At 41.4% G+C, this 288,358-nt stretch overlaps 1 protein-coding gene and 1 non-coding gene across 6 annotated transcripts; one reads left to right on the forward strand and one right to left on the reverse strand.

Annotated features, from left to right (window-relative positions):
• Positions 1-4,840: 4,840 nt before the first annotated feature.
• On the reverse strand, positions 4,841-220,683 carry RB1CC1 (RB1 inducible coiled-coil 1). 5 transcript variants are annotated; one of them, XM_089678426.1, is made up of 23 exons: positions 220,531-220,683; positions 184,211-184,340; positions 166,931-167,057; positions 165,912-166,082; positions 163,829-164,031; positions 161,791-162,205; positions 126,754-126,924; positions 105,651-105,835; positions 100,004-100,190; positions 97,886-97,967; positions 87,571-87,632; positions 85,816-85,919; positions 84,021-84,147; positions 78,114-80,026; positions 63,401-63,551; positions 60,919-61,027; positions 49,759-49,999; positions 41,300-41,348; positions 37,004-37,051; positions 19,053-19,111; positions 12,759-12,886; positions 7,308-7,378; positions 4,841-5,947 (listed from the first exon to the last, which is right to left on the reverse strand). In XM_089678426.1, exons 2-23 carry the CDS (start codon positions 184,279-184,281, stop codon positions 5,870-5,872), a joined length of 4,752 nt encoding a protein of 1,583 aa, XP_089534552.1. In that variant the 5' UTR covers positions 184,282-184,340; positions 220,531-220,683; the 3' UTR covers positions 4,841-5,869. The 5 variants fall into 5 exon arrangements, with proteins under 5 accessions (XP_089534552.1, XP_089534548.1, XP_089534551.1 ...); XM_089678422.1 differs by having other exon boundaries at positions 12,750-12,886; XM_089678425.1 differs by having other exon boundaries at positions 12,750-12,886; positions 220,522-220,630.
• Positions 220,684-287,389: 66,706 nt separating this feature from the next.
• Positions 287,390-287,496, forward strand: LOC149461334 (U6 spliceosomal RNA). Its single transcript, XR_016312887.1, has one exon. It is a non-coding gene; the product is annotated as a U6 spliceosomal RNA (small nuclear RNA).
• The last annotated feature ends 862 nt before the right edge of the window (positions 287,497-288,358 follow it).

Raw genomic sequence — 288,358 nt, forward strand, 5'->3', positions numbered from 1 at the left:
CTGTTCTTTTTCAGATGTATCTAGTGTTATCACTCAGGACATGTTTAGACATGCCAGAGGTAAGTCCTCTTTGAATCCATATTTTTTAGTACCCACACGGAGATGCTTTCTCCCCCCTCGAGGAACGGGACAAGGGATGGAACCCTATGTGGTGAAAATACAAAAGGAGAGAATAAATTCATTGTAGTGAACTGATCTTCCTATGAATTAACAGAAGCTGAAAAGAATGTACTTTGTTGAGGCCTTAGTTTTTGTCCCCAACAAAATTCTCAGAAATTTTGAATAACCTTAAATTATTAATTCGAAAAATATTGTTTAAATGTCTACATTCTAAATCCACACTTGACGCTAGCTCCTTTTGATTGGTTATCATACACCACTGTGGACTTCAAAGTCATCAGAGACTTATCATCCTTGTTGGATGTTACCGGACTAATGAATTTGATTGATCAAATTGACCTGGAATTCATTTTAAAGTAGGGGGAGGAGGCTACATGTGTTAAGTTACCTCTTTTCAAAAAGCCATTCAATAAATTTCCTCCTCCAAGTACTAATCCGAATGTAAGCCTCTTTTTGAAAAAGGTTATTCAAGACATAGAAAAACTATCCATCAAGCCCCCAGTATCGCTCATATTGAAAAACAGACTCCATGATCCCTTCCAAATATTAATTCTATTAATATAAAACCTTCGGACAAAGGGGGAAACGTGGTCATTATGGACAACAAACAGTACAAATCTATGTGTCAAAGAATTCTAAAAAGAAAGGAGTGGTACCAGGTTATATCTCTATATCTTGTTGAGATTCGACCAGGAAATTTTTAATTTTGTAGACACATTTAAAGCAGGGATCATTTCAAAGGATCTTTGGGAATTTATTAGAACTCCACACCCCAACATTCTATAGTCTACCGAAATTACACAAAGACCCGATCAATCCTTCAGGTAGGCCTATTGTTTCTGGCAATGGCAGTCTGACTGAAAGCCTTAGCCATGTGATAGATACAGATCTATTCCCTTTCCTACCCACTTTTGTGAAGAACGCTAATAATTTTTTACATAAAATATAAAAGATGTGGCGCTATATCACAAGTAATGAAAATATCCAAGATATCAATATAGTGATCATAGGTGACTAATGTGATCCTGAACAGTAAGCAGAGTAACATGCAGTGCAAAAACAGTCTTTGTGGTAATTTCTCTCCTTCAAAGTGCTGATTCCATGCGGTGAACGTGAAAAGGATAAGGCTGTGCACTCACCAGATGCACAGCGAAACTGCGCATTTAGAGATAAATAATCTCTACAAGATCCACTGATAGCTCTTTAAGGTCAGGTCAAACCAGATATTCCTCCACCCGCTGGATGTTGCTGATAATCCACAGTCTCTCTCTAAGATGGCTCTACAGGTGATATGTGACTCACCAAGGGCCACAAAGAAAGGAGACCAATAGCGTGATACCGTTTAAAAGATTTTATTCTAAGCAGTATAGCATAGGTGAGGATAAATAAACAAAACAAACACTGACCATGAGGTGGATTAAAAGATGGCCGCCGGGACCTCCATGGTGCCGGCGGCAGGAAGATAATGACGCTGTAGCTCCTACCCTAAATAATTTTTTACAATTGATTAAAAATCTATCAATATCTTAGGATGCATTTTTGGTCACCATCGATGTTTGAGGCAATATACAATTCCATACCCCATGATTTAGGATTGGCCTCTATATGCAAACGCTCTGGCACAGAGGTGTACTTATAAATGACTGTTTAATGAGTTCATAATGTCAGGCCTCGAGTTCATTTTGAATCACAACGTTGTCCCCTTTCACGACTCGCACCATCTCCAGGATGCCTATCTATGCCTGGGGAGTGGGAGCGGTCTTTCCTTTCAGATGAGGGCCTCGCAATGTATTTCTGCCACATTTCTACATGGTACAGTTACATCGATGATGTTTTCTTCATCTGGAAGGGTGTGAAGAGCTATTGACCCAGCGCCTGAGAGTCATGAATGAAAACAACTAAAATCTGCCATGTCATACAGTCGTAATTCAGTCACATTTCTTGATACTCATATAAGACATTCGGATGTACACCTCTCAAGCAGCATGTTTTGCAAAAGCACAGCTGATAACAGAATATTGCATGCTACAAGATATCACCTGCAACCTTTAATTCAATTTATACACACAGTCAATAACCAAGACTGTGACGCAATTGCTCACAAGATTCTGTATTTAAAATAAAAGCCAGTGCTTTGAGAAACAGACGGCTTGAGAGAGGTTACTCAAAGACATGTCTTTGCAAGGCATATAACAGAGCCACTATACATTCTTAGGGTCAACTTCTGTTTAAGAAACAGTCCTCCGACTGGGTATGCACCCACACGGGTGATTTTACACTACACTAATCAACATGCAGAAATTAAAGAAATTTTGAGGCGACACTGGTCCACTTTATTAGACGATTCTACTATAAAACAATTCATCACTCTACACCAGCAATCACTTTTAGGAGGGACACCTCTTTAAGCGATAAGCTTGTTAGAAGCAATTCTCTGAGGCCCCTCGAGATGATACATGTTGTTACCCAGGGACTTATTCCTGTGATGATTGTTTGTGTATGTAGGGAATGTCATCTGTTAGGTTACCCAATGGGGAAAATTTTCAATTGCAACAATTTGCCAATTGCTACGCCAAGGGTATGGTATGTGTTTTCATATGAATGTGGCGCATTCTACATAGGCAAGACCAAACAGGAATTCTGGCACCACAAGAACAAACACATTCACAGCATGAATATTGGCAATTTATATCTCCCAGTAGGGAGACATGCTGCCTATACCCACAAATACAAATTCCCCAAAATCAAATTCACCACTCTGGATACAGTACACATGCCAACAAGAAAGGGAGAGTGAAATAAATCCTTGTTACAACTAAACAAAAGTGGATTTATAAACCTTGAGCAACCATCTCCCCTGGCATAAATGACTGAATTACATTTAAACCTTTTCATCAGGGAAGACAGAATAAAATTCTGCACCAGTATGGAACAGCACTCAAATATTTGTTTATGGTTGTGTTATATTACATACTTTTATTTTTTAAATACATGCATTGTTTTGTATGTTAATCAATTCTGTTATATGTATGGAAATTTTTGTACAATTTTTTAAAATGTACCAAATAATCATTGTATTTCTTTTTTTTGGTGTTGCAGGTCCTTCGATTGACTTAGGACCTCTGTGTCCCTGCGGTCTTGTGCATTCTCTCTCCCCCTCCTCCCTTCCCTGGCATGGGCAAGGAGAATGCTAGGCTCACGAGTTCTGTCTGCCTAGGGGTGATCACGTTCCTATTGGGCCTCTGTTTTTCGGTTGGTCCAGTTCACTCAAAGTGCATGGGGGCAGGTCCACATCCATGCAGGTGGTGTCTTTGAATCATTGCCGAGCATTGACCTTATGCACACACGTGTGACGTCATGATCATGCGGTAACATGCAGGTGCATTATGACGTCATTACGCTTGCAGGGGATGACTATCCAGGTGGATGTAGAGCCAGTAGACTGGTGCCATTAGGCGGGGTTTGCCACCGCGGGCTGGATTTGACCCTTCGCAACCAATCACAAACACTAATACAATATATACCTGGGATTTTCTTGTCCTTGCTAGATGCTTAGCTCTGAGTCAGGAGTGTTTCAGCCACCCTTAATGTATAATATGGACTGTTTGTCACATTACTTGGACACTATACATTATATACTTGGATGCCTGTACCAAATGCTGCCCTTAAACATGGGTTTTTCATCTTCCTTATGCTTATTACATCGAGAATTAAACTGCGTATGATTTGTGGCTATCCAAGTTGAGTGGCTCTTGTACTACCTCCTGCACCCATCCACACAAGAATTTAAGATTTTAAGGGTAATTTAAATAGCTAAATTCTTATAATTTATAATCTCTTTACAACACACATTATAAAAGAATATTTTCTCATGATTTTTTTCCCTTCATTGTATACTGTATAGTATTGGTTATGGATGACAGTTCTCCAGACCTGACCACAGACAGCCATTCTGACTCCTTGGGGGTCTTGATATTGGACTGTGTGGCCTCTTTAGGTCCCTAAGTCGATTTTGAATGACCTTTCATATACCCTGGCAATCTGTTATACATTCATGTATATATGTAATGGGTGAAACAGGATATATATTGTGTTAGTATTATGTTGTTCCTTTTTATTATAGGCACCTCTATATTCCCCCACATGAAAAATATATATTAAATCAAAACGCGTCAATGTGTTATTTTCCAAAAGTGTATAGCAGTGGCATTCTACACAGCAGTGTGTTTAAGTTCCCTTGACTGACATAGAATGCTACATTAAAGTCAGGCAATTTCAATCTCAGGCTGAATGTAATTGGCTTCCACGCAGCAAAACAGTTATTTCTAGTGATAAATAAATCCAAAATAGTAATATTATGTTAATATTCAAGCTATAATTTATCATGTGATTAATACAAATTCTGTATTTTTATTTACTGTATCTTATTTGTTGTAGTTTTACCTCAGAGCCTTTGAAGTCCCTCTTTTTTGAAAAAATCTTTTTGTGTCTACATATTAACATGGGAATTGGCATCGTACATTTATTCCCTATGATATGGTAGTGTAATTCTGATTAATGATAAATAGGCTCAGTATAGTATGTACTTGATCCACTGTGAAACAAAGGTCACCCAGAAAAACCTGACTTTCATATAAAGATCATTTGAAAAATAATTAGAATAATAAAACTTGCAGTCTTAACTACTATATAAAGCTGCAAACAGCAAACCAAAAGCACACACTTTTCCCTTGTTTTATTGGAAAACATTACTAGAGCATAACATTTCACATAACTTAGATGCATGAATAAAATTATGCACAATAATGTGTTTTTTTTATTATATTTACAGAATACATCTTTAAAAGACAGATTTTCAAACATTTACAGTTTTAAATCTTTATTGTTTTAAAACTCTACATGTTTTTGCAATACAATATTTTGTTACTTAAGTATGGTTAATGTACAATGAAGTCCTTTTGCCTGAAACTCAATCAATAAAATACAGTTGTATCAACAGAATTTACTGAACATATAATAAAAGGTTTCCTTATGGCTGGGTTTTGTTTCAGCATTTAAAACCATTTAGTGCTGTATACATTCTTCCCTTCAAAACAGCCCATAAATAAATCAATGAATCAAAAGTGCATTGGAAAGCTGCAAATACCAGCCAGTAAAATTATTTTTTTTATTTGCATTTTTTTCCGTTTTCATATTAACAAGCCATATTTTTAAGTAAAGAGACAAAGGCCTATATATATTTATTTTCTCTATGGAGGCAAACTTATATTAAAGAAAATGGTGATTATCTGCATGCCATAACACACTCTCCTCTGTTGCCAAATTTATACAGATTATTAACGATGTGTTGAAGAGTGCCGATAGTGTGGATAAATGTGTTTCACTTAGAGACGAATGCTGGTAATAATGGTAACTAACATTTAACATCTAGGTACAAGCTAATTTATATTGAACAGGCAGAAAGTATGGTAAAAACATGATGCATTATCATATGTTGCTTGAAAAAAATGATTTCCCTTGGTCCACATTTCTAAGTACTTTTGGTGAAAAAAATGGGACAAATATGAAGAATCCTCAGATGAAATGTACATTTCTACAACATAACCCTTTAAAAAAATTATATAACACCAGTGAGGACTGCTACTCAGATCTTAATAGAAAAAAGGTGGCCAGGTGTTTGGGCTGAGTACTGTCCAAGAAGCAAGAAGATAAATGTGACAGTAGTGGTAGAGGGCAGTTCACAGGGCAGTTAAACTTTCTTATTCCATGGCACTGCTTTCACTCGATAGAATTTTGTCCCCAGTGGAACTTTAAACCGATTTTGAGCCTACAGAATGAAAGAAAAAAGCTTTAACAATAGTCATCTCCAAGTATGAACTCCATAGTAGGCAAAATAATTGGTTCAGTTTACATCAGACATTGAAAGCATGATATATTCATCTTTCCCATGCTTCCCTACTGCCTGGGCCAAATATTTTGGCATTCTGTGTATACACTATTCTTTGGCTAATCATCAAGGCTGAGGGGCTGTGATGCGATAGTGAGAGTAAAATAGTTTATAGCCCTTTGTAAGTTTCAAGTTTTTCAGGGTATCGATACATACACAGGAGTTTCTTAAGGCTCTGGTAGTGAATCAGGGCAGTGAAGGAGAATGGGAAAGGAGCACAGCATGCGTACTCTGCCTGCAATAACATGAAAGTGTTATATTTCCAAAGCTCTTAGCAAGCATAAAGTATAAGCAACTAAAGTCGCAATGGCCAAATGCCAGGGTGTTGTGAACATGCAACACCCTGACACTTTCTGGTTGTAATGTACTTGGCCGGCACCTTTTCCCCTCACACATTTCTACTAGTCAAGAAGACAGCCCATCAAATGGGCCAACAGAAATGTGTGTGTATGTTTTGGGGGGGGCAATGGGGGTGCAGAATGGAGTTAGCATAACACTACCCAAAATGCTAGAGCTTTGCTTGTTCAGAATGGTCAGAGAGTCAAGCAGACAATGCAAGATGCTGCAAGTATTGAAGGCACCTCTAGGTGTTCAAACTCTATAACTACTAACAAATTATGATGTTTTTCTTTCTTTTTAACCATTTCCCGCCCATAGGATGTACCTGTACATCCACGGATTGAAGTGGTTATAGCTAGGCCATGGCTGCAGCTGCAGTCATGATCCTGGAATCAATGTTTTCAGCCAGCAATGCTGAATTATGTAAGAGGGGCACAGCTGTAGAACTGAGCGTCGTTTTTATATGGGGCCGTAGGGGTCCCCAATTGCTTTTCTGATCTTTCCTGCTCTACTGGGGAGCCCAAGACTGAAGCCGGAAGTTTTACTGGCTTACTATAGAGATGAAGGAGGAGTTCCTTGACTATCTATACGGTCTATGAAACCAGAAGCAATGAGTATTTGGTCTCTTCTGCTTTCGGTTTGTTGTTAACAAACCATTACAAGGTTGTAGTAGCTTCTTTGTTTGAGCAGATACTTTTAAGGGCAGAGGAAAGGGATGTTGTTTATTCCTTGTGATAGCAATAAAAGTGCTAACAAATTTAACAGACAGTGTAAAAAACTATTTAAACAACTCTTACCAGAAAAAAAAATGTAAGCACTTCCAATCCCCCCCCCCCCCCTTAGGTCATGCATGCATATGTAAACGGTGTTAAAAATTGTAGTATTGAAATATTCTCTCTACCTTTTTGGCTTGGCAATATTCTTTTTCCATAACTTTTCCGAGAACCCAGGGTCTTCTAGATGATCCAGAAGCTTTAGAAAGACAAGTGGCAAACATTACAGCCTCAAACATTTTATTTAAATACACAGTTCTACCAAAACAGTTTTAGTTTTGAGCAGATGCTGGGAGAGTGACTCATCTACTGGCTCATATCTCTCAGAAGCTTTGGCATCAGTATATCATCACCCAAATTTCCAGAAATGCTAACTTATCACAGCCATTTTAAGGCAATCTCCAGAGTATGCACTGCTTAGGCTGCCAAAGATTTATAAGAACTGTCAAAGATTCCATCCAGGAAGCACAAGAAGAAACCATGGGATAATAACTCAACACTGTAGATAGACTAGAACATGGTTATGACACCATATCTTGACAACTGGTGGTAAGCGCACCGGGCTACATCAATGACCGCTAAATAAGGGCCTAATAACTTTCCCTGCAGAAGGCTTTCAACTATGTCTGTAACTGGGGATGTAGCTCTCTCATTTAAATATTACCTTAACTAAATGCAGTGGGGAAAGTTGATCTCCCTTTCTAAGTATTTAAAAGAAATTAGAAACTATTTGCTGGTTCTCAGTACCACTGCCTACTGTTAAGTATACATTTCATGTGGACAGACATGTCATAGAATCTCAATATGCTTCCTGTCCACATTAAAATCAAGATTTATAACAGTACTGACAGTGCTGAAAAATCTGAATCCTTCTAGCTGAGGAAAGAAAGACCCAGCATGATCTGCTAGCCAGAAGCCTAGCAGCCAAAAAGCCTCAAGACACTCTAGAGCTCAAAGTCCTAGCAAGCTTTAGATAGAAACTTTTGAACCTGCCTTAAAGCTACAATTACTTTTTTCAGAGTGCTAGTTAAATCTACATTGTTTATTTTATAAACAGAACAGCAATGAAAAGATTTACGTAAAATCCAGAGGGCAGTCCATACATTCTGGGAGTCAGAAAGTCCTTTCAAAAAGCAGACTTTGCATCTGATATATTCATCCATGCACACTAAGTAAGCAAAACATGTTTTTTTTTCCCTCTCAAAGAGTTCACAGTCTGTCTAACAATATTTTCAAAGTACTTTCTCCCAATTGTACCATCATTGTTTAAGTATCCTTAAGGATCCCAGACTAAAATATTATCCCAAACAGAACAAAATCATGTAATCCCAATACCTGTGCAGTATCCTTTCTGTCTGTGGCTGTGCACACATATCTCAACTGCTGCTGCCTATCAGTTTGTGACTGACCAGTTTAAAAAATAATCAAACACACCCAGCCAAATGAGGGCTGTTACCGGTCACTCTGTGACCTGTTAGTGTAAATCTATCACAGTCATTCAGATTATGATCCTTGTTGCATTTTACCTTGTGCCTTGAGAGAACATTGCACTGAATAGTGATTACTGGAAATGGGGAGTGAGATAGCACACATGCTTCCTTTTATCTGAAGCAGTGTGATGACTTCATTCTCTTACTAGATTTCAGGTAGAACATGAGAGCTAGGCACTTGTAAAGGCTTGCAAAATTACTGATAAGTTAACTTTAAGGAGCCAATTAACATGCTCTCCCATTGACTGCAACAGAAAAGACTCAGATCATGGCCACTTGGCTCCTTGGGTTTATCCAACTCTAATAATATAAAATCATTTAGCCTACAACAGATAAATGCAAATGTTTGATAACTGAAGTTAAATTCTTACACCTAAATAAAAAGGTAGATACTTTACAGTAATAATTTTTACTTTAGAAAGTAAACTCAAGCTTTTCATAGGTTGGTAAAGTCTTTGTCAGACATAACAAGGGGCTGTGAGTACCTCCAAGGAGAGTTATGCCATAACTCTTTCATTAAAATCAATTTGTGTTCAAAGAATATCCTTTCAAATACTTTAACCATTGCCTGAGCTAGCTCCCGCTGATTAATGTTATTTATTCTACCTGAGGTTTAGCATAAACTGTGATGGTTAATGTCCCATGATAAATACACGTGTGTTTTTATATTCTAAATATTAGCTTCAATCTCCTCTCTGGACAGTTAAAATGTTTGAGAACTGGCAAACAAGTATGCACTGCTAATACTATGCCACCTGAATATCAACAAGTAATACATCTTTTCTGCAAGAGTCATATTCCCTGCCTCATTGTGAACACTGTTTGACACTGCCTGGTCTGTAACATGATTAACACTGTATAGGGCATTGTGTACCTTTGAAAAGTCTTAATACCTGGAAAGAAGTCAAAAATTTAAACACACGGCTAAACTCAGAGTAAGATATATGAGAACAAAATGTAACAGAATACCATAATGTCTTCATAATTGCCAAGAGGTAATTTTAAAGTGGTTCTAAAATAAAAAAAAAAGTTTCTTTAACTTAATGCATTCTATGCATTGAGATTAAAAAAAACATCAAAGTTGCTGTTCCTCCCCCCATCTCCCAAAATACTTACCTGTATCGATCCAGCACTGTGTGTGTTTTCTGCAGCTCTTCTCTCCCCTCTCTCCGCTCTCACAAGCCTGGCTGAAAGCAGCGGGGGCCATTGGCCTTCCTACCAACCCTATGCTGCCTGCATTGCACACAGAAGCACGTAGCTGAAATGATGATGTTACTAAGTCTAAAATAAGGCATGTAATGAAAACAAAAATGTGTTATTCAAACTTTTCATCAGAATTGTTAAGGAGTGGAAAAACAAAGAATAGAGTAAGGTAAGACAGAAGCAGATTAAACTTAAATTTTAACTGTAGAACATACAGTATATGCTCCCAACATGCAAGAGTGGTAAATGTGATGACTATTGGCTGCTCCTGTGAATTACCTTCCCCATCATGTTTCATTTGTTCCTGCTTTCTCACTTACACAAAAATATTTACAATTTCTAGTCAGCAGGAGATGCTTTAGGCTGTTTTTAAATGTTTGACAGGCAATTCGTAACCACTGTCCTGTATTCCAAAAAAACACATTTCACAAAGCTCAGATTATATTGATGTATACAGTTACTGTGGACAACTAAAAATTGAAGATTGCCTGATTTATAATCCGCATAGTTAGTGAAATAAGAGAGAAGTGCAGATCTTTCCAAATGGGAAGCTTCAAGTATCACTCACAAATTTACAGAACCACTAGGATTATTTTTTGCACTTAACTCTGACCGAAAATTCAAATAATGAATGAGAATCCCCAGTAAATGCCTCTATGTGTGAACACAGCCATGAACGCACAAGCAGTCAAGAAAAAGAAAGATCTAATCAGAAAACACCAGCAAGACCTGAGTGTAATGTGAATGAAAGTGGCTTCAGCCTGGCTCTGTCTAGGCCATGGCATCTGATGCATTTCACCCCACCCTCTTTCTTTTCCTTGACTGCATGCATAGAGCTGGGAGGGGCTCTTTCCGCCCCAACACACTTCTGCATGAGCCACCAGAGTTACGGATGAGAACCTTGATTGGCACACAAAGTTTTCTTAGCTTATGGCCACCTTGAACCATGTGCACCATAATTTCTATGATGGTGTTATCTCTGGTTCAGCATTTCAGTCCAGGAGGTAGATCCTGACCCTGGATGATGCCTGAACAAGGATGGCATCAGCTTTTTGCAAAGACAATCATATGCAGGCATTGTCTGAGAATACTGTGATCTCTGTAAGAGGTAATAAATACTTGCATTGCAATCACATAATACTTAGTGTATATGAACTTAAAATGAAGACATTTATTTGATGCTATGTCTACTTTAGACGTATATTGTTATAACATTTGGATCACTACAAAAATGAACTTTTTCGAACTTGTTCTTGTTATGAAGGCATCTAACTTTAATATTTGTCATTGACTGAAGTCAGAAGTCCATATCTGCAAACTTGTTTAGGGTTCATAAAAAAGTATTGAAGTCAGATTGTCAGCTGGAAGCCAAGTGACTAGTATTTGGAAAATTAGAATTCAGCAATAGCAGCCTCCGTGTTTCTCTCAGGAAAGGTTTCTTTTCCAAAGGTTAAGCAACACGGTTTATTATATCCATTGCTTGGTCTCTCAACAAGGTCTGATAATTCCAGTTATAGGAATTGTTATAACCCTGTTGAGCAAGACACATGTCCACTGTTTAATATACGTATAATCAATAGCTAGGGGTGCACCGAAATTCCGGTAGCTGAAATGTTTCTTATTGACCCCATATCTCTCCATAAAGAGAACCTGTTACTAATTAGTTCTATCACAGGGGATGCATGCATTCCTTGTGACAGGAATAAAAATGATTTACATTTTTTTTTAAAGGGACAGTGTTAAAAAAGAAATTAAATAATAATAAATAAAAGTGTATTGTTTTCCCCAAAAATAAATATTTTTTAAAAACCATCCATTTCGGTTTTCGGCCATGTGCATCCTGAATTTTCGGTTTATGTTTTGGCACCAAAATTTTCATTTCGGTGCACCACTATCAATAACTTCTTCAGAGTTCAGGCAGCTTTGAACATTAGCAACAGAGAAAACAATTTTTTATGCCAGAAGCATTTTGTTCTTGTAAGATAAACACATTTCAGTTGCACCATTGCAGCCATTGATAAATACAGAAAGTCTGGAGTTTAAAGTGGTTCTAAAGTCAAAAGGTTTTTTTTTTATCTTAATGTATTGCCTGCATTAAGGTAAAATAAAAACTTTCCACTAGCTGTTCTTTCCCCCATCCCTAAATACTTACCGGAGTCCTCTCGCGATCCAGTGGTGTGCCCATCTGCAGTAGCGCTGGTCTCTATTCCTGCTTTCACAGGACAGACTGGGTGCAGCAGGAGCCATTGGTTTCTACTGCTGTCAGTCAAATCCTGTGAGAAGTAAGCGAGGGGCATGGCCCAGCCACGCTGCATGTGTCTATGCACTAGATTTTATGCTCTTCAATTTAAGTAAGTTAACCCCATTGTCTTTCACTGAGATCTTACATTATTCAAAGCAGCCTCTGAAGCATATGGATTATAGCCATCTCACTTCAGATTGGTATGCTTTTAAATACATGAAAGATGAGCTGGAAGGCGACAGCTAAACATCAACAATTACTTATAACACAAATTAAATAATTTTATTTTTACAGGTTAAATATTTTTACAGTTTTGTAGCTGTACTATTTACTTTTGTAATAGCCAAGATATAGTAGCTGGTTTATAGCATTATACACCTTAACCAATACAGCCTTATAACCTCTAAAAGAAATATACCTATATAAGTGTGGACAGGAACATCCTAAAATGGTTTAAATGAACTGGAATTTAAATATTCTTTTGATGATATAAATTGAGTTCAAAATGTAAAGGCTTCATTCTGCATAGTTATCAACTGCAGAAATGCACATACAATAGGACATGATGTATCAAACCTAAATAATCTCTGCTGGGAAACATCGTACCAAATATTTACTGCATGGTTGACACTTACCATACTCACCTGGTTTAAGGTCTAATGCAGCCAATGACTCTGAATGCAAGAAATACAATGTCGGGCTGACTGTAAACAGGACATAATTGTCATGACGTTCATCTAAGATAATAAGGACCAAATCTCCAACCTGGAAGCTGTTCGTGTAAGAGACAGACAGAGAGAGAGGTTTTTAAGTGTGTTTACTGATAAATGTAACAGTACATAGTCATTTAATGCAACAAGTATATTTGATACACAAAGGTACAGTAATACAAGAGAAAGCCTTACATGACTGACAAGCAAATCGAATTCTTGAAAATGATATTAAACAACAAAGAGTTCGTACCCACATGTTGTCACAAACTGAGTTGTCTATCAATAAAGTTTGAACAAACTTACAAGAAAATCCCAATAAAGCTAAAGAGGCACTTGGGGGGAATTCATTTTGAATAGGCTAAAATTGCAACGCACCACACCACACCACACCAAAAGTGTTGTATGCACTACTTTTTAAAGCACACTGCAACCAGATCACATGGTACTTTTATACCAAGTGGTCTGGTGCAGAAAAACGCACTGCATGTGCGACCTGCTTATGGGGGATCATTAACTTATTATTGACACCCGATGCGGATTGCAAATACAGTGCGTTATGCATTCAGGTATGAATTGCACAGGAATGCACAGCACGTTTCTGTGTGGGCATGGTGTGAACTGGCCCTAACGCTGATGCGACTTCTGTGAGGTAACATAGAAGTCTATTGGCATTATCAAAAAGAAGAAAAGGTGGAAGAATGTGGCCCCAGCCAGCGCCGCTCCAGCCATGTTCCCCCTGACGTTTCGCACTGATCACCAGGGCTTGATGAAAGACCTCTGTGACCAAGCCCTAGTGACAGGGGCAAAACATGTCAGGGGAGTGTGGCTGGAGCGTTGCTGTCTGAGGCTACATTCCTCTACATACTAATGCACTGGGTTGGTGAGCGGCACATTTTCTTCTTTTTGATAATGCTCTTACACCTCTGAATGGTGTACTCATGCCAATAGAAGTCTATGAGGCTGAAAACATCACAACAAAGTAGTGCAGAATCCTTTTCCAAAATTGCACTGTGTCAAGTCGCATGATGGTGGCCCCATTAAAAACTATGTGATTTTCCTTGTCATGCAACTGTCTAAGTTAAGTCGCATTAGTGTAAACCAGGGCTTGAAATCCCATTTTCTGCTCTAGAGTTCAGATCTGTGAGTTGAGAGCTTAACAGGCTGTCCAAAACTTTGTTAAAATGTCTGTGAATTCAACACTAGGTTTCAGCACAGTAAAAAGTTATGCATGCAGGACACTTCTCATAGCCCCATACAGTATGTAAATCACATCTAAACTTCTGCATGCACAGTATGGGAACAATCAGTCACAGTGCACTGCATATATCTGCAGAGACCTGAAGTGTTTCATTGTCTAATATGGGTGCAGGTGTGGTAAACCACATTGCAGTGCAAAAGTCAGAATGGGTCCTTAAACCAGAAGAAATGTTCGAACAAGCTTTCTTACATCAGTATCATACGATCAAATTAAATGCAGATTTGGATAGAATACTGGTTATGATTGGATACCTCTCATTACCATATTTTAAATTTACAAAACCATGGCTTCACCTACAAAGAGGTAGTGTTTCACTTGGCTATGGATTACTACTTCCAACTGAGGAAGAATTATATATATAAAAAAAAAATGATTTGTAAAGCACAGCAGACACTGTTGATCCTGCTTCCCTATGCACCAATATACAACTAATGTATCTCTGTTGCAGAAAATATAAAGCTTTCTCTATATTATAGGCCAGGCATTACCTCAGCCGACAGCTTCTTCTATAGAAAACCCCTTCATGACTTTAGGACGAGAAAACGGTTAGTGAAATGAGGAAGTACTTCACCATCTGACATCATTAAAAAACACCCTGCGCACCTGCCCTCCTGCAGGAGAATGCTCCCCCCCACCTCTTTACATACATGCTTTTCCAATGCAATCAGTCAGTGAGCACCATTCTCCCTCAATACATAGCCAGTATCTTCCTCTGCTAATCGATCATTTTGTATCTTATCTTCTTGCATAGATCATTCATTTTGCAGAGTGTGCAGGAGCTGAGTGATCACATAATAGCCAATATAATGTGGAGCACAGATACAGAACTGAAAACAGGAGAAGCGTGCTCCTGGAAGTCTGTAAAGCTCACCATACACTTTAAAATCTGATTGTACAATCTACTTTAGATCTATCATCAACTATGTAGCGCAAGGGCCTTCCTGACAAGATACAGAGTGATTGGATAGATAGGTGTGTCCTCTTATTATATAGTTTTGGTCAATCTAAAGGAGATTGTGCAATCAAATTATATAGCGTATGGCCACCTTTATACACCTAAACAAACTAGTCACGCTTTTGGTGCCATTATTCGTTCACAACACTGCCCCTGACTACCTCACCAACCTGATCCCCAAGTACCGCCCTACCCGTACCCTTCGCTCCTCACTGGACCTCCTTCTATCCTGCTCCCTGGTCTCCTCCTCCCATGCACAACTGCAGGACTTCTCCAGGTCCTCCCCCATCCTCTGGAACTCACTGCCCCAATCCATCAGACTGTCGCCTTCCCTCTTCACATTCAGGCGCTCCCTCAAAACCCATCTCTTCAGGAAAGCCTACCCCACCCTCACCTAACGGCCATTCTCCCTCTTTCCTCCCACCCCTCATTCCCCTCAGCCACTTCCTACTGTACCTTTACCCCCTCCCTCCTAGATTGTAAGCTTGAAAGAGTAGGGCCCTCTTACCCCTCGTACGTTGTTCGTTATTGTTGTACTGTGCCATGTATTGGCCCCCCCTCTATTGTACAGCGCTGAGCAAACCCTTTGGCGCTATATAAACTCAACGTAATAATAATAATAACAGCGCCCCAAACACCAAAGCAAACGCACATTTTGCCACATGCAGAAATGTGGGACAGACACTGCTAAATAAGCATTAAAAAATGTGCAAACTGTAACACACAAAAATGCCCCATGAGCTACTGTGCAAGTTTGTCTCATGTAGGGTAGCCCACTGAAATAAATGTACTGCCCTATGTGTGTCACGGGAAAAACCCTCCGAAAAACGTGCACTCCCACTACACTAGATGTGAATGGGGCCTAAAAGTGAAAATGATGTGTTTACTTAAGAACAATGATAGCTCACTGTCCATCCACTCCCTCCCATGTTCTTGTCTAAAACTGGTCATAAACTATGCAATCTGACTGTACAATCTCTGTAAAATGTTCACAGTTTAGATTTGCCAAAACTTTGGAATAGGACGATCCACCTGAACAATCTATTTAATTTGTAACAAATCAGGCAGGCCCTTGCACTACATAGTGGATGGTAGATCTAAGGGAGATTGTACTAACAGACTGTACAGTGCATGGCTACCTTAAAGGAAGGAAAGTGGGTGGATATTAAAAAAAAGGTGGTATAGTAATGAGGGAGGTAAGGTCCAGAGAGGTAAAACAAGCCTTAGTCCGTGTTGCAGTAAGGCAGTGCATGGTGGGATATAGGGTTTCCGCTATGGACACATGATGGTACAGGAAGTCAGGGCTCAGAATGCATTTTTTAAATACTGAACAGAGAGGATGCAGATTCAAAGCTCCCATGGAATAGGTAAGTGAGAGATAAGAACACTGGGGTGGCTTGGGTAGAACAGACATTAGAAAAAGCTTCTATTTATTATGAAAAGTCAAATTCTGCCTGAAAAGGTGAACTTAGCTTTTAAGTCAAAACAATTGTTCTTAATACTATCTAAATAGTCGTAAAATTTAAAACAGAGGTCTATAAATATTGTATTGTATACATATAATTTAGGGTCTGCATGATGACCTTCATGGTGCAAGTCATTTATTTTTCCTAATAAAAACTTCAGCTCTAACATGCAGTTTAATGACTTACTTGCAGAAGGGAAACTTAGACATAACTGTATATACTTGTTAATGTTACACCGGCATTCCATAATGTATGCTGCATAAGCTATTTGAACATGGGCACAATTTTGGAAAGTAACCTCAAAGTAATACAAATCTGCAGTAAAATGAAGACTGCAGATTTATTTTTCTACTAATACAAGTAAGATTTCAAAATCTGCATATGGGTAATTTTAGGGAAGGTAATAAAAACAGTTATAGGGTCCATTAATCAGAGTCACCTGTGTCCTGGAGTGGCCAGTCTTATTTTTTGGAAGCTTATGCATAGGTTAAGTGATTTTCTAATTCTGGCTTTAGGTTTGAACAAAGGTTTGCTCATTTTAGTGGTGCACAAACACTAATCAATGCTAAGGGAGTCTGTCCTAGTAGTAAATACGGTATGTACTGGAGATATTTTCATCTCTGCAGTGTAAAATAAGATACAATATTGAGAAAGGCTGTCATGTGTGAAGAAACGGTCCATTTCCCTCTGGTGTATAAGTTTCATATTATTTTCAAAAGGCTTCAGGCCAAAAAGATTTATTTTGGCTATACTGTGATAGAAATCTGCATACAAAAACATAATAATTGACAGAATATGAACATATTAAGCAGAGTACTGCATCCCTGCTTAGCAGTCCGGAAAGATCTAGTACTTAACAGTGATACAAGTCTGTGTGCATTTAGCCACGGTCATTGCAGGTAATCACTGGCTGTGCGAACAGGCATGAATAGCTGTGGCCACCAACAGGCTGTCATTGCAGTGTATGGGCTTTGTAGCCACAGTTGTCTGCACACAGCTGTCAATCCCAGCCAGATTTGCAGCATAGTTAAATGCCCATGTGAATGCATCCTTAGGTTTCATGCTCACTGCTGCAAGGGGGCCATACAAAGTACATTCAGCCTTAATTCTTTGCTTGGGAGTAAAAGGTTCAATATACAGATGGATGTCAGCAACCTGGCAAAATCCATGGCAAACCAAAAAATGCAGTGGCTGTATGCAGATATATGCCCATCCAAGTGGTACTTGTGTACAAAGATGTATGTGTAACTGTACATATCTGCATATAGCCATTGCATATTTCATCCTATCATCTGTTAAAAAAGGTTGCTGGCAGGGGGCGCTGCTCATGTGACTCCAGGGCAGAGAATAACACCAGAATGTACACTGCATGGTTCTCTTTTGCAGTATTTGTTTTTTTTTTATTCTGCCAGCACCCCTTCCCAGTTTTTTGACCCATCTATCTCCAGTAATGAGTCAAAAGTAGAGAGCGATTAGAATACCTGCCAGTTTTTTATTGCTCTGTGTCACTATTAGGGAGATTCGCCCTCTCTATTTATCCTGGTGACAAATTTTGAGTGGTCACCAGAGCAGGAATAGAGGGGAAAATCTTACACTTGTGACACTAGTTCTGGTGACTACCAAGGATTTCACTTACTTTGAGGGATTTCTGCTCTTGTGGCTATGGAACGGGAAATTAAGGGAAAGCTCTTAAATGTGACATGTAAGGAAAAAAAAAATCAACAGGGGTATAACCCACTCTTACCCCTATCTAAAATAATAAAAAAAATGTTTGGCTTCAGTTCTAAAAACAAAAATGGAAAAAAAAAGTTTTGGCTTCAGTTCTACTTTAATTATGAAACAAACTTGGATCTCATAGAAAAACAAAATCTGCAAAAGGCTATCAATGTTCCTGTTTATTACTTTGCTGTGTTTTGTTTTTCATTAAATATTGTTTTCACCCTTTTTTAATACATAATTGCATTTGACTGCTACAGATCTCTTCCAGCACTTTTCAGACACTGTCTACATAAATTTGCACCAACATTAGCTGCATATTACTGCTTTGGAATACTTCCTGATAGTGACATTGGTGAACCATGCCTTTTGCAATATATGTTTATGTAGTATCCAATTATAATTCTGCTTCTTGTTTTATATTTGCAAGGCAGAATAATTAAATAATGCCTGTACTGAGAGAAGCATGTAGGATGCAATTGCTGACTTCCTTCTGAAAATGTTGGCTTCCTGGAGGTATCTTGTGCTTTACACATTCTGAGTTACTGACCCACAGCAGGTATGCAGATAAGACATTCTGAATGAATTGGTTACATACTGTACATATAATGGGTTTGCCTAATCAACTAGCATTTTTTGGAAGAAGAGATCAGCGATGCCCACCCCATTCCTCTCATTGTTGGCTCCTTGCACCATCCACAGAAAAATGCTGTAACTGATAATTTGTACTCACAAGCAGGGATCTGTCTGTGACTTTCAAAATAAGTGCTTCCAAAGCTATGAATAAACAATAAATTACAAAAACAAATAACCTGGTTAAAACAACTTACTCTCGAATTGCTATTTTCTCTGAATGTCTTGAGGAAACTGAAGACATGCTTTGTGACATCTAAAATAAGAAGAAAATTGAAAGTAAACAAATGATAGAAACATTCATTTTAAAAGTATGATAACATGCTCAGATACCCTAGGTGGCTCAAGTATTTGCTAAGAGCTGTTTACATGGGTCATTAGCAGTGCACTGATCACCAACAATACCCTACTGCAAGTCAGCCTCTATCTGACCTTTCTGCTAGCATGAATTCCTTTAAGCTATACACCATGCGCAAAGGATACATATTTCTACATTTGGTCAGAAAAATAATTTGTATATGTTATTTTATATGCCCCTGTTTCACAGTTGTGGTATATATATGTATATATATATATATATATATATTTATTTATTTATTTTTTCGTATGCTGAGGAATCAAGCTAAAGAGTCAATATGGATACCTTTTGAACTACATGAATTGCTACCGTGAGGGAGGCCAATATATGGAGTAAACCTTGGGCAACACACGCCTCTATGAGTCTGTTACTATCATCACTGTCACCTCCTCTGGACCACATTGTGATGTTTTTATTGCTAGATTACAGCCACCTTATTAAATTGTATCTATGTATGGAATCTAGGATGCAAATACAAATGAACAGCCCCTAAGCAGGACAGATTTAATCAGGCCTGTTATTCAACTGGAGTGTACCTGTTGAGGAAAATCTGTGCACAAAAGTCTATGTACATATCTTTGATAACCAGATACTGTTTAAAGTGGACTTTGAAACTACTATCCAACAAGCTGGAAAATATATATTCTTTGTGGCCAGCTTTCTAACGTCTATCACTGTCTCTGTTTTCCTGAGAGCTCTCAGTAGGAAGTTAAAATTTTAAATATATGAATCCTATAGGTAACTGAACATGATTGTTTAAGGGTTTTTAGTGGGGTGTGTTTTGTTCTTAATTAATAAATTAAGTATTTTGTATGTTAACCTCCCTAGCGGTATTCCTGAGTGTAGCTCGGGGTAAAATTTCAGTACCAAAAGCGGTAACCCCAAGCTACACTCGGGCTTACCATGCAGCGCTGCATAGGGATTCCATGCAGAGCTTACCTTGTCCTTGGCTCCCGCGATGTGTCCCCTGCAGCGTCCCCGGCCAATGCCGGCATCCGGCTTCTGTGTTCCGGTCCCTGTGACGTCGGGACGAACGGGCGCCGGAACCGGCGGGAAATTTGAAGATTTTAAAAAAATTTCATTTTTTTTCTAAACGAACTTTACATAGTAAAACATTGCTGTTTCAAACCATTTTACATACATTTTGTCCCTAGTGCTTTGTCCTGTCCCCTGTCTGCATTTTGACTGTTCTTTCTGCCTGGAAACTTAGAAAAGTCCATGGCGTCCAAAAAGCATCCCTTTAGGTCAAAAGTGGGTTTAGATCAGCTAGAGAACAGCGATAGTAAATCAGAACCACTTGCAGAATTGAGTGATGATTCATGGGGAATTTCGTCATCAGACACTGAAAACGATTTTGCGACTTTGCTCAGTGATGTGCGAACTTGGTGCTATATTTCAAATTTCAGTATTTTTGGTTTGATTATATTATTGAATTAAATTTATTATTTTTTATGATTATTTATTAAATTATAATTTATGATTTAGTGTTTTAACATACCCGGGATGTTTAATAGACTCTTGTTCGGACAGATTTCAGTGAGTTATTCCTAAAAATTACAGCCTACAATAAAAAAAACTACATATTTCCATGCAAAATAATGGTACCGCTTTCAGCACCAAAAATCTGAAATAATCATACCTCTAGGGAGGTTAATGATATCTTTCAATGTTTTTCTTACGCCTATACATGGTTGAAAAAGTGATTTGGGTAGAGGTATTGAGCTTAATCCATTTTTCCTTTTTTGTTTTTTGAAAGGTTTTATTTTTTGCACTATAAACGAAAAATGACTGAACATTTTTAAAAAAGTGCGTTTTTCTGCGTTTCTGTTATAACATTTTGCAAATAAATAATCTATCTACACAAATTTAGGCCAAAATGTATTCTGCTACATGTCTTTGGTGAAAATAACCAAAATCAGTGTTTATTATTTAGTTGGTAGGAATGTTGTAGAGTCCACAAACTATGGTATATAGCTAAAAATTTTGAAAAATCCTGATGCACTCTTTTCTTGAAGCCCAAAAATGCCAGGACAGTACAAATACCGCCAAAATTACCGCTTTTTGGAAAGTAGACAGTCTGAGGTATTTAGTAAGAAGCATGGTGAGCTTTTTGAAGTTGTCATTTGTTGTGGTAAAGGAAGAGATGAAAAACATTTTTTTACATACGGTCACCAATGCAGTACAACGTCATCATATAACTGGTGCGGCTGTGATCAGGGACAGTGACTGGCGACAATATGTAAAAAAAAAAATAATAATTTTTAAAAAATTGTTTATTATCGTCACTGTCCAGACAGAGGAGTCATGCAGCCTCATAGGACATGCAGAGAAGAATGAAAACACCTCCTACAAGCTTTAACCAGTGCTTGGCCAGACACTGATAGAGGTCACAAGACTGCTATATACTGCTGATGAGAAAAGGTATTAAGCAATTTGTAGTTACTAAAATAATTGCATTTCCATGTTCTGTGCACTGTGGGAGACCAGATAAATGCAGGGTCCTGGGTTTAGTAACACTTTAAGCAGAACTAGAAGTATATTTTTAAATGAACAACATTACAAATTAAAAAATGTGCCTGTATGCTCCCTGAAAAAAATGTTTCTTGTAACTTATTCAGAAGGTCTACCCAGCTGCTATGCAGATACAGTGCAGGACCGGGGATTAAAAAAAAAAAGGATTTATTAAAAAAAAAATGTATTTATAAAAAAAAAAAAAGTTTAATTCTGTTTTAAAAGAAATGTTTAAAATTCCTAGAAACAAAACCCTCTAATTTACAGTTATTAAACTGGTAGGGAACCGAACTAGTTGGTTCCCTACCAGTTTGACACAACGCCATAGCATATCTATAACAGCAAAAAGTGGCCAATGTAAATCCTACTGGAATCTAACCAGCACAAAGTCGAAAAACCCTTAAAGCATATTGCAATACTTAGTTACATTTAGTATTAAAGACCACTTTGACAAATAACATATAACAGCCTTTTTACAGGCAAAATGAAAAACAGATGCTTACTTTAGATCTCATTATACAATAAAGTAAACCAATAACTTATTCTATAAGCAAATACAAAATGTCCATTTAACTGCCTGCTTATCATATCACAAAGTCCAACCAGTGGGTTAACAGGGCTTACACAGCATAATTTTATCTCCTTGGTTGGCATGCAGGCAATCATGTTACTCAGATGGTTGGTGCCATTTAAAAATTCAAAACATGGTTATATAATTAAAAAGCTTGTACTCATTTATTCTAAAAACTGCTAATACAGTTTATAAATGAAAAGCATATTTGTGATGCACTGGTAAATGAAATCCTTACATAATGGACTGCAAACCAAAAAATCACCAGAAATACATACAAGATAAACGAACATGGGAGCAGAAATACGTGCATTCCAATAAAAGGTCAAGAACAGTTAGATGTTTAGCTCAGATTCAATGACCACATAGCTATGACTCCTAAGGGAAGAATCTACTGAGATATGTATAATTAAAAGTCAAAATAGTGTCAATAAATCTGGAAATTTGGAAGGAAAATATACAAAGGAATGACCCATGGAGGGAAAGGGCGTGGCTTGTAATCGAGTCATGCGAACACAAGGTTGCAGGGAGACGGTGTTCCTCAGTATTCAATAATTGTTCTGTCCCCCTTTGTAATGTACAGCGCTGAGTGAACTATTGGCGCTTTATAAATACTGTATAATAATAATAATAATAATAATAATTCCAGCATATATTTTCTGGGTCGATTGTTCATGGCTGAACTTCATGAGTGTTCATAAGTGCACAAAATATTCAATTGGTAATTGAACTGGTGAAAAAAACTGGAATTTTGACATACATGTAAATTTTAAATCTTGGAGCGTGGTACTGGACACAGGAGTTGATTCTTAGACAATGTGTTATATGTCACTTCCTTTAGGTAATTGGACAACAGCAAAAGCTTTGCTGGGAACCTTCCCCAGTGTAGCATTCCAGGAAGCTCCTGTTTTTTAGCAACCAGTAAGGAGATCACAAAAGAAGAGGGGAAGGACCTGTGTCCTTTACTGTACTCCAAGATATGGAGTTTACAGGTACATCAAAATTCCTATTCTCTTAATCGAACAGGACAGGACACAGGAGTTGTATTTTAAACCATGGGAGGTTCTCAAGCAATATGGGCAACAAAACAGCCAAAACTGCAACAACAGGCCCACAGGAAGAATAAGAAAGGTCAAAGGACCTGAACAGATGATGATCTGCAGTAATCAGCTGAGACCCAAAATGCCGCCGGAAAAAAAAACAAAACACAGGCAGTGATTCAGAGACCCCAAAAAAGGACTGATGTCAGATGTTGTAAAGAATGCAAGAACCCCAACCTCTTGGGGAAATGGGTTCAAGTAGGGAAGGCAGGACAAATTCCCTGAAAACAGAAGCTCTGGAAGAAGGGCAAACTGACCACCCAGCCAGGTAAATGAGACCCCCTGTAATCCTCTCTAAGAAGGAAGGAGATGACTAGCCCCAGTGATTTTAAGCTGCAAGAAGGTGAAGGAAATACAGTCTGCTTTGAGAAGAAGCAAGTAAGAATGTGTAGCAAGCAAAAAAACAGAGAGAGGACAGCAGTAAAGCTCCATTGTTTACCTCTCAAAACAACGGTAAAATAAAAAGGTGCACTGTCTGTGTCTAATGTGGTTTATTGTTAATAAACGTCCCTTTCCCCCCTCTTTGTCACAGGGTGGATGTAACTTTTAATGCTAAGAAGGTTTTTGATCAGGTCTGTTGAGTTTAGCAGTGAGGAATCTGCCAGGAGGTGAAGGACCTGCAGTAGATGATGGCTCCCTGGAAAGATGAAGAGATCATAAACACGTGTATAGGCTTTCTTTTTCATGCTCAAAGGAAGAAGAAACGAGGTGTATCAATCCAGAGACTAGAACACACTGGTCTACAGTAGCCAGCATGTGATGAAAAGCAGAAGTTACATAGTTAGGTTGAAAAAATACACAAGTTCATCTATTTCAAATAGAAAAATACATTAATAAAAAAACACATCAATAATAAATAAATATGAAACTACCATATACAGAAACCTATACCCACAGCTGATCCAGAGGAAGGCAAAACAAACCCTATAAAGCATGGTCTAATTTGCTCTAGCAGGAGAAAAATAAAATTCCTTCATGATCCCCTCAGAAGACAAAGGCATATCACTAGCTGTCAACACATAAATTAATAACGGAACATGGAGCTGGGAGACTGTTTCTCACAGGAGCTCCTGACGCCCGCCATGCAGAGTAGACCTGTGCCAGAATTTCCTTGATGGTATCCCTGTGAGCTTACCTGCGCAGGACGGTGGCTCTGGTTGGGGGGCGCTGGCGGGTCTCGTGTGGCAACCGGTGGCGGTGCGGACCCGCTGGGCGGCACTGGGCTGGGATCCCGACTCTCGCCGGGTCTGGTGCTCGGAGGGGGTGCCTGGTTCTGGTGCCTGAAGAACCCCAGGGGTGCCTGCACGCAAGGGGCTGTGCCAGCTGGCAGCTGGGTGCTCCACTAGCCCGGGGGTGGGTTGGCGGTCTGGGGGCCCAGGAGACCAGAAGACATCTGCGGATGAGGCAGTGCTAATAACCGCCCAGTCCCCATTCAGGATACGATTCGGGACAGGAGAGGTACATAGAGGCAGAGGAAATCGGAACCTCGAATGGTGAGGGTTAGTTGCCGTGGGCAACGGCTGAAGATGTAAACTTCCACTGTCTCTGTTATTTGTATCTGTAAAGGTATATCTGAGAAGTGAGGCTGGGTGGTCAGAAGACCAAGGACTGTGAGGAGCACAGAGGCCAAATATAAATGTAAAGAACATAAATATATTTAACGTTGCCTAGGATTGTACAAGTTTATTGAGAGGAGTGGAAAGGAGGGACCTTTTCTTTTACTGTATTTCAAACTTTGAGTTAAAGTTTGAGTGGGATAGATGGGGTAGAGGGACGGTCCATGATTTGAGCTGTACGTATCTCTCTTCCTTTGAATAGAAATGTAGAATGATAAAAGAAACATCAAATGACTATGAGTAGGATGAATCTCATGACCTATAATGTGAAAGGTTTACATTTTCCCACTAAAATGCATAAGATACTTAGAGAAATCCACCAACATTCTATAGATGTAGTGTTCTTACAAGAGATACATTTAACATATGAATCTAATGTTAAGTTATATTCGAGGCACTATCCAACCTGGTACTATGCAGACTCACCAATTAGGAGGGCTAAGAGAGTAGCGATTGGGTTTTCAAGGAGGGTAGGCTCTGATGTGGAGAGGGAATTGGTAGACCAGAAGGCCAGTTTTTTTGTGTAAGAGGGAAAATGCAGGGACAAAATTATACATTGGTCAACATCTACTGTCCGAATCAAAATCCAGGGGTGTTTTTGCAGAGAGTGCTGGGAAAAATTATGGGGTTTAAGAAGGGTAGTCTGATTCTGGCAGGAGATTTTAATTTATGTTTGGATCCATGGATGGACACGTCTTCAAATGAGCTGAGAGGAGGGGGAAAAAAATTAACAGGGTTAAAAAAGATGTTACATCAAAGTCAATTGAGACACCTCTACAGGATCCTGGGATAGAGGAAAAGCTAAGGGATGAAATAGAGCAATTTTTTCTTCTAAATGAGACGGCTACTATTTCGGAGGCACATAAGGCTTACATTAGGGGGATCTTGATAGCTGCTAGGTCCACACAAAAGAAAGCCACGTGATAATCATGGAGTAACGCGTAAAGCGCGGTGACGCATTTCCAGTTGACATACTTCCGGTAGACGCCATCTTAGTACACTCAGTGTCCCACAGTACACCCATAGCACATGGGAAACCGCTAGTTTATACCTGCCTAACCGTGAGTGTTCATTTGGCTATTTCTGTTACCATTTAAATAAATATTATCACACTATGGAGGTCTTTTTTGTCTATTCCTCTATGGTCCTGTTTTATATTATGCATCCTTGAGCTGGACTACGGGGACCAGTATCTGAGGGGGGACCAGATCTGTCAGTGGAGACTAAGGGGAGCCATTGGAGCCAGCTGTTTGTCCTTATGGTGTGGAGTACCTGCTGATTAAAGAGTTGTGGCCCCTAGGGGTCGAGTTAAGGCGATGAGGAGGCACTCTAGCCATTTTAGGATTGAGATACACCAGAGTGTTGCACGAGCACATATAGTTGGAGTGAACAAGTGAAGCACTTTATAGTTGCACACCAATTTTTGCACATATTGGTTTGCACTACATTTTTTCTGTCATTTCAATATGTGTATATATCCATTGTTTTGAGCTCCAGTCAATTTGAATAGATTATATTGAGTGACATATCACTTTTATATATTCTTTTTCTGCTATATTGATATATCTTTATATGTATTGTTTTGAGCACCAGTCACTTTATATTGAGGATATTGAGTGACACACCATATTTATATCTCCCAATCGGAATTGGGGGGTTCCTTTTGGCACAGTTTAGGTCATTGTGTGACCTGGGGTTTTGCACATAATCACCAGAGACTTTAAGTGTGTTTTTAGCACTAATCACTGTGAATTGATTTATTAATTTATGCATATTTATGGTTATATATTTTAGCAGAATATAATATTCTTTAATCACGGTTTATTAAATTTATTATTTTATATGCATAGCACTTCACCATCATCTCAAATATTATTGGGAATAAAGCTAACCCCCTCAATAAAAAATATTATACCAGGTAAATTACATATCATTAATAAATTAAAGAAGTGCTGAGAAGGGGTAGGGTTTTCTGGATCGGGCGTATAAATTTGATTAAGATGTTGATAGTCCCCAAAATTCTGTATAAATTTCATATGCACCCAGTTTTTATACCAGGATCCTTTTTTGGGATAATAAAAAAATGAATACTTAAATATATATGGGCTATAAAAAAATTAGAATTAAATATGAAATTTTGTGTAACAATAAAGGGAAAGAGGGATTAAATTTGCCCAATATTAGGTTTTATTATACTGCGGTGATGCTGTCACGAGTAGTAGATTGGACATATAATTCACGGGAGAAAAGTTGGGTTAAAATGGAAGGTATTTTAAGTAATGCACATCTTGAGAAGATTATTTAGATACCACAAAAGTTTTGCAATATGGATGAAATTAGTAGCACGTTGACACAGGAGGTTTTGAGAGTGTGGGATGGAATACACAAGCATATGGGGTGGAAGTATAATTCTTTATTGATTCCTTTGGTGGGGGTGGATTTTTTTTCCTGGGAATGACAATATTTCAGGGAAGTGGTTTAAAAATTAGGATACACGTTTAGGGGATATAGTGAATAAGGGGGAGTTGTGCACGTTTCAAGATTAAAAAAAAAAAAGATTTATTTGTTGTATTAGATGAAATGAAATATTATCAATTAAGACATTTTGTTTCAAACCTTACCCAGCCACTGAGGATATGGAGGATATGCTACCATTTGAGAAAATGCTGAGCTCTGAAAGAGCACCAAAGCATATATCTTCTATGATACATAAGATCCTTATTGAACTGAAAGGATTGTCCCAAAGACAGATGTTTTGGCAAGATATAATACAAGTCATACAAGAGATAGCCAGCATCCACCTTACATTTTGCAAATGGAAATTAACTAGGCATCCAGTCAGTAACATCTGAAGATCAGGGGGTGGATACGTGGAAGAACATTTAAGGGTATTAGTACCCACTGATTCCAGAAGTGGTGATAGCCTTTGGAAAAAAATCAGACACAGATCTTTGGCAGAGAATTCTTTAGTAAAACAGGCCACATTTTATGCATCTGTGTGCAAGCCTGATTTAGGAGGACTCGAGCGGTGTAAGTGTGAGACCATGCTCTGAAACAAGGGAATGGCTATCAACCTGAGTACTTGAGGTTTCCTTAAGGCATGCAGAATCTCCCTTGCTTGTCCTATGTACTCCCATTCCTAACCACCATTGCTAAGAGAGAATCTTCCCCTATGGGCTACTCAAAAAATGGATGCAAACTGAGGGTGCAAGAGTGTTCGTTATGAAGGAGTTGCAATACCCCACCTGATCAGCATGGGATCAGCAGACAGGTCCCCTGCTGATCAAGGCAGAGTCCACCCTGAGTGAAAGGCTCCTAACACCAGTCAAAATAGAGAAACGTATTTTTTAGTTCTTTTTGCCAAAAAGCTGTAGGGGAAATTAAACAATTATAAAAATTATTTGAAGTCAATGGTACCAAAATATATTTACCTCACTTCTGTATCATACATAATAATGTTTCTGCTGAAATAATAGGCTCATAGCTAAAATGTGAACATAGCTCAGGAGTTTAGCTGGTTAAGCAGTATTGAAGAGAGATCTAATTGGATAATTGAATCTGCCTCCACTGCTCCGTTAATCCACTAATCTATTTATTACTAAACCAAAATATTGAAGAATGAGCATGTAAATATGAAAATGTCACATCAAAAATGACTTTAAGGTAAACACTGTAATAGTGAATAAAATATGTTAAGGGGTGCCTTAGTGCTCTAAAAGCAGTACGTAGTTAGTTTGTACTCACTGTGTTCATTTTAAGTCTTACAGCAGTTTTAAAAATTTTGACTGGTGTGAACCTTTCATTAACTCTTTACACATTGGCTAATTTAAAACCTACAGGATAGACAGGAATCATCATTTACATAATACAGGGGGTAAATTTACCAAACGTGAAAGGCTGTATGACCAAACTGTCGGAGTCATACTTTTTTGTAAATAATCTAAATGCAATCTTATTTTCTATATCAAAGCCGACACTTTTGGTATATGAATGTATGAAACAAGCGAGTGCATAGAATGCACAGGAATATTAGTTTCCCACAAGACTGGAAAAGATGCACAGACTACGCTGCTACATCATGCCGTCAGAGCACTGAATAATGGCCTGTATCCTGACCCCAATTCCATATATGACTCTGTCTTCAATTACATTTAAGGACTGTTTTATTATAACATATAACCTGTTTAAACAATGCCAAATTTTACTGGCTAAAAAGACATTTATTTTAGACTAGTCAATTATTTTTAGAACATTATAACTGTAACAGAGCAGGAGAGTGCTATCAGACAAATTGCATACATTTTCTAATGAATTAAAGTGACAAAACACTCACATTTTTATTAATATAAATATGGTTTAATATTAGTTTAATGTACCTTCCATCTCTCCCTTCCACTGTTTCATCTCAGAAATGCACCCTTATTTAGTTGTCTTAGATTTCCTTTTCTAGAGTGCCTGCCTCTCATTCTCATGCCCTACTTGTAAATGTGAACGTAGCCACCACTCACTGCTCATCTCTGCAATGGACTACACATCTACATGAAGATGCATTCAGTGCCGACCTGCAACATACACAAAGTCTCTCCCTTTTCATTTTGCTGCCCACGTCTCCACCCCCGCAACTCAGTTTTGGTTTCTGCCACTGTGCAGTCCAATGTCATCTATAATAATCAGTGGTACCGTGTATCCGACATATCCCTCACCTTACTTCTCTGCCTTTGAAATAGCTACAGCTCTGTCTCAGTCTCTCTCTCTCTTGCTCTCACTGTCTCTGAGTTCATCATAGGAGGAAGAGTATGATGGGAGTGGACAGAACTAAGAAAACAACAGCCAGTGATATTAAAAATGTTTGTAAAAGATTACTGTAAAAATGTATGCGTTTAGTGCCATTTTGACTATATAAATATTTTTTTTTTATTAAGTGTAGAGTTTCATTTATTAGTATTTTCAATGTATGTGTTAAGGATGAACAAGGATTTGTACGAATTTCTTACAAATGTAGGCAAAACTATGCTAAATAATTATTTTAAGCACTGTGCTGACAAATGTGTCCCTAGTTTTGATGTGCAATTGCATTGCATTATATCAAATCACAAATTGACTTATTATTCATTTGAGTTGCTAATGGACAGTTGCCTCATTTGTGTCTTCTTACAGCTTCTGTAAGTTTAAAGCTAGTAGAACTAGCTAGAAGAACTTTAGTTATAGTGCCAATGTCTGATACAAGACAATTGGGTTGCAGTTGGTGTCTAAGTAAACCATGACTAAAAGAAACAAAGTATTATCATTGCTTCTGAAATTTCTAGTGGCTGGATGTCTATGGCTTTAACTGGTAAACTGATATATTTCCACTAAAACTATCCATAGACATCAAATCACAGTTTGATATTCACGCATGATCCAAGCACAAAAATATCTTTCTGTGCTATATCTTTTCTTACGCATCCACCATAGATCCCCTAAGCATGTATATTTAGGCCTATGGAGGAGTCTGGGTAGACAGCATAAAGATAACATCAAAGATGACTGATTTGGGAAAACCAGTAGTAACATCTAATGACTGTAAAAAGCTTTATCTACTATTTTCCCACAAATGGAATGTCAGTGTGAAAGGGTCTTAAGAGTAGGCAATTTATGAACATTCTAAACCTGTAACACCGAATATACTGCAGAAGCCTGCATCAGTTTAACAGAAAAAAGGATTTTTGTACTGTAAAATCCTTTTCTTGAAGACCATTGAGGGGCACAGGAATTTATATAATGTTGCGTTACACTGCCACCTACAAGAATGGACACTGGCAAAGAAAAAAAAAAAACTGTGCGACTTCACAGGAATAACCCTTTCTACTCCCAAGCATGCCATTTTTTTGGCAAAGCAGTACTAAAAGCCTATGCCCAAGAAAAAGATTTTACAATAAGCACACATACAATTTTTTTCCATCCATTGAGGGGCACAGGAATTGAAATACTGTAAGGATATACAAAATTAGTTTGACTGAAGAAAGGGCAACAACCTCCAGAAAATCAACAAACAGAACTGGACAAAAGCATTCAGCCCCATTCTGAGAAGGAAGCAGACAAGTCCATAGGATGAATTCAATGTATCAAACTTACACTAAAGGCCATTAGCACAAGGTGCACAGTAAAGGGGGGTAATGACTATGCGGGAGAAACCCCAAAATAGAGTGAACAGCAGACCAGAAAAACAGGTGGAATGACACATTTCAATGAAGGGAAAAAAGGATACACAACACACAAATGATGTGGTCAAAACCCCCAGAAGGAACTTAAACAAAACCAGGTCTTGGCAAAAAGGATCGGTCAGTTAAGTAGGAAGTCCATAGACCTAATAACTCTGATTTCCTGGGATCAAGTGTCCACCAAAGTGTCTGATCAGACCACTAAATTTGCTAGGTGGTACTTGTAGCAATTGTGCATACAGAGATGGACGCGGTCATCCATCTTGTTAAGAATCTTCGATTTTGTATCATTTTCTCTCCCAAATCAGATTCCTCCGACATCCCCCCTCCCTCTCTGTTGAGCGACATGTGGTCTGTTTGTTGCAGAGATCACAGGCAGCAAACTCATTGGGAGGGCGTCATGGCTATAAAACCCCCAACCGAGCTGGGGCCTAGATGTCTGTTAACTTCTCAATCTGGGATATCGTAAAGCCGTAAACCAAGTCCTTCACTGATCTCAAAGGCATTCCAGGTAGTCGTAAAAACAGACTTACATTTAAAAACTCACTTTTCCATATAATTTTATATCTTCAAATAGGACATAATTACATAAACAGGGAGCAATATTTGGACAGCTTATTTTAAGACAAGTCGTCTGGTATATTACACCCCCTAGCTGGCATATACAGGAGAGCAGAAAATTATATCTCTTTAACCATCCAAGCAGGTATCTCATATTTCATATGTAGACATTCCGCAGAAGATTCTGGATATTAATCTACTCATGGATAGAATGTTATATGTATCTAGGAAAAGGTATTGGCCATAGTATAATTTGTGAAGGCTTTGGTCATAGCCTGAGCTCCCCGCCTACACAACCCCCTCCCCAAATGAGGCGATTGGTTCTCTGCTTCAGGGAGACACCCTGTGGAGTTCCTAGAAAAAGCTGAGCTACGCTGAGTTGAGCTAAGTTGTAGATTCTCTCTTTTTAACATCAAAACTAACGTTGGGAGATAAGGCATCCTTTTGGCTCATGAAACCTGATCTGCTTAAACCAGAACGTTTGGCAAGTACTTTACCTCCCTAAATTCCTTTCTGTTATCTCTTTGCTGTGGTATTGCTCTCTGTATATTTATATATTGGCTACATCTTTTTCTGTAAATATTTTTATTGCACCCTTTTGACCTTTTAGTAATAAATCTTACTTTCTGAAAGTGTTGAACTGTTTCTAAAGCTCTTTAATGCAAACTAAGAATCCCTGCCTCTGAAAAGCACTACTGTATGTGTGTTTTAAACTTCGGTATATCTCTGCCTGCGGTGACAGTGGTATTCCGACGTTTATTTAAACATTATAGTGTTATTGCTGATATTTCCAAGTTTCCTCTTTCTCTGTACAAAAAAGAGGTGGTGGCAGTGTGAAGGGTTAATTGCGTAATCAACCTGACCCAGTAACAATCGCTCCCAGGCTGCCGGCACAAAGGCTGTAGTCCGTTAGCTGGAAAATCTTTGTGCAGGGTGCAGCTGGGCATGGCATTGTTACGCACGTGACAGCACGGTTTTAGATTGGCTAGTCCTCCGATCACGAGTTTGGTGAGAAGGGCTGGGGTCTGACGCCACGATTGTCACAGTACTGACCAAGGAGAATCCTGAATCAACTAGCAAACAGCAGTTTGCAAAGATGGTGCTAGAAAGCTCAGAAATTAAGCCCACAGAGTCAAACGACGAAAGAGGCAAGGTGTGAGGAAATACCTGTAGAAAGGCAGGCAAGGGAAAGGATATAGACTCTGGTAAGTTAAGAACAACCAGGATGGCTGAAAAAATAATGCAATAAAAACCACTAGAAAAACTCCAGAAGAACCCTCTTGAAGCGCAATTCTGTTTATCTGTGGTCCCTAGTCATAGGTTTAAGAATGTTCCTGAAACCACAGATCAATGTAAGTGTTAGCATCTGTGGAAGGAGAAACATGAGATTTATTTGTACAACCAAGAGAATATTCCTGGTTGAAAGATGAAAGCAAGGGAAGATTCCTGATGCTCTTCTTCAAAATGCTGTGAATCCTCCAAGAAAAGAGGAACTAACCCTAGATGGGCAATTACCCCAAAGTCAGTATGGCTGTCTGAGGTTACCTACAGCAGGAGACTAGCGTGCTCTGTTAACCATCTAGGGAGACACAGGGTCCGCCTCTGGCAAACTTGGCCTGCTGTGGATGGCCTGAGGTATATACAGAAGCATGAACTTCTCCTCTGTATTCAAATGCTGCCAGTGAATTGACCCTACGGGGATCAATGTGCACAAGCTCAATGCTCACAGCATTGTCTTGAGAAGGAACAAGACTACCTTTCCTGATGTGGGAATGACTCCTATCCTTTCTCAGTAGTGAACACACAGTAGTATCTGAAAAATGTCAAATAGAGGCCGACCCAAGAGACCTGTCAAGTGACAGTGAATTTGCTTTGTTTGCCAGCTAAATCTATTTTTGAGCAGCGCATCTACTTCTGTTTGCTTGTAAGCACATTTTTAGACTAATAAATAATTTTAAAAGATTGATTTTATACTATGTGGAGTGTTTGCTTTTATATTCCCTTCTGCGTGCCGGATGGATGGTGACAGGGCAGAACACACTCTAGCCTCCCATGAAATCTCAGAAGATGGTATCAAGGGTGGATTCCAAGAGACAACATCTCTTGGAGGCTAGGTGAGTCAGATGCTCTGAAAGTGCACTGACATCGCAGCACCTAGAATGGACAACAGACCCATGAGGAGCCAGAATTTAGATGTCTGTAGTAAGCCATTACAGCTGAAACATACGTCTCCAGACATCTCTCCTACCTCTTCAATTGAAGAGGGGTCTACTCTGGCAATGGTCCCTCTGGAGGGATTTACGTCATTCTTGCACAGTTTGGCAGATTAACCTCACAGGCAACTCAAGACTGAGGGCAGAGCCAGTTAAAGTAAAACTGGGAATTAAGAATGGAATCTAACTGCTGAACAGTAGGATCCTGAAAGATAAGCACGCTTGCTATCTGCCAAGTTTTTTGCTGTTAATTTAAAATGCTTCTAAAGGCTTAAATGACAAACATGTTATACTTACCTGGTTTTGCACAGAGCAGTCTCGATCCTCTTCTTTTTGTGTCCCCTGCTGGTGGTCCTGGCTCCTCCCCCCTGCCAAGTACCTCCAAGTCTTTTGCTAGGAGGGCACCCGGGCAGGCTCACTCCCAAGCCATGTGCTGTGTGTCCATTCACACATGGATCGCAGCTTGGCTTTGCTCCCACTGTCTCATTGGCTCGCTGGCTGTTATCGACAGCAGCAGGAGCTGCACACAGAAGGTTTTTACTTTAACCCTTTCAGACCAGACTTTCGCTGCCAGGTCCATACATCTAATGCATCACAGAGGAGACATTCTCTTTATTGAGAAACATCTCAATAAAGAGAACCTGCCATAAAAAAAAATCATCACAGGTGATGTTAAGCAAAAAAAAAAAAAAAAAAAGTAAAGTACAAAACATTTTTTTAAATTTTTTGCAAAAAAAAAAATAAACTTACACCCAAGCACATAACATCCCCCACACGTATGAATGTAAACGCACACATCAGGGTGCCTACGAGTGAAAACGTTGATTGTGATACACGTTACATATCGCCACCCACACCGGAGCGAGAACAATAATTCTAGCACCATGGTTTGGCATGCTGGGTATCTATTTACTCGCCACAACCTCGTCTTTCATATTTGCAAAAAATGTGTGTAATTTATTGCGTTTACTTGCCCTAAAATTCACTTTAGTGTGATTTTTACAGAAATTTTGTTTCCTAGACCATTGCAATGATATTGTGTGACAAAAAAATTGGAACTACTCTGCTTTCAGAAAATATATGTTTGGGGGTTTTGTGTAATCTTCAGGCCTAAAATGATTTTTGAAATATGTATGCAAAAAAAATGCAAAAACAGCTCTGGCAGCAAAAGGGTTAATGCATAGAAAGCATTAAGGTAAAAACCTTGAGCCTTTAGAACCACATAAAGGTTTTTACCTTAATGCATTCTCTGCATTAAAGTGGTATTAAACCCAAAACCAAAAATGTAATGTATATCGCAACTTACCAATCTATAGATATAGATGCATTAGTTTTCTTTTTTTTTTTTAGACTTTTTTCCCCTATGTGAAGGCCAGCTCAAACTTTACAGTCAAATACAGAAACAGTTTTTTTTCCTTTGGGTGAAAGATTTTACATGAACAAAAGTGGTCATTGCAAGCACAAAATGGTTTGAATCAGCACTCTAATTATTTACAAGAGAGCTTGTTCTGTTGAAAAACACCAGACTTACTGGCAGGATTAAAAAGAAAACAAATGTAGCATTCACATCTAAGAATTGGTAAACTGCAATATAATAATTGTTTTGCTTGTGGGTTTATTACTGCATTAAGGTAAAAAACCTTCCATTGCCAATGTTATTGCCATTGGCTACTGATGCTGTCAATCCAGTAATGGAGCTGGGGCAGGGCCAAGCCGTGTTGTGTTTGTCAATAGATGCATGTAGCCAAGCTCAGGCTTGAGCCTGCACGAGTGCCCCCATAGTAAGAAGCTTGATATGGAGCAAGGGGAGAGTAATCCTAAAGAGGAAGATCAGAGAGCTCTGTGCAATGATAAGTGAAGCATGTTTGTTACTTAAAAAAAAGCTTTTAATTTTACAATCACTTTATGTCACTGTTAGACCAAGTATAAACAACATATACAGTATCTGGGCATAGACAATTGTTTAACAAACTCCTCTCACAGGGAAATTGCTTTGACACACTCTCAGGTGTGGCCCAAGATCCTTTGGGTGCTTTCAGTCTGATCATAAGAATGGAGTGTCATCTGAAACTGAGAGTGGCACTTAACATTGTCAAGTACAGCACTGTCTTTTTATGAAGATATTCATTCCTATCAAATCCAAGACACGAGTCAACACACACATCATTTTTGTTTGTGTGTCTTGAGCTGGGAATCCACACTGGAATAGACACATAGGGGTTGATTTACTGGAAAGTGCAAAATCTGGTGCAGCTGTGCATGATGGTAGCCAATCTGCTTCTAACATCCGATAGTTGAATAAAGCTTTGGCAAAAAACCTGATTGGCTTCTGCAGAGCTGCACCAGATTTAGCACTCTCCAGTTTTAGTAAATTAACCTAATAGTAATATTTAGGCTTTCATTCAATGTGCATTTTGTTTCAAGAATGCTAGTTTTCCTTATGGTAGGGAATACAAAGGCATAAATGGCACTATTGGTCTGATGTGTTTACAGTGTAATTTGCAGCAAAGCTTATGGAAATATGATTGTAAGCTTGTGATTAAAAGAAATGTCAGTGGAAATGTAAGAGTATGTGAGCAAAACAAGCAAGATAACATATATAAACACAGTCATTTATGGGTGATGAGAGCAAGGTGGAGATATTACAAAACTGCCTGAATTGATTTTATCTCACAATTACTTGAACAATTGCTATTGATCAAACTAAAATGTCTCAAAACGCTTTGCTGAATCCAGTAACAGGAACTTCATTTTATAAAAGCCCATATTCAAGAGGGCTGTCACTACAATATTTAAAACCATGCAAGTTCAGATGAGAAAGAAGAAAATTACATCACAATTTATGTGGACTTGGTGACATGGCTGAGCTGTGAGGCGGCCAAGTTTTTGGGATTTGAGAATCTTAGGTCACACGCAGAGGACATCAGGCAAGCTCAGTTTAAATCAGTATTATTAGGGCAAGTGATTCCATGTTTAAATGCATATAGACAACTAAAACAGCATATCTTATATCCTTACCAGCCTCTGATTCAGTCGTTTATTTTCTTCTTCTTTCAATTGCAGCGTCTAAGTAGAAAATAAATTCAAATTAAATACAAAATAAAGTCAGCAAGCTGAAATTCATAACTTTTTTTATATGACTTTTATAGACAGGCCTTTGTTTGCTTTGCTTCCTCATAAAAGTCAATAAGAATGCAAAAGCCAATCAAAGCAACTATGCAACAATTCAAAGAACTGAAATTGGACACAAACTCCAACACACACTGCATACAAAAGACAAAACAAGTAATGCTAAATAATAGCAAGTTGATTGAGACAACAGGCTTGTAAAGACGATAAGTGCATACACACACCAGTCAGGCAAACTGCAATGTATTTAACACACACACTTTAATTTGTTATGTTATACGTTAATGTGCAGAGCTTCAAGGCAGTCCACTCATTTAAATAGGCTGCTTAATGCACCACACAGACCTAAATTACAGGGTCTAATGAGCTCCAAACTGTGCAGAGGGAATTTGTACTGAACACAGTGCCATCCCCATTTCTCCAAAATACGCAAATCAGTGAAAACACCATTCTTATGTCTGTGGTGACCAGGCTTGGAGGAGACACATAAGAAAATATAATTTCATTCTGTGCAAAATTTATGTTGACTGTCATACTATAAAACATGGTTAAGAATAAATATAGTTAGAATAATTGGCATCGAGGGAGTGTCTGCTAAGGCATAATAAAACACCTCAACCCCTTAGACCCTGTGATTGGCTATGTTACCTCTGTAAACACCCTCTTCAAGAGCCACATATGCCGGCTGCATTTGCAGCTCCGCAGCTCTCGATTACCACTGGAACATTGAAGGAATGCTAAGAGTCTTTTATGAGAGTCGTTGACTCTAATGTATCAGATTGGACTATGCAGCAACTGAACCACTTTCCATAAAACAAAAAAAAGGTAATTTTAACCACTTGACCTCCGGAAGATTTACCACCTCCCCCCTTCATGACCAGGCCATTTTTTGTGATACAGCGCTGCATTATTTTAACTGAAAATTAGGCGGTCATGCAGGGCTCTGCATAAATTAAATTTATGTAATTTTTTTCCACACAAATAGAGCTTTCTTTTAGTGGTATTTGATGACCTCTGGGTTTTTCTTAATTTTTTGTACTATAAATGGAAAACCACCGACATTTTTTAAGAAAAAATATTTTTTACTTTCTGCAATAAAAATTTTTTAGAAAATCAAATTGCTTCATAAATTTAAGCGTAGATTGTTTGGTTTGTGCAAAAGTTATGGTGTTATATAAACTGGAATTTTTGTTTAGAATACCAGCGATTTATAGTGGGACTGCGATATTGCTGTGAACAGTCTAACACTGACACAGGAGGGGTACAGCCAAACAAGCTTTAAAAGCTCTTTTCTTTTTTTATAACATGAATGTTGCACTTACCTGCTCTGTGCATTGGTTTTGCATAGAGCAGCCCTGGTCCTCTTCTTGCGTGTTCGCTCCCAAGCGCCTCTGCGTCCATAAGACACACAGAGCACAGTTCGGCCCGCGCTCCCTCCTCGCTGGCTGGGATTGACAGCCAATGTATTGTGGGGGCTGGGGGGGACCTACACACTCCAAGTATTGTATCTTCATGCATAGCCTTCAGCCTTTAGAACCACTTTAAAGCACAATTATTTCTATCTCGATGAGTTTTACTTGCAGTACGTTGGAACTGTTCTGGGGACAAGGTTTGCACCAAGCTTTTCAAACCTGTATGTGGCAGATTGGGAATCTAGGAATGTATGTCTGGATGATAAATTTGCTGCAAACTTTGTCCCTTGAAAGAGGTTTAGAGATGATATTATATTAGCCATGTGCAAAATGAAAACATTTGTTTTGTTTCGATTCATTTCTTGACTAATTTAGTCTCACTCGATTTGTTAAATTAGTTTAATTAGTTTTTTGGAATTTGTTCCGTTTCGTTTATTCGAAATTTCAAACAGATTTGAAAATTATTCTAACATTACAATCCATATATGTTTTTGATGGTATATGGGCTATATGAAGTGTTGCACAACCATATTGAAAATTTCTATTTTTTCAGTAAAATCTTCACAGTGCCTTTATTGATCACTACTCGCATCACCATAACATAGCTCACAATTTTTATTGTTTTGTATAGTGTTTTATTATCTTCTATTCTAATGTATTCTATTTGAATTTGAACTTATTCTATTCAAAATGTGAATTTTGGAAGACAGTTTTTTTCTATTATATTGTTTTTCTATTCTATTTTTTTATTTTCTATTCTTATCTTTCCTATTCTATTCTTATCTTTCCTATTTTATTCTTTGATTTTCTATTCTAATTTATTTTATTCCTTTATTTTCTATTCTATTTTGTTCTGTTTTACTTTATTCTTTTGTATTCTGTTCTATTCTTACATTTTCTATTCTGTTCTTTATTCATCTATTCTATTATTTTATATTCTATTCAAATTCATTCTATTTGAAATTCAAATTTTGGAAGTCATGTAAATTTTTCTATTGTATGGTTTTTCTATTCTATCTTTTGATTTTTTTATTATATTCAAATGGATTCTCTTTTTTTCTATTCTATTCTTTGATTTCCTATTCTGTTCTATTCTATTCTTTGATTTTTCTATTCTAATTGATTCTATTCTTTTCTATTCTATTTGATTTTCTATTCTCTTTTCTATGATATGCTAATTGATTCTATTCTTTTCTATGATTTCCTATTCTAAGCTTTTTTATGCTATTCTTATCTTTTCTATTCTTTTGTATTCTGCTCTACTCTTTTATTTTCTATCCTGTTCTGTTTTCCTCTATTCTTTTCTATTCCTTTATTTTCTAGTCTATTTTATTTTATTCTTATTGAATTCAGATTCAAATTTGTTTTCAAAATTGAATTTGTTTTTGAATTTGAATCAATTCGAATTTCGGCAAAATTTTGTTATTTGGATTTATTTAAATTCGTAACTATTGTAATTCGGAACTAAATGAATTGTGCATATCTATATTATATATATATGGAAAGGAACTAAAGAAGAATTAGATGTACGTTGTATTCATTAAGGAGGCTAATAATAGTGACTATTTCCTCCATTTTATACCTTGTATCAGCAAGACATATAACCAGCTTAAATCTACACCCTTCTGCAACATTGTGGTTGATATACTAAAGGCAAATAGACTATGCACTTTGCAAGGGCAGTTGCACTCCTTTTCCCCACAGCTTACTGGTTGTATTGAAGCTTTGTAAAAAAAACAAAAAAAACAAAAAAACTTAATTTTTGCTTGCACAAGACTGGATGATGAAAATTAGCAGAGCTTCACCATATTCACTAAGCTTTGGGGAAAATAGGTGCAACTGCACTTGCAAAGTTCACAGTCTATTTGACTTTAGTAAATCAACCCCATTGGGTCTATCAATCAACCAATGGCACAAGCTGATATAGTTTGCAATACACTTGGATACAATTTTATTTAGTAATTTTTGTGTTCGTCCCACTGTGAGACCGACTAGTGGTGTCAGTCTATGTGTACTTAAGTTGTTGCCCCAGAAGCTGGAAAAATCTCTGTGCAGGGTGAGTGTGTAATACGTCACAGGACCTGCAGAATTTTTTTGCATCGGAGCACATCCCAATGCATGGTATTGTGTTACTCTGCCTTGTACTTACAAGCTGTGGTTCTACCGAAATTAAGTGGCACTGCAGCGCACTATGTCTGTTACAGCAACATAGTGGTGTGAACTGGCTCTAAATGACCTAATCCGCACATTGTCTATGTAAGATATGTGCATGTGCAGACAGACACCAGTTTGGTGACTGGCATAGCAGTATTTCGACCTTCATTTACACATTCAAAAGGGATTACTTACATTTTAGCAAATGAGAATAAGTATATCAGGGAGAGATAAAACTGGCTAAGGCTATGGAAGGACTAGCCTAGGGTACAGAATATGCAAGGAGGAATGGAAGACATATAGGTGCATATATAGATTAGAACTACATGGTAAATGTGTGGGGATGTCTGCATCCTTGCTAAAGGCATGAAAAGAAGAACTTAAGGAACTCCTAAGACTTTTTAATAATTATATTATTTTGTATATACTTTGCTGGACTTATGTTTTGGATATGATAAATACTTTACTTCCTAGTAAAATACCAAGAATGCTTGGAACTTGCTTGAAGGTTGCATCCTTTACATCCTTTTCCCATTACTATATACACTTTATATTATTCACAATAATCTGAAAAGATAAAATCAGTAAATGATGATGGGAGTGGAGAACAACTACTTACTCTCTCTAGCAGCAGTATCTTCTGTTTTTCTTCAGATAACATAGTATCACTGAAAGAAATGGAACATGTTAAATAACTATAAAATGTCATTATGCTTCCAAAAAGGTATGGAGAAACTACAATTGGTATTTAGAAACTACAGCTGTATATAGAGTACTTTCTATCACTTTTTTTTCTGTAAAACATTATAAACACTGTGTTCCAAATTATTATGCAAATTCTAAGTGTCACAAAGATTAAATATTTTGTTTTTCAGTTTAACTCATGGATGGCATTGTGCTCAGGGCTCTTTTGATCACTGAAAACAATCTCGGACACCTGTGATAATTAGATTGGCCGGTGAGCCCAATTTAAGGAAAAACTACTAAAGAAGGGTGTTCCACATTATTAAGCAGAGCACCATTTTCAAGCAATATGGGGAAGAAAAAGGATCTCTCTGCTGCCGAAAAGAGTGAAATAGTTCAATGCCTTGGACGAGGTATGAAAACATTAGATATTTCACAAAAACGTAAGCGTGATCATCGCACTATTAAGAGATTTGTGGCTGATTCAGAGCACAGACGGGTTCATGCAGATAAAGGCACATTGAGGAAGATTTCTGCCAGATCCATGCATCGGATCAAGGGAGCAGCTGCTAAAATACAATTACATAGCAGCAAACAGATATTTGAAGCTGCTGGTGCCTCTGGAGTAACACGGACATCAAGGTGTAGAGTCCTCCAGAGTCTTGCAACTGTGCATAAACCTTCTATTCGGCCACCACTAACCAATGCTCACAAGCAGAAACGGCTGCATTGGGCAGAAAAATACATGAAGACTAATTTTCAAACAGTCCTGTTCACTGATGAGTGCCGTGCAACCCTGTATGGTCCAGATGGATGGAGTAGTGGATGGTTGGTGGACGGCCACCCTGTTCCAACAAGGCTGCAACGTCAGCAAGGCGGTGGTGGAGTCATGTTTTGGGCCGGAATCATGGAAACAGAGCTGGTCAGCCCCTTTAGGGGCCCCAAAGGTGTAAAGATGACCTCTGCAAAGTATGTGGAGTTTATGACTGACTACTTTCTTCCCTGGTACAGAAGGAAGAACTATGCTTTCCGTAATAAAATCATCTTCATGCATGACAATGCACCATCTCATGCTGCAAAGAATACCTCTGCATCAATGGCTGTTATGGTGATAAAAGGAGAGAAAGTCATGGTGTGACCTCCATCCTCCACTGACCTCAATCCTATTGAGAAACTTTGGAGCATCCTCAAGCAAAAGATCTATGAGGGTGGGAGGCAGTTTACATCCAAACAGCAGCTCTGGGAGGCTATTCTGACATCTTGCAAACAAATTCAAGCAGAAACTGTCCAAAAACTCACAAGTTCAATGGATGCAAGACTTGTGAAGCTGCTATCAAATAAGGAGTCCTATGTTAAAATGTAACGTGACCTGTTCAAATGTTTAAAAAGTTAAGATGTTGTTAAAAGTTTGATTGAAATAGCTTTTGATTTCAGTAATTATGCTGCAAACACAACAAATGACAATTTACAGTTTTACAACCTATAAAGTGTTTTAAAACTTACTGTGCGTAATAATTTGGAACAGTGCATTGTAAGTTTTTTATGTTTAAAAGAGGTGATTGTAGCCGTATTAGTGCATTAGTGACAGAAACAATTGAGTTCTGTCCGTGATACTTTTTTTATTTGCACTAACATACAATTTTGAGGACAAGCTTTTGGGGAGTGTCCCCTTCTTCAAAGTCCAGATAGATAGTACTATTTGGACTTTGAAAAAGGGAACACTCCCCGAAAGCTTGTCCTCAAAATTGTATGTTAGTGCAAATAAAAAAAGTATCACGGACAGTACTCAATTGTTTATGTTTAAAAAAATTACTGTTATCATTAGGAGGTTTGTTCAATAAAATTTGAATTGTACTCTTAATAGTTGATAACATGAGAATTATGCTGACTGTTATTTACATCTATTATTTAGGTAAATGAGAAAAATATCATTTGCATAATAATTTGGAACACGGTGTATATAGTATAGTCATATGAGGTCCATAAAATTATAAGAGGCAGAATATTAGCTTAGTGGTCAATAGTCTAAGCAGTTCCTTTCAGACTGCTGTGACTGTGTTCTCTGACTTACCATAAGTTCAGGATGAATTACCAATAAATCAGTCCAGGCTGTTTTGGAATCTAACAGCAAAATAAACATTTTTTGCATTACTTGTCATTTTTTCTTTCTTGGAGTAACCCCTCCTACTTAGCAATCCTTGGGTTTTTCTTTTTCAACTAATTAGAGGAAAACGCCAGGAAGGGGGGAGGGTGTCCTGTGTGGTAGTCCAAAAAAAGGATTTTTTTACGGGTGAGTCAATATCCTTATTTCCTAAATGAGAACACATGCTTTCTGGTGCCACTAATGTCACCAGAATGCCTTCCACCCTGATCCTGTGGAACAGCTGAAGAGGAATCCATAATGGAAGGAAGGTATATCAGCTGGAAGAGATTCCACTGGGTTACCAGTGTGCCCACCGCAAAGGACTTTGGATCTCTGATCCTGGCCAGCAACCTGTCCACATTGTTGTTAAAGCAAGATGTCAAGAGATCAGACAGGTGACAGATGTCCTAGAACACTTCAGGGCACAGGAACCATTTCTCTACATCCAGGGACTGACAACTGCGGGAGTCTACCAATTTTCTACTCAGCAAATATGGACTGTAGACAGGTCAGTACAAGCCAGAATTACATCTGCTTCTCGAAAGGCGTCATGGCTTCTGTTGCTGTCCTGAGGATAGAATGTAAGTCATGGCTGTGGTGCTGCCTGACTCATTGGTCATTCCTGAAGCTGGCTGGTCTACAGCAGCAGAGATAGTCGGGATTTCCGTTAGCTGGAAAATATTGATGGAAAGTCTGCATTCCCTTGTGCAGACTATGTACTTTGACTGTTTACTACCCTAGGATGCCTACCCAGCCCATCAGGCTGGCATTTATTATGAGAACTGTTAAGGTTAATGCGAGAAGGGACTTTCCAAATTCCAGTGCAGGGCTAGTCAGACACAAGTTCATAGATAACCTGGCCTTGAGATATAGAAGCATGGGCTGGTCCAGAGACCAAAGGAGATTGCCTCTTGCAGTCAGCTACAGAGTGCTGAGGTGAAACTGGGCAAATATGACTTCCTTGAAGGAGGCCACCATGAGGTTCAAAGACCAAAGGAAGCACCTTGATGAAGACCCAGGGTGCCATGGACATCCCAAATGGATGAGCAGTCACAAACTGTAAGTGTTGCTCACTCCTTTATGTCTATCAATGTTAAAAATTCCTCTTGTTGCAATGAAATTTTTACAGACTGGGCTGATTCCATACTGAACTTTTGGCTCTGCAAGAAGATTTTTAGAACCTTTAAATTTAGGATGGGACAAACACCTCCAGTGGGCTTCAGCTTTGAAAAAAATCCCTGAAATTATTCCTGTAAGTGAACTGGGACTATCATGCCTAATGGGTGAAGTTGCTGCAAGGCAATTTGAGGGGTTACAATATCATTGGAGAGGTGGAAAGGTTTAAGGGCATAAAGTAGGGAGGGAGGAGAAGGGGAGTGAAATTCCTGCTTGCATCCCTGGGACACCATGTCCTGGATCCAAAGGTCCGAAATGGCTTGAGTCCAAAATGGCCAAAATACATTCCTCCACTTGCAAAAGGAGGACATGGTGCTGGACTTAATTGACTTGGATGTCTAGGACTGGCAATGGAAATGACTGGAGGGCTTAGCATTAGAAGCAGAGGTCTGAGAGAGATGAGAGAAACTCTTCTAAAAAAATGCAAGAGGCAGGGTCTGCCATGGGCACCTTAGCTTTCGTCTTACTAGACAACAGTGTACTCCTTTCCGGTTATGACATCTTTTAAAAAGATGTCTAGTGACTCTCTGAAGAGTTGTTCTCTGTCAAATGGCATCCTTTCTAGGCATTTCTTACACACTGTCCAGTCCTGCAGTCAGAGAATCCAGTGCATTTGACCTGACATAAGGGCAATTAGGAGCTACAATTTTTGGAGTACCGAGGGATCAGTCAGGATCAAATTGAGGTTGCACACTGTGTGCTTAACCCAGGCTGCTGAGGTTTGGCAAATGGCCATAGACTCTACCAATAGTTGCGTGGCCAAGCACGGGACAAACAAGATTGGGAGAGCCTCAACCAGAACTGGGATTTTTTGAGGCAGAAATTACCCTGATTCCTAATGGCACTTTCCCCTTTCTGTGGTAAGCTTTCTTCATTGGGTACTGCTGTGCAAACGTCTTGGGAGGGGTATAAACTTTGTCTGGCTTTGGACAGTTTTCCTTCAAAACATCCTGTATAAATGGGTATACTGGAAAGGACCGAGTAGGAATCTTGGTTTTGGGAAGGGATCTCTTACTGGTGACCTTAGGTCCAGTAGATGGGGATGACTCAAGTTTCAAACAGGAGCACACTTCATTCAATAGAAACATAATATTTTTTTCAGCTTGAGAGAGGATAAGGGTGACTGCCCATACTCCTGAGAGGACTACTCAGACTCTGAGGATTCACCTTCACGTTATTATCTTCATCAGGAAACAATACTGCCACAATGAGCAAGTTGGACAAAAATTCAGCAGGGGATGCCAACACCCACAGTCTCTGTTAAATTCCTCTCTATAAAAATGGGAGGAATAGGGAGTAAAGGGGGAGATTCCACAATAATAAAGGCTGAAAAAAAGATACAAATCCATCTAGTTCAACCAATTAAAAATAAATAGAAAACCTCCATATACAAAACTCTATATCCACAGAGGAACCACAGGAAGGCAAACAAACCTTACAAAGCACGGTCCAATTTGCTCCAGCGAGGGAAAATTTTTTCTTCCTAATCCCCTGAAGACAATCGTATGTTTCCTGGATTTTTGGTGTTATTACCTATAAATGTTAATATCCACTTATATTTTGTGCATTTAGGATTAAATCCAGTTTAATCTACTTAACTGTCCAGAACTATTTCTTGAGGAAATCTATTCCACATTTGCACATCTCTTACTGTGTAGAAACTTTTCCATGTATAGAGGTTAAATCGCTTTTTCTCAAGCATAAAGAGTGTCCCCTTTTCCTTTGTAATGACCTTTAAGTGAATATCTCTGCACCTAGTTTGGGATATGAATGGCATTTATTTATACATGTTGATCATATCCCTCCTTAATTGCCTATTCTCAAGAGAGAATAAATTCAGTTTAGCTAATCTTAACTCATACCTAAAGTCCTCTATGCCTCTCATCAGACTGGTTGCTGTTCTCTGTACTTTCTCTAGTTTCCTGATATCCTTTTAGTAAACTAGTGCCCAGAACAGAACTGCAAATTCCAGTTCAGAATATGCATAGTGCAGACTACGATCAAACGTACTAAAAGCAGAGTTTTCAGATCAATCCCGAATAACCTCATTATGGCCCTGTGCACAGTGTACGCTGGCCTGCCCCCTTGTATTGTTTCCACGTGTCCAACGTCTGCCATGAGGGTGAAGGTACACCCCAAGGGTTTCTTGCAACCTCCATCAGTATGCAGATTGCTGCTGTGGAGCTGAATGGCTACAGCCATTACTGAGTCTCTTGTCTGCAGGCTGTTGGATAACCCACCAAAGGTTTATGCAGAGAACTAGCCACAATCTGAAACAGGGTAGCTGCTGGAGCTGTATTGTGCTTCTCTGTAGTAGAGCAATGCGCTCAAAATAGCACCTGGAGCTAGGTGGGGACTGTGCACCATCTACAATAGGCAGGACTATGCACACAAAGTGTACCACTGTATGCCCAAATATGTTACAGAAAATGCCCCCAAATTCTGCTCACCATGAGGAAAGTGGTGCATGTTAGGTTATGGTCTTTTCTGTGTGAACCAAGAGTATTCTTCTCAATATATTAGAGGGAGAGGTCACCCATTACCTAGAATACTGGAAAAAAAACAGGGGATTCCTGGCAGTGAGAGTATTTATATGGGCGACCACAACAATTCTGCCAGTGTCCTCACCTGAAGAAAGCACCATATAGCCTACGGTCTTGATAAATGGAAGTGAGGGTCTTGTATTGTAAGAATAAGAAACATTATTTGGTGCCTGTGATGATTGTTTCTTTTCACAAAGTAGTGGGACCCTGCTACACTTGTGGACCCCAAATACAACGGAAAAAGCTGTGTTTATAAAAGAGTGTACTGTGGGGCAGCACAGTGGCTAAGTGGTTAGCGCTTCTGCCTATCAGCACTCGGATCGTTAGTTCGAATCTCAAAAACGGCACTACCTGCCTGGAGTTTGCATGTTCTCCCTTTGCGGGTTTTCTATGGGTACTCAGGTTTCTTCCCACACTCTAAAGACAAGATGGTAGGTTAATTGGCTCCAGCCTAAACTGACCCTAGTTTGTGTATGTATGAATGTGAGTTGGGGACCTTAGATTGTAAGCTGCTAGAGGGCAGGGACTGATGTGAATGTACAATATATGTGTAAATCGCTACTTAAATTGACAACGCTATACAAGTACCTGTGATAAATAATAAATAAATAATACTGTCTTCCCTTGATATACACTCTCAAGAAGAAAAGCAATACAAGCTATAAGCAGCTACAGCCAAAATGGTACATCCAATGATCAAGCAACTGTGCCATGGAGCTTGTTTCCTATATATTGGGAAAAATGAAACCAGGAACACTATACTCAGGTTTCTTTAAGTGTGCAACCATAACTTACTGTCAAATTTAAAGTAATGGATCATCAGATCATATTTTTATTGCTGAAGTTCAGGACACATGATGTTCATATAGGAAAATGTATAGTTTGCAGGACAAGTAACAAAAAATGTGTTTTGAGAAAACAAAACAGGTGTAAAACCGAACTACAATTTTTCGTTTATCATAGCTCAAAACCACAATATTCAAAAGCATATAAATATTTTTCTAAAATAGTGTAAATGACATGAAACATGCACATCTAAACACACTGATACTGCAGAAAGATGAAAATATAATACATTCAAATATTTCAGCAGCAGTTGAACTGCCTTGTACAATAAAGTGGTTTAGTATAGGCTTCAAAATGTTTGTAGCTTTTCTTGCATGAACTAACCATTTTAAATACCCCAAAACATTTCAATGGAATGCAAATCAGGGTTTTGACTAGCCGGTCCCAATACTCTCCATTTCTTCTTTCCAAGCTATTGCTTGGTGGATTTGCTAGTGTGCTGCGGATCAATATCAAGTGTACAGATCCTTTACCCATTCATGAAATGAGCGCACATTCTCACCAAGTACACTTTGATAATGATATAGAAGACATAGTTGCCTAGATGACTGCAAGCTGAACACTTTGTCCTGACACCTCCTCTGTAGTTTAAAGTTGCACCATCCTGAATTTTTTTTTTCTTTTTAGCATTTAATGGTCAGCTTTTGGCCGAGCCACCCAGTCCTGGAAAAATTAGCATATCATTAAAAAGTAGATTATTTTTCTTATAGCGGAATGACTGATTTCAAATAATTTGACAAGATTTTTAAATCCCTTGCAAAACTCATATACATCCCCAACCTCCTTTTTGAGGGATTTAGAGAGCTCTTTTGAGCTTGGTATGATTGGGAAGAATGCCTCTTACACTGCAGACCTGTAGGAAGGATGTGTCTCTTACAGTGGTAGTCAGAATACCACGCTTACATACAGCTACGAAGATTTTTTGTAAAATGCCACTTGCTTTGTCAAATGGTGTTGGTTTGTAACTATGCAAGCACCATCATATGAGAGGTCAACCAGCCATAGCTCAAGGAGCCGTTCGCAAACTCTGGAGGAACCTTAGTTGAGAATGGCTGGTCTACAACAAAAAAGAAAACCAAACCCTAGATAACCAAGGTTTAATTAAGATAGGTTCCACCTGCATACTCCCCAAGAAGGACCTGATCATTGGCTCCTAATCCGGAACCCCCTCATTCTAATTTCATGATTCGATGTGGTGGTAAATGTAGGTATGTAATCACTTACAGTACATCTGCATTTTTATTCAATTCGATTAGAGGAATGAATATACCATGTCAATTTTTTGTGACATTTGTAAAGCATATCACCTTTCTTTTTTTTCTCGATTACAGCTGTGATAAGGCTGAATGGAAATGTGGATTTGTCACCAAAGGGTTCATATTCACCCTTAACTTTACAGGTACTGTGCTAAGTGGAATTGTACAGTCTATAGATACTGCATATGTTAAAGGCAGTTCTTAGGTTACAGATAAAGAATACATGTATTTTTTGCTTCACACCACAGCTGTAGTAGTTCTGTTTTGCAGAGTGACTTGGAAGAAAAGGATGGGAAATTGCATACTGTGTAAGATGTCATAGGCTCTATTTTTATTTTATGCCCTCTTTGTGTTATGCCCAGTAGGTTACTACAAAAGCACATGGTTTACACACTCAAACAGTTCAGCCAAAAATACAGACTGCACTTACTGAACAGCTGTCATGCTGGTATCTAAAGTGGGTTCCATTCTATCTTCCTCTAAAACAGCAGCATCATAAATGGGCCTATTTATTTCACAAGCAGGGTCAAGTGCACAAGCTCCAGCAGGTTCTGAAGGAAAAACCATGTGAGTTGAAGACATAAGACTCTGAATCTTGCCAACTTCCTCTTCTAGCTTCTTCTTCTCTTGCAGTAATCGTGCCCGGTCTTCAGAAAGAGTTTCAATTAAAGCTAGAAAGCAACAAATAAATAATATTTATTTATGTACTGAACATTATTTGAATAATATCAAGGATAAATAACAATGGTGCAAAAACGGAGTCCCAAGATTAAGATAAAAAATATAAATTTAAGGCAACCATCAAAAACGTACAGGTTACAGGTGGACATTGATGAACCAAATCGCTTCACGCCTCACTTTATATCTTTTTCTCTCTAAATGTAAAAGCGACCAATCAGCAACATAGAAATCGAAATAAACCTGCTCCTGTAATGAAGAAAGTACAGTGAGGAACAGAAGTATTTGAACACCCTGCGATTTTGCAAGTTCTCCCACTTAGAAATCATGGAGGGGTCTGAAATTCACATTGTAGGTGCATTCCCACTATGAGAGACAGAATTTTTTTTTAAAAATTCAGGAAATCACATTGTATGATTTTTAAAGAATTTATTTGTCTTGCACTGCTGAACATAATCAGTGTTAATATTTGGTACAGAAGCCTTTGTTTGCAATTACAGAGGTCAAACGTTTCCTGTAGTTCTTGACCAGGTTTGCACACACTGCAACAGGAATTTTGGCCCACTCCTCCACACAGATCTCCTCTAGATCTGTCAGGTTTCGGGCTGTCGCTGAGAAACACGGAATTTCAACTCCCTCCAAAGATGTTCTATTGGATTTGGGTCTGGAGAGTAGGCCACTCCAGAACCTTGATATGCTTCTTACGGAGTCACTCCTTGATTATCCTGGCTTTGTGCTTCGGGTCGTTGTCATTTTGGAAGACCCAGCCACCATTTTCAAAGCGCTGACTGAGGGAAGGAGGTTGTTGCTCAAAATCTCACAATAAATGGCCCCATTCATCCTATCCTTAATACAGTGCAGTCGTCCTGTCCCCTTGCAGAAAAGCACCCCCCAAGCATGATGTTACTACCCCCATGCTTCACAGTAGGGATGGTGTTCTTGGGATGCAACTTATCCTTCTTTTTCCTCCAAACACGACGAGTGAAGTTTAGACCAAAAAGTTCTACTTTGGTCTCATCTGACCACATGACTTTCTCCCATGCCTCCTGTGGATCATCCAGATGGTCATTGGCAAACTTCAGACAGGCCTGGACATGTGATGACTTGAGCTGGGGAACCTGCCATGCAATGCATGATTTGAAACCACGATGGCGTTGTGTTCTACCGACAGTGACCTTTGAAACTGTGGTCCCAGCTCTCTTCATGTCATTGACCAGCTCCTCCCTTGTAGTTCTGGGCTGATTCCTCACCTTTCTTATCATCAGTGATACCCCACGAGGTGAGATCTTGCATGGAGCCCCAGTCTGGGGGAGACTGACAGTCTTGCGCATTACCTCAATAACCAAAATTTATTGCTTATAAAAAACATACTCACAAACAGCGAATAAAATCAGGCATGTAAGTCCTCTCAGGGACTTGGGGATTACAAGAGTCCCATCAGGAGAATGGGTGTTCAGTACAGCTGACGCGTTTCGAAGGGAGTCCCTTCTTCCTCAGAGCTTTATTTCATTTTGCAGTGCTGATTGGGCTTCCCCAGCCTTGGTTTGGAGCTGCACAGCCCTTTATGCATTGGTGGTCGTTCCCTCTAGGCCTGGTTCCATCTTGTGCCACCTGTCTGGGTCCCGGAGCGCAGGAGAATTTTCGTTTGTTTTTTGGAGACTGACAGTCGTCTTTAGTCTCTTCCATTTTCTAACAATTGCTCCAACAGTTGATCTATTTTCACCAAGCTGCTTGGTAATTGCCCCGTAGCCCTTTCCAGCCTTGTGGAGGTCCACAATTTTGTCTCCGGTGCCTTTTGACAGCTCTTTGGTCTTGTCCATGGTAGTAGTTGGCGTCTGACTGACTGTGGGGTGGACAGGTGTCTTTAAAGAGCTCAGACAGGTGCTACTAAGTTAGATTAATGAGTGGAGTAGAGGTGGACTTTTTAAAGGCACAGTAACAGGTCTTTGAGAGCCAGAATTCTTGCTGTTTCTTAGGTGTTCAAATACTTACGTTCAGCAGTGCAAGACAAATAAATTCTTTAAAAATCATACAATGTGATTTCCTGAATTTTTTTTTAAATTCTGTCTCTCAGAGTGGGAATGCACCTACATTGTGAATTTCAGACCCCTCCATGGTTTCTAAGTGGGAGAACTTGCAAAATCGCAGGGTGTTCAAATACTTCTGTTCCTCACTGTAACTACCTATGGCTCTTCTCACCTGCACCACCATACTCCACTCCAGTTAGGAGCTATTGCTAGCTGAAATCTCTGCACAAACCGATCTGTTCTCTCAGCTTTCTAAGCTTTAATGATTACAAAAATAGAAAATAGGTTAGCTACTAAGTTAAAGTGTTAATAAACCCAGGACCCTGAATTCACTATAACTGGTCTCCCACAGTACACACAACATGGAAATGCAATTATGTTAGTAAATATACACTGCTAAATACCTTTTCTCATCAGCAGTTAGAACAGTCTTGTGACTTCTATCAGTGTCGAGCCAAGCACATGATAAAGCTTGTAAGAGGAGTTTTCATTTTCCTCTAGGAGGATGCAAGACCCCTGACCTCTTTCTGGACGTGCTGATTGGCCCTGTGCTGATCACATGCATTCTCCCAAGAAAAAAAAAACCTCTCTAGCAATACACACCAATATAAATAGGGTGCAGTGCTATAATGAACATAACCACATGTATCAAATATACATATATATATATGAGAATGAGAAGCAAGCTGCAGCATCTCTGTAAAGGTTTTAATTTATTTAGTTCATGATATATTTAGCTAGTAGCAGTTAGTCACTTTCAACTGGACTTGATGTGCAAAGCAAACGTGTTTTGAGTCCTATTCAAGTAGCTTACTTTCTATTGTGTCATGTAGGTGCATTCAGGTCAGGACTTCACAGTCTCCCTAAACCTTAAGGAGAGGGTACATTCTTTGAGGACAGTGAGGTGCATTTTGGAGAGACAACTGGTTCACAAGAGGCCACCTATGTCAAAATGCAAACTACATCCTTAAACAGGGGTGGTATCTTCAATACCCTATGTCAACTAAATACAGTATAATGCCATTTTAACATGTTTACCCAGGAAAAATGTCTTCAACATTACAGAACAAGCCCATTTGAATGTGGCAAAACTTTTACCTACAACAGGAGCATGCTTATTGTTTGTTTCTCCGAAGAAAAGGTTTGTTTAGGAACATATCCTTCCTCTATGTTTTTTTGTTTAAAGCTAAACTCAGGATAGAGTATAAACAATTAAATTTGGGTATCCTGCTGCCCCAGCCCCATATAATAAAGATCTAGTGCTCGTTTAGTCTAAGGGATGTAATACAGAGGAATACTTACCACTTTCATTGGTAACATGGCAGCCAGTGCTCTTCTTTACTCCCACTCTGGAGTGCAAGCAGACATTTGATGTTAATGCACAACCAGTGGTCGCTGGTGGTCCTGAATTGTACATGGCAACATTGGTGAGGGGGTGGCCACATGACTATAGAAAAGCAGAGAGCTCTGTGGAACTAGTTGTTAAAACTGGAACCATTGGGGAGGAAGCTTGGGAAACTTAAGACGAGTAGTTCTTTCTACTGCTTGCTCCTTAGAAAATAAAATCCTTTATATATATATATATGTAATGTATTTGTAAACTGAGCAGAGATAAAGTTTAGTAGAGTTTATTTATCCTAAGAGAAGTGACACCAACTAATCTAAAATTGTAGATGAACTGTGCCATGTTTTCAAATTCCAAGACACTGTTTTTACAAACAGTCCTTATTTTGAACAGATTTTACAGAAAGTTTATGTGGCTAAGGGTTCATTCAACAAGTACGTATTGCTTTCCTCATCAATGATCAGCTTGGGTGTGTCAGGACACTCCCCTTGTATATGTGTAGGGAATACCCTGACTCAAGATGATTGGCCCACACAGGTGACAGCTTCCTGGTGGGCTTGCACACGTGAGTTCAGATCCTAGTCCCAACACACCTGAACTCATCACTATTCCTTACTAAAAACAAGGGGGTTGATATACTAAAACTGGAGAGTTCAAAATCTAGTGCAGCTGCGCATGGTAGCCAATCAGATTATCTTCAGTTTGTTCAATTAAGCTTTGACAAAAACCTAGAAGCTGACTGGTTTCTATGCAGTGCTGAACTGGATTTTTGAACTTTACAATTTTAGTAAATTAACCCCACAGTGTCTTCTAGGAAGCGTGTATACAGAAAAAAAAAATCATCATTCCTCACAAAAGATACAAAACAAAGTATGGCTTTCACAATGATTGCTTAGCAAAGATGCACTGGTGCACTGCATGATGGAATATGTATATTTTTTTTATACTGATGTCTCAATACATGGACACATTTACAACACAACACATAAAAATATGCAACTGTACCACGTTTTTATTCCAGAAAGGCATATGTTAGGTCTGGCACATTTTGAAATTGGTATAGTTATCTATCCAACTGCTAAAGAGTCATAGAGGTTAAAAAAAAAAAATACGCACAGAAAAACACGTGTCAGTGAATCACACATTTCTGTTCTGAATTGGAGCTCACTGCATTCGACTTTGTACATATGTCAGACATGCTTTCCTTTATTACTTTTCTAGCACATTAATATATATCATGCTAATTATTCCACATATTTTTTTTAAACGTAAAAGCTGGTAAATTTAGGACCAAAGCAACCTGATGCCTACCGGGAGTCACACAAGTAAATGTTGTCTAACACAGTCAAGAGACAACCATAAACTGTTCATTAATGACTAGTTTACACTGGAAAAAACTGGGACATCCACAGCCAGAGAACTAAAAATAAAGATCAGATGTCCTGAAGACATCTGATTATCTGTTAAAAATCTAACCCATGCGAGGCAAAACAAAGGGAAATGCAGAAACAGATCTGTGCTTTTATTTAATAATTTATTTTTAAAAATTGAAGCCAGGAGTTGTATTGACTCAAGATTAGATATTGGAGGAGTTAAGAAGGATATGCATCTAATGTTATCAGTAGAAATCATACTATATGCCAGAATTACTTCTTAAAGTGATTTTGTCAGCATTTGCACATCCCCATAAAATCGGCTTAATTTTCAGGTTTCCAGTACAATATTCATGATGTTGCAACGAACAATATGCAAGTGGGGGAAGTTTGCAGTAGTAATATTTTCCATAAACAAAATCACCTTTCTGCATTTACATGAAGTGGATTCTGTATGATCTCTATATAATGCAAACATGAGTAAGCTCTGACCATCTGCATAAAACATCTGCAATGTATCAGGCTAACAAGTCAGGGGGCTTCTCAACAAAATAAAAGGCCTAGAGTGGATGTAAAATGACTGCTGGGCCTAAAGCATTTGTTACCAAAATGTATGATGGTGCTAAACCAACAGCTTACATGCAGATAAGCAACAAAATCCACAAACGTGTACTACACAATGGCTGAAGTGACCATGATTATTGGAAGAAGGCATAACTAAACCGAAATAAGCAATAAACCTCTGAACTTCCTAGCAATCAGGCTAGAATAGGAGTGCAAATTTTTAATACAAAAAACAAGCATGTGTGGTAATTTTTAAGAAATATGAATGTAACTAGTAATCGGTAAAATAATTTGTAATAATCCCTGCCTGTAGACGTTATAATCTAATGGTAGTATCATAATCAGGCATTCAATACACATTCTTTGGCTGCTTTGGTCAGAAACCAATCCACCAGGTTGTTTTGGTTGAGCTCATACAAACATGGAAAGAACATACAAACTTTTTATAGTCCCCCTGGTGATTGAACCCAGAAGTGGCACAACATATGCTATACCTGATGGTCAAATGTTGTGGATAGCCCTGCAAATTATTGCATTCTGGTTCACATAGCCAGGTTAATAAAGGATTTTGTGTGAAAGAACTTCAACCCTCTATAGAGTTTTACTATTTAAAATAGCAAGCATTCCTGAGCATCCATAAGAAACCACAAGATGATAACGTGCTTCATCTGAAGTTTTGTTTATAGCTGACTTGTTGTAAATTCCTCTTCCTCACAGCTGAGAGCACAGAAAATCAGCAACACAGCTGTACCTCTCTCAGTTATAATGTGTAAGCTTCTCTGTGCAACAGTTAAGCCAAAAAAATCTAGAGACAAATTTCACAATCAACAAGACAATACATAAAATAAGTCCAGAAACTAAGCTAATATCAGAAAAAAAACTATACAAAATCATAACTGAAGTATAAAGTGCCAACCCAAAAATATGTACAGTGGGGATCGAAAGTTTGGGCACCCCAGCTAAATATTTGTATTAATGTGCATAAAGAAGCCAAGGAAAGATGGAAAAATCTCCAAAAGGCATCAAATTACAGATTAGACATTCTTATAATATGTCAACAAAAGTTAGATTTTATTTCCATCATTTCCACTTTCAAAATAACAGAAAACAAAAAAATGGCGTCTGCAAAAGTTTGGGCACCCTGCAGAGTTAATATCTTGTACTGCCCCCTTTGGCAAGTATCACAGCTTGTAAACGCTTTTTGTAGCCAGCCAAGAGTCTTTCAATTCTTGTTTGAGGTATCTTTGCCCATTCTTCCTTACAAAAGTCTTCCAGTTCTTTGAGATTTCTGGGCTGTCTGTCACGCACTGCTCTTTTAAGGTCTATCCATAGATTTTCAATTATGTTGAGGTCAAGAGATTGTGAAGGCCATGGCAAAACCTTCAGTTTACGCCTCTTGATGTAATCCCCCGTGGATTTCGAGGTGTGTTTAGGATCATTATCCATTTGTAGAAGCCATCCTCTCTTTAACTTCAGCTTTTTCACAGATGGCATCAAGTTACCATCCAAAATTTGCTGAAATTTTATTAAATCCATTTTTCCTTCTACTCCTGAGATGTTCCCTGTGCCACTGGCTGCAACACAACCCCAAAGCATGATTGATCCAACCCCATGCTTAACAGTTGGACAGAGGTTCTTTTCATTAAATTCTGCGCCCCTTCTTCTCCAAACGTACCTTTGCTCATTCCGGCCAAAAAGTTCAATTTTAACCTCATCGGTCCACAGAACTTGTTTCTAAAATGCATCAGGCTTGTCTATATGTTCATTTGCAAAGTTCAAAGGATGATTTTTGTGGTGAGGACGTAGAAGAGGTTTTCTTCTGATGACTCTTCCATGAAGACCATATTTGTACAAGTATCTCTTTATAGTGGAATAGTGTACCACAACTCCAGTGTCTGCCAGATCTTTCTGGAGGGATCGTGCAGTTAAACGTGGCTTTTGAATTGTTTTTCTCACAATCCTGCGAGCTGTTCTGTCTGATATTTTTCTTGGTCTTCCAGATCTTGCTTTAACTTCCACTGTTCCTGATGACTGCCATTTCTTAATTACATTCCGAACAGAGGATATTGACATCTGAAAACGCTTTGCTATCTTCTTATAGCCTTCTCCAGCTTTGTGAACGTCAACTATTTTCAGTTTCAGTTTTCTAGACAACTGCTTAGAAGAACCCATGGTGCTGATTGTTGGGGCAAGGTCAGATGAGTCTGGGCATTCAAAACCTTTGAGATTGACATCACCTGGTCTTCCCAGACGATGATTGAGAACAATCCATGACACTGGCAGGTCTCAGCTTTGCAAAGGGGGCAGTGCATGCTATAAATTCTGCAGGGTGCCCAAACTTTTGCAGACGCCATTTTTTTGTTTTCTGTTATTTTGAAAGTGTAAATGATGGAAATAAAATCTAACTTTTGTTGACATATTATAAGAATGTCTAATCTGTAATTTGATGCCTTTTGGAGATTTTTCCATCTTTCCTTGGCTTCTTTATTTACAATAATACAAATTTTTAGCTGGGGTGCCCAAACTTTCGATCCCCACTGTACATAAAGTAAAAGAAGGCAGAGAAAAACATGAGAAAGTGACACAAGATTTAAAATATTCTAATTCTTTTACATGTCTCATACCAAGATCTGACCTGCAAGAGAGTAGTAGTTACATCTCCAGAAAAATGGTATATTCATACATACCAGGCATCCACTTGGTGCCCAGATCACAGACTCCAAATGAATGGCTGGCAAGCATTTTAGAGTAAACGTAAAAATATAAATATGATCACAGAAGTATCAAATGTTAACATTATAAAGGGTTATACTGGATTTAGAATTTGAAGACTATAAACACTTTTCCACTCCAAAAAAGAAAATACATATAGAGATGTGCAATTCATATCGCCGACGCCCGGGGCATGTATTTCCAGGCACCAGGCAGGTAGGTTTATTTTGCGGGCAAGCAGCAGGGCTCATCTGTCAGGTGGAAGCATTCGGGCGGCAGTGCTGCCGCCCGATTGCTTCCACACAGCCTACATTGCCAGCCGCTGCCCCACTGCCTGCTATATGGCTCGGGACCAGTCAGTGCATGCCAGCGGTATATTGGGATGCGGGTATAGAGGAGGGAGGAGAACAGACACGTCCGCTCCCCTTATTGTCTTTCCCCATTGACTCCCGGTCATCAAAGCAAGGAAAGAATGTAATGAAGTGCAATGTCCACTACATTACATTTAGTGTAGTACAGGGGAGACATGCAGGATCTTTTAGACCCTGGATGTCTCAAAAAAGAGAACCTGTCACTAAAAAAATTATCCCATAGGGGACTTTTTGTCCCTTATGTGATAAAAAAGTTGAGTGAAAAAAATGTTTTATTTTTTAAAAATTTAAGTTACACCCAAGCATATAACCCCCCCAAGATTTTTCAAGGCCCCCCACCCCCATATATGTACGCATGCACAAACGTAAAAGCAGGTGCTGGGATGTCTACACATGAAAATGACGATTACGATACGTTACATATCACCGCGCACACCAGAATGAGAGCAATACTTCTAGCACCAGACCTCCTCCGTAACGCTAAACTGATGACCTATAAGAGGCTTTAAAAGTGTTCCCTATAGAAAATATAGGGTACTAAAGTTTGTTGCCGTTTCACAAGCGCATGCAAATTTGAGGTTTGACATGTTGGATATCTATTTACTCAATACAACCTTTTATATTTTACAAAAAAAGTATTGCTTTTTGTGCCCCAAAATTAACTTAAGTATATTTTTACTGAAATTTTGTGTTTCCTAGACCTTTATGATAATATCGTGTGAAAAACTGAAACTACTGCCATTTTATTCTCTAGGGTCTCTGATTTCCAAAAATATATAATGTTTTGCAGTTTTGTGTCTTCAGGCCTTAAATCATTTTTTTAAACGTGTGCAAAAAAACGCAAAAATGGCTCTGGCAGCGAAAGGGATAAAGGATAAGCCCGGCACTCCCCTTTCCTGAGGAGCAGCCAATCGGTGCTCATTGCACTGCAAGGTCTCTCTCCTCCCTGCCAGTCCCCAGGTGCAGTTCTGGAAACAGGTAGAGAGGGGTGGAGGAGATAAACAGTGCAATGATAAAACTATTAAACGTTTAAGCCCCTTTCGTTTTTTTAAAAGCCCAAGACATTCCATAAAGCACCTCTATGTATAAATGTTTTTATTTTTATCAGGACAAGTAGATTGTCAATAGGGACAAGTAGATTGGGGCACCGATTTAGCCACTGGACAAGTTTCTTTTTCAAAAATGTCCACACCCCTGACATATATTACCTATAACAATTAGTTAAAAAAAGGCTTGGATTTAACTGATAATTTAAGCCATCAGGGAGTGAAGGAATGAAGCCCTTGTATCCAAAAGATTTCTCGCTGCAAGAGCTTCCAATGCAAAGCACCTCCTCTCTCCTACTTGGAAAAACTCCCTCAATACAGTGAATTTGCAACAAGGCCTTGTTGCCCTTATGTGTCTTCCAATATTGTTTGGAGACATTTGAAGGTCTTGCAGTTTCTGGGTTCTGACCATCTCTATAATGCTCCCCAATAAAATGCATAAAAGGAAGAGGAATGTACAAGGCAGCTATGAGTAAGGTTGCGGCAGAAACATGCTATTGTCTTGTTACTTATCAATGTTAAGGATTGCTTGCTATTTTACAGAATAAGAGCCTATACAGGATTGTATATGGACTCCATCTTTTGCATCATTTTTCATGATTGTGAGGTGTTCAGGAACTGGGCTGTTGAGGCAGACATCACTAGAGGCTGTTGTGACATGGAAGTCACTTTTTCTTGGAGTGGTGTGGACTATCTCATAACATATATTTTTCAATAAAAAGTTCACTGGCATCACATGCATGTAACTACCATAGGAACTACATGGATTAAAAATGTATTTGGCTCCATGCATCTGCAATATTTATGATCCATAATATTTACAAGCAATCGTCTGTAAACACAAGTACTACCCTCTATTATATCTGAAGTTCTATAGTGATCACTACTGGATCACTAGTAATGTCACTAACGTTATAATTTCAAAACTAGAAGCACAAGAAAATGGTAGTATGGGGTTACAGAGGGAGTCCAAGCACTGTAGGCTTTGTGAAAAACAGTACACCAACAATGCCCTACAGGTTTAGTACTTGTCTTTCATAATGGGAGATACTGTAAACTTGCTGGCTTTGGATTTGTGTCTCTAAATCTCTAAATTGGTGACCATTTGAAATCTTTGCATTATAGATACATTACTGATTTTTAATATTTTTTATTATTGTTATTGCATATAAAATATTATTTTTGTTATTGAGTATAACTAAAGCAGATATAAACTCAAACTGCATGTTATTTAATTTGATTAGCTGCAATCATTCTTCGGGTGAGAATTATCAGACTAGCTCCTTCGATTTTCAGATCAAAAGATGTTGGGTGGTAAAATGCCGACAGGGCCACCCAATTTTGGCCAGTTTATCAAAACCCACCCAAAACTTGATCAGTGTATGGCCAGCTTTAGTAAAGAGCAGATTGTATCTGAATGGTGAAAGGGTTATAGATTTCCTCCAATGGGATCTGAGATGGATGCTTTACTTACCTTTATCTCTATCTTGCTGTAGTGTAACACTCTTCAGTTTCTCGCTGAGTTCAGTAATTATACTCTCTTTCTTCACTTTCTCTCTGGTCAAAACTGTGTTAAAGTTTGTCTAGAGGGAAAAAATGGAATCTTAATTAAAATATTCACCCTTAAAGTGGAACTTTAGTCAGAAAATTAAGTCCTGTTAGATCACTTCAGGCTTGCTCATTTTGCAGGTACAGCTATGTAAATCATTAAAAATTAAGTGCCTATATTGTTTAAAATCCAGCAATTCACCCTGCTCTGCACACACTCTGTTGTTTTCTATTTTTTGGTACTGTGCCAAAAATGTAGAGGCCAATCTGCTCACAGTTTAAAGATTTACTGCTTCTCAAAGGCTTTGGGCTGCTGCAAAATAGCAGCCTCCAGCAAGAAGAAACAGAAACAATGTTGGAGGCACTTTACAACATACACCTACTTTGGTAGGATAATTATTAATGTGGAATGTATGTTCCTTGCTAAAGAACATTATTCTTTGTTGTTCTGGGTAAAGTTCCACTTTAGGGTTTTTCAGATTACTTTTTTGGAACCAACTGAAGTAACAGAAATAGATTTTCAGCCATACGTTGTAGCAATACCTACATTTTCATTGCTTTACCTCCATTGCTCTTTTACATCAGTTGTGCAGGAAGTCCAAAAAAGAATATGCAGTTAATTAGGCAGCACAGTAAAACTCTAAGTAAAAGAACTTGTCAGACACAGCCCTTCTTATCCTCTGCATTACAATTCTGTGAGGGATGTGGCTGTTACTGAACTATGAGCACTGTAGTATGTAGGGGTGCACCGAAATTTGCATGGTCAGAATGTTTTGGCCGAAAAACCCCTAACGGCCGTTGGCCGATATGAAAAAAAAAAAACACCGACACAGGTGCTGAAAATAACCCCGCCCCCTCTGTACTCACTGGCTGCCGCTCGGTAGTTCTCAGCCTTACCTGAGAAACCACTGAACGATCCCAGCGCTGGGCATAGAGATTAGACAAAGAAAGATGGCCTGAACTCATCTCTATACCCTTGGAGGACTGGAGCAATGTCACTTCCGGTTCTGTCACCTTGTAAACAAGGCCTTATTTTTTTTTGTTAAAGCACTCGATCAATGTTTTTTTTTTAATCTAATGCTTTACATTTTAGGAGAGATGTGAGGTCTTATTAACCCCATATCTCTCCATAAAGAGGTCATGCATGCATTCCTTGTGATAGGAATAAAAGTGATTCAATTTTTTTTTAAAGCAACAGTGTAAAAAAAAAAAAAAAAAATTTTAAAAATTAAATAAATTTAAAAAAAATTGTTAAAGTGCCCCATTCCCCCATGCTCGCATGTAATGGGGAACACAAAATTAGACCACACCCACATATGTAAACGGTGTTCAAACCACACATGAGGTATTGCCACGAACGTCAGAGCAAGAGCAATACTTCTAGCACTAGAACTGCTCTGTAACTTTACACTGCTAACCTGTAGAAACTTTTAAAGCATCACCCATGGAGAATTTTAAGTACCATAGTTTGACGCCATTCCACAAGCATGCACAATTTTAAAGCATGACATGTTGGGTATCTATTTACTCGCCGTAACATCCTCTTTCATATTATACAAAATAATTGGGTATATAGTGTTTTTTTTAATCATTAAAGTGTATTTTTTCCAAAAATCTATAATAATTTTTAAAAACTGCCCATTTCGGTTTCAGTTTTCGGCCAAGTGCATCCTGAATTTTCGGTTTCGGCACCAGAATTTTCATTTCAGTGCACCACTAGTAGTATGAGATCAGGAAGCAGCAATTTTACTGAGCGAAAAAGTATTTTAAGGCATTTACAAGTAAAAATAAATTATAAAGTGTGAGGCTTTTATTTTATTCATAAAGTGCAAATTTATTTTGAATCTTGACTATAAACTGAAAATGATGACAGCTGTTCTGGGTTAGTCTGCTTTCTGTTGTAAGAATATGAGGTTTACGGAAAGGATACAAGCACTGTATTAAAATTTGCAAAAAGTAAAAAATCTGCAATACAGAATTTATACATAATTTGTAAACCCAAGCAAATTATTTTACTAAAAAAAACACATGAACCTGACTCTGTAAATCACAAATAAAAAAGATGAACCTAAGCAATAAAAAAGCTAAAATAAAATAGATCTGATCAGCTAACAGGCAAAAAGTGAGGCAAACTACATGGATCATGTTGCTAATCGCTTTGTAACATACCTCTCATGCCTGCGTTTTGTACTAGGTTTATCCAGTTTAATAACCATAAAACTGTCAGAATTTGTGAACTGATAGTTGAACTGTTACTAGACAGAGGATGTATTTTTATGTATGTTATCTGGAAACATGACATTTTTACACTGGCTTTGGAGGTCAGTAATAACACAACAAAATATAGTAGTTTTTAACTGTCACAAACAATTTTAAATAAGTAACTGCCTTTATGGCTACAGTGATACCTGCTGCTCTGCAATTAAGGATATCCTGAGACTCTGCAGCTCTTCAGCCTTTTTTCTTTCCTGCAAGTCAAGATGCTCAGCAAATAACTGTTTTCCATGCTGAAGCGTTTCCTGAAGTTCAGAGACCAAACTGTGTGCGACTCCAGAGGGACTTAAAAGGGAGAATAGAGAGAATTGTTAACACACACACATACACTCATAAACCTTCAGACAGAGATGACTATCGTAAATATTCATACAAAGTGCAATTTGATAAACCAAAAAAGATCAAATAAAATCATAAAAAATATCTATTTAAATCATCATAGAGTCACCCACAGTGCAGCAATCATGATTTAATGTGAAAACATAAGAACAAAAATCTCAAATAACTGAAATGACTATAATCTAATTGTAACTGCTCCACAAAAAGTAACCACGCTTAGAATTGAACTGATACCACTTACATGGGCATAAACACCAGGTAGCGACACTTACTATGTACAACTCTTAAGGTCTGTCTATTACATGCTATGTGGTCCCAGACATTTGTAAAGCACACTTCTGTGCTTGATAAAGTCTGCAGACACTCATCCCAGAGTTACTTCAGTTTTTCCAGCAGCATGTAATATTCAGAAGTACAATAGATTATTTGTATGAAATATTTCTATATTTTTTAATAAAGATTTTTTTAAAAATATTTTTTGTTTTCTTTTTTTCATCCACTCTCCTTCCCAAGCCGACCACGCCTTATAAGTACCTTCCCCCTCTCCCCTCAAGATATTCTTTGTGTGGCCTTCAGAATCTCCTGGCCAGTCTTTGCTCTTCTGCACAATAGTAATGTAGTCTCCATTCATTTCTGAGAAAACCCCATTTAATCTTGAGGGTAAAGACAGACGGCTATGCCATGGGAATGGTATATTGCCTATAAAAATGTAGTGTTCTTATTATTGTATGGGACTTATATAGTGCCAACAGTGTGTGCAGCTCTTTATAAAATGAAAGCAGACAATACAGTTACAATACAATTTGGTACAAGAAGGTATCAGAGGGTTGGGTGTATTACTCTGAAAAAAAAGACTGATCATTGAATGACTATGGCTGGTATTCCCTGAATAGGTTTTTCAGTAAGAATAAAAAAGTTTGTGATTTAACTTAGTTTTAAAATTAGTCTGAAACATAAAATGTAAACTTAAAAGAACATTATTATCTTCCATGGAGATTCATTGTAAATGTAATGTTCATTCCACTGTCATTGTAGTAAAATCATCAACCTGACCTGGCCAAAAACATTTTTAAGATAAACCACTGAAGTTGAGACACCTTCTGGGGCCTCCAAGTACCTTTTTAAGTTCTAAAATCGACGTCTATGTCCCTGAGGCGCCTCCTTGAATTCAAGGCTGTAATTGACCTAGATATCTAATCAAAGTTCTGCTTTTTAAAATTGAAAGTGGATACCGCTATTCACAGGACACCACGTTTAATCCATCCTGCCCCTTTGTTTAAGACTCACTTATAAACAACAAAGAGGAAAAAAACTTTGTGACAAGACTTTGAGAGAGCATGTGACTGGGATCGCTTTCTTCTGCCACTTTTATCCACATTTATCAAACTTCAACTTGATTCACTAAAAAACAATGTGCAAAACATAGACATAATAGGGTTGATTTACTAAAACTGGACAGTGCAAAATCTGGTGCAGCTGTGCATGGTAGCCAATCAGTTTCTATCTTCAGCTTGTTCAATTGAGCTTTGACAAAAATAAACCTGTAAGTTGATTGGTTTCTATGCAGAGCTGCACCAGCTTTTGCACTCTTTAGTTTTAGTAAATCAACCCCAATGTGATCTTAGCAGAGTCTTTCCTTTAAGAATATTTATCGTCAATATGTAAAGTCATATGTTCATTTCAACATTGGATTTCAATTATTTGTGGCCTACTTTTATTATTCTGAATGATCTTAAAGTTTGTAATCTTACTTTGTGAGAATCCCTGCATATTTACTTTCTTGAACTCTGATCACATGATCACTATGCCTGGTGAGTAGACACTGTTGTGCCACACATTTCACAAAGCCTGCCTTCTGAACTACAGAGGTGATGAAAGAGCTTCAGGAAGTGCAGTCAGTACAGGAATCACTGTTTGCAGAAAAAAGAAACTTGGGATATGTAGACCTTAAAAACTGAAAATTAAGAATGCAGGGAATCCAGGAAAGAGATGACCAGCAGACAGGCAGGATTCACAACATGAAAACAGATTTTTCAAGTAAGCTTGTATTGAGTTGTCAAATATAACAATTGCTTCTAATGGCATCACTAAGCCGATGTCATAAAATGAAAGTGCATGCTGTGACCATACAACCCCTAGAAAAAAGTATGGAATCACCACCAAATGTTCATTCAATTGTTTAACCACTTGCCCTCCTGAGGATTTACCCCTCTTTTTGACCAGGCAATTTTTTGCGTTACGGCACTGCGTTATTTTGAATTGTGCGGTCATGCAACGCTGCACCCAAATTTAGGTCCTTTTTTTCCCCATGAATTGCGCTTTCTTTCGGTGGTATTTGATCGCTTGTGTGTTTTTTATTTTTTGCACTATAAAAAAAGACTGACAATTTTGAGAAAAAAAACTATCGTTTTGGACTTTTTGTAATTAAACATGTCCAGTAAAAAAAATGTAAAAAAATCAAATTTAGTCATAAATTTATGCCAAAATGTATTCTGCGACATGTCTTTGCTAAAAAAAAATCCCAATACATGTAAATTAATTGATTTACAAATGGCGGTATAGATACTGGGATTTTTTTTTTCCCTACTAGTAATGGCGGTGATCAGCGACTTTTAGTGGGACTGTGGCGGAAATTCTGATACTGGGGGAACTGACTTCCCCAGTGACACCAATGCAGAGATCAGTGCTAAAAAAAACACCAATGACACTACTAATGGCACAGGGCAGGAAGGGGTTAATATGAGGAGCGATCAAAGGGTTAACCACGTGTGGGGGGGTGTTTAACTAGAGGGCGGTGCTTCACTGTAAGCACACTGCTCTAGATGGCTGTGCTGTATGTATCTCATTTCCTTTAGACAATGTCTTATAGTAAGGTCACAGACATTGACTCCAGTTTCCGCCCATTTGTCCCTCATTTGTTTTGTTGTGCATTTTCTGTTTTCAAGGCATATTGTTTTAAGTTGTCTATCTTGACGCTTTGATGTCTTCCTCCGTCTACCAGTATGCTTTTAGGGCCTTCCCATTTGATTTGTACTTGGTCCAGATTTTAGACACAGCTGACTGGGAACAACCAACATCTTTTGCAACACTCGGTGATGATTTACCTTCTTGAATTAGTTGTATGGTCCTCTCCTTTATTTCAACTGAGATCTCTCACGTTGGAGCCATGATTCCTGTCAATCAGCTTGGTGCAACAGCTCACCAAGGTGTGCAAGCACTCTTTTTAACTGCAGACTAATTAGCAGATGTTTGTTTGCTTTAGAACTGCAAAGTACATGGTGATTCCATAATATTCTCCTCGGAATTGAGTGATTACAGATTTTTTTCCTCTGCTTGATCTGCAAAAACAGTTGCAATTGACTACAGTTTTCTTTTTAATTTTTTTTAAGTGTTTCTTAAAGCCAGAAGGTTGGAATGTTACATGAAAATAGTTTTTAGGCATGTCTGCGAGTGGCGAGTCCATACTTTTTGCCAGGGGTTGTAGATCCCTTTAAAGCAGAACAAATACTGAAAACCCATCTTATCAGTTTTGTATTCTTTAAGAAAAAAAGAAACAAAATAAATGTAGAAAATCTGTTTTATGCTAGCTTTGTGTAATCCCTTTACAGTAGCATTCCAAATAGAGAAGAGACAGCAATAACAAACATAGCAATCTATTACTTTACACAGCACTGTTGTCCATCTAGCAGTAGGAACATGTTTACAGTAGGGGTAATGCCATCAGCATGTTGCCTCTCCTTCAAGTTATAATCAGAGGGTTAGGATAATTAGTAATATGACTTAGGAAGCAGAGCTTTGCAGCCATTATAAATCAGGGATACAGTACTTTTAACACTCCTGGTCTGGATATCTTCCCTTCACATCTCTGTTGAGCTGTTTGAGGGCTATGTTCACATATTATTAAATATAAGGTCAGGGTCAGCAACTGGGAAATACATTTAAAGGGATTCTAAAGGCTTAATTAAAAAAAAAAACAAAACAAAAACACACGTCTATATTTACCTGCTGTGTGCAGTGGTTTTGCACAGAGCAACATGGAGCCTGTTCTCGGGTCCCCTACTGGTGCTCCTGGCCCCTCCCCCATCTGGTGTCCCCACAGCAAGCAGCATGCGTACTCCCCAGCTGCTGCTCTGTGTGTCCATTCACACACGGAGCCATAACTCAGCCCCCCACCCCCTCTCTCTTCTCATTGGCTCACTGGCTGCAAATGGCAGCAGCGGGAGCCAATGGCTCCTACTGCTATCTCAGCCAATGAGGAGAGGGACAGCTGAGACTTGAGTGCACATAGCTGGGTCGAGAGGGGGCTTAGGTGAGTATAAGGGGGGGCTGCTGCACAGAGAAGGTTCTTTACCTTCATGCATAGTATGCATGAAGGTAAAAAACCTTGAGCCTTTACAACAACTTTAAATAGATGCTGACAGGAAGCACCACTGGAAAGGCAAAAAGCAAGAAGCACCACTGGAAAGGCAGAGGACAATAAGCACCACTGGAAAGGCAGAGGACAATAAGCACCACTGGAAAGGTAGAGGAAAGGAAGCACCACTGGAAAGGCAAAGGGCAAGAAGCACCACTGGAAAGGAAGAGGACAGGAAGCACCACTGGAAAGGCAGAGGACAGGAAGCACCACTGGAAAGGCAGAGGACAGGAAGCACCACTGGAAAGGCAAAGGACAGGAAGCACCACTGGAAAGGCAGAGGACAGGAAGCACCAATAGAAAGGCAAAGGACAGGAAGCACCACTGGAAAGGCAGAGGACAGGGAGCACCACTGGAAAGGCAAAGGACAGGAAGCACCACTGGAAAGGCAGAGGAGAGGGACCACCACTGGAAAGGCAGAGGACAGGGGCCACTGAGGCGGAGAATAGGATCAGCAGGGCAAAGGACAGGAGTCAGGAGGGCAGAGGATGGGGTCACTACTGGCAGGGAAGAAGACAGGAATCACAACTGAAAAGGAAGAGGACAGGAATCACTGATGGAAAGGCAGGGGACAGGGATCACTACTGGGAAGGCAGATGGATCAACTTGGTTACAACCAGCCTGCCCATAGATGGATCATATCTCAGCTGGTTCCTGCTGAACCGGCAGAGATTTGATCCATCTATGGCCGGCTTTAGAAAAGAGCGTGGATATGATTGGTGGACAGAAGAATTTCTTGGATTGTAAAAGGAGATTAAAAGATTACAAGTGAGGGTTACAAATCAACAAAGTTCTCTGCTTTCTAGGCTGAGATCTGTGTAGGAACCACTACTAAAGACTGTGCAAACTTTCTAACTTAGCACCCTGTAGAGGGATGAAGATTAAAGGTTGCTTCTACTTGGAGACCACAGGGAGACATTTTTTTAAGGAAGTTTATTTTAAAGCAGTACTAAACCCCAAACCAAAGTAATATATTGCAGCTTACCAATCAATACACTATGGTGGCTCATTAATTTTCTATTTTTACCCTCTGTTTTCACTTGGTGATCTGGCCAAGAAACACACCTCCTGTATTAGAGCGCCCCACTTTGGATGAATATGTACAGGGGGGGGCACCTTTGGACAGCAGCATTGTCAATCTGGGGGGAAGGGAGTTTTAGATGTACTAGCAGATTTAGGTACACTAACAAATTGAAGCTGTACTCCAGCTCACGCTTTATAAGCAGTTACAGCAACAGATGTTTTACTTTTGAGATAAAGGAGTTACATAAATATAAGCTGATCATTGTAAGTACCCTGTTGTCCTATCCCTTCTAACTGCTACATCTTCAAGAGAGCTTGCTCATTCAAAAAACAACAGATGTACTGGCCATATCACCAGGAGAAAATAAGAGAAAGAAAGCCTAAAAAAGAAAACATCCATCATGCATTCATCATATCTAAAAATAAATAAACTGAAATATAATAAATGTTTGCTTTTGGGTTTGTTACCACTTCACACTAGGTTCACATCTATGCAGTTTCACGAGGCTCGAGTTTGCATTGGCACAGCAGCCCATTTATTTGAAGCAGCATAAAAGACAACAACAATCCCCAAAATACGTGCACAGCTTTAGAATAGTAAAAAAAAGGGTTTACACAAGGGATGGGTATGTATTCCCTCACAAACATCCATTTAACATTAGATGGAAATTCAGTGACCTGCCTGACTCAGGGAGCAACACAACAGCAAAATACGAAAGAAACTAATCCACTTCTCAGTATATCCCATAACACTGTAATTAAAACAACAAGATACAACTCACCAGCTCAACATGTGACCAAACTAGTGAGAGTAGAGTTTAGCTGTGGCTTCCAACCACAGATTCCAGATTTTACCAAAGTACTTGGGAGAAGCATTGCCAGAATAAATAAATTTTCAATTTGGAAGTGTCTCCTTGATCAATTTCATGAATGTAGCATTGGAGGAGGGTTAAGAATCTCTCCAATGTAGCACAATTTGTAGGGATATATACATCCATAATATAGGAGCAATGTTTCCTGGGATTATAGTGTCGAAAAGGCCAAGTGTGACTGAAGAAAGGAATAAATACCGGACCAGTAAGGTTGGATATAAGGACATGAACAGACATCAGGCACAAAACAAGAGTTCCATTTCAGCAGGTTGTTCTGGCAAGTAGTAGAGCTTATGAATACATTTAAATTGTATCAATCTATCTGCAGTACAAACGGTGGTATCAAACTAGGACTGTTACATCTCAGACCAATCTGAGTAATCTAGAGTTAGAAAATGTGTTTTCCATTTCAAGCAAGCCATTAAAAAAATGCTGTACAGCAGTAGATTGTAGAAGACCATATATATTTGTAACCACCTCCTCAAGGTCCTGAGTCCTCAAGAGTGAATCAAGGACCAAAAGGACAGATTTAAATAGAGAGATCCAAATTGTTTCATAGTGGCATGTCTTAGGTATAAACAACTAAAGACATCACTATGCACAACTGCCTTACCCTTCTTCAAAGACAAAAAACTCATGTTGTTTTTGAATATTTTTTTCAGATACCCAACCCTCTTTGATGTCCACCACACAATATCAAGCTGGTTGTACAACTTTGATAATGATGGAATAAACCATAAGGAAAAGGGGGGGGGGGGGTGTCTTCAGTGACAGGACTTAAGGATTCCTATCCAAGAATGCAAGGACTGTATTCCAGGAGTAAAAGGAAGTTGCAATCCAGGGGATCAATTTTTTCAAACATGGGATGACAATCTATAGAGGAGATATCTCAACTGCTCAAAAGAGCTCATAAACACTACTGACACACATACACTGCAATGCCTAAGTAGTTAACATGGTCGACCTGTCTTAATCTGGAAAATGCCAGAAATGTGTAGGACTTCACAGGGCAGATGAGGAAGGTCATACATTTTTCCCAGCTATCCTTTAGGCCAACGCTTCCCTAAATCGATTTACTATCTGCACTAGTTCCTTAAAGGAATCCTCTGAACCATCTACAAGGAGATTTTCTTCTCCAGAGAGTACCACCTGAGATCCGCAACTTCTGGGGACTGCCGAATAAAACGCAAGGGGTTCAAAAGTAATAGCAGAAAGGAGTGGCATCCCTGACAAGTCCCACACTGAAGTGGAAAACCTACAGTCAGGTCCATAAATATTGGGACATCGACACAATTCTAACATTTTTGGCTCTATACACCACCACAATGGATTTGAAATGAAACAAACAAAATGTGCTTTAACTGCAGACTGTCAGCTTTAATTTGAGGGTATTTACATCCAAATCAGGTGAACGGTGTAGGAATTACAACAGTTTGCATATGTGCCTCCCACTTGTTAAGGGACCAAAAGTAATGGGACAGAATAATAATCATAAATCAAACTTTCACTTTTTAATACTTGGTTGCAAATCCTTTGCAGTCAATTACAGCCTGAAGTCTGGAACACATAGACATCACCAGACGCTGGGTTTCATCCCTGGTGATGCTCTGCCAGGCCTCTACTGCAACTGTCTTCAGTTCCTGCTTGTTCTTGGGGCATTTTCCCTTCAGTTTTGTCTTCAGCAAGTGAAATGCATGCTCAATCGGATTCAGGTCAGGTGATCGACTTGGCCATTGCATACCATTCCACTTCTTTCCCTTAAAAAAACTCTTTGGTTGCTTTTGCAGTATGCTTTGGGTCATTGTCCATTTGCACTGTGAAGCGGCGTCCAATGAGTTCTGAAGCATTTGGCTGAATATGAGCAGATAATAATACCCGAAACACTTCAGAATTCATCCTGCTGCTTTTGTCAGCAGTCACATCATCAATAAATACAAGAGAACCAGTTCCATTGGCAGCAATACATGCCCACGCCATGACACTACCACCACCATGCTTCACTGATGAGGTGGTATGCTTAGGATCATGAGCAGTTCCTTTCCTTCTCCATACTCTTCTCTTCCCATCACTCTGGTACAAGTTGATCTTGGTCTCATCTGTCCATAGGATGTTGTTCCAGAACTGTGAAGGCTTTTTTAGATGTCATTTGGCAAACTCTAATCTGGCCTTCCTGTTTTTGAGGCTCACCAATGGTTTACATCTTGTGTTGAACCCTCTGTATTCACTCTGGTGAAGTCTTCTCTTGATTGTTGACTTTGCCACACATACACCTACCTCCTGGAGAGTGTTCTTGATCTGGCCAACTGTTGTGAAGGGTGTTTTCTTCACCAGGGAAAGAATTCTTCGGTCATCCACCACAGTTGCTTTCCGTGGTCTTCCGGGTCTTTTGGTTTTGCTGAGCTCACCGGTGCGTTCCTTCTTTTTAAGAATGTTCCAAACAGTTGTTTTGGCTACGCCTAATGTTTTTGCTATCTCTCTGATGGGTTTGTTTTGTTTTTTCAGCCTAATGATGGCTTGCTTCACTGATAGTGACAGTTCTTTGGATCTCATCTTGAGAGTTGACAGCAACAGATTCCAAATGCAAATAGCACACTTGAAATTAACTCTGGACCTTTTATCTGCTCATTGTAATTGGAATAATGAGGGAATAACACACACCTGGCCATGGAACAGCTGAGAAGCCAATTGTCCCATTACTTTTGGTCCCTTAACAAGTGGGAGGCACGTATGCAAACTGTTGTAATTCCTACACCGTTCACTGATTTGGATGTAAATACCCTCAAATTAAAGCTGACAGCCTGCAGTTAAAGCACATCTTGTTTGTTTCATTTCAAATCCATTGTGGTGGTGTATAGAGCCAAAAATGTTAGAATTGTGTCGATGTCCCATTATTTATGGACCTGACTGTAGATACTGGTACATACTCGCATGCTGGGATCTGCATATAGCAGTTGCATCCAGAGCAAAAAGGAAGAACCAATGCCTATATGTTGTATTGCCTCCCATAGAGAACTCCAGATAACCATATTGAAGACTTTCATTATGTCCATGGATATTATCAGCCCTGGACATTGCAGTTGCCATGCAGCTTAAATGTTTGTGTACAGACAACTAATATTATCCTTTCTATTCCTCCCTAGCATAAAAATCAGGTTTATCAGGATGGATTAAATCGATGATAACTTGAACGGGTCTCTGTGCCAAACGCTTTGCAAGCATCTTAACATCTTCACTGAAGAGATTTCCTGTTGGGATGGAAAGTGAGAGAAAAATTTCCCACTCAAGAGGGATACATATCACAAATAAAAGCCTAACAGGGATTCTATCCCTTTCCCACTCTATGCAAAACTGAAAGATGTGATTTTGGCTGGAGCTGGGCTTTAACACTTTTGCTACCAGAATATTTATGTTTTTTTGCACACGTTTAAAGATATTATTTTAGAACTGAGCATTATTTAAAAACCCAAAACATATATTTTCTGAAAGCAGACACTCTGGAGAATAAAATGGTGTTAGTTCCAATTTTTAGGTCACACGATATTTGCGCAGCAGTTTATCAAGCATGGATTTTCAGCACAATACACTAACTTTTTTTTAGGGTACACAATATATTACTCAATTTTTAGTAAATCAAGCTTTAAAATTGTATGTGCTCTGAAAAATGGAACTTTGGTACCTTATATTTTCCCAATGCAACACTTTAAAAGCCCCTACAGGTCATCGTTTAGAGCTAACTATTAATACTTGACCTAGAATTATTGCTCTCACTCTGGCATGTACTGTTATACGTAACATGCGTAGTGCAAGTAATGTCTCAATAAACAGACGACTCCACTGTGTGCATTTAAGTTGGGGTGGGGCAGGCACAACACTTTTTTTTTGGGGGGGGGGTGTTAAGGTACTTGGATGCACTTATTTTATGACACTTTTTTCACTAATACTTTATATCACATAGTGGACAAAAAGTGACACTCAACAGCAGGTAGAACAGCGAAGTCTCCCATATGGAAGAAAAATATATTTGAATTATATTTTAAAAACATTCTTCCAAAATATATTGCCATATATTTGAAATGCTACAATTTTGGTCATATTCAATATATTAAAAAAATATATTTTATATATATATATTTATATATATATATATATAAATTATGTTTTAAAAAATCTGAAGAATATATTTAAAAAAATTTTTTTACAAAATATATTATATTCTTCAGATTTGTTTTAACATATAAAAAAGTAATTTTAACATATATTTTTACATATATTTGTAAATGCATTCCAAAAATGTAGATTTGTATTTTTAAAGACAAACAGTATATTTGAAATGTATTTTTAAAAATATTTTTCATATATTTTGTAATAAAAATGCATTTCAACATGCAGTATATATATTTATTGAAATATATTTTTAAATATACTTAATATGGCCAAAATTGTAGTATTTCAAATATATGGCAATATACTTGGGAAGAATATTTTTAAAATATATTTCAAATATGTGAAGCATGGGGGTGTTTGGGTGCACTTCCAGGGGTCAGAAAATGTCAACATTCATATTGTGAAATAAGCACGCAGCCAGGGGTGTGCAAAACTCCCTTGCTGTAGCAGCCAGGAGTGTGTGCAACTACCCACTGCTGCCACTGAAGCAAGCCTTATGTCAGTAACAGTAAAAGGGTTAAGGACAATTAAAACATTAACCCAGCAGGCTTGCAATCCAGTACAGAAACTAATGAATGGTTCAATGCATTACATTAGCTTTGTTTAAAAAAAAAAAAATCGGAAAAGGGCCTTTCCCTACAAGAAAACAGTGCTGAAAGCTATTTGTTTGTGTTCAGTAAACATAAGAAGTCAGTGCTGAAAGCTATTAGTTCTTTTTAGAGATATTGTGCATCAATGACATAGATTTGCTAGCCATTCTCATTCTTTCCGCTTCTCAAAGTCTTCTTATGATATTCATGTCAAAGGAAAGCCTGGCATCTGTCAAGTGTCTACAAAAACTGGTCCTGCTTCAAAAGGAAATAGCTGAATACTACATTAGCCAAAATATGCCTAACTAGTATAACCTCAAATAATTGTTAAAATATGCTGTGGGTACCATCTGAGTAACATATTTATGCCAATAATCTGCAGCTTTGTTCATCAAGCAGACAATTCATCAAATATTGCATCCAAAAACTTTAGAAATTTATAGCCAAAATTGGTTGAAAAAATGTTTCTTGTTCGTAGCACAAATCTAACATCGGATGCAGAAAAACGAAGGTTTCAATAAACATAACAGAATTGATTGGAAGGGGTTTCCACTTTGCACGAAAAGTGAAATTCTGCAAAAAGGTATCTACAGGTAACAACATGGAGGAGTCCAGCTGCTTCCTTCCCAGTCCTCTTCAAAGGCTAGATTGCTGGTCAAACGGGTCTTGGTGATTAAGCTACTCTACCTCTTAAGCTACTTTCACACTGCTCCATTGCAAAAAAAAAAAAAAGTGTTTTTGCTGTGTCTTTACCACTATGCATTTTGAACCTGTAAAAAAAGCACATGTAGCTCAAAAACTAGTGCATTTTTTTTGTGTTTTTGATACGTTTTCCATTAATTTGAAAGGGGAGGTGCGTTTTGGTGTGGGTTTTTTTTGTCCACACCAAACATGCACCAAAAATGCGGCAAGCAGGTTATAACATAATGCAGCAGAACCATAACTGACCAGTTCCATAGTATTTCCAGGTCATGCGTTTTCCTTATGTTTTTTTTAATGCAAAAGCAGAAGAAAAATTGATCAGTATGAAAGCAGCCTTACGCCTGTCCATAGATCTATCTCAAGAAACTGATTTAACTACTCACATTCGGGGCACTTTTTTTTAAATTTTTGATACACGGTACAATCAGCATTTTTTGCTAGAAAATTTCTTAGAGCCCTAAAACAATTATATATTTTCTCACTACCATAAAAGTGATCAGGTGGCTGTAAGCCTGGTTCACTCCTATATGTTTTTTAGTGCTTTCTACAGAAACGCATTACAGTCCATTTAACATGATTTCCTATGGGACACATTCACAGCTACTCTTCTTTCAGCTGCTGAGTTTTTGGAAAGGATCAGGGACTTTTTTAAATGCAAAACAGTGCATTTTTGGTTCAATAGACATCAATGGAGAGGCTGCAAAAAGCACTGCAGAAACAGATCAAAAAAAATTGCAGAGGTGTGAACCAAGCCTTTGAATTGACCTGGTCATTTATACCAAATATCCAATCACTGGCTGACATAATGATACAAGCTCATGGCTGTGGCTGCAGCCATGGGCTTGTTTTAACCACTGTGAATAGGACAAGGGTGAACTTAAAGCGGAGCTTCACTAAAAAGGGCAAGTTCCGCTTTAAGCCTTTGTCCCCCGCTCCCCATTAAGGATTGGCACCTTTGGGGAGTGGGTACCCGAATTTGAATGGTACCCGCTTCCACTTGCACTGCGATCGCCTAGGCCAGTGGTGGGCAACCTTTTTTTTCAACTGAGCCAAATCTCGCCAAAACCACGATTGAAATTTATTTTGAGAGACACATTTTTAAAACTGAAAATACATAGGATGGTACACTGTTTTTAGTTTCAATAAGTTTTTATAGTAATTCATCCCCCATAGTAATTCATCCCCCATATAGTGATTCATCCCCCATAGTAATTCATCCCCCATATAGTAATTCATCCCCCATAGTAATTCATCCCCCATATAGTAATTCATCCCCCATATAGTAATTCATCCCCCATATAGTAATCCATCCCCCATAGTAATTCATCCCCCATATAGTAATTCATCCCCCATAGTAATTCATCCCCCATATAGTAATTCATCCCCCCTATAGTAAGTCATCCCCCATATAGTAATTCACCCCCCATATAGTAATTCATCCCCCCTATAGTAATTCATCCTCCACATTAATTCATCCCTCATATAGTAGTAGTAAGTAAGTAGCAAGTAGTAAGCCAAGTCCCCCCTGTGTCAATTCACTTACCTTTGCTCCGCGCGTTCCTCTCGCCGTGTTCCCGCGCCGCTCCGGTCTTCAGGGCGGACTGTGAGAGGAGCCTAGCTCCTCTCACGTTCGTCACGCTGCCCCGCCTACACACATCCTGACAGCCAATCACTGGCTATCAGGATGTGAGTGGCAGCGAGACTGGCCAATCATTGCATTTGAGCGCGCTGCCCTGGCTGTTTTTTTTTTGGATCACGCTGCAGAGTCCCTGCCGCCCGAGAGGAGGGAGGGGAGCGGGCGCCCGGCACACAAGAGCCGCATTAAAGCGTGTAAAGAGCCGCATGTGGCTCGCGAGCCGCGGCTTGCCGACCACTGGCCTAGGCAATCGGAAGCGGAAGTAGTCCTCCCCCCTCCCTCCCTGTAGTCTTCTGGGACATGTGACAGGTCACAGAAGACTACGGGGCCATTCACAAAGTGCAGCGCTTCTCGCGTATGCACAGTGGGCACCCGGGTGTGGAGCCGCAAACTCTCACAAGCAGGTGCCCACATTGAAGATGCCGGCGCCAGGGAGAGAAGATGGCAAGTGAAACCAGTGGTGGTGAAGACACTGCTGGACTGAGGGACAGGTAAGTGGCTGTACTTTAAAAGTCAGCAGCTACAGCTTTAGTAGCTGCTGACTTATTTTTTTTTTTTCAGGAGGAACTCCGCTTTAAATGAATTCTATACTGAAGAGGTATGGAGAGTGCCATTTCTGACTTCTACTTATGAACATTCTAATTCGCTGGCTACAATGCAGATGAAGTGCCAGCAGTCAGTCAATGGTCTAAACCAAATATAAATATCACACATACCGATGTTAACAGAGTGTCTAATCTCATTCTAGGTCGTTGACTCTCTGGAGAAGGAGATCAGCAATGGCAGGGGGTTGTATTCACGTCAGGTTTCCTATCAGTGTTATACATGTTCTTACAACCAGGAATGAACATAGCACCTAAATAGCCATTTAACCGATGGTACTAGCTCATAAAATTAATTTTCCAAGTCATAGCCATGATTATGCTGCTGGAGGACAAAGCTAATGCAACAAGATGGCTGCTATCTTTTATGATGTTCCTTACCTCTGTTCCCTCCTAAAACCAACAACCTGAAAGTCCACTTCTGTTTGTTCATATTTTGTTTCATTCACAAACCTAAGGTAGCCAGCTTTCCATTTATACAAAGGGTATAAAAATAGCTTCCTACCTCTTGCCTAATTGCTGTTGAAGAAGCAGTACTTTTTCTGAGAGTTCTTTTTCAACATTCTGCATATGCAACTCAAAGTCCTTAACACTGAGCTGTGCTGAGTCTTCCTTTTCGCATGTAAACTTCTGTGTCAAGGTTTCCTTTTCAAGCTTCTGTGCAGATAGCAGCTGTTCCCGAGCTTCTTCAAGTTTTTGTATGGATGCTTCATACATTTCTTTCTGTTGTTTTAAAGCCTTTTCATGCTGCTCAGTTTGCTTTTCAAGTACTTTTAAAGCATCTTCTAATTTAATCTGTAAGACATTAAGTTCTTCCTGAAGCCTGCTCTCTCTTTCTAGTGCTTGCTGATGGACACTGGTAAGATTATTAATGTCTCTTTGTAATGATTTGGTTTGCGCTTCATGAATATTCAGCATTTGAGAAATACATTGCTCTTTCTCCATTGTCAATAACATTTTGAGTTCTTCCAGTCCAAGCTCATGTTCACCTTTCTTGTTTTTTATCACATTATTTAAGTGAATAATTTCCTTCTTTAGTGCTTCAGTTTGCTCACTGACTTGGTAATTCAAGGTGTCCTGCTGCTGTGCTTTATTTTCTTCCATAATTAATTTTAATTCATCAACTTCCCCTTCTTTAAGAGCCAATTCCATTTCTAATTTACATCTAATATCAGAAAGTTCTGAAATTCTAAGGTTTAGTTCCTGAAGCAGAGAATCTTTATCCTTGGCAACAGCTGCACAAGATTCCTGCAATTGGTCCACTTTCTGTTTATTTTCTAACTGCAGTTTTTCCATGCAGCATTTATATTCTACTTTTACATCTTCAAGTTCTTGTGCATGCCTGAGCTGTAAATGATCTTCTACTTCTCTGAGATGTGTTTGCTCTAAAATTTTAAACTCCTCCTTGAGAAGTCTGAGTTTTTCTTCATTCTCTGCATGAAGTTTCTTCAAGTCCTCTAAGGTTGTTTCCCGGGACTCTCTGAGCTTCTGCATTTCATAAGTTTGTTCCCTCATGGCACTTTCAAGATGGATCATTTTCTGATCTCTTTCATTTTGTAAGTGAAGAAATGTTTCATTTTCAGTTCTGACAGCAGCAACTTCCATTTGTTTAGTTTGCAAATCTTCGTTCAGTCCCGTAATATTACTTTTTAACTGTTTTATAACTTCCTCGTTTACATTAAGGTCTTCCTTTGACAGCTGTAGTCGCTTCTCATAAGATTTTTGTAGAAGCTGCAATTCTTCAAAATGTTTCTCTTTCAATGCAGTTTCAAGAGAAACATTAGCATGTTGAATCATTTTTAGGATCTCTGTAGAAACGGATTTAATTGCACTGGCAAATTCACTCTGCTCCCTTTGTACAAGTATCTTTAATTGGCAAAGCTCTTCTCTAAAATTTCGCAAATTGGCTTTTGATTCTTGAGCAACAACTCTGCATCTGTCCACACAAGCTTTCAAAGATATGTTTTCGGCACTGTTATCTTTACTACCTTTTGTGTCCTGCATACGCCTGCTGTCAATGGCATTTATGACCGATGAATATAGAGACTCCACCATCATTTCAGGACTTTGTGTATCACTAATGTTAGGGGAGATGGGATTTTCCTCTATAACAAATTCATTGACAGCAGACATAAAGTCAGATTCAGGACTATCTGCTAACGAGTCCAAATCCAAGGAACCCTGTTTAAGTGACTGCTCAATATGTGGATGGGGAATCGTCTCAAAATCAAAGGTATGAGCATCAATACTATCTGGAGACAACTCTTCTAAGGGTGCTGGGATGGAGACAGATGGACAAATGGGACCCTGAAGACTAAGCGATGGAGGAGATTTGGATGAGGTAGTAGTTGTAGCTTCAGTTGCACTTTCAATCCTTGGTGTATTTGCAGATTGTGGTGAAACTTGACCATTAGACACCTGAAAAAAAAGTCAAGAAAACCAGTTAAGATATTTAATCAATTTAAACTGTGGTAGTTAGCAATAATTTGATACAATGTAACTACATCGTACTGACAAACTTGGCAATGCAAAGTACAGCACTAAGAGAAGTATGGCATAACATAACCTTATGACTGTACAAATATCCAAGTAATAAAAGGATAGTTCATACCTGCAGAATTTTGCTACATATTTGGTGGGATCATAATTAAAACACAATTTACAAATGGATAAACATGACTATCAGTAACATTATTAATCTTACTGACTTTCCCCTTACTGATGATCGCATTTTACTACTTAATAAGGGATTAGGCTTTTCACCCAGATGCAGGGGAAATGCTTTGAGGTGTATAAGGACATTAGCCTATGTTTTAAATGGGTCAATTTTAAATTATTATATGCCTGCAGAGATATTATTAATTCGTATTAGCCACTCCATAATGTCAAGTTGACAGCATCAAACAGTGACTTTAAAGTGGTTGTAAAGGCTCAAGGTTTTTTATCTTCATGCATTCTATGCTCTGGTTTGCATGAAGAGACAAAGGGATTTGATGCAGCCTACATCCACAGAAGATCTGCGGATGGTTCTCCAAGATGTCTGGAACAACTTACCTGCCAAGTTCCTTCAAAACCTGTGTATTTTGTTAACCACTTGCCTACCAGGCACTTATACCCCCTTATTTACCAGGCCAATTTTCAGCTTTCAGCGCTGCCGCACTTTGATTGGCAATTGCGCGGTCATGCAACATTGTACCCATATGAAATTTTGATCATTTTTTTCTCACAAATAGAGCTTTCTTTTGGTGGTATTTAATCGCCACTGGGCGCTTTACTTTTTGCGCTATAAATAAGAAAAGTGCAAAAAATTTGAAAAAAAAAAGTTTCTTTGTTTCTTTTATAAAATTTTTCAAACAGGTATTTTTTCTCCTTCACTGATGTGCGTTGATGAGGCAGCACTGATGGGCACTGATAGGCGGCACTGATGGGCACTGATAGGCAGCACTAAAGGGCACTGATAGGCAGCACTAATGAGGTGGCACGGATAGGCGGCACTGATAGACAGCACTAATGAGGTGTCACGGATAGGCGGCACTAATATGCAGCACTGATAGGCGGCACTGATAGGTGACACTGATGATGGGTACTGATAGACGGCACTGACTGGCATCACTGCTGGGCACTGACTGGCGGCACTGACTGGCACAACCCCTGGGCACTGACTGGTGGCACTGACTGGCAGCACTGCTGGGCTGCACTGGTGGGTGGCACTGGTGGGCAGCACTGGTGGGTGGGCACTGGTGGGTGGCACTGGTGGGCACAGGTGGGTGGCACTGCTGGGCACAGGTAGGTGGCACTGCAGAGTGGCACAGGTGGGTGCACTGCTGGGCACAGGTGGGTGCACTGCTGGGCACAGGTGGGTGATCTGCTGGGCACGGGTGGGCGGAGCTAGTGGGCGCACTGCTGGGCACAGGTGGGCGGACCTTGCGGGTGGCACTGCTGGGCACCGATCATCATGGCACTGATCATCAGTGCCCTGATGATCGGTGCCGATCCCCGCTCTGACAACTGCCGGTTCTCGGCAGTACTTTCCTCACGATCTGACAGCGTGAGGAAAGAGCAGCCGAGAACCGGCACTTGCATTTCCCTCTGATCAGCGTGTCATTGGACACCGCTGATCACGTGGTAAAAGGCCGCTGTGATTGGCCTTTTACCACATCACGTGATCTGCTGTGTCCGTAGGACACAGCGATCATGGAGATCGCCGGGTGCGCGCCCCCTGGGGCGCGCAGGAGAGCGCGTTCTGGGAGGACGTCATATGACGTCCACTCAGAACTGGCCGGCCGCAGTGCAGCCGTCATTCGGCTATCTGCGGTCGGCAGCTAGTTAATTGATAAAAATAAACTATTAACACTTTTATTTCTGAAAGCTGTCTTGATTTACAGCGTTTTTCACACCTGCCTAAAATGTTTGCACAGAATATATATTTACACACCTTTTTTCCTCTTTATTTTTTCATTACACAATCTCTGTTCTCAGCTGCATAAGGGGCTTGGAGAGGTGGGGGAAGAGAAACAGTAAATGGCTGTACAGCAGGGGGTATGTCAGCACAAGTCTGATTACTGAAGGATGCCAGAAAAACATACCACACTGAGATGGATGTGCTCTCATGTCTAGTGTGGTCAGTTTAAAATAAAAAATCAGGGGGACTGGCAGGGACACCTGGGATTTTACACAAAGGAAGAAATACAAAGAGAACAGGATACCTTTTAACACACGTACATGGCACAAAAAACACACATCAGCAATATGAAATGCTGGGGTAACATATTCTTTAGAGTGTAAGCTCTGGCAATAAGTGGTCTTATCCACTTATCGATGGTAGATTTGGATGTGGCATATCCCTTGCAAAGGCCTTAGGGTAGGACAAGTAGGGAGTCCATCCTCTCAAAAGAAGCTGTTGCTTTGAGGTAAATTCTAATGGCTCTGGCTAAGTCCAGGTAGTGAAGAGCCTTTCATCAATACAAATGACAACATTACAGGCCATCCCCACAGCATAGAGACCAGGTACAGCTCCCAAGGTTTTACCAAGGTTGCACAATTCAGATGCACTGTTTCTATTGTATTAGAAGTCAGTGAGGAGTTGATTGAAGAATCAAAAGAGAAATAAAGTAGTTACGCTAAGAGTTATATCTCCATAAAGGAGCGGAAGTTCACCACCTTAGGACAGTAGCAAAAAACTGAGGCTCATGAAAAGGAGTAGGGTTTTGGGGGGGCAGGAGGGATGCCCGGGTGGTCAATCCTCAAAAGCTTGTCAGTCACCTGAAGGGACCAGCCTATAACCCACGTCTATGAATATTCAGCTTGTGTCTTGTATTGTATGATTAAGATAAAAAAAATCCAGTTCCCTAAAGTGGACCTAGCATCAGATATGTTTTTTTTTTGTTAGGTACATGAATGCACATTATTGTGAAAGTGCAACACTTCCAGGTATTTATTTCTTCTCACGCAGATCAAAGTACTCACTCAAACAATGCCTTTATCAGCTTCTATTTACAAAGGGACAGTGCCATTTTTGTTCATGTATCATTCAGAGTCAGCATCTTGTTTTTGGACGGAGATGCTAGCTTACAGATGACACAATCATGTAAGTCATAAAGAACAGCAACAGTGGTTGGTTCACAAGTGAGTTTCTATTACTATGCAAGAGTACTTTATAACAGTTCATATTTAATTCATATAGATTTACACATTTGAACACAGCTTCTGTTTAGCAGGCACCAAGCTTACAGTATAGTCATTCCAATTACGAAAATCTCATATGTACTGTAAGATGTGGGTGCCTGAAGAAGAAGATAGCGTGCCTCAAAAGCTTGTACTATAATCTTTATACCTAGCTAATAAATGGTACCACCTTAAATTCAAACTTATGCTTTAACACGGTAATGCAAATTCAAAAGTAACTTAATATATTTAAATCTGCAGCTTTCATTAAATTACAGCAATACTTGGTGATCATACCATTAAAGTCTATATTTACTTAAAAAAAATAAAGAATATACGTAAGGGTGTTACTTGTCTTCAGACAGATGCATCTCACTGAAGGCGAGTATTATCCCTTGTGCTTATTTATTTATTTTAGCAAACTTAGGCTTTAAGGTAATTGTTTAGGCACTCCCTATTATAGGGTAACAACATTCTCTCCCAGTTGTGCTCAGGTGCTGTCACCGTGTCACACCGAATCACACCCCAAGAAATGCCATGCAGCCTTCATTATAGTGCAGGCATATAAACAGGAAATAGCTACATGAGATAAACATTGCTGTGAAAAAAAAGAAAAAACAAAAACAAGTAGTTTAACAAAATAAATATGTCACTGTTTATCATACACTTTAGCAAACATTGATTTGGGGTTTACGTCTATTTTCTGCTCTACTGTACTAGAAATATATGTACCACAAAAATACCACACCTTTTGTTCATTTAACAGATCTGTAATAGTCTGAGACATTTCATCCAAACTTTGTGCAGCTTTCACCAGGTTGTGGAGAGCACGGACATGCTGGTGCAGAGGCTCAAAATCACAAAGTAATGGTACCCTGAGGGGACAAAACACAATAGAAGATAACCTAACTTGCTTGCATTCAAGAACATGAATTCTACATTTAACGTTATCTTTTTCAAAGCAATAAGTAGTTAATCATTAGCATTAAAAAATAAATAAGAAATCAGACTTTAAGGTTGAACATGAAAAAGAGACATATTAAAGTCCATGTAAATTGTCTTAAAAGCAAACCAAAAAAAAATTCCATCTGAAGCTAAAAAAATATTGCTCAGAAGAAAAAATTATTTTGCTGGCATAAAGATAAAAATGGAAACACAGAAAATTGTATTAAAACGCCACTGCACTTCTCAAAAACAAGAATGTCTAACTTAATTCTCAATATGTTTAATTAGACAATTCCAAAAACATTTGTTTCACTGCTTAGCCATAATTTATGGTCATTGATTTCCTATTAATCACAAGTGCTTGTTAGTGAAGAAAAAAAAAAAGAAAAATCTTGGCAAATTCTTTGATTAAATGCCTCTATTCAGCTTTGTAATGAATGAACAACTGCATTAATACCCAAGGGACTTTGCTCGGCAAAACTATTGGAGTTGAAATAGAAATGTACAATCATGCAAACAGTAAATCTTCTTTTTTTCCTCTTCTAAAGTGATATTGGATTCAACCTGGACTGCACAATATTTCAAATGTCAGACATTGTGTGTGTTGAATGCAACCTTAATTTAATAAGATTTATTTTCATCCAGGTCACCACCTGCTTGCTCCGATGACTCACTATTGCAGCAATATATAAAATGTCAGTATGAATAGGAACATGAAAAATGGACTATATTTTGAAAAGAAGCATGAAGTACAAATATAGGGATCTTTGAAATGTCTGAATTCTATTTGTTTTTTTTGAAGCAAGCTCATATAGCATATTACTGCTGTGGCAGAGTATGACTAGAAGAGCGAATCTGAAGACCAATAAATGTATGGGCCTTAAATTATCAGGTGAATGTAGTGAGCACTAAAGTATAAAAGTGAGATATGAAACCAATAAAAAAAAAAAAGTAGGAGGGGATGAGTTAGAATAACAGAAGTTTACTGCAAAAAAACAAAATAATTTCCCAATACTAAAAAGTACCCAAAATAAAAAAAGTTACAAGCATCAATTAGAGCTGCTATCTGCCTCACACCAATATACAGAATGTATAATAGTAACTATACTTATACTAGTAACTGCCTCAGTCTCTATACATCTTTGCCATGCCTATATGTATATTATTATTAGAGGCAAAAAGACTAAGTTTTCTCTATATTGCCAGAAAAGAAAATTAGGGAATGAGTCTTCCCAAAATGCACAGAGAAACAAATAAAACCTGACAGTCATTTAAACCCATCCCCAGTCTACCCTAACTAGAAGAAAAGGTTTTGACACGATATCCACTTTAAAGTGGAACTTTAGGGCAAAATTAAAATAGGGCGAACAGGCAGGAATTTTAATGCAGAAGAGGCAATGCTGAATCCAACTGAACTCCCATGCATGCACGGGAGTGACATCATCCCCACCAAGCCAATGAAAGCGGGCAGCAATCGAGATCCGGTAGCCAGCTGGGTGGGGGAGCTTGGGAAGCTGCATCACTGGAGCTATGTACAGTCCCGCTTTAAGCAAAGCTTGCTATAATTAAGAATAACAATTAAATCTAGAGGACATTACCTGAGGAAAAGTTGCACTTCTGGAGGACAAAGTGACTGCAAAAACTGAAGGTCATATACAGATATATCAGGAAGCTCGCTATCAAATTTCCTTGGCTTTCGAGTCTAAATATGACAAAAAAAAATCCAGAGTAAAAATTATATACATAATTATAGATGCTGGTAAATAAGACCTACCAAAAAAGTATATTAGAGAATAATTAAAATACATAAAACATTTAAGATAAGCTTTTCAGTCCTAGGTTTGGCAATGACTGGGGAAGTATTTAATACATAAAGTATCCCCCTACATCAAGATGTTGAAATTCATAGAGAGTCCCCATTTATACAAGTATGGGTGACCATAATATCTTTAAGTATTATAACAAAGGACATAGGAAGTAATATAGAGTTTATGTTTCTCCCTTTGTACTCATTGTTGCCATACAGATACAGTGCTCAAAATAGTGCTCAGTTAGGATTCATTGTTAGGTATGTACATAGAAAGATTGTGAAACTATTTTCATGCCAAAAAAAATTAATTCTTGCATAAAATATTGTAAAAATGTGTTCTTCAATAAATGGCTTAGTGATAGTTCTATGGGAAGAACTATCAGCATCACTACCCCTTACTACTCAGCATCACTCTGAAACACATCAGTCTCTTTTAACACTTTTCCCTCCACCCTTACCTGCCCCTACCACTCTTTCTTGCCCTTACTAATATTTCCTGCCCTCATCCTTTATCTCCTGCCTTCACCACTCTTCCCAGCCTATACCACTTAACTCTGCTCTTAATCTTCCCTGTCATCACCACACTTCTGTGCCCTAACTACTCTTCCCCTGCCTTCATCACTCCTCCCTTACCCTCACAACAGTTTCTCTGCCTTCATTACTCTACCCTTTGCCACCACCTCAATCCTCCTGCTTGTACCATTACTGTTGCCGCTATGCCCCTTTCTCCCATCCCCAACCTTTTCTGTTCTAGAACAGGCACATTTTTTCTAGTAAATATATGTATATCATAAAGCAAAGTTTTCTTAGCAAATTTTTGCTAAAAGAATTGGCTTGTTTAGATTATCTGGCACCTGGACTTAACAAGCAGTAAGGTGTTAATAAATGTATACTTTTATGTGCTGATCTCTGCACAATTACACTGCGAATGAAGGGTGTCATGGTGAGCAGGTAAGGGCTATGGCATGCTGCACTCACAGCATGTCCTATGCATCATTCAGTCTGTAAAACCGAGGACATTCTGTGGCAGGTAAAAATGTTTTTAACACTGGCTAGTGGGACGTTTTCAGAAACAAAATAGCCCAAAGTTAAAATTTAAACACCCTCATAAACCTAATTATATACAGTAAGACCAAAAATAGAGGTAGAATTTTTAGTGTTTCATTTTAAGCATGTCAAGGAAAGCACAGCTTTTGTTACAGCCTGGTACCATTTTTCACTAATTAGATGAGCACAAATGGTTTTGAAACAAGTAGTAAAGAAGCTAAGAAACCACACACAAAGCAAAAAGCATACTGGTATTTACTTCCTACACATATGAGTGATATCAGCTTCCATAGTCAATGAGAAGAAAACATTTATATTTCCTGCTAAGTGTAGAACTGTAAGGTTTTCAGCGTCAGAATTGTATTATGGCAAACCAAACAGACCAAAAGTCTCTGGTAAAATATTTTCAACTTACTGAGTTAACCAATAAACTGTATCACTTTACTACCAAAAGTTGTAAAAGAAAAGACTAAGTAATAGACTATGTTGTACATACACAGAAAGATGAAGGCCAAGAGTCAAGTCCTCGAAAAAGACGATTTCTTAAATAAGATTTCCCTGTATGAGAAAGAGAATTAATTAGAAATTTGATGCCTTAGCAGTATAAAGACCTACACATTTTACACAAGCTTTTTTTTTTCTTTAAGGAAGATTTATTGGGTTTTTTAAGTCATACAGTGAGTAGACCATACAAATGAGACTATTAGTGAAAAAAATATTGAGAAAGGTAGGGCCTCATAGAATACCAGGGAAATATTTGGAGTTTGTAGGATGAGTGGGTGAGTAAAGCGATAGAGTATTGGTGTTGGGTTTTGGTTCTGGGTGTGTGATGGGTTTAGGTGTGTTGACTTGAGGTCTACCATGAACATATGACTTCATTTAAAAAAATATAGATACTGGGAGAGGCTGTATAAGAGTATGAGATAGGTGGTGGGGGAAGAAGGGGGATGAAGATGAAGAAAGAGGATGAAGAAAAGGGAGGGTGAGAAGGAGGTGATGATTATAGTGTAGATAGTACAGTAGGTTAGGAAAGAGAGTGGAGGAAAATAAATGATATAGAAAGAAGGGGAGGGAAAAGGGGGTATAACATTGAATGCCCGGAGAGCCACTAAGTCCGTGAGGGTGTGAGAAAGGATGGATAGGAGGACAGGAAACAAAAGTAGGTCTGAGTTCGGGTGTATATGAGCATGACAGGGTTGTTGGGAATTTGGGCTTAGAGTATATCGTGTCTCTGCACATTGTCTCACATTGGCGAGAAACGATCTCTTTTCCGGTTACCAATTGTAGTGTGATTTGCACTTCGAGCGGAGATGTATTGGTTGTGTGTAATAGCTAAGCATTCAAACTATCCAGCCCTTTCCTAGGGCCGAAAACACAGAGAACCTCGAAGGGGGTGAAGGGAACAGAGATTAACCTGAACAAATTAGCATAAACTATCTTTTACATTAACATAGTGTAGAAGAAATAAGTGTGGTCAGAGAGAGCTACATGTCATGGCTCAAAAATTCTTTCATCCTGGAGAAAAAATGTTTGCTCCTGTAAGGAGAGTGTTGCAGTAACATATGAGTTCCATTTTCAGATGTATTGGTCTTCTTTTTGGTTGGAGTATGAAGAGACTAGGTTGAGTTTGTCCATACATAGAAGAAAGTTGAGATCTTGGTTTAAATCAGATAACGTTGGGGGGTGGTTGGAGACCCATTTTTTCAATATGGTCCTTCTTGCTACCAAGAGACAAGTAGATATCCATGGTTTGTTTCTTCTAAGAGCATGGAGTTGAGAGGATATTGATCCTTTAGTTGGTTCTCCATATTGCCAAATAGAAGTAGTGGATCTTTAGACAGCAGGAGAGTGGTGACGAAGGATATAAAGTTGATTACTTGTGTCCAAAAGATGGAAATGGAGGGGCAGAGCCAGAATCTGTGGTGTAGAGAAAATATAGGGGTATTGCAGAGCGGACATTTGGACGCTGCAGGATTGTCTTTCAAGTAGACTCGAGGCATGTACACTCGATGTAGAATTTTAAATTGTTGTTCGCGCCAAAACTCATTGGTGTTGAAGGCTCATGTGGTGTTAAAGCCTGATAGTATTTGATCTGCTAAAAAGGCATTGTTAAAGTCTCTAAATCAGGACAGTACTGAGGCCGAGGTTTCCAGTGGTTTTGTGTAGAAAAGGTTTAATGGTTTATAGATGTTTGATATTTTGTAGTTTCGGTGTTGTGCCAATACATCTATTATTATAGTGGAAGATCTAATGGACTTGGTCGGTGTCACAGAATTGACAGTTCCTCACTTGTAGTATATAGAAAAAGTGATGAGATGGTAGGTTGTATGATTGTTGGATGAGGTGCAGAGGTTTTGGTGAGCCGGTGGAAGTGTTCAACAATTGTTGTATAAGAGTAAGGTTTTGTGCTACCCAAGTACCATAGGCTGCATACTGGAGGGAAAGGATGGGTTGTTATGAATAGGAAGAAAGCACGAAATCCACGGAGAAACTCCCAGCTTGCGTCTCACTTCCTTCCATGCAATAAGAGTGTCACGGATAAGAGGGTTGTGTTTTAGATGGGGCGGAAGAGAGTTTACATTTGAATGTAGGAGGGCCGTGAGGTTGAATGGATACACCATAGCGGATTCGAGTTGGAAGTTGAAGTATACAGACGCTTGAGTAAGCCAGTCTATATAGACACGTAAGAGGCAGGAGAGGTTATATGTTCGTATATTGGGGAGTCCGGACCCCCCCTCACCCCTCGGAGGGTATAACTTGTGTGGTGCAATGCGAGGACGTCTACATTTCCATAGAAATTTAGATATTGCCTGGTTTAGCTTTGTGCAATCTCTATGCTGGAGAAGGAGGGGTATAGTCTGGAGAGGATATAACAGCTTCAGGAAGCTCACCATCTTAAACAGATGCGACCTACCCAGAAGTGATAGTGGTAGATCTCTCCACATCTCCAACTCCTCCACAATTTTATTAATCGTTGGTGTGAGATTAAGCATGTATAGTGATGAGGCCAGCTTTCCTATTTTAATACCCAGATATGTAATATAGTTGTGAGCTAGTGTGAACGGTGAATTCTGGGTAAACTCAGGAGGGCGGGCATGGTACAGCGGCAGAATTTAACTCTTGGAAAAGTTTATACGAAAACCTAAGTAATGGCAGAATTCAGTAAATGTGTCATGGATGTGTGGCAGATCCAAGGAGGGGTTTGAGGTGAAAATTAAAATGTCGTCCGCGAATAGCGATAATCCCAGATCTTGTTGCCCAATTGATACCCCATGGAGATCAGAGTGGAAAAGCAAAAAGTGGGCTAGGGGTTCCAGAGCAAGATTAAAAAGTAGTGAGGATAGTGGACATCCCTGTCTAGTTCTCTTATGGAGATTTATAGGATTAGAAATGTGGCCTGCTGCAAATATTTGGGCTGTCGGTGCTGAATACATTGCTTGAATCACATGGATGAAGGGGCCTGCAAATCCAAATCTCTGTAGTATTAAAAACATCCAGGTGAACTTGACATTATCAAAGGCCATTTCGGCATCTAGGGATATGATCGCTGTGTCTTGGAGAAGATTATTTTTAGCGTGATTGAGGACTGTTAAGACTTTACGTATATTTGAAGTGGCTGAACGTCCCTGGACGAAACCTGCTTGGAAGAGGATCAAAGAAAGAGCGCACAAACCTTGCACATTACCTCAATAAATAGTGACTAATTTTATTTAATTTAGGAAATATACTCACAAAGGTGACGGTAAAACAGGCATAAGTAAACCATATCCACACAGGGTTACAGGTAAATCCAAAGGGGGGGGATAAAAACTAACGTGTTTTGAAGGGTGCTCCCTTCTTCATCAGAGCTCCTTGCTGCAGTGCTGTTCCTGATCCCTTTCACATGTGTGTTTGTGTGTGCTCACCTGCTTAGGATGGGAGGATTAGTGAGGGTAAAATTTAGGCCAGTCGATTTGCAATAATTTTGGAAAGCAGTTTGGCGTCTAGGTTCAATAGAGAAATTGGATGGTAGGAACCAGGATTAGTGGGGTCTTTGTCTTTCTTAGCTATTAGTTTGATGTAAGCCCCAAAGCCAGAAGGGAGGTATTCCCCTCCCTCTTGGATTGTTTGAAACACTGTCTGCAGGGTGGGTGTAAGAGTTTTGTTCATAAGTTTGTAGAACTCTGCGGTATAGTCGCCAGGTCCCGGAGCTTTTCCATTTGTTAAAGATTGGATGGCCCGGCTAATGTCAGTTTGAGTCATTGGGGTGTTCAGGGTTTGCAGTGAAGTAGGGTCAATTTGTGGTAGATTAATTCTTTCTAGAAAGGCAGTGGCCCGGTCTGCATCATAGAGGCTTGCGAAGAAATCCTCCAATATGGAGATTATTTCCTCTGAGGAATTTTTTAGGTTGCCCTGGGGGTCTTTTAAAGTAGCAAAGTGGTGGGGACAAAAGATTTTCTGCATAGGCGTGCTAGAAGTTTACCCGACTTGTTCCCATATTTGTGATATTGGAGATCAAGATAAGATTTACACAAGCTTAGACATCAGAAATGGATTTTAAAACACCAGTTGTTAAGATAATACAAATATGAAATGTACAACACGACTTTTAATGACATATTGAAGAGAAATCAGTGTGTACAAGGACTGCATAAGCATTGAACTCATGAAAATCACAGTCTGATTTGTGGTCTGCTTTAACTGTTTATTAGCTTCAATCAATTCAATCAAATCAATCACTTAATTTAGGTCTAGTGCTTCAAGCAGCTGCCTATTTCTAGAAAAGCCTCTTTAGAGCTCTGAAATACGTACATATTAGATAGTGTAAGTTGCTTCAAGTTCCCAACAGATGCTGTCGTTCCTTCCACTTCTGCTTCTTCAAAGCTGCTCTGGCTGATGAAGTGCAAGTGGGACAAGCCAGTGGGAGAAGGATGCAGCACACACAAAAAGTGTTTCAGAGCCTTAAAGTTTTTGCTTGGCACACTAGAAGCATATTGGAGCATTGAATACAATACAGACAAATGGTCCTACATTTTAGCAACTTGCTGATAACTCTTTAAAATGTCTACTAGGGATTAAATCAGAATAAAGTAAATCTGAACCAAAACTGAACATTATAAACTGGACATATAACGACATATAAACTGTCAACCAAACTATGGAACCTCTTCAGTTCACAATCAAGACTAAATGATAATGCTATAATAAATATTAGAATGCTATCATAAAAAAAGCTAATGATGCTTCCCCATAAAAGTATTCTTTTACATCTAATAATACATTTGATTAAATTAATTTAGCAAACCCACCCTATCAGTAAGGCAACTGCTAAAATCAAGTATACATTCCACTGGAACATTTGCATACAACTGTATAAATGAAAGCCTTGCAAATTCCAAGCAGGCTTTCAAGTGTTTTGCACTGAGGAGAGGCTTCGGTCTATCCACTCTGCTATAAAGCCCACATCGGTGCAGAGCTGCAGTGACAGTTGTCCTTTTTGAACTTTGCCCCATCTCCACATAGGATCTCTGAAGCTCAGTCAGAGGGACTATCGGGTTCTTGGTCACTTCACTTACTAAGGCCTTTCTTCCCTGATTGAGGAGTTTGGCCGAGCGAACAGCCCTAGGAAGAGTCCTGCTTGTGCCATACTTCTTCCATTTGAGAATTATGGAGGCCACTGTGCTCTTGGGAATCTTCAGTGCAGCAGAAATTTTTTTTGTAGCTTTCACCAGATCTGTGCTTTGCAATAATCTTGTCTCTAAGTTCTGCAGGCAGTTCCTTTGACCTCATAACTTTTGTTCTGACACAGTATGCATTGTCAGCTATGAGGCCTTTCCAAATCATGTCCAATCAAGTTAATTTACAACAGGCAGACTCCAATCAAATTGCAGAAACATCTCAGCAATGTTTCAGAGAAATTGGGGGCACCTTAGCTAAATTTTAAGTGTTGGAGCAATGGGTCTGAATACTTATGCCTATGTGATATTTTAGTTTTTTATTTTTAATAAATTCACAGACATTTCTAAAATTCTGTTTTTGCTTTGTCATTAAGGCGTACTGAATGTAGATTAATAAGAAGAAATTAATTTAAACAACTGTAGTATCAGGCTGCAACATAACAAAACTGAAAAAAGCTGAAGACGGTAGGAATACTTTCTGAATCCACAGTATATTTGATGTATTATTGTTTAGTCTTGACTGTTAAGTGTGATTGAAGATTTAGCTGTAATTTGATTTTTTATTCTTTTTTTTACCAGGGGACTCCAGAACTCAGCTAACACATTATTTAAAACCTTGAATATATAGAAATCTGTTTTTCTTGGAGTTTGTTTGAGAGAACTCAAACAAATGCCATTGGATACAATGGTAAAATAGGTACTACAGTTGCAAGAAAAAGTATGTGAACCCCTTGGGATTACGTGGAGTTTTGCATGAATTGGGCATAAAATGTGCTCTGAACGTCATCTAAGTCACAACAATAGAAGAACACAGTCTGCTGAACATAATACTACACAAACATTAAATGTTGCCATGGTTTAATTGCACATAACATGTAAACATTCACAGTGCAGGGAGGAAAAAGTATGTGAGGCCCTAGCTTAATGACTTCTCCCAGAGCTAATTGGAGCCAGGAGTGAGCCAACCTTAACCCCAATCAGTGTGATGATATTGGATGTGTTGCTGACAGCTGTCCTGCCCTTAAAAAACACACACCTGTTTTGGGTTTACTGGTTTCAAGAAGCACTGTCTGATGTGAACCATGCCTCGCAGAAAAGAGCTCTCAGAAGACCTACGATCAAGAATTGTTGACTTGCATGAAGCTGGAAAGGGTTACAAAAGTATCTCCAAAAGCCTTGATGTTCATGTGTCCATGGTAAGACAGACTGTCTACAAACGGAGAAAGTTTAGCACTGTTGCTGCTCTCCCTAGGCGTGGTCGTCCTGTAAAAATGACTGTAAGAGCACAGCATGAGGTAAAGAAGAATCCCAGAGTGTCAGCTAAAGACCTACAGAAATCTCTGGCACATGCTAACATTTTTGTTGACACATCTACAATAAGGAAAACATTAAACAAGAATGGAGTACATGGGAGGACACCACGGAGGAAGCCATTGCTGTCCAAAAAGAATATTGCAGCACGTTTGAAGTTTGCAAAAGAGCACATGGATGTTCCACAGCACTACTGGCAAAATATACTGTGGACAGATGAAACCAAGATTGAGTTGTTTGGGAAGAACACACAACACTACGTGTGGAGAAAAAAAGGCACAGCACACCAACATCAAAACCTCATACCCACTGTAAAACATGGCAGAGGGAGCATCATGGTTTGGGGCTGCTTTGCTGCCTCAGGGCCTGGACGGATTGTTGTCATTGATGTGAAAATGAATTCTAGAGTTTATCAAGACATTTTGCAGGAAAACGTACGACCATCTGTCCGCCAACAGAAGCTCCGCAGAGGATGGGTGAGGAAACAGGACAATTACCCAAAGCATACAAGTAATTCAACAAAACAATGGCTGCAAAAGCACAGAATACAGAATGGAGTGGCCCAGTCAGAGTCCTGACCTCAACCCGATTGAAATGCTGTGGCATGACCTTAAGAGAGCGATTCACACCAGACATCCCAAGAATATTGCTACACTGAAACAGTTTTGTGAAGAGGAGTGGTCCAAAATTACTCCAGATTGTTGTGCAGATCTGATCTGCAACTACAGGAAACGTTTGGTTGAGGTTATTGCTGTCAAAGGAGGGTCAACCAGTTATTAAGTCCAAAGGTTCACATACTTTTTCCTCCCTGCACTGTGAATGTTTACATGTTATGTGCAATTAAACCATGGGAACATCTAATGTTTGTGTAGTATTATGTTCAGCAGACTGTATTCTTCTATTGTTGTGACTTAGATGACGTTCAGAGCACATTTCATGCCCAATTCATGCAAAACTCCACATAATCCCAAGGGGTTCACATACTTTTTCTTGCAACTGTATTGTTGTATTTCAGTTGACAGTTGGCTATTGTTTTGTAACCATGATTACCAACAGCTTAACCTTCTAACATATATGACCTATGGCATGTATGATACAATAGTGCCATCTTGAGGTTGAATTGGAGAATGTATCACCTATATAATTGGACAGCGTAATAAGGTAGAGAGGGACTACACCCATGTGGGATTGGCTATCTACGCTTTCTAAATAAAAGGCAACAGAAACTGACAAGGAGGACTCTAAGATGACTTAACACCAAGGAAGATCTCTGACAGTTGCAATTGCTTTAGAGTAAACCTGAGTCCTCACGTTGCCTATGGAGATCGTGAACCCACTCTAACCTGAGTTAAGTAACCTTTCCAGCGTATTACTACTAGTGTATACAGAACATAGATTTGCTAGGATTTAGGTAGCATATTTCCTTGCTTATAACGCAAAGTAACCTTTAGTAGACACCAAGCAAAACAATTGGGGGCTCTTCCAGGATTTGTATTCATGTTCAACTGAAGCAGACCTATTTTCTGTGGTGTGTGGTGGGGAGACTATTCAAGAACTGTTGAGAGTAGAGATCCTTAGACCTGCTTTAAGTCGTTTCTCTCCAGTGTTCCCTGTAAAGAAACCTGATGGGATATAGAATTACTGTGAATTACAGAGGCCTAAACAAAGGGGCACCTCCATTGAAGTCAGTTGTACAAGATATGATCTCCATCGTTGAGAAAATTGCTAAAGAGGCAGTAGAATATCATGCTGTAATAGACCTAGCTTATGCTTTTTTCTCAATTTTGATAGGACCAGTTTGCCTTTGTGTGGGATAGTTGCCAGTACACTTTCACTGTCCTTCCACAAGGCTACCTTCATTCTCCAACGACTTGTCATGGACTGATTGCCCGACATTTAAGTACACTGAATCTGAAAGTCGCTGTGTTTCACTACATCGATGACATCATGATCTCTGGGACAAAAGAAGATGCAACTGAAGCACTGCACCTACTGATAAAGCACATGGAGAACAGAGGATGGGCTATCAATAGAGACAAAGTCCAAGGACCTGCCACAGAGGTGAGCTTCTTGGGAATGATGTGGACTGGGAAACAGAGGAAAATTCCAAAGACAGTTGTACAAACTACTCAGGCACTGTCTCCTCCTACTACCAAAAAGGAGGCACAGAAGTTCATTGGAGTTGGGGGATTCTGGAGATTGTTTATCCCACATCCTGGACTTATCCCGAGGCCTATATACAATGTTATCAGGAAAAAGACTGCATTTTCATGGGGTTCAGAGCAGCAGACTACATTCCTTGCTGCTAAAGAAGCCAATTTGCAGCATCAAGGATTGGTCCCAATGATGCTCTATTGGATATAAATTTGGAGATTTTGGAGGCCAAGTCAACACCTCAAACCCGTTGTTGTGTTCCTCATACCATTATTGAATCATATTTTGCAGTGTAGCAAGGCACATTATCTTGCTGAAAAAGACCACTGCAATCAAGGAATACTGTTTCCATGAAGGGGTGTACTTGGTCAGCAACAATATTTAGGTATGTGGTATGTATTAAAGTGATATCCACATGAATGGCAGGACCCAAGGTTTTCCAGCAAAACATTGCCCAAAACATCACACTGCCTCTGCCAGCTTGCCTTCTCCTCACATACTGCATCCCGGTGCCATCTCTTTTCTCAGCTTGCATCCCGCCATCCACATGATTTCAAATAAAATGCGATTCATCAGACCAGGCCACCTTCTTCTACTGCTCCATGGTTCAGTTCTGATGCACATGTGCCCATTGTGGGCGATTTTGGCTGTGGAAACAGATCAGCATGGCCACCCTGACGGGTCTACGGCTTCTCCAACCCATACAAAACATACTGCGATGCCTATTTCAACACATCAACTTAAGGGGCAATATGTTTACTTTCTGCCCAATATATCCCACTCAACTTCAGATGCCATTGTAAGAGATAATCAACATTATTAATTTACCCTGTCAGTGGTCATAAAGTTATGGCTGATTGGTGAATGTTTAAATGGAAATTTCAAATGGAATCCTCATTTCTTCCTTTCCTTGAGTGTCTTTACTGTAATGGGTGCTTGCAATGAACAATATATGGCATGGAAAGCAGGGGTGATTGAGAAAAAACTCAATTTTTGGGTGTATGATGGTAGGTCGAATGAATGGTCTTTTTCTATAACTATTGGAGATACCAGTGGTGTCCTTCCCTGTCCTTTCTGGGTTTGTCTGATTTTACTAGGTTAAAATGAAGGAGGCACATTCTATTTGGAAATTTGCTCACTTTATGTAAAATCCTTCTGGAGAAAGTGGCACATCAGCATGGCTTTGTAATTGGAGCATTTGGCCTAAACAATGAACCATGTTGGAATCTCTTGCCACTGATGTTCTCAAAAGCATTACAAAGCCAAAATTTTGAGATGTTAAAACTGGCAACCAGTCAACAATGAAAAACCAGTTTTTAGTGGAGTTGACATTCAACTTAGTTTTTGTCCCCAGACAGTGAATTTTGTCTTGTCCTTACAAAAAGACATAATACAGATTTAAGTATATTTCAGCAGAAATTAGCAACAATCCTAGTGTTTTAAACGGACTCTTTCATGTTTAAAAAGTGTCTAATCACAGAGGTTAGCTGCCAGCAACCACTGTGATTGGCTCCTTGCCTCTACTCCATGGTGTGCAGCTGCTGATAACAGCCTTAAAATCATAGAGCTATACAACATACTGGAAGCATGCTCTGAAAAATGGATGATTTCATACATGATGTGCAAACATGATTAACAGTGTCAGTGCTATGAGCTTTACGTGCATAATGAACATCAGGCACTACTTACTAAACAGTTTCCCAAATGTTTCCCTTTTTGCTTTTTCATTTTCATAGAGTGATTTTCCATCTTTTACTAAAGCATTCGCCCACTGTTAAAGAAGCATACAGATTTGTTAAAATGTGAAGCTTCAATCCATTTATCAAATACAACAGACATTTCCTTCTACTACAGCATCTAAAATATTGATTTCATTCATTAGATATCTAGTCAATGATCATGTAAAAGCTTTGGAGAGAATACATACTATACAGAACCCCCCCCCCCTTCCCCCCAAAACCTGGATTTCCATATTCTGCATTTGCTGGTCAATTGGGTCCCTCGGAATAAACAGGGGTCACATGGAGGGCAGAGATCAAACCCAAAATTTAAGAAATGGAGTTTTCATTGTATAATGAAAGCATTTCAAACCACTCAACAGGTTTTTCAATTGGAATCATATTTGGAAGGATCTATTGAGGAAACTACACATGGTTGCTGCTTGTTTCCCTTTATTCAAATTCGATTAGAATCAAATTAAAAAATAAATAAATACATAAATGAAGTAACTGTTAATACCTTCATTTTTAATAGATGTCACTGGAACTTAACAATGCTCATAGCGCAATTGTTTACAGGTATTATAATGCCAACACAGGAAGATAAATAGCAAAAAAAAACATTTTTTAAATGTTTATTTTGCTCAACAAAGTTACTCTGTACCTTTCTCATGGTAGACATTAAAAAAGGAATACCTGCAAAACTGATATTTTGTTATGGGCCTGGCAATTTTGGGGCAAAACAAACTACAACATGAGTTCCCAATATGGAATAAATAGGTTATTCAAAAGGATGCCATCTACCCAATCTGAACTATCAACTAAATATGAATACTATGAATAGGAATGTATCCTCCGCATAAGGTAGGTGGAGGACTGAAGGTAATGACCGTAATAAAGCTCAAACGAGTGTATGTATCAGGATGTCTCACGGATAGACCAAGCCTTTCTGCTCTCGCACACGACCGGGGTAGTCCAGACCAAACTGTAAAAAGGCAAAGCAATAGCACACCGGCCTAAAACATTATCCTAAAAAGATTTACTGTTATAGATAATAGATAAAAACATACTCACAAACATGTGATGACAATTGGCATAACAAATGACAACCACTTGGTACAATGACCGATGGGGGCCAATGGGCCCTGACGTCTAGATGGGAGCCACCCCAGGGCCAAATTATGGCTGACGCGTTTCAAGGGCAACCCTCTTCCTCAGAGTCCCTCGAAACGCAGCAGAAATAATTTGGCCCTGGGATGGCTCTTATCTAGAAGTCAGGGTCCATTGGCCCCCCATCGGTCATTGTACCAAGTGGTTGTCATTTGTTATGCAAATTGTCATCACATGTTTGTGAGTATGTTTCTATCTATACTACAATAAATCTTTTTAGGATAATGTGCTAGGCCGGTGCTCTCTTTCTTTGTCATTTTGCAGTTTTTATCAACTAAACATGTAATGACCATGCTGCAAGATAGAGACACAGAACCAAAGCCACACCTTTCCTCCTCCTCCACAGCGATTGAAAGCAGCTATCATGATTTGGCTTTGGTTTTATGTTGACCATGTTGTCTGTGTGTGCCACACTGAGAACGGCTGCATATAAGCTTGTAGTTCAGTATGGGAGCATGTACAAAATGGACATGCCAGAGAGACTCCAATAGTCCCAACAGGACTGGGAGCTCAACAGGACTGGGAGCACACACATACATAAAATCAGGCAGTGGGGTCGCGGGGACAGTATCAGGAGCAAAGACAAAAGAAAATCATTATTAAAAAAAAAACAGCAAGAGCATGCAAGTCCTGCTATCAGTCTCTCATTTTACAAAGAAACATTTTGGCTTTACTATCACTTTAAGCCCTAAAGCGGGCCTTAGCCTGTCTCCTCTTCCCAACCCAAACATATAACCTAACCACATAATGTCAGTCTATGCACTTTACACTATTAATAAAGATTTTAGTGAACATTTACTTTATCCAGTACCAGGAAATCCTGCGATGTGCCAAAAGCTTGGTGCTCTTAGATCCTGGGACCAGTAGAATACACTGTAGTCTACAATTCATTTTTAAAGGTCACAAACAAAATTCTCACCTCTCTGTAGTGCTTTATGAACATTTTCCTCCTGACGACCTCAACCACCGCTAAGCAGTACATCTGAGGAACTGTACTCAATGCCTCAACAATTTTCACCCTTTCAAGAAGCTCCATTAAAAGTCGGAATAAAGCCTGGATTTTTTCCCCATCTTGGTCAGCATGTAGCATTACAAAGCAGCACCACCTAAAAGGTAAGAAATACTTCAGTTGTACAATCTATTCATACCCAAATTTGTTTTGTGTAACAAGATGCTTCTACACATAACTTTTTTAACTAAACATTTTAAATAGGCAGACAGAGAATAAAGAGTAATATCATTCACCCCTAAAAGTGCGCCTCTAACATTAGTGCTCATGTAGTGACTCTGCATGAATATATACTATGACTACTGTCAAAAAAAAATGGAAGGATCATAAACAATCCCTGCTTCTTTACTGACCACCTCACATGAGCCTGTCATTCTTAAAGCGGCAGTAATGTCAGAAAAAAATGTAAAAAAGCCGGATCCCTGCAGGATAATGCCTTAATGTGATAGTTTGCACTGCATACTAGCAAAATATAGCAGACTTACCTTTAAAACTAAGCCTTCCAGTGGTATGCTGTCACTACTGCTCAACATCTTGGCTAGTAACCAGCAAAATGTTTAAAGTATACCTAAAGTTCTAAAGCCAAACTTTTAATAGAGCAGGGAGTGGTTTAAATCCTCGTTAGTTTTTGTTTTCCAAATCTTCTCTTGCTACTATAACAAGTGTCCTAGTGCAACATATCCCATGCCCTCCTATACCGATGGCTTCTGTAAAAAGTTTCCATGAATTTCTGAAAACTTTGAAACCAGGACAAACATAGAGAATGAGTCCCCCAGTAATAAAACCTGAAAAACTAACCCTACCATACTCCATCCAAATCAGGACAAAAGTTTGGGCTTTAAATACACTTTGGAGGGTCTCTTTAACCCTCAAATGTGAATATTGGTTTACCTGTGAAATAGTTTTCTTGGAGCACCTCACAGGACACATGATATCTTCGTATCCCTTTCAATAAGGTAATGCTGTCACCTTCAGGTGATTGGACATTCCAAGACACAGGGTATCTTCATCTCCATCATGAAAGGAGTGTCCCAAAGCATTGAATAAGAGGGTAGGGCGACATAGAAACAAGCTGACAGGTCCCAAACTAAACCAGGAGAGGTTAGAACCTCACATAGCAGCCTGCAAGACCTCTCAACCAAAGGTCGCAGCCTCAGAGGCTCAAACATCTACTTGGTAAAATTTTATAAAAATATGAACTAAATACCATGCAGCAGCCTTACAAACTTGATCTACCAAAGCCTGATGGTGAATAGCTCAGGAAGCATCAACACCCATGGTAGAATGAGCCATCACTAATAACTGTGGAACTTTAGACCGCAAGCTTGAGGAATATAAGCTGACCGAAAGCTATCCTCCTGATGCTGCCTAAGCCAAATACCGATCACCCCACTTGGTCGTTTCAATGGGTCTCATCCTCCCTCCCCTATTTGAAAAACAGGATGACCAGAGACCCTTCTAACCTATATTTCTCCAATTATCTTCCCATGCTTAGCCATCTCACCTTCCCTATGTCCAGCTAGCAATACCTTTGCATAACCTGGCTAGGTCACATTGCAGATTTTAAAATGTCTCTGTTATCAAACATCTTATATCATATATTTTTGGGGACCAGTCAAACCACAAGTTCCTATAATTGTACTCTTATGTGGCAAGCTAAACAGTGGTTTGGGGGTACCACATTTTTCCAAATCAGGTGGCCCAATTATCACTTTATCATACAACCCATGAGGTTCTGCTGCGAACAAACCTAGAAGCACTAGATATCAATCCAATTCCAATTGATAATATACTGTGGCTGCATCACTCAAAGTGAGAATTTATAGTTAATCCCGTGACTCTACACTAACTTACACTGTGGTATAAACTTAAAGATTCTAACAAACTAGTCTCCGCCCCCCCCCTTACTTTCCTTCTATAACCACCCATTTTATTTATCCAGCAAATGTCAACTCAGCTTCGTTCTTACTCTGGAAGCACCCAGGCTTATGGCACAGTCCGATTGAACCCTGAAATGGAGGTCCTCGAGCTGCACAAACTAATAAAATAGTAAAATAGACAACTAGTCCTTAAAAATACTCTCCTGCAGAGTCCTAGTCCTCTGGACTGACAGATTGTTCAGAATTTCACCCCAGTCCAGCAGGCTGGCAATCATTGTCAGGTTCCTCCAGGATATCGGAAGCAATGATTTTCTCATTGTGGGATATTTCTAAATCTCACTTCTCAAGCATGTGCTCTTAAAGAAAGAAATATCTTTCCTGGGAGAAAGACATTTGCTTGGGACCAGACCTTAGTATTCCAGGCAAAGGGAAAGCTGAATTGCAGATTTGTTGAAATTGATCACCCAGCTGAAGCCTGGAGCATCTGAATTGTCTTGTAGACATTTCCTGATACCTGCAAGGAAGATGAATCCCTCAGATGAAGGTCATCTAAATAGTCTCTTACTTGGATACCATGAGTTTGGAGAAGGGCAAGCAGAGACCTCTGTGAACACACTGCAAGCAGAGGATAGGCAAAAAAGTGTGACAAACTGGAAGTGATTGTCTGCTACTGTGAAGTGCAGACAGTGCTAACGAGGTGGGTAAATGAAAACATTCTGAGAGTAAACTTTGCTGTCCACAGATGCTACATATTCTCCTTGTCTCAGAGAGGCAATTACTGACCTTGAAGATTGCATGCAAAACTTGGAATTTGAAGGAATTTGTTGAGGGATTTTAGGTCCAGATAGAATGAAGATCCTCATTGAGCTTTGGTACCATAAGTAGGTTTGAGTAGAATCCTTAGAACCTGTCTTGTGGTGGTACTGGGACTCCCTGGGACAAGAGATGTTTCAGGACATTTGCAAATCTAAATGTCCTTGGGCTGTTTTTGGTTGACAAAAGCGGTTAGGTGGTAGACTTTTGAACTTTATTTTGTACCTTTTGAAACCACTGATTGAACCCACAGGTCTGTGATGTCTATGACTCGGAAAGGGGCAAATGTAAGAGATGTCACCATACTCTTAGGAGTGAAGGCACCTTATCATTGTGAAGAAGGCTTTGGGGAAGAATCGGTGGCTTTGTGGGTCAAGACCTAAACCAAAAAGAAGGTCTAAACATAGTTTTGAAGTTGCAGCCTGACAGGTGTTCTGCGTTTAGAGGGCTCAGGGGCTCCTAGGGAGGGAGGTTTTGGGACCTTCCACTGTGAAAGTAAAGCCTTCCCACCTGTGACCTTTGACAAACTAATCAAGTGTCTCACCAAACAGATGTTTTCCTTTGAAAGGCATACGTTCGAAGAGCCTCTTGCAGGCAGCTTCAGCTGTCCAAGCTTTTAGTCATAAGATTTTGTGCATTTGAATGGATATTAGAGCCATTCTGGAAATTTTTCTAATGACATGTTTTAGGGCAGGGGTGTCAAACTGCGACCCTCCAGCAGTTACGGAACTACAAGTTCCATAATGAATTGCGAGGCTGATAGTTACAAGCGCGACTCCCAAAAGCAGAGGCATGATGGGACTTGTAGTTCTGCAACAGCTGGAGGGTCGCAGTTTGACGCGCCTGTTCTAGGGCATCCACACCAAAATGTAAAGCAGAAGGCAATTGCAGTAATTACTCTGTAACAGCACAAAGCTGAAATACAGGCTCATGTTGGTTGTTTGATGTCCTAGTCCTGTTAGCTGCAGTTTGACATACTGAAACTGCAGCAAGAGTAGACTGCAAGGCTGGATTAAAGAAAGCATTTAGGAGAGTCTCACATTTTCTATCTGCAGACTCTTTGAATGAAGAAACATCTTCAATAGGTACAGTGAGATATTTGTTTAGTACAGAAATGGCAGGATAAACCACAGGAGCAGTCCACTTCTTTGCAAACTCTTTTTTTTACAGGATAGAGCTCAGCAAAGATTTGAGGGGGTGGGATCCTTTCAGGAGTGACCCAGTGATTATAGACTGCACATTTTATCTCTTCATGAACAGAGAATGTTTTCCAGGATTTTGTTGGGTTTTTCTGTACTCAAAGGGGCTTGGCGAAATGGCAATGAGCTTTTTAACATTGGCAAACATTGCATGAAGCTCCCTCTTCGATATAGTGACAATCTGTGTAAGAAAAATCTTCTGCGGCTTCCTCCAATACTGCTTCAATATCCTCTAGTTTCCCTTCTGTGTCTGCGTATTGGGATCTGATTCAGATTGAGAAACAGAGAGAGAAGAGGCATGGCATTTTTAGGGCCCTGAATGAACATGGCTATATTAAGGCTGTAATCTGTCCTATGAAATGTGACACAGATGCAAAAAAATCTGCTTTAGTCAGCAGTGACCCAATAGTCATAGACTGCACATTCTATCTGTTCATTAACAAAAGCAATGAGCTTTCATTGCTAGCAAGCATGTTGTGTGAAGCTCCATCTTCAATACAATGAAAATCTGTAGAAGAAAAAATCTTCTGCAGCTACCTCCAAATCTGCCTCAATATCTTCTTGATTTCCTTCTGTGTCTATGTTCTCTAGGACCTGCATATTGAAATCTGGCTAAGCTTGAGCAACAGGAGTAACAGAAAAAACGTGGTGTTTTTTTGGGCACTGGATGAAGATGACTGTGTTATGGCCACAATCTGTCCAATGAAATGTGACATAGATGCAGAGAATTTTGCTTTAGTCAAATAGGCAGCGTGTTGCATGTTTGAAACAGAGCTAGCATTAGATGCTGAGATTGGTGTTAAAACTGGCACTTGCTCCAATGCAAGGGATGCATTTTCACTCCAAGTGTTGTGGGGGCATTCGGCAGAGTGAATATTGATTTGCAATTTTGCACTGACTGCCTTTCACTTGGTCCCCACAATAGCAACAAATGAGGGTATTGCCCTGGGAGGTACTCATAGAATAGGTAGCGGGGCATAGGGTAAAAAGCACACGGTAACCCAGGTATAGACCTCCTTGTAATGAATCTTTATGGCAAAAGGGTTGGAGAAAGCACATTATATGTGTTCTAAGTGGAAGTGGCAGTAAAACGTGAGACCAGTGGTGTGATGTAACACCTGGTCAGCCAACTGCAACTAACCTCTGAGTGGTTGAGTTTTAGCACCAAGTTTGAAAAAATGTACACTATAAGGTAAATACATTTTATGTGGCCTACCACTTCATGGCTGAGTTGCTGTTGTTCCCAGTTGCTTCAACTTTGTTATAATACTACCAACAGTTGACCGTGAAATATTTAGTGGCAAGGAAATTTCATGGATGGACTTATTGCACAGGTGGCAACCTATCATGGTACCACACTTGAATTCACTGAGCTCCTAAGAGCGACCCATTCTTTCACAAATGTTTGTAGGAGCAGTCTGCATGCCTAGGTGCTTGATTTTATACACCTGTGGCCATGGAGGTGATTGGAACACCTGAATCCAATGATTTGGAGGGGTGTCCCAATACTTTTGGCAATATAATGTACATATATGTAATTTTGCCAGTGTCCAATCTCCTGAAGCAGTTTAACCTTATATTCTTAAATACTCACCCGGTATCCCATAATGTACAGTTAGGAAAAAAAACTTTTCAAGAACACAACAACAACATAACACAGCTTACTTTAGTCGGACTTGTAGATTGTTGGCAAGCTCCTGTTTGGCAGTGGTACATTTCTGCTTGATGTCCAGCAGTTTTCTGTGGTTTGTTAACATAATCATTAATTGGTTTGCATGGCTCAAACACAAATCTGGTAACACAGAGGGGTCCTTCAAGTTTTCAGCCCGCTTCTGATTGGCTAAAAATCCCTAAAGCAGAACATGAAAACACATATGTTGAGTTACAAGGATTTCTTAAAGTGACATTAAAGCTTCGTTTTTAGTTTTTTTTTTAATAACAAACATGTCTATACTTACCTGCTCTGTGCAGTGCTTTTGCACAGAGCAGCCCTGATCCACATTTTTTCAGGTCCCTGCCAGTGCTCTTGGCTGCTCCCCCTCAAGCAGTGCCCCTGGGGGAACTGCTGCGCTCTCGTACCTGAGCCGCTGCTTTATGCATCCACAAGATATATAGAGCAGCGGCTCAGCCCCACCCCCCCTGCTCTCTCCTCACTGACTCACTGGCTGTGATTGACAGCAGCGGGTGCATCTGGGCACCCACTGCTGTCTCAACTAATGAGGAGGAAGAGTCCCCCAGACAGCAGAGGCTGTCGAGAACATCGCTGGATCGGAGGGGGCTCAGGAAAGGGTGGTGGTGGGGGGCACTGCACACAGAAGGTTTTTAACCTTCATGCATAAAATACATGAAGGTAAAAACCTTGAGTCTTTAGAACCACTTTAAGAGTAAAACAACACACAGATGGCACAGTCTACAAAATGTAGGAGGTAAAGTACAGTAAAGAATCAAATAATGACACACAGTAAGAACCATAAAAATAAATTAAAAACGCAATATATGATAAATCACATTACCCACTATTAAAACCAACACAATAGTGTATAAATCAAAAATATTCCAGTGAGAAACATGTGTAGATGTCCCCATACACCAACACAAAGTGTATTAGCAGCAGATGATAGTTCATAGTGTCCTTGTTTAATGTAGAAATCCACCTCACACCAAAGGTTCCTTTTTCATGAAAGTGGTTGTAAACCTTCACCTATATCTATGAAGTGACTGGCCTTAGATGATACAATGAAATGAAACAAATCCTCTACACAAGTTGTACCTGTGGCACTCGCTTCTCTACATCTATTCAAAGTACAGAATTTATTAAACTTGTCTGAACTTTCAGAAAACAGAGGATGGAGTGTAGAGATTACACACTGCAGAGCTCAGTGTAGAGAGCTCTGAGAGCTGACTGGAGGGGCACACACCTCCTTCACACAGCACACAGGAACAGAGCTGAGGCTGTCAATCACTGACTGTGTGCTGTAGATCCATCCCGTTATCTTTTTTTCTCTTGATGCCAGGAAAACTTGTCAAAAGTGATTCATGCTGACAAGAGAGGAACGAAGCAGCAGACAAAAAAGGCATTTAGTGCTCTTAATTGAGACAAGTACACACTATGGAGAGATGCGTTGCTCAGATTTCATGTCTGGGGTTTACAACCACTTTAATATTCCACCTCCATGCATCACATTTAAAAAATTTAACTCACTCACCAGATTTATATTACCACTTATCTATTAGAAAGTCATACATTGCTTGATGATTAGCGGATAAATCATCACTGGCCACCTCTTTCTTCAACCATCCACTTAGTATAACAATTTTAAACAGACAATCACCATTGCACAATATCTAAAAATTCACATGTAAACGCTGCCTATCTGAGGAAGTCCTTGTGATGAAACACATGACAGTGGATGTGATGTCCGACACTGTGCTGCAAGGGGTAGGCAACCTTAAAGAGGTGGAGATATACCTGAACAACATGGGAGAAGTCAAAGATCACCAGGCACAGTGTCACCTCCTCACACCTGATTTAAACCTCTAATTGCCGTACTACAGTGTTGCAATCACGTGCATTGCACAGCCAACATGGGTTTAAATCGAGTGGTGATGAGGCAACATATCACCTCCTCACCACACCACAAACACACTCGGATTGCTTTACAGAGGAGCAGCAGTGCCTACTGCACTTATGAATGAGCCCTTAGTTGCATGAGGCAGCCTTGGGGCTCAGTCACACGTAAAGTTGGGGGTAGTAAAACCCTGCGGTTGAGTCACAGTTTTAACATACCCAATACCTACCCCCTTTAGCTGCTGAGGCAGCAGCCAAAGGTGTACACATGCCACGGCAGGAATTAAGCCCCCTGTTACTTTTGGTGGTAAGTGGGGCCACTCTGCAAGCGCCCCGCAACTGCACGCTTCTGCGCAGTCCAAGGGGTTAAAGTGGGTGGTGAGAAAGCAACAAAACGCTACCTGCTTTAACCCGTTTACTGTAGCGCACAAGGTTGCAGAGCACTTGCAGAGCAACCTCATGCACTTGAATGGGTCATGCTTAGAAGGTGCTACACCCACCAACCGTGACAGGGCGTATAACTCTTGCAGCTGCTGTGACGTGTGTACACCCCTGGCCACAGCAGCTAAAGGGGATACAGTTAGGGCAGGGGTGGTAAAAACATGTCTTAACTATGGGGTTTTACCAACCCCCAAACTATAAATGTAAATGAACCCTTACTGTTCTGGGCCTCTTATAAGTCAGCTTTCACACTAATGTGGTTTACCTGCACCACAGGTACAGCACAGTGCATCTGCGACTTTTTTTGGTTAGCTGCACTTTGCCATATACTTCTATTGTACCCTACAAGTTTGGTGCACTTTCTGAAAGCACACCAAAACGTCTGCATTCACACCAATGTTCCGCAGCACATCAGTGTGAAAGCAGCCCTATACGATTATGCCCAGCGTGTTGCTTCACACTGAGCTGAAGATCTCTTCTTTCCTGCTGCTGACACCACTCTGGAGACCACTAGCCGGAATAAGAGGTGGAGTGCAGTTGGTATCACTCCACATTGGACAAGAGCGAGCACTACAGTGGAGGTATCGGCTTATGTGGATCTTGCTTTCTACTAAAGCTTCAACTTTGCAAGTAAATCCCTTTGCATTGCACTCTTTTTGATGCTCTGGGATGGCGGGTTAGCAAGCCGGGACCGTGATCGGGTTGCTGACCCTCACTGTGGGGGAAACCGAGAAGTGATGGGTTTATCTGTATTAATGACATTTGTTGCCTGTTTTGAGTGCACTTTTATATTTAACCTCTTCACACCAAGCGCACACAAATGTACGGCCTCTCAGCGTCTGGGCCTTGACGCCGAGTGGCTGCACATTTGCATGCAATTAAAAAAAAACATTTGTGCTGAGAGCGCAAGCACTGTGAGCTCCCAGCACGCATGTCCGGTACTCTCTCAATCATGTGACTGGCGTGAGAGCAAATCATGGCGGTCACATGACCCTAAAACCCCTCCCGCCTCCCAAATTCTGAAACCCTTTAAAGGGCTGGGAGGCGCCGGCGCCAAGGGGTAAAATAAAACAGGAGTTTTTTTATATTTTGCACAACGATGACTGCTTATATTTGTTACACTGAGAAGAGGGTTGGATGCATAAGGACATGATTTAATCACTTAATCATTAAGTGCTATTTGACCTTCTTAGAGATAACAGGTCATAAAATCTGGTGACCATGTTATATTTATATACAGATGTATAGAGGAGGAATATTAAGGAAAAAAGAACATTTGGTATGAGGTGGGTGTCTACACTAAAGAAGGACTCTTTATGAACTGTCATCTACTGTTAATACACTGTGTGGTGGATTTTCTAAAACTGCAGAGTGCAAAATCTGGTGTTTTTTTTTTTGTCAAAGCTTATGTGAACAAGCTGAAGTTAGAGATGAACCAGATTTTGCACTCTCCAGTTTTAGTAAATCAACCCCAGTGTGTTGGTGTATGAGGACATCTACATGTGTTCCTCACCGGAATATTTATGTTATATACATTGCTGTGTTTATTTTAATAGATGTGTTATCTGATAAGATTTGTGGCACATGGATACTGTGATTTATCACATGACACTAAGTATCCTACATAAAAGCAAAAATGCAGTTATTTATAGCACCAGAAATGGTAAGCAATGGTTCGCACTTAATCCATTTTTTAATGTGTTTTTAACTGTAGCGATTTGCATGACATGCTTTTCTATGGAGAGCATTCACATAAGTGCATTTCAGTTACAGTGCGATTTGAAAAAGGAGAGGTGTGATCCATTGATGCAATCACCACATCCAAAGATAGAGGCAGCTGAAGGTAGATTCAAATCCTAACTTCCCCTTTGAAGACTGCCTTTCAATCACTGCTATTATATGTATTTATAGTCATTCATATTCTCTCTTTTTTTTTCCTCAAATTTTGAAATGTCTACATTTGAAATGTTCATTTTTGAAGTTTTCAGCATCTCTGAAGTTTAGTGAGGTCACATGCGAGAATGAAAGGCTTAAGGTCACAAAACTGTTTTACTTTCATGTAACAATACAGACTTTCTTTATCTGTCACAGTACGTCTAGACATCTTCTCACAAAAACTTTATATGAAGACTGTGGTCTGCCTCAGGGAACGATAATGTATAATAGCAATGAAAGCAAAGTGAACGTCTGCTAAAATGGAAAAAAAAGATAGATAGATGGATAGTATAGAATACTTTTTTTTTTTTTAAACTGGTAATGGCAGTAGTAAACCATGCACAAGATGGGGACACCCATGCAGATTTGTCCTGCACATTTATTCATCAAGGCAGCTTCAATGCACGAAGGATTGGTACAACTCCACAGCACAAAACAAACAAATCATCTGCTTGCACATGCATCTACCTAAACTCGGGTCAGTTTCTGACTTGGGCTTCATGCACATGAGCAGCTGCTAAACTCGAGTTTAGGAGCTTTAGGGATTTTTTTGCCAAAGCTCCTAAACTCAACTCCATAAAAGTCTATGTGTCCATGTACACATAGGCTTTTAGCAGAGTTTAAGAGCTGCTGTGTTTAGGTGAGGTTAAACCTCTCTCTCCTGTACGCGTTCAAGATAGGAACGTTTTCACCGTCGCTTGCGGGAAAACACAAAGCATGTAAAAAATGCATCAAAATCGCAGTGCCAAGGTTGCCGCATTTTGCGTTTTCTCCTGGCTGGTGGTCAGGGTAGGCTCGTGTACATGGAGCCTAACAGGGTGTCTCCTAATGGGTCCTCTGAAACAAACAGGCAGCACATGTACCTTTTAAGTATACTTTCAGCACTCAAGCTTATTTTCACACAGCAGCACGGCTCTCGTACTGCCTCTGGGTCCACTTCATACCCTTCTATGTCCGCTTCCTCTAGGACGGGCATATCAGCATCTGACTGAGGTGGAGACAGTGGAGATGAAGAAGAGTGCGGCATTTCAAGCCCTGGATGAAGTAGCCATTAGTTGTCCCAGAAATTGTTACATAGCTGCAGAAAGATCTGCTTTAGTCAAGCAGGCCGCTTGCCTAAGACAGAACTAGAATCAGATGCAGAGATCAGTGATAAAATTGGGTCCTGCTCAGATGCAAGGAAAGCATCATCACTCTAAGATTGAATGTTGTGAAGGCCTACAGTAGAGTGAATATTCACCAGAGTTTTTGCAGTGGCTCCCTTTCGCTGGTTCGCATTATTGCTATGGGTGAAGGGATTGCCCAGGCCCTGTGGGGTACTCATGGAGTAGGGAGCAAAATATAGGGTAAGCAAGTCCGAATATATGGAATATAGAAATATGCAGCACACCAGGTGCAGTCCCTCCTGTAAAAAAAATCCTTGTGGCTAAAGGCTGGGAAGAAGTGCTTGAGTACCTTATAGGGGCTCTAAGTGGAAGTGGCAGTAAAGTGTGCAACCTATGGTGTGACAAAACATCTGGTCATCCACATGAAATTAAGGTGCAAGTGGTTGAGTTTTAGTGCCAAGTTTGAAAAGATTACACTGTAAATACATTGCAAACATGATCCCTGTTTTTACTGTTACTTACTAGAGATACAGGGTGGACCTTTATAACAACTTGTGGCTAATGACACACACTGCACAAAGTGACAAGCTGAGAGCCCATGCAGGATCCAGTGCTGAAAGCAATATTATACTGTAGAAGGGAGAAGAGGTCCATCACCTTAGGACACTAGTGAAAAACTGAGGACACAGAAAGGGGGGTGGGTTTATAGGAGGGACGCCCAGGAGGTATGTGCTCAAAAGCTCGCCAGTGTCCAGTAACCTGAAAGTACCAGCTATAACCCAGGGTCTATCAATACTCAGTCTGTATCCTGTTCTGTATGATAAAGATGTATCTGTAGAGCTTGTAAAAAAATCAGAGCGGTCCTGTGTTTTGTGCATACTTATTGTGTTATCTCAAGGAAAATCTAATTAGCCCTCCTATTTCTTATCTTAGGCCTACTGTATGATTAGTCTCTGTGTTTTGGAGAAATGGATAGGGAGAAGGTTTAAAGTAGTTTAGCAAATGACAACTGGGCAATGCTGATATCACTCAGTCTACAAAAATTCTGCATGTTGTCAGCCTACAACAGGACTTGGAAGTTAAGTGTATTTCTGGCAAATCAATAGGATTTTTTCTGTACCTACAGGATCTGGAAAGGACTAACACAGAGATTTGCAATGATGTACTGAATTTAAAAAAAAATATTTGTATTTTATCCTAATGCCTTAAGCCACATTGTTCAAGCCATCAGCAACCACAAACTAAATATCAGTTATGGCTTGCATGTACCTTTAGTGCAAAAGCAGGTAAAATGAATATGGTGGAAAACCATACTAATTTAAATGGCCAACAATTTATAACATAAGGAAAGAAGATTCTGGGAATGTACCATATACCTCTCATAAAAAGTATTTCTGAATGCACGCCGTCATTTGATTTACATTGTACTGGTCATGAAGCTGATTAGCAACAAGTTCAGCATAAAGCTATCTCTAACATAAATCCCGCAGTGGGATTTTACATCAAAACCAGCCATGTCAGGCAATGGCAGGCTAGACAGCAGAAGGAACCTACTCCAAGTACATGACAGAACTTATTCTCTATGCAATATTACAATGAACCTGTACCAATCACCCACCATGTTCTCACATAAAAAAACAAAGTGGGATTCCACAATATATTCTGCACATCAATACTGTCCTAGCCCCAGATCTTACCATAAACATTGTTACATTCAGATCAGTTGAAAAATAGAGCAGTTTAAAGCTACTCATAGATGTGAAATGGATGAAAGTTAAAACAAAATATTTTCTTTGGCAAGCAATGCTACAAACATCAACTTGTGGAAATGGAATTTTAAGTCATTTTCATGGGATAATCTATCTTTTTGCTGGTCTAGTTACTATTGTAAGAAACATCAAAATATCTTTTACACAGCATTCAGGAGCAGGCCTGTACCTGGAAACATTATTTGCTTTGATGTATTTTAAAACGATCTACTCTGTAAAGATGATTGTTACTGTTTGTGGACTGATCCTTTGTCTTAAGTCTGATAAGCAGTTTCTGTTTAGGAGTATCCCAAGAAATGCCGATTGGTTTCCAAAGATTCCTTACTATGACCTTAGAGTGGTTGTAAAATCTTACATATACCCAGTGAAATGACTGCTCTCAAGTGATACACAGAAATGGAACAAATCCTCCTACATAAGTTTTACCTGTCTGTCTCCAGTCTTCTCTTCACTACAGCCATTCATAATGCTGAATTTATACAGCTTGTCTGAGAGTTCAGAAAAAAGAGGGAGAGAGCTGAAGTTACACTCTGCAGAGCTCAGTGGGGAGGGTTCTAAGAGCTGATTGGAGAGAAGAGAAAGCCCCCCCCCCCCCATGCAGCTCACAGGAACAGAGCTTAGGATGTCAATCTGATGGAGGTTCCTCCTCTGTAATTTTTTGTCTCTTGGTGTAAGGAAAACGTGTCAGAAGTGACTCATGCTGATAGTAGAGGAATGAAGCAGCAGAGAGAAATTACACCCAGTGCTCTTAATTGAGACAAGTACACACTATAGGGGGATATGCTTTGTTAATATTTCATGTCTGAGGTTTACAACCACTTTAAAGCATGTCATAGTACAGATATTTCATTTATTAATCTGTTTAACACCCACCTGGAAGCTCCAGTGGTGAGATCTTATAGTAGTGGAGACTCACTTGTTCTATTTCAAGAAAATAATTTTCAGTCCTCTTTTTGCACTTCTTTAAAGCAATTCAGAAGTGCAATATACTTACGCAATCTATTACTGACATCATGTTCTCTTTCGGTTGTACAGATTCCTGGAAAGCCTAAGGGCTTTATTACATAGAGAGTTCCTGAATCTTGAGGGAATTCATCTCCTAAGTCCCACTACTGGCCAATTTGTTCATAACAGTCATGGGCCAACAGCAAAGCATAAGAGGTGGGAGGGGGCAGGACCAGGTGCTTGTCCCATCTAATCAGTACACCCAAGCATTGTCAACACCAAAGATATTTAACTGAAGATAACAAGAAGTGGAGGCACCTACAGGGGAACTCACTTGTTCTATTTCAAGAAAATAATTTTCAGTCCTCTTTTTGCACTTCTTTAAAGCAATTCAGAAGTGCAATATACTTATGCAATCTATTACTGACATCATGTTCTCTTTCGGTTGTACAGATTCCTGGAAAGCCTAAGGGCTTTATTACATAGAGAGTTCCTGAATCTTGAGGGAATTCATCTCCTAAGTCCCACTACTGGCCAATTTGTTCATAACAGTCATGGGCCAACAGCAAAGCATAAGAGGTGGGAGGGGGCAGGACCAGGTGCTTGTCCCATCTAATCAGTACACCCAAGCATTGTCAACACCAAAGATATTTAACTGAAGATAACAAGAAGTGGAGGCACCTACAGGGGTCTGTCTATGGAATAGCAGCACTATACTGGAACAAAATATTCCAAAGAACCTATAAGAACAGAAATAGCCACACAGCAATTCTTGACCCCGTTAAGAAATGTTAGTCATGCAAACCATCTGCTTTGACTGCTGTGAAAATGAACAAAAATATACACAATGAAGCTTTCTGGACACTACCAATGACATAGCTGTAAAGGTTTAAACATGAAGTACACGATCAGCATGACAGCCAGATAATTATTTTCTTTTGGATTGGAAATTGAAGTAGAAGTACACATAGTTTTCAAAGAAAACAATAAAGTAGCAATCAAACAGAGAATGATATGGTAATGGCCACGACAATGGGTAAGAATTGGGATCCTAGCTGCAGTGGTCCCTTCACTAGGATGCCTAAGGGTCCTTAAACACAGGTATTCCATTTGTTTCATCAGTTCAGTCACATAAAAAAAAATAAAAAATTGATTCAGTTTTACATCAGTTTTTTACATCCACTACCGATGCAAAAATGGATGCAAAAACAAACCGTTTGTCCGTTTACATCCGTTTTTTGCCTGTTCCATCTTTTTTTTTACAGAACCAAAATAGGGCTTTGATCCATTTCAAAAAACGGATCTTGATGGATGAAGATGTAAATAGATATAAGCTGATGATCATCCATTTACATCCGTTTTTCCATAGAGATGTATTGATGTCCAATTTTCATCTGTCAACGGATGGATGGAAAAAGGACAAAAACGGAACACCCGTGTGAAAGGGGCCTTAGTGATGAAATTTACAGGTCATTCAGTCCACCAAATTAATAACAGCTGGATCAAATGACCATTTCAATGAGAACATCTATGTGCAGAAAACAATAAATAAAAACTTTTTCTACGAGATTTCTATCAAAGCGAGCTTTAACATTATTTATGTATCTAGTGACAGGAACACAGAGTAATAGCAAAGCTTTATTCAGCAATACCACCTGCTGGACAAAGCTGACAATCCTAAATACATTCCAGTGCCCATGCACAGACAGTGATCCCTAAAGTTTGTGATAGAGTCAGTTGTTTACATATTTCTAGTGATCACTGTAAAAATGATCATATTACTTCATGCCCTAATGGAAAATAATCAAAATACTTTCCACCTGTGATTTATCAAGCTGAGCCAAGCAAGAAGATCATATAGCAGTTATTTGTGTAGGGATTTGGGCCAAGTAGCTACTGCTTATTTTCAGCTTTAACTACACACTTAAATGTTACTTGCTACTATTTGTGTAAAATAATACCAATCATTTCCAAAGTTTTATGTAACACTTAAAAAAACAAAAAAACAAAACACCTTTAAAAAAAGTTCTTAAAAAAACTCCAAAAACAAACCTAATAAACTTAAAGAAAGTAAACTAAAAATGTAATAAAGTTTATATACACTGCACGCACTCACCACAAAAAAAGGAAAGCTTCAGGTTCAGTTATGCTGTACCTTATTTCTTTTTTTTCTCTCATGTACATATTAAAGGGGAAAGATAATGGATAGACTTATGAGAGTCATAAAAGTTTATGCGAATTCCAGTATCACTTTCCACCCTCTCAGGTTGCATGAAGTAGGTCTAATTTTGACTTTAACCACTTGCCCTCCACCCTATAGCAGAACTACTGCTACAGGGCGCATGGCTGCGCACAATCACGGATATATATACGTGATTTTCATTTACGGGTAGGGGGCGTGCGCACAGGCCGCCCTACCCACTCTGCTATTGGCAGCTAAGGGCCGTCAATCACCGAGTCCCGGCCGGCACTCGGCAATCTTTGGCAAAGCTCAGCGGAGAGAGATCTGTGTGTAATCAACACAGGTCTGTCTCCTGTCAGCATGGACATGCTGCTTTGAATCCCTCTGCACAGCAGAGAGACACAAAGCAGCATGCCTCCCTAGTAAAACACACACACAGCACACAGTTAACCCTTTGATCGCCCCTGATGTTAACACCTTCCTGCCCAGTGTCATTAGTACAGTGTAAGTGCTTTTTATTAGCACTGATCACTGCATTAGTGTCACTGGAGATGTCAGTGGCAGTTAGTCAGTTCCCACCCAGTGTCAGAATGTCCGCTGCAGTCCCGCTATAAGTTGCTGATCGCCATTATTACTAGTACTGTATAAAAAAAGTAAAAATAAAAATTCTAGTATATATACTGCTATTAGTAGACGCTATAACTTTCCCGTAAACCAATTCATTTACAATTTTATAATTTTTTATGTTTTATAGCAAAAAGGTCCAAAAAAATTTTTTTTTTTTAAATTGTCAGCCTTTTTTTGATTATAGCGCAAAAAAATAGAAAGACACAGAAGTACTCAAATATCACCAAAAGAAAGCTCTATTTCTGGGGAAAAATGTAATTTATGTGCAGTGTTGCATAACCGCACAATTGCCAATTAAAGTAACGCGGTGCTGTATCGCAAAAAATGGCCTGGTCAGGAAGGGGGGTAAATCCTCTGGAGGGCAAGTGGTTAAAGAAGTACTCTAGGCAAACATGTTATTCAAATGTGCTGTGTAACAAATAGTTAACTATAGCTAACATGAAGTATATGGCACCTCCAGGAATACTGCCCCTTTTGTTAGAAAGTATAGCTCTTACTACACTTTTGGCCCGTTGCATCTATGTTTTTTTAAAAAATATGTTTGCCTAACATCCTGCTTAAAAGTCTAATTACACTTTCGGTATAAATTATCTGAATAAATTCCAGGTGTGCAAAGTCTTACTATTTGTTTTCTTTAAAAATCAGCCACAGCCTAAGTAGAAAAGCCTGTTCCCTCCCAGTATGCCAAAGAATGAGACACTTGCTTGAGTCAGTCCTATGGCTCTGCATACAACAAAGCTCATAATTCCAACAAATAGAGACTTCTGGCTTTGACTCAGTAGGGGGCATGCTGGACCTCAGCAAAGACATCTCTGCTTACGAACAAAGAGCAAGAGTCCCTCTCTGCAGCATGATGCCAGGGGAGATGCTTTTCTACTCAGGCTGTGACTGATTTTTAAAGTAGTTGTCTCCTAGATTGTAAGCTCCAAGGAGCAGGGCCCTCCTTTCCCTCTTGTATTGAACTGTATTGTTGCTGTATTGTCTCTCGTTATTTTGTGAAGTGCCGAGCAAACTGTTGGCGCTATATAAATCCTGTAAAATAATAATAATAGCTGTAAAGGCTCAATGTTTTTTCTATGCATTGTGTTAAAAAACCTTTTGTGTGCAGCAGCCGCCCCAAGCCCCCTAATACTTACCTGAGCCCCATTGCGATCCAGTGATGTACACAAGAGACTTAGCTCTCTGGGGACTCTCCCTATTCACTGGCTGAGACAGCAGCAGGAGCCTGCTTTGGTGGCCCCATAACAAGCTGATTGCTCTGTGGGCACTCGGCAGGAGGGAAGGGCCAGGAATGCCGGTGAGGGACTCGAAAAGAGGAGGATTGGGGTTGCTCTGTGCAAAACCACTGCACAGAGCAGGTAAGTATACCATGTTAGTTTTCTTCTTTTAATTGCCTTAAATATCACATCAAGGCTAAAGTTTAGGTATGGCAATTTTATAGTTACATTGGTCCATGAGGAGGTTGCTCACTCGGCATGGCTGCCATTCAGGGAACATTTTGCATTTTTACAATCAATGCAAAGTGTTCTCTGATTTGATGAGGTGGAGAGGCGGGTTAGTGACATCACAATCTCCGCTTTATTCAATCAGAAAACATTTTGCATTCATTGAGAAAATGGAAGTGTTCTCTGAATGGTGCCTGCGCTGAATGAGCGTCCCCCTATGCAGGGAAGTTGGTCAATGGAAGTTAGTGGTAATCACTGTTGTAGTCATACCTTCAGCTTTAACCACTTACCGACCGCCCTATAGCAAAAATACTGCTACAGGGCGGCACGGGTGCGCAAAATCACGTATATATACACGTGATTTTGGATTACCAGGTAGGGGGCGCGCGCCATTCGCAGCCGCGACTGTCAATCACCGGGTCCCAGCCGGGAATTACTCGCCGACGCCCAGTGATTTACGAAGATCTCCGACAGGGTAGAGAACTGTATGTAACTGAAGGAGCAAAGGGGAACATCTCACTTAAGTGACCATTATCACAAAAAATACTTATACTGTACAGTATATACACAAATACATAGATACATAATTTGTTGGTACCCTTCCACGACAAAAGACCACACAATCAAACTTCTTGAAATTGGCATTATTGTATATTCCATATTTCATAAAAATCAGACTTTGCTTTTATTGTTTTGACACAACAGAACTAATGGGACCTTTAACCCAATATTTATATTGTAATAGGACCTTGCCTTGTGGTCTACAGCGTTTTCTGTATATCTGGTACCTGTATCTGATCTCCGGATGCTGACCTGATTCGTCTTAACCACACATGAACGCTGCCTGTAGAGACCCCTGGCTCACCTATGGACCATGTTTCTGTCTGCTTCCTCTGCCTACCTGCCTCATTGTTGCTGACTCTGACCTGGACTCTGACTATCTTCCTGTCTGCTCTTTTGCTTAAGACCTGCCTCCTAGTTACTGACCTAGCTTACTGACCTGTGGCTATCATCTGTACTCAGCCATCCCGCAGCCTGCCAAGTGCTTGTTGTTTGACTGCCAGTGACCTGCCAGTCTGTCATCTCTGCTGCACTGTGTCCACGGTCCAGCCTGCATTTGGGTGTACAGACAACTCATCCACATCTGTCATCACATGAACTGTCAGACACTCGTGGCACTCTGGGCTCTCGTGACACCTGTTACACCTCCGGCTCTGTACCCCTGGTAGGGTAAGAGATGCCTACCTCTCCACATTGGGCTCATAACTAGGTATATGACAAGGGGCAGAAAAAAGCAACATAAAAAATGCTCACATTGCTCGTATCGCACAAGGGTTTAAGAGAGTTTAAGGGCATTTGCCTTTATAAGCGTTTTTTTTTTTTTTTTAAGTCTGCTCTGCTCATTTTCCAGTGTACACGCTGCGTTTTTAAACACACTGACAGAAAACAAAGATGACTTTTTCCTTGCCGACAACAGTTGTGAAAATGCATTTGGTGGAGCTTGTGGCCAGTGGTGTTGTCACGCACACTGGCAGAAGTTCTGTTGGTGCCATTTTTGTTTCTGTCAATGCAAGTTACTGATTTCCATATCTAAGTGCATAAGCAAAATACATTTTATCTTGCTTTAATTGGTTGCACTATGAGGTTCTGTTCTTCCTCTTTTATATAAAAACTTTCCATTTGTAAAGCTGATGTGGAGTGGAAAGTGAACCAGTTTGGTGAAGCCATAGAACAAATGTGATGGCAATATAGGAGCCTCACAGATCGAAGTGATATCTCATGGTGTATGGCTGTGTGTCAGCTGAGATCATTTCTTATCTGCCTGAGATCCAATCTTTCTGGTAAGAAGAGTGTGTATCCTGGTGGCGTGGATTTTTTTTCTCAACATCGGTTCCTTTTTGGATTTGCACAGGATTATGATTATTTACAATTGATTTGTATGTCACTTTTAGAGACTTTATTTCACTTTGGTGGACTTTATTGGATTTTAAGACATCAGATGTCACTGGCTGGTATGGTACAGCAGGCACATATCAGGAATATGAAATGTTGGTTTTACATATTCTTTAACTCCATACAGTTACCAGAATAGCCCTTTAAAAAGATCTATGTTGAATGCAGTCTGAAATACTTAGAATGGCTTTTTCTGTAGTTTGTACAGTTTTTAAATATATACTTGCAATAGGCAACAATATTGGTTTATTGTGCAGGCTTTGTTTCCTGCTTAATAGCGCTTCACAGTGACTGTGCTTTACTAGTTTACACTCTCAGTGCAAATCTATACATTGGACTGCAATGTCTGAAACCAAATCCTAGCGGTTCTTCCGCACAGGCATTAATACATTCCCGGCAATGCAGATAGCCAAAAGAGGAAGAATTTATAAATCAATATAACAATCAAAAAATGAAAGCGTGTGTAACACTGTTAATGTTATATCAAAACGGACTTTCAAGTTAATGTAATAATGGTGACTTAAAATATATAGAAGGGGAGGTTTCTGCATTTATAAATCAGTTAGAAATGACAAAATATAATCCATATGTGTGTTTTCCCCCTAAGGAATTCAACATATTGAATATATGAGGACGCAGTGCAGCTTGAGAAAACATACTGATGTAACCTATAATTTGTAAAGGCAAGGTCAGACAGAAGACTCTACATTAAAAAAGGGGATTTTTTTGGTTAAACTCTCTTTCACTATACAAACATGTACACAATGCATATTATATATACATACAGAGAGAGGCGTGGGAGAGAGGAGGGGGGAGAGAGAGAAGAGAGAGAGGGGGTAGAGAAGAGAGGGGGAGAAGAGAGAGAGAGCGAGGGAGGGAGAGAAAAGAGAGAGGGGGAGAGAAGAGACGGAGGGGAGAAAAGAGAGGGGGGAGAGAAGGGGGGGGAAGAGAGAGGGGGGGGAAGAGAGAGGGGGGGAGAAGAGGGGGGGGGAAGAGAGAGGGGGGGAGAAGGGGGGGGGGGAAGAGAGAGGGGGGGAGAAGAGAGAGGGGGGGGAGAAAAGAGAGAGGGGGGGAGAAAAGAGAGAGGGGGGGAGAAAAGAGAGAGGGGGGGAGATTCTAAAGGCTTTTTAAAAAAACAAAAAAAAACAAAACATGTCCATACTTACCTGCTGTGTGCAGTGGTTTTCCACAGAGCAGCCCGAATCCTCCTCTTCTCGCCCCCCCCCCAAAGTCTCTTGGCCCCTCTCTCCTGTTGGGTGCCCCCACAGCAAGCAGTTTGCTATGGGGGCACCCGCCACTCTGTGTGTCCATTCACACATGGAGCCACAGCCTGGCCCCCCCCCCCCTCTCTCTTCTCATTTGCTCACTGGCTGTGACTGATAGAAGTAGGAGCCAATGGCTCCCACTTCTGTCTCAGCCAACGAGAAGAGGGAGTCCTGGGATAGCCGGGACTCCAGTGCACATCACTGGATCGAGAGGGGGATTAGGTGAGTATTAGGGGGGCTGGGGGAGATGCTGCACACAGAAAGTGTTTCATCTTCATGCATAAAGGTAAAAAACCTTGAGCCTTTAGAACCACTTTAAACAGAGACTACATAGCTAAGGTTTCAGCAGAAAAAAGGATGATGTATGACTACAGAAATGGGATCCGAGCACTGAAGCCACTGATATTCTTTCTTACATAACATTAGACTTAATGAATGGAACTTGGCTCAGCATGCCTCAATCATGACTTCAGTATTACCTGAATAAAATGTTTCATCAGTAAAGAAGTTCAGAAAAAAAAGAGGAGAGAGCAGAATTCTCAGCAGGTAATCTTTAGCGAATAAAAAGACTCATATTTCAGTGTTCACAGGACACAGCATAAAGCAATTAGATTTAATACATGGAGTAGCAAAAATATATTTGCCCAAACCAGGTCATTACAAGATACAGCACTTTCCAAGGTAACAGAGAATAGAAAAGGAACAGCAGTTAATGAGGTATACTTTATAGGTATTTGATCATTAGCTGAGATGACTGCTGCTGTTTGAACCAGTTCTCACCCTAAGATTCATAAGTTCTACAGAGAATAGATGCTTCATCATAAAAATGTATACACAACGTACGATATAGAAATAGGATTATAGAAAGTATACAAAAGATAACTTGGTAATTCCCACCTAAAAATCATAATGAAATTGTTATTTTATTATTAAGCAGATTAAAAAAAACAAATGCGGTGTAAATATTAATATCATCATAAAGTTATCTTGAAAGAATAAGAGCACTTTTATATGAAGTGCTATACACCACCCACAGATCCGAACACAACTATCGTATAAACCCCAGACCTTAGATACACATTAGACTTTCACAGTCTGCTGACATAACCCTGTAGACAGGACAGAACTCAGTCTTGTAGATAGAACACCCTACCCAATGGCAAACCTCAATCCTGTAGACTGTGCATCCCCCTCAATGGCAGGGCTTAATCCTCTAAACAAAGTAACCCTTAATGCCAGAGGTCAGTCCCATAAACACAGCAAGTCACCCAATGGCTACCTCAATCCTGTAGAAAAAACATCCTCTGAGGCCCCGTTCACACTTGAGCGTTTTGTAGCTTGAAGCTCAAAAATGTCCAACAAGCAAAAACCTATTGTTTTCAATAGCCCTTGTTCACATCTGAGAGTTCTGTCGCTTGCAGCAAAACACCTGTTACTCAAAAAAGGATGAGCTACTTTTTCAGGCAGAATTGAGCATTTTTATCCCCACAGACTTCAACGGAAACCCCTGAAAAGCGCAACATGAGCTTTCTCAAGTGTTTTTTTCAAGCATTTTGTCACATTTTCTGCTCAAACAGAAACTCTCCGCCCCTTTCTCAGCAGCACTCCGCACATTTTAGTTGAAAATCGCCTGACAAATGCTGCAAAAATGCAATTCTACTCCAAAAAAACTCTCAAAAACACTGGAAATGGTGACACTTAGGTGTGAATGGAAAATGATAGTGCTTACTCTTGTACTTATTTGAATATCCCAAAAATCCTGTCATAAAGTGCATGTGTAAGCATGAACTAATTAACAAATAAAAAAAATGCATAAAAAATTGGTCTGACAATCCGTATATCACACAAATAAAAAAATAATGCAAGTTTATAGTGCAATCATAAAAATGTTCAGGTGCAAAGTCCATGCAATTTTCATCCAGCAAGTGCAAAGGACAAACAGCAGGTACAGTGGGTATAGTAAAGAATCACCCCATTTTCAAATATTCATATTTTGTTGCTTTGCAGCCTGAAATGAAGACAGACACAGTTTTTGTTTTATCCAGCTGTATTTATTTACTCAGTGCAACTTATAACATCCAAGTGAAAGATAAAACACCATCATGTCAAAAAAAGAAACAAAAAAAACCCCAGAATTACTGAGCTGGAAAAAGGATCACCCTCTTGTGTCAGTACTTTGTTCAACCACCTGTTGCTTTAACAACTTCAACACCAGGCACTTTTACCCCCTTCCTGCCCAGGCCAATTTTCTCACACTTTGAATGACAATTACGTGGTCATGCAACACTGTACCCAAACTAAAATGTTATTTTGTTTACACAACTAGAGCTTTCTTTTGGTGGTATTTAATCACCACTGGGGTTTTTATTTTTTTGCTAAATTAACAAAAAAAGACCAAAAAGTTTGAAAGAAAACACACATTTTTTCTTAGTTTCTGTTATAAAAGTTTGCAAATAAATAATTGTTCTTCATAAATTTAGGCCAATATGTATTCTGCTACATGTCTTTGGTGAAAATAACCAAAATCAGTATTTATGATTTAGTCTGTAGGAAAGTTATAGAGATCATAAACTATGAGATATATCTTAATTGACCAATCCTGAGTACTGACGGCCAATCTAATTTCTTGAGGCCCCAAAATGTCAGAACAGTACAGATATCCCCCAAATGACCCCTTTTTGCAAAGTAGACAGTCTGACGTATTTCATAAGAGGCATGGCGAGTTTTTTTTAAGTTGTCATTTTTTTGTCATAATTTTTCGGAAAAATAATAAATTAAAAAAAAAGTTTCACAATTTTTTTTTTATATACTGTCACCAGTGCAGTGTCAGCATATAACTGGTGTGGCAGTGATCAGGGACACTGACTGGTGACAATATGAACAAAAAATATATAATTTTTTTAAATAATTTCTCTTTTTTTAGATTTTTTTTTTCATATTGCACTATGACCAAAGTAGTATAATATTACCATAGTAACATTGTACTACTTTGGGGATGTGATCAGTATTTTTTTTTTATACACAATTTGATTGATTATAGCAAAGAATTTCTTTGCTTTAAGCAAGCATTTACCTGAATGAAATTGATTCATTCAGGGTTTTTTTTTTTTGGGATTAGCTGTGATTGGCCTTGGCTAATCACATGACACAGATGGGCTGTGATTGGCCCAGCCTGTGCATGTGATCGCTGTGACCATTCACAGCTAGACACACTTGTATACAATCATGAAAGGTAGCCATCCATTGTATACAACTGTCATGTTACCTGCTGTGATAGGTCACATGGTACTGGCAACGGGTCCGGTACACAGATCTGTCATCAGCCGTGTCCGAGGTACATGGCCAGTGACAGATCTCGACACAACGCGTCCCTGTGGGCATGCGCAAACGCGATCCAGGAAGGACGCCATATGGCTTCCTCCTGGAGGGACAAAGTGTTCACCCGGCTGCCATTTGACCATAAACTAGGCAGCAACTGGTTAATTACAGCCTTTATTCTGTTGGGATATGTGTCTACTAACTTTGCACATCTAGACTTGGCAATATTTGCCCATTCTTCTTTGACAAACTGCTCAAGTTCAGTTAAATTTGATAGTGACCATTTGTGGACTGCTGTCTTAAAGTCATTCCACATATTTTCAATGGGGTTTAAGTCTGGGCTTTGACTAGGCCATGCAAGGACATTCACCTTTCTCTCATTCAACCACTGTGTGGTCATTTTTGCTGTGTGCTTTGGGTTATTGTCATGTTGGAAGGTAAAGCTTCTAACCACTGACAACTTTCAGGCAGAGACAAGCAGATTTTCCTTAAGAATGGGACGGTATTTTGCCCCTCCATTTTTCCGTCTCGTCTGACTAGAACTCCAGTCCCTGCTGCAGAGAAACCCCCCAATAACGGGGTATTATCACCTCTATGCTTTACTGTAGGAATGGTGTTATTTGGAGTGAGTTGGATTGGATTTCCGCCAGATATATGGTTTAGTGCTGAGGCAAAGTAATTCAATTTTAATTTCATCTTATCATTTTTTCATGTGCCCTCAGAATCTTCAAGGTGCATTTTGGCAAAGCTCAGTACTGACTGCATGTGGCCTTTCTTGAGGAGTGGCTTTTTTCTTGCAACCCTCCATTACAAGCCACATTTGTGATATTGTTGTCACAAGCACACAATGACCACTCTTTGTCATCAATTCCTGCAACTGCTTTAGAGTTGCTGTAGGCTTCTTGGTAGCCTCTTTGATCAGTTTCCTTCTGGCTCTTTCATCCAGTTTGGAGCGACATCCTGATTCTGGGAGGGTATCAAATACCTTCCACTTCTTAATAATAGACTTCACTCTGCTTCTAGGTATTGATAAAGTCTTTGAAATGTTTTTGTATCCATCTCCTGACTTGTGCGTGTCCACAACTTTAACCCGGAGATCTTTGCTTCAGTTCCACTAGCAGGGACTGAAATGCTCCAGGAATGCTCTTTCCATGCGGAGCTCATCAAAATGACCACAACTGATCACAGTTGAAAGTCAAATGGGTTTGCGTGCCCTTGAGAAAGTGATTAGCTACACCTGACTGAGTTTACAAGTCATTTTTAGGAAGGGGGTGATCCTTTTTCCAAATGTTTTTGAATTGCTTTAAAAAATTTTTTTCTGACATTTTGGTTTTATATCTTTCACTTGGATGTTATCAGTTTCACTGAGTAAATACAGCCGGATAAAGTGAAATCTGTGTCTGTCTTCACTTCAGGTTGCAAAGCAAAAAACTGTGATTAGTTTAAAAGGGGGGTGATTCTTTTTTATAATTCATGTGTTTCTCCATGTGACTCCTCCGCCATGAATCAATCAGCCTCTTACCAAATGTTTTTGATCTTCTGTAGCAACAGCGATGGACAGCCTGCTTCCCCAAGCACAATTCAGCAGACCTCCAGCCAGAGTCGAAGGGTTAACAGCGCGGCATATACAGTGCGATCATCTTGCTTGTAATATGTTTCATATAACGGATTACCACTGGAGAGCCTCAATCCGCAATGTCACTCTGCAGGCTCCACTTATTTAGGGAAGCGGAGCTTGCCAAGTGACATTGTGAATATGAAGTTGCACAACTGCATTATTTATTGATTTGTATGATATATGGACTGTCAGACCAATTTTTATGTATTTATTTTTTATTTGCGGGGATTAATTGTACCACGCTTACACATGCACTTGCACAGGATGATTATTCATGAATTTGTGGGAAGCGCACCTATTTATTCAAATAGCTTGTTCAGTTTTGTATGCAAACTCTTAGTTTGCTGCATCCTAGTATACACCGAGTGCAAAATCACTTTGTTTATATATACATAGTCTTGTACATAGATAAAGAGTTCAATACTGTAGACAGAGCACCCCTCTCAATGATATAGCTCAATCCTGTGGACAAGGCACCCTCTCATTCGCAGAGCTCAATCCTGAAGTCATAGCACCCCTCTAAGAAATCAAAACCTTAAAAGCACTCTTCAGTAGCGACTAATTAAGCCGAAGTATGTAATACAATGTACACTTACCTGAGCGAGTTCTTTTTGTTCATTAACCAATCTACTGCAGCTAGCAATCATCTGATCCAGTGCATAAAGCCTATCTTCAAGCCCTTTAATGGCTTTCATATTTTGATTATCCAGTTTGGCAACTGTTTGACGGCACTCTGCCGAAAACGGCTGAATTATTCGGGGATCCAGCTAGAAAAAGAAAAAAGAATAATGTACTTTTGGACACGTAAAATGTGTATACAAATGTTCAAAATAAACTGACGTAATAAACCCATAGCAAATCACAAATTGTCTCTCATGCCAAGGTTATATTGGGGTTGGAATCAGAAAAATTTAAAGTGATTGTAAAGGCTAAAGTTTTTTGTTGTTTTTGTTTTTTACAATAAAAAAAGAGGGTATACAACACCTGCTCTCTGCAATGGAATTGGACAGAGCGATCCCTTATCTGCTCTTTTTTGGTCCCTTGCCAGCACTCCTCCCCTGCATGGGACCCCATACCAAGCCGTATGCTATGGGGGCACACATTAGCTGGGCTGTGTGCGTCTACAAACACACACACACTGTGGCTTGGCCACACACCCCAATCCCTACTCACAGGATGGCCATTGGCTCCTGCTGTTGCCTGCGTCTCCTGCGAGACTGGAAGGAGGGGAGAGAAGAGATGCAGCTGGGCACAGCACTGGATCAAGAGAGGATCAAGAGAGTATTTGGGCAGAGGAGGAGGATGCACATCAAGTGGCAAAACATTTTTTATCTCAATGCAGGGAATGCATTAAAGTAAAAAAAGTTGTGACTTTAGAACCACTTTAAGCACACTTTCTTCCCATAGAACAGCACAGATGTTTGAATGAATGCTAAAGGATGCAAAGGCAAACAAGGAGGTTTTTACTGAGTGGAGCCCCTTCAAGCACAGAGGTTTTGGGGCTTGAAGAATGCCTAAAATGATAATCAAGCTTCTAATTTTTACATCAGAGTCAACTGTTCCCCCCACAGCTAAAAGCAGCTGATTACAGTTAAAGTACAGTGCTTTATGTAGAACTTTAATTTTATTTTCAGTCAAGTCAAAAGTTATATTTCAGTTTTGGATGTATAGAAAAAAATTCAAGTCATCTACCAGCTTCTTACATTTTTGAAGGACTTTGGTGGCATAATCCTGACAATCTTGCTTCCACTAAGGTGTTCCTAGCTGCCATGACCACTGTAATTTGTGTCGCTCTTCTGCTCCATTTGTACTGCATTGCAGAAAATTCAGCACTGAGAGGACTTTGTAGCTCCATGTAGAGTAGACCTGGACATAGCGAAGTGTTTCCCAATAATAATGAACAAGGTGGCATCTGCCCATTCAGCCTCTAGTCAGTAGGACAATGGGACCCATTGCAATAATCAGGAGATGTATGAAAGAGCCATGCACATGTGAGTAACTTCCATTTTCTGTTCACCAATGAAGAGGAAAGGATCAAAGCCCAATTTAAACACATTTTCCATCAAGTTGGATAAAAAACACCTTTATGCAGGCCATAGATGGGGAGAAAAACGGCTGATTTTTCGTCCGAAAATAAAACCGGCCGATTATCTTATCGTTAGTGGACGATTTTGTCGGCCGTTTTTCGTGTATTTTGGACTTTCAGATTATCGGTGATGTTGGAAAATTTTCGAAAAACGCCCGACTTTATCCTCATTGATGGTCAAAAACGAACGATCGTTTTCCGAAAAAGGATCACAAAGGCCACAAAATGACATCATTTCCCGTTATAGGTTACTCATTAATCGGCCGATTTTCGTAATAATTGGTGGTCAGGTAAGTTTTTTAGACCGACCGATAGTTCGTTAATCGGCCGAAAATCTGCCGTTTTTCTCCCCATCTATGGCCTGCATAAGCCATCATCATTATGGCACTCTTCATAGATTAACAATGGCCCAAGCATCACAAGCAATTGAATCAGCAGTCTTGCAAAAATCGCCTGACATAGCTATGTCTCTACAGCAATACGGCAACGTGCCTAAAGATACAGAAGACACAGTGCGAGACTCAGGGCACTATTGTTGATTCATAACTGAAATGTCAGCTTTGGTGTATTTTGCAGGCAAATAAGAATATTATTATTAGATATAGCTCAGATGCATAGATAATAATGTAAGAAAATATTTTCAAGTTCCATTAGGAAAATTTTGTAGACCAATTCCCACCACAAGAGGTTTTAAATCATTTTGAATAAAAAAGGAAAAGGGTTGGAAAGAAATGGCTCATTTCCTGTTATGCCCGACACATGCCAAATTGTTCAGGAAGTGAGAGAAAATCACCCTTGAAGGGACACAGACAGCAAAAAAAAAAATCACAACTGAAGTTTTAAACTTTTCTTGCTATACTAGAAAATGCTCACTTTGTCCCCATTAAGGGGAATTTACTCTCACTTCCTGTTTTGTCTCACATTTATCCATTTCCATTTATCCATCTCCATTTATCAATGGAAAGTGAAGACATTTTCCGCTATGTCCTTTTATGTCTGAAATTCCTTTAAATAAACAGAAGGCTAGAATTTTATCTAATAGGGACACAGGAATGAAAAGTTGATAAATGTTGTTACCTCCCCCCACTCTATCCAAAAAATGTCTTTGCTTTAGCTAGGCTTTAAAGCACAGGTGTAAAAATACAAGGGTTGCTGGCTGATTCAGGCCCTCCAGGCCATTTCATGTGGCCCTTGCACCTCTCCTGCAGGTACCGCCTTGCCTCCTCCCCCACCTTGTCTCAGCAGTCAGCATCAGAGAGGAGAATAGAACTCCTCTGCCAAATCCTGCACCTCTCAGTGCAGCTGCAGCACCCCCTCATCTCTGACTCCCCTGGTCTCAGCATTCAGCAGACTCTGGTAACTGACTCCACTCCTCCTCTGGTCCTCCTTCAGACTCTGCACTTTCTGCTTTTCAGCTCTACCCCCAAAGGGGGCGCACGATGACGTTAGGGAGGGTGTGGGATTTTTGACCTCTGATGTAATGGGGGTGCTCTGGACATCTAGTCTTACAGATACAACCGGCCCTTTGAGGGCAACCATAATGCTGATACGGCCCGCGATGAAATGGCGTTTGACACCTCTGCTATAAAGGATAAGATCACCTTTCATAACATTTTACACCCATATTCAGGTTACTGTAGCACAGGTCCCCGCAAATCTCCCACCCCTCCAAACTCCCCTTCTGACAGCTAGCGGGGGCTCTTTTCCCCCAGCTCGCTGTTACTAGTTAAAAAATTCTCTGCGTCATTCATTCACTCACAGAGTTCTGTGAGTGGAAAAACTACAAGTATCGACAGCCTTTCTGGCTGTCAGCTTGTAGTTCTCAATGAACTACCAGGGTGCGGTTGAGCTCTCTGGTAGTTCATTGATTCTTCCTGTCAGTGTGAAACTGCCTGGCCGCATGGTCTACACATGTACACTGACAGTAAAAATGTGCATTTATCATTATTTTTTTTTTTCTAAAGTGAACTTACCCTTTAACAAGTCTTGGTTAAATGAAATGAGCAAAAACACAGTGAGCAGCCTGTGACACACTGGTAGTATGTATGGAACATAAAAATACATTAAAGTGATTGTAAAGGCATGAAGGTAAAAACCTGCTGCATGCAGTAGCCTCCTCAGCTCCCCCAATAACCACCTGAGCCCCATCACCATTCAGTGGTGTGCATGAGAGCCTCGGCTCTCTGGGGACTCTCCCTCCTCATTGGCTGAGAAAGCAGTGGGAGCCATTGGCTCCTTTTGATGTCAATGACAGCCTGTGAGCCAAAGAGGAGAGGGGGAGGGGCCAAGACACAGCTCTGTGAATGGACACGCAGAGCACCAGTTCGGGAGTGAGCTTGCTTGGGTGCCCCTATAGCAAGCTGCTTGCTCCGGGGTCACTTGGCAGGAGGGAGGGGCCAGGAGTGCCGGCGGGGGACCCGAGAAGAGGAGGTTCTGGGCTTCTCTGTGCAAAACCATCACACAGAGCAGGTAAGTATGCCATGATTTTTTTTAATTGCCCTTAATATTACTTTAAATATGCTCTCAAGCAGAAAATTCTAAAAAAAAAAAAAACAACTTTCTTGACGCAGCAATACAACTCTCTCTCAACAATAACACTTTCTGTTGCAGAAATGTTTTAGTGGCCATAGGAAAAATAGTGGGTTTGATTTACTAAAGTCAAATAGCCTGTGCACTTTGCTAGTGCATTTGCACTAGTTTCCCCTAAGTTGGTGAAGCTTCACTTTGTAAAGAGTGCCCAAATCAGGTGAAAGGAAAAGTAACATTTTTACTTGCACATGATTAGATGATGGAAATCAACAGAGCTCTACCACATTCACTAAGCTCTGGGGAAAGTGAGTAAACAGTCTATTTGCCTTAAGTAAATCAACCCCAGTGACTGAGTCCAACAAAAACTAAGATCAAAAGATATACAGTTGCAAGAAAAAGTATGTGAACCCCTTGGGATTACGTGGAGTTTTGCATGAATTGGGCATAAAATGTGCTCTGAATGTCATCTAAGTCACAACAATAGAAGAACACAGTCTGCTGAACATAATACTACACAAACATTAGATGTTGTCATGGTTTAATTGCACATAACATGTAAACATTCACAGTGCAGCGAGGTTGACCCTCCTTTGGCAGCAATAACCAGACCGTAGGTTTTCTGTGAGGCATGGTTCACAGACAGTGCTTCTTGAAACCAGTAAACCCAAAACAGGTGTGTGTTTTTTAAGGGCAGGACAGCTGTCAGCAACACATCCAATATCATCACACTGATTGGAGTCAAGGTTGGCTCACTCCTGGCTCCAATTAGCTCTGGGAGAAGTCATTAAGCTAGGGCCTCACATACTTTTTCCTCCCTGCACTGTGAATGTTTACATGTTATGTGCAATTAAACCATGGCAACATCTAATGTTTGTGTAGTATTATGTTCAGCAGACTGTGTTCTTCTATTGTTGTGACTTAGATGACGTTCAGAGCACATTTTATGCCCAATTCATGCAAAACTCCACGTAATCCCAAGGGGTTCACATACTTTTTCTTGCAACTGTATTTAAATCTTAAAAGCATAATGAAACTTTACACATAGCTTTAGTTTTACTCATTTTCTATGGACTCCTTAGTGTCTCAATATTTCCCAGCTTAGCTTTGAACTGTCAGAACCATGACAAACTAATCTGAGCACACTGAAGATCCAGAATTTGTTCTGATTATTTGGTTGAGCTCTGCATTAGACATACAGACAAGAAATAAACAGATTCCTTATTAACAATTAGCTTGTCAACTATAACTTATTTCTAATGAATTTTCTATTAATGCGAATGGGAATAATTCATTTCTTTTTCTGCCACTTCCTCCTGTGACCTTACAGTGTATCCAACACAAAAAGGATTATACCACGTTCTTTATCACTTTTTTTTCTTTAATGTTGCGCCAGTAGATAAGCTTGTTTGAGAACCAGGACCAGATGGAACAAATAGCTTGCCCAAACATTTGCATTTTGACTACAGCTCAAAGCAACAAAACGTATACAAAGCAGATAAATTACAAAACAAGGTAGTATTTTATTATTAAAAAAAGTCAAAAAATATTTAATTTGGGAATTCAGCAGCCAATAGTAATAGGCATAGGAGACCTGATATTATTCAGGCCATTAAAATGCCCAAACTTTTGCAGACGCCATTTTTTTGTTTTCTGTTATTTTGAAAGTGTAAATGATGGAAATAAAATCTAACTTTTGTTGACATATTATAAGAATGTCTAATCTGTAATTTGCTGCCTTTTGGAGATTTTTCCATCTTTCCTTGGCTTCTTTATGCACATTAATACAAATTTTTAGCTGGGGTGCCCAAACTTTCGATCCCCACTGTACTTGTTATGGATTAGTAACTTTCAGCTAAATTAAAGACTTTGTATTCTTATGTGCCAATTCTGAAGCACCATAAGCTTACAGCAACCACTGAAGATTCACTCTGAAGTTAAAAGTATGGACTTAAAAAAGAAAAAAAAAAATTATACTCACCTAGGTGGATGCAACCTCGATCTGATGCTCCATCTGTCCCCCATCCGCTTTGCAGTGAGAAGTGAGTGATCAGACACTGCTGATTGCTCATTTCTCCCCTCCACTCTGAGCAGAGAGCCGTGACTGTCAGTCTCTCTGCTCCACCCCTCCAGCACTGGAGTGCTGGGCTGTAGAGGGGGCAGGAGAGCTGGTTCAGACTCCCAGTGAGTCGCTGAGAGGCTGAGCCAGGTGCCGGGCCTAGCTTCTAAGTGGATCCCAACTATATGGTAGAGATATTTTCAGAGCCTGGACGGGCTGAATGACATCAGCCGAATTTGGACTGTATCCCACTGTCAGCTGAAAATGAGTCACAGGAGTGCGGAAAAAACTATACTCCTGTGACCTACAGGAGAAGTATAGCCAAAATAGTTTTGGCTATACTTCTCCTTTAATGCAATACAAGACAGATTCTGAATGGTTACTATGCAATACTGCCCCTAGGAATTTTAAGTGTTTAATAGTAACATTTAGGAGGAAAAAAAACTATCACTGTTCTAAGTCTGTTGAAAATTCTCCACTTCTAAAGCTTCAGGTGGTACCAATAATGAACCATAGTACACTCTGTGATAAACCTGGGCAAATTGTGGCCCCAGGGCCACATCTGGCCCTTTCACTGTTCCTTTCCAGCCCTCTCTGCCTTCACTGTCAACATGTCTTTCTGAGCCTGTGTGCTTCTTTACTGAGGAACACGCTAATAGATGTCCATGTGAAGAACTGTAGGGGAGAGAGTCTAAGGAGCTGATTGGTACAGTGTGGAAACTCAGCTCTGGCAGGAGAGTGTTTCCTTAAAGACATATCTAGCCTCCTGCCATTTTGCTACCTGGCCAGGGTCTTCCTGTGTCATCGCCTGCATGCTCCAAACACCAGGAGCTGTGCATCTGTTCTTCACTCCAGGTGAGGATCTGCAGAAATCCCTGCTGAACCGATCTCAGGCTCTCTCATTTCCATTCATATCGTTTTCAGAGGGCATTTGACAGGCAGTGAGGAGGTGCTATATTGTCGACTCAACTCCTGATTTAAACTTATGATGTTGCACCACCCAGCTGCAATCACATGCAGTTGCAGAGTGGCCCTGTTGATCGCTTCCTCCTTAAAGAATAACCATTCTTTACTGAATCCTTTACCAAGCAGGATATTCGAACCATGTATGGGCAGATCGATTGTACCAAAGTTGATTGATCAATCAACTTAGGTACAACCATCTTGTGGGATTTTTCCATGTGATTTCTGCCAACGGCAACAAAATAGCTCTGCAGGAGGGATTGCCTGACTGTATTTATGGGCTAATCTGTGCAATTTTCTTTCCTGCAACCATGAGTTTCAGGAAACAAAATTGCTCATCTATGGCCAGCTTTACACCTACATGAATACTGGGAGAAAATTACAAAAGTAGTGCACCAAAAGATAGGTAAAGACTCACTGCAGTGTGCAATATTTTATTTTTCACTAGCAGCTTCCTTCCACAGATCCTTTCACTTATGCAGGCTATAGACGGGTCGTTTATTAGCCGAATTTTCGTCCACACGAAAAATCGGCCGATATTCACGCCGTTAGTGGGGCCAGCCCGTCGGCCATTTTTCGTGGATCTTCGCATTTATTTTTATCGGTCATACTGGAAAATCCACAAAAAACGGCCATTTTTCGTGGACATTGGTGGCAGCATGGGCAACGGGGCCGACCGATTTTTTGTTTATTGCCCGAAAATTTGGACAATAAACGGCCCGTCTATGGCCTGCATTATTGTCAGAGGAAGCAATGTGCCGTAAACCAGGTCTAAGAGATTTGACTGTGAAGTGAAAAAAATGTGGCAGATCCTATGATAAATTTGGCACAAATCTATGTAAATCTGTCAGTCAAAGGCTTCCAGATGTTCAGATGATCTAGAGGTCATAAAAGCAGAATAAACGTGTGGTTAATCTACGGATACATTACAAACAGCATTTGCAATGGACAGATGTCCAACTTTATCTTTGATAATCCCTCTCCCAGAATGGGTCACAAATACAGCAGCAAAGGCATGCTTTCATCATATTTGAATAAATATATTTGCTGGCAACGTAACAGCCAATAAGGTAGCATCAGTATCTGCGCTGGTTCAACATAAGAGCCGCCAGCACTATATTCTGATACAAAGAATATAAAATAGTTACATAAAAAAAGTGCAGCGCTCAACAGCGTGAATAGTAACTCCAATTATATAAATAAACATAAACTTATAGAGTATTCAAAGACATAGTGAACAGTCTTTTGAGGTGATAAAATATCTTCAATCGCAGGAAATAATCTTGCGTATTCAAGTGTAGCCTTGTTCACCCCACTCAGTGTGAAATGTCCTTGGGTACAATCGTGAGTGATCATAGACGTAAACATGACAAAAGAATCTCGTGAGGTGCATATCACCCCACTCAATGCTCAAGAGAGGCTTACCAGAAACATTTGACCATCATAATATAGAATGGTCAAATAAGGTATGTATATGATCCAATAGCAATTACAATTTGGTTCAAGTTAGTTTTGGAACAGAAAAGTTGTGGTGAAAATAAGTATGACATTATAGAGGTGAAGGTTAGAGTAAATGTTAATATTTTAGGATTTAAATGTTAGGTAAAGAAAACCTGACCCGTCCTAAACATTGTAGATAGGGCTGAGAACCATTACATTTCAAAACAGGGTTTTTCTGCAATCTGTGTCCAACTAGGGAGATTTCCCTCAACTTCCAGTCAGGAAGACACAACAGGAAGTGAGAGGAAATCTTTCCAAAGCATGGGGAAATTTCTTCTTAGTTATAATTTGAACAGATTTAGCCTTTACTCCTGATGATTTCAATGGTCACCAGGTCAAATATAGGGGGTAACACCCCTTAGAAGGGACATGGTCACCAATAAAAACCTAAGGGGGAATACAAAACTTAGCTATACAAATTCTTACTTATTCTGGTGATATACTTTAGATATGACCTACAGCCCTGGCGAAAAGTTTTGAAAACGACACAAATATTAATTTACCTGCAAGGAAACACATGCAGTCATCATTGCTTTGCACAAAAAGGGATTCACAGGCAAGGATATTGCTACTACTAAGATTGCACCTAAATTAACCATTTATAGGATCATCAAGAACTGCAAGGAGAGAGGTTAAATTGTGGTGAAGAAGGCTTCAGAGTGACCAAGAAAGTCCAGAACGTGCCAGGATTGTCTCTTAAAGTTGATTTAGCTGCGGGATCGGGGCACCACCAGTGCAGAGCAGTGAGTTGAAGACTTCTGGAGGATGGCCAAGTGTCAAGAAGGGCAGCAAAGAAGCCACTTCTCTCCAGGAAAAACATTAGGGAAAGACTGTTATTCTGCAAGAGGTACATGAATTGGACTGCTGAGGACTTGGGTAAAGTTACTTTCTCCGCTGAATCCCCTTTATGATTGTTTGGGGCATCCGGAAAAAACCTTGTCCAGAGAAGAAAAGGTGAGGACTACCATCAGTCCTGTGTCATGCCAACAGTAAAGCAGCCTGAGACCATTCATGTGTGGGTTTGCTTCACAGCCAAGGGAGTGGGCTCACTCACAATTTTGCCTGAGAACAAAGCCATAAATAAACGATGGTACAAAAACATCTTCTCCCTACCATTCAAGAACAGTTTTGTGATGAACAATGCCTTTTCCAGCATGGTGAAGCACCTTGCCTTAAGGCAATAGTGATAACTAAGTGGCTTGGGGAACCAAATTTTGGGTCCATGGCTAGGAAACTGCCCAGACCTTAATCCCCTTGAGAACTTGTGGTCAGTGCTCAAGATGTAGGTGAAATTAAAAAAAACCCCACAAATTCCAACAAACTCCAAGCATCGATTATGCAAGAATGGGCTGCCATCTGTCAGGATATGGCCCAGAAGTTGATTGACAGTATGCTACGGTCGACTATTTTCATAAACCTAATGTAATTATCAATAAAAGCGTTTGACACTTGTGAAATGCTTACAATTATACTGCAGTATACCATAGTAACATCTGACAAAAAGTTCTAAAAACACTGAGGCAGCAGAATTTGTGAAAATTAACATTTGTGTCATTTTCAAAACTTTTGGCCAGGACTGTAGTGTGTGGAAAGCAGGGACCTACTTAAAGCTATCATTTTTAAATGTTTTAAAAAATATTGTGTTCTGTTTGCCAAAATACAGATTTTTGCTACTAAAAACGTGCAAACAATTATATACAGAGGATCAAGTATATTTAATTTCCAATTAATATTACTTCTTTACGTTTTAACTTCCTTTAAAGTGAATGTCTTGCTATCTTTATTTTAACATTCCCCTTACAAGTTTTTTTGGAAGTATATATTTTTATACTTTTTCCTTGTCTAAAGGTCCTCATGAGAGCTGACCTCTAACCTCTTCCCCATCATATGTAAAAATCAAAATTAGAACCAAAAACAAAAATGTAATAAATTGCAGCATACCAATACTTACTGTATGTATGGTGGCTGCATTATTTTTTTTTCTTGTCTGTTATTTCACCTGGTGATCCAGCTGGTAACACACTTCCTGTCTTATGTTGTCTGCATTCTGAATGAAGCAGACACCTTTGGACAGCAGCATTATCAGCCTGGAGAGAGGGTAGTGTTAGACTAGCAGATTTAGTTGTACTTGACTAGAAAACTGAAAGGTTTTACATAAATGAATAAATGCCATTCATTGTAAGCACCAGTGTTAAAGCAGAACTAAACCCTCCTATCCTTTCCAGCTAAGGAAACTGCCATCTTGGCTCTGTTTTATCTGTAGTTGCCATGGTGTTGCACATTTGATCAGTTATGAAACCAGCCATTTATTGATTGCCAATTTGGTTGAAGTCACAAGCAAATGTGACAGTTATCATTCATTGTATGACTTGAAGGTAAGTTCTGCTTTAAATAATTTGTCTGGACTTTCCAACTGCTAGCTTCTCTGGACAGTTTGGTCTGTTACAGTAAGTTGAAAAACAACAGAATTACTGGCAGGGTAGCCAAATGAAAACAAAGGGAAAAAAAGAAAACAAATGCAGCCACCACATCTAAGAATTAGGCAAGCTGCAATTTAATAAATGTTTGTTTTTAGGTTTAATAATGCTTGAAGATACAATTTACTTTTGAGGATGCCCTAATAGTTAGGTTAAATACAGAAGATATGGGGAATTACAGCCAACACTTACCACTTCCAGTTCATCAAGGCATTATAAACCTAACTATACCTTGTGTTTTCACCTGCATAAGATGCACATTGATCACGATGTGTCATTTGTTGCTTTGTGCACAAAGCCTGAAGTGGAGTAAATCTTCACATTCTGGTGTCAAAAGTTTCTCATTGTGTTGAAACATTAGGCATGTGTCCTAGCCCTGAACAAGTAACGCATGACCTCTGTCTGTAGTCTGAGATCTGAACTATATATTCCACAATCCCTGGTTATCTCAGTCTAGCACTAGTGCAGGTCAGAGTTAGACAGTAATTAGATCTGACACAGACACAAACAAGCAGAGCAATTTAAGTATATGTGAACCTTCACCTTGTAAAACAACCAATAGAAAAAGAAATGAAAGACAAAACATTTGAAATACCTTTTTTTCCCTTTATGAGTGATCATAGAAACCTCTGTTTCCACCTCCAGAGAGCTGGGGGCAGAAACTACACAAGGTGTGTCAACAGGAGGCAGGGGAAGAGCAATACACGGATCTTTCCTGTAATTAGCTGTGCTAGGGAGTGTGTCAACACTAGTGTGCCCATTGGAGGACAGGCTGTTCTCCCAGCATAGCATGAAAACTGACTTGTATATTTAGTTTGAAATAGGAGAGCAGTAGGACTGACAGGATCACCAGGGAATTCACACAAAGGAGGAAATGCAAAGAGAACAGGATACCTTTTAACACAATTACATGGTACAACAGAGACATAACAGGAATATGAAATGTTGGGGTAATAAACACTATGGAAGAGATCTCACCATATTAGAAGAGATGTGCTAGGTCACATTAGCACTCCCACATTTGTGATGCAAAACAGAGGAAACTGGTAGGTATGCATTGAATGTTGTGTGACATTGAACAAGAAGTTGCCTGTTCATCTGGTGAACAAGGACAGGCTAGCTACAGCAATATATGTATATCAGGGAATTGATGAGCCATGACAGTACAAACTGCAGCCACAACATGTGAGCCCATCATTTCTAGGTAAACCAAACAAACAACACAGGGGATATAACTACACCAATATCTAGCTAAAACAACAAAACATTTGAAAGTGTGCAATGTATTTAATGCTGAAGGCTGCATATGGAGAACCACATGGAATTGAATATACAAAGAACAGTAAAAGTTGGGACAAAAACATGTGAATAACTTTCATAAGTGAGTCACAAGTGGCAGACTACATATTGACACAGATGGCATACATGCTCACTGTGGGTGGGAATTGGTGAGGCTCACGGTTTGTAGCTGAACCTAAAACTGACCATAGATGGATCACAATTCAGCCGCTTCAGCAGGGACCACCCAAAGTTACATCCATCTATGGCTGTTCCCGTTCATGAGGAGTCAATCCAATGTTTGACTTCTCATGAACTGACTTGGCATTTTTTGCTGGCTGATAGCTAAAGAGAGTGGTAAATTTCAGTGGAGAGTGAAAAAATTTTACTTTTGACAGCTGGTGATTGCTGGTGCTTGTAGTTGTTTTATTTTCTTCTTTGCGTCTTGCTAAGAGCTTTTACTTTTTTAAATCACTTTTTCTGTCACATTTTAAATAGAATTGTATTTCTTCCTTTCCTTGTCTTCCTTCAGTCTGCTAATTAAGGGGAGGGGTTAATTGGTCGCAAGTGATACAGGTACTATATAACTTGCTGTAAGAGCTCACTCTGAACTTGCTCATTCTTGAGCTTGCCTGTGTTTTGCTTGCTGGACCTTTGATAATTGGAGTTAAAAAAACATCTACTAACCTGTGACAACTGATATTTTCTATTAATATTGTAACTGGGATAATGTGTGCTAGCAGGGTTGAAGGTTTTGTGCAGTGCACAGTGTGCTGCATGTATGCAGCAATGGAGCAACAGCTCCAGGATGGATACCGCTACGACAGGTGTGAGCAAGTTGCCCTTCTGGAAACGCGTGTTAGAGATCTGGAGGAGCAAGTTGCAACACTGGCAGAACTGTCAACCTTGAAAGGGGTCTTCTCTCTGAGCAGGTTGCTATTGGGATTGATGTGGAGGGCGGAAGGGCTAATCAGGATTATCAGGTAGGAAGATGAGTTACTGTAGCGAGAGGGAGTGGTAGGAGCTCACAGAAAAGGAAAGGTGGTGGTGTCTGTCTCTGTCAGAAGTGATCTCAGAGTGAGTGTGAAAGAGGACCTAGTTGATGGAGAGTATGATGAGGATGAAGCATTATGGGTGGAGCTGCACATGGGGGTGTGTACTACAAAGGTAATCATTGGAGTTTGTTATAGGCCTCCTAGTGTTAATGAGGAGGTAGAGACTCAGCTCCTTGCACAGATCGAAAGGGCTGCAAGGGCTGGGACAGTGATAATTATGGGGGATTTTAACTACCCAGAAGTTGACTGGAGTAATGGTACTGCAGCAGCAGTTAAAGGGCAAAAGTATTTAAACCTACTACAAGACAATTTTATGGTACAGTTCATAGAGGCCCCAACTAGGAATGATGCTCTGCTGGACCTGGTAATCTCATACCATGCAGAGCTTATTACGAATGTCCATATAATAGAACATCTGGGTAGCAGTGACTGTAACATAATTTCATTTATTTTTAGCTGTAAACAGCATGCACACATGGGAAAAATAAAAATGCTAATTTTCCAAGGCTTCTCTCCAAGACTGGGAGGGAATATTGTCATCAATGAACACAACACAGAAATGGGAGTTCTTCAAAAAGACTGTATGTGAACACACTGTAAAATATATTTCCATGGGCAACAAGTTCAAAAGGCTAAAAATGAAACCTATGTGGCTTACGGCCAAAGTTAAAAAAAGCTATAGATAATAAGAAAAGAGCTTTCATTAAATATAAAAATGAAGGAACACTATCATCATTTAAACATTACAAAGAATATAACAGAATATGCAAAAAAGGAAAAAAAGGCCGTAAAAATTAAAAATGAACGACAGATTGTAAAAGATAGCAGGACCATCCCCCCAAAATTATTCAAATATATTAATAGTAAAAAGATCCGGTCCGAGCATGTAGGCCCTTTACAAATTAATCCAGAGTGGGTAACTGGGGACAAAGAGAAGGCAAATTTATTAAATACCTTCTTCAGCTCTGTGTATACAAAGGGGGAGATCTTGTCAATAACGGGAATGGTATTGACACAGCTCCAGATGATCCATATTTGCTCACAATTGATATGATCCAAAAATATTTAGACAGAATAAAGGTGAATAAAGCACCTGGACTGGATGGCATTCACCAACGGGTCCTTAAAGAATTGAGCTCTGTCATTTCAAAGCCATTGTTTCTAATTTTTAGAGACTCTTTAATGACTGCAGAATACCACTGGATTGGCGTAAGGCTAATGTGGTGCCAATATTTAAAAAGGGGTCAAAATCTTTACCAAGTAATTATAGACCTGTTAGTTTAACTTCTATAGTTGGGAGGATACTGGAGAGTTTAATAAAAGACCACAAACTGTAGATGAGTTCTTGCTGGAAAAAAACATTTTAAGCAACAGACAGCATGGACTCATGAAAGACAGAAGTTATCAAACAAATCTGATTTCTTTTTATGAGAAGGTGAACAAAACCTTGGACAGAGGGGTGACGGTGGACGTGGTATACTTGGATTTTGCAAAAGTGTTTGACACAGTTCCCCACACACAGTTAATGTGTAAGGTAAAGTCTACAGGCTTGGAAAAATCCTGAAGTAAATGGATAGAAAACTGGCTAAAAGATTGCATTCAGAGAGTAGTGGTTAATTCATACTCTGAATGGTCTAGGGTTGTCAGTGGTGTACCCCAAGTGTTGGGACCCTTACTTTTTAATATATTTATAAATGATATAGGGTCTGGGATTATAAATACCATTTCAGTCTTTGCAGATGACACCAGGCTGTGTAGTGGAATAACGTCCTTACAGGATGTCTTCAACTTACAAGCCGACCTCAATGCACTGTTTAATTGGGCAACTATGTGGAAAATGAGGTTTAATATTGATAAATGTAAGGTTATGCACTTGATGGCTAAGAATATGCATGCATCATATATACTAGGGGGGGTACAACTGGGGGAATCAATGGTGGAGAGGGATCTGGGAGTTCTGGTAGATCACAAGCTTAATAATGGCATGCAATGCCAAGCTGCAGTTTCTAAAGCGAGCAAAATCCTCTCTTGTATTAAAAGAGGTATAGACTCCAGAGAGAGAGATATAATTTTACCCCTGTACAAATCATTAGTAACACCTCATATGGAATATGCAGTTAAGTTTTGGGCACCAACTCATAAAAAGAACATTGGGGAACTGGAGAAAGTACATAGAAGGGCAACCAAACTGATAAGAGGCATGGAGGAGCTCAGCTATGAGGAAAGATTAGAGGAACTGAATTTAAAAGGAAATTAAGGGGGGATATGATATAATGTATAAATATATCAGTGGTTCATATAGTGAACTTGGTGTAGAGCTATTCACCCTGAGGTCATCACAGAGGACAAGGGGGCACTCTTTATGTCTGGAGGAAAAGAAATTTAAACTCCAAACATGGAAAGGTTTCTTCACAGTGAGAGCTGTGAAAATGTGGAATAGATTCCCTCAAGAGTTGGTTTTGGCCAGCTCAGTGGATTGCTTTAAAAAAGGCCTGGATTCTTTCTTAGGTATACAGAATATAACTGAAATATAAACTAAAATTTATAGGTAAAGTTGATCCAGGGAATATGCCCGGTTGCCTCTCAGGGGATCAGGAAAGAATTTTCTCTACTGCAGGAGCAAACTGGATCATGTTTTGCTGGGTTTTTTGCCTTCCTCTGGATCAACTATGGGTGTAGGATTATAACTTTTTTTTTTTAAATGGTTGAACCGGCTGGACTTTTGTGTTTTTTGTTTTTTTTTTTCAGCCAGACTAACTTTACTATGTAACTATGAGTTGTTGGAAAATTTTGCATCGACCATCGCTATAACTAATAGCCTGCAGTGCTGATTAGTGTATTCTGATGGCGGGGAGTCAGAATACAAAGAAACAGCAGGGAGGATTTCCATATCCATCTTAAATGTGTGGATGGGAGAATACTGTAGGTTCAGTTTTTTTTTCCATTCAGCCTGCTGGCAGAACAAAAAAAACTGAGCCATGTATGGCCAGCTTTAGGCAAATGGCTAGATAAACAGATTAATTAAATTATAACCAGTATAAACAAACTGTTATAGAAAATATATGTAGGTAGTTAAAATAGTAATGTGATAGAGCACACAATACTCGGGACACAGCAGAGATCTGACAAAACATTAGTTATTCCTTTCCTCTTCATGTTATAGTTGTCATCTTTATAAAGAAAAAAAACAAAAAAACAGCTTTGCTCATTTCCTCTAAGCCGACATATAAACTGCTATTCAAATAGGGGGGGTGCAGCGCTATATAAAATGACAGACACTAATAAAATACAAATGGTAAATAGTGACTTAGTGCAAATAAGATAAAGCCACTAAATGGTGGCTATAAAGTGACAAACAGGTGTAAAAATAATAAAAAGAGTCCAAAGAAGGGGTGCTCTTAAAATCCAAGATGATCTTCAGATGTCCAATGATTGGAACAGCCAGGTGATAAAGATGTAAAGATTGCGCACTCACCAGATACGCAATCTTTGTGCGCATTTGTATATCAAATCACTGGACCATTGGTGTCATCACATTAGGTCTGGTCAGATCTGGTCATGTGGCTCCTGCTGCCTGGCACTCGGATAGATGCGGCTACTCTGTGGATCTGGCTGGTTTACACCAGAGCTCAAATAAACAGAGAAGGCCACATAGTGTAATATCCTTGAGGTACTTTATTAAGTATATAGGCACAGGATAACAGAAGCAACTCATATAAAATTTACTGACCCAGGTGTAAACAAAGATGGCCGCCGGGGCCCCTCGTGGCTGTAGCCTTCTCTGACGCGTTTCGAGCGAAGGCTCGTATTCATAGGGGTGCAGTTAGTGATTGGGACACATATATTTGGTAATATTACTCATAATAGCGCAACAATATTTAGATATAAAAGTAATGACAGTGTCTCATTAAGTAGCTCATTACAAATATGTTTTTAAGCAATAAGATACAACAAGCTGCAAACTCTTACTGTATGTTACCCCATCCATACTTAGCCAATTAGACCCCATTTTCTGTCTGCTGATCCCTGCTTGTGCTGAGCAGACATGCACACAGCCTGCTCTCTATGTTCTGTATGGGGAGGTCAGATGTAAATGGACAGCCTGTTCATTTACATCCAACTGTCATCCGATCTTATACACTAGACAAAAGGAGAACGGATCATCCATCTGTCTTTTTTTAGTGGATTGGATGCATGCAGTTGTAAATGGGCACACATGTCTGTTTACATCCGCCTCCCCATAGAGAACAATGGATGGTCCAATCAGGTCTGCCTGAAAAACAGACGGGTGAATCCTATCGGTCCGCCCATGTGAAAGAGGCCTTATGCAAAAATTATAACAATTAGAAGTGGTTGGGAGATTTGAGCATTGTCTGAGTTAGTCCTCATTCACACCATACGTGCATTTAAACTAATGGAAAAAAAAAAACACAAAGTTTTCACTTGCAAAGACACGAGTTTACATCTGTTTTGATGTGCATTTCAACACTGCTGGCACGTCAGTTTTTTTGCATAGAAATATGTTACATAGATTCTCTGAAAGAGCACACACAAAACAATTGTTCTGCATGTGCCCTTTTCACTCCACAATGCTGATGTCATTTCGTTTTTTTTCCCATGCAGAAAACTATACACAGGTTGCAGATTCCTGCGCAGACAAAATCTGCACATTAAACTAGTGTTGTGGTGTGAACAGTGCACATAGAGAACAACTATTTTCTTTGTGCTCTTGCAGAATGCATGCAGAAAAATTCACGGCTCTGCACATGGTGTGAACTAGGCCATAAAGCGAAACTATACCCATCAATTTCACGGTTTGAAAAGACAGTTACATTCAAGATATTCCATGAATGTTAACTGTCACATTTGCTTGTGTCATCAAATGCCTGGTGTCATAACTGATCACATGTACAGCACCATGGCAAATGCAGATTAAACAGAAGCTAAGATGGCAGCTTCCTTGGATGAAAAGGGTTTAGTTCAGCTTTAACTGGTGACCAAAAGCTGGAAGTGCTTGATATCACATATCATGTTGGAAAATATGCAAAAAAATTTGTAAGTGTTCCCTCATGAATTTCATGTTCTTTCAGATGTGTTGAGCCATATAATTGTGTGTTTCAGGGAGCTACAGAGAACAGTTAACATCTAGACATAATTTAACAGTAATCATTAGAGATGAGCGAATCGAACATGACGAAGTGGAATTCGTTACGAAGATTTGGAAAAATTCTATTCGCGACGAATCCGAAGATTAGCAAATTTCGGATGCACGAATCTAATTTTCCCAAAAATGGCGGTGACATGTGTGGCGACAGGAGAAAATGGACAGAGAAGATGGGGCGGGGATCTCTGGGAAGGCGCGCAGACAAGGCGCGCTGACCCATAATGCATTCATGAGTCATGAATCATGACATGTGATCGCATTAGCCAATCAGCAGCCAGCCAGCACTGTGTAATGCTGGAGCTATAAATCGCGGCCATCTTAGAATTCTCCATTAGCCTCCGGTCATTCAAGAGAGACAGACCTGTCTGTATTAAGGGACAGAGTTAGGGCCACAGAGACTTTAGGGCCACAGAATCGTTACTCAGGGACACAGAATCGTTACTCAGGGACACAGAATCGTTACTCAGGGCCACAGCTATCAAAGAATCGAAAATTTAAAGTGACATACACCCTTTTTTTTTTGGTGGCTGTCGTGCACAGTTGGTGCTGCAGTTTGCCGATTGTGCAAAATAAACTGACTTTCTGCTTCACAACCACTATTGTACGTTCAAAGAGTTAAATCCATTTACACGCCGGCTGGCGGTAATATTTTTTGGGTGATTAGTGCATTCCAGTGACACAAACGTACAGTTTCCAGCCAACGGCAAGCTGCAATTGACCGATTGTGTACAATAAACTGACTTTCTGCTTCACAACCGCTATTGTACGTTCAAAGAGTTAGATCCATTTACACGCCGGGTGGCGGTAATATTTTTTGGGTGATTAGTGCATTCCAGTGACATAAACGTACAGTTTACAGCCAACGGCAAGCTGCAATTGACCGATTGTGCTAAATAAACTGACTTTCTGCTTCACAACCACTATTGTACGTTCAAAGAGTTAAATCCATTTACACGCCGGGTGGCGGTAATATTTTTTGGGTGATTAGTGCATTCCAGTGACCTAAACGTACAGTTTCCAGCCAACGGCAAGCTGCAATTGACCTATTGTGCTAAATAAACTGACTTTCTGCTTCACAACCACTATTGTACGTTCAAAGACTTAGATCCATTTACACGCCGGGTGGCGGTAATATTTTTGGGGGGATTAGTGCATTCCAGTGACATAAACGTACAGTTTCCAGCCAACGGCAAGCTGCAATTGACCGATTGTGCTAAATAAACTGACTTTCTGCTTCACAACCACTATTGTACGTTCAAAGACTTAGATCCATTTACACGCCGGGTGGCGGTAATATTTTTGGTGGGATTAGTGCATTCCAGTGACATAAACGTACAGTTTCCAGCCAACGGCAAGCTGCAATTGACCGATTGTGCTAAATAAACTGACTTTCTGCTTCACAACCACTATTGTACGTTCAAAGAGTTAGATCCATTTACACGCCGGGTGGCGGTAATATTTTTGGTGGGATTAGTGCATTCCAGTGACATAAACGTACAGTTTCCAGCCAACGGCAAGCTGCAATTGACCGATTGTGCTAAATAAACTGACTTTCTGCTTCACAACCACTATTGTACGTTCAAAGAGTTAAATCCATAGACACGCCGGGTGGCGGTAATATTTTTTGGGTGATTAGTGCATTCCAGTGACATAAACGTACAGTTTACAGCCAACGGCAAGCTGCAATTAACCGATTGTGCTAAATAAACTGACTTTCTGCTTCACAACCACTATTGTACGTTCAAAGAGTTAGATCCATTTACACGCCGGGTGGCGGTAATATTTTTTGGGTGATTAGTGCATTCCAGTGACATAAACGTACAGTTTCCAGCCAACGGCAAGCTGCAATTGACCGATTGTGTACAATAAACTGACTTTCTGCTTCACAACCACTATTGTACGTTCAAAGAGTTAAATCCATTTACACGCCGGCTGGCGGTAATATTTTTTGAGTGATTAGTGCATTCCAGTGACCTAAACGTACAGTTTCCAGCCAACGGCAAGCTGCAATTGACCGATTGTGCTAAATAAACTGACTTTCTGCTTCACAACTACTATTGTACGTTCAAAGAGTTAAATCCGTTTTTATTTTTGGGGTACTTATTGAATTAAAGAGTATGTCAGACAACACGCAGAGGAGTGGCAGAGGAGGCAATGTTTCAGGAGCGAGCAGACGTGGCAGCAGAGGAAGGGGTCGAGGCAGCACTAGTCGCAGCCAGAGGCCAGTGCTCCCGGTGTCATCCAGCGGTCGTGTCTCCACCGACAACCCTGCCGTCATCGATTGGTTGACTCGGTCGTCTTCCTCTTCCCAGGTCACCTCTGACACCTACAGCCAACGGTCGGTGGGTACGTCAGACACAACCGTTAGTTGGCATGGCCCGGGAGCAAGCCCACTGAAATCACGTGTCCTCGACCTGCCCCTGTCCTTTGGTGTTCCCTCACCAAGCGAAGTATCGCATGCTGTGGGCTCAGCCCCACTGTAAAGTGAGGAAGAGCTAACAGAGGGCGGTCAGGAACGGGGGGAGACATCCGCCTCTTCAGCAGCCAGGCGAAGAAGTACTGGCGAGGAGAGTGGCTCGGTAGCCGGTCTAGAGACAGGTCTGTCTCCTGACCCACACGCAGCCGAGGGGGCTAGTAGTGACGCGGAGACCCTAATTGATGATGATGAGGCTGATCGCACTTGGCAGCCTCGTCGTCATCAGGCTATTGCTTCCGCATCATCAGGAGAAGAGGGTGCCAGCTTGCCAGCGAGCAAAACAGTTGGTGGGTTGCCCAGGAGGCAGCAGGGTCGCAGCAGTGTCAGTGGAGCCAAACGGCCACGGAGTAGAGCACCAGCTCCACTGCAGCCTACCACCACGGCCAGTAGTGGTGCCGGTGTGCACGGAGGAAGTAGCAGTCAGCCAGTGAGGAGTAGCGGGGGCAAAGTTTCCTACTCGGCGGTGTGGCAATTTTTCGTCAAGCCGCCCGAGGAAGTAAACGTAGCCGTATGTCGACTATGTGGCCAGAAAGTCAAGCGTGGCCAGGGGGCCAATGTTGGGACTACAGCGTTGCGTCAGCATATGCAGCGTCGCCATTCGGTGGCCTGGGAAAACCGTGATAAAGATACGGCGGTTCTGCCTGCCCCAGCCCCCGCTCCATCACCCGCTCCGTTACTTGCTCCGTCACCCAACGTCAATCGCCCTCTATCAGCCAGTCAAGGCTCCAACACCTCTGCTGAGGGGAGTTGTCGCTCGTTGGCATCTTCCGCTCGTTCAGATGCTCCTTCTCCTGCTACTCCTCTTCACGGATTCCGTCAGCAGTCTTTCTTGGAATCCGTTTCCAAGAGACAACAGTTTGCGAGCACGCACCCGACGGTGCAGAAGCTGAACGTCCTCCTGTCCAAGTTGCTGGTGCTGCAGTCCCTCCCTTTCCAAGTGGTGGACTCAGCACCTTTCTGAGAAATGATGGCTTGTGCCGAGCCGCGGTGGAGAGTGCCAAGCCGGCATTTCTTCGCCAAAAAGGCAGTGACAGCCCTGCATTCACATGTAGAAGAGATGGTGGGCCAGTCTTTGAGCATGTCGGTCTCTGCCAAAGTGCACGGCAGCACCGACGTGTGGAGCTGTAACTACGGTCAGGGACAGTACATGTCATTTACGGCCCACTGGGTGAACGTGGTGCCGGCACAGCCGCACCAGCAACTTGGACAGGTCACGCCGCTTTTGCCTCCACGTTTGCACGTCCTTGGTCCAGCAAAGATGTCCGCCTCTACCACCTCTTCTTCCGCCGTGTCCTCAGCCGCCACCCCCGTGCCAAGTCCCATTACCCGACCGGCATATCACATGTGCAGGGCGCAGCGGTATCACGCTGTGCTGCACCTGGTATGCCTTGGCGAACGTAGTCACACAGGGGAGGAACTTCTGAGTGTAATGAACAGAGAAATCGACAGATGGCTGTCTCCGCGCAAACTGAAAATCGGAACCATGTTGACCGACAACGGAAAGAACATGGTGTCTGCTCTGCGTCAAGGAAGGTTGTGCCATGCGCCATGCATGGCTCACGTGTTCAATCTGGTTGTCAAGCGGTTCCTAAAATCCACCATCCCACTGCAAGACATCCTTAAAATGTCACGTAAACTTTGCATGCATTTCAGCCATTCCTACACCGCAAAGCACACCCTCCTTGAGCTGCAGCGGCAGAACGGAATTCCACAGCATCGCCTGATCTGCGACGTTGCAACAAGGTGGAATTCAACCCTACATATGTTAGACCGCCTTTACGAACAGCGAAAGGCCATCACCGATTTCCTGATGTTACAAGCGGATAAAGGTACTCCCCTGTGTAACTTAGATGTCAGCCATTGGCAGCTCATGCGTGACACCTGCCGCTTGCTCAGGCCCTTTGAGGAGGCCACGCTATTCGTGAGTTGGCAGGACTATGGGATGAACGACGTCATTCCTCTGTTGCACGTCCTGGAACAAATGCTGTTAACAATGGCTGGTCAGGGTGCGGTAGACGTGGCGCACAGATCTCAACGCCACATGACCCCTGTGGGGGCAGGACAGGAAGAAGAGGAGGAGGTAGAGGAGGACATTGGTGCTCAGGAATTATTGAGTGAAATGGGTGGTTTTTCCACTCAGCGGACAGGAGTGGAGGAGCAGGAGCATCTGGTAGAGGAGGAGGAGGAGACAGAGGACCCAGACGCACCGTGGCAGTATGCTGTGGAGATGGAGGCAGGGAGTCCCTCGCATTCCTTGGCACAAATGGCCCATAGCATGCTCGGTTGCTTGCGTAGCGACAGCCGAATAATAACCATCAGACAGAGGGATGACTTTTGGCTGTCCACCTTGTTGGACCCTTGCTACCGTTCAAAAATGGTGGCCTTTTTCACACCTGCTGAGAGGGAGGCCAAAATAAAGTACTATAAAAACCACCTATGTAGTCAGTTGGTCTCTGCCTTTCTGCGCCAACGTCCATCCTCAGACACTGTGGGCCCTGTGCGCTCGCGGGAATTGCTTTGTATATCTGTCGCCTTAGGGGCCGCTGTCTGGCGACATAATTTTTTGTCACTGTGTAGACATCTATTTATAGGCCGATGTTTGGCCACAAAAATATATTTAGTAATAACCTAGCCGTTCAGGCCGCTCCCTGAACACCTCGGGAATTGCTTTGTATATCTGTCGCCTTAGAGGCCGCTGGCTGGACAGCTGATGAATTGATTTGTATATATGTACTTATTGTCCGCTGTCCGGACAGCTCATGAATTACTTTTTGGATATAGCCTTCCAAACCACTCTCAGAATAAGTCATGATATTCATGCTGTGTATAGCCTTATAGGCCAATGGTCAATCAAGTCATGATTGTTATAGTGTGTATAGCCTTATAGGCCGCTGTCTTTACAACTTTATAATTCCATGCAGTATATAGCCCTATCGGCCACTTTCTGGCATCCAGTTGCTGTAGCCCCCATCACCACACTGTGCCACGGGCCCCTGTACCGCCTTCTCATACTGCTGCCAGATCCATCCTCTGCCATGTGCGTCTTTGTCGTCTGCTCACGCAGCTGGGTTCCAGTTTTAAACCTAGGCCTGTGTATGGCTTCCGAATACTGCTGCCTCCACCGCCACCCTGCGCCATGTGCCTCTGTCGTCTGCTCACGCTGCTGACGGCTTCCGCTTTTTAACCTAGGCCTGTGTATGGCTTCCGAATACTGCTGCCTCCACCGCCACCCTGCGCCATGTGCCTCTGTCGTCTGCTCACGCTGCTGACGGCTTCCGCTTTTTAAACTAGTCCTGTGTATGTCTTCCGAATACTGCTGCCTCCACCACCACCCTGCGCCATGTGCCACTTTCAGGTCTCCTTACACGGTTGGTGGGTTCCATTTTGTGATAGGGTGCTGTATGGCCTTCCATTGCTGCTGCCTCCACCGCCACCCTGCGCCATGTGCCTCTGTCGTCTGCTCACGCTGCTGACGGCTTCCGCTTTTTAACCGAGGCCTGTGTTTGGCTTCCGAATACTGCTGCATCCACCGCCACCCTGCGCCATGTGTCTCTGTCGTCTGCTCACGCTGCTGACGGCTTCCGCTTTTTAACCTAGGCCTGTGTATGGCTTCCGAATACTGCTGCCTCCACCGCCACCCTGCGCCATGTGCCTCTGTCGTCTGCTCACGCTGCTGACGGCTTCCGCTTTTTAAACTAGTCCTGTGTGTGTCTTCCGAATACTGCTGCCTCCACCGCCACCCTGCGCCATGTGCCACTTTCAGGTCTCCTTACACTGTTGGTGGGTTCCATTTTGTGATATGGTGCTGTATGGCCTTCCATTGCTGCTGCCTCCACCGCCACCCTGCGCCATGTGCCTCTGTCGTCTGCTCACGCTGCTGACGGCTTCCGCTTTTTAACCGAGGCCTGTGTTTGGCTTCCGAATACTGCTGCATCCACCGCCACCCTGCGCCATGTGTCTCTGTCGTCTGCTCACGCTGCTGACGGCTTCCGCTTTTTAACCGAGGCCTGTGTTTGGCTTCTGAATACTGCTGCATCCACCGCCACCCTGCGCCATGTGTCTCTGTCGTCTGCTCACGCTGCTGACGGCTTCCGCTTTTTAACCTAGGCCTGTGTATGGCTTCCGAATACTGCTGCCTCCACCGCCACCCTGCGCCATGTGCCACTTTCAGGTCTCCTTACACTGTTGGTGGGTTCCATTTTGTGATAGGGTGCTGTATGGCCTTCCATTGCTGCTGCCTCCACCGCCACCCTGCGCCATGTGCCTCTGTCGTCTGCTCACGCTGCTGACGACTTCCGCTTTTTAACCGAGGCCTGTGTTTGGCTTCCGAATACTGCTGCATCCACCGCCACCCTGCGCCATGTGTCTCTGTCATCTGCTCACGCTGCTGACGGCTTCCGCTTTTTAACCTAGGCCTGTGTATGGCTTCCGAATACTGCTGCCTCCACCGCCACCCTGCGCCATGTGCCTCTGTCGTCTGCTCACGCTGCTGACGGCTTCCGCTTTTTAACCTAGTCCTGTGTATGTCTTCCGAATACTGCTGCCTCCACCGCCACCCTGCGCCATGTGCCACTTTCAGGTCTCCTTACACTGTTGGTGGGTTCCATTTTGTGATAGGGTGCTGTGTGGCCTTCCATTGCTGCTGCCTCCACCGCCACCCTGCGCCATGTACCTCTGTCGTCTGCTCACGTTGCTGACGGCTTCCGCTTTTTAACCGAGGCCTGTGTTTGGCTTCCTTATACTGCTGCATCCACCGCCACCCTGCGCCATGTGTCTCTGTCATCTGCTCACGCTGCTGACGGCTTCCGCTTTTTAACCAAGGCCTGTGTTTGGCTTCCGAATACTGCTGCATCCACCGCCACCCTGCGCCATGTGTCTCTGTCGTCTGCTCACGCTGCTGACGGCTTCCGCTTTTTAACCTAGGCCTGTGTATGGCTTCCGAATACTGCTGCCTCCACCGCCACCCTGCGCCATGTGCCACTTTCAGGTCTCCTTACACTGTTGGTGGGTTCCATTTTGTGATAGGGTGCTGTATGGCCTTCCATTGCTGCTGCCTCCACCGCCACCCTGCGCCATGTGCCTCTGTCGTCTGCTCACGCTGCTGACGGCTTCCGCTTTTTAACCGAGGCCTGTGTTTGGCTTCCGAATACTGCTGCATCCACCGCCACCCTGCGCCATGTGTCTCTGTCGTCTGCTCACGCTGCTGACGGCTTCCGCTTTTTAACCTAGGCCTGTGTATGGCTTCCGAATACTGCTGCCTCAACCGCCACCCTGCGCCATGTGCCTCTGTCGTCTGCTCACGCTGCTGACGGCTTCCGCTTTTTAAACTAGTCCTGTGTATGTCTTCCGAATACTGCTGCCTCCACCGCCACTCTGCGCCATGTGCCACTTTCAGGTCTCCTTACACTGTTGGTGGGTTCCATTTTGTGATAGGGTGCTGTATGGCCTTCCATTGCTGCTGCCTCCACCGCCACCCTGCGCCATGTGCCTCTGTCGTCTGCTCACGCTGCTGACGGCTTCCGCTTTTTAACCGAGGTCTGTGTTTGGCTTCCGAATACTGCTGCATCCACCGTCACCCTGCGCCATGTGTCTCTGTCGTCTGCTCACGCTGCTGACGGCTTCCGCTTTTTAACCTAGGCCTGTGTATGGCCTTCAATTGAAGCTGCTTCTGCTCCGCCACTCTGCCATTGGACTCTTGATAGTCGTCTCCCCACACTGCTGCTGGGGGGACTTTTTAACATAGGCCTCTGTATGGCCTTCAATTTTAGCTGCTTACGCTCCGCCACTCTGCCATGGGCCCCTGTACCGCCTCCTCATGCTGCTGCCAGGCCCGTAATCTGCCATGGGCCTCCGTACCGACTCCTCATGCTGCTGCCAGGCCCGTAATCTGTCATGGGCCCCTGTACCGCCTCCTCATGCTGCTGCCAGGTCCAGAGTGTGTCATGGGTCCCTGTACGGCCTCCCATTGCTGCTGTCTCCATCGCCACACTCTGCCATGTGCCACTTTCAGGTCTCCTCACACTGCTGGTGGGTTCCATTTTGTCATAGGGTGCTGTATGGCCTCCCATTGCTGCTGCCTCCACCGCCACACTGTGGCTCCACACTCTGGTTTTGGCCCCGTGACTGCCCAAATGAGTGAAGTGTGCGGTGATTCTAAGATCGACGGCACTCATCTGCATGTCATACTGACTGACAGTATTATTTCTCTTCCCCAGCAGACTCCAAGGGCATTTAAATTAAAGGTACAGTGTTCTGCACTAATATAAAGGCTCTCTGAAGTCTAGAAACACCCTTTTTATAAGTTAAATTCGCAGCGAATATATTCGGCACGAAGCGAATTTAATCGGCGAATCAGCCGAACCGAATTTTTGAATAATTCGCTCATCTCTAGTAATCATGCAACTTCTCCAAACTAATCGGTCAACAGAAAGTGAACTTATATTTATTATTGTAACCTTTATGATATGGAGGATGTTAAGATCCCCTGAATCTATTTAATTTCAATCAAAGTGATGAATACTGGTGTCGCTTTATAAGTCTCCACGTGATTAAAATACAGGAAAGCCAAAGCATAAGTAAAAAGGCAAAAAATGTGTGTAAATTTTACCTTTAAGTGAACATAGACAGAGAACAATGATCTGATGCAAGTAGCTACACAGACTGAAAAAAGAACATTCAGTACTAGCCACTAAAATGAATAAATGTACAAAAGTATGCTTGTTACTAAAATCAAAACAATTTGTGATGTGACATAACTGATCTGTTGTGACATCTGCTTTCAGAATATACTGACAGCATGGAGTTCACCAAACACACCTCGGGGCCCCCTTATGGGAAGTGTTACGGACTCTGAACAACATGTGAACTTTTTTTTTTTTAATGTAAACACAATGAGCTTAGCACTGTACACTGTCCAGCCAAGTGCAGCTTTGGAGTTCTGTACTGAGAATACTATAATCAAAAAAAGGACCTTCAGTTTTTCCAACGGTATTAGAAATAATGAAATACAGATACTATATAGGCCTGACTTAAAATGAACCAGTCACATGTGGGCTTAAGTTGGAATCTGAATAATCAGTTTCCACTTGTTATAATTTTGCAGGCTTAGTTATGAAAGATTTATATTTCCCCTCCCCATTTAGACATACTTACTTTGTCTTAGTCTGGCTGGTCAGAGGTCACCTTAGCCTTATCCTTGCTGCTTGTCAACTCCCTGATTTCACACACTGCAGACCCAGTAGATGGCACACAATGTGTGGTCAGGCAGCTCACAATCTAGTAAATTTCAGATTTTAGGTAACCACCGGCAGTCATAGGACAGAACTTCTATCTGGAATCATCTATTTTGAGTATATCAAGGATAGCATAAAATATGACACAAAAATAGAAATAGTGCCACACCAATGCTGAGAGGTCCAGATACAACTTTGTTCCAATAAAAATCAGGGGAACGGTTTAACAGGGTTAGAAAATTATAAGGGCAACTTGATATCAGTACAATATCAAAACAACATTACCTCTTCAGGGTCATAGTTAAAATCAACTACCCAACAGCCAATGGTATTGAATGTATAAAAATTAATGTCAGATAACATTGAATAGATAATCAGCATACAAGATTCTCAGACAAATGTGAGAATCCGAAAAGGAAAGCATACCATTTCAGTTCATCAACTGGGAAAAAACAGTAGTAATTAAAGCTGAACTTCAGCTTTTGGTACACTTTACATTTATTTATTTCAGGTACTTATATAGCGCCGTCAATTTACGCAGCGCTTTACATATATATTGTACATTCACATCAGTCCCTAACCCTCAAGGGACGTACAATCTAAGGTCCCTAACTTACATTCATACATACACATACTAGGGACAATTTAGACAGGATCCAATTCACCTACCAGCATGTCTTTGGAGTTTACATAGTTCGATTGGGCCAAGCTAACCCAAACAAACTGTATCCCTCACTAACGTGTGAGGCCACTGGAAATACTGTATAAAATGTATAAAGCCGAGCATACATACAGCACTGTGTTTGTGAGCCAAGACCTGTGTCAGACCCGGAACACAATACAGTCTGTCTGAGAGGTGCTCAGCTACTCATAGAAAGCAATGTATTCAATCAATGAATACAAAGCTTCCTCTGATTGGTTGAGTTAGAGGTTGACATCATCAGCTCACCTCTCTGACTCAGCCAGAGGAAGCTTTGTGTTCATTGATAGAATATATCACTTTCTATGAGGAGGGGATGGGCGCCGCTCAGACAGACTCTATTGTGTGCCGGGTATGAGAAGGTCTTGGCTTGCACCCAGAACACAGTGCTGTATGCAACGTCAGCTACATACAATTTATATAGCACATGCCACGGCCTCACATGTTAGTGATGGACATAATTTTTTGGGGCCAGCTTGTCCCAAACAAACTATGTAAAGTGTACCAAAAGCTGGACTTCAGCTTTAAAATAATAAAAATGACTAATATTTTTTTTATTTTTGGGGGGGGAACGACGACATTGTAGCAGCATTGCCACATTGTATTTGGTTGTCCTGTTTATTGTTTGGTTGATGGAGCTTTAGTTGGTATGGCTCCTTGTGTAGCATCACAGCTCTCCAGTTTTTTAGTACTTGCAGCCTTTTTATTGGTGGGTTGATGGTTATATTACAGAGTATTATAGGTTTTCCTCTATCTGGACGTGGAGGCTTGACTACTGTCTTCCTTGATATACCATTAGTGGGAAACTCCTACATTGTCCCTTGTACTTCAGTGGTTTAGAACCCTAATGGTTTATGGTTCTGGATGCTCTTTTCCCTCCAGGTAAAACATGTCATAATGTAACTATTGGTCCTAATGTAAAACTGGAATACACATCCCACTAATAAAGGTTTGTACCAAGAATTGAAACGCCTCGAATTATTTGCACATGACTATGCTATTGTATCTCGTTGTGGTTTCATGTATAGGATTTAGGACCAATTATTTATTGTGTTTTTATATGAATGGTGTTTTTTGCATTTTTAACAAATCGTAAAAACACTTTTTGGTTTACTTTGCTTTGTTATTTGGTGCCTTTAAAGTCCCCCTCTTATGCCAATTTCCTCTTGAATATATTTATGGGATGTGGAACCATACTTGACCAGATTGGGCTCTCTTTATGATTATTATTATTATAGTCGAACTAAAATATAACCCAACCATCCACAGCACCAGTGTATCTCTTTTTCAGTCAAGGCACCCTTTAAAATTATGCACATACTCAAGGCACACTGCTGTAAAAAGTAAAAAACTAAACTAAGAGTTTTAGAGAACTCAACAACATCCACACACATGTGGGACACCCAACATTAGAGGTAATTTATTCTTTAATAGCAAATACACTGTTGCACCCTGGTACCGACTAGTAATTCAATGTTTCTCTTCCTCACTCAGCTAATGTGACACCAGTGCTGACAGAGAGGGGCAGGGGAGGGCAAAGGAGGATATGGTGCAGGCACCCAACATCCCTCTTATCAACCGATAACGTAACTGGTTGATAGGATGTCAGCAGCTGGAAGGTTGTAATGGAACAATATGAAGACCTGTGGCTTTGTATAACTAAAAAGGCAGGCTTCATCCACAAGCTGGCTTGTATACAGTTTTCGGGAATTTTTTATGTACTTTGTCAAGGCACACCTGAAGAAATCTGAAGGCACCCTGGTTGAAAAAGGCTCCACTATACAATTCAATTGTACAAATCTTGAACAATTCCCTGAGCAGTTCAGAGATTGTACAATCAGATTGTATAGTGTATGGTTTGAGTTATACACATATTAATCTACCCTGTAAAATAATTGCTAAAAGAATTCATAGAAAAAGTTGCTTACGAGTGACTGTCCATGCAATCGCCAAGGGTCGGATACGACTGAATGGATAGATAGATACACATATTAATGTTAGGATATACCTTATTTAACGCATATTTCAATTTCCGTTAGGTCCATATTTTAATTAGGAAGTATGTTGACCACACTTTGTACTATCCCCCTGACTTTTAATAAAGACGTATCTGGATCTCTTAGCAGTGGTGTGGCACATCAATTTCCATTTTTGTGAAATTATACTAAAAGCCAAGGAAGGGGATCCTCTGGGGTGTAGAAGCTGCCTGCCCAGAAACCAGTATATTCAACATCAATACTTTAAGACAGCAATACCCTTAGAGGTCGAGTGCTATCCACCTTCCTCAAGCAAAAATATGAGACTGCTTTAATAGGAAACCTGACCAGAAGCATTAAAGCCACATCAGAATTTTGTGATGAAATACTAATTTTTCACTCACACCGAAGGGGTGAAATTAAACTATTTTTTTCAGTTTTGGTTACAGAGGGGATGAGTTTGAACCAATGTCAAGTTTTTATTGATATTGGTGTTCTTGTTCAAGAGATTCATTCTCTCTATTTGTCTTACTGACCACTGTCACTTGGACATAGAGTAATGGAAACTCCAAAATGCGTCACTATAAAAGAAATAGAGGAGAATCTTCCAATGGGGGACACTTTTTTCAGGAGACAACTATCAAAGAGGCCAGTTCCCTTACTTTCATCCTAAAGTGAAGGAAAATCTCTTTGATGGCACATGGATGGCAAAATAATTTAACAGTTTTACAATCCCCTACATTATTCAAAGTTAATGCAGAAGTAATCCTTTATAGGCATGGAAGCTGCCATCTTAGCCTCTGTTTGATCTACAACTGCCGTGAGGCTGCACCAGTGATCAGTTATGACACCAGACAATTGATGGCTTGACAATTGAGAGCTAATGTAGGCACACTAATAACATTGACAAAGTAAAACTTTAGTCATAAAATTAAGTCCTGCTAGATCACTTCATGCTGACCCCTTTTTGTCGGTATAGCTATGTAAAACATTAATAAAAAGTGTCTGTACTGTTTAAAATCCAGTGATACACTGTCTCACCCTGATCTGCAAATGCACATGGTCAGTTTCTCTTCATTTTTAGGCACTGCCTATTCTGTAGAAGCCGATCTGCCAACAGCCTCAAAGCAGAATTAAACCCTACTATCTTTTAAAGCCAAGGAAGCTTCTTCTATTTGATCTGCAACTGCCATGGTGCTGCACATGTGATCAGTTATGACACCAGTCATTTGATGGCTTGACAGTTTGGTTCAGGACACAAGCAAATGTGACAGTTACTAATCCCGACATTCCAAGAATGCAACTGTTTTTTGAAACTGTGAAATCAATGGGTTTAGTTCAGCTGTAATATTTACTGCTGTTCAGGGGCTCTGGGATTCAGCAAAATGGCAGCCTCCAGCATGAAGAAACAGGAGCAATGCTGGAGACAATGTACAGGACACACTAATTGTGATAGGATAATTATTAATGTGGAATGTATGCTCCTTGCTAAAGAACATGATTTTTTTATCAAGTTGTTATGGGTAAAGTTCTGCTTTAAGGCATGTCTAGAATTTAGCATTATATCAGTGTTCAGTCCTGCAAGAAAATTTGACTTCTATTTTAACCTTCTCCCAGTTCTTCTGCATGGCCATCCAGTGAAAGCCCAACTTATGGCCCTTTCGCACTGATCAAATTTTGATCAGTTCTTTAGGTAAAAAAAGCTGAAGAAAAACGCATGAAAATGCATCCCTTTAAATCCTTTGGTCAGTTGCATTTCAGTTGCGTTTTTGTCTGCTTTCACACTGCTCCATTACAAAATGGTAGGCACAGGGCACATGGAGAACATTTGTTTTCTTTTGCCCCCTTGCAGAACACGTGCAAAAAAACTCACATCTCTGAACATGTCTCTGCAGTGTGAACAAGGCCTAAATCTTCCACTTTTTTTAACAGAAAAACTGATATGTGTAAAAGGGCCCGAACATGCACCAAACTAGCTCCAAAAATGCAGCAAAGAGGACTTTCAAAAATGAAACTAACCAGTGTGAAAAGATCCATGTGATTTAAAGGGATGCATTATGCATTTTTTAAATTGAGCAGTGTAAAAGCAGCCTGAACCGCAACTGATTGGTGTGAAAAGTTCCATAAGATTTAGGCCTTGTTTACACCATACATGCAGAAAAACTGGTGGAAAAAACATGCAGATTTCACTTTCAGAGAAACACGTTGAAGCTAGGTTCACACTAGCCTGGACTGTGCATTCCGGTTGCGGGAATAGCATCGATTCCAGCACCCGTAGTGAACAGCAATGCACTTGTGAGACGAGTGGGTTTGCCACTTATTCTGAATGCCACCTCCATGTACCTCAGCCTGCAGTGCGATTGCATGTGCGGGAACCGCAGGGAAACTGCATGGTCAGAAAAGATCAAGCAGTTTCCCTGCAGCCGCTTTTTAAAAAAGTGCATGTACCTTTTTTGTACAGTTCATGTGGCACAGCAGCCCATTCAAATGAATGGGCTGCCGTGCTCAAGCAAATGCGGGCCGCACGGTCCGCACTAGTGTAAGCCAAGTGTGAGCCAGACCTAACACCAGTTTTCATGCTCGTTTTATTAACGTTGCAAGTTCCTGCAAAGAAAAAATCTGCATGTAATACTAGTGTTGTAGTATGAAAAAGGCACATAGAAAACAGTTGTTTTATTTGTGCCCTTGTAGAACACATGCAGAAAAAAACTCACATCTCTGCACATGATGTGAACAAGGCTTTAAAAGGGGTGCATATTTTTCACACATTTTTCTTCCACTTTTTTTTTTTTACTGCAAAACCAATCAAAAACTGGTGTGTATGGGCCCATGTGTACAGAGATGAATGCACACACTTTTATGAAGCAAGAAATAAATGACATGATAATACACTATAAACCAGAAAAAAACAACTTATTGTTCAATGTTTATAGCCTGCCTATTCCTCAGTATAAAATACTAGTTTCCAACAGTCCCTAGTTCAGAGGACAGTTTGCCTGGTTTTGAAGCTTTGACCCTTTTATTGGGCTTGGAACACTGGTTCTGGATTTCAGTAATGACTTTATGTCTGATCATAAAACCCCTCTTATCTTCAGGGGTTTCAACACTTCCCCTATCAATCTAAAATGAACATACTGTTTTGCCTTTAAGTAAACTTTAAAGGGATATTAAACCCTCAATTTGTTGTTCTTTCACTATCTGATTTAGTCCCTTGCTTAGTATGCAGATTCTTCATCTGTTAATTTTTGCCTTTGTTACAGTTTAAGCTTCCCAGGTTTCCTGTTTCAGAGTGTCTCCTTTCTCTTGCAGCATCCTAAAAAGTCACCCATGCATGCAGGGACCATAATTGTGTCTGACTACATTTAGTGCATGAATAGAAACACAGTGCTCCATAGTCTGAAACTAATAACAAAACACTAACCTGCTTCCCTACCTTCTCCCCACTATCTTCTCCAAGCTAACAGACTAACTCTAGACTGCACTGCCCACTCTTCAGGCCCCTTTCATATGGACAGGATTCTGATTGACTCTGGTTTGCTCATCAGGATATCTGCCTGCCGATCTCACACGGAGCAGAGCAGAGCGGGAGTATGACAGATCAGTGTCCGCTCCGTTTACACAAGTCACACACAACACACGTCCATTTACATCCACCCTTCTATAGAAGAGGTTGGAGGGTCCAATTGGATCCACCTGAAAAATGGACAACAGGACCCAAACAGGCCTATTGTGTAAAAGGGGCCTAACTCTTTCCTAAGAGCGGAAGTTCTGGGAAACAGCACTGAGAGAGCAGAAGCCAGCTCTCTGAAAGGGATGTAGTAAGAAATGTAATGATTAGTTTACTGGCCAATGTTTTATTGAGAACACTGTGTTAAGCTAAAAAAAATTCTGAGGGTTTAATACAACTCTAGCTAAAGAGGAGCATTTATAGAGCAAAAGAAGACAATATTTACCTAATTAATACACTCATTACAAGTGGTTAAATTATATCAATTCTATCATGTATTGTGTCTGGAGAGCAAAGATACACTAGCGTAACCTGTCCCTGGAAATATTTTAACAGGATGGGAACTATGAAAAGAGTCTTTAAAAGCAAGTAACAAATAAGCAAGAATATGGCATATCATGCACTAATACTTACTCTGCTCATAGAATCAAAACATTTCCTGACCAATGATTCCACATCATTTGGACGATCTTGCACATTTATCCAGTCCAGTAGGGAAACATTAAATGGTGGGCCTTCGTTAGTCAAATGTCCTTCTGAAACCTCTATATCCTGGCCAGAAGAATCCATAGTATCTTGCTCAATACGATTGTCATGTACTTCCTGTGTTATATGTTCCCCAGATGTAGTGAGAGAAGCTAGCAAAGCCATGTTTTTTAGTTTCGTTTCATCATCGCATTGCACTAGTTCAGCAGTCTTCTCATTCTGAAGTTCATCGACATCCCCTCCCGCAGAGGATATCAACCTATCTAGACACATCCTATAGCTGTGTCGTGTTAGGCACTCTAGCAGCGGAATCTTGGCCATGACGGAAACAGCAGTTCCTAGACTAAAGAATGAAAACCCAAACAAAGATTTCACATTTTCAAGAACAGATCCATTCAACAGCAGTTTAAGAAAAGCACAAGAACAATCCACAACATTTTCTATGTGACAAGCAAGGCAGTAAAAGGAATGAATGGTTGGTTTAGCAAAAACCAGTTGGGAGTCAGTGGACTACTACAAGCAAAAAAATTCAGACATGCAGACTCCGTTTACCCAGCATGTAAGAGAAGTCAGGAAAAAATAATACAGTACATCTTTGCAATACATCACATTTCCTGGGTTTTGTCTTTTTAAAAACTCATCAGACTCAAACTCGTCTGCCAGAAATCCAATGTGCTCTTTTCTGTTTGAGTTGACAACACAGTGCCTTTGCTGCATTGAAATCCAAAGCAGGGCTGTCAACCCTGTTCAGTTCTCTTCAGCTGGATTACAGAACATTTCCCCCTTATGTTATGGATATGAGGATGAGAAAAAGAGAAATTGTTCTATGGCAGGCATGGGAGACCCTAGACAGGGCTAATAACACTCCTTAGGCGCACAGAGCAGCAAAGGCAGAGCTCACTGGATTTTTCACAGATGAGCACAGAAAAATATGTGCTGGGCACATTTTTAATAAGACAAAACATAAGGAAATGTGCATGCATTTCAAAACAATTTGTACTACATTTAAAAAACACCACAGTTTGGATGCTTGTAACATGTTCATAATTAGCAGCTAGTGAAACAAATGCTTCTCATGTGATCACATATTTGTCCAGCATTAGGCATCAAATTATGGAATACAACTAACAACACAAGACCCATGCTTCAGAGTGTAAAACCATAAAAACCAATAAAATAAAAATAATGAAAATAAAAATTTAAAAAAAAAACCTAAGCACTATTAAACACGTAAATTACACGTGAACATATTGTGAACAAAAATAAATTTTCACTGTTGCTACCTTAAATTAAAATCTTAAATATCCAAGTTCATTCTAAAATGGGAGCATTTCGCATAACATAAGGAGGAAAAAGAAACAGCCTACGATAGTGTTGGTTTTACTACACTATCAAAGGCTGTTTCTTTTTCTTCCTCATGTTATGTGGTGACACGTGAACCAAACGGAGGCGTAATCTAGTGGTATCTTAACCAGCAGTCTGTGTGTGTATATGCGCAAAGCCATTTTGCCAGTAATGAGAAGGGGATGCAACTTGATCCAGTGAGTTTCTTCCTGGGGGAGAGGGATCTCATGTGCACAAGTGGTGAATTGTGAAAACTACCTGGTGGAAGTGCGACACTAATTTTTGCACAGTTTATGGAGTAATAAGTCACAGCGCTACTTTGGAACTGGAGTAGCATAGAAGATACGCTCCCATTTCAAAATGAAGTTATGGAATAGAAGTATTGAGGAAAATATAGAATTTCTCAGCAAATTCTATCTAAGGAACATCTATTCTACCCTAAATATAACAATGTCTGCATGATAGTGGCAATGATGGGAAATAAACAGGACAAGGATATGTTGGATATGATGCCTTTACAAATAAGCTTGTTTATATTAGAAAAGGATCATGTATTTAAATAAAAGGGAAAATTATACTAATAACTGGCTCAGGAAAAACAAATCAAAAACTTAAGACTTACTTAGTTAATTTAACTTTAATGTCATCTATTGACTGTAGGTATTTTGAATATGCATTCTCAAACTTGAAAAGCAGTTTTTGGTATGAATGTGTACAATCTTCTAGGTTGGCCATTATGGCAGCCCAGCCCTGGTGCTGAAGATGCTCGTCGTGAACTAAACCTTCACAAAATGAACAAAGCTTCTTGGCAACCTCGTACATTTCCTGCACAAAACACAGTAAATATGAAATCAAAAGCTATAGTAATACTTTTCATATCCCGGGGTGTTCAACATTTGTAGAGTAACAGTTTAGCTTAAATTGCATACCAAACATGTATGTTACAAAGCAAGCTATGACATGGATCTCAGCAGGTAGGCAATAGACCACTGATGGTAGGTAAACCAATTCTTGTGATTGTATAGAGCTATGGGCCACAACTTTCATAAAGTTGCACATGGACACAGACTAATTGCATTAAGCAGTTTTATGACTGGCCTGTGTAACCAATGATGAATCTAGTCAAACATCTTAATATAGTGCAAATATGAAATCTAACATAATATAGTGCAAATATGAAATCTAACATAATTAAAGAAGAATTCCAGGTATGAATATTTTATACACAGTTACATTGGTCCAGCTTGGACCAATGTAATTCTGTACATATCATACCCGGCAAATGCCCCTGGAAGCTGGAAATCACTGATGTAGATACTAATACTCCAGTGTTCTCCATTTGCTTCTGGGTCCCCGGCTGAGCGGTGGACCTGTGACGCACTGAACACAGGAGCTTGGCTGCTCAGCGCAGGTACCATCCAGAGAATGCTTTGCATCTTCTAGCATTTTCTGACTGGACAAGTGGAGAGCATGATGTCTCTCCACATCATCCAATCAGGTGGAATTCATATTTAAAGTTCACCCAACAGTAACTGTACAAGTTTTCATGAATAAATTCCTGACGTGTCACAATATACAGCAACAAAAAACAGTACTTATAAAAAATTTGCACCATTAAAAAACAGGCTATGGAAGCCAGTAAAGTGACTTTGCCTAGGCTGACATGAATCTGCTCCAGCTGGATGAAACAATTCCTTAGTATCCTCTCCTCCAGTGCAATACTGTAGCCTTGCAACAAATCACAAGGTAAGAGAGTGCAGCAGGGGCCGATATTTATCAGACATTTGTGAAAAGAGCCAAGAATTGTACAGGTTCCAGTTTTTACATATTTGTGTTCTCTCTGAGAAAGCATTCCAGTCCAGGTAGTAGATACTAACCCTGGATAATATCTGAACAAAGACATCCTTCTGAAGAGAAAGAAGGATATAGGCATTGTTGGAGTGGGAGTACCATGATCTCCATGGCATGTAAACAATACCTGTGTTACACTTACATATTAGTTAATACAATGCATTTAGCATTAAAAAATATAGATATTATGACACTAGGTCTCTTTTACACAGACATCTTAATAAACAATGGGCATAGACTTGTTCATTCATTTGGTGACAAGAGGTCAGCAAATGAGCTTGGGTGGAATCCACTGTGCTCTCAAACTGTATTAATAGTATACTAATAAAGGGACAACAGCACATTCATGCAACTAAAAATTTGCACTAACGAACCACAAATAATTTTCATGCCAAAAGGCAGCTGAAGACCCACAATTATCACTTAATAATCAACCATCTTTGGTTCCTGAGACCCATTCATAAAGCCTGCAATCAGTCATTGGCCAACAATAGCTGTTCTGAGGTTTTCAGTTATGTAGTGCTATAACTTGAGAACTGCAAAACTCAACTTAAAAAAAGGTATAGCAGACTTTGTATGTCCTATGGGCACAGAGGTAACTTTACAAACAATTTGGGGGTTATTTGCGAATACTGGAGAGTGCAAAATCTGCTGCAGCTCTGCATAGAAACCAATCTGCTTCCAGGTTTTATTGTCAAAGCTTAACTGATCAAGCTGAAGTTAGAAGCTGATTGGCTACCATGCACAGCTGAGCCAGATTCTGAGCGTACCAGTTTTAGTAAATCTAGCCCATTACGTCATCAGAATGTAACACCATTGCTATGTTTTGAAACAAAACCCTTGAAATTTCCCACCACTGCAAGCTGCGTCCTAGAGGCGACTGTGTGAAAAACTGCAGGCATCATGAGCGATTCTTCAACCTTTAGCTCCATTTCATTCTCTGCTGAAAATGTTGTTCTGGGAATAACCGGAGGACGCTCACACAATATCATCTCTTTATTGAACAGGAATATTGGATTTGTGTCCTGCAGAGACAAAAAACCAAGTCAGATCACAAACATACAACAATCGATTAGGTCATTTAGGTTTCAAGATAAAAAGTAAAACCAGAGCAGCAATCAGGTAAATAACCATTCAAACCAACAACTCGCTATACAAGCCTCCTCACACGGACTGGAATTGCTCAGGAAGAGAGGGGGTAAGTCTATAAGAATACCACGCACCAGGGTAAACGCTAATGCTTACTGAACAGCACAATTATGATTCGGCACACTACAAAAAAAGCTAAGGCAGGAAAGTAGCGGCAAGACTTTCTATGAAAATGAAGGCTATTAGATCAGGGTCTTTGCCACATAGAGGTGGTGGCTTCATTTGTTTTCCTTATTCAGGTTTTTTTTCCCACCAGGTGATCCTGCCAGTAACACATTTCCTGACCTTGGGTGGCTATGCTCACTCCTCCACCTAGACTGGAATTCAAATATGTCTGCCTTTGAAGCTGCAGGACTGGTAGGCTGATATATAATAATTTTATTTTTGCGTTTACTTATCCTTTCAAAGAAAAATTGAACTTTCAGATATAGTGCACTTATCCACATCTATGGGGTCATCTCCTAAAGCAAGCTAAAGATGCCCAGGAGGCAGCTCCACAGAAGTGAATAAGGTTCTACTGTGCAGATACAGCAAGGGAGTTTTTAACCACAAAATACAAACAGTGTAGAAGGCTGCAGCTTTCAGTTTTAAAGGAAGTACGCTTCTGGTGCGAGGGAGGTTGGATACTTTAGATAAATAGGCTAAGAAGGCTGGATAAGTGTATTTTATTTTAAAATACGCCTATCCTTTGAGAAACATCTCAGTATGCTACATTAATACTCACAGTACCAGCGCTGTAACTACAGACCCTCCTGTCAGGTGCCATACATTCGCCTCCATTTACTACAAGGATCTGGTGCTGAACAGCAATCTTGTACTTAGTTTGAATGGCATGCTTAAGGTCAGTCACCCTAAATATTAGAAAAGAGAAAAAATAAATTGTTAAAAGCAGTCTGCATGAAAAAAAAAAAAGAAAATCAATTAGCTTATTAAACGTTTCAAAAAGTCACATAATAATCCTTTACATGGGAGAGTTGAAAACAATGGCAACAATACACAAACTCCTAGGCAGAGCTAAAAATTAAATGTAAGCAAACAACCTTAAAGTGGAATTTTTTTTTTCCATGTTGGATAGCATTAGGGAGGGTTATAACCTCTTAATTCTTTGCCATCTCTTTCCCTCTGGGAAGATTTCCCTTTCCTATCCCACAGCCAAAGTCAGAATTGAGAGAAAATTCCTCCACGCACGTTTAGGAGATATTCTAGTGAGCGGCAGCCAGTGACATCACATACCCGCGCCGTTCCTTCAGAGCAGCCGTGGCTCCCACGTGCATGCCGCAGTGGCCGCAGCTACCCGGAGGGAAGAGTGGGTGAAGATGGAAGCCTCTGCAGCGTTGACAGCACGCCGCTGGAGGGCTTCATTTTAAGGTATTTCATAATGTGCTAGTATGCAATGCATACTAGCACATTATGCCTTTACCTTGCAGGGCAATTTTTTTTTTTAGGTTGCTACCGCTTTAAGGGGTGGAATAACAAGTCAGCGCCATCTTTTTGGGAAAGAACATAAACGACTGTGGCAGATTCCCTACTTGGTCAATCCACTGAAGTGGAAGAACGATTTGGTCCCTGATTCGGATGAGATCAAAACGTATGAACAGGGTGACTTTCATCTCATGTATACTCAACCAGCAGATCTGGGGAATAGAAGGAGGCCTATTAGTTGGTCTGAATTATTTTGGCTGTTACACTAAAGTTTCTAAGGGTACATTACAGTGATACATTGTCTGTACTCCTAAATGCCAGGCTTCCACATACCGGACACCACACTTGTTTTGTCTCAATGGGGATGTTTTCTCTGCTCTTTAAAGAGATACATTTTAGTCGTACTGCATTGTGACAACAGTTCAGTCAGCTCAAGCTTCAACTATGATTCTCAAATTAGCTATGGCAGTCAAGAAGTGATGCAGATCCTTTTGTTGATACTTTAAATCGATGACCAGTACATGTAAATCAGTATTAAAGAACAGTACATTCCAACCCACAAACATAATAAAACACAGCTTGGTGTTGTAGAACTTTATGAACACAAAGACTTTTTTTTTTTAAATATGTAGAAATAATTATTAAATGCCCAGCCACTATCTTATACTTCACCCAGCTATAGGGAGCAACAGTTTCTTCCTGACAAATTAGCATTAAAACACTAAATAAAAAGTAAAAATAAAGCTTTGTTAAACACAGAATATTAGAGACATATCCTGGAAGTTTCTTTGCCCCAGACAATGAAATATTCCCTATGAATGCTGCCAAATACCCCATTGCCTGGGAAGTGGAATGGTGCGTGTTCTAGTTCTGCTGGAGTCCAGTCCAAAAGAGGAAGAAAAAACGAATACAAAGCCAGGACAGAGACAAGATACAAATTGATGATTTAAAACAGTGCTGTCCAATTTATTTGCGTAAGAGCGGGCCACATTTCTTTTACATCTGCTGCAGCTTTTGCATATTAAAATATGACCTGGCAAAATGCAAGTCATGCAGTTTTCATACAGATATTAACCGTTCCAAGAGTTCTTGGAAGATTAACTACTTGTTTTCTAATAATAAACGGATACACCTCATGTGATAAGGCATATTTAGCATTTTTATAGAATGTTTTAGCCAGAAAGATTACATTATGATACTTAAGAAAATGATAAGATTGCATGGGAGTATCCCATATAAACCATTCATAATGCAATACTAGATATTCCATCAAGTGGAGCAAACCTGATGCAAACGTCTTGTGTAGAGCAAATAAAAACCAAACATGTTCAGAAAAATGACAGCTGGAATCTGCGAGCATGCACATGGTAACTCTACCTTTTTTTTGATAACCTCCTTTTACCTGTTGTAGCAACTTTGGTGACCACTCTCCTGGGTCAATGCCATGCAAGAACACTTAAATAGTGAGAGGGTCTATGCTTTTGTAGGAAAAAAACAGTGTTGTTGTGCTGTTGTCAAGTTTGTAACCATTGAAATAAAGAAGTTGGAGTGTTAGCTTTTAGGTGTATGGCTATCCATCTTTTTTTGTAGTGAGAGGGTCTACGTAAGTGGATAGTATTTATTTGTTATTCTACAGTGCTTTTCTCCCTGGGGACTCAAAGCACTTAAGAAATGAGGCAGTCTTCCTGTGCACACTCGTGCAAAGTAACCTATCATTGGGATGGATTTACTGAAAGCAAATGGACTGTGAATTTTGCAAGTACAGTTTCTCCAGAGCTTAGTAAATGAGATAAAGCTTAATTTTATAAATACCCAATCAACTGCAAGGAAAATTTAAAAAAAAAACAGCATTTTTACTTGCACGTAATTGAATGATGGAAGTCAACAGAACTTCCCCTGATTTACTAAGCTCTGCACCAACTGCAAAGTGCACAGTCTATTTGCCTTTAGTAAATAAACCCCATTATGTCTTTGCAGTTTTAAAATACAGAATTTTTAATCTGGGTGAATTATTTAGGAAGTCCCTTCCACTAAAACAGATGTTGATAAATTTTGTTGCAGATCAAAATATCAGGTTGTATGGTCGGTTAAGGACAGCCACTGCGCTACTGATTCTCTATACTAATATTAAAGAAATATAGCCAAAGCTTTATTGGCTGGACTTCACCTATGGAGCAAAGGAGTGCAGTTTTTTCTGCACTCCAGTGACCCTTTTTGCAGCTGACAGCGGGTTACAGTTGTCTGACATCACAAAGTCGGTTCAAGCTCTGAAACGATCCTGACCACATGGTTGGAATCCACCCAAAAGCCTGGAGGGGCACATGGCTCTGCCTCTCAGCATTAGCCTGAGCCAGCCACTCCTGCCCCCTCCACAACCTGATGCTAGGATTGATGCTGCATCTACCTGGTTACATAGTTAGTTTGACTGAAAAAAGACAAAAGTCCATCCAGTTCAACCATAGAAAAAAAAAAAAGTTATAATCCTATACCTACAGTTGATCCAGAGGAAGGCAAAAAAAAAAACCCAGCAAAGCATGATCCAATTTGCTCCTGCAGGGAAAAAAATCCTTCCTGATCCCCCAAGAGGCAATCGAATATTCCCTGCATCAACGTTACCTATAAATGTTAGTATCCAGTTATATTCTATGTATCTAAGAAAGAATCCAGGCCTTTTTTGAAGCAATCCACTGAGCTGGCCAGAACCAACTCTTGAGGGAGTCGATGCTGCATCCACCTGGTGAGTATAATGTTTTTTGTTTTTTTGTAAAGCCCCTTCTCTTTTACTTCTCTTTTAACAGAAGTGAAAGTGACTTTAACCACTTGTCGTCCGCCTCCTAGCAGATTTATTGCTACAGGGAGGACGTTCTGTGCAAAATCACGTATATAAACATGGTTTTGCATTTCCGCCACTGGGGGGGTGCGCGCCTGCTACCAGAGCATCGCTTCTTCTGCGACTGGACACAACAGAAGCCAATCAACAGGTGTCGGCCAATGGATGAGCTCCATCACCTGTTGATCACCAAGGAGACTGACAGAATACAGCTCTGCATATATAAAGGCAAAGCTGCGTTATGTCAACGGCAGTCTGCTAGATTTTATTCAGGGCATAAAATCTAGCAGATTGCCTAATAAAAACAGCACACTGTACACACAAAAACACAATTAACCCTTTGATCACCCTAGATGTTTAACCCCTTCCCAGACAGTGTCATTAATACACTGACAGTATATATTTTTAACACTGATCACTGTATTAGTGTCACTGGTTCCCACACAGACTGGGAAACAGCCGCAATATAGCAATTCTGCTGTAAGTCACTGATCGCCCTCATTACTAGTAGCAAAATAAAAACCTCTAGTATATATACCGCCATTTGTAGATGCTATAACTTTTGCAAAAACCAACCAATATATACTTATTATACAAAAATTAGCACTCAACTCCCTCTACCAAAACCCAACAAGTCACTTAACATTCCTGCCCCTGAAGTACATAAATAATGAAATAATAATAAGCAAACTTGACTATAAATCAGTAATAAAAGATAAATAAATAAATAGATGAAATAAAAATACAAAGTCCCATACACCTCGAGTCCAAATAAAAGTCCAACTTAAAATCCAAATCCAAAAAATTCTTGCAGGTGATTTCCCAATAAATTGTTCAAAACAAAGCAGGAGGACTCATCTACCAGCTGGACAACCAGAACCCACGATCCGAGACCGAGAAAACCTTCAGCTTCCCCCTGGACTTCGTCCTCAAAGTCCACGATGAGCGGGTGTTGGTGTCGTTCGGTCAGAGAGACAACATCCGGGTTGGACACTCTGTGCTCTCTATCAATGGCATTGATGTGAATGGACGATACACAGCAGATGGAAAGGAAGTTCTGGACTTTCTGGGAAACCCCTCAAACTATCCGCTTTCCATCCGCTTTGGGAGACCTCGTCTTACATCTAATGAGAAGCTGATGTTGGCCTCCATGTTTCACTCGTCTATGGGAAGTGTTTGGAGAAGATGGTAGAACAATGTTTGGAGGCAATCTCATCTTTATTATGGAGTTGGGGTAATTATGCGCTCTTTATATTGTGTGCAGTGGAGTTATTAATTGAGTTATTGGAGTCCTGATATTTCACGATTGCTGTGGCACTTTAGTTTGTCTGCATGTGACACGTGTGGCACTTTATTTTAATACCTGGGGTAATACACTATGTTGAGATTTTTTTTCTTTGAGGTATATGAAGATTTTCTGGAGTATACCATCAATCTTATTCGAGGATAAAGATTTATTGGGAAATCACATACAAGACTTTTTTGGATTTAGATTTTAAGTTGGACTTTTATTTGGACTCGAGGTGTATGGGACTTTGTATTTTTATTTCATCAATATATACTTATTGGTATTTTTTTTACCAAAAATATGTAGCAGAATATATTTCGGCCTAAATTTTTGAAGAAATTAGATTTTTTAAAATTTTTTCATTAGACAATTTTATAGCAGAAAGTAAAAAAATACTGTTTTTTTGTTTGTTTTGTCAATGTTTTTTCATTTATAGTGCAAAAAATAAAATATCCAGGAGGTGATCAAAGCACTATAAGAAAGCTCTGTTTGTGGGGAAAAAATGACATATAATTTAATTTATGTACAGCGTTGCATCACCACGCAATTGTCAGTTAAAGTATCGCAACTCAGTATCACAAAAAAATGGCCAGGTCATGAAGGGGGGTAAATCTTCCGGAGGTCAAGTGGTTAAAGGAGAAGTGTAGGCATAATGAAAAAAAAACAAAATTTCAAACTCACCTCCCTGCTGTAGCTCTTTTCTCAGCCTTCACTGAGCAGAAAGTGATGACTGTCAATCACTGGTTCTCAGCTCTACCCCTCCAGTTCTCACTGGAGCGACAGGCTAGGGAGGCAGTGGAAGCAGCTGGGTCAGGATCTCAGGAGTACGCTGAGAGAGTCTGAGCCAGCTGCCGGTCAGGCATGCGGGTGAATCCCAACATTATTGTCAAGATCTTCCAGAACCTAGACCAGCTCTGATGTCAGCTCGCTGTCTGAGGATTCTGGGCCACAAGAGAGCACAAGTAAGTGCACTCCTGTGATCTAGAATAAAGATATGGCCGAAAACCTTTGGCCATACTTCTCTTTTAACCACATTAGGTGGAATAGCTTACTGCAAGTAGGTCTAAATCCTTTAGTCTTCCATGTAAAGGGATGGAGAACAAAAACTACCATCCATCACCAATCTCAGCATCAGAATAGATCTTACCCCTGGGGATATATCTGTCCATACTTGGCTATACTGACATGCAGTACAGTAAAGCTGCATAGCATTTCAATTAGCAAGGTCAGTTAGACTGCATTTCTTTGGAGAGGAGATTCAACATGTTAAAGTATTTCAAAAGTTATTTTCAACCTGTCTAAATCTGTAGCATTTCATTTAAAGAATAATCTTCTGATTCTGCCATGAATGTCCTTGTTAAGGCAGGACAACTGTCACCTTGAAACATCTGCAACTGGCATCAACACACATTTTACAGGCGCAGTTCACCATTGTCACTATCAAGAAGTTGGTCAAAAGCAATGATGTGGAATCGACACTGATGCGCTTGCACATAGACAGAAAGTAGCTTAAAGAGGCTTCAGGAAAGTGGAAGCAATGAGATGCAATAAAAGGATGAAAAAGGTGAACAGTATGAAAAAGAAAACAAAAATTAAGCAAACTAAAATGTAATTAGAACATAACCCTGCATCAAAATCGTATGGATAGTGTTTAAATGAATTCCTAGTTCACACGAGTGCAGTGCGTTCCAGTGCAGCCAAGAAAAGTAGAATATGTTGCATTCTTTTCTGTATGGAACGCATGTGGAACGTGGCAAAATGCATCAAAAAAGCACCGTAATGCATCAAAAACATGCATGCAGAAATGCTCTGCTCGCAATTTCTGCACAAGACTGATTACAGATGCTCATCATTTGTCTATGTATAAGGGCACCAATAGTGCCACATGCTTCAGGATAAACAGAAGTTGTCTGATTTTCCAAATTAAATTCCAATTTTCTATTATTATTAGTAATATGACCCTTCCCTTTACTGGAATGTAAGTTGCAAGTTGACAAAAGTTTGAGACTTCTATCATCTGCTCCAATCCAGAAAAACACTTTCAGAAAACAAAGTTGCATACAAGAAAATCAACAAGTTTCACCAGGACCCAATGACGAACTATGACGAATGGAATCAACAGAAATTCAGCTTTTCTTCTGGAAATCAGGGAGCTGTGATCATTAGACATAAACGTTTACTTCAAATGCATATTCACAAGTGCCAAAAGAAAGACACAACACATAGACACTGCTGGAGACCATTAACTTCCAATGTCTTGGATGCCTCAAAGTATTTTTCATTTCCTCTCTTAAAATGTTCTTTTAGTGAAGCTATACTTGTGCCGCTTTTGCATACTTTCTGTAATGAGCTCACATTACTGGTCCAGTTGAACATCACAAGATGAAACAAATTATTTGTCAGCATCTGGAATGTGTGTTTTTTTTTTTTTTTAAATACCACAGTGCACATGATTTAGGGCATTACCACTAAAAATTTTTCTAGCAGGCTACGATACACTCTATGCCTTGTAGGCAATACAATTAATCACTCTGTTATCACTTTGATAGAACGGGAAACAACATGGCTTTTTCAATATCTAAGAATGCAAATGGTAGTGAAAAAAAAGGTAAAAAAATATTAATTTTATAATAAGCTTAAAGCTAAACTCCAGAACAAACAAATATTGTCTGAATACAAGAGGCATAAACAGTGGGGAAATAAATATTTGATCCCCTGCAGATTGTGTAACTTTGCCCACTTACAAAGAAATGAAGGGTCTAGAATTTTTTATCATAGGTGTATTTTAAATGATAGAGACAGAATATCAACCAAAAATCCAGAAAAAAAAAACACACAATACAAATGTTATAAATTGAGTTGCAGTTCAGTGAGTAAAATAAGAATTTGATCTCCAAGCAAAACATGACTTATTACTTGGTGGAGAGACCCTTGTTGGCAGGCACAGATGTTTATTGTAGTTGGTTACCAGGTTTGCGCAAATCTCAGGAGGGATTTTGATCCACTCTTCTTTACAGATCTTCTCTAAATCCTTAAGGTTTCTTGACTGTTACTTGCAACTCGAAGTTTCAGCTCCCTCCATACATTTTCTATAGGAGTAATGTCTGGAGACTGGCTAGAACACTCCATGTCCTTAATGTGCTTGTTCTTGAGCCACTACTTTATTGCTTTGGTGGTATGTTTTGGGTCATTGTCCTGCTGGAAGACCCATTCACAACCCATCTTCAGTGTTCTGGCTGAGAGAAGAAGGTTCTCATCCAAGATTTTACAACACATGGCCCCATCCATTGGCCCCTCAATGCGGCAAAGTCGGCCTGTACCTTTAGCAGACAAACAACCCCAAAGCACAATGTTTCCACCTCCTTGCTTGACTGTAGGGATGGTGTTCTTAGGGTCATAGTCAGCATTTTTCTTTCTCCAAACACAGCGAGTCATGTTAATGCCAAAGAGCTCAAATTTGGTCTCACCTGACCACAACACTTTATACCAATCCTTCTCTGAATCATTTAGATGTTCATTGGCAAACTTCAGACAGGCCTGTACATGTGCTTTCTTGAGGAGGGGGACCTTGCAGGTGCTGCAGGATTTCAATCCATGGCAGCGTGTTGTTACCAATGGTTTGATTGGTGACTGTGGTCCCAACTGCCTTGGGATCATTCACAAGCTCCTCCCGTGTAATTCTGGGCTGAATCCTCACTTTTCTTGTGATTATCCTTACCCCATGAGCTGAAATGTTGCATGGAGCTCCAGACCGAAGGCAAATGGTTATTTTGTATTTCTTCCATTTGTGAATAATCACTCCAACAGTTGTCTCCTCCTCACCAAGTTTCTTGCTGATGATCTTGTAGCCCATTCCAGCCTTGTGCAGGTCTACAATCTTGTCCCTGACGTCCTTTGACAACCCTTTGGTCTTGCCCATGGTGGTGCCCAAGAAAGATTCTGTGGACAGGTATCTTTCATACACATAACGGGTTGCCGTTAGGAGCACCTTCTTAAATTGACAGGACTAATCTGTGTACCACATGAGGACATAGCCAGTTTGTGGGAGTCAGAATTATTGTTGGTTAGTAGGGGATCAAATACTTATTTTACTCACTGAACTGCAACTCAATTTATAACATTTGTATCGTGTTTTTTTTCTGGATTTTTGGTTGATATTCTCTCTCTATCATTTAAAATACAGCCATGATAAAATTTATAGACCCTTCATTTCTTTTTAAGTGGACAAACTTACAAAATCTGCAGGGGATCAAATAATTATTTCACCCACTGTATATGTATGCTTGGTGTGCTGTGTGAATTTCTTCCAGATCTGTGCAGTAATCCAGTGCCCTTGTATCGGAGCTTCTTGCAAGGGCTAACTCACACTTGTGATTGAGGGTGGTAAAAACACATACTGCCCTCCAATCTTTCTCCCTTAAAGCAGAGCTCCTCCCAAAAGGGGAAGTTCCATTTTAATGCTTTGTCCACTGATCCCCATTAAGGATTGGCACCTTTGGGGAGTGAGGGGCGGAGCGGGTACCTGAATTTGACAGGTACTCGCTCCCACTTCCGCTGCGATCGCTGAAGGAGATCGGAAACGGAAGTTGTCCTCTCCCGTCCCTCCCCGTAGTCTTCTGGGACACGTAACAGGTCCGAGAAGACTACAGGGCCATTCACAAAGCGCAGTACTTCTCGCGCATGTGCAGTGGGCATCCAGCTGTGAAGCCGCAAGCTGTCACAGCAGGGTGCCCACACTGAAGATGCCAGCGTCAGGGAGAGAAGACGGCGGTGGTGAGGGCACCGCTGGACTGAGGGACAGGTAACTGTATTTTAAAAGTCAGCAGCTACAGTTTTTGTAGCTGCTGACCTTTTTTTTCCAGCTGGAACTCTACTTTAAGCTTCAAAGACAGCAGCCAGGGGTGTACAGATGCATCGCTACAATGCTTTGCAGTGGTAACAGGAAGTAAACCCCCTGTCGCTTTCAGAGGGCACTACCAATTCAAGTAAGTAGAGTCACACTGCGTCACCACACAACCACATGTAATGGACCCCCTGTTGGGGCATAGTAGTGCAGCATTTAGGGAGGTAATAAGGCAGTGAGGATGACACATATTGAGTGCAAATCACTATTCAGATGAGCAGCAGTCCTTGCCACATGTGTAAAAAAGCCCTAATAAAGACTGGGTTCTGCTACTTTCTCTGTCTTTGAGCAGGGTGACTTGTCTTGTCTCTGCCCCTCCTGTAGTTTTATGTAGGCAGCCTGTAGTGTGTGGAGCCTACTAGTTCCCTCCCACAGCTCTCCTTTCTACACAGAAAAAGTATATCACTACTTTTCCAGGGTAATATCTGGGTTTTCAAAGGCAGTTGGTGCTCACAAAGTGCATGAATACATCCTTTGTGACTACTGAGGAATATATTTAAATGAAAGTTGTTGTTCCTGGCATTCATCTTCTAGATTAGTGACAGTTATGTAAACTGAAATATGAGGCCTGTATGATATGGTCATCCCAAGGAACCTTTAAGACACACACACACTGCCCTGGAGTCCCTCTTACTCCACTATCCCTATGCAGTCAAGTAGAACATTTAAATTTTAATTCAGAAGATGAAAATGTTTTTCTTTCATACAGTAAAAAGACCTTTGTTTCAAACCACAGAGGGTCTCTTTTTCAGATTGCACCTACGTTATGCAGGGTTTACATATACAGGTTTGATTTAGTAGGCACATACTGGAATATATTAGCTGACTTGAGTCTGGGCTCCTGGTGTGTTGCCATACCTTGGGGCTACCTCCAAGGCATGCCTGCTCCATTTAATATATGCTATGTTTATTGCATATGTCCTAAATTGGGAGATCAGACAGTTTAGAGCAGGGGTCTCCAAACTGCAGCCCTTGCTTGCTTTTATCTGGCCCTTGGGTTACTATTCCTAGCACTGATACCAGCCACTACGCCTTCCACTGACACCAACGAGGCACAATGTCTTCCACTGACACCAAACATGGGCACTATTCCTCTTCCTACAGACCACCAAGTCTGAGACATTGTCTACTCCCAATGAAGCCTGGGCATTTTCTACTCTCACTGCCCACAGTCAGGCCCTTCTAAAGTAAGCTGGTTGTTTGTTTATAAAGTTTGGAGAATCCTAGTTTAGAGTCAGGCACCGCAGTTTACAGAGGTGCCTTGACAAGGCAGTATGGCTTCACAAATAGATTTTTATATGTATGCAACTCTCTGAATGCAAAAAGTGCTTGGATACACTTCAGCGGACTCAAAGGAGTTTTGCATTTTGTGACTTTTATAACCTCAATTACTCAATAAAATAAGTTTTCCTCTACTGCTAGTGAGCATCCAAAAGGGCTAGAGAAAGCACGCATCGAGATGGATGGGTTTCAAAAGTTAGAGTAAAACAGCAGTGAGAAAAGGCCAACTATATAGTAAAAGCAAATCCCTTTCCAAATTTCAATTGCAAATCTGTTTTGAATAGTAATTGCTCATAATGAAAAAGAAAAGAAATATAAGGAAGGAAAGAAAGAAAGTCTTTATATAACGTGAGAACACACTTCAAACAACAGAGCTTTAAGGACAAAGCCAATCACATTTCTTCTTTTTTAAGGGCTTTCGATGCCCAAATTTGTTAAAAGAAAGTTCCAGAAATCAAAAGAGTTTTTCTTGCAGGGTTTCTCAGCATTTCTCTCGCAAAGAAACAGACATTCAGCCTCCCGGCGCACATCTTCAGCGCTGCTGCTCTGGTCTTACTCTTTAGGGCTTGTTCACACTTGACTGTTTTTCCAACTCTTGCCAAACGCCCCTATAGCGTTTGACAAGCGTTGGTCCGGTGTTTGCGGAACGATTTTAACGCTCCGCAAATGCCGCATGCGCGGTTTAGCGGCGGTTGCTAGGCGTTTGCCAAGCGTTAAAAACGCCCCACAAACGCCTAGAATGAAGTTTGAATGGTGTTAACGCTCCGCAAACGCCCCACAACCGCGTCGCAACCACATCGCAAACGCCGGCCGGGCATTTGCGGAGCGGCACCATAGACTTGAATAGGAGGCTTCAACTCCTCCTGACTCAACCAGAGGCATCCGTTTGAAAAACACTATGTGCTGCAATGTGCAATTTTCCCAGGCGTTTGGGAAGCGTTTTTACCGTTTCCCAAACGCCTGTCTGCTGCTTGCTAACAAGCCTAGTGTGAACGTAGCCTTATTATGCTCTTGTCTGTCTCCTACATACAGTTTTGATATCATACACCTGGCAGCTCCTTGCTGCTCTGGCTTCCACCTCCTGAAAAGCCCTCCTCTGTTTGCAGAGGTGGAGCCCAGAACCGCTGTCAGGTCTCTACAAAAAGCCCAGCACACACCTGCCCATTCAGCGTGCCAGCTGCTCACAAAACACAGAGCCAGAAGTTAAGATTTCATCCTTCCCAGATCTCAACCGATGAGAAAACTGAAAAGTCAGTTTCTTCTGAATGACACACGCCCCCTGGAGCCCTTCAACCTGTCTGATGACAATCCTGGGTCATAAACCGTGGCAGGGTACAGCACTGCCACAAATGGTAAAATAAACGTTTACAGCATCTTGTGAAGGTGACTGCTCTGGTGCCTTGACAGCATATCTGTCTTCCTGATCTGCTAAAGTAGCCTCCATGACAAGACCGTCCAGGTACAAAGCAAAATTTGCACAACATCCCATCTACACTTACACAATACAGTGTTAAGGGCCCTATCAACCTATAGCCAAGCCAAATCACAGTCCCAATTGGGGAGGCTGAGGTAAGTAGTTAGTGTTAAGCAACGCCATGCTTTAGAAAATTGTTTTTTGCATACCAGATATTTCAAAGCTGCAGACTGACCAGTTGCCTTTTCAGTGCTATTAATCAAAGGACTGCTCACCCCACAAGTCAAAAAACAGATTAAATGGTATCATGAGATACTGACAATTACTCATGATGTACAACAAATAGTTGAAAAAAATCTGGTCTCCACTGATTGACTTTACCAGACATACTGAAGTATCTTAACATTTAGTTGTCCATGTTCAAGACTGCATGCTATGCAATAGGCTGCACTGACTCTTTATGTATGTGATGTCTAAGATATCTATTAGAGATGAGCGAAGTATTCAAAAATTCGATTCGGCTGATTCGGCGAATTCGCGGAATAAATTCGATTCGAGTCGAATATATTCGCTGCGAATTTAACTTATAAAAAGGGTGTTTCTAGGCTTCAGAGAGCCTTTATATTAGTGCAAAACACTGTACCTTTAATTTAAATGCCCTTGGAGTCTGCTGGGGAAGAGAAATAATACTGTCAGTCAGTATGACATGCAGATGAGTGCCGTCGATCTTAGAATCACCGCACACTTCCCTCATTTGGGCAGTCACGGGCCCAAAACCAGAGTGTGGAGCCACAGTGTGGCGGTGGAGGCAGCAGCAATGGGAGGCCATACAGCACCCTATGACAAAATGGAACCCACCAGCAGTGTGAGGAGACCTGAAAGTGGCACATGGCAGAGTGTGGCGATGGAGACAGCAGCAATGGGAGGCCGTACAGGGACCCATGAGACACTCTGGACCTGGCAGCAGCATGAGGAGGCGGTACGGGGGCCCATGGCAGATTACGGGCCTGGCAGCAGCAATGGGAGGCCCGTAATCTGCCAGCACCCTGTGACAAAATGGAACCCACCAGCAGTGTGAGGAGACCTGAAAGTGGCACATGGCAGAGTGTGGCGATGGAGACAGCAGCAATGGGAGGCCGTACCGGGACCCATGACACACTCTGGACCTGGCAGCAGCATGAGGAGGCGGTACAGGGGCCCATGACAGATTACGGGCCTGGCAGCAGCAATGGGAGGCCCGTAATCTGCCAGCACCCTATGACAAAATGGAACCCACCAGCAGTGTGAGGAGACCTGAAAGTGGCACATGGCAGAGTGTGGCGATGGAGACAGCAGCAATGGGAGGTCGTACAGGGACCCATGAGACACTCTGGACGTGGCAGCAGCATGAGGAGGCGGTACAGGGACCCATGACACACTCTGGACCTGGCAGCAGCATGAGGAGGCGGTACAGGGGCCCTTGACAGATTACGGGCCTGGCAGCAGCAATGGGAGGCCCGTAATCTGCCTGCACCCTATGACAAAATGGAACCCACCAGCAGTGTGAGGAGACCTGAAAGTGGCACATGGCAGAGTGTGGCGATGGAGACAACAGCAATGGGAGGCCGTACAGGGACCCATGAGACACTCTGGACCTGGCAGCAGCATGAGGAGGCGGTACGGGGGCCCATGGCAGATTACGGGCCTGGCAGCAGCAATGGGAGGCCCGTAATCTGCCAGCACCCTATGACAAAATGGAACCCACCAGCAGTGTGAGGAGACCTGAAAGTGGCACATGGCAGAGTGTGGCGATGGAGACAGCAGCAATGGGAGGCCGTACAGGGACCCATGAGACACTCTGGACCTGGCAGCAGCATGAGGAGGCGGTACGGGGGCCCATGGCAGATTACGGGCCTGGCAGCAGCAATGGGAGGCCCGTAATCTGCCAGCACCCTATTACAAAATGGAACCCACCAGCAGTGTGAGGAGACCTGAAAGTGGCACATGGCAGAGTGTGGCGATGGAGACAGCAGCAATGGGAGGCCGTACAGGGACCCATGACACACTCTGGACCTGGCAGCAGCATGAGGAGGCGGTACAGGGGCCCATGACAGATTACGGGCCTGGCAGCAGCAATGGGAGGCCCGTAATCTGCCAGCACCCTATGACAAAATGGAACCCACCAGCAGTGTGAGGAGACCTGAAAGTGGCACATGGCAGAGTGTGGCGATGGAGACAGCAGCAATGGGAGGCCGTACAGGGACCCATGACACACTCTGGACCTGGCAGCAGCATGAGGAGGCGGTACAGGGACCCATGACACACTCTGGACCTGGCAGCAGCATGAGGAGGCGGTACAGGGGCCCATGGCAGATTACGGGCCTGGCAGATGACGACGAGGCTGCCAAGTGCGATCAGCCTCATCATCATCAATTAGGGTCTCCGCCTCACTACTAGCCCCCTCGGCTGCGTGTGGGTCAGGAGACAGACCTGTCTCTAGACCGGCTACCGAGCCACTCTCCTCGCCAGTACTTCTTCGCCTGGCTGCTGAAGAGGCGGATGTCTCCCCCCGTTCCTGACCGCCCTCTGTTAGCTCTTCCTCACTGTACAGTGGGGCTGAGCCCACAGCATGCGATACTTCGCTTGGTGAGGGAACACCAAAGGACAGGGGCAGGTAGAGGACACGTGATTTCAGTGGGCTTGCTCCCGGGCCATGCCAACTAACGGTTGTGTCTGACGTACCCACCGACCGTTGGCTGTAGGTGTCAGAGGTGACCTGGGAAGAGGAAGATGACCGAGCCAACCAATCGATGACGGCAGGGTTGTCGGTGGAGACACGACCGCTGGATGACACCGGGAGCACTGGCCTCTGGCTGCGACTAGTGCTGCCTCGACCCCTTCCTTCGCTGCCACGTCTGCTCGCTCCTGAAACATTGCCTCCTCTGCCACTCCTCTGCGTGTTGTCTGACATACTCTTTAATTCAACGATTCTGTGTCCCTGAGTAACGATTCTGTGTCCCTGAGTAACGATTCTGTGTCCCTGAGTAACGATTCTGTGTCCCTGAGTAACGATTCTGTGTCCCTGAGTAACGATTCTGTGTCCCTGAGTAACGATTCTGTGTCCCTGAGTAACAATTCTGTGTCCCCGAGAAACAATTCTGTGTCCCCGAGAAACAATTCTGTGTCCCCGAGAAACAATTCTGTGTCCCCGAGTAACAATTCTGTGTCCCCGAGTAACGATTCTGTGTCCACGAGTAACGATTCTGTGTCCACGAGTAACGATTCTGTGTCCCTCAGTAACGATTCTGTGTCCCCCAGTAACAATTCTGTGTCCCCGAGTAACAATTCTGTGTCCCTCAGTAACGATTCTGTGTCCCTGAGTAACGATTCTGTGTCCCTGAGTAACGATTCTGTGTCCCTGAGTAACGATTCTGTGTCCCTGAGTAACGATTCTGTGTCCCTCAGTAACGATTCTGTGTCCCTCAGTAACGATTCTGTGTCCCTCAGTAACGATTCTGTGTCCCTCAGTAACGATTCTGTGTCCCTGAGTAACAATTCTGTGTCCCTGAGTAACAATTCTGTGTCCCTGAGTAACAATTCTGTGTCCCTCAGTAACGATTCTGTGTCCCTGAGTAACGATTCTGTGTCCCTGAGTAACGATTCTGTGTCCCTGAGTAACGATTCTGTGTCCCTGAGTAACGATTCTGTGTCCCTGAGTAACGATTCTGTGTCCCTGAGTAACGATTCTGTGTCCCTGAGTAACGATTCTGTGTCCCTGAGTAACGATTCTGTGTCCCCGAGTAACGATTCTGTGTCCCCGAGTAACAATTCTGTGTCCCCGAGTAACAATTCTGTGTCCCCGAGTAACAATTCTGTGTCCCCGAGTAACAATTCTGTGTCCCTCAGTAACGATTCTGTGTCCCTCAGTAACAATTCTGTGTCCCCGAGTAACAATTCTGTGTCCCCGAGTAACAATTTTGTGTCCCTCAGTAACAATTCTGTGTCTGTCCCTGAGTAACAATTCTGTGTCTGTCCCTGAGTAACAATTCTGTGTCCCTGAGTAACGATTCTGTGTCCCTAAGTAACGATTCTGTGTCCCTCAGTAACAATTCTGTGTCCCCGAGTAACAATTCTGTGTCCCTCAGTAACAATTCTGTGTCTGTCCCTGAGTAACAATTCTGTGTCCCTGAGTAACGATTCTGTGTCCCTGAGTAACGATTCTGTGTCCCTAAGTAACGATTCTGTGGCCCTAAGTAACGATTCTGTGGCCCTAAAGTCTCTCTGGCCCTAACTCTGTCCCTAATACAGACAGGTCTGTCTCTCTTGAATGACCGGAGGCTAATGGAGAATTGTAAGATGGCCGCAATTTATAGCTCCACCATTACACAGTGCTGGCTGGCTGGCTGCTGATTGGCTAATGCGATCACATGTCATGAATGAATGCATTATGGGTCAGCGCGCCTTGTCTGCGCGCCTTCCCAGAGATCCCCGCTCCGTCGCCACACATGTCGCCGCCATTTTTGGGAAAATTCGATTCGTGCATCCGAAGTTGGCTAATTTTCGGATTCGGCGCGAATCGAATATTTCCCAATATTCGAAACGAATTCCACTTCGCCATGTTCGATTCGCTCATCTCTAATATCTATGTATAAATTGTCTATTTGTTACACTGTAACAAAAAATACTGTTCAAGAAAATTGGTATTTGCACAGAATTTCTGAGAGGCATCAATGGAGGATTGGAGAGGTGTGCAGCATTGTCAGTGCAGGATCAAGCGTCTTGTGGGAGTCTGTTGAGCACTGTCAATGTTATTTTGCCTTACAAAACAATAGATATTTACTTTAATCATAGAAAGCAAATGTGAAATATATAAGAAAGGTTACTTACGTTTGTACAGCAAGCTCAGTGTCAAATGTGAGGGTGATTCCAGTATTCACCAGAAACACATATAACTTCATGATGACTGTTCTATGATCCTCTGGTGCCCGCTTTAAACTTTGCTGTGCTCATTTAGAAACTGTTAAAAGAAGTAATTTTTGTAAATGTGATGAAAACATAAATGAACTCCAAAACAGAACTATTATGTAAAAAATTGGCAAAAGTGCACATCTTAAACATACTTTATAAGGATTTTATTTAAAATGTATACCAAGTATTAAAGTTAACCTGTAATCACCGGTGAAAGATTGAAATAAGCACATACACAGGCATGCAGGGTGCCATGGGAGCCACTGCAACCTGACCTCACACAGCATGAAAACTTCAGAAAATTCATGTAGAGAAATGCCCCCAACACATCACACAATGCACTTAAGGGCCTCCATAACCTACTGCCCAGCCCCTACCATTGCAAAATGTAATATACTGTGGGGCATTCTGCAGCACTGACTCTGCTAAACCAAGAAATGGTATAAAATTTTGGTTCCTTTTACACACTGCAGAAAGTTTTGGGACTCCCCTCCTAATCATTGGCTTCAGGTGTTCCAATCACCTCCATGGCCACAGGGGTATAAAATCAAGCACCTAGGCATGCAGCTCAGTGAATTCAAGAGTGGTACCGTGATAGGTTGTCACCTGTGCAATAAGTCCATCCGTGAAATTTCCTTGCTACTAAATATTCCACGGACAACTGTTGATGGTATTATAACAAAGTGGAAGCAACTGGGAACAACAGCAACTCAGTCACAAAGTGGTAGGCAACTCAAAATGACAGTCGGGTCAGTGCATACTGAAGCGCACAGTGAGCAGAAGTCGCCAACTGTCTGCAGAGTCAATAGCTAAAGACCTCCAAACATAGTGTGGCTTTCAGATTAGCACAGCAGTTTGTAGAGAGCTTCATGGAATTGGTTTCCATGGCTGAGCAGCTGCATCCAAGTCTTACATCACCAAATGCAATGCAAAGCGCCTGATGCCGTGGTGAAAAGCACTCCGCCACTTGACTTTAGAGCAGTGGAGACATGTTCTCTGGAGTGACAAATCACACTTCACTGTCTGGCAATCTGATGGACATCTTTGGGTTTGGAGGTTGCCAGGAGAACGGTACTTGCCTGACTGAATTGTGACAAGTGTAAAGTTTGGTGGAGGGGGAATTATGGTGTGGGATTGTTTTTCAGGGGTTGAGCTTGGCCCCTTAGTTCCAGTGAAGGGAACTCTTAAGTCATACCAAGACATTTGGACAATTTTATGCTCCCAACTTTGTGGGAACAGTTTGGGGATGGTCTCTTCCTGTTCCAACATGACTGCACACCAGTGCACAAAACAAGGTCCATAAAAATATGGATGAGTGAGTTTGGGGTGGAGGAACTTGACTGGCCTGCACAGATTCCTAACCTCAACCAGATAGAACACCTTTGGGATGAATTAGAGAGGAGACTGTGAGCCAGGCCTTCTCGTCAAAGTGCCTGACCTCACCAATGCACTTCTGGAAGAATGGTCAAAAATTCCCATAGACACTCCTAAACCTTGAGGACACCCTTCCCAGAAGAGTTGAAGTTGTTAAAGCTGCAAAGGGTGGGCCAATTCAATATTGAACACTAGGGACTAAGACTGGGATGCCATTAAAGTTCATGTGCGTGTAAAGGTAGGCGTCCCAATACTCTTGGCAATATAATGTGTGTATGTATGTATGTATGTATGTATATATATATATATATATATACATACATATACACACATATATACACACACAGGCCACTTTATTAGGTACACCTTGCTAGTGCCAAGAAAATATCTCCTACACCATTACACCATCACCACCACCATCCTGAACCGTTGATACAAGGCAGGATGGATCCATGCTTTCAAGTTGTTTACGCCAAATCTACCATCTGAATGTCTACCCATTATCCTCTGACATCAACAAAGCATCTTTGTCCATACAACTGCCACTCACTGTATATTTTATTTTTCAAACCATTCTCTCTAAACCCTAAAGATGGTCGTGCATGAAGTTTTTTAAATACTCAGACCAGCCCGTCTGGCACCAACAACCATGCCATGTTCAAAGCCCCTAAATCCCCTTTCTGATGCTTGGTTTGAACTTCAGCAAGTCACCTTCACCACGTCTACATGCATGGAGTTGCTTCCATGTGATTGGCAATTTGTGTTTCCAAGCAATTGAACAGGCATACCTAGTAAAAGTGGTGTGTGTGTACACAGTATATACACTCACTGGCCACTTTATTAGGTACATCTTGCTAATACCGGGTTGGACCCCATTTTGCCATCAGAACTGCCTTGATTCTTCGTGGCATAGGTTTACCAACTTTTTTTTTTTTTTGTCCAACCTTATAAAGTGTTTATAAACCCTTACATATATCCAGTGAAGTGCCTGGCCTCAGGTGATACACAGAGATGAAACAAATCCTCCTATATGAGTTGTACCTGTCTACCTACAGTCTTCTCTTCTCTACATCCATTCAAAGTGCTGAATTTATAAGCGTGTTCGAGATTTCAGATAAAAGGGTTGGAGAGCTGAAATTACACACTGCAGGGCTCTGAGAGCTGATTGGAGGGAAGAGACAGCACACAGGAACACAGCTGAGGCCGCCAATCTGCTGGAGGTCTCTCCCCTGTCACCATTTTTGTCTTGGTGTCAGGAAAAATTGTCAAAAGTGATTCACGCTGATAGCAAAACAACAAAGCAGCAGACACAAATGTCACTTAGTGATCTTAATCGAGAGAAGTATACACTATAGAGGGATATGCATTGTTCATTTTTCATGTCTGAGGTTTACAACCACTTTAATTGAACAAGCTGAAGATAGAAGCCGATTGGCTACCATGAACAGCTGCATGAGATTTTGCACTCCACAGTTTTAGTAAATCAACCCCTTGGGATCATAGGAACGAACAAATGAGCAGCAGGGAATACAGACATCAGACAATTCCCAAAGGGTCAAATGCAGAAAAGGCTTTACAAGGCTGCAGGGCTAGAACTTAGAAAGGGTTGCTGGGGAGAAGCAGGCTGCTTGGGAGGTGAGTATATGCTGACTTCTATTGCAGGAGATAGCTTGATTAAAAACTTTAGAGATCCGATTAACCGATAAGTTCATCTTTGGTAACATATTACATGTCCCTCCCATTTTTAGGGTGGAACATGTAACATGTTCCCACCACTGCAGCAGCTGTCCAATCCCCCCCCCCCATGCAATACGGGGAGAAGTTCCCCATACTAGCTGTCCATTTTTAAAAACACACGGCCATGTCATGCATTCACAGAATTCTGTGAATTAATGAAATACAAGTCGTCTTGTAGTTCTCAATGAACTACCACGGCGCTGCTGAGCAACATGGTAGTTCATCGAGTCTTCTTGTCAGACTGTATCTGCTTGCCCCTATGGGATTTACGAGCAAGGAGATACACTGACAGTTTTCAGGAATCCTGCATTGCACCAGCGATCTGCTGGTGCAATGCAAACTAATAGTAAATGCATATTTTTTTTACCTGCAAATAATATTTTTTTTAAAAAAATGGGCATTTATTTATTTTTTAAAATTAATTTATCCTTTAAGCTGGAATGCCTGATATATACGTATATCTGTCCCCAGTTAGTGACTCAAACACTGTAGTCACAGGGTCAGCATGGAAAATAGAATTTTCAAAAGTACATAAGCAAGGACAGGCACGATATTTCTTGAATGACAGGTTTCCTTTAATGTCGCATCTATGTTAATGCATTAAGTAGCATAAGGTTACTTTTGACAAGTATGTTTCCTGTAAATTGAATGCAAGCTTTCTGTGTTTTGAAACATAATTTCTGTGCTTAGACTTTTTTTCTTGAATATAGAAAAACATTTTCAGTGGATCAAACACAGGGGAAAGAAAAAGTGCCCTAATCCGGGGACAAATTTATGAAGGAACCATGTCTTACACTTTCTTGTATTTTGCCACCCACCCCCAAAAAACACACATGAGGTTTCATACAACATTCTATACTTGTCTCTGCACTTCCAATTGCTGTTTTAGAGTAGATACTGATCACAAGATATTAGAGGTTTTCTTACATGTGATGGCCCCAAGTATCACCTCTTTCCACAAAGCCCTGCTGGCTTCACAACATTGTTCAAGGTGATACACAGTGTACAATTATAACAAAAACATGGATCAGGAACTTTTGTTTATACCGCCTATCAAATAAAAAATAAGATATTAGTGATGTACTAATATCGGCCACCAAAATCTATCGGCCGAAAATAGGATTATCTGCAGTTTGCCGATAGGAAAAAAAAGTGTTGATAATGTCATTGACTCGAATGCAAAATTGCCCCCTATTGACTCAAATGCAAAATCCCGTCCCATTGACTCAAATGCAAAATCACGTCCTATTGACCCAAATGCAACATCACGCCCCATTGACATAAAATCTAACATCACGCCCCATTGACTCCAATGGAAAAACGCCCCCCATTGACTCCAATGGAAAAACGCCCCCCATTGACTCCAATGGAAAAACGCCCCCCATTGACTCCAATGGAAAAACGCCCCCCATTGACTCCAATGGAAAAACGCCCCCCATTGACTCCAATAGAAAAACGCCCCCCATTGACTCCAATGGAAAAACACCCCCATTGACTCCAATGGAAAAACGCCCCCATTGACTCCAATGGAAAAATGCCCTCCCACTGACTCCAATGGAAAAACGCCCCCCATTGACTCCAATGGAAAAACGCCACCATTGACTCCAATGGAAAAACGCCCCCCATTGACACCAATGGAAAAAAACGCCCTCTCATTGAATTTTCGTGTTAAGTTCAGAATTTTCATTTCGGTGCACCACTATAAGATATAAGAAAAATGTGGGAGACATGGACTGGATGAATCGAGCTGAGGCTGCTTTTATCTGCTTACCATGCAGGATGAGTGAGGTATGCAGCGGCTGGGCTACCTCATTCAATTTTTGCAAGATACTAGAGAATAGACACATACATTGTAATCAAGAATCGGATTAACAAGGAAAAAAATTGTTACTTCTTGCTTACACAATGGGGAAAAAGTAGGGATCAGGGTCATAAGACCCATTCTGTGCTGTGCAATAAAGGTAAGTTCACATTTGGGAACATGTTACAAATTCCAACCTAAAAATGGGTGGAAAATGTAACATGTTCCTGTTCCAACAGCTCTCCCCCTGATCCCCCCTCCACCCTGTGACTGCAGGTGGGGGATCTTCTCCCCACACCCGCTGTCACAATTAGAAAAAAGCACCCACACGGCTGAGCCATTATTTTCACAGAGTTCTATGAAAGAGCTACAAGCACAGACAGTCTTTGTGGCTGAAGACTTGTAGTTTTCAGTAGACTGTGGAGACACTGATGAGCGCTCTCGTAGTCCATTGACTCTTCGGGGTTTATTTACTAAAGCTGGAGAGTCCAAAATCAGACTCACTTCTGCATAGAAACCAATCAGCTTCCAGGTTTCATTGCCAAAGCTTCATTGAACAAGCTGAGGTTAGAAGCTGATTGGTTTCTATGCAGAAGGGAGTCTGATTTTGGACTCTCCAGCTTTAGTAAATAAACCCCTTCCTGTCATTCAGTAACTTCCTCGCCCATATGATGTACAAGCAGACAGCTTATACTGACAGTCTGCAGGAGCCCTCCCTGCATTGAATCCAGATCTGCAAAAATCCAAAGTAAATACACATTTTTTTACCTGCAAACATATGTGCATTTATTTATGTATTTTAAAGGTGGACTTTGCCTTTATGGCCTAATGCACATGGGCAAAGAAATGCCACAAAATGCATCTGCCGTTGTTTTTCCCACACCTCTGAAAGCAGCTTTAGGTTACCTAATGTGTACATACACATTGTGTTGTTTAAAGGCATATTTTAACCACTAGCCTACAGGGCACTTATACCCCCTTCCTGCCCAGGCCAATTTCCAGCTTTCAGCGCTGTCACACTTTGAATGACAATTGCGCCGTCATGCAATATTGTACCCATATGAAATTATTTTTTTTGAGACAGAGCTTTCTTTTGGTGGTATTTAATCAGCTCTGGAATTTTTATTTTTCCTTAAACAAACCAAAAACCACTGAAAACTTCGTTTTTGTTATACAATTTTGTAAAAAAGTGATTTTCTCCTTTACTGATGTGCGTTAATGAGGCTGCAGTGATGGGCACTGATAGGTGGCACTGATGGGCACTGATGAGGAGGCACTGGAAGGTTGCACTGATGGGCATTGACATGCATCACTGATGGGCACTGAAAGGCAGCACTGATAGGCGGCACTGACTGGCACTGATAGGCGACACTGACTGGCACTGATAGGCGACACTGACTGGCACTGATGGGTGACATTGAAAGGCAGCTCAGATGGGCACTGATATGTGGCATTGATGTGCACTGATATGTGGCATTGATGTGGCACTGGTGAGCACTGACAGCTGGCACTGATGGTCACTGACAGGTGGCACTTCTGGGGCCATACTGATCATCAGGGCACACTGATCATCAGTGCCCTGATGATCAGTGTACATGTCCCCTCCGCGGAAAGCAGATTACTGGCTCTCCTCACCTCTCGAGCTCTCAGCGTGACAGCTCGAGAGGAGAGAAATGCCGATAACCGGCATTTCCGTGTTTACATGTGATCAGCTGTGATTGGACACAGCTGATCACATGACCGAGCCGACATCTTCAGCTCTTTCCGTGATCCGTTGTGTCCGAGGGACGTGGTGAGATTGGAAGGATGTCATCTGACATCCTCCCAGAAGGAGAGAACCACCTTGCGCCCGTCATTGTACTATATGGCGGGCGGAAGGTGGTTAAAGCAGCATTTCGGGGCATAAAAAAATGCCCCAGGAAAAGTTTTTTTTGCATAATTTTAATTCAAAATTTAGCTGTATATTTCTTGCAATTACCATAACCTACCACCAAAGAACAACCCAAAATAAATGATCCTGCTTCTGACAATCACAGTGATGCCACGTATGCTTTATTTTTTTTAAAATCTAAATCATATCTAAAATACACTGTCCCTGACCTTTGACCCCGACCTTCGACCCTAACTTTAACCCTGATTGTGGCCTAGGTCAGACCCTGATTTAGCTATTGTTATCTTTTTTATTACTATATTTTCTACACACACTTTTTTGTTTACAGTATTCTTCTGTAGCAAGGAGAAAATGATACAATGTATCATTTTCTTCATTCAAGAGAAGAAAACAACACAGCGGTAGGCTGTACAGTAATTGATCACTGTGATAGCCAATCACTGGCTATCACAGTGATCAGGTGTTTGGGAATTGGGTCTACCAGTTCCCGATCATTAGTACAGGACCTGCAGATGTCGCTGCGGCTTTGGACTCTGTTCTGGGAGCCCACTGTGCAGCACACTCTCAGCACACACAAATAAAGAGGCTGTATATAGGTACATGCTCCAAGGGAAGGGATTAAACTGCTGGAACTGTCTGGAGCTGTGTACAGGCATCTATAATAATGCAGCGGCTGTACAGACAGAGCTGCTCATGCTAGTTGACAGGTGTGAAGGGGCAGGTGAGCAACCTTGAAAGCACACTGTCTACATTCTGAGCCGCTCACCCATTCCTGCAGGCCTTGTTACATTAGGACAAGCAGCTGTGTGTGTGTAGCTGCTGCGTCCCCATAGAGAAACATGAGCAGCCTGCATGCAGCTCCAGCCCCCAAATTCATGCTGTATGGGCCACAGCGCCCATCTGAATAGGCCTTTAACCACTTCCTGTCCAGCCTATGTACATAAACGGCCGGACGGGAGCAGTGCAGGAGTGGGTTGCCGTTCATAAATGGCGCCCGCATTTTACCTGGGAGCGCGTGGCACACCGATCGCTGTACGGGACCTCTGTGTAAGGTCCCGATCATGTGATCACTGATTGGCCAATCAGTAATCACATGAATAGTAATAAGCAAGATGTAATTTCTGACATCATTGCTTACTACTAGTGAAATCTGTGACTGATCACAGAGGTCACATGGTATAAGGATATTCACAACAGCCTTGTACCATGTGACAATCTGTGACCAATCACAACTCTCACAGTAGTTCTCAATGGCTGCAAGAATGCAGCCAGAGAGAAGGAGAAATGATTGCTTTTACAGCTTTTATGGGTGTAAAAGCAATCAGTGTTAGAAAAAAAATAAAATCTTCATCACCCCCCAAAAGTAGTACAGTGTCACTATGGTTTTACTAAAAAGATAGCTGAATACATTTTGGCTAAGATTTATGAAGAAATGATATTTATTTGCAAAATTTTATAAGAAAAACACTTTTTTTCAAAATGTTTGGACTTTTTCATTTATAGAGCAAAAAAAAAAAATCCCAGTGGTGAATAAATACCACCAAACTAAAGTTTTATCTGTCTAAAAAAAATGCAAAAAAATTCATATGGGTACAGTGCTGCATGACCGCGCAATTGTCATTCAAAGTGTGACAGCGTTGAAAGCTGAAAATTGGCCAGGGAGGTGGTAAAAGTGTTCGGACTTGAAGTGGTTAAAGTAAACCTATGACCAGGCTGTGGACATTCAGATATTTGTTAAGTCTAAAGTCTATCTATAGCCCAAACTTTTTTATAATCTTGGATAAAGTGGGAAAGGATTCCAATTCCTGGTTTCTCACATTTATTAACATTACTTTAGGGAACATACAACACGGTGGCACACGCCTCCAAAAGATTCTCTGTAATTTAGAACAAAGAAAAAATAAAATAGCGCTGCTGCAAAGGGGTGAAAACTTTTATTATTGCAGGACATATCAAACAATCCAACAAAGTCTCCAAAGAATATAGTCTCTCCACTGCAGCTCACTGGCATCCATTCAGAATTGAAATACTAATACTTATGGGTGGAGCTGGTTCATTAAAATGATTCAAGAAACATATTGAGGTGAAATGAGGCAGAACCGTTATGCCAAAAAAAACACAATTCCAAATGAACAGAACTAGGAAATTAAGCCTATAAAATGTTACAAAGTGCATTTTTATAGCAAACACTGCAGAGGGCAACAGACCTAATTCCACCAAGAAAAGTACATTTGTTAATTATTTGATTTCTCTCCCAAAGAGCAGTGTGGTCTTGGCATTCTCAATACTCGGCTTTAACAAGCATGAAAGCAATTTTTAACAAAATCTTTATATGACTATTATTCTATTTTTTTTCATAGGCTTTCCCTATCACATGAACTTACTCAAGTGAATTAAAAGAACTTCATCTAAAGAGAAACATGAAACTTACGATCGCTCACATATCCTTTTGCAAACCTTAGTTCCCTGGCTGTTATACGTAACCCCTTGTCTCAATATTTATCTATAGCGATCAGGATTTTTTAATTTTGTCCTTCCTGATCTAAATACTTATTGGGGGTTATAGGCTCAGAAAATATTAAAGTATTAGTGGTAAGACTTAAAAAAATCCACACTAAACCAATGGAAAAAACTTTCTATAGTTAAAACACATCCCATTTAAGTAAAAATATTTTATACCTTTTTTTCTATTGTCATATGACCACATAGCCTCCCTACCCTTCCCTGTTCTGCATTGTAGAAGGTAAGCTTCAATTATCAACAGGCGGGTGTCCAAAATGCTGACACACAAAGGCGAGGTATGTTATAATTATTACCATTAGTAACTTGCATAAAACAAGTGTTACAAGAAAATGTATGAATTTACCAACATATTGAATGTAAGGCCTCTTTCACACGAGTGGACCAATAAGGTCCACCAGTCAGTTTTTTAGGCGGACCTGAAAGGACCCTCTTAGATTGTAAGCTCCAAGGAGCAGGGCCATCCTAACTCTCTTGTATTGAACTGTATTGTTGCTGTATTGTCTCCCATTATATTGTAAAGTGCTGAGCAAACTGCTGGCACTATATATATCCTGTATAATAATAATAAATAATTATTGTCCTCTATGGACCAGAAGGTGTAAACAGACGTGTCCTTTTACACCCGCCTATATACAATCAGATCCACTAAAAACAAACATCTAGTGGATCAGATCTCAGTCGGGTGTAAATTGACAGGCAGTTCATTTACATTCAACCACCCATAGAGGAGAGCAGGCTGTGTCCAATCTGCATAAGCAAAACAGACACAGACCAACCATGTGCCTGCTCACAGGGGAATAGAAGACAGATCCCTTGCTGAACAAGCGGACTCCTGGCAGTGTCTGCTCCAGTGTGGACGGGGCCTAATAACAATTTTAAGGGTACCACACACTTTAATGGTTATATGCACTAAAAGGACAATTACTCTTTCTAAACTGCAGAACAAACATTGAATACATTACAGATTACTGAGCTTTAGATGTGATGGCTGCATTAGTTTTCTTTTTTGCAGATAAAGTACATTTTCTGCAGGTGTCCTAATAACATCCTTTAAACTGAAAGCACGACAAACTTTGCTTTATTATGTAAACTACTAGTCCCATCAATCCACCATGTAATGTTTAAAATCTAGCCTGTTTGATAACCATTTCTTCTTCCATTGATATAGTGGAGTAATGAGTGGACCCAGGGACAGGAATTCCTTGCAGGACCAAAAAGCTTGAAAAAAAAATAGTGCACCAACCATATCCAAGGACGGGTAAGCTGCATATTCATTTTTGTTTTTGGGGTTTAAAGCAGTACCTTTCAGTAGTCAACAGAGGGCAAAAACAAATGATCTTAACCCACCCCATTTAATTCCATACAAGAGTGACATGCCAGGCACTTTTGGGTAAGGGTGAGCATGTGACTCACTCCTCTCTCATGTGACAGCACTGCTGTCATCACATTTGGCTGAGAAAAGAAATCCACAGCCCAGTGTAAGCTCAAACAATTTGCCTTGGAGCTTACAATTTCAGTTTAAAGCCACTTGTCAGCAAAACAGCCAGGCGATGAGCATTTTATCAGATCAGCAATGAAACCTTGTAAGTCTCCAATGACAGGATTACTTTGAAGTGTGATCCAAATCAACATGCACATAATTCCTTTTACTGCTCTTAGTTTGGTCAGGAGCGAAGACAGGAAGCACTGGGTAAGTTGAAATCTGCAGCTTATACAGGGCTAAGGACTCAGTCCCCAATCCTATGGGACAGTGCTAGGTGTCTGAGTGGCTATCAGCAAACCCCATGGCTGTCTCATAAGAGCATGAAGGGAGTCCTTAGCCCATGCTCCATGCCTGGAAGTTCTGGGCACTTCTCTCTGGTCTCGGACTTGTAGGGAAGCAAGCGGAAGCCAAGTATTTTCTGCTGGGAAGGACAGCAGCTAACATTTGTGTGTCTTGTAGCATATACAGGTCTTTTGGTCAAGTGATGGAAGGTAGGGTGAGTCTGTGCTGCTCTGGGAGGTGGAGGCTAAAGGAACCTCTTTAGGATTCACTCTAATCCAGCTGCATTTCCAGCCTCAATTTTGTGATTAAACAAAAAAAAAAAAAAGAAGAAGAAAATGGAGGTTGGTGACAACAGTATTAAATTTTGATATGTAAAAATGAAAAAGAAATGCAGACCTGGAGACATTGTGATTGAGAGATCCCTAAAAATGGAGGTGTCAGGTGAAATTGTGAGTGTTCCCAGAGAAGCTTTCCAGCAGTGAAGCAATGTACAAAGCTCCAGGAAGTGGCGTGGTGTCAGTGTGTGCACACAGGTCTGGAGTACAATGCACTGACAGGTGCTACAGACATGCTGTACAGAGAATAGCCTGAGCTCCTCTGAGCATCTAGGGACAGTCCCCCATGTGTCCCCAGCACTGGGGTCACCGAGGACTGGCCAGGATGCTGGATCCATATACAACATCATCTGCCAGGGGCCTGAGTGTCCAGGCCGGGGGAGGAGTAGTCAGCTGGCAGCTCTGCTCCCTCCACACACCATTCACCACAAAGAGCTGCCCCATCTTCTATCACTGGTCTATCCCACCTGCCCAGCAGTGACCCCTCATACCCAGGCAGGGTCCGGCTGCCAGTCAGGAAGGTTCCAAATGTTATTGTTGTTGTTGCTGACGACTCAGCATCGCTCAGGCTGCTTGTTTCCGGTGTGATGTGAGAGGAGGCATCCCTGGGATCCCTTTGGATGTGAACGCTCCTTGCTTGTCCCTGCTTGCCACTGAGTCGTGCAGACTTCAGCTATGCAGAATGCCAATCAATCGATTAGTGGCCAAGCATTAAATATATGAGCAGTATGGCAACAATGACCATACACGTTACAACCTGATTGGATCATATCTGCCTATTACGTTTCCTATGTAGTATGAAGACAAACATAACAAATTCACTTCATTTGTATCCAATAACAACACAGCTGAGTACTGTCTGCGATACTTTTTTTTATCTACACTAAGGGCCCGTGCATACTAAAGCAATTCATTGTGGTATACTAAAGCATGTGTGTGTTATGGCATGCAATAAAGGAGAAGTTCACTTCTGTAAAGAAAAAATGGCAAGTAAAAATGTGCATTTATTATGATTTATACTAGGAGCCTATAAGAAGCATTGCACACCCCGGTATTCCTTGAGCGTTACAAGCTGACAGCCTTTGCGGCCATCAGTATTTGTAGTTCTCCGTTCACAGAACTCTATGAATGAATGAATGATGTGGCTGGGTGGGTGGAGCCCTGCACAGCTGCATTTTTGTTAAATTGTGACAGCAGATGAGGGGAGAGGATCCCCAGCTCGCTGTCACAAAGGTGGATTAGAGATGTGCAGGGGCAGCTGCAACCAGAATACTGAATACTAATATAACCTCACATTCCTTCTGTACTGAAATGTATTGTAATTGTACTGTCTCCCTTATATTGTAAAGCATTGCCCAAACTGTTGGCGCTATATAAATCCTGTATAATAATAATGTTACAAAGGGTGAACTTATCCTTTAACCACTTGCCGACAGTAAAATGTGAGCGAACAGCTCATACAGCAGGCACAATAACGTACCTGTACGTCGGCAGTGGCTTTTGACTTCAGAGCCCCCCACCCCAGCCAACTCTCATTGCGATTGGACAAAGCGGGATTTTGTCAGTAGGTTTCAGCCAATGATTCATTGCTGAGACCTGCTGATTGTCTGTGTCCATCACAGCCCAGTGTCCTGTGTTGACAACCAAAACAAGGCTCTGTACAGAGGGAGCAATCTATTTGTTTCAGAGAGAAGAAGCAAACATATTTAGTAAAAAGCAGCACACATTAAGCACACAGTTAACCCTTTGATCGCCCCTAGATGTGAACCCTCTTCCCAGCCAGTGTCATTAGTAGAGGGTATAGTATCATTGAGCACTGTATTAATGTCACTGGTGATGTCAGTGCCAGTTAGTGTACCTCCCAGCCAGCGTCAATTCGGGTTACATCGCCTGCCACACTATCGCAGTCCCACTATAAGTCGCTGATGGCCTCCATTACAAGAATAAAAAATAAATAAAAATTCCAGTGTGTATATATACCATAATTTGTAGACGCCATAACTTTCACACAAACCAATTAATATTCACTTATTGGGATTTTTTTCTGCCAAAGACATATAGCAGAATACATTTTGGGCTAAATGTATGAAAAAATTAGATTTTTTAATTTTTCTATTGGATATGTTTTATAGCAGAAAATAATTTTTATTTTTTTTTCAATATTACCGGTCTTTTTTCGTTTATACAAAAAAACCTCAAAAACGCAGTAGTGATAATATACCACCAAAATAAAGCTCTATTTGCGTGGAAAAAAAATAATATAATTTCATTTGGGTACAGTGTTGCATGACCAAGCAATTACCAGTTAAAGTAGCACAGTGCTAAATAGAAAAAAAATGGCCTAGTCATAAACCATCCGGAGATCAATTGGTTAAAGTATATGTTACCCAAACATTTCATATTCCTGATATGTGTCTGCTGCACCATGTACTTGTATGACAAGGTATCCTAATCTCTTTGTATTGCTTACTGTGTGCGACATACCTGCCAGCTCCTCTCCTTTCTTATTAAAAAGAACTGTCATGGAAGTGCATCCATCTCAGCATGGTCATTTTTCTGGCTGTGCTGGGAAAACAGCCTGCCTGTTCTCCAGTGGTAAAGACATGTACTGAACCACTGCCCTGTACAGCCAATCACTGGGAAGATCATTGTATTGCTGTTTCTCAGGGTGGATTTGATTTAAATCAAACTGATTTAAATCACTAGTCAGTAAGGCTTGATTTAAATCCTAGTTTTCTACATAAAGACTAATTCTTGCTGGTATAATTTTAATATGCAAGTAGATGAAGATCTTTAGATTAACAAGTTTTCATATTAGTTTTTTTATCCCCAGTTTAATAGGTTAATCATTCATATTTGGACAACTTTTCTGTTGTACTTAGGAAGGAGAAAAATAATCATTACCTTAATAATAACAATTTAAATAGATTTATTCAACTGAAACAATAACATTCCAGCATATGTTATTTGCTTAAACAAACATCCATGTTTGTTAACTAATTTGGCTAAACAGAATACATATATTTTAAGAAACTTAGACTGTCAGCCCCTTCCCCCTCACACTTAGTTTCACTTTCTTCTTGTGCAGATCTATTCCACTCCAAACAATCAGAAAAATATTGTTTCTATTCTATTCACTGAACTTCTTGAAACTTAGCACTGAAGGGGTTGATTCTGTATTCATAGGTTTGTAGAAGTTAGGATGAAGGTCTTTTTCTTCACTCTGTTCATGTTATAACATTTTTGCTGTGAAGAAGAGGCATGTGATCTCCGCTGAGTCAAATTCAGTTTTGAGAACTGCAAAATAAACCAAGCATCTGTGATAATATCTCGTAGGCAGAGAAACTGCCCAATAATCTTACAAAAACCTCTGGAAGAGCATGACATTGTGAATGGATTCATGGAATTTATTTACCAAAAAAATTAAACATATACAGCCTTATTCTACATAATTAAAAAACAAATCTTTATTTCATGATGGAATAACCTTTGGATGGTAATATATTTTCCTCAAAAAGCATTTTATTTAAAAAATCCGATTTATATAAAAAAAATCAGATTTAAATTAAAAAAATCTGATTTAAATAAAAAAAATCTGATTTTTTTGATTTTTAGGAAAAAATCATTGATTTTTATCCACCCTGCTGTTTCTCCACCCCTAGCGCTCTAAGCCCCTTATGCCGCTACATACACAAGTGTCTTGCCTTCCATTTCTATTTTAAACTAAATAAGTTGTTTTACAAATTGATGATTCACATATACTTTAATATGCATTATGTTAAATTGGAGTTCCACCCAAAAGGGGTAGTTCCAGTTTAAAGATTGGTCCCCCGCTACCCATTAAGGATTGGCACCTTTGGGGAGCGGGTACCCGAAATTGACAGGTACCCGCTCCCACTTCCGCTGCAATCGCCTAGGCGATTGGAAGCAGAAGTTGTCCTCCTACCCTCCCTCCCCGTAGTCTTGTGGGACACGTGACAGGTCCCATAAGACGACAGGGCCATTTAGGAAGTGCAGCGCTACTTGCACATGTACAGTGGGCACCCGGATGTGAAGCCGCAAGCTGTCACAGCCATGTGCCCACACTGAAGATGCCGGCGCCTGGAATACAGGACAGCTGGTGAGTGGCTGTTTTTTAAAAGTCAGCAGCTACAGTTTTTGTAGCTGCTGACTTTTATTTTTTTTACAGAGTGAGTGGAACTCCGCTTTAAGGCAGCCCATTCATTGTGAACAGGCTGCCAATGCACCACAATGGACAAAAAAAAAAAAAGTAAATGACCCCTTTTTCAAAACTCAATGCATGGCATGTGAGTTGTGCGCTGCTGTGCATCATTTGTTGCACTCTACCATACAGTGCGTTGGAGTGCCATTCACAATGAATGACACTGCACATAGAACAGGTGCGGCGCCATGCATTGTGGAATGTGTGTTAACAGTGTTTTAGTGTGTTACCTATTCATACATGTATGTTGTTGCCTTAAAGTCAAATTCCAGTCAGCAAGGTTTGGGTTAGAACTCAAATGGTTTTCATTGCTGTCTGTAGCTGTGACTGTCCTGCACGTTCTGCTTTGGCTCATGCGGCGACACTTTTAGAATGCACTCAAGACACTTTCGCAAATTCTTTCTGAGCCAGCTTTTCGCTCTATACGCCCAAAGAGTGTCTTAATTAGCTCCACTTTTACATTTGGCGCATTCAATACACCACAATTTAAGTGGTGCATTCAATGCGACACAATGTGAAAGTGGCACATTTGAGAACTACCTGAACTTGGTGCACAAGTCACTGTCAGAACCAAAAGAGTTGCAATTGCTTCATGAATATGGCAATACAATAACAAGAGAGATTAACACCAGAAAAATGGTGCAGCAGCTTTAATGAATTCCCCCCAGTATATTTTCAGGTGCATAAAACCACATGGTGTAAAAACACCATGTGGTTTCAGTGCGGCTGCAGTTTTGAAAAGGTACAGGGACCCAGGGGTGTATTTACCACAAGGTTAACAAGGCATTTGCCTAGGGCAACACTTTTTAGGGGGGCAGCAATTGCAACTCTTCTGCCCCCCAGAAGGGACATATGTGGCATGGGGACCAGGCGGGATCCGAGAGAGGCTGTAGGCTGCTTGATGGTTGATGCAGAACCCGACTGTCATCCCCGGGATATCCAAAGCTGTGAAGGTGAGTGACTTTCTCTCTGTCAACGGCAGGGGGTGGGTATTAGTGGAAGGATCTCTCAGGTGGGGATGGGACAGGGGTGTTGTTGGTCATTGTCCGGCTCTCTCCATGGGGAGGGTCTGGTGTTGGTCAGTGTCAGGCTCTCTCCGCCGGGGAGGTGGGGGGCGTCCAATTTTTGTGTTGCCTAGGGCAGCACAAAACCTAAATAAACCACTGCAGGGACCTGTAACCTGTAGGTACAGCAGCCCATTCAAATGAATAGGCTGATGTGACTGCATAAATGTGACATGCAGGAAATGGCTAGATGTGAACCGAGCACTAAACTACAGGTGTCAAACTGGTGGCTCTCCAGCTGTTGCCAAACTACAAGTCCCATGAGGCATTGCAAGACTGACAGTTACAAGCTTGACTCCCATAGGCAGAGGCATGATGGGACTTGTAGTTTCGCAACAGCTGCAGGGCAGTCAGTTTGACACCCCTGCACTAAACCCTTACCCCAATCTGCTACTGTAAGTGGTTCTGCTAGAGAAGTTTCCAAATCTCTGAGATTATAATTCTTTCCAAAATACACAAAAAGGTTTTGCCTGGATACTACAGTACAATTTTTTTTTTTAATTTGGGTAGAGTAGAGATGGGGTAAAACCCCTGCCCTCTTTTCCTTTTTCATAAACAAAAATCAAAGTAAGAGGAAATCTCTACAAAAAAGGGAATTGTAGGTCTGTTTAAACCATTGCACTGCCACAATATGTATATTACACGCAGTACAGTGTCATTTATTCTGAACGGCACCCCAACACACCTTGCCATAGGATGTGCATTGCAGCACCACAACACATAGTAGCACACTATCACGTGTATTGTAGTACACTGCATGCCACTTTAAGAAATGAATGGGTTTGTTTTTCTCTGCCAAGATGGAAAAGCATTTCTCCACTTTGGGTCACTTTGGGATATATCGTCGCCAATTCCTTTTATTCCTCTAGCCATTGAAAATGTCTTCATAAAATACATTGGGGTCAGCTTGTGCAGAAAGGTCCCTGCTGTTTTAACAAATGGGAGTTTCCTCAGTTCTGTCACATGGAACATGTAATAAGCTGAAAGCTTCCATCTGTTCTCACCCTAGATCTCCGCAATCACCTCACAGTTAACCCTGCCATGATTCACACCCTCTGCAGTCATAAGTGACCAATATTAAAGAAGAACTCCAGGCATTTTTTTTTAATTCACAGTGTAAAAAAAATGTAATAAGGTTATGGCACTTTAAGTATCACTGTCATTTATTTACACTTTCAGTGAGGCCAGATAGTTCTGCTCTCACTCTAATTCTAGCACTGTGACTGCGAGAGCTGCAGCTCTCATACACGAAAGCCACAATGTTGTTTGTCCACCCATCCCCTCCTTTGACCATTTACAACATGCTGGTTATTCTGTCAAAGGTGCACAGAATAGCTTTCAGTGAATGGGCAAAGGGAGAGAGGGGCTGGGCAAAGGACAATGAGCACATGAAAGCCGCAGCTCTGATAGCTGTGATGCCAGAAGTACAGCTATATTGGTACTGTCTGGCCTCAATGAAAGTGTAAATATTAACCTCCCTAGCAGTCTGATTATGTCCATATTTCTGTGCTCAAAGCGGTACATTTTTTTGCATGGAAATATGTAGTTTTTTTATTGTAGGCTGTATTTTTTAGGAATAACTCACTGAAATCTGTCCGAACAAGAGTCTAGTAAACATCCCGGATATGTTAAAATTTGAAACACAAAATCATAAATTATAATTTAATAAATAATCATAAAAAATAATAATATAATAATAATACATTTAATTCAATAATATAATCAAACCAAAAACACTGAAATTTGAAATATAGCGCCAAGTTCGCACATCGCTGAGCTTAGTCGGAAAATCGTTTTCAATGTCTGATGACGAATTTCCCCACAAATCATTATCACTCAATTCTGTGGGTGGTTCTAATTTACTATCGCTGTTCTCTAGCTGGTCTAAAACCGCTTTTGACCTAAAGGGACGCTTTTTGGACGCCATGGACATTTCTCGGTTTCCAGGCAGAAAGAACAGTAAAAATGCAGGCAGGGCACAGGACAAAGCACTAGGGACAAAATGTATGTGAAATGGTTTGATACAGTAATGTCTTACTATGTGATTTTAGTGTATGTAGTGAATGTCACTTTTTGACATTTTTAAATTTCCCACCAGTTCTGTCCCAGTATGTCCTGACATTGCAGGAAACGGAACCCGGAAGATAGATGACGGCATCGGCCAGAAGACATTGCCGGGGACATCGCGGGAGTGAAGGACAAGGTAAGTGCAGAAGGGATCCCGGAGCAGTGCTGCAAGGTATTCCCGAGTGTAGCTCGGGGTTACCACTTGTGGTACTGAAACTTTACCCCGAGCTACACTCGGGAATACTGCCAGGGAGGTTAAAGAAAGGACAGTGATCCCTAAAGTGCAATGCACCTCATTAGACTGACGTTCTTCTCTCTTTTATCTATTACATTTACTACTTACCCTAGGTTCACACGTATGCAGATTTCAGTGTGTTTTCCAGTTTGCAGAAATGCACTATAGTTCATTTAACATTAATTCCTATGGATCTAGTGCCACCTGTGCATTTTGAGCCACTGCAGATTTTTGAAAGGGTCAGGGACTTTTTTTCCCAAAGCAGATTGCATTTTGCATGTAACAGACTTCAATGGAACCACACCAAAAACGCAACTATTGCGTTTTTGATGAGTTTGTTATGCATTTTGCGTATTGCATTTTGTGTGACTTTAAACTGGTTGTTAAGGAGCAGACACCCTTAACAACCAGTAGGAGCAGACACCCTTAACAACCAGTAAACAACATGGTTGTTCATGAGCAGGTGGCCACCGCGTCCTTAACAACCGAGGAGTCATCAGCTGTGAGCTGGGTTCCCCACTGACAGCTGAATACAAACAAACCTATTGCCGGCAATTAAAAAACATTTATAAATTGGGAAAGAAAACAGCGTTGGGTCCCCCTCTCAAGCTATAGATTTTAGGGGGAGCCCCACACCAAAATAAAAAAAACAAACATGGGGTCCCCATCAAAATACATACCAGACCCTTATCAGAGCATGCAGCCTGCCAAGTCAGGAAAGGGGGGCAGGGGGAAGAGAGAGCTTCTGAACCAAACCAGGCCACATGCCCTCAACATGAAGGAGGTGCCAGATGACCCCGCCCCCTTGTGCCATCATCAACCAGGGCATGCTGGGTCAATGAAGTTGTGACAGGGGAAGCCTTTGTTGGGAGCATAGCTTTCTATTCTTGTGGGGCGGCGGCAGCGTTCATCCGGACTGACGTTGGATCTACTTCAGGGGACGATTGTTTTGTATTTTTAGTTTTTTAATAAAAGACTTGTCAAAAACTGTTGTTGAGTTTTTATTCACTTTTTTGGTTAACGAGTAGGAGGGGGGCCTTAAAGCACACCCCCCATGTTGAGGGCATGTGGCCTGGTATGGTTCAGTAGGGGGGCTCTCACTCGTCCCCCCCTTTCCTGACCTGCTGCACTCCATGCTCGTATAAGGGTATGGTATGGATTTTGAGGGACCCCTTGCCGTTTTTTTTTTTGCTTTTAATTTTGCAGTGGGGTTCCTGTTAAAATTCATACCAGACCCGAAGGGACCTGGTAGGGATTGAGAGACACGCTGTTTTTTTTCCTGATTTTTTAAATTTCTGGCTGACAGCAGATGACTCATCGGATGTTAAGGACATGACAGCCTCTCGCTCCTTGACAACCAGCTAAAGTCACACAAACCACAAAACGCAAAGTGTGTACAAAATTTAAAAAGAAAGGCAACACAGACGGGTGTGAAAAAAATGCACCCGAAACATGTATCAAGCGCATTCTGCATATATGTGAACCTAACCTTAAACAATAAATGAAAGGAGAATTTCCAGTAACCCTAATTTTAAAAAATACTCCCTCCCCTCTCCTAACATCTATGCTTGCTAACCTGTGCAAGAAAGATGCATATACTTACCTATGTTTATGCCATTCCAGTCTATTAACATGATCTGCTCTGCGTCAGCCAGTGGCTCACTACAGGAGGGAGTAGAGAATGCTTGACAATGGCTGGTAATGCCTGAGCAGTGACATCACACATCTGGCTGACGCAGAAGAGCTGGATCATGTGACCAGAGCAGCATGAATATAGGCATGTATACACATTTTTTACGCACGTCAGTAAGTATAGGTGTTAAGAAGGGAGAGGGAGTATTTTTACAATTCATTAGGGTTATCCCAGAATTGGAATTTATTATTTTAAATGCCACTCATTCCAACACTACCAACTGCTGCCGTTTATCAATATTAATTTGGTTAAAGCCTGACTCCAGACAAAACTTTTTACTTGACTTTGGACAGAGAGGGGACAGGTTAGAGCCTCAATGTCATCACAAATAAACATCTGCACTAACATACGGTTTTAAATCTTTTGATCTGAACTTCTATAGAATATACACCAAACAGTCATTGCCTTATGACCACCCACCTAATACTGAATAGGTCCCCCTGCCAAAACAGTCCTGACCTTTCAAAGGCATGAATGACACTAGGCCTCTGAAGGTATGGTGTGATATCTGGCACCAAGCTGTCAGTAGCAGATCCTCCAAAGAGGATCTTTAGTAATTTAAAGAAAAAAAATTAAAAGTCAGCAGCTGCTGACCTTTAATAAAAGGACACTTATCAGTCCAGAGGTCTAGAGGACTGTTGTTCACTGGTCTTCGGGGCCCCAGTGCTGCCATACTGACTGTTGGGAGACCAACTGTGACTCCCTGTGAATTAATATTTGGCAGGTGGTGAGAGGGGAGGCAAACTTCCGCTGGGGTCTCCTTGGCAATACCTGCTACCTGTCAAAACTAGGTACCCACTCCCCCTTAAAAAATGTTTTTATTATTGCCAGAGGGAAGAGTAGGAACAGCACAAAATTTGATTTTAACTGAAGTTCTGCTCTAAGACCTGTAAATTCAGAGGTGAGGCCCCCATGGATCATACTTTTTTAAAGCACATCCCACAGATGCTCAACTGGATTGAGATCTGGAGAATTGAGGCCAAGTCAGCACCTTGAACTTGCTGTTGTGTACCTCAAACAATTCTTAAACCATTTTTGCAGTGTGGCTAGACGCATTATTCTGCTGTATGAGGCCACTGCCATCAAGGAATACCGTTTCCTTGAAAAGATGTACTCAGTCAACAACAATGCATAGGTAGGTGATACGTATCAAAGTAACATCCACATGGATGGCAGGGCCAAGGTTTCCCAGCAGAACATTGCATTACATGGCCTACGCCAGCTTGACTTCTTCATATACTGAATCCTGTGCCATCTCTTGTCCAGGTAAGAAATGCACATACACCCTGCCGTCCACATGATGTAGAATAAAATGTGCTTCATCACAACAAGCCACCCTCTTCCATTGCTCTTTGGTCCTGTTCTGATGCTCACATGCTCATTGTAGGTGCTTTTCACTGTGGACATGAGTCAACATGGGCACCCTGACTAGCCTGCGGCTATGCAACCGCATACAATTCAAACTGTGATGCCAATTTTTCTGCTTTCAACACAATAACTTTAAGGACATGCTCCCTTACTGCCTAATTTATCCCACTCACTTTCAGATACCATTGTACTGAGATTATCAATGTTATTCACTTTACCTGTCAGTGGTCATAAAGTTATAACTGATCGGTGGGTATTTTAAACAAGGTAGACTAGAAAGCTTAGGTGATATCCACAAAGGAGACTGGATGGCATACAGTGTTTGAACCAGTACCTCAAGCATTAGGCATTTCAACCACTTTGACAGATGGTTTACAGCCTGTACATTTCTGCAGCAAACTGACCACTGTCCTCACATATAGCTGTCCTTTCACTGCCTGTCATTTTCTGACACAAAGGTGTCTATGACATTTCCTGCTGAATACACCTATGTGTAAATAAGCTGCACAGGATTTTAAGGCAAAACTTTTTCTTACGTTTTGGAGATGAGAGGGATTAGAAAGACTTTCAGTTTTTATTACTGTCTGTGCCCTCCATTGGGAAAGTGACCTTCTCTATTTGTCTTATTTGTCTTATTAATTATGATTACCAAGAGTGAAAGAAAATCCCAAGTTTGGGTTGTCCCGAGCACAGGAATAGGGGAGCAGTCTTCCAAAAGGGACACCACTTCTGGTGACAAAAAGATATTTCCTCATTTTGGAGGGATTTCCCGTCACTTCATATTTTGGCTATGGGACAGGAAATGAAGGCATATTTCCCCAATGGGACACAGATGGCAAAGAAGTTGCCAGGGTTTCCTTGAGTCATGGCTGGCTAGCCTCGCCTGTTAGTGCCTGCCTAATTCTGGGTCCAACACCCCTTAGCAGAACTAGTAACATTACACCATTGATGTTTTTAGTTGTCTGTAAGGGAGATATTCTTATCACCAAAGTAAGGAACATTCTTCCCACTGGTCACCAAGATAAAGTGCATTATAACTATTGACCACCAACATAAGGAACATTGTTCCCTCTGACCACCAAAGTAAGGGCCATTCTTCTCTCTGACCACCAATGTAAGGGGAATTCTTCCCACTGACCACCAATGTAAGGTACATTCTTCCCACTGACCACCAATGTAAAAGGTACATTCTTCCCCCTGACCACCAATATAAGTGACATTCTTCCCCCTGACCACGAATATAAGGGACATTCTTCCCCCTGACCACCAATATAAGAGACATTCTTACCCCTGACCACCAACATAAGAGACAGTCTTCCCCCTGACCACCAACATAAGAGGCATTCTTCCCCTGACCACCAACATAAGAGACATTCTTCCCCCTGGCCACCAATATAAGTGACATTCTTCCCCCTGACCACGAATATAAGGGACATTTTTCCCCCTGACCACCAATATAAGAGACATTCTTCCCCCTGACCACGAATATAAGTGACATTCTTCCCCCTGACCACCAATATAAGAGACATTCTTACCCCTGACCACCAACATAAGAGACAGTCTTCCCCCTGACCACCAACATAAGAAACATTCTTCCCCCTGACCACCAACATAAGAGACATTCTTCCCCTTGGCCACCAATATAAGAGACATTCTTCCCCCTGACCACCAATATAAGGAACATTCTTTTTACTGACCAACAATGTAAGGCAAATTCTTCCCACTAAACCAATAATGTTAGGTGAATTCTTACCAATGACCAACAATGTTAGGCAAATTCTTCCCTCTGACCACCAATATAAGGGACATTTTTCCCCAACCACCAATATAAGGGACATTTTTCCCTCTGACCATCAATATAAGGGACATTCTTCCCTCTGACCATCAATATAAGAGGCATTCTTCCCTCTGACCATCAATATAAGAGGCATTCTTCCCTCTGACCATCAATATAAGAGGCATTCTTCCCTCTGACCATCAATATAAGAGGCATTCTTCCCTCTGACCATCAATATAAGAGGCATTCTGAATGAAAAGCGAGCCAGGCTTGATCCCTAAACTTCAAAGGGATTCTCTCCAAATTAATTAAACACAACCCTCCCTCACTACGGATCATGAGAATCCTTTAAGGCCAGTGACACACTGAAAACAGAAGCCAAAATCCTCTCCCCCAGAAGCTTCCTGGGAAGGGACCTGATATCCTACACTGTCACCTGTCACTGCCAACATATTTTCACATACGGGGCAACATAAGATGGGAGTTTGCCATGTCGGACTCTCAGATTTTTTACTGGCCTGCCATCTTCCCAGCAACGCAGAAAAGGCATAAACCAAGATTGAAAAATATCCACCCATCTCGGCGGGGTCTTTGCTAACATATTACCAAGATTGTACTTTAAAAAGAGCAAAGCAAAGAAAAGAAAATTATCAGGTTGACCATTCCTAGGCCATCCTCCCGCCTGGATAGATAAGTTACACTGCGTTTGATCAGGTTCAGCCTACTTCCCCATAACAGTTGGAAAAAGCAGCTTTAGACCTTTGCATAGAGAGATACCAGCAAGATCCAGACGAAGCTGACATATAAAAAGATCGGGATCAGGTATGTTTTAATCAAGTCAACCCTCTCCCTCAAAGACAGCCTCCATCTCTTCAAGCTCGCTACTTTGGCATTGGCGCACCAGCAATGCCCAGAGGCACCCTGTACAATAATGCATCCTCTAGCCTTCTCGATTGTGAAAGAATATAGCAGGGGGCTCAAAGGACATCCCTGGATCACACCAGAGCCAACCTCAAAAAGCCGTCCAACCCAACCATTAACAAGCAGGAAGCTCTCAGCCCCTATATACAATATCTTCAGCCAATCTATAAACCTCTAACATATCCTTTTTGTGATAAACCATATAAATCCCACATAAAACCCAAAACTAAAATTCTACAAATATAATTAATTTATATAATCAAAGTAAATACAGTTAAACTTAAAATTTGTGTCCAATTTAAATTCACTCCCAATTGTGTCCCAAACTCACATAAAATAATATAAAATAAAATAAAACAAAAATCCAAATGTGTCCAATATCCAAGTCCCAAATTTTCGCTTTGATCCAGTTAGAAGGAACTTGATCCTAAATATTCCATGAAAACCTCAAAAATAAAAAGAAAAGGAAAAATCCATAGTGTATTATCTTTTTTAAATATATGCACTTCACTCTGTGCAAAAACACAAAACCACTCTTAAAATAGTGAAGAAAAAAAAACAAAAAAACTCTCAGCCCCTATATACAATATCTTCAGCCAATCTATAAACCTCCCCTGCAGGCCGTATCTTGCAAGTAGCAACCACAGATATCCATGATTCACTCGATCAAAAGCTTTTGCTTGATCCAATGCCAGCAAGTACTTTCTCCATCCAGCATCGTTCCAAAGCCTCCCAGACAGCCAAAACTGCTGAAAAGGTGCTTCTACCTTGGACCGAACAGTGCTGATGGCTGGACAACAAATCGCCTGCTACTGACGACAAGCACCAAAAAAGAATCTTTGCCAAGATCTTTCTATCAACATTGAGAAGACTGATGGGGCGCCAGTTCTCAATCATTGAGGGTCTTTACCTTTTGACAGAAGAATCACAGCAGATTGCCTCATGGAGGGAGAGAGCAAACCATCATTTAGACAGCTGTTAAAAACCTCCGCTAAAAAGGGAGCCAGAATGGACTTAAAGCACTTGTAAAATTCAGCTGTCAATCCATCTGGCCCAGGCAATTTTTTAGTAGCCAGCATGTCTATAGCATGAACTACCTCATCGGCTGAAATTGGTTCTGTCAAATTCATCAAAAGTAATACCATTTCCCAATCCTGGAGTAGAATCCAGAAAGCTTTCCATCTTGTCCCGGCTAAGGTCCTTTCTTCCCAGGAGGTCTGCATAATATGATCCAAAGATCTCCAAGATCCCTGATCTGGACTTCATCAGGGTACCTGTACCGTCTTTCAGAAAAATGACTGTCTTAACTGCTATGCCTTGCTTACAGTTCTGGTAAGGATCAGGCGAGTGATATTTCCCATAATCCCTTTCCAGAACCAAAGAGGCATGCTGGTCATATTAACATTTCCTAAGAAGAAGCTTCACTTCAGAGATCTCCCCTGGATCTTCTCCATATGAGACAAGACGATCAAGCTTCCTCTGCAAATGCTGGTAGGCAATATACAGTACAAACAAAGCTGCTTCTTCTTATTTATGGCCTTAAAAAGTCCAATCGCCCTTTGTTTTACAAGCTCCCACCATTCTGACTTACTGCTGCAAAAGTCCAAAATAGAAACCTATGCCTGAAAAAAATCTTCAAAAGGATTGTCTTACCTCTACATCATCCAGGAGAGCCGAATTCAGTTTACAGACACCCCTTCCCCTGGGTGGAGTGTCCGAGACATTCAGAGCCACAGACAGCATACAGTGTTTAGAGAACTCCACCGCCCTCAACTCAGGAGCTGAGAAAGCAGAGTTCTCCTTTAAAAAAAACCTGTCTATCCTGCTCTGAGTATTCACTCTCTGAAATGTGAAGCCTGTGCTGCCAGGGCATTGCTTATTGTGCACGTCTACCAGGTCTGCCTGTCTAACCATATCTCTAAGAAAACCGCTATCATAATTCAGCCTTTTTTTTGAGCCTCTCCTGTCTTCAGGCCTAATTATGGTGTTAAAGGCACCTCCAAAGATAACCTGTTGGGACATAAAAAGGAAGGGCTTGATCTTTGTGAGGAGGTATTTCCTGTCCCATTTTGACTGAGGACCATAGATATTGATCAGGCGCAGGTCCTGCCCCCTAACAGAGACATCTAAGACCATGCATCTCCCCATTTTTACTTCAATTACCCGCCGGCACGTTACCACATCGGTTTTAAAGAGCACCGCAACTCTGCTGGAGTTCAGCCGCTAGAGACAAAAAGGAGAGACCACATCTCCACTCCCTTTTTGCTAGATAGACATCGGCCAATGTATTGAGCCAGGTCTCTTGCAAAAATAAATTCTCAACAATAAACTCACTGAGCAAAAACAAAGCCATATCACAAGCTTTTGCAGATTTAATGCTGATGACATTAATGGTTGCCACCTTTAACTGGGAACTGCCATCAGGATGATAGAGGTAGTCGTTTCTTAACCTCTACCACACTCTCATCACCCAAAACAGTTCTCTTCAGGCTATGTCACTCCCCCTCAACCATAGATGATAGAGAAATTGATAAATCAGACTACATCTCATCACTTGACAAAACTGAATAGGTGTTGCCAAGAGGGACCCCTCCTGGGTCTGATTCTGAGGAAGAAAGGACAGCTCTTCTCATTCTTTTCTTTTTCTTCCTCTTGACCCTCTCCCACCCCTCATCAGCTGAATCCACTTCAGCAGGGTGTGAGACCGGAGCCCCATGGGACAGGTACCGGAGGTGGAGTAGGCCGAGAGGGAAGATCTGCTAAACCCTCCACCCCCCCTCCCCCCAGCAGCTTTTGCTAGTCTGGAGGATCTACGTATAATAGGATTAGGAACAGGAGGGACAGATTCAGGGATGACATTACTAGGTGAAACAGAATCCGACACAGCAGACGGAACAGACAAAGGGGATAACAACAGTTTCCTCCCTAGCATCAGCTGCCTCATCTTCTTTATCCAGCCTCTGCAGCTCAGGCTCCAATCCTGGCAGGTTGTGTAGTGCCTCTGGGCACTGACTATACAGATGACCCAGCTGCTGGCACAAATTACACCGAATTTGGGTGCATTCTTTGACCAAATGGCCTAAATCCTAGCACAGTGAGCACTTCTTGATGGTACAGGACGATGCAAAGTAGCCTTTCTTTCCACATTACAAGCCTTAGGCTGACCCTGATAGAAAATGATCAACCTATCCCTTCCCAGAAAAACTGAGCAGCCCAGGTGCTGAACCACATTGCCCAGCACCCTCAATTGCAGGAACACTGTTCAGGCCCCTATCCGTATCCCATGCTCATCCAGGACCTTTCGCAGAGGGGCGAGTACCTCACCATATAAGCGTAACCACACTGCCAAATCAGCCTGGTATTGATTCGTTACGGACCAGGATCGTCACCGATTTTATCAAAGTCTGCCTTGAAACCACATTTGGCACCAAACCTCTCCACTGCTGAAGGCCTCTGCAGTTCCTATATCTCTCCCAAAAATGATCCAACATTATAAGTGTCCAAGATGGCGACCGGAGCGGCCGCATGATCGGCAGCTCCGGCGCTCCCCGCTGAATCCACCGCCTGGCTACCCTTCTTCCTCTCCTCTGAGCTACCCACCATCATCCTTGGCGACTGCACTATCCCTATCAATGTCAACAACCTGGCTATATCCCAATTCCTCCACTTAACCTCTTCTTTTGCACTCACACACTGCACACAGTCCTCCACCCACACAGACGGGAACACCCTGGACCTCGTTTTCTATCATCTCTGCACCCCCCACAACCTCACAAACACCCCTTTCCCTCTCTCTGACCACAACCTCATTACGTTCTCCGTCTCCCCGTCCTCAAACACCTCCCCCCGCCAAACGTCAAACCATCACCCGGCTGTAACCTCCGCAACCTGAACCCGGCCCCTCTCCACTCTGCAGTTGACTATCTTTACAACAGTATCCTTCCACTGTCCGGCCCTGACCTGGCCACTACTGCGTATAACAACTCGCTGTCAGCTGCCTTAGACTCCTTAGCACCCCTAACCACACGCAGCATTAGACCCCGACCACTTCAACCCTGGCAGAACGACCACACCAAAAATCTTAAATGACGCAGTTGCGCGCTGGAGCGATTATGGCGCAAAACCTGATCCCCTCAAGCGCTCACCCTTTACAAATCCGCCTTCCTCACCTACACCTCCTCCCTCCACACCGCCAAACAAGCCTACTTCGTAACCCTCATCAATACCCTCTCCGCCTGTCCTCGCCGGCTCTTCTCCACTTTCAACTCCCTACTCTCTCCCCCCCCACCTCCACCCAGTACCTCACTCACTGCCCACGAGATTGCCAACCACTTCCAAAACAAGATCGACGCAATCCATAAAGACATCACCAATGCTCAAACTACCTTCCGACCTAGCCTCCCTCCCACGATAACCCCTCGACCCTCCCCTCCTCTGACCTCGCAACCGCCTTGACCCCCACCACACCTAACATCCCGCACACTATAACCTCCCCGACACTCCACTCCTTCAGCCTTGCTACCATTGAAGAGGTCACTAAGACCTTCTCAGAAGCCCGCCTCACCACTTGCCCCCTTGACCCTGTCCCCACACAACTCCTCCGGTCTCCTTCCTCCTCCATCCTACGCTCCCTCACCCACATCTTCAATCTCTCCCTCTCTACTGGCGCATTCCCCTCCCCCCTAAAGCACACGCACATCACTCCCATACTCAAAAAACCCTCCCTGGACCCCACCGACCTGAGCAACCTTAGACCCATCTCCCTGCTGCCATTTTCATCCAAATTCCTCGAGCGCTTAGTCTACAATCGCCTAAGCTCCCACCTCATTGACAACAACCTCCTCGATCCATTACAGTCTGGCTTCCGTCCCCTACACTCCACCGAAACCGCCCTACTCAAAATCACTAATGACCTGCTAACCGCCAAAGCTAATGGCCACTACTCAATCCTCCTACTCAATCAATAGACTCAAATCTGTCCTTCCAACCCCATGTCCAATCACTGGCAAAAACTCATGCAGGCTCCATCTCCGCAACATCTCCAAAATATGTATGTTCCTAACACCAGACACTACTAAACAACTCATTCACTCCCTTATTATCTCACGACTCGACTACTGCAACTCCCTCCTCACCAGCCTACCTCATCACAGACTATCCCCGCTCCAGTCTATCCTGAACTCAGCGGCCAGACTCATCCACCTTACCAACCGCTCCGTATCTGCCACCCCCTCTATTGGCTTCCGATTGCCCAACGCATTAAATTCAAACTACTAACATTTACATTCAAAGCCATTCATAACATTGCCCTAAACTACCTTACCGACCTGATACCCAAATACCACCCAACCCGTACTCTTTGCTCCTCACAAGACCTCCTACTTTCTAGCTCCCTGGTCTCCTCCTCTTCCCACGCCCGACTGCAGGGCTTCTCCAGGAACTCACTACCCTGATCCATCAGCCTGTCACCTACCTTCCTCACCTTTAAGCGCACCCTGAAAACCCATCTCTACAGGGAAGCCTACCCCACCTTCACCTAACAGCCGATCTCATCCACTCCTCCCACCACTCCATCCCCCACAGCCACTTCCTCCTGTACCACTATTCTCTCCCTCCTAGATTGTAAGCTTGAAAGAGCAGGGCCCTCAAACCTCTCGTATATTGTCTTGTTACTGTATTGTCTCATGTACTGTCCCCCACTATATTGTACAGCGCTGAGCAAACATTTTGGCGCTATATAAATACTGTATAATAATAATCCAGACTTTCAGGTTTCACAAATGACAAATCATATTCATAACTGCCAACTGAGCAGATCAAACCAATAACATCAGAGGCTTTAAACCCCATCTCCAAAATCAACTCAGCAACCCTTCCCCTTTCTGGTGGGATTCCCTCCTCCTCCCACTTCAACTGCACAACATTCCTCCTCCTGAACCCACCAACCATCCCACCACTAAACCTCCCAAAATTGTGACCATTAGGATTTCCAACATTCCCTCCATCCCCTTGGTGTGACTCCCCAAAACAGAGGCATAGCTCCCCACATTCCTCCCAGCAACAGAAACATTTCTGTGCATGGGAGCAGCCAGTGGAACTCTAGCAGATACCGATTGTACAGATATGAGATTGGATGGTAAATCCTCTCTCTGCTGAGCAGGAGGAAAAATTTCATTTTACTCTTGCCAGCAACATTAACCCCTTCACCACCACCCATGACCAACACATCCATTACTTTACCAGTGTCACCAGTCATATTATTTGCTGACACATTCATAATCTTCACCGTAATGTCCATACTCACTGCTGCAGTGATAGAAATTTCAGCTCCAGCTGTCATCTCCTCCTCCAGGAAAGGGCTTTCAGCCCAGGGAACATGTGGTATGTTCAGACATACCAACAAGTGAAACATCACTGACACAAGAGACATCCATGTTTGCTGTCCACATGGTGCAGTGTGCTGCTCTCCTCCCCCACCAGCATCAGTCAGCTCTGGAACACAGGGAAGGTCAGGTGAAGCAGACTCTTTGCAGGTGGCAGCCATCTTGCCTGTAGAGGGACTACTAATCTCAGCAGGAACAGAAGCAGTAATATCCATCTCTGGGGTGCTTGGTGCATGTCCATCCACATTCCTCAGATGGTTTGGAGGCTTCTCTGCCAGGGATTTTCCATCCAAGTTGGCTGAGGATTCCTCCACAGCATAAATTTCCACAACAGCTGTTTGCAGAGCTCCTTCTCATCAGCAGTACTCACCACAGCCAGTGGGGCAGACATGTTGGAGGCAGCCATCTTGGCGTACTGGGATTCCTTCAACAGTACTGGCTTTGCCGGTCTGTATCTCCTCTGTCCATCCTCAGGGACTTCTGAAGGGTCATCAGAAAAGGCAATCCTGTCTGCCATCAGGGGTGACTCCCATTTGCTGGATGAAGGTCAGGGTGCCATGTTTACTCCAACCCCCTAGCTGGTTGCCACTGACAATTCTACAGCCTGACATGAGGGGAGAGACGCATAGGTAGATGGATCCTGGTCATCCGTTACCTGAGGCTGCTGATCCCCAGAACTCGCTAATGTTTGGCTGGCAAATATCCTCTAATTGTCAAACTTCTCTTTAAATGCTCCACTGCTTGCTTTCAGCTGTTCCAGTAATAAAGATTGTTTCTTTACCTTCTCCTCCATCTGCTGTAATTCCAGCTTCATGGCCAATCTGTTCTTACTCCAGGCCTGGCAGTATTTGGCTCTGAAGGATGTATGATCAACCTTCAAAACTTTAAAGTTGTTCCTCAGCTCTTCCAATAGCCAATAATCAATTGATAGTCTTCTGTCTGAAGACATCCACATCCTCACCAGGGCCTGGACCCACAGTCAGGTCCCTCCACCTTCTCCTCACTAGGCCCGTTGTCATCAGGGGGATGTGTCCTCCTTCTCCCACTGACCACCAATATAAGGGACATTCTTCCCCCTGACCATCAATATAAGAGACATTCTTCCCCCTGACCACCAATATAAGAGACATAGTTCCCCCTGGCCACCAATATGAAGAGACATTCTTCCCCCTGGCCACCAATATAAGAGACATTCTTCCCCCTGGCCATCAATATAAGGGACATTCTTCCCCCTGACCATCAATATAAGAGACATTCTTCCCCCTGACCACCAATATAAGAGACATTCTTCCCCCTGACCATCAATATAAGAGACATTCTTCCCCCTGACCACCAATATAAGAGACATTCTTCCCCCTGACCATCAATATAAGAGACATTCTTCCCCCTGGCCATCAATATAAGAGACATTCTTCTCCCTGGCCACCAATATAAGAGACATTCTTCCCGCTGGCCACCAATATAAGAGACATTCTTCCCGCTGGCCACCAATATAAGAGACATTCTTCCCGCTGGCCACCAATATAAGAGACATTCTTCCCGCTGGCCACCAATATAAGAGACATTCTTCCCGCTGGCCACCAATATAAGAGACATTCTTCCCGCTGGCCACCAATATAAGAGACATTCTTCCCGCTGACCACCAATATAAGAGACATTCTTCCCGCTGGCCACCAATATAAGAGACATTCTTCCCGCTGACCATCAATATGAGACATTCTTCCCCCTGGCCATCAATATAAGAGACATTCTTCCCCCTGACCACCAATATAAGAGACATTCTTCCCCCTGACCACCAATATAAGAGACATTCTTCCCCCTGACCACCAATATAAGAGACATTCTTCCCCGTGACCACCAATATAAGAGACTAAGAGACATTCTTCCCCCTGACAACCAATATAAGGGACATTCTTTCCACTGACCAACAATGTAAGGCAAATTCTTCCCTCTGACCACCAATATAAGGGACATTTTTCCCCGACCACCAATATAAGGGACATTTTTACCTGACCACCAATATAAGGGACATTCTTTCCTCTGACCATCAAAATAAGTGGCATTCTTCCCTCTGACCATCAATATAAGAGGCATTCTTCCCTCTGACCATCAATATAGGAGGCATTCTTCCCTCTGACCATCAATATAAGAGGCATTCTTCCCTCTGACCATCAATATAAGAGGCATTCTTCCCTCTGACCACCAATGTAAGGGTAATTATTCCCAATTTTCCTTTATTAAAAGTCTTGCAATCAGTAAACATAAAATCATATACAGAACATACAAAAATAAATATATACATATTTACACAAAAACTACAATAAATATAGCAAAATCTGCTGTCAGACAAAAGCAAATCTCTCAGAAATGAAATGGTCATTACTGGGGGAAATAAATCTTACTAAGACTCACATCACTACACCAGACATCAAACCTGAGAGGTCAAGAAACAATCCCTCCCACCATTATGCATGCAGCCCTTCTTCAAAAAGAAGATCTTAACCAATAAAAACTAAGGGAGTGAAAAGAACACCATAAGAAAAGAGCCCCTCACCCAGAGATGGACAGTTCACTAAAGGCAGGTCTGATATTCCTCCATGCCCTTATCCAGACGGCCCAAGACTCCCTGCCCTTCTCAAGACCACTCAGAATATCAAGCACCACCACCTCAACAGGGAGGACTTGCTTCCGCAGGGTAATCTGACACTGTGCATTCCACGTGAAGTAAAGAAAAACTGTACTAAAAAAAAGTGTATCCAAATCAAAGTCCCAACGAGCTGGGAATGCCCCATACACCCTCTCTACATAACTAATGAGATAGAGAAAGGGGATGCCCAGAACCCTCCCCACCGTTTTATACACCTTTATATTAAAAGGAACACTGGAGCAGAAAGTGGTCCATAGACTCCACTTTACCAACACACTCTGCTCTAGGATAATCACGATCATCCACAGGGCGGTGCTTCAGGTTCCCTTTCACATAGAGCTTTCCATGAAAAGCGAGCCAGGCTTGATCCCTAAACTTCAAAGGGATTCTCTCCAAATTAATTAAACACAACCCTCCCTCACTACAGATCATGAGAATCCTTTAAGGCCAGTGACACACTGAAAATAGAAGCCAAAATCCTCTCCCCCAGAAGCTTCCTGGGAAGGGACCTGATATCCTACACTGTCACCTGCCACTGCCAACATATTTTCACATACGGGGCAACATAACATGGGAGTTTGCCATGTCGGACTCTCAGATTTTTCACTGGCCTGCCATCTTCCCAGCAACGCAGAAAAGGCATAAACCAAGATTGAAAAATATCCACCTATCTCGGCGGGGTCTTTGCTAACATATTACCAAGATAAGAGACATTCTTCCCTTTGACCAAAAATATAAGAGACATTCTTCCCCCTGACCACCAATATAAGGGACATTCTTCCCACTGACACCAATGTAATGGACATTCTTCCCTTTGACCATCAAAATAAGGGACATTCTTCCCCCTGACCACCAATATAAAGGACATTCTTCCCCCTGACCATGAATGTAAGGGATAATGTTTCTCTGACCACCAAAGTAAGAGACACTCTTCCCTCCTCTGATCTGAAGGGGGGTTGTCATATGACATTGGGGACCTCTGTTATGAAGGAGGGCTGTGATATGATGGGGGACCTCGGATGTGAAGGAGGGCTGTGATGAAATGGGGGGGAACCTCTGATATGAAGGGATGTGATGTGACAGGGGGACCTTTTATATGAAGGGGGGCTGTGATGTAATGGGGGGAACTCTGATATGAAGGGATGTGATGTCACAGGGGGACCTCTGATATGAAGGGGGGGGGGCTGTGACATGATGGGGGGGACCTTTGATGTGAAGGAGAGCTGTGATGCGATGTGGGGACCTCAGATATGAAGGGGGGGAGTGACATGCTGGAGGGACCTCTGATGTGAAGGGGGAATGTGATGGGGGACCTCAGGTATGAACGGGTGGCTGTGATGTGATGGGGGGATCTCTGATGTGAAGGGGAGGTTGAGATGTAATGGGGGAAACTCTGATATGAAGGGGGGGGTCTGTTGTGATAGATCTCTGATATGAAAGGGGGCTGATGTGATAGTGGGCATCTGATATAAAGGGGAGGCTGTGATTTGATGGGGGAGGGCCTCTGATATGATGGGGGGATATGATGTGATGGGGGCCTCTGATATGAAGGGGGGGTTGTGATGGGAGGCCTCTGATATGAAGAGGGGCTGTGATGGGGGGCTTTTAGATATGAAAGGGGGAATGTGATGGGGGGCCTCAAATATAAAAGGGGGGCTGTGATGGGAAGCCTCTGATTTGAAGGGGGCTGTGATGTGTGGCTCTGATCTGAAGAGGGGGCTGTGATGTGAAGGGGGCCTCTGATATGAAGGGGGGGCTGTGATGGGGGGCATCTGATATGAGGGGGGAATGTGATGGGGGGCCTCTGATATGAAGGGGGGGCTGTGATGGGGGACCTCTGATATGAAGGGGGGGCTGTGATGTGATGGGGGACCTCTGATATGAAGGGGGGCTGTGATGTGATGGGGGACCTCTGATATGAAGGCGGGGGGTTGCTGTGACATGAAGGAAGGACTTTGATGTGAAGTTCATCAAGGCAGTAGTGTGCATTGTCCCGGACTCAGGTCCCCCACTGATGAGTAACATTTCCATTTCAGACTGGAGCGCCCCAAGATCTGTCATACTTTTAAAGGGTGCCGTGACTGAAACCAGGTCGAGAAACACTGTCTTCTATGACATCCCATCCCAGGCCAGCATTGTACTGAGCTCCAGTAGTGACAAGGTGTCATAGTGTGAACACAGGAGTACAACGTACTGACAGGGAGAGGCTGAGCTCCTGTGTGTGTCTGGGCACAGCCCCCCATGTGTCCCCAACACTGGGGTCACACAGGAATGGCCAGGATGCTGGATCCATCCACATCTGCCAGGGGCCTGAGTGTCCAGGCCGGGGGAGGAGTAGTCAGCTGGCAGCTCTGCTCCCTCCACACACCACCTCAAAGAGCTGCCCCATCTTCTATCACTTATCTATCCCACGAGCCCAGCACTGACCCCTCATACCCGGGCAGGGTCCGGCCTCCAGTTAGGAAGGTTCCAAATGTTATTGTTGTTGTTGCTGACGACTCAGCATCGCTCAGGCTGCCTGTTTCCGGTGTGATGTGAGAGGAGACCTCCCCGGATCCCTTTGGACGTGCCTGCTCGGCGCTCCTTCCTGTCAGGGTGCTGTCTGTGTAGAAGGAGCTCAGTGACTGCTCTGCTCTGTAATAAAAACGATATGTTTACACCGAGGCTTTCAGTTTCAGTTCTAACAAACTGGGACTTACACGGCTCTCCTGATACCCAACCCTACTTTCATGTACTGCAAATAAAGTGAATCCAGCAGGCATTTCCCTTCCTGGTACATATACATGGCAGCTTAGGAGTCCCTCCGATTCCTCTCATCTTGTATAGTTGTTAAAGTATGTCCGTCTGTTAAAAGAAAGAATTCCACATGCTAGCAACCAACTGAGCTCCAAAAGATTTACCCCCTTCATGAACAGGACCTTTTTTTGCTATTCACCACTGCACTTCTTTAACTGGCAGTTGTGCAGTCATGCAACACTGCACCCAAATTAAATTTATTTCATTTTTTTCACATAAATAGAGGTTTTGGAAGTATTTAATCTCCACTGGGTTTTTGTATTTGTTGCTATATAAATTAAAAATACTGAAAAGTTAGAAAAAAATTGTTATTTTGCAAATAATCTTTCTTCATATATTTTTGCCAAAATGTATTCTGATACACTTCTTTGGTAAAAAAAAAAAAAAATAACCCAAATCATTACTATTGGTCTGTGTGAAAGGTATAGATTCCACAAACTATGGGATATGTATTTGAAAATTGATCAAACCTGATGTACTGACAGTCTTTCGCATTTTCTGAGGCTCTAAAATACCAGGAGAGTACAAATACCCCCAAATGACCCCTTTTTGGAAAGTAGACAGTCCAGGGTATTTAGTAAGAGGCATGCCAAGTTGTTCTGAAGCTGTAATTTTTTGTCACAATTTTTTTGAAAATTAAATAATCTTTTTTCCACAAATATTTTTGTGTACATACGGTCACCAGTGCAGTACAGCGTCATGTGGGGGTGATCAGAAATACTGACTGGTGGCAATATGTAAAAAAAAAAAATCAATTTTTGAAACATTTTTTCAAAACTTTTTTTTCTTTTTTTTACTATTGTTTTTACATACTTCCATCAGAGTAGTTCAGGGTCATCCATAGTGATCCAAAGAACAAAGGCATATCGCTCAGACAAACAATCCAGATCAATCCACAACACACAAAATGTAATAGGAAGAAGGATCAGCCGCACACCAGAGGATAGATGAATATAGTGTGTATTTATTGATCCATAGGGCACACAAAACACCACAACATGAATACAGGTCCTGTATTCATTTTCATCCATAGTGATACTGTGCTACTCTGGGTTGGTGATCAGGATTTTTTTTTTTTTACTGTGATTGCTGTTACAGTGATTATCATTGAACTGTCATAAATGTACTCCATTCATAATAGCTGTGCTTATTGTTGACATGCTGTGATTGGCTACAGCCAATCACATGGTACTGCATGCTACGTTTGGCCCAGGTACTATGGGATAGCTGTGGGCCAATCACATCACTATAGAAAGCATAGCTGTTATAAATGAAATTCATTCATAACAGCTTTCTTGATATAGTGATCTATGCGATCACATGATCCCCCAGCTGTACGTGGACACAGAGGTTGCAGGAACGGAGGGCCGGTAGACGTGTACCAGGCAACAAATTTTTACATTGTTGAGTCTAGCTGTGCGGCCTGGCCACAGTAAAAGTACTAAGGGCACGTGGCAAGAGATGAAAGCCTTCAGGGCCATGCTGCTAACGAGGAAAACTAGGATGACTGCCTGTGTTTTTTTTCGTGGTTCCTCCCCTTTTTGATGATCGGACATGTTGGAAAATTTGTGAAAAACGACCGATTTTCGACTCAATGATGGTCAAATCGTACGATCATTTTTCCAAAAAGAATATGCGCATGAGCCGTGACCTTAAAGGAACAGAAATTTAGAATGTTACAGTATATGGGGTGAACTTTATGACTTGGTTGGCCGATTTTCAAAATCATTGATGGCACCATTGGATTACTGAGCAAACGTTTTCGATTTTCGGATGAAAAATCGTTCGGTATTCGAACCATGTATGGCCTGAATTAGCCTATTAATATGTTTCCATGCATATGCATCGGGAAAGGCAAATTGCCAATACTAAACCCACAACTGTAAAATCAGCCTGTATATGCAGCAAAGCATGCTTGATATACTCACTGTGGAACCTAAGGGGTTAATCCTCCACAATGTGTAAAAAGGCTGTTTGATCCTGTCTTCTCTGATCCTCCTCTTCTACTGTCCCTAATCCATGTACTGATAGAACAGAGCTCTAGGAATCACTGTGCACATGCTCAGTTTAGTGTATATTGCTAGAGATTTTTTTTTTCTTGGAGAGTGCATGTGATCAGCCTAGGGCCAATCAGGACCATCTGGACAGAGGGTCAGGGTTCAGCCTCATAGGACAATGAGAGCAGAATGAAAACTCCTCCTACAAGCTTTAACCAGTGTTCTGCTGGACACTGATTGAAGTCACAAGACTGCTCTAACTGCTGATGAGAAAAGGTATTTAGCAGTTTATAGTTAGTAAAATAATTGCATTTGCATGTTCTGTGTACTGTGGTAGACCAGATAGAGTGAATGCAGGGTCCTTGGTTTATTAACACTTTAAGTAAGTCATTTTATGTTTTTAGTTTTGGATATAGTGGGGAGGGAGTGTAACCCTTGTTAGATTCCAATAGCAGTGCTCTTGGAGCTCTGCAAGACAGAAAAGATTCAACAAGTCAGTGAGTATTCTTCATCTGCAGGGTGCATTAAGCTTGATTTTGTCTAGTATGCAACACGGTCAAAAATATTTTTATGAGTAATTACATTTTGCATATGGCCCTTGTATATTCCAATACTTTACTAATTGCTGTGTTACCCATAGTACTGTGGGACATCAGATGTTGTAAAAAGTTTTACACAGCCATATTTTATGGTAACCAATTTCTTTTGAGTGTTCTGTTTCCAAACCCTGCTAACCATTACAATAAACACACCAGAAGATTAGCAGGCTTATATATGTCCAAGGGCATTTGCTCCCCAGGACAATATTTAAAAAACACTGATCTGGAGTCCTGAGTGTGGATACTTCACAATTTTTCAAAGCAGATTCCATGGTCATTCTAGACACTATAAGACCCAATTCGACTTGGAATCCATACATTTAAGTCTTGGATGGTAGATAATGGAATCTGATACCACACATGCAAATATTGTTCCAGTTCTCACAGAGATGCCGGAGGTGTAAAACGAGCCTTGTTCTCCAAAATTGACCATAGTGGCTCTATGATATTGAGGTCTGGTGACTGTGGCATCCAGGGAAGGTGCAAGACTTCATCTGCATGCTTTTCAAACCGAATTTGACAACACCAGCTGTGTGAATCGGTGCATTATCGTTTTGGCAAATGGCGCTCTCTTCGAGAAACAGTGTCTAAACCATGGGGTGCATGTAGTCGGCCAAAATTTGTACATAGTCGCTGGAAGTGACTCAAAGGTGATGATGGGCCTGCAGAATACCAAGATATGGTTGCCCAAACCATGATTGTGCCGCCACCATGCTTTACCATTGGCACAAGACAGTCCTGGTCATAATCTCTGGAAGGTGTTTGCCACACATAAACAGGTCCAGTGGTTGGGAACAATGTGAAGCTCGATTCTTTGGGCCATATTACACTCTTCCATTCCAATTTGTGGGTGTTGTACAACTCTCTCCTCTTCTGAGCAGTAATATCGGTAACTAGTAGTTTGGAAATTGCAGCTTACCCATGAATGTTTTGCTTATGGAGTTCCATCCACACAGTTTTTGTGGACACGAGCTTTGGAAGACTGAGACTGAGCTCTGCAGTCACGTTTGCAGTTGTTTTCTTAGGCCAGGTTCACATATGTGCTGTAGTGCGGTCTGCGATTTGCATGGGAACGAGAGCCCAGTCATTTGAATGGACTCCCGTGCCTCGAAACACGCAGGGAAGAAGTCCCTGCACTTCTTCAGAAATCGCAGCCTGCACAGGAACCGAGGTTCCCAGTACAGTTGTGATTTCCAGTGCTGGCGGTGTGTCACTAGAATTAATGGCACCCATCCACGGGTCCCGCATTCCTCTGTGTGGGTGGTGCGGCTGCAGGTATTTCTGTAGGTCCCATAGTGGCACCACCCATACACATGTGAACCAAGCCTTATTCCGGATCACAAACCTGCGCAATGTCCTTTTGTCTCTTTCAGTCAGTTGACCGCGCCTATGCTTATCAGAGGATGTTTTCCTGGAAACTGTATATGCCGTCATATCGTTTGATACTGTACCTCGCGACACAGCAAATAAATTTGCAACTTCAATCACAGAAGCACCAGCAATTTGCCCTCCTTGAAGCTCAGTAAGCTCTGACATGACTCCATATTACTAGCAGCGCCTGCAGTGAATGACAAAAGTGAGGCTTCCCACCTATTAGCTAGTTGTCTCATCACACAGCGGAAGCAAAAAAATTTTACATTACTTCCGCCATCAACGCAAAACATGTCATTGCTTTCACACCTGCAAATCATGTAATATTTCCATATTTTTGTTCAACCCCTGTATATGTAAAGTAATGCGTACATGGACAGCATTATATAAGTACTTGTAATAAATTAAAAAAAAATGCCATGCCTGGCAGATCCCTGGAACGCGGAGAATCTCTGTAGCCGCTACTGCTGCAACAATGATCCTGTCTTCCATGCCCTGCTGCACAGTAACAGCAGGGGGTCGCTTGCTCATCAAAGGTGCCATTCAGAGAACACTCTTTGCATTTTCTCAATGAATGCAAAACATTCTCTGATTGGTCCAAGCTGAACCAATGTCAGTGTACAAAAAAATGGCCATTTTTGTAACTGAGCTTTGAAAAAAACTGAAGGTTTAATATGACTTTATTGCAGTGATCTTCAGAACACTTTCATCACTGGGTGGTCAGCTGATAAAGTGTAATGGAGAAGGTGACTGTCCAATGTGGCGCATGCGCAAACCACAAGGACAGCGAAGCAGCATGCACATCTAAAGGGCTGCCAGGGAAATCTTGCTTTGTGTAATACCGGCAGCTCTGATATCGCGGGATTACACTGAAATCACGGGGTTTGGGATATGGCGAGACATGGGAGACAGAGGGATGGGTGAAGGAGGAGGGGCTGGGCTGTGAGTCTTGTGTGAGGTCATTGTGCCTAGAAGTCATTCTGTCCGCTCACACAGGTCAGGGGAGGAAGCTGTGGTTGCATAGAAACTGGTGGAAGTGCTTGAAAGCTTCTCTAATCTCCTGTATTGTGAAGTAGTGCAGTCATTATTTACTAACTGTGTCTAAAATACAGCTGAAAGTTGCTGGATTCACCCCTAGTATTTGGAGTGTAATATTTTCTTTTGTGTTTTTATTTCATTTGTTTTTATTTATTTAGAAAGCTAGCTTAGGGCTCCTTCACACAATGCAGTCAGGTGCATTTTTAACCAGCTGCCGGCCACCCTATAGCAGAAATATTGCCAATGGGTGGCACAGCTGCGCAAAATCATGTATATATACAGCGAGGAATAGAAGTATTTGAACACCTTGCTATTTTGCACGTTCTCCCACTTAGAAATCATGGAGGGGTCTGAAATTCACATTGTAGGTGCATTCCCTCTCTGAGAGAATTAAAAAAAAATATCAGGAAATCACATTGTATGATTTTTAAAGAATTTCTTTGTCTTGCACTGCTGAACATAAGTATTTAAACACCTAAGAAACAGAAAGAATTCTGGCTCTCAAAGACCTGTTACTGTGCCTTTAAAAAGTCCACCTCTACTCCACTCATTAATCTAACTTATTAGCACCTGTCTGAGCTCTTTAAAGACACCTGTCCACCCCACAGTCAGTCAGACGCCAACTACTACCATGGGCAAGACCAAAGAGCTGTCAAAAGACACCAGAGACAAAATTGTGGACATCCACAAGGCTGGAAAGGGCTACGGGGCAATTGCCAAGCAGCTTGGTGAAAATAGATCAACTGTTGGAGCAATTAGAAAATGGAAGAGGCTAAAGATGACTGTCAGTCTCCCTCGGACTGGGGCTCCATGCAAGATCTCACCCCTTCGGGTATCACTGATGATAAGAAAGGTGAGGACCAGAACTACAAGGGAGGAGCTTGTCAATGACATGAAGAGAGCTGGGACCACAGTTTCAAAGGTCACTGTCAGTAGAACACTACGCCGTCATGGTTTCAAATCATGCATTGCACGGAAGGTTCCCCTGCTCAAGTCATCACATGTCCAGGCCCGTCTGAAGTTTGCCAGTGACCATCTGGATGATCCAGAGGAGGCATGGGAGAAAGTCATGTGGTCAGATGAGACCAAAGTAGAACTTTTTGGTCTAAACTTCACTCGTCATGTTTGGAGGAAAAAGAAGGATGACTTGCATCCCAAGAACACCATCCCTACTGTGAAGCATGGGGGTGGTAACATCATGCTTTGGGGGTGCTTTTCTGTGAAGGGGACAGGACGACTGCACTGTATTAAGGAGAGGATGAATGGGGCCATTTATTGTGAGATTTTGAGAAACAACCACCTTCCCCCAGTCAGAGCATTGAAGATGGGTCGTGGCTGGGTCTTCCAACATGACAACGACCCGAAGCACACAGCCAGGATAACCAAGGAGTGGCTCCGTAAGAAGCATATCAAGGTTCTGAAGTGGCCTAGCCAGTCTCCAGACCTAAATCCAATAGAACATCTTTGGAGGGAGCTGAAACTCCGTGTTGCTCAGCGACAGCCCCGAAACCTGACAGATCTAGAGGAGATCTGTGTGGAGGAGTGGGCCAATATCCCTGTTGCAGTGTGTGCAAACCTGGTCAAGAACTACAGGAAACGTTTGACCTCCATAATTGCAAAGGCTTCTGTACCAAATATTAACACTGATTTTCTCAGATGTTCAAATACTTATATTCAGCAGTGCAAGACAAATCAATTCTTTAAAAATCATACAATGTGATTTCCTGAATTTTTTCTTTTAATTCTGTCTCTCAGAGTGGAAATGCACCTACAATGTGAATTTCAGACCCCTCCATGATTTCTAAGTGGGAAAACTTGCAAAATCGCAGGGTGTTCAAATACTTCTGTTCCTCACTGTACCTGATTTGCATTTCTGGGTAGATAGTGCCTGTGCGCGCCACCCTATCCACACCGCCATTGGCGCCTAGCCATGTCAGTCACTGGGTCCTGGCCCGAGATTCTCCTCCGGCACCCGTCAATCGTCGTGCAAAGCTGACAGGGGAGAGACCAGTGTGTTAATAATACAGGTCTCTCTCCTGCCAGCAAGGACATGCTTCTTTGTATTTTTCTGCACAGCAGCATGTCTCCATTGTAAATTGGCACCTAATGTGAATCGCACACAGTTAACCCTTTGATTACCCCAGATGTTAACCCCTTCCTGCCCCGTGTCATTAGTACAGTGTAAGTGCTTTTTATTAGCACTGATCGCTGTATTAGTGTCACTCGGGATGTCAGTGGCAGTTAGTCAGTTCCCACCCAGTGTCAGAATGCCCGCTGCGGTCCCGCTATAAATCATTGATCGCCGTCATTACTAGTATAGAAAAAAATTATATCCCAGTTGTCACGGTATAGGGGCCCCTGCCAATTATTGATTTTACTTAATCCCCTTATTAATTCCCTGTACCAAAAATCCCTCAGAATCAATCACTGTATGTCCTCCGTGTCACCCTGCCAAATGGCCATATTCAATTACTGTAGCTTCCCTCCCCCCTGCCAGTTTGCTACATGTCCCCAAATTACAGTAAATAATTTCCTGCACCAGGTCCTTCTGATGTCTCCAGGGGGCCCAGTGTCATCCGGGCCCCCCTCACTCTGTCCCCTGTCTACAAACATGATTTCTCCCTGTTGTCCACTGACCCCCCTCCACTTCTCATCCTGCCGCAGGTGGACGAGAGGTGCTGCTTTCACCACCCCTGCCACTATCCTCTCCCCCTCCTGTGCGGCCGGAGTCGAGAGGGTGGCGTGGTTCACACCTCTCCGTTGAGAAGTGCGAACCTCCCGCAGGGATGTCCAGGCTGCGGCGTCTCACTGACGCCACCCCAGCCCTGTCATCCGCAGCGCGGGCACGGTCATGAGAAGCGCAGCCCGTGTCCAGGAGGCGTGCCTCGTTGACGGGCAATGAGGCATACCAGCTCCGGCCCGCCCCGTTTACCAAGATGACCAGGGAGTGTCCTGCTTCAGCTTAAGAAGCTGCTGCCGGGCGCTCCGGTCATCTTCTCCTCTGCTGCACAGCCAAAGGAGGGAGCCCAGCTGCGGCGGGACCCTCGTGGCTAAGACTCTGCCAAGACCTCCAGACAAGGGGGGGAACCGCACCCAAGCCTGCCCGAGACCCCAATCCAGGGGATTGTCTGCCAGTGCCTGAGACCCCCAGCCCAGGGGGATTGCCTACCAGTGCCTGAGACCCCAGTCCAAGGGGATTGCCTACCGGTGCCCGAGACCCTAGTCCAAGGGTAATTGCCTGCCGGTGCCTGAGACCCCAGTCCAAGGGGATTGCCTGCCGGTGCCTGAGACCCCAGTCCAAGGGGACTGCCTGCCGGTGCCTGAGACCCCAGTCCAAGGGGATTGCCTACCAGTTGCCTTAGACCCCAGTCCAGGGGGATTGCCTACAAGTTGCCTGAGACCCCAGTCCAGGGGGATTGCCTACCAGTTGCCTGAGACCCCAGTCCAGGGGGATTGCCTACCAGTTGCCTGAGACCCCAGTCCAGGGAGAATTGCCTGCCAGCTGCCTGAGACCCCGGTCCAACAGGAGAGACCACCCGCCTACTCCAGACCTTTAACAGGTACCTGTGTCTTACTTTCTATCCCTGGGAGACCAGGCACCCTGTCGGATCCGTGAGCATATGCTTTTCCCTGTTTTACTTGAACTGCTCCCGTGTTGACCCCCCTACATCCCCTGTTGGATTACAATCTGCTACAGAGGCTCTTCCTTGCCCCCTGTACTGGACTATAAGTGTTTCAGCCCCTCCTTGCTGTTCTCTTGCCGCTGAGGTCACCCTTCCGGTGAACCCCCCTATTGAGTGACTGTCATCTTTTGTCTCAATAAAGCTTTGTGTGTTTGCCATCTACTCTGTGTGTTCAGTCCTGCCCACCCTCCGTCACACCAGTATATATACCGCCATTTGTAGATGCTATAACTTTCACATACATTACATTCATTTACATGTATTGGGATTTTTTTTAGCAAAGACACATAGCAGAATACATTTTGGCCTAAAATTATGAAGAAATTTACTTTTTTAAATTTTTTTTATTGGACGTGTTTAATAGCAAAAAGTCAAAAATAATTTATTTTTAAAAAATTGTCTGTCCTTTTTGTTTATAGCGCAAAAACTAAAAAATGCACAGGTGATTAAATACCACCAAAAGAAAGCTCCATTTGTGGGAAAAAAAATACATAAATTTCATTTATATACAGCATTGCATGACTGCGCAATTAAAGTAACACAGCGCCGTATCGCAAAACATGGCCTGATCAGGAAGGGGGGTAAATCCTCTGGAGGGCAAGTACACAGCGAATCTGCAGTGTAAACACATGGGCAAGAAAACTGAATGTATTCCAAAGCCTAGTTTCCAACACTGCAGTCATGTGCATTTAAAAAAAAAAAGGACAGTTTGCTGCATTTTTCTGCATCGTAATGCAACGCAATTGTACAGGAATGCATGCACAGGCATATAAAAGTGTGGAAAGATGTGTAAAAGCAAATTAGTAAAGAAAAATTAAATGAAAAAAATTATAAAAAAAAAAAAGTGCCACAAACTCACTGAAAAAGTGCGTGAACATGCATGCAGAAATGCACTGTACAAGCAGAGATTGTGGTATAAATCAGCTCTTCTATTGACTATAAAGTGGTTGTAAACCTCAGACATGAAATATGAAAATTTACTTTTCTCAATTAGGCCTTGTTCACACCTGTGCGTTTTTTTTTTTGCACTTTGCAGAACAAGAAACATAGGAAACCATGTTACAGTCCATGTAACATGGTTTCCTGAGATACATTCACATCTATGCCTTTTTTTTAGCCGCTGCTTTTTGGGAAGGGTCAAGGACTTTTTAAATTCAAAACAGTACGTTTTTGGTTCAATAGACCATAATGGAGATGCTGCAGAAAAGGCATGTAGTGCGTTTTTGATGCGTTTTGCATTTTTAATCTGTTCAACAACAAACTGGCCCAAAAAAAGCTTAACAAATGCAAAATACATCGAAAAGCGTGTGCAAAAATGCAAAAACATAACAAAAGCAAACTGCATAGGTGTGAACCAGATTTTAGGAGCACTAAATGTCATTTCTGACTGCTGCTTCTTTCCTCTGCTATGAGTCACTTTAGACTTCAGAAGTTTTCCTAACACAAAGAGAAAATTGGTGACAAGGGAGGGACCTGCAGCAGATTGACAGCTTCAGCTCTGTTTTTTGTGAGCTGTGTGGAGGGGGGTGGGGCGCTTCTGTTCAATCAGCTCTCAGAGCACTTCTCACTGAGCTCTGCAGAATGTAACTTCAGTTCTCTGCCCCCTTTTTTCTGAACTCTCAGACAAGCTTTATAAATTTTGCACTTTGAACATGTGTAGAGAAAAGAAGGCTGCAAATAAACTGGTACAACTTAAGTAGGAGGATTTGTTTAATCTCTGTGTATCACCTGAAGCCAGTCATATGTAAGGCTTTACAACCATTTTAACCACTTGCTGACTGCAGATAGCCGAATGACGGCTACACTGTGGCCGGCCAGTACTGGGAGGACATTATATGATGTCCTCCCAGAACGCACCCGGCGATGCGGTAAAAGGCCAATCACAGTGGCCTTTTACCACGTGATCAGCCGTGTCCAATGACAAAGCAGATCACCAGTAAATGCAGTTTCCGGTTATCGGCTGCACTTTCCTCACACCGTCACAGCGTGAGAAAAGTACTGCTGATAAACCAGCAATTGTCAGAGGACGGATCGGCACTGATGATCAGTGCCTAGCAGTGCCGCCCAGCAGTGCCACCCACCTGTGCCCAGCAGTGCCACCCACCTGTGCCGCCCAGCAGTGTCCATCAGTGCCACCAGTCAGTGCCGCCTATCAGTGCCCATCATTGTTACATAGCAGTGCCAGCTCATCAGTGCTGCCTATCAGTGCCCGTCAGTGTTACCTATCAGTGCCCATCAGTGCTGTCTATCAGTGCAACCTCATCAATGAACATCAGTGAAGGAGAAAAATTACCTGCCTTCAAAATTTTATAATAGAAACAAAGAAAAAAAGGTTTTTTTTCTAAATTTTTGCTATTTTTTGTTTATAGCTCAAAAAATAAAACACCCAGCAGCAAGTACACAACACCAAAAGAAAGCTCTATTTGTGTGAAAAAAAATGATAAAAATGTCATATGGGTGCAGTGTTGCATGACCGCGCAATTGTCACTCAAAGTGCGACAGCACTGAAAGTTGATAATTGGCCTGGGTGGGAAGGGGGTATAAGTGTCTGGTAGGCAAGTGGTTAAAGAGTAACTCCACTTTTGTTCAGAATAAAGCATTCCCCTCGGGGTGATCTATGTACATTGCAAAGATTTTAACAAACTTTGTTGCAGATTTCTACCTTTTTGTATTCTGAAGAAATAGCAGCTTGTCAGTGTCCATGTGCAGAGTGAATGTGGAAAGGAAGTGATTACAAAATGATCAATCAGCTGCTGCACTTGCAGGGTTCTAATAATTGCAGGTCTTGCATCGCTTTAGATGTCATTTCCCTTTGTGAGTATCTCACCAGAAATGATATTTTTGTTGCAGAGGATGCCAAAAATCTGACTTGTACCTTAGTGTAGACTTCTGGGAAAATTAGTCAGCCAATCACACAAACAAGAAATTACATTTCTGGGGGTGGCAATATGGTTACCTGGAGGCGTTCTATATTGGTGTACAGAACACCTGCAGGTAGCTATATTGCATTGTACAGAAGAGTACAGCGCTACAGAGTGAAAAGGAAAGGGAATTTTTAATAACATTCAATCACAATACAACTTGTGTCACAATTGTATACGCTACATATTTATTTTTATATTTGCTATATTTTTTTTCCGATGAAAGTGGAGTTACTTTTTAAAGCAGTATTGAACTCAAAAGCAAACATTTATTGTATTGTAGCTTACCAATTCTTAGATGTGATGGCTGCATTAGTTTTCTTTTTTAAGCTTTTTGGGTTTTTTTGTGATCTGGCCCCTAAAGCCAGCCATAGATGGATCGAATCTCTTCCAGGTCAGCAGGGACAGGCCAAGATTCAGTCCATCTATGAGCAGACTGGTTGTACTGAAGTCGATCCATCGATTGACTTCAGTACAACCAGCCTGTTGGATTTTTTTTTTATGCAATGCTATAGCCACTGGCAATGATCTTTGTTTTCTGCCTGTAGGGCAGGCTCCTTGCCGGCAGAACACAATAGCACTGCAGGACAGATTCCCTCAACACTGACTGTGTTGATGGAGGAATGGAGCAATTTTCTTGCCTTCCACTTGTAGTGGGGAGAATGGAGCAATTTTCTTTCCTTCCACTTGTGGTGGAAGGAAAGAACGTTGCACAGTCTATGAGCTGTTTCAACAGAACAAGCTGTCCTGCAGATGTAGCAGTTAGAGGGTTGAGAGTGAGATAAATAATTTAACATTGACAGGGGTGCTTACAATGATAAGCTTTTATTCATTTTTGTAAAACCTTAATCCCAAAAGGAAAAAAAAACAAACTGTTTGCTGTAGCTGCTTCAAAAGTGTTAGCTGGAGCTTGGCTTTAATTTGTTTAGTGTATCAAATCTGCTGGTACATCTAACATTACCCTTCCCCCAGACTGTCAGTGCTGCTCTCAAATGTGTTTCTTTTACCCCAGGTTCACACATATGTGTCTTCTGCAGTGTTTTTCAGAAATGCTCAGCAGTCCATTTAACATGATTTCCTGTGGGACAGGTTCACATCTACTCGTTTTCACCCGGTGCGTTTTTTGGAAAGGGTCAAGGACTTTTTTAATGCAAAACATTGCGTTTGTGCTTCTATAGACTTCAGTGGGAATGCTGCAGAAAAGCATGGTCGCGTTTTTGATGAGTTTTGCGTTTAAAATCTGCCTAGCAACAAGAAAAATTAAAGAAAATGTAAAAATAAAAATAAAAACGCATTGAAAATGCAGCAAAAATGCAAGTGCAGAAACGCCTTAAACGCAACCTGCATAGGTGTGAACCTAGCCTTATCCAGAATGTAGGTACTGTGATAACAAGAAGTGTGTAATGCAGGCCATTGACAGGTCGTTTATCGGCCAAATTTTCTTCAGCATGAAAAATCGGCCGATATTCATGCAGTTAGTGGGGCCAGCCTGTGGATCTTCTCATTTAGTTTTATCGGTCATGCTGGAAAATCCGTGAAAAACGGCCATTTTTCGTGGACATTGGTGGCAGCATCGGCAAAGGGGTAGACAGATTTTTCGTTTATCGGCCGAAAATTGGGCCGATAAACAGCCCATCTATGGCCTGCCTTACTGGGTTGATCACCACGTGAAAAAAAAAAAGCAGCCAGCACATCTAACGATTGGTAGATTGCTAAACTATATTATATTTTTGGTTTTGGATTTAATACCACTTTTAGTCTGTGGATAATGCCGGACATCAGGTGAGAATAGAAGCAAGAGCTACTTTTTAATGCTTTGGTGCTGCTGAGGTTGTGCTTTAAGAAGGCAGATAATATGATCAATCAAAGATTGGCATCAGCAAGACATAGCATGTTACTTCTGCCAGGCAGGAGACTTGAATCGGTTATCAGTTAAAGGCTGATATTGGCAGATTGCTCAGCCAGTTCAGCAGGCTGTAAACATAAACCAGATGACAGGCAAAGATGGGAATCAGGTGAGCAGACACGCACTGACTGTGCCAAAGGAATGTGGAATGCAGCATCTGATAGCACGGGAATATTGATAGAGTGTTCAAGAGGGTCTGATACTAGATTCAAGCCTGTAGCCTGAGAAGCTGATTGGATTTTTCTCTAAAAACTGGGTTGTCACAAGCCCTACATTCCATTTAGCATATGAACCTTTTTTACTGATTTTTGCTGAAGCTGTTTAGATATGTATTTGTGTGCATTTGGAGGATTTTCATGCAAAGGGGTTTGTGTGTATGGTTATACTACCCTGGCAACATTCAATCTTGTCTGATTTTGGATGCTCAGTAGGATCAGGCCTGGTCAGTACCTGGATGGGAGACTGCCTAGGAATACCTATATATAAACAGTGCAGAGCTAAAATAAACGTGAATAAATGTAAATAAATAATGCAAAAAAAACCCCAGTGCACAAAAGGGGTTAAACTATTATACAGTGCGACACGTGAATTCCCAACAGGAATAATAGATGTGTAAAAGTGACCAGTGTCCAGACCAACACTCTGAAAAATACCTCAAATAACACTCTGCCGTGATACATACAGAAATTGCACAATAATAAATACAGCAAATAAAATGTCCATGAAAGTGCTCAGAACACAATATTCAAGCAAGTGCTGCTATGTGTTCACTCCGTGCAAATCCTTAGTGGCTGAAGTGCCCCCTCACCTCCTAAATCGACCCTACAGGGTCAGCTCGCTCTGAGAATTAAAACCACTCTGAATGGCAACAGGTTCCTGTTCAAATCCACTCCCAAGTCCTCAGAGGAGGTATGTCCGAGCCCCTGTGTCCTTGCCCAAACTCAAAAAGGCCTATGAAAAAGGTACCAGGGGCATCTCATGGGGCCCCCTACTGACCCCGGGCCCTCGGGCAGTGCCAGAGTTTCCCAATCTGCCCCTGCTGGGAGCTCAATCAGGGCAATGAGCAGAGCAGTGGAATGGGGAGGCATCTTCCTGAATCCTGATTACTCTGCGCTCCCTACAGGCAGGATTGTGAACAAACCATTTACCCAGCAATGCTAGTGCCAGTATGGCCTGCATTTGGAAAAAAAGCTATGTGAGTGTCAGGACCTTGGCCATCTGCCGGTGGCACTGTTGTTTCCAGAGCAGAAGGTCACAGTTCTGGTGGCCAACAGTGGGTGTCTCCTATCATCCAGCTTATCCTAGTAATTAGGCTGCTCCTGATACTGGCTCCTGGAAGGTATTTAGCCCTGGTTCACACTGCAGCGGTGCAGGTAATCGCATGTGATTCGCACAGGAACCGCACTGCATTCCTGTACAAATCACACCCCTCTCATCGTTCTGCTAAACGAGGTGCGTTGTGCAGAATCGGATCGCATAGGTGTGAAAACCTATGCGATCCGATTTTAGTGTGAACCAAAAAAGGGTCCTGCGCCTTTTTGGAGCGGGTGTGGTGCGAATAGATCGATACAAAATGTATGGTTCTAATTGCACCGCATACAAATCGCATGTGATTTGTACAGGAATGCTGTTCGGTTCCTGTGTGAATCACATGGGATTATCCACACCGCTGCAGTGTGAATCAGAGCTTAATCTTACTTGGTCTGGTTCCTGATTCCTTGAGGTGTAGTCCACTGATCTGGTCATCTCTTCTGGCATGTGTGTGTCTGTGTGTGTCTGTGTGTGTAATGGGATTTATGTATGTGTGTGTATGGGAGTTTATGTATTTGTGTGTGTATGTATGTTTGTACATTATTTTTAGTCCTGACCCCCAACTCTGTAGATCAGAACTGCATTTCTATGATAGCAGGACTGCTTTTTGTAGGGTTTGTTCACAATAGTGGACTGCCGCTTCAATGGTCAGAGCTGTTCAGATGTTTGACAGTTACAGCACAGCTCCATTCATATGAATGGATCACACTCAGCGAGCAGTAGTGCCCTCCAAATACTACAGGGGTATAATTCCTGCCACGGCCACAGCATGTGTACAATCCTTGTTTATAAAAAGGTGAAGGGACAGATGTGTACAATCCTGGCTGCTAAAGTGGAAGCAGTTGGGGTGGGGGGAGGTGTGTGTGGTGCTGGGGTGTTTAAAAACGTGGTTCAACTGCCTGGTTTTACCATCCCCTAACCTCAAGTGCAAGTGAGCCTTTAGACTGGGTTGCCTCCAGACTGAAAAAAATTGTGCAGTGTGCCTTGACTGAAAAAAAAGTTGAAAAAGACTACTTTATAAGGTTGACTGCTATACATTATACTTTGCATTTTTTTTCTAGTTTGTGTCTTTGATGTTATTTGTTTTTGCACACTAAATCCTTCTTATGACAGAAAGTATTCACATGTTTTAGGCCATCACTTATCCTAGATTAAGAGGCCTGTTCCTCAGTTTAGTACAATGAGTGCAGGTATGCAAATTATTGCTTTATGCCCATCCAGAACTGCTGATGTATAGTGCAAATATAGGCTAATTTGACAGAATAATTTATTCCAAACTGCTTTTTGGCCATTATCAATACAGTACATACCATGGCAACCATGGCACTTATGGAGTAGGGTTTGGGACCAGACGAGAGGGTAAAACCATACAAGTTATGGTGAAAAGGTCCACTTAGGTGAATTGGTAACCGATCGTGGGCCACAATGAAATGAAATGGTTCAGAATTTAATTTTTTTTTTCTTTTGACTAGCATAATGAGAATTTTAAACAACATTCAGGATTATCATTTCCCATGGGACCAATCCCTACTGGATGTTTACCCACTACCTCCTGAGGATTTTCCCCCCTTCTTGACCAGGCCATTTTTTGCATAAATGAAATTTACATCCTTTTTTTCCCCCACAAATTGAGCTTTCTTTCAGTGGTATTTGATCGCCTGCGTGTTTTTAATTTTTTGCGCTATTAAAAATAAAAAAAAAAGACCGACAATTTTGAGAAAAAAAAGGTTTTTTTTTACTTTTTGCTATTAAACATGTCCAGTAAAAAAATGTTAAAAAATCACATTTTGTCATAAATTCAGGGCAAAATGTATTCTGCTACATGTCTTTGCTAAAAAAAAAAACCCAATATGTGTAAATTAAATCGGTTTACGTGAAAGTTATAGCTTTTACAAATGGCAGCATATATAGTTTTTTTTTTTTTTATATATTTTTACTAGTAATGGTGGCAATCAGCGACTTATAGTGGGACTGCGGCGGGCATTCTGACCCGGGGGGAACTAACCTGGTGTCACTGACATCTCCAGTGACATCAATACAGTGATCAGTGCTAAAAAAAAATAAAGCAATGATACTGTACTAATGGCACTGGGTGGGAAGGGGTTAACATGAGGGGCGATCAAAGGGTTAACTGTGTGCTGTTTTGCACTGTGCTTTGTTCGTGTGCTTCACAGCCATCCAGAGCAGTGTGCACGAGCTGACATGGAGGAGAACTGTTTTGTTTGCCAACAGTTCTCCTCCCCGTCGAAGATCCTCGGAAATCACTGGTCATTGGCGAGTGCTTATCGGCCGGGACCCAGTGATTGACAGCCGCAGTCACGAATGGATGTGCAGGTAGGGCGTGCACCCCACTACCCTGGAATATATATACGTTATTTTGCGCACCTGTGCCACCCTGTAACAGTATTTCTGCTATAGGACGGTCGGGAAGCGGTTCATCACAATAACAAAAATAAATAGTAGATGACACTAGTGTAAACACTGACTTTGTTTATATATTACAAGGACATATGGGGAGATATACTAATACTGGTGCTTTCAGACTGGTGCAGCAGTGAATGGTAGCCAATCACCTTCTAACTTCAGCTTGTTCAATTAACCTTTGTCAATAAACCTGGAGTTTGATTGGTTTCTCTGCAGAGCTACACCAGATTTTGCACTCTCCAGTTTTAGTGAATAACCCCCTATGTCTATTTCAGTGGATGCAGGAGTAAATTGGAGAAGTTCCTGCCCCTCCTGTCCAAGTGTAAAACAGAATGCCACAAGTTATCTACTGTGTCAAAAAGACATACATTTTAATTAGCTGCCCCTCACTTCCTGACCGCAAACTACAATGTAACTTTTTATTTTTTTACATTTTAGAAAGATAGAGATAGACTAACAACCTCTACACAGACAAGTGTAAAAGTAGTCTTAGGTTAGGTTCACACTCTCTTGCGGGTGTGCGGCACATGTGTGCACAGGTACATCAGCCCATTCATTTGAATGAGCTTCTGTGCTTCTGTTTCATGCAGGAAAAAGGTTCCAGCAACATTTTTAAACTGCAGCAGCCAGGAAATTGCATGGTGCTTTTGTGATTTCCTTCAGTTCCGGCACCCACACTGCAGTTTAAGATCCATGCCATTAAGCATTAATGGCAGCCTCACGCATCTCTAAAGAGCAACTTGTTTTGGCTGCGGGTGCTTGCAAGTGTGGGACAGCTGCGATACCCCAACCACCCAAAATAGCATGAACTTAGCCTAATAGTTTGTAATCCTTTTTAAATGGGCTACTATTCCCATTGCTAGAAGCAATTATACCCAGTATATGTGTTGTTTAATACACTGACCTGAAGACCTCTTCAGTGGGCTGAATGGGGGGGAAAAAAAATCTGAGATCACTGTACTAACAGGAGATGTCAGTACAGCAATCTCCCCCACTGTGCTATTGTGTTCTGGCCAGTGCTGATCAAAAGCTGGTCAAATGCTGGTTTTCCAGGATGCCCGTTCGACAGAAGCTGGTAGTAAGGCTGGCCTCACTAGAACAGACAGCTGTACACCCGTTGAATAGTTCCTGCCAAACCGACAATTTTCAAATGATTTTCGGCTCGTGTGTACTCAGCTTTAGTCTATTCTCACTTTGACATATATGGGTATACAGTCTCATTACTTGTTTTGTACTTGTGTAGTAAAATAATAATAGTTTTGTAATTTGCTTTTCGCCTCTTAGTAGCAATTTGTAAAGGGTTAACTAGGGATACATTGGTTTGCTTTGTTGGCCATCTGTTTGTACACTGCTCAAAAAGATTAAAGGAACACTTTTTAATCAGAGTATAGTGTCAAGTCAGTTAAACTCCTGGGATATTGATCTGTCAGTAGTAGAGGGAGTTGTTAATCAGTTTCAGCTGCTTTGGTGTTAATGAAATTAACAGGTGCACTAGATGGGCAACAATGAGGCAACCGCCAAAACAGGAATGGTTTTACAGGTGGAGGCCACTGACATTTGTTTTCCTACTCATCTTTTCTGACTGTTTTTCAAGCAGTGTATATTAGCTACTATGTTTGAATACATGTAGCTGTTTGATTAGAATGGCAGTGGTGTAATTTGTGGTTTATTGAAACCTTTAGCTTGTTCATAGTACATTTGGTAGAGGCCAGAGTAATTGAAATGCATCATCCAGAGCATTTTTCCTACCGTGTATTTTTAACCCCTTTCAGACAGCCCGAGCCCCTTTAACTAGGTTTGTATGGTGGGGACTACTGTGACTGGCTGTCACAGTGGTCACATGATCAGCACATATACCTGCCCATTCCCTATCATTTGTAAAAACTAAAGGCTGTCTTTGACAGCTTGGTGGCTGTGCTGGGAGCATTTAATGAGTGCGCTCTGAACACAGAAATATCTGTAGCTCATAGACACGTGTGTGGCATGTGGTTGATAAAGCCAAACCTCTTTGCCACCACACACATGCAGGAGGCTGAAGTGATTATACTGAAGGATTTTGTTTTATATTTTGGCTGTGCTGATCAGTTTGTTGTTTCAAACCTGAAAATGTGGATGAAAGCATGGGTCCTGCATTCCAGGTCTATCTCCAATGTGAGCATATTGAGGGTGAGCTACTCAACATTTGTTTTGCATCTGATAGCACACCTGTGCATCTGTTCCTCCCACTACGCTTACTCCCTGAGCTTCTGTAAGCTATCCATCATTTTGAATTGAAGCCATTGCACTGTTTTATCTTCAACTAGTGGCACTGTGCCATTTTCTTCATTCACTTATCTACTTCTGTTAAAATCCCTAGAGGGCCAGAGAACTTCTCCCTTCTAGATGATGATGTTCTAGTGGATTATGACTGATCATCACTAGCACATTTTTTTTTTTTTTATCTATAAAGAACAAACATGTCATAATAGTCTTCTCTATGCAACTGTTTTGCACAGAGCAACCCCCGATCCTCCTCTTCTGGGGTCCCCCCGCTGGTGCTGTTGGCTCATCTTATCCATGTGCCACCATAGAAAGCCACTTCCTATGTTGGCACATATGCAAGTTCGATTCCAAGCCACGCTCTGTGTATCCATTGACACACACAGTGTAGTTAGGCCCCACCCCTGCTCCCTTATCACTGGATTTGATTGACAGTAGAAGGAGTTAATGGCTCTCGCTGCCCTCATTCAATCCAGAGAAGGATAGAGACAGCAGAGCTGCTGCTCTTAGGCACATAGGTCGATGGAGATCTGTCTCTAGTAGGTATTTGGGGGGCTGGGGGAGAGCTGACAGTTTATTTTTCTACCTTCATGCAGGAAATGCATTAAAGTAGTTGCAAAGGCAGAACCTTTTTTACTTGTAATGTATTCCATTAATGCATCCCCAATCACAATTTTGTCACATATAGGGCGGCCTTCAGTGGGCTGTCTTATGTGTTTGTTGCCCAAAAGCTCTTGCTCATTTTTGGGCGACAAGCTTATGTTGATTTTTTTTAACCGTGCATCAATCAAGGCAAAATTGCACTGTGTTTGGGGTGCCATTAAGAATAATGGCACCCAAACCTGTGTCACGCATTCAGCCCTGATTTGGAATAGCAGGGAGTATTGCAGCAATTCTGCCCATGATTTCAAAACACCTTATGTGAATGGGACCTAAGGCTCAATTCACACTTGTGCGACTTGTCATGCGCCTTTGGACACATAAAGTCACATGACAAGTCGCAGCCCATGTATTTCAATGGAAGCCATTTCTGTCTATGCAAGTTAAAGTCACAATGACTTTACAAAGATTCCTGCACTACTTTGATATGACTTTCATGCCACTACATGTTATCTACTGTGTCAAAAAGATAAGACACTTGTAATTAGCTGCCCCTGCTGCTAACTACAATGTAACTTGCAAACAAACCATAGCATTGTGCTGCAGAAAGATAAACTAACAGCTCAACACAGATAAGGACCCAGAGGTAAAATCTAATAGGGTTGCCAGCATTTGATCAGTCGTCTTGTAAGATTCTCCCATTTTTCCATACAATTCAGTTAGCAAAAATAGATGAAGTTTGGGTAAAAGCTGTGTATATCATTATATTATACCTGTATATTAAAGCTCAACTTCAGGAAGATAAACATAAGTAGTGCAGCTATATATTCATTAAGAAAAAAAGCAATAAATGTATTTTAAAAGACAGCTAGTATAAATAAATGAATTCAATTAAGTATGAATATTTTGTAATCCCCATATCCAAAACACTCAGACTGGAAGAAAGGGGGACAGCACTAGTAGCCAATTAGTTGTGCTCAGGGGTGGACTGACAACTCATGGGACCCCCAGGCAATAGGGGATCATGGGGCCCCTGTGTCCTTTCCCAAACTCAAAAAAGCCTATTAAAAAGGTACCAGGGGCATCTCATGGGGCCCCCTACTGACCCCAGGCCCTCGGGCAGTGCCCGAGATTCCAAATAGTCAGTCCGCCCCTGGTTGTACTGCCTTGCACATGTACTAAGAAGGAACATGAACAGAAACAACAAGAGGGATGACCTCATCAATCCACTGCTGCTTGCATACCAGGGGGCAGAGAGGTGACCTAGCTGTGTTGCTTACCTGTAGTAAATAATAAAATTAAATAATGCATGTCTCCAGCTTGCTTTTGTTATCTGACTGGGATATCTAAATATTTGGACTGTCTGAGCATAACTAATAATCCTTTGGCATTTATTTTAAATGGCACCCCAATGCACCTTGTCAGTGACCTCAACACGTGTGCCTTTCAGCACACCATAAAGCACAGATTGGAACCATCTGTATATTGTGGTGCACTGCAATGAAAAAAATAGATTTATGCTTTGCGGTCAATTTGTAATGCAGTACATTTTATAATGGGACAAAAAAAAAAATAATAATGAGAAATTGTCGTCTGCTTACAATGTAAGTAGATATACCACTCTAAAATAAAATTGACCTAAAAAAAAAACACAACACTGCAGTATATACAGAAATAGTACACAAATCACTCTGCCCGCTTAATAAAAATGTATGAACCAATACAGTGCTACTAATGTCCAACTAATCATGTGTCAGCCAAATGAGATGGCATAAAGAATAGTCCCAATATAAATATTCACTATTCTGGCACCAGTTTGTTGCAGTACAGGAACTCATAAGGTTACTTCTGGTTCCAGCGCCATTTTAGTGTGGGACACTTTTGGTCTGGTGTCATTTTCCTGTAGTCCATAGGATCATATACAGGAATGGCAACACATTTTAGGTACTAATAAAAAGCCTCCTACACTCTGAGCAGAGGATTTATAAAAATTATAAATGTTATTGCCAATATTCATGATGGACCACATTTACAATATAAAATATAATACACAACAAAAAAGATTGCTACATAAAATATATAATATATATAGAACAATAAAAAAATATGTATCTATATAGAGAGAGAGATGTATACAAGTCTATCAAAAACAAAAAATATCTAATTAAAAAAATATATATATTAAAAAAAAAAATATGTAAAATAAGAAACAACCTAGCTAGATGGAATGTTAGCAGTCAGTGACAAATGTATCTGGTATCTATAAAACAGTTTATGTCCCAATCTATATTTAATCCGTAGGGAGTATATGACTTTAATTCATATAGCCACTTCATCTCTAGTTTGGATACCTCACCTGTGCGGTGGCATCCTCTCCAGTGAGGTTGTAATTTGTCTATAGCCATAATCTTAAGACCTCTAGGGTCCCTTTTATGAAACTGAGGAAAATGGGCAGTTTAATTGTATCGATATCTTGTTCATGGTTGTCAATCACCAGGATAGCATCGTCCATTTTATGCTCAAGATCAGCTATACAGGAACCTATGTCTCTGATTTCATGTGTTATCTTGGTGGTGAGTTGTTCCGTAGCTGTGTGCAATTCCGTTTGGAGAAATAGTTTAAAGATCTTGAGTAGGGCTGAGTCATGGATCATTTCAGAAGGTTCTTCATTTTGTACTGTCGTTTGTACTGTCGTTGGAAGAGTCATCTAAGTGAGGTTCAGATTCTTGAAAGTGAAACGGGAATTCAGGCGAAGGTTGTGGAGAGACCATTTTAGGTTGAGATTGTTTGGCCGGATTAGTTGAATTTCTAGAGGAGCTTGCTGTTGATCTAGCTGGGGTAGCAAGATAATTTTTCCCTGTGGTCTGATCCCTCCTTGGGACATCACGTGGTAGGGCTAGGATAGCTGCGCGGGATCTTCTCCTTTAAAGAATGGGATAATTGATGTGTTGTCATCAAATATGCACTCCAGGGATAAAGTGGAGATAAGTCGCTCCTTGGTGGTGCTACAGCAGAAAATAGAGACTGGGCCAAGTCACCAAAAGCCCCAATGGGGGGGGGGCAGACATAGGCAGGGTGCTTAAGGCAGACTGTGGACCCCTTCTCTCTCTTATGTGGCTGGTGGGACCAGTACACAGTGACCCCAGCCCCTCACTTTGGGTAGTAGGCCTGCATGCCACCTCTCTGCAGGCTGTCGGCCTCATGTTGGGAGCAATACTGCGACGGGGGTCTGAGGTCAAGAGGGGGCAGCGCTGGACCATGCCAGTTAACTCGGTACAGCTGTTGGGAGGAGCAGATGGAGGATTCCTGTGCCGACCACAGGAGGATAGCGACCCTCACCTTTTACACGGGCTCTGGCCGGCTCCCCCCGGGGATCAGTGTTGGTATGCTGGCACTCCCTGTTCTCTGTACGGTCCCCACCTGGTCCACGAGGTCACAGGAGTGGTAGGAGAAGTCTGGGGATGGATGGGCTCCTCTCTGACCACAGCTGCAGGGGATGTGTACGTGGAAGGTGGAGAACTGAACTAGAAAGCAGCCATCTTGATCAGCTGCTCAACAGCACCTCCATTTTCTTTCTTTTTTTTATTATTGCATGTACCTGATCTCCACCCTTCTGATTGGGACTTTGCGGCACTTGACTTTTTTCTTACTCTCTCCCTCCTTGCTCTCTTTTTTACCCTCTCTCTATAAGCACTGTATTTCACCCTTGGGAGCATATAGCTCACCATGGCATGCCACATGCTCACACACCTTAAGGTTTGATGCTATGTTGAGCATATCTTTTTGTTCCTTGAATGTTCAAGGATTAAACTACCCCAAAAAAATGTACCACATGCATAAGCAGAAAGCTAAGATATTGTTCCTACAAGAGACCCATTCCCAAATCCAGAAGGTCTCAACCCTTTCCTTGATAATTTATCATTGTATATGAGTGACAATCCAAGGGAGTTGCAGTTGGGTTCCACGCATTCCTCCCAATCCAAAACGCTTAAAGACCCTGGTGGTTAGTACTTATTTTTCCCTTGTACTGGTAATAACCTGTTTTTTACCCTTGGCAATATTTATCTGCCCAACCAAGGCCAGTAGTTGGCAGGAACTTTAACTGTGTACTGGACTCCTCCTCGGGTAGGGCACGTTTTTTTTTGGCTTCTATTAATGTGGTGTTAAATCACCTTCACTTCCTTCATTTAGTCGATATATGCCATGTCCTGCACCCCACTGAGAGGGATTTAATTTTCTATTCTGCACCCTATACATCTTACAGTAGAATCAATTATTTTTCAATCTCGAGCTGGTCTGACCACTACCCTCTTCTCCTGACTCTGCAAAATCCCAGTACCCCAAAACCAGTTTTGTCATGGAGATTGAACAAATCTTTCTGTCGAGATCTGGGGGGTATTAGAATCCCTTAGTTCGACCATTAAAGATTTTGAGGAAACTTAATTGACCCCACTACTCCCCCGACAAGATGAAAGATACCAAAGAGCGTCCTGCACAGTAAACTCATCCAACAAGAGATCACAATGAAAAAGGAAAGATCCGACCAAACACCCACTCTGCTTTCCGACGTTTTTGGAACAACATCCTAAAGCCAAATCCATTGTTGCTACATACTCAGAGATATATCTTAGCAGAAAACAGACCCACACCTATATCCAGAAAGTCATCTCTCCCGCGTCAGGGTCATCCACACATGAGAAGTTATAGCCAAAGCATTTCACAAATACTGTTCTTCTCTCTATGACCTAGCTTCCTTGAATTCTGGGGTTTCCTCCTCTCATCCTGCTGACAAAATAATGGATTACATGTAATGCATGTCTCTACCTACTCTCTCAGCTGAGAATGTGGACTTACTGGCCTCTCTGTTTATGACACAAGAATTTTTTTTTTTAATTTTTAAGTGCCATCAACTCAGGCCTGTGTCCTAGCGACTTGATCAATGAGAGTTCTAATAAGGAGTTGGTGTTATGCTAGTCTGGTGAGATCTTCCAGTGTCTTGACCACAGCTGTAGTCAATGTGTCCAATCATGTAGTAGCTGTTCTTCCGCTTCAACTGGTGTCTTCGATCTTCCCAAACATTATTTCCTTCTCCAGTGATCTGTCTTCTAGCAGTATGACCAAAAACAGTTGTAACTTCATTATTTGGGCTTCTAGTGACATAGCTGGTTTGATCTCTTTCAAAATTGAAATATTCATTCTATGGGCTATGGCACAAATAAAATCATTCTCCAGCACCAAAGCTCAAATGAGTCAATCCTCTTTGTCTCGTTTTTGTTGTGTTCAGCTTTCGCAGCCATAATTGACAACTGAGAAGATGAGTGCATGGATGCGTCTTGTCTTCGTTTTGAGTTTAATTTGTTTTCCTCTGAATACTTTGTCAACAATCTTCCTTGTGTGACTACCAAGTGCTATTCTGCAGAGTATTCATCACTGCTAGTCACTTCTTAATTATTATAGTTAGAAAATAGGAGTGAGATGTTTTGTTTTTTTTTGGAGGGATTTATAGAAAGAGCTCATAAAGCCATCCCTGGCTGAAAATTGTTTCTCTGGGGGAAGAGTCCATGACTTTATGAACTTTTTCTATAAATCCCTCCAAAACTAGCTCACTCCTATTTTACTATGTATCTTCAATGCGATATCAGACAACTGTCCATTTTCAAGAAAAACCCAGGAGGCCCACATCATCATACTTCCCCTTTTCCCCTGTTACAGACTCATTATCCTTATAAATATGGACCTGAAAATGTATGCCAAAATTATAGCTGAACGCCTTAAGCTCCTACATCCCTCTCTGGTCCACTTAGATCAGGTCGGCTGTGTATTGCAGTGTAAAATGAGCAATATTACTGCCAAAGCCCTAATTTTATTAGCCCATGCTAAAAAGACTAGTACTCCTCTTTGCCTCCCATCAGTACATGCCAAGAAGGCATTTGATCACCTGGGATGGTCTTTTATGTCAGCAACGCTAACCCAAATAGGCATAACCCCAAACTTCTATCACAAATTCTAGCAATGTATCAGGCTCTTATACCTATGGCACCCTCTCTGATCCAATATTATTACATAATGGTACATGACAAAGATGCCCCCTCTCCCTGTTTTTTTATATACTCACCATGAAGTGCAAAGCAATCGCGATTAGATGTATCCACCAATACGGGGCATTTGTATTAATGATTTTGGTTGTAAAATGGGCCTATTTGTCAATTACTTACTATTCTTTATTTCCAACCCCATGTAGTATTCCTGGCCTTTTAACAATTTTAAGGTCAACATTAACAAAGCTGAGGCCCTTAACATCTCTTTGCATGCCCTTCAACAGATATTCCTGTTCCATTGGCAACCCAAAGTTTTTCAAAGTATCTTGAGAACCATCCTTTTCCAAACCCTGATACCCTCTATAACCTTAACTGCCGACCTCTATTTACCTTAAAGCAGCAAAAATTAAAAACACTGGTTGACACTCCATCATCCTTGGTTGGGTAGATTGACCCTTTTCAAAATGGATATTCTCCCATGCACTTTATACATCTTTCACACGTTACTAATTGCCCCTCCAAATTTCCACATGTTAAGATCTGTCCTTCTCCCATGTACATATACGGACTGGGTTTCAAGCATGTTTGTGATACAATGTTCTTACGAGAAGGAAACAAGACGGTGGGCTGGGAATACCTAACCTACTCCTCTATTACAAGGCATCTCTTTTAACTAGAATACTAGATAGTATATTTTATCAATCCCATAAACAGTGAGTATGGATTAAATCTCTCATATCTCCAATCCTGCCTACATCTTTACTGAGGATTCTTTCTTCCACCTGTCCCTCACAAGCCTCTCCACTCTTGATCATTCTTGGCAACCCTGACTCCCCCCCCCCCCCCCCCCAACCACAGAATCTTCACCTTCAAATGAGGAAATTACCAATTCTTTACACGATAGCTATACATTTTTAAAAATATGGTCTCCTTGGATTAATATTTGTACATCTCCCAGATTCAAAGAATTGATACCAGTCACTGGCTCTTGAACTACTGAATGTAACAGGACATGCTATGTTCTGTTGAGGCATGGATGGGCGCATTCTTTTTTCGCTTACCTTTCCACTCCCCCTTTTTTTCTCAATTACCTCCCATCTGCTTTCTCTTTCCCTCTCAAACTTTGCCTGTCTCATTTTCTGTATACCCCTTTTTTGTTTTGTTTTTTTGTTTTTTTACTATTGGGATTTCCATGCTCCTATAGAGCAGTTTATGGTCTCATAGGACACATGGTTATACAATAATAGCTTTTACATGTTATGCCATATATATATATTTTATATATATATATATATATATATATATATCCTGAAGAGTAAGGATGTGGATATGTTTTTATTTATGTATTTATTTTTTGCTGGTTTCTAAACCTGGGGACTTTTGATTTCTGTTCTCTGTACCTTCAAGAACTATGTGTATTCCTGCAGACTTGCCATATACTGTATCTGCTCTCTGTTCTTTGCTGGATTCTGTTATTAAACTTTATTGATAAATACATAATCTTAAGAAAAAAAAAAAAAAAAAAAAACCCCATAAAATTTGATTTGTTTTGAGTAGCAAACTTTTAGGTTTCACCTTCTGTTTTGTAAAAACATTTTAGCAAGAATTTAAATAGGTCTCTGTTGGCTGCATGTCTAGTTTTGTGCTCATTTTTCTTTCTCCAGTTTTATTGAAGAATCTATTGATCGTGTTTAAAATATGTGTGAACTTTGCCAAAATAAAGATAAGGTTGGATGTGACTAATCAGAAGGGAGAATATGAACAATTCACCTGATTAAAAGCAGATGCAATCTAGCTAACATATTTGATTGCATTGTCTGATCATTTGGCAGGAAAACCGTATTATGTATATTCATATCTTAGTAACAGAACTGAGTTCTTTTGTATAATGTTGACCTATATATACATCACATTTGACAAAATGTGATGAAAGATCTAATACTTGTCTGTTCTTATTTGGGAAGCTTGAGTCAGGAGGTCAAGCATAAATCAAACTATTTTAACCCTAAGACCCTTTTTTCAGAAGGGAACGCTGAATGGTTTCTAAACATAGTTAAAATGCCTTTGGGGCGATATTCCTAACTTCTTCTTGTGAATTCATAACAGAACATTAGAGGAAATCTCTCCAAAGTGATGGGAAATTCACTCTTAGATAGTTATCACCGGAATAAGTGTCCCCATTTCCCACAGAATTCCCTTCTATTGCTGTACCTTGCTTTCATTACTGCTCCTCACTATATAGATCTTGCTGGCGCTGTACAGCACATTCAGCAACAACTCTGTGCATCCAGATTTTACTGTACATGTGCGGTGCTCCCCTTTAGATGGCTGGAACTGCCATGAGTTCTATCGAGCCTTAAGAATAAATGAAGTGCAAATTATCTTTCTAAAATAAATAAAAATATTTGTACAATATAATGAATATTTTTTTTTTTTTAGCCCTGACTATAACAAATAAAGTGTATAGAATATCCTTACACATTTCCTTTAAAAAGGTAATGGATAAAAGGGGTATTTTGGCCATACTTCTCCTGTAGGTCACAAGAGTGCACTTAGTTCTGCACTCCTGTGACCCATATTCAGCCGAAAGTGGGCTAAAGTCTGCTGACAGCTGACACCGCTGAGCCAGTTCAGGAGAGATCTTGAATTTAATGTCGAGATCCACCCAGATGCCTGGACTGGCAGCTGGCTCAGCCTCTCAGTGAGCCACTTAGAGCCTGAGCTGACTGCTCCCACCTCACCTACAGCCCAGATTTCAGTTCTAGGCTATACTTAGTTGAATAAATTAAAGAACCAACATTTTCCTTTTGGTGGAATGGGGCAAAATTTCATTTTCTCCTGGGTCTGTAGGATTAGGGATAGAAAAAAAAAATCACCCCTTATTACTTGCATGTTATTAACAGATTGAGGGCTAAAGCTTCATGTGCCACTATCCTGTGAGTGAGATCTCTATACATTCTTATGGAGAATCTACCAGAAGGAAGTCCATCCTGCAATCATGTGCCCTCTGCAGGAATATATAGTAAGCAGAGGATAAAGAGCTTGGCTAATAAGCGGACTTGGCCTTTCACGATGCTGTGTTATATCTTCCCACTGGTCTTGTATTCTGCATGGGATTCAGCTTTTTTCAGGAGGTTGAACCACTACCCCTGCACAACGCACTGCAACTTCCTGTTGACCACTAAATATGATGAGTGGCCTTTACGGCTAGTAGGGAGTTGCAGGGGGCAAGATGAAGTGAGTCAGAACACAATATTCTGAGCTGTGGTAGGAATTTGCTTACCATAGGACTTTGTGTAATGGGGTTCATAGGGTGCTTTAAATACTCTTGCTGACACTTAGGGGTTTATTTACTAAAGCTGGAGAGTCCAAAATCAGACTCCCTTCTGCATAGAAACCAATCAGCTTCCAGGTTTCATTGCCAAAGCTTCATTGAACAAGCTGAGGTTAGAAGCTGATTGGTTTCTATGCAGAAGGGAGTCTGATTTTGGACTCTCCAGCTTTAGTAAATAAACCCCTTAGTGACATCTGCTACATACCGGTAATTTAGAGGTCCTTTAACAGTATTGTATTCAAAAAAAGTTTGATTTCATTCAAAATGTCTGTCACGTACCTGAATAGTGAGCCTGATGTGAAGAGGTAGGCCTCCCTTACAGCTCCGGTTCGAGGGCTACTGATAGTGGGACAGCAGCTGCAGGAGCATGGTGAGGTATGAGTGCCTGTGATCAGTCCAGTTGTCTGTGTCAGCGGCAGTCAGCAGGCAGGTGAAGCAGCAAGACAGGCTGATGACAGATAACCTGGCACGGATCTCAGCTGTCAGCAGGTTATAGAATTGCAGTAGGAAGCAGGATCCAGATGCGGATTTGTAGGGCTGATGAGCTGCAGTAAGCAGGATGGAAGATGCAGGGTCAGGCGAGCTGGGTCAATAACAGTCGGCCAGATCAAGCATAGACAGTAGATGGCAGAGTAGTCATGTCAGAGGCCCGGTCAGCAGCAGAGGTTCAATCAGACAGGAACAGGAGGCAGAAGTGTAATCCAAGACAAGCCAGGGTCAAGGCAGGTAGCAGACAAGCCGAGATCAGGAACAATCTGGGTTAGTATCAGAGGTCAAGCGCAAGAATCAAGAACACACACAGAAGCTGTAGACCAAACCGCAATGAGACAAAACTGCAGCCTGTTTGAATAGCCCTTTTGGCGCCAGCATTAGTGACAGGAAAGCAGTGGAATGCACAAGTGTGCATGCGCACACGCCTATGCCTAAGTCTACGCACATCTTTCTGGCCTGTTACTGTTCTGCGCATGCGTATACTTATGCGCCATGAGCCTTCACCTGCACTATGGGCAAGCCTTTCCTGGTAGGTAGCATTATTCCTGGTCCATATATTTGGGTAAACAGATGTGGCGTTTTTACAAAACTGAAGAGTGCAGCGCTTTCTCAAATGATATACTTATCTATATATGTCTATAGATGGTGCACAATAGGTAAAAACTGTGCAATATGCAAATAAGAAATAAATAACAATCTTAATATTAAAGTGCTATTGTGCAGTGAGTGAAGATAAAAAGTCCATCATTATCATATGTACTCCAAAAGAGTGTAAATAAATGAATGGAAATTTCAACAGGAATTGTCCATTCAAACGATGAATCCTGTGCCAAATTGCAATGGTGCATGTACCTTCAAAAATATCCACCACTTCTTATGGGTGCGCACTCACCAGAACTCTGATGTATACAGGCATTGGTTACAATTCTGTCACATCTGGGTGAAGGGGTAGTAGGACAGCTTAGGGGTTAATCCAGCATCTTCTCAGTACCAGTGGTGTATGCCTCTTTAAATCTATGTTCACCTGGGGTCAACAGGTACTCGTCACTGGAAATTTAGAAGGATGTATACAAAGAAGGAAAGTTCGGGGAGAGGATCGCCCATCAGACAGCCAGCTCTATCCTGACTTGCACTTTACATCATTCTGGGTTTTGATGAAGAAATTTTTTTTTTGTGTGGAAGTGGCAGTTTCTTTGTATACATCCTTCTAAATTTCCAGTGACGAGTACCTGTTGACCCCAGGTGAACATAGATTTAAAGGGGCACACACCACTGGGACTGAGAGGATGCTGGATTAACCCCTAAACTGTCCTACTACCCCTTCACCCAGATGTGACAGAATTGTAACCAATGCCTGTATACATCAGAGTTCTGGTGAGTGCGCACCCATAAGAAGTGGTGGATATTTTTAAAGGCACATGCACCATTGCACTTTGGCACAGAATTCATTGTTTGAATGGACAATTCCTGTTGAAATTTCCATTCATTCATTTATTCTCTTTTGGAGTACATATGATAATGATGGACTTTTTATCTTCACTTATTGCACAAATTGCACAATAGCACTTTAATATTGAATTATATATGCAATATTTATTGTCATATATTGATTGATTGACATCATACAAAGATTATTGTTGTTTATTTTATTTGCATATTGCACAGTTTAGCACGTTTAGCACATTTTACCTATTGCGCACCATCTATATACATATATAGAGAAATATATAATTTGGGAAAGTGCTGCACTCTTCAGTTTTGTGATTACGTTACCAGGGATTGTTACCCATACCCTTTTAGTGCTAGCGGCTATCTTGTATAACTATTTACTCTTTTTAAATATCCTGTGTGTATGTGCTCGCTTATACTTTCTTGAAAGATGTGGTGTTTTTGCTGTTCATTACTAAATATTTATTTCTTATCAATGAAACAATTTTTTAAACATTTGATTCAATAAATACCGATGTTACTTTTACATTAATCATATGATACATTTGTTGGAATCATGTTCAGGCAATTATGCGAGTGGGTGTTTAATAAAAACTGTAGACAGTAACTTATGATTTTCATAAAGTGGTATTATAAAGGACCTTCTAACCTTCAACATGTTCTTAAAAGCACTCATTGCTTTTCATTTCATTTTATTAACTTTACCACTTCTCTCTTTCAAATTCCTGATCTTAATTAGATAAAGTATTCTAATATTACCAAATATAAGGTTTAAGTTTTTTTGCAAGTTATAATATACAATAATGAAAGTCAGCTTTCTTATAGATATTGTTTTGATCACTTTTTTCAATAAGCTGGCCATACACTGATCAGAATTTTGCCAGTTCAGCAGGGATGGGATGAATTACAAAGGCAGTAGGTTTCCTTTGAGCCTCATGCACATGGGCTTATGAAAATAAGCAGCATTTGTCTGCTAGAATTTGCAAAAAAAAATATCTCTAATGTTAAAATATACTATATTATTATTATACAGTATTTATAAAGCGCCAACAGTTCGCTCAGCGCTGTACATTACAATGGGAGACAGAACATGCGACAGTACAACAACAATACAATGTGATACACGAGGGGTTCGAGGGCCCTGCTCTTTCGAGCTGACAATCTAGGAGGGAGGGGATAGTGGTACAGGAGGAAATGGCTGTGGGGGATGGAGTGGTAGGAAGAGTGGAGGAGGTCGGCAATTAGCAGGGGGTGTGGTAGGCTTCCCTGAAGAGGTGGGTTTTCAGGGTGCGCCTAAAAGAGAGGAGAGTAGGTGATAGTCTGATGGATTGGGGTAGGGAGTTCCAGAGGATGGGCGATGTCCTGGAGGCGGGCATGGGAGGAGGAGACCAGGGAACTAGAGAGAAGGAGGTCTTGTGAGGAGAGGAGAGTGCGTGTTGGGCGGTATTTAGATATTAGGTCGGTGATGTAGTTTGGGGCAGTATGATGGACAGCTTTGTACGTCAGTGTTAGGCTTTTGAATTTGATCCATTGGGCAATCGGAAGCCAGTGGAGGGATTGGCAGAGGGGGGTGGTGGAAACGGAGTGGTTGGTAAGGTGGATGAGTCTGGCTGCTGTATTCGGGATCGACTGAAGCGGGGATAGCCTGTGGCGAGGCAGGCCAGTGAGGAGGGAGTTGCAGTAATCGAGTCTTAATATAATGAGGGAGTGGATGAGCTGCTTAGTGGTTTCCGGGGATAGGAACGTGCGGATTTTGGCGATGTTGCAGAGGTGGAGTCTGCATGAGTTTGTTAGTGATTGGACTTGGGGCTGGAAGGATAGATTGGAGTCAAGTATGACCCCAAGTACTCTGGCTTGTGGGGCGGACCTGATGGTGGCATTGTTGGACGTGATGGATAAGTCAGTGGGGGTGGTGTGTGGGCAGGGGGGAAGACGAGGAGCTCGGTTTTGGAGAGGTTCAGTTTAAGGAAGTGGAGCGACATCCAGTCTGATATGTCGTTCAGTAGGCTTGTGATTCGGGCGGAGACTGAGGGGGTGAGCTGAGGGGTGGAGAGATAGATTTGCGTGTTCTCGACATAGAGGTAATAGTTGAAGCCATGAGAGTGTATGAGTTGGCCAAGGGAGGAGGTGTAGATGGAGAAGAGAAGGGGCCCGAGGACAGAGCCTTGAGGGCCCCAACAGAGAGGGGGAGTGAGGGGGAGGTGGTAGCATTGTAGGTAACGCTGAAGGAGCGTTGTGATAGGTAGAAGAGAAGCCAGGAGAGAGCGGAGTCTCTGAGGCCAAGGGAGTGTAGCTTTTTGAGGAGGAGGGGGTGGTCGACTGTGTCGAAGGCCGCGGAGAGGTCGATGAGTATGAGCACTGAGTAGTGGCCGTTAGCTTTGGTGGTTAGCAGGTCGTTGGATAGTTTGAGTAAGGCAGTTTCGGTGGAGTGTAGGGGACGGAAGCCGGACTGTATCAAGGAGGTTGTTGTCGTTGAGGTGGGAGCTTAGGCGATTGTAGACTAAGCGATCAAGGAGTTTGGATGTAAATGGCAGCAGGGAGATGGGTCTAAGGTTGTTCGGGTCATTGGGGTCCAGGGAGGGCTTTTTAAGTATAGGGGTGATGTGCGCGTGCTTCAGAGGGGAGGGGAATGCGCCCAAAGAGAGGGAGAGATTAAAGATGTGGCTAAGGGAGCGTAGCATGGAGGAGGAGGGAGGTCGTAGGAGTTGTGAGGGGATAGGGTCGAGGGGGCAGGTGGTGAGGCGGGCATTAAAGAAGACCTTGGTGACTTCCTCGATGGTAGTAAGGTCGAAGGAGTGGAGTATGGAGGGGGCTTCCGTGTGAGGAATGTTAGGTGGGGTAGAGATCAGGACAGCGGTGAGGCCGAAGGAGAGGAGTGATGAGGGGGTTGCTGTGTGAGAGGGGACGGGTGGGGAGCAAGTTTGAGCAGCGGCGATGTCCCTGCGAATAGTGTCAATCTTGTTTTTGAAATGATTGGCAATCTCAAGGGCAGTGAGTGAGGTGCTGGGTGGAGGTGGGGGCAGAGAGAGTAGGTGGAGAAGAGCAGGCAAGGATTGGAGGAGAGGGTCTTGATGAGGGTCAGGTAGTAGGCTTGTTTCGCAGCGTGGAGGTTACGGCTGGTAGTAGTATGACACTTGGGGGGGTAGGCGTTAGAGGACGAGGAGACGGAAAAGGTAATAAGGTGTTGGTCAGAGAGAGGGAAGGGGGTGTAAGTGAGGTTGTGGGGAGCGCAGAGATGGGAGAAGACAAGGTCCAGAATGTTCCCGTCGGAGTGGGTGGTGGATTGTATGCACTGTGCGAGTGCAAAGGAGGAGGTTAGGTGGAGGAATTGTGACGTGGCCGGGTTGTCGGTGTTAACAGGGATATTGAAATCCCCAAGGATGATGGTGGGTAGCTCGGAGGAGAGAAAAAAGGGTAGCCGGGCGGAAAAGTCATCAAGAAAGCGGGATACGGGTCCAGGAGGCCGGTAGATTACAGAAATCCTCAGGGGGGTTGGGGAGAAAAGTCGGATGCAGTGGGCTTCAAAGGAAGAGAAGGATAGAGAGAGGGGATTTGGGAGGACTCGGAAGGTGCTCTGCAGTGACTGGAGCAGACCAACCCCACCACCTTTACGACCGTTGGGTCCGGTGGGTTGGGTGAGTGGGTCCAGATGAGACCTCCATAGGAGAGTGCAGCAGGGGAAGTAGAGTCTGTGGCCTGGATCCAGGTTTCTGTGATCGCTAGGAGGTTGAGGGAGCGGGAAACAAAGAGGTCATGGATGGCAGTAAGCTTGTTGCACACTGATCGGGCATTCAGGAGTGCACATGAAAATGGAGGGGTGGTTTTAGGGAGCAGGGGGACAGATATTAGGTTGAGGGGGTTGTGGTAGGATGTGGAAGCGGGAGGGTGCCGTGTGGGTGAGCGAGGTGGTGGAGGGCCAGGGTTCGGGGAGATGTCCCCCGCTGTTAGGAGGAGAAGAAGGGTGAGAAAGGTATCATGGGAGCGGGATGTGCAGGAGCATGTAAGTCTACCAGTGGGGGTGTTCGGGTCAGTAGGAGGGTGGAATATTAGGAGGAGGTGGTGGGTGCCGTAGAGTGGCGAAGGAAGCAGTGAGAACACAATATGCAGTTGTTTGGGAGGAGCAGAGGGATATAGAGAAGGGGTTTTGGGAACGGAGGAGAGGAATATGAGGAGTGGAAGAGGCATTTAGGGAGGTACACGGGGTGGCGGATAGGTGCGGTGGGAGGCTTGGCTGCGGATAGTCCAGCGTGTGGTGGCGTATCTCATCGCTGTGTCTTCCGGTAGCTGGCGTTTAAGGGAGTAGGGAGTGGGGATCGGGTGTGTAGGGATGGTGTCCAGGGGCACTTGATTGGAGGTTGTCTAGCGTGCAGTGGGGTTTATCGTTGTAATGTCTTTCAGCTAGTGTTCTAGTCCTTAGGTCAAGCTGGGCTTGGGTCGGCGTGAGTGGTCTCTGGGTGGTCAAATCAGGAGCGTTGTGCAGCTGTTTCTTGTCCTTTGGGTCAAGCTAGGTTGGGTCGGCGTGAGTGGTGTCTGGGTGGTTGGATCAGGAGCATTGTGTGGCTGTTTCTTGCAGGAGGATACAAGTGTTCTTGCGGAGACTTGCTTGGCAGTGTTCAGGGTCCAGGTGGAGGTCCAGGTAGAAGGATGAGGGTTGGCTTGAGGAGGAGAGGGATGGGTGGGAGTTGTGGAGTTGATGTCCCTTGCAGACGGTGGGGAGAGGAGATGAGGATGGACGGAGATGGGGAAGTCTTGTCAGGATGCAGGGGTGGGGATGGAGGTGGATAGAGATGGAGGTGGCTTACCGGACACAGGGGACACTGTAGGGAGTCTTGAGGGTTCACTGCTGACCGGGTGGAGACCTGGGCGCCTGGTTCTCGGGCTCAGCGGCCGCACCAGGCTGCGGGGTAGTGTCCACGGGTGGTGTGGGGGTCAGGTGGTGGTGATGCCGTGCTGGGCCCTGTGGGGCCACAGTAGCCTGGTCCTGCAGGGGTGGTTCTTGACGCCTGCGCAGAGGGCCATGGAGCCTGTTGGAGTGTCCGTGAGGTGGGGGACTGCGGGTGTGCGGCCGCGCCAGGCCACAGAGTGGTGTCCCTGGGTGATGTGGTCGTACCAGGCCCGGAGGTTGGATGAGTAGTAGTGGTGATGTGTGGGGCCCTGCCGGGGGCCACAGCTGCCTGAGTGGTGGTGTTGCCATGCGGGCACAGCTGCTTGGGTGGTGGTGCTGCTGTGCGGGTGCCTGAGGTGGTCCTAGGAGCCTTCTGCATTGCTGTGGTCCCCTCTTGGTGCTGGGCTTCCCCTCACGGTGCAGGCAGGACAGGAGGGAGCAGGAGGGACCAGGAACAGAAGGCAGGGGCTCTCCTTACCTGTGCCAGTGGCTTCTCTTCCCTCTGGGTACTGGTGGGGGTGGTGGCTGCCTCGGTGGGGGTTGTCCACTGGAGCGGAGCAGTGCGGCGGCATCCCGGTTAGTTGCGGCGGCTGGTAGGAAAGACTGCGGCTTCATTGGCCGCAGGTCTTTGGAGCTCTGCTGGAGGGGCTAGGCGCTCAGCACCCCTCCTGGGTGTCAGCGGGACCTCCGGTGGCGCTCCGGAGCTCGCTACCGCCCGGATGTCGGCAGATTCAGCAGGGGGGGCATCGGAGCTGGCGATCATGCTGCCGTTCTGGACTGCTTCTTGGTATATTGCCAAAACTATTGGGACACCTGCATTTACATTTACTTTAATGGCATCCCAGTCTTAGTCTGTAGGGTTCAATTTTGAGGTGGCCCACCCTTTACAGCTATAACCGCTTCATCTCTTCTGGGAAGGCTGTCTACAAGGTTTAGGAGTGTGTCTATGGGAATATTTGACCATTCTTCCAGAAGCGCATTTGTGAGGTCAGGCACTGATGTCGGATGAGAAGGTCTGGCTCGCAGTCTGCTCTAATTCATCCCAAAGGTCTTCTATTGGGTTGAGGTCCGGATTCGGTGCAAGCCAGTCAAGTTCCTCCACCCCAAACTTGCTCATCCATGTCTTTATGGACCTTGCTTTGTGTACCAGTGCACAGTCATGTTGGAATAGGAAGGGGCCATCCCCAAACTGTTCCCACAATTTTGGGAGCATGAAATTGTCCAAAATGTTTTGGTATGCTGATGCCTTAAGAGTTCCCTTCACTGGAAAGCCCAACCCCTGAAAAAACAACCCCACACCATAATCTCCCCCCCCCCCCCACCAAACTTTACATTTGGTACAATGCAGTCAGGCAAGTATTGTTCTCCTGGCAACTGCCAAACCAAGACATGTCCATTGGATTGTCAGATAGAGAAGCATGAATTGTCACTCCAGAGAACACATCTCCATTGCTCTAGAGTCCAGTGGCGGCATGCTTTACGCCACAGCATCCGAGGCTTTGCATTGCACTTGGTGATGTAAGGCTTGGATGAAGCTGCTTGGCCATGGAAACCCATTCCATGAAGCTCTCTACACACTGTTGTTGTGCTAATCTGAAGCCCACATGAAGTTTGGAGGTCTTTAGCTATTGACTCTGCAGACAGTTGGCGACTTCTGCACACTATGCACTTCAGCATATGCGCTGTCATTTTACGTGGCTGATTTGCTATTGTTCCCAGCTGCTTCCACTTTGTTATAATACCACTAGCAGTTGACCGTAGAATATTTAGTAGCAAGTAAATTTCATGGATGGACTTATTGCACAGGTGGCAACCTATCACGATACCACGCTTGAATTCACTGAGCTCCTGAGAGCGACCCATTCTGTCATAAATGTTTGTAGAAGCAGTCTGCATGTCTAGGTGCTTGATTTTATACACCTGTGGTCATGGAGGTAGCTGGAACACCTAAATCCAATGGTTTGGAGGGGTGTCCCATTTCTCTTGGTAAGATAGTGTATGTATGCATGTACATGTGCGTATGTACACACATTTATGCATGTTTATGTGTGTTTATACACATGTGGTGTTTGAGCATAAATGCATTCCATTGACTAGAATAGAATTTATCCTGTGCATTTATGTGCTTAGTTGCATTTATTTGTGTGTGTGGGGGGGGGGGGGTTTCTGCTCAAAAGTGCCTCTTGGTACATGCCTTTTCGTGTTTTTTTTTTTTTTTTCTGCCTGCAAACACTCCTCTTGAAACACACCTGTAAATGCCTTTGTGTGCATTGCTACATAGGCTAACACAGAGCTGTTTTTATAGGCTGAACACCTGTATAAGCTGCATTATTATTACAGGTACTTATATAGTGCTGTTAATGTTGTACATATATATTGTACATTCACATCAATCCCTAACCCTCAAGGGGCGTACAATCTAAGGTCCCTAACTTACATTCATACATACACACACTAGGGCCAATTTAGACAGGATATAAATAACCTACCAGCATGTCTTTGGAGTATGAGAGGAAACCGAAGTACCCGGAGGAAACCGACGCAGACACAGGGAGAACATGCAAACTGCAGGCAGGTGGTGCCATGGTTGGGAATCGAACCAACGACCTGAGTGCTGCCAGGTGGAAGTGCTACCCATTTATTTTTATTTTATTTATTTCAGGTACTTGTATAGCGCTGTCAATTTACACAGCGCTTTACATATACAGTTGTGTTTAAAATAATAGCAGTGTGTTGAAAAAAGTGAATAAAGCTCAAAATCCTTCTAATAGCTTTTATTTCCATACACACAAATGCATTGGGAACACTACACATTCTATTCCAAATCAAAACATGAAGAAAAATATATCAAATTTGTGTTGTTCCTCTAAACAAATTGAAGAAAAGTGAATATTAGACTGTTCAAAAAAATAGCAGTGTTTGTATTTTTCTTTACAAACTCAAACATTCACTATATAAACTGAAAAATGTTTGAAGATTTTGCTTTCCTTTGAATCACTTAATTAATATTTAGTTGTATAAGCACTGTTTCTGAGAACTGCTGTACAACTGTGTTGCATGGAGTCAACCAGCTTCTGGCACCTGTGAACAGGAATTCCAGCCCAGGATGATTGGACTACATTCCACAGTTCTTCTCTATTTCTTGGTTTTGCCTCAGAAACTGCATTTTTGATGTCACCCCACAAGTTTTCTATTGGATTAAGATCCGGGGATTGGGCTAGCCACTCCATAACGTCAATCTTGTTGGTCTGGAACCAAGATGTTGCACGTTTACTGGTGTGTTTGGGGTCGTTGTCTTGTTGGAACCCATTTCAGGGCATTTCCTCTTCAGCATAAGGCAGCATGACCTCTTCAAGTATTCTGATGTATTCAAACTGATCCATGATCCCTGGTATGCAATAAATAGGCCCAACACCGTAGTATGAGAAACATCCCCATATCATGATGCTTGCGCAACCATGCTTCACTGTCTTCACAGTGTACTGTGGCTTGAATTCAGTGTTTGGGGGTCGTCTGACAAACTGTCTCTGGCCACTAGACCCAAAAAGAACAATCTTGCTTTCATCAGTCCACAAAATGTTGCACCATTTCTCTTTAGGCCAGTCAATGTGCTCTTTGGCAAATTGTAACCTCTTCAGCACATGTCATTTTTTCAACAGTGTGACTTTGCGGGGGCTTCTTGCAGATAGCTTGGCTTCACATAGGCGTTTTCAAATTGTAACAGTACTCACAGGTAACTTTAGACCTTCTTTGATCTTCCTGGAGCTGATTGTTGGCTGAGTCCTTGCCATTTTGGCTATTCTATCCATTCGAATGGTAGTTTTTTGCTTTCTTCCACGTCTTTCAGGTTTTGGTTGCCATTTTAAAGCATTTGCGATCATTTTAGCTGAGCAGCCTATCATTTTCTGCACTTCTTTATATGTTTTCCCCTCTCCAATCAACTATTTAATCAAGGTACGCTGTTCTTCTGAACAATGTCTGGAATGACCCATTTTCCTCAGAATTTCAGAGAGAAATGCACTGTAACCAGCATGTACAACATTTGCTGACTTCCTTCCTTAACTAGTTGCCGACCGCAGATAGCCGAATGACGGCTGCACTGCGGCCGGCCAGTTCTGAGTGGACGTCATATGACGGCCTCCCAGAACGCGCTCTCCTACGCGCCCCAGGGGGCGCGCACCCGGCGATCTCCGTGATCGCTGTGTCTCCGTGACACAGCTGATCACGTGATGTGGTAAAAGGCCAATCACAGTGGCCTTTTACCACGTGATCAGCGGTGTCCAATGACACGCTGATCAGAGGGAAATGCAAGTGCCGGTTCTCGGCTGCACTTTCCTCACGCTGTCAGATCGTGCGGAAAGTACTGCCGAGAACCGGCAGTTGTCAGAGCGGGGATCGGCACCGATCATCAGGGCAGTGATGATCAGTGCCCTGATGATCGGTGCCCAGCAGTGCCACCCGCAAGTTCCGCCCACCTGTGCCCAGCAGTGCGCCCACTAGCTCCGCCCACCTGTGCCCAGCAGATCACCCACCTGTGCCCAGCAGTGCACCCACCTGTGCCACTCTGCAGTGTCACACACCTGTGCCCAGAAGTGCCACCTACCGGTGCCCAGCAGTGCCACCCACCTGTGCCCACCCACCTGTGCCCACCAGTGCCACCCACCTGTGCCCACCCACCAGTGCTGCCCACCAGTGCCACCCACCAGTGCAGCCCAGCAGTGCTGCCAGTCAGTGCCACCAGTCAGTGCCCAGGGGTTGTGCCAGTCAGTGCCGCCAGTCAGTGCCCAGCAGTGATGCCAGTCAGTGCCGTCTATCAGTACCCATCATTAGTGTCACCTATCAGTGCCGCCTATCAGTGCTGCATATTAGTGTTGCCTATCCGTGACACCTCATTAGTGCTGTCTATCAGTACCGCCTATCCATGCCACCTCATTAGTACTGCCTATCAGTGCCCTTTAGTGCTGCCTATCAGTGCCCATCAGTAGTGCCCATCAGTGCTGCTTCATCAACGTACATCAGTGAAGGAGAAAAAATACCTGTTTGAAAAATTTTATAATAGAAACAAAGAAACTTTTTTTTTTTTTCAAATTTTTTTGCACTTTTTTTATTTATAGCGCAAAAAGTAAAGTGCCCAGTGGCAATTAAATACCACCAAAAGAAAGCTCTATTTGTGAGAAAAAAATGATCAAAATTTCATAGGGGTACAATGTTGCATGACTGCGCAATTGTCAATCAAAGTGCGGCAGCACTGAAAGCTGAAAATTGGCCTGGTAAATAAGGGGGTATAAGTGCCCGGTAGACAAGTGGTTAAATAAGGGCAATAATTGCCACCTGTTTTTCAAAGAATGAATGACCTCACTAATAGAACTCCACACTGCTATTATTTTGAACATGCCCCTTTCAATTAGTGATTCAATTACACAGAATCAGCAGCATGCATGTCATGACTGTTGGGTCTGTTGGATTTCTATCACTCTACTACACCTGCTAGTAAATTATTTGCCATGTAGAAATATAATTTCTACCAAAAACAGTGATTGATCAGGTTAGTGATGTCTGACTGCTATTATTTTGAACACAACTGTATATTGTACATTCACATCAGTCCCTAACCCTCAAGGGGCGTACAGTCTAAGGTCCCTTACTTACATTCATACATACGCATACATACTAGGGACCATTTAGCCACTGTGTTGCATTATTTCAGTTCTGTGTGCATAAGGCCTTACGAAACAACCACAGCCTGAGCATAAAAGCCTGTCCCCTCCCAGGATGCTGTAGAAAAGATCCCTTGTCTGTGTGAAAACAGTGATTTCTCTGCAAAGATCCAACGTGTCCCCTGTCAAGTCAAAGCTATAGTTTTGCAATCAGCACAGGCTTGTACACACTATGTGCTGTGACTGGCACTTTTCTGCACCTGATCAATGTCTGCCATTGCCAGGGCACTTAGAAAACAGTTGAGCCTGAGCAAGCCCCTTCCACGTCCCTCCACAGCCCGGCGCTCCAGTGAGTGCTGGAAGCGCAGAGCAGAGAGCTGTTGTCTGACAGTCCCCAGCTGTCTGCTCACTAAAGAAAGCCTCTAGGTAGCCATATTACAATGATGCAGACTAAAAAAGGAATGGTAATTTTTAATACTATTCAGTTAAAATATGATTTATATTGCAGTTGTAACCGAGCCAGTTCCTTTGCAACCTCTGTCTCTAGAAATCCTGAAAATGAACTAATGTTACTAGGATTAATAGAATCCCCCAATTTGTCATTGCTAGTGTAATATATTTCTAGGCTGAGCAGAAGTAATTGCCTAAATAGTTTGCTATACCAGGTCTCTTCATAAATGTTATGCCCTAGGGTAAGTGCTGTTTCACACATTTCACAGAACCTGCCCTCTGAACTACAGAGGTGCTGAGAGTTGGAGTTTCAGAAGGTGGATCAGTACAGGAATCACTGCCGACAGGCAGCAAGGTACCATGGGATATGTAGTCCTTAAATTTGAAAGTAAATAGTAGAGGATAAGCTGCAAAGCATGCAGGGAATCCAGGAAATTGTGGACAGAGATGGCCAGCAGACAGGCAAAAACTCACAACATAAAAGGAGATTTTACTAGTATAAGTAAAGGCAAAACCTTTTTGTTTTAGTTTTGTTTCTGCTGACCTAGGGGCCCCAAGAGATTACTTTAATTTTTAGGGATTTCCTCTCACGTCCTGTTTTAGCTATGGGACAGGGCGTGAAGGTAAATCTTCCCAATGTGACACAGATGGCAAAAAAAAAATTACAAGCTTTATAATTCTCCCTTTATTCTATCCAAAATGAGAAAAATGTTTTGCCTACTAGCTCTAGCGATACTAAAGGTTTTTTTTTTTTGTGTATAACAAACATGTCTATACTTACCTGCTCTGTATAGTGGTTTTGCATAGAGCAGCCTGGATCCTCCTCTTCTCAGGTCCCCCGCAGTCTCTCCTGGCTCCTCCTTTCTGTCAGGTGCGCACATAGCAAGCAGCTTGCTATGGGGGCACCCGCTGCTCCATGTGTCCATTCACACATGGAGCTACAGCTTGGCCCTGTCCCTTTCTCTCTTCATTGCTAATGGCTCCCACTTGCTGTCTCAGCCAATGAGGAGGCAGAAACCCGGGACAGCCTCGGCTATCATGCACATCGCTGGATCTCAGTGGGGCTCAGGTAAGTATTGAGGGGGCTGGGGTCACTGCTGCACACAGAAGGTTTTTACCTACATGCATAGAATGCATAAATGTAAAAAATCTTGAGCCTTTACAACCGCTTTAAGCTTATATTGGATTGTCAAAAATAACTATTGTTTGTATTGTTATTACAATGCTGATATTATAAAATGAAACTGTGTGCTGTGACTAAAAATCTCTTTAATTCCTGTATTTTCACCTCTATAAACACATTCTCGAGGTTAGACTGCCAGCAGCAAAACATTTCAGTTCTTTTTGGCTCATATCGCTGTCCCATCCTCTTTGCATTGGATAACAGGAAGCTAATAAAAAGTAAATTAATTACTTAACAGTTCTATTTAAAAAATACTAATTTTAATAATTTTAATGGTTACATAACCCTAGTAAATTGTGGGGTTTTTTTTTTTTATAATTTCTACTTGGAGATTAGTTTTTAATCATGGGGCCAGCTGGTGGGCACATTGCTAAAATATGCATTTCTGTTACAGAGTTCTGGGAGTGAAAAAATAGAAAAAAGTCAGATGTTATAGTGGAGAACTAGTGCTCCACCCAAATCTTGCAGTCCTTAGATTTTTGCCTATGCTTTCAGTACTGTTTAAAATGTAAATGTTACACCTGTCACAGACAGAATACAAGGGATTTGTATTTATTGTGTCATTGGTGAAATAAGGTGAGTGTCCATTGTGGTTTTCTAAAAAGGTCAGACTGACAATTATACATGTCATCTGCAAGTTGGTGATGGATTTCAGGAAGCGTTGTAGCGCCTATTAATGTAGAAGTTATTCCACTATAGATACATAAATTGGATCATTTAATAAGGCAATGGCTAATGCATCTTTTTCATTTTTCTGATGGATTAAAGTGGTTGGAAAGGCTGAAAGTTTAGCCTTTTTGTATTCTATGTATGAAGATAAAAAAACATCCAGTAGCAGCTTCCCCATCAGCCCCCCTTACTACTTATGTAGCACCCTCCTAGGTAGCTATGGGACGCTAGATCCTAATTTTAAGGTGGAGGCTGAGTAGCAGCCTGGTGCAATAGTCAGAGGGAGGTCAAACTGTGGTCAGAGCAGAGACTAGCCCTCTGGAACTTTCCCCTGCTTTGGAACTTCGTAGAAAGATCTAGAAGCAGTGGGTGGATTTGAGAAGTGGCTGTTCTGCACTTTTGAGGGAGTTTGGCCAATCCCCAACTGGAGGCATGGCAAGGGGCCAGGACAATCCTTTAAAGTGAGTGAGCCTGTTCCGCAGCAGGAGAGTTTGGGTTGAAGAGACAGAAAGGATCTGAGGTGGAGGCAGGAGCCTATGAGGGGGCCCAGATGGAGAGGGACTCGCCTGCATGCAGAGGATCTTGGAAGACTGAAAACTTGGATCTTCACTGGCCCCCTGAGAGAGGACCACCTGTGTGGCAGGAAAGGAGCGGCCCAGCTAGAAGGCCTGGTGGCAGCCACTGACCCACCAGCAGCACAGGAGAGGGACCAAGTGAGTACACCTGCACCCCCTGGGCCAGTAATGGGAGAGTGGCACTCTAGTGGGAAACTGGATTTGCTATCTTACCCGGGAGTGTTTCACACTGCAGTGGCAGGCACTGGATCCCCTGCCCAGGGATTCACCCAGTACAACTGGATAAGGAGAGGAGTCATTTGAGGTCTGGTGTGGTACTGCAGGATATGCTGGCCAGCTCTCAAGAAGATAAATTTTTCTATATAGATTTGTATATAGTTCAGGAAGATTGTCCTCTGTTGCCATACCCTTGGGCATCCCATACGCCCCTTACCCCATCCAAGTTCTAAATCCCCTAATAAAACTTCAAAACAAAGTTCAAGAACTGGTTACTGCCTACTGATGCAAGTCTGAGTGGAGGAATGCATGTTGCCTGGCTGGGGGTACTCATCAGGGGTGAGGAGCCAAGAGCACCAGCGGGGGACCCAAGAAGAGGAAGATCTGGGCTCCTCTGTGCAAAATCACTACACAGAGCAGGTAAGTATAACATGTTTGTTATTATTTTAAAAATCTCAACCTTTACAATCCCTTTAAAATAACAAACAGACTAAACCGTAAAGCTGAACTACAAGGAAATGTAATTATTGCCCTTGCAGTGGGGCTTGTTTTTGTCCAGGAAACATTTAAAGGCATTGTAAAGTTACAAATGTTTCTGTTGTTTCACCCAGGTATTAGTGTAGTTACATTCCCTGTGTTGTTTCTTTTCCTTTCGTTGTAATGGTGGGCTCACATGTTTGTACCACTACCCTGTTGAGAGCTGCTGGCTTTGGTTCCCCCTTTTCTTCCTGCACAGCCAGGCAACACACATTTTCCACTTGCATCCAGAAACAAGAAACAGTCAATGGACTTGTTTTATTTAGTCTTATTAGGGAATTTAAATTGAATAGGGTAAAGGGGTTACGGGATGCCTTACTTGATTGCAGAATAATAGAGGACAATTTGCTTCTCTAGAAAATGCTACAAAAATGGCTGATGAATGACTGTGGTCTAACCGGAACCCTGACAGTCTTAAAAAAGTAAGCAACTTGCAGAAGTTCTGAGTCTCCTTGAATAGATTTTTAGCAAAGTCCCAACTTGTAGGAGCTCTAAGGCCCCCAAGTGGACAAAATAACCCAACTGGCTATGGTATTTAACCCCAGGACAAGGGATTGGGTAAGCTATGAACTATACCCTGAAGACTTGCCAGAACTTGCATCCAGCAGGCTCCTCCTTTCTAGGCCCTGGGGTTGTAAAGGTACTCACACTGTCCTTGTCCTGCAGCTGTGGATAGAACTACTTTCAGCTGGGCTGGATCCTCTCCAAGCTTGGCAGGCTGTCCTTTCCCAGTGGACTGCAAGGCAGTTGAGTTCCCTCTTTCAATTTTCCTTCTTCAGCTTCCAGCCTCCAGCCTGTAAGCAAGACCCCCTTCTCCAGAGTGCCCTCCCAGGCTACACAGCAGCACCTCTCAGCACTCCATCTTCCTCCCGACTCCCCTACTGGCCAGACTCTGTCATATTTATGGGCTGGTCTGCCACTTCCTCTTCCTCTCCGCCTTATTTCTAGAAGCTTCTCCAAGCCTCTAGAGCAGGGGAGGGGCAGTACCAGAGGACTGACCAGTAGAAGCCTCCATTCTGATCTGAAGTAATCCCTCTGACTAAACCCAGGCTTCTAGCAAACCTCTAACTACACTAAACAAATATGTACACCAGAGGGCACTACATGTTGTGGCTGCACTTTATAATGTCATGGATGATCGAATCCCCTATGTCCTTGTGTTGCTTCACGTAGCTTGTTCCTATGCACCACAGAGACAACACAATTTCTCATACCAGGTCACACGACATCCCATGACACCATTAAATGACATAATTAATGCAGATCTTACACAGATGAAAAACATAAGGTGCAGGTAGGAGTGTTTTTCCTTTTGCCTTCATGCAAAGGGCTGTCATTGGAGCCTTGGCATTCTCCCTTACAATGCAGGGCTGCTGGCCTTGTATTGTATGTGATGATGTCAGAGTGTGACCAATGGACAGAACATCAAAGAGATTCAGCATCAGGGGCCATTCACATGGAGAGGAAAAGCTTGCAGTATTGAGGAATAAGGTAAAAAAAACCTACTTTTTAATGTTCCTCTAGTCTTTAACCATTGCAGTGTTCCTCTAGCCTTTAACCTTTGCAATGTAGAGAGCCTCACTGCAAGTTAGTTTTAAAAATTCGCTGGAGCTCAGTTTTACGTCACCAGCCACACTGCTGCGATTTTAAAATTGCACGATTTGTGTGCAATTTCAGCAGGATTTCAGGTGCGATTTCTGAAGACTTTATTGCTACTTGTGAAGATTTTCAATGATTTCTTGCAATTTGCAATTTCCATTATATTCTATGCATGTGAAATCTCAACAAAATTGCAGAAAAAGTAATGCAAGAACTACTTTAGAAATCGCGCTGCAGCAAATCACAAATGTTAAGACACTGACATTCACATTCATTAGATGCAATTTCAATTAGCAAATCACACCTGAAATCACATTGGTATGAAGGACACTAAATCAGCATGTGTGAAATACCACACATTTAAGTGAGCTGTATTACCTGCCTAAGGATTTGTATTTTATCTTTCTAGTCCTGAGATTTACACAGCCTTGCCAGTCAAAACAACCAGGTGGATGACACCACTTACAATTAAGTAATATAGTAGTGTTCTCTATCCACCCGCTGCCATTGGACAGCGGTAAACTTCTAAATATGAGGTCATCCCTGTGCTTATTCTGCTCTATACTTTCTCTTCCAGTTTTTGTTTCTTACCTTGCCAAGAGAGTTTGCTCAGCACTTTACAATATAACGGGAGACAGTACAGCAACAATACAGTGCAATACAAGAGGGATTTGAGGGCCCTGCTCCTTGGAGCTTACAATCTAGGAGGGAGGGGCTAGTGGTATAAATGGTAGTAACTGTGGGGGATGGACTGGTTGGAAGAGTAGAAGATTCCAGTATTAGCTGAGGGCAGGATAGGCTTCCCTGAAGAGATAGGTTTTCAGAGATCGCCTAAAAGTGAGCAGAGTAGGCGATAGTCTGATAAATTGGGGTAGAGAGTTCCAGAGGATGGGGGAAGCTCTGGAGAAGTCCTGGAGACGATCATGGAAGGAGGAGACAAGGGAGCTAGAGAGTAGGAGGTCTTGCAAGGAGCGGAGAGTACGGTTTGGGTGATATTTAGAGACAAGATCACTGATGTAGTTTTCTGCACAACTGGCAGGTCAGCAGTCTTTCCCATGATTGTGATTCCTACTGAACCAGATTGAGAGACCATTTAAAGGCTCAGGAACCCTTTGCAGGTGTTATGACTTAATTAGCTGATTAGAGTGGGACACTTTGAGCCTAGAATATTGCACCTTTTCACAATATTCTAATTTTCTGGGATTGTGGATTTGGGGTTTTCATGAGCTGTAAGCCATAATCATCACAATTATGACAAATCACACCTTGAACTATCTTGCTTTGCATGTAATGAGTCTATCTCATATATTAGTTTCACCTTTTAAGTTGCATTACCGAAATAAATGAACTTTTGCACGATATTCTAATTTTTCGAGTTTCACATGTATATATTTTAACCCCTACACATCATATAGTTTCACATATATAGATTATATTATTATTTTTTCTACATTTTGGAAATAACTGTTTTTCATGGTATATCTATACAGTATACATACATATCATGATAACTCTCAATATAAAGAAAATATACTATAAAGACAAAACAATATCAATAAAGACATACCTAGTTCCTAAGTGTTTGGATGCCATCTAGTGGATAAACAAGATATATTCATTTGTAAGACTAGCAGCTTTTTCATATTATTATATTTCAAATAGAATATGTTTCAGAAATAATAAAATCAACACTGAAAACAAAGGGAATTTCTAAAGGACATGTCCAAACATTGTCTTGGTAATAGAGGACCAGATTGGGAAACAATCATGAATGTTACACATCATACCTCCCAAATGTTCCCATTTTAACAGAACAAACCTCAATGTTTTGACGATCAAAGGGAACGATCTGTACTAAATGGCAATGATTAGCTAAATAAATGCAATATTTAGGCAAATCAAAACAACATTAAACAGTATTGCAATGGTTCATTAAGCCTTTGGGGGATTTTGAATCATAAAATTCACAAATACTATTGTTAGTCTGTCAAAATCGACCTTAAAATCTCAGTATGCAGTCATTGAAAACAAAAGTCGATTCTAATTTTTAGAGATAAGAGAACCATTGAGATTGAAATTTAAAATAAGAATGTATAGCATAGAAGCCAACTTCACTGCACAAGCTCTAGTAAGAAATTAATTAAAACTGATCTTAACCCCAACTGATTGACATTTTCTTTGGCAAAGCACAATGTACTATCAACAACTGGAATTTTTTATACAAAATGTTTGTTTTCACCTTTATTTCATTCTTTGTTACAGTTCAATGCTCCTAATCCACTGTAGATTCTTTGAAGCCACTTCCTGTCTACATACATGTATTCCAGCAATGACTGTATAGCATTTCTTAAGTTGAGTTTCTTGACAATGACAACAGGGAAACATACCTGGGCACTGTATGTTGAAACATGTAGTCATCAATGAAGCCTGTGTGAAATTTTAAACATTCAAATACTTCTGCTTTTGTGCCTTCTTTTTTGATTAACTGACATTTTTGGATGAAAATGTATTAATATACAATGCTGAACCAGGCGTCTTTGGGTAATCTGATGTTGCCTATATAGTGAATTGCATTTCAGCCTTCTCAGCTCCCTTGTTGAATATTGTTCAGATGCTGATGAAACTAAGAGGGTCTGTTTGTAAATGAGTTTACACAAGCTTCACCCTTTCCCTGGATTCCACTTGATTCCTTTATTTAAAATCTGTGAGTCTTAGTTGAAAGTTGTGTGAATTTTGTGTGAAAACATTTATAATTAGACCAGTAAGTACATTTTTTTTTCTAGCGTATGGACTTTTAAGTGATTGTACTTTTCATACAAGTACATGGTACAGCAGGCACATATCAGGAATATGAAATGTTGGGTTTACATTTTCTTTTAAGTTAATCCTCTTGCCACAAAATAATTTTTGAGAATGAGAGTTCAGTAAAGCAAGCCATAGATTATTCAATTTTATTTCTTTACACCACAGTCAGTGTTAATAGGGAAACCAGGAATCTACCAAGGACTCACAATTAGCAACTTACTGGCAGGGGTAAAGACTTTGAAGGTGAGTACCCACAGATAGGGGGTTCTAAAAGAGAACCTGTCACTCTGTTCTAAATCCGCAAATGGCAGAAGCTGCACACCAAGCAGATATACAGGACAAAAAGGTCAGTGCAGTCCTGTATTCTTTAACACACCATTAAATGTATTTTTCTAAATGCAAGTAATTAAAGGAGAAGTATATCCAAAGCTTTTTTTGCCTACTTCTATGGAATACATGAGTGCACTTCATTCTGCACTAATGAAGGAGGTAGACAGCAGCACTGATCTGTGTGTAGCATAAATACAAATGGTTTAATTAGAAGTGGTAAACAACTCACAAAGTAAAAACATTGTTGCACATGTTAAAGAAGTATCCTTTCCATCTTCACTTTACTGGACTGCTATGCTGCTACAGGCAGTGTTATCCATTGCTCGCCCGCTCTGGTGGATTCCAGGGCTCCAAGACTGGATGGGAGTCAACAGCTTGTGATGTTACTGGCAGGAAGAGCACCACACATGTGAGGTATCACCACAAACATCAGATCGAGAGCAAAAATTCTAGTGCCAGACCTCATGTGTAAATCTAAAGTCGTATCCTGTAAAGGCTTTAAAGCATCGCCAGTAGATAATAAAATATGCATCATTTGTCTCCATTACACGGGCGTGTGCAATTTTAAAGCATGACATGTTTGATATTAATTTACTTGTTGTAACATCATTTAGATTTTTACAAAACAATTAAGTATTATATTGTGGTTTGTGCATTGAAATTCAATGAAGTGTATTTTTCAAAAAAAAAAAATTGTGGTTGAAAAACAACTGCACAAATCCAGTGTGAAAAATAAAATTGCTTCATCCACCATTTTATTCTCTAGGGCCTCCTACATGTAAACAAAAAGGTATAAAAAAATATGCCTGGTCTTGAAGTGGTTAAAAACACATGGACCCAAAGCTATTACCTTTTCCCTATAATTTCAAATAAAATTTGACTAACCTGAAAGTCTCTTCTTTAGTAAATCAGATCCTCAGCTGATCTGGAAAGCAAAAATACAATTTCAGATTTTAAAGGCCAACAGTAAGCAAAATGTTGCATTTTATTTGTTGGTATAATTTTGGCACAAATTTATTTAACATCCTGTTGGCATGATTGTCTCCTTTTGAATTCCATACTCTTGCATACCATGCGTCTTGATATTCAAAGCTGTACAGTGAATGGCCTTGTAATAATAGATTAATATTACACTCTGATCAGTTCAACATGTACATTAACTATTCTTACTTTTATGGCTTTATTTTGTCTTTGTAATCTTAAAACTATGCACGTGTTCTTAAGAATATTTTAGAACCAGTGACGGAACGCTTCTAGACATTTCTGTGGCATCTGGTGTTTAACTGTCTCAGTGTTAGGAACACCATATACATCAGGAGTATTGAATTAAAAATCACTGAGGTCCAGGCAGTAACATTTTCTTCCAGCAGGGGTCCAAATCTCATTTTCATGTATGCCAAACTGTATGTTGCTGCAGCACCATGCGGCTTGGTATGACATGATTGTGAAAGAAAGGTTGGGGATTTCTTTCTCAGTGTTTCTCGCAGGTAGTGCAGCCCATTGAAATGAATGGGCTCATCTACCCATGATGTTTAAATCAAAAGCAAATGCACAGATCTGAACCTGTTCTTATGTCAGTGTCTTAAGTCCCTACTGCTCATCACAGTCTTCTTCCCTTAAACATCAGGATCTACTCTTCATGAGTGTCCTCAGCTCTGCCTTTACATTGCCCCCCTTCACCCCTTTCACAGTAATGTTCTTACACTTTCTTGACATAAAACCCCCCAACAGAAATGCTCTCTGCTCCCCTTCACTGCAGAGTACTTTCTTACATCTTTCCCCCACATTATTGTCCTCAGCCACTCCTCTCACATATACTGTTCTCAGCCCCCCCACATTAGTTTTTACCCCCCCCTCACATTACAGTCCTCAGCTTCCCCCCACATGACAGTCCTCAGTCCCCAAACATGACAGTCCCCCCCCCCCACACACATTACTGTCATCATGGCCCATCCACATTACAGTTCCCAACCTCCACATTACAGTCATCTGATCCTTCCTCCTGGAGGTGCTGTGATTTAGTACAGCATCGATCACTCAGCAGATTCAGGTCAATGATGTTCGGCTTGGACCTGCTGATTGGCTGTACCCAGTCAGAACTCAGCCTGTATCTGTTTTTACATTACACAGGCACAGGAAATTATGCAATCTTCTCTCCCTGGAGCACATTCCATTTCAGAGAAAGAAGATCTACGATCAATGCAGGAGACAGTAAAAGCACAGCTAGGTCACATTTAACCCCCTGATCACCCCCGCCCCCCGTTAACCCCTTCACTGCCCTGTCACCATTGTCATTAGTACAGTGTACAGGTTTTTTTTACTGATCACTGTATTATTGTCACAGGTGACGTCAGCTAGTGTTCGTGTCAGTTAGCATCCTTCCCAGATAATGTCAGAATGCCCTCCACTACATCAATCATCACATTTAACCTTTTGACTGTCAGGAACATGCTCACATACACAATAAACCTCCATTGATAGTATAGTGTCTTAGCGGATCAATATCTTTGATCAGATTAGCACAATACTAGCATTCACAATAGTATGATGTCCCCAAAAATGCAGCGTTAGCAGGTACAGCCCCAACACCTGCCAGCACCTGCTTTTAGCCCCCAGCAAGTGCAGTGTCAGTAGATCACTGTCTCTTAATACATTGCACACACATTTGCAGGGTTAGCAAGATCAGATCTGATGTGTGCTAGCACTAGCAGGTAAATGTTTTTGTCAAGCATTCCCTGACAGCCAGGTGCTCTTTTTCCCATGAGTCGCACTAGGTACCTATAAATACCATGGTCAAAATGCCTAATGAAAGGTACATTAGTGAAGAGGCCTGCAGGATTCTGAATATGTCAGATGAGATCAAAGGGAAAGCCTCACTGACAGAATCAGGCTCAGAATACAAACCTGTAGAGAGCAGTGGCACCCTGACAGATACCTCAGACGATGGAGTAGAGGTCCCTGCTAAGGTCAGGCGTACCCGACCCCATTCTCAGGTTGCTGAGGTGTTACAATTGCATGATGATTATCATATGCAGCAGAGTGCAAGTACTAGTGCCGCTCTATCTTTTGGTGAACTGGTGAGCACCAGCGTCTAATACATCCTGGTCTTATACATACCAGCACTGCTTTATCACTTGGTTATATGATGTAGCGAGTCCCATAAGTGCAGTACAAGCTGGTGCAGTGGCTAGCAAAAGTAGTGTCCCGCAGCCACCAAGAATTTGAACACAGGCATGTAGAGCCCATAGTGTCCGTCCGAATGTGCTTGCAAATCCAGATTGGCAGCCCACAAATTCTGCAGGACCTGTACTTCCCCCATTTACTGCCCAACCTGGAATTCAGGTGGAAATAGCAAATTTAACTACGCCCCTTGATTTTTTGGAGCTGTTTTTCAAGGAAGATCTGTATGGATTGATTGTGGATCAAAGCAATTTATATGCACAAGAATTTATTGCTGCCAACCCAAATTCAAACCTTGCCAGACCATTTGCATGGATACCTATTATGTTTTCCAAATTTAAAGTTGTTATGAGCCTAACCGTCAACATGGGAATTACTAAAAAAAATTAATTGTGGTTGTATTGGTCTCCAGACCCAATTCATCATATGCCCGTGTTCTCTGCTGCTATGGCCAGGCATAGATATGAGAATATAATGCGATTTATGCATTTCAGTGATAACACACTCTGTCGTCCTTGAGGTGACCCTAGCTCCACAAAACTCGTAAATCATCGTAACCAGAAATTTGCAGATGCGTATACTCCCCAACAAAACATCGGTGTTAATGAGTCCCTCATTAATTTTTCTAGCCGCCTTGCAATCAAACAATTTATCTCCAGCAAGCGTGCTAGATATGGAGTCAAAATGCATAAGACCTGTCAGAGGGCAAGAGGCTATACATGCAATTTTCAGATTTACAAGGGAGAAGATAGTCACTTAAAGCCCCCCGGATTCCCAGACTACATGGGGAGCAGTGGCAATATAGTTTGGGACTTGGTATCACCCTTTTTCCATATGGGGTACCACTTATACGTGGACAATTTTTATACAAGCGTGCCACTATTTAGACATTTGTGCAATCTTGGAATTGGTGCATGTGGCACAATGTGACCTAATCGCTGGGGCTTCCCCCAACGGCTTGTAAATACCTGTCTTAGAGAGGGGAAGAAAGCCTGTTTGGAAAATGAGGAATTGCTCGCAGTGAAGTGGAAGGACCGACGGGATGTTTTCATCCTGTCTTCCATTCACGCAGACACAACCTTCCAAATGTCCACGGCAGCTGGTGTTGTTGAGAAGCCCCTCTGTGTCTAAGACTATAAAAAGAGATTCACAGGCTGTGAAACAAATAATAGAAAAACACTGGGAGATTCTAACCCAATGCCCCAAATTGAGTAAAATTGTAGGTGAGCGTCCTCAAATGGTAGCAAGAAGAGCACCAAATCTCGGTGATCTCCTTATTCATTCGGACTATCAACCGTTAAAACAAACAACATGGTTGAAGTCACGTACAAAAGGGATGTATAGACGTGGAAAATGTCAGATCTGCAAATTTGTGGATCGCACAGATCTTTTCTGTGATTCAAAAAATAGTACTCACTATAAAATTCAAAGTCTTATAAATTGTTCCACAGCTAGAGTACTATATATATTGACTTGCCCTTGCAAAAAGATGTATATAGGTAAAACTAAAAGACAACTTAATGTACGAATAGGCGAACACTTTAGAGACATCAGATCCAATGACCCTGAAAGTAATTTAGCTCAACACTATGCTAAGTATCACGGGGGTAAACTGGATGGTACAAAAGTGAAAGGTTTCTATGCATTACATTTTCCCCAAAGGAGAGGTGATTTTGATAAAGAATTATTAAGAAAGGAAAAATATTGGATATATAAACTTGATACATTGTTCCCGAAGGGGTTAAATGTTGAGTGTGACCTCCAGGTATTTTTGGATAAATAGCCCTATATAGGGATTTCCTAATTAATATCGCCATTTTGTGGTGAGTTGTGGTAATTTTTTATCTCCTTTAATGTTAATAGAACATGATAAAGTCTTCCCTTTTGTTGATGTGTCTAGTTGCCCGTTGGTTGAAATGTGATAAAAAATCAGCTGTTGTGCTAAGTAATTAGCCCCTTTCTCCATCATGTGATCTTCAGGTATTTTTGGATAAATAGCCTTATACAGGGATTTTCTAATTAATATCGCCATCTTCTGGTGATTTTGTGGTAATTATTTATCTCCTTTAATGTCAATAGAACATGATAAGCCCTCTCTCCTTTTGATGTGTCTAGTTGCCTGCTGTTTTAAATATGATGAATGACCAGCTGTTGTGCTAAGTAATTAGCCTTTTTTCCTTTGAGAGTGGCTGCAGGTTAACAATTTGCATATGTGGGTGGGTTTTAACCCACTATAAATAGGAAGCTGAAAGGCAGGAATCTCATTGGTCCTGACGAAGCTGAGTGAGATACGCCCATCGGCGAAACGCGTCGACGCCATATGTCAGATACGTCACTTCCGGTCATGCACATTGGCGATATGCACGCCGACCTACAAGGAGGCAGCCATCTTCACATGCCATGAGTTATGCAAAAGCTGTACAGGCGCCATGGAGAGGTCGGAACCCGCAAAATGTCTGTTGATGTAAGCGGTAGATCCCTGGATCAACACGGCAGTACCTATGAAGGATACTTCTATTTTTTACTACCCATGGCACAGGTGGTGAGTGGACTTTAAACAGGAATAACGAAGAAGGTTTCTTGTTACTTATACTACATATACATCAGAGTGAGAGTACCCAGAGTGACTATCCTCATATTATTTGTCTTATTTCAGGATGGGGACATTATGATGCATTACCTAGATGCAAGGCATACAACATATATTACAACAGGCGGAAGACCCATTGGGCCTCATTCCATCTCAAATATTAAAGTGGTTTGCAGTCCACATGTTGTGGTGAAGAAACCATATACAGCAGGCCTCTGCTATCTACATTTAACTCTCCATCAAGACATCAACAGGGACTCTTGCATCTACAAGAATCTGTGCAACTATTTGCATCTACCACGGGCCCCAACCACATATGCCTTTATAGGGTTGTACTGCTTGAATCCATAATTACATTATTGGGGTATATTTCCCCCCCCCCTTTTCTCATTCCAATTTTTTACCCATATTGCCTTGTATAGGCTTAGGGTTATGTATGTCTCCATGTGGTAACTGTATTTGCCTATTTGCATAGCATGTGATATTATATACCTATGGTACAATTTTTGAAAACACATCCTACAGGGAGTGTAACCAATGTGCGGTGCTGCAAAGGTTTTAGACTATGGTTGTCACAACCTTTGCAGCACACTTATATCCAGACCGGTCTTTGTGTCATTTTAAATGGTTTTAGGTCTGTGTGTATTGTCTCATACTGAGGTGATGGTAAACCAGGGCGATTGCCCGATTGTCTATTATTAATGTGTAATAAAGCATAATTTTTGGAAATTCTTTCTGAGTATCGCATTCTGTCCATAATGTAGCCGCTTTTTCTGTGAATCTCTTTTCACAAATTTCTTTGTTGGTCTACATATTTTTTGGCTACTGCATGGAAGCCATATATTGGGTGATACAGTAATTTATATTTGAACCTCTAAATCTATTTTTTACTGTCTAAGACTATAACCTTAACATGGGAGGGGTGGACTTCAACGACCAGATGATGAAGCCATACTTAGCTGCCCGTAAAACCAGACGCTGGTACAAAAAAGTGTCTGTATATGTATTTCAGTTGACTCTGTACAATGCTTTCGTGCTTTACCAGGCAACTGAAAGAAGAGGATCCTTCCTAAAATTACAGGAAGAGATCATCACGTCCCTTTTATATTCAGAAGGTGCTGTGGCCCAAACCCCCAACCCAGATGCAGTGAACCGGCTGCATGAGAGGTATTTTCCTTATGCCATTCCTTGTACCCCAACCCAAAGGACACCCCAAAAAAGATGACAAAGAATTAGGCGTGGCACCTGCTCGTTGTCCCTCCTCTTCTGGCAAACCTTGTCTCTGCCTCAAGGACTCCTTCCATCGCTACCACACACTAGTGGAGTATTAGTATAGGGTACAGCACAGCACAGTCTAGGGCACATATATACATAGGGTCTTGAAAGATGTTAGTTAGTCAGGAAACTGGCTATCGCATTTTGAGAGACTCTAACATCTGAAGATTTCAGTTTTAAAGGAAGTTAAGAAAAATAAAGTAAAAAAAAAAAGTAAAGAAAAAAATAATTGTCGTTTTATTAAGTTACGGTTTTATTGTTACTTTTTTATTGTTAACCATTGCTGTTTTCTTTGCAGGAATGCCATTCAACCGCAACACCAATCTGTTTATTCTGACAGCAACAGGGTCTTGCTCTCAAAATATATGTGTGTGCAGCGCTGTTAGATGAGATTTTTTATCCGCAGTTAAAAAAAAAGAAGATATTTGTCCAAGCATGGGGGCCTGGGGTGACCAGTGGGTGGATTGCTCCTATGCTTCAGCATATATATTTTATATTATTTTTTGGCACAGAGTTCAATAAAAACATTTATTGAGTTACCATTTCATTGTTAACCATTGCTTTTTTCTTTGCAGGAATGCCATTCAGCTGCAGCACTGATCTGTTTATTCTGGCAGCAGCAGGGTCTTATTCTCAGAATTTATGTCAGTGCGTGCAGTGCTGTTGGATGAGATTTTTCATCCTCAGTTAAAAAAAAAAGGACATATATGCCCAAGCATGGGGGCCTGAGGTGGCCAGTGGCTGGATCGCTCCTATGCTTCAGCATATATATTTTACAATATGTTTTGGTGCAGATTCCAAAAAAAAAGTTGTTTTATTGTTACTGTTTTATTGTTAACCACTGCTGTTTTCTTTGCAGGAATGCCATTCAGCTGTAGCACCGATCTGTTCTGACAGCAACAGGGTCTTACTCTCAGAATATACGTCAGTGTGTACAGCACTGTTGGATGAGATTTTTCATCTGCAGTTAAAAAAGAACATATATGCCCAAGCATACATGCCTGGGGTGGTCAATGAGTGGATCGCTCCTATGTTTCAGTAGAGATTTCTTCATTCACATCTATCGATGTGAATAGAGGCTGAATAAAAAAAGGAACATTTCATGTATGCCCAACATTAGAAGTGGGTGGATGCACACTTTTTCTGGGTGAGATGTCTTCTCTTTTTTTCATTCAGCCCACAGGAGAACCTAACACATATATATATATATATATACAGTCATGGCCGAAATTGTTGGCACCCTTGATATTTCTCCAGGAAATCATGTATTTCTCACGAAACGTATTGCATTAACACATGTTTTGCTATACACATGTTTATTCCCTTTGTGTGTATTGGGACAAAACAAAAAAAGGGAGGAAAGAAAGCAAATTCGACATAATGTCACACAAACCTCCAAAAATGGGCTGGACAAAAGTATTGGCACCCTTTCACAACTGCGGATAAATAAGAATGTTACAAGCATGTGATGCTCCTGTAAACTCACCTGGGGCAAGTAACAGGTGTGGGCAATATAGAAATCACACCTGAAAGCAGATAAAAAGGAGAGACGTTCACTTAACCTTTGCATTGTGTGTCTGTCTGTGCCACACTAAGCATGGACAACAGAAAGAGGAGACGAGAACTGTCTGAGGACCTGAGAACCAAAATTGTGGCAAAATATCAACAATCTCAAGGTTACAAGTCCATCTCCAGAGAACTAGATTTGCCTTTGTCCACAGTGCGCAACATTATCAAGAAGTTTGCAACCCATGGCACTGTAGCTAATCTCCCTGGTCGTGGACGGATGAGGAAAATTGATGAAAGATTGCAACGCAGAATAGTCCGGATGGTGGATAAGCAGCCCCAAACATGTTCCAAAGACATTCAAGCTGTCCTGCAGGCTCAGGGAGCATCAGTGTCAGCGCGAACTATCCGTCGACATTTAAATGAAATGAAACGCTATGGCAGGAGACCCAGGAGGACCCCACTGCTGACACAGAGACATAAAAAAGCAAGACTACAGTTTGCCAAAATGTACTTGAGTAAGCCAAAAGCCTTCTGGGAAAACGTCTTGTGGACAGATGAGACCAAGATAGAGCTTTTCGGTAAAGCACATCATTCTACTGTTTACCGAAAACGGAATGAGGCCTACAAAGAACAAAACACAGTACCTACGGTAAAATATGGTGGAGGTTCAATGATGTTTTGGGGTTGTTTTGCTGCCTCTGGCACTGGGTGCCTTGACTGTGTGCAAGGCATCATGAAATCTGAGGATTACCAAAGGATTTTGGGTCGCACTGTAGGGCCCAGTGTCAGAAAGCTGGGTTTGCGTCCAAGATCCTGGGTCTTCCAGCAGGACAATGACCCCAAACATACGTCAAAAAGCACTCAGAAATGGATGGCAAAGAAGCGCTGGAGAGTTCTGAAGTGGCCAGCAATGAGCCCAGATCTAAATCCCATTGAACACCTGTGGAGAGATCTTAAAATTGCTGTTGGGAAAAGGTGTCCTTCCAATAAGAGAGACCTGGAGCTGTTTGCAAAGGAAGAGTGGTCCAAAATTCCGGGTGAGAGGTGTCAGAAGCTTATTGATGGTTATAGGAAGCGACTGATTTCAGTTATGTTTTCCAAAGGGTGTGCAACCAAATATTAAGTTAAGGGTGCCAATACTTTTGTCCAGCCCATTTTTGGGGTTTTGTGTGACATTATGTCATATTTGCTTTTCTGCCTCTGTTTTATATTTGTTCCAATACATACAAAGGGAATAAACATGTGTATAGCAAAACATGTGTTAATGCAATACCTTTTTTGTGTGAAATACTTGATTTTCAGGAAAAATATCAAGGGTGCCAACAATTTCGGCCATGACTGTATATATATATACATACATATATATATATATATATATATATATATACACACACACACACACAACAAGGAGCAGCGATGTACTAGTACATCACTGGACTTTGAGTGGTTATACCAGAATGATGCCTGTAGTTGCAGGCATCATCCTTCTATCGTTTTTTACAGCCGGCGATCAGCCTTCACATAAAAGCAATCCTAGTGGCTAATTAGCTGCATGATTGCTTTTACAAGCAGTGGGAGGAGATCCCCCCCCCGCCTCCTTCCATGACTTTCTTGGGCAGTCCTCTGCCATCGGGAAAACTGAGTATGTAGCTGATGTTTCTTCCAGCTGACCATAGAGCTGATTGGAGAAATGGGGCGAGATCAGATGATTTAAGGGCAGAGGAGATATCTAGAGTCTAAGAGACCCCAGCTTTCTCAGAAAAGAATACCTGTCACTGCCTATTGCTATCACAGGGCATATTTACATTTCCTGTGATAACAAAAAAAGTGATAAAAAAAATTAAAAAAATGAAAGGGACAGTGTAAAAAAAAAAAATAATTGAAGGACCCTTGTCCCCACATGCGCAAAGGCGTATGCAAGCGTTGGCCCTGTGCCGGTATGTAAACAGCGGTTGCACCATGCATATAGGGTATCACCGCGAATGTCAGATTAAGAGCCGTAATTCTAGTACTAGACCTCCTGTGTAATGTATGTAGTTTGTCGCCATTGAACGGGGCATGCACAGTTTTAAAGCTTGTCATGTTTTGTATCTATTTACTCGGCATACCATCATCTTTTATATTTTACCAAACAATTGGCCAATATATTGTGTTTTTGTCCATTATAATAAAAAAGTGCATTTTTAAAAAGAAATTTGCATTTGAAAAATCACTGCGCAAGTATTATGTGACATAAAAAAAATTAAACCAATTAATATACACTAACTGGGAAAATTTATTGCCAAAGACATGTAGCAAAATACATTTTGGCCTAAATTTATGACAAAATGTGAGTTTGGATATTTTTTATGACAGAAATGAGAAAATATTGTTTTTTTGTTAAATTTTCTTTTTTTGTTTATAGCGCAAAAAAAATTAAAAAAACCCACAGGTGGTCAAATACCACCAAAAGAAAGCTCTATCTGTGAGAAAAAAGTTATATAAAATTTCATTTTTGTACAGTATTGCATGACTGCGCAATTGTCAATTAAACTAGCGCAGTGCCGAACAAAAAATGGCGTAAATTCCAGTATCCATACTGTACCATAGTTTGTAGACGCTATAACTTTCACATAAACCAATTCATATACTCTTATCAGGATTTTTTTTGACCAAAAGACATATAGCAAAATACATTTTGGACTACATTTATGATGAAATTTGAGTTAATTGGATATTTTTTATAACAGAAATGAGAAAATACCGTTTTTTTTTTCTCAAAAGTTTCAGTCTTTTTTTGTTTATAGCGCAAAAAATTAAAACCCCAGTGGTGATCAAATACCACCAAAGAAAATCTATATTTGTGTGGAAAAAGGACATACATTTAATTTGGGTACAGCATTGCATGACAGCACAATTATTAGTTGAAATAGCGCAGCGCTGAATAGCAAAATATGGCCTGGTCGGGAAAGGGAGTAAATCTTCTGGAGGGCAAGTGGTTAATGTCCTCAGCCCCCCACATCACAGTCCTCAGCCCCCCCAATTTAATGTCCTCAGCCCCCATATCACAGTCCTTAACCCCACTTTATTGTCCTCAGCCCCCCCACTTTAAAGTCCTTAGCGACCCCTACATTACTGTCCTGCCTCCTGCTGTTGGCTCTTTGAGGGTGACGGCATGACAGCTGAAGGAAGAAAAGGTTCCCAAATAACAGGACTGTGACAGTCCATAAGGGACAGTGACTTGGTCCACATCCGGACTATGGGCCGCCATTTAGTGATGCCTGCTATACATGGTTAGAATGGTGGAAATATTTAGGTTACAGTGGATTGAATCTTGATTATGTCAACTCTCAATCCTAAAAATGTCAAGGATACTAATTTCACTTTAAGAGGAGATTTTAGATCTCTAACTTTGTTCTTTTACAGCCATATCATCACTGTAAGGTTTGTTATTCTCTGAAAGGGATGGGGTAATTGTGAATAACAGAAATATAGTGAAATAAAACATGTTGCTAATTACAAATGTCTATATAAAACAACATCTGGGTACCAGTGACCACAACATGTCTTCGTCTAATTTAAGTTGTAGACAATTCATACTGGAAAGATAAAACTACTTAATTTTAAGAGAGCACGTTTTCCAATACTGAGGGCTGCTCTCCAAGACTGGAAGGAAATATTATCATCAAAGAGCATTAAAAAGAAATATTTTATAATAAATAAAGCACCTGGACCGGATGGTTTACCCCATGCGCCCTCAAGGAGCTAAGCTCTGTTATTTCAAAGCTATTGTTTCTAATTTTTAGAGACATAACTGGCATGGTACTAATGGATTAGAGTAAGAGCAATGTGGTGTCTAGAAGTAAAAAAGGAATCAAATTCTTTAGCAAGTAACTACAGATCTGTTTGTTTAAGTTCTATAGTTTGGAGTTTGATAAACGTTTTTGCTAGAAAACAATATTATAAGCAATAGACAGCACAGATTCACAAAAGACTGAAGTTGTCAAACAAATTTGCTCTCTTTCTATGAGAAAGTAAGCACAAATGTAGACAAATATGTGTCTGGATGTGGATATAATATACTTGGACTTTACAAAAGGGTCTGACAAGAATAATATGTAAGCTAAAGTCTATAGGTTTAGAAAAAACAGTGTGCAAATGGATAGACATCTGACTTAGGGAATGTATTTAGAGAGTAGTGTTACCTCCTCCCACACTCGCCTCCAGGACTTCTCCAGAGCCTCTCTCATCCTCTGGAACTCTCTGCCCTAGTATATCCGGTCAGCTCCTACCCTGTCTGTCTTCAGACGATCCTTGAAAGCTCATTTATTCAGGGAAGCCTACCCCACCTCCATCTAAGAACTGTACTTTTTTTTATTACATAGGGGACACAAAGTCCCCTATGTAATGACTTTTAGGTGACAGGTCTAAAAGATTTGGAGGAGAGGAGAAGGGGGGTAGTAGAGGATATGTGCTGGGGGTGCTTTGAGGGGAGAGAACTTGTGCTAGTGGGGGAAGGGGGGTGTCAAATTTTAAATACACCACCCCACTTTCCAGCACAAGTAATCTCCCCTCCCAAAGCACCCCCCCCCAGTACATATCCTCTTACCCCCTCTCCCATCACTCCTCCATTTGTGCATCCTTCTTATCTGCCCCCCTTCCCTGTTACTGTGTCCCCCTCCTCTGTATCCATCCATAAGCTATACAAAGAACAGCAGGGCTCTTGCAGTGTAAGATCCCTCCTCCTATCTGTATAGATGAGAACATCAAAGTCGAGGAGGCGAAGAGGAGGATCCTTCTTGAGCTCTGTGTGCTCTGCAGACTGTTAGTGGGGAGAGATGCTGGTGTCGGCTGCCACAGAGGGGCAATAGCCAGGTGTGAGACCTTGGACACCCCACAAGAAATGTGAGGCAGGAGCCCACACTGGTGTGCCCCTGTCTGGCCAGCTACCGGAGCCCAGTGTCAGAACTTATAAGTCGGGACAGAGGTACTGCCTACTGGGAGACTCTTATTGGGCCCTCTGTGGCCCTGGTTGGGGCCCGGGTGTCCTGAGACCCCATCTGTATGGGTTGTTCCCCCCTGATGGTGACCTTACTCAGCTATGAAGAAAGATCAGCTGAATTGAATTTACCCTTGTAAGCAATGCTTAAACCAATGTTATTTTACATGTCATGCAAATTGGATGCTGTTCAAAACGCATCCAATTCGCAAATGTGAACGGGCTCTTAAGAAGTGATATGATCACCATGTATGAAGACATAGGTGGTCAATATGTGTACCTAGTGCAAAGATATTCACTTTAAGGTAATTACAAAGGACAATGGACACTCTTTGTCACTGTCACTGCAAACAAAACATTTTTTTCACTGTGAAAATGCGAATAGATTCCCTCAAGAACTAGTTCAAGCCAACTCAGGTTAAAAAAGCTACATTCCTAAATGCACAGATTATAACTGGTTATTAAAATGTACAAGTAATAAACACCACCGATTGTTAATTCAAGAAATATCTGATTGTCTTAGGGGATCAGGAAATATTTTTTTTTCCAATGGTGGAGCAAATTGGACCATGCTTTAAGGGTTTTTTGTTGCATTCCTTGGAATCAACTGTGGGTATAGGGTTCTGTATTGGGAATTTTTCATTTCATTTTTTCTATACTGTATAAACTAGAGGGACTTCTGTCTTTTTTTTCATCCTAACTAACTATAACATCACACCTAGTGGCCATAATGTGATTTTTATTCCTGATTGAGGTATTTAAGAAAAATGCCTTCTGGCCACTATGTGGAGCTGGCAATATAGGAACTTCAGAATGGCATTAGAAAAAAAATACATAAAAGGAGAAAAAGGACTGAACAGAAAAAAATGGAAAATGTGCAACAACAAAAAAAAACATTTAGCGAACAGGAGCCAATGTAATGAATATATCCTTCACTGGCTTGAGTCCAGGGCCTGGCTTTGTAGGCACCATGGTCCAAATCAGCAGTTCTTCCAGTGCAAGTACTGTTGTGCTATTTGGCAGTTCACAATGTAACAATGACAGTCAGAGTCTAGGAACATTATTTTCTTGTACAGTTTCAGGTCATTCTCTGATTAAGACTAAGAAAGCACTGTACAGATTTCAAATGATCCCAATCAAACTCCCTGAGGCGTTTTTTAGGATAATAAAAAGAATGCTATCAAGATATATATGGAGGAATAAAAAACCAAGAATATCATACGAAACACTAAGTAGGAATAAAGAGAAGGGGGGATTGGGACTGCCAGATGTTAAGAGATATTATAAAGCAGTAATCTTAGCAAGAATTTATGACTGGACATTTAACTTAAAAGGAAAAAACTGGGTGAAAGTTGAAAACGAACTTAGTGGAACTAGTTTGAGTAAGATTATATGGGTGCCAGCACAATATAGAGGAATTAAAGATAGCACAAGTCTTTACACTTTAAATGTTTTAAGGGTATGGGATAACTTGCACAAAAATACGAAATGGGACTTTAATTCTATATTAATGCCACTAAGAAACATGGGGTATTTCCCACCGGGTAGGGAAGAGATAACAGGGAGATGGTTCAAAAAGGAAGATGTCCAATTGAGAGATGTTTTGAAAGAGGGGGAATTGAGACCACTTAAAGATTTAGAAGAGAAAAAGGGAGAGATCTTCACTAGGATAGATGAGTGGAAATATCATCAATGGAAACATTTCATTGGGAATCTCCCGAAACCACTGAGATTAAAAAAGGATTGGAACTTGTTTGAGAAGTTGCTGGAGACACGAAGGGATGGGAAGCACGGTATTGCCAAAGTATATAGAATACTCACTGAATTAGACACGAACACAAAGTTAATTTTTATAACAAAATGGGAAAAAGATATGGGTGAGGTCTTAGATGAGGATAAACAGAAAAAGATGTTTAGACTGATTCATGAAAATGTAAGTATGAGAGAGGTGGAATTAAATTATAAGTGTTTGACAAGATGGCACATTACACCGAGTGTTGAGCATAAGATGAGTGGTGAGAACTCAAAGTGGTGTTGGAGGGGGTGTGGAGAGATCGGCACAGTTTTTCACATGTGGTGGGAGTGTCCGAAAATTCAGGCTTTCTGGAAGTCAATAGTTAAACTGATTGAGATAACTGGGATTGACATAGGGTTAGACCCAACGATATGCCTCTTACATAATATCGAGTTAGCAGTAAGTAAATATAAAGAAACAGGTATATGGTACTATTTAAATGCTGCTAAAGGTTTGATACCCAAGTTTTGGCAGAAAACAGAGGTGCCGAGGGAGGAGGATTGGCTTAATAGAGTGAACCAGATTGGTAGGATGGAAAAACTTTACCATATGCAGGAAGACAAGATGAGGATTTACTATACGAGATGGGAAAAATCTGAATTGAAAGAGAAATATAGGAAAGTATAAGTTAGGATAATAGAAAATATCTCCTTGCTTTAAAGAGGAAAGAGTGGTTTAACATGCAGAGGGGTGGGGAGAGAAAACAGTTTTTATAGGAGGTAATGTAGAAATGTTTAGGATATTTACTGTATCTGTGTTTTACTTTTCTTGGTGAAATTTGTAATAATATGAAAAATTAATAAATATTTAAATTAAAAAAAAAAAAAAAAAAAAAAAAAAAAAGGTGCTCGCTTCGGCAGCACATATACTAAAATTGGAACGATACAGAGAAGATTAGCATGGCCCCTGCGCAAGGATGACACGCAAATTCGTGAAGCGTTCCATATTTTTCCGATAACGGCTCTTCTCAATCTACGCCCTCCCAATGTGACTATGTCACAATTCAAACTCATCATGCAGGTTACCACAGCAGCCAAGCAGGTCATAGCAAAATCTTGGAAAACCCCCGTCTTAAGCATTGCCGCTGTTAGAACTAGAGTAACGCAGGCTATGATACACGCTAAGGTTGAAGCCACAATTCTCAATACAATTCCTAAGTTTTTGAATATCTGGACTCCCTGGGTTGAGAGTTTCCTTCCGCAAAACTTTGACGAATCCCTCCTTCTTCCATGATATTCAAATACTGGTACCACTTCTAACTGGTCCCACAAATTATTTATATCCCTCCTAACTAGTCATGGAGCCATCCCTACCCCCCCATTCCCCTCCCCCCCCCCTCTCCTGACCTCCCCAGGTTCCTCCCTAACTTCCCACATAGTGCGGGGGAGTCTCTTTTCTCATTGAACAAGTCTCTCTCTGACATATTGTTATCTTATGCTAAAATATTTTCTGTATACTATAAGACATAAGTTTTGTTGCATTGTTAGTTTGACTCTTTATCTCCCCCTTCCTTTATAGACATTTGTACTGTGTATATTTTCTCCTATGCTTTGCAGCCAACATAATGTCTATTGTCAAATGTCAATGTCTTCACCCCTTTGTTTCAAAACTAATAAAATGTTTGAACAAGAAAAAAAAAAAAAGACTAAGAAAGCACTCAGGCAGGGAAAACACTGACTACTGGTTGCTGGTACCAAGGGCTGCAGTTTAGGCCCCTGGGCACTACAGCGTGAATCCTATTAGTAATGGCAGTAATTTCAGATTTTTTTTTTTAATCCTTCTGGTATTAGTTGATGTTTTATGCTCAGTCATG

Source organism: Staurois parvus, unplaced genomic scaffold (genome assembly GCF_062004578.1).
Source record: "Staurois parvus isolate SC_StPar_1 unplaced genomic scaffold, SC_StPar_1.0 ptg000205l, whole genome shotgun sequence".
Lineage (NCBI taxonomy): Eukaryota > Metazoa > Chordata > Amphibia > Anura > Ranidae > Staurois > Staurois parvus.

Excerpts from the sequence above, each read along its gene's own strand:
- RB1CC1 (XM_089678422.1), bottom strand. The coding sequence starts at position 184,281 with ATGAAGTTATATGTGTTTCTGGTGAATACTGGAATCACCCTCACATTT. Across the intron at positions 166,083-166,930 it reads GTAGTTACAGCGCTGGTACT|GACACAAATCCAATATTCCT; the intron begins GTGAGTATTAAT and ends TTGTCTCTGCAG. Across the intron at positions 162,206-163,828 it reads ATTAAAGTTAAATTAACTAA|TCTAGGAACTGCTGTTTCCG; the intron begins GTAAGTCTTAAG and ends TTCATTCTTTAG.